Here is a 288358-nt window from a genome sequence, read left to right on the forward strand (position 1 = left end):
ACTGGGGTCTCCTAACGAGCTCTGCCGTTTCTTGTTTCTCAGCACAACGAGAAGTGCCCCGTCAATATGCATTGAACGGCTTCCGCCCAAGATGGCTCAACAGCTGTCACCTAACAGGGTCACCTTTCCTTGAAAGCAAGTTTTCATTAAGGGAGTTTCATATCTGGAAACACAATAGTTCAGGGGTTAAAATGCTTAAAGACAAAATCTAGAAAGCCATCTTTAAAGACATGCTTCCAAGAAAATAAAGGCTTCTAGACCCCAACTAGTGCAGGAAACTAGAATAACGGCCAACTCTGTAGTTTAACACTTTTTTCCATTTTAACTAAGCACATATTATACATCATAGCCTCAGGTTTTGCAGTTTATAGCATGATTAAAAATAGCAAGCAGGGATGTTTTCCTTTCACAATGTCAGAATCTTGTATACATGCATGTAGGTGTATATGTATATGTGTGTTCGTGTGTGTGTGTGTGTGTGTGTGTGTGTGTGTGTAGAAATTTGGCCTGGTTCTTCCTCCCAGAAATAAAACTCAGAGTCAAAATATATTTACAAATACTGTGGCCATATAGCTAGGTTCTTCTGTCTCTAGGATCATAACTTAAGATAACCCATTTATTCTAATCTATATTCTACCCCACTCTGGTCACTGTGCTCAGGTACCACGCATCTGCCACATCACATCTTCCTTGACAAATCTCCCACACCTGGCTCTACCCCAGAATCCTTTCTGCCTCCCGAATGTCCCACCTTCTTTTCTACCCTTTCCTATAGGCCATAGGTTTTTTTAATGGACAGGTGATACATCCATACACAAGATATACAAGATATTCTTTCTTCATGTGTGTATGTCTGTGTGTGTGTGTGTACATGTACATGCCTGTATGCATGCAAGCAAGCATGAATGTGCGTGTGTGTTTGTATGTGTACATTTGTGTGTATACATGGATATGCCTGTATGTATGCATGCACGAGTGGTGTGTGTGTGTGTGTGTGTGTGTGTGTGTATGCATGCTCACACATGTGTGTATACCAGTAGCATCCCAGCCCCACAGGTGCGTTCTCACTGTAGACCTTGCAATGCCATTGCATGATTCTCTTTCTTTTCCTTCTTAGGAAGCATTTCGTGGCTTCTCGATGGCAAACCTGTATTTCATGTTCCAATGTTCTTACCCTTTGGGCCAACAGTAAATAAGATAAACCTGAACAGCAACACTGTCTTCCATGGTCATTCTAAAGACACAAGCAGACTTAGAGTGAATGTCCCGGTGACCCACATCCCAGACAGCATGGGACAGGAGAGCATGATCTTTCATCACGCTGCTCAGATCATCACGCTGCTCAGAACAGCACATGATCACAAACAAAAATTGCTCATTTCTGGAATTTGCTGCTTCCTATTGAAAGACCCCCGGAGGGCAGACCCTCACTCAAGCCTCGGGACAGCCGCGTACCCAAGAAGACACTGAGACCGAACTTAAGATGTAGAGAGTAAGATTTAATAAAGCAACAACAAGAAAGCACATAAAAAGCACATAAACCAGAGCTCTGGGGTCGAAACTCATACACCAGGCATGGTGTAGAGGAGAATCGACCACGACCCAAATTTTTTATAGGCTTATATAGGAAAAAGCCAAGTGGAGGAGTGGGGCAGGGAAAAGTACAAGTTTGCTTAACTGAGGGGTTTTGCCAAGGGTTTTACGTAACCAAGGGGTCGTGTCCTATATTTTGGCAATGTACCCGATCTATTGGAACATTCTGGGGTTGTTCCAGGAGGCCCTTATCTCAAAAATGTTCTTGGAACAGTCCTCAGTTAGGAGGGGTAGGACTCTGGGGCGAAGAGTTCAGGTCTTCAGTTGGGAGGGGTTGGACTCTGGGGTGAAGAGTTCAGGTGGCCAGTAATTTTCCTCCTTCACTATTTTAAACCATTCTTGAGAAGGTCTCTAGGTAAAGTCCCAGCTGGGATCTCTGCTATTGCTGAGGCTGAGGCTACAATAGACCAAGCCAATGGACACTGTCACAGCTAGACAGCCACATACTGTGGCTGCACATACTGTCTGTAGGATGGAGAGACCCACCACCCTATAGGAAGCCAGGACACAAGCAGAACCTAAGGCAAAGATGAATGAACTACAAGAAAGCCCAGGCCACAGATAGCAAAGAAAGAGCAATAAAATAAACAGAAACAATGTAACTTCCCTGAGATTTGGGTTAGGCATTAGAATACATATATTGTCCCCCTCCCAAAAAAATGCAAAGAGGATTTTATTTCAGTTAAAGACTTTCAGCAGATAAGTTTGCAATTAAAAAAAAATGACAAAAAGTAAAAGGAAATCACTAAGAATTGGCGCAAATCACAGAGCTTGATAGATTTCGGGTGTTAGCACTAGTGAGTCCAAAACACAAGATGAGAAAGTTGAATGTGAAGGTGTTTCATTTTTAAGATTTTTAAATTTATTTTTACATATATGAGTGCCTTGCCTGTACACAACTATGTATGTGGACCATGGACATGCAGTTCCCAAAGAGGCCAGAAGAGGGCATCAGAGTTTCTGGAACTGGCATGATGGTTGAATATGCACTTCCCATGTGGGTGCTGGGAACCAGCTCCAAGTCCTCTGCAGGAGTAGGAAGCCATCTTCTCAGCTCTGGATGTGGGTTTTAAAAAGTAGTGTTTCAAATAATTAATTTAAGATTAAAATAAACAATTAACATTAAAACAGTCGGTGACGTGATTAAACCACAGGGAGAGGAGAGCAAATCACAGCTAAAGAAACTAAAAATATTTGAAAAAAAATTACATAGAAGACAACACGAAAATTTTTTTTTTTTTTTTACAGAATATGAAAGAGAGCATATAGAAGCAAGAGACAGCGAGTGAGGAGTGTCCAAAGGCTTCAGGGTGCTGTTCCAGAGGCGTTTTCCAGACAAGAGAATGCTGAGAATTTCCAAAATTGGCATACAACTCCAATGCTTTACTAAGGAATTCCAGTAAATTCAAAGCAAGGTAAACTTAACAAAGAGGAACTAACAGTAAACCAGTTCAGAACACAACAGAGCCCTTCAAGGCATGGGAATTAGTTTAACCAGAGGCTTTCGAGCAGTTGAATCAAGTCTTCAAAAGTGCAGAGAGGAAATGAGTTCTGTCCTACAGAGAGTCTGTCTTCCAAGGATAGGAATAAAAAGGCTTTCTCTCTTTCCTTTCTTCTATTGTTGTTTGTTTGTTTCAAGACAGGATCTCTTATAGCCCAGGGTAGCTTCAAATGTACTTTGTAAGTAAGTAACGAGGGATGCCCTTGAACTTCGGATTCTTCTGCCCTAGCCTCAGAGTGATGAGATTACACACATGGACCACCATGCCTAGTTTGTGTGGTGCTGGGACTAGAACCCAGAGCTTTGGGCATGCTAGGCAGGCACTCTACCAACTGAGCTATCTCTCCAACCCCTAAGAGGCTAGACTTAACCAGAGGAATGCTTGAGAGCTTTTTTTTTTTTTAATGAAACAAAGAAAAAGAAAACCAGCAGTAGATCAATGAATGAACAACTCTGTGACCTCTGACTGTGCAGGTCAACACCAAAGATGCCATAAAGAGGCACTTTGCTTTAAAAAACAAAAAGAAACAAAAATATGGCAATACTGCCCTCTAAAATTCCTATCTTCAAGCTCAAACAAACAAAAATAAAAGGCAAAATACAACTTTCACCAGACCCCCCTTTTCCTTGACCCTTCCAGCCTGGGCTTTTGTTATAAGCTAAAAGCCACCACACCTTCAGGTGTGTGAATGACACAGCCAGCTAACCCTGGTCTAAAGATGGAAGGAGTCACGCGTGTCAACAGCCACAAGGATCAGTCGGAAGATCTGTGGTGACCAGGGTAAGAGCCTCCCAAGGGACAGCTGGGACTGCAAATAAGACTACAAAAAGGTTGGAGACAGGGGTGAGGCGGGGATTGCACCAGAGGACGGGGACAGAGGAGCAGAGAAGAGCTGTCTATGTGGTGCTGACAGAACAGTTTCAGTATTTCCTATCAGTTAATTTAAAATACGCTAAGGAAGAGAAGTGCCTGTGTTTGCCAAGAGCCAGAGTGAGCCCCACTTCAGAAGTGGCATATCCCAGAGCGAATCAGTACCCACACCAAAGGGAATGACAATCTGAAGAACACACCATGGTAATTCCAATGAACCAAGCCTTCCCTTCCAGGGCAGGTTTTTACAAGGCTTATTTTAATGTTCTATTAGGCGAGCCTTGACTCTCCACATAGATTATTACATTTAATCCTCACATAAAGCCTATAAGGGAATTATTATTATTATTGTCTCAGGAAAAAACCGACATTTAAAGAAGTTAAGTATAGTCATTTGCCCAGGGCCACAGAGCTGGCAGGGGGTCAAGTCAGGACTTAAACTCCAGTTGATTTTACTTCAAAGCACGAGCTCTCAGTCACAGCTCTGTCTCTCTGCAGCTTTTCTATGGTAGGACCCAATTTCAAAGTTCTTTTTCCACCACGTGGGCTCCAGGGATCATTCAGTCTTGGATGTCAGGCTTCCTTCACCCACAGAGCCATCTTCCCAGTATTGCTTCTATTCTTTGAAACCATCTCTATCTCTGGCCGGAGCTGGCCTTGTACTCAACATAGCTCCTCTTGCCTCAGCCTCCTGAATGCTGGGATTGTAGATAGGAGCTACCATACAAGCTAACGTTTTAGATATAACACAATAGAAAAAAATGATTAGTGTGTGTGTGTGTGTGTGTGTGTCACATATACAATTAATATTACAAATTTATATTTTAGGGGGCTGGAGAAATAGCTCAGTCAGTAAAGTACTTGCCATAAAACATGACAGCCTGGGTCCCGCCCCAAGAACTTATATGGAAGCTGAGGTTGACGGCATGTCCTTGTAATCCCAGCGCTAGGAAGCACATACAGGCAAATCCCCGGGGCCGGATGCCAGTCTAGACTGTTTAGTGAGTCCCAAGCCAGTGAGAAACCATCTCAAAAAATAAAGTGGAGGGGTTGGAGAACCCTTGCAGACCTGGGTTCGGTTCCCAGCTCCTACATGGAGACTTACAACCACCTGTAAGTCTAGTTCCAAGGGATCTGACCCCTTCTTCTGTCATCCTTGGCCTCCTGAGTATACATGGTGTACTCGTACATCCACATTCGTACACATACAAATAATAAGAAAAATATTTTTTAAAATAGCATTGGAGAACTCTTGAGGGATGACATCTGAGGTTGGCTCTGGCCTCCACAGTCAAGCACATCCACATGTGCACTGACATACATGTAAACACACAGGGATACACTCACATAAAATGAATGTTTATGGGCTGGTGAGATGGCTCAGTGGGTAAGAGCACCCGACTGCTCTTCTGAAGGTCCAGAGTTCAAATCCCAGCAACCACATGGTGGCTCACAACCATCTGTAATGAGATCTGACTCCCTCTTCTGGTGTGTCTGAAGACAGCTACAGTGTACTTACATATAATAAATAAATAAATATTTTTTAAAAATGAGTGTTTATGATTTACTCTAATACAAGCAATTATTTGTGGAGTAGCACAATGTCAAGCACCCGTGTTTGAGGCCACTCTGTGTCTTCCTCATCTGCATCTAGCACATAGCAGGTCTCCAAAAGACGCTGTGGAATGAGGTTCTGCGACTCATGGTAGCTTAGAAACACTTTGATCAGCCAGCACCGGGTCACCTTGGGCGCAGAGTCAGCGGACACCCCCAAGGTCCCCTAGAGGACTCTTCACGCTATCTTTGGACCACCGGTGAGTGGAACACAACTTCTGTTCCAATCCAATCACACGGGAGCTGAGACAGCACTAGGAAAGCAGAAAACCCAGCCTGACCAGGGTCCAAATCCCTTCCGGTCAGTGCCAGCACCGGATCACCTGGGTGCAGAGTCAGCGGACACCCCCAAGGTCCCTAGAGGACAGCTTCTGAGGCAGACCTCGTTTCAGGCTCCAGACATCCGGGCACCTTCCCTGCCAGAGGAGAGGTGTCTGCCCTGCCCGGGAGGGCTTTACTGGAGCACCTGGGGGAGCCATCTTGGTTCCCGAATCCCTTTGAGACTAGTCTGTACAGGTGAGAGTGTGGACTACAGAAGCTAACAGCTTCTGTGACAGAACGAAGCAACACAGCTTCTGGGACAGGCCCTGTTTCGGGTCCTCATCTTCTGCCAGGAGGCAGGTCCGAACGCCAGATATCTGTGCACCTTCTCTGCAAGAGGAGAACTTGCCTGGGGAGAGTGCTCTGACCACTGAATCTCAGAGGAGAGAGCTAGTCTCCTAGGTCTTCTGATAGAGGCTAACAGAATCACGAGAAGGACAATCTCTAACCAGAGACAACTATAACAACTAACTCCAGAGATTACCAGATGTCGAAAGGCAAAGGTAAGAATCTTACTAACAGAAACCAAGACCACTCACCATCATCAGAACGCAGCACTCCCACCTCACCCAGTCCTGGGCACCCCAACACACCCGAAAAGCTAGACCTGGATTTAAAAGCATATCTCATGATGATGGTAGAGGACATCAAGAAGGACTTTAATAAATCACTTAAAGAAATACAGGAGAACACTGCTAAAAAGTTACAAGTCCTTAAAGAAAAACAGGAAAACACAACCAAACAGGTAGAAGTCCTTAAAGAAAAACAGGAAAACACATCCAAACAGGTGATGAAAATGAACAAAACAATACTAGACCTAAAAAGGGAAGTAGACACAATAAAGAAAACCCAAACTGAGGCAACGGTGGAGATAGAAACCCTAGGAAAGAAATCTGGAACCATAGATGTGAGCATCAGCAACAGAATACAAGAGATGGAAGAGAGAATCTCAGGTGCAGAAGATTCCATAGAGAATATTGGCACAACAATCAAAGAAAATGCAAAATGCAAAAAGATCCTAACTCAAAACATCCAGGAAATCGAGGACACAATGAGAAGACCAAACCTACAGATAATAGAAGTAGATGAAGATTTCAACTTAAAGGGCCAGCAAATATCTTCAACAAAATTATAGAAGAAAACTTCCCAAACTTAAGAAAGAGATGCCCATCATCATACAAGAAGCCTACAGAACTCCAAATAGACTGGACCAGAAAAGAAATTCCTCCTGATACATAATAATAAGAACAACAAATGCACTAAATAAAGATAGAATATTAAAAGCACTAAGGGAAAATGGTCAAGTAAAATATGAAGGCAGGCCTATCAGAATTACACCAGACTTTTCATCAGAGACCATGAAAGCCAGAAGATCCTGGACAGATGTTATACAGACACTAAGAGAACACAAATGCCAGCCCAGGCTACTATACCAGCCAAACTTTCAATTACCGTAGATGGAGAAACCAAAGTATTCCATGACAAAACCAAATTCACACATTATCTTTCCACAAATCCAGCCCTTCAAAGGATAATAACAACAACAACAAAAAAAAAAATACAAGGACAGAAACCACGCCCTAGAAAAAGCAAGAAAGTAATTCTTCAATAAACCTAAAAGAAGACAGCCACAAGAACAGAATGCCAACTCTAACAACAAAAATAAAAGGAAACAACAATTACTTTTCCTTAATATCTCTTAATATCAATGGACTCAATTCCCCAATAAAAAGACATAGACTAACAGACTGGCTACACAAACAGGACCCAACATTTTGCTGCTTACAGGAAACCCATCTCAGGGAAAAAGACAGACACTACCTCAGAATCAAAGGCTGGAAAACAATTTTCCTAGCTAATGGTCTGAAGAAACAAGCTGGAGTAGCCATTCTAATATCAAATAAAATCGACTTCCAACCCAAAGTTATCAAAAAAGACAAGGAGGGACACTTCATACTCATCAAAGGTAAAATCTTCCAAGAGGAACTCTCAATTCTGAATATCTATGCTCCAAATGCAAGGGCAGTCACATTCATTAAGGAACTTTAGTAAAGCTCAAACCACACATTGCACCTCACATAATAAAGTGGGAGACTTCAACACACCACTTTCATCAATGGACAGATCATGGAAACAGAAACTAAACAGGGACATAGTGAAACTAACAGAAGTTATGAAACAAATGGATTTAACAGATATCTACAGAACATTTTACCCTAAAACAAAAGGATATACCTTCTTCTCAGCACCTCATGGTACCTTCTCCAAAATTGACCATATAATTGGTCACAAAACAAGCCTCAACAGATACAAAAATATTGAAATTGTCCCATGCATCCTATCAGATCACCATGGACTAAGACTGATCTTCAATAACAAAATAAATAATAGAAAGCCAACATTCATGTGGAAACTGAACAACACTCTTCTCAATGATACCTTGGTCAAGGAAGGAATAAAGAAAGAAATTAAAGACTTTTTAGAGTTTAGTGAAAATGAAGCCACAACATACCCAAACTTATGGGACACAATGAAAGCATTTCTAAGAGGAAAACTCATAGCTCTGAGTGCCTCCAAAAAGAAACAAGAGAGAGCACACACTAGCAGCTTGACAACACACCTAAAAGCTGTAGAACAAAAGGAAGCAAATTCACCCAAGAGGAGTAGAAGGCAGAAAACAATCAAACTCAGGGCGAAATCAACCAAGTGGAAACAAGAAGAACTATTCAAAGAATCAACGAAATGAGGAGCTGGTTCTTTGAGAAAATCAACAAGATAGATAAACCCTTAGCCAGACTCTCTAGAGGGCACAGGGACAGCATCCTAATTAACAAAATAAGAAATGAAAAGGGAGACATAACAACAGATCATGAAGAAATCCAAAACACCATCAGATCCTTCTACAAAAGGTTATATTCAACAAAACTGGAAAACCTGGATGAAATGGACAAATTTCTAGACAGATACCAGGTACCAAAGTTAAATCAGGATCAGGTTAATAATCTAAACAGTCCTATATCCCCTAAAGAAATAGAAGCAGTTATTAATAGTCTCCCAACCAAAAAAAGCCCAGGACCAGATGGGTTTAGTGCAGAGTTCTATCAGACCTTCAGAGAAGATCTAATTCTAGTTCTTCACAAACTATTCCACAAAATAGAAGCAGAAGGTACTCTACCCAATTCATTCTATGAAGCCACAATTACTATGATACCTAAACCACAGAAAGACCCAACAAAGATAGAGAACTTCAGACCAATTCCCCTTAGGAATATTGATGCAAAAATACTCAATAAAATTCTCACTAACGGAATCTAAGAACACATCAAAACAATCATCCATCCTGACCAAGTAGGCTTCATTCCAAGGATGCAGGGATGGTTTAATATACGGAAATCCATCAACGTAATCCACTATATAAATAAACTCAAAGACAAAAACCACATGATCATCTCATTAGAAGCAGAGAAAGCATTTGACAAGATCCAACACCCATTCATGATAAAAGTCTTGGGAAGATCAGGAATTCAAGGCCCATACCTAAACATGATAAAAGCAATATACAGGAAACCAGTAGCCAACATCAAAGTAAATGGTGAGAAGCTGGAAGCAATCCCACTAAAATCAGGGACTTGACAAGGCTGCCCACTTTCTCCATACCTATTCAACATAGTATATGAAGTCCTAGCCAGAGCAATTAGACAACAAAAGGAGATCAAGGGGATACAAATTGGAAAGGAAGAAGTCAAAATACCACTTTTTGCAGATGATATGATAGTATATATACGTGACCCTAAAAATTCCACCAGAGCACTCCTAAACCTGATAAACAGCTTTGGTGAAGTAGCTGGATATAAAATTAACTCAAACAAGTCAATGGCCTTTCTCTACACAAAGGATAAACAGGCTGAGAAAGAAATTAGGGAAACAACACCCTTCACAATAGTCACAAATAATATAAAATACCTTGGCATGACTCTAACTAAGGAAGTGAAAGATCTGTATGATAAGAACTTCAAGTCTCTGAAGAAAGAAATTAAAGAACATCTCAGAAGATGGAAAGATTTCCCATGCTCGTGGATTGGCAGGATCAATATAGTAAAATGGCTATCTTGCTAAAAGCAATCTACAGATTCAATGCAATCCCCATCAAAATTCCAACTCAATTCTTCAAGAAATTGGAAAGGGCAATCTGCAAATTCATCTGGAATAACAAAAAACCTAGGATAGCAAAAACTCTTCTCAAGGATAAAAGAACCTCTGGTGGAATCACCATGCCTGACCTAAAGCTGTTCTACAGAACAATTGTGATAAAAACTGCATGGTACTGGTGTAGCGACAGACAAGTAGACCAATGGAATAGAATTGAAGACCCAGAAATGAACCCACACACCTATGGTCACTTGATCTTTGACAAGGGAGCTAAAACCATCCAGTGAAAAAAGACAGCATTTTCAACAAATGGTGCTGGCACAACTGGAGGTTATCATGTAGAAGAATGCAAATTGATTCATTCCTATCTCCTTGTACTAAAGTCAAATCTAAGTGGATCAAGGAACTCCACATAAAACCAGAGACAGTAAAACTTATAGAGGAGAAAGTGGGGGAAAACCTGGAAGATATGGGCATAAGGGAAAAATTCCTGAATAGAACAGCAATGGCTTGTGCTGTAAGATCGAGAGTCAACAAATGGGACCTCATGAAACTGCAAAGCTTCTGTAAGGCAAAAGACACCGTCAATAAGACAAAAAGGCCACCAACATATTGGGAAAGGATCTTTACCTATCCTAAATCAGATAGGGGACTAATATCTAATATATATAAAGAACTCAAGAAGGTGGACTCCAGAAAATCAAATAACCCCATTAAAAAATGGGGCTCAGAGCTAAACAAAAAATTCTCACCTGAGGAATACCGAATGGCAGAGAAGCACCTGAAAGAATGTTCAGCATCCTTAATCATCCGGGAAATGCAAATCAAAGCAACCCTGAGATTCCACCTCACACCAGTCAGAATGGCTAAGATCAAAAACTCAGGTGACAGCAGATGCTGGAGAGGATATGGAGAAAGAGGAACACTCCTCCATTGTTGGTGGGATTGCAAGCTTGTACAACCACTCTGGAAATCAGTCTGGCAGTCCCTCAGAAAATTGGACATAGTACTACCGGAGGATCCCGCAATACCTCTCCTGGGCATATATCCAGAAGATGTCCCAACCGGTAAGAAGGACACATGCTCCACTATGTTCATAGCAGCCTTATTTATAATAACCAGAAGCTGGAAAGAACCCAGATGCCCCTCAACAGAGGAATGGATACAGAAAATGTGGAACATTTACACAATGGAGTACTACTCAGCTATTAAAAAGAATGAATTTAAGAAATTCCTAGGCAAATGGATGGACCTGGAGGGCATCATCCTGAGTGAAGTAACCCAATCACAAAAGAACTCACATGATATGTACTCACTGATAAGTGGATATTAGCCCAGAAACTTAGAATACCCAAGATACAAGATACAATCTGCAAAACACATGAAACTCAAGAAGAACGAAGACCAAAATGTGGACACTTTACCCCTTCTTAGAATTAGGAACAAAACACCCATGGAAGGAGTTACAGAGACAAAGTTTGGAGCTGAGACGAAAGGATGGACCATCTAGAGCCTACCATATCCAGGGTTCCATCCCATAATCAGCTTCCAAACGCTGACACCGTTGCACACACTAGCAAGATTTTGCTGAAAGGACCCAGATATAGCTGTCTCTTGTGAGGCTATGCCAGGGCCTAACAAATACAGAAGTGGATGCTCACAGTCATCTATAGGATGGAACACAGGGCCCCCAATGGAGGAGCTAGAGAAAGTACCCAAGGAGCTAAAGGGGTCTGCAACCCTATAGGTGGAACAACAATATGAACTAACCAGTATCCCCAGAGCTCGTGTCTCTAGCTGCATATGTATCAGAAGATGGCCTAGTCAGCCATCATTGGGAAGAGAGGCCCATTGGTCTTGCAAACTTTATATGCTCCAGTATAGGGGAACGCCAGGGCCAAGAAGTGGGAGTGGGTGGGTAGGGGAGTGGGGGAAGGGTATGGGGGACTTTTGGCATAGCATTGGAAATGTAAATGAAGAAAATACCTAATTAAAAAAAATAATAAAATGCAAAAAAAAGAAACACTTTGATCCTTTTGAATCAAGACTCATGAGAGAGAGAGAGAGAGAGAGAGAGAGAGAGAGAGAGAGCTAATAGATGTTAGAATGCTAAGATAAGGTAAGGACTTAAAAAGAAACTTTCCAAAACTGACAGATAGTGTCAGGGGGAAAAAAAATCGGTTCTGTGCTCAGTTCAGTCATTGTGTGCATAGATGTTGCATCATCTCTCTGAAGTGATGTGTAAAATCTAACACTGGGCAAAACATACTCCCTGTTTGGAATCTGCTAATTTCAACGATGTAACTACCTATCCACCCCACTTCACCCCCACACTAGATGCTAAACACAACCAAGGTTTATTCTTCTGTAACACCTGCACTGTCCTTGCTCTGAGCACAGCGATAGAAGTAGACGCGCAGAAGTTCATCGCCTCCCGATATCTCCACTGTACTCACATCGTAGTCATATGTGATCTTTCCAGTTTGAATGCTAGGAGCACACACAAAAAAAATTAGAAAATAATGAGCTTGTGTTTGTTTGAAATAGGGTCTCGCTGTGTAATTCTGGCTGTCTGAGACTTTACTGAGAAGCCCAAGCTAGCCTAGAACTTCTGGCAATCCTCCTGCCTGTGCCCTCCTCCTGCTGGAATTATAGGTATGAACTAGAACGCTTGACAAGAAGTGCTGGGTTTTGAATATTTATGACCTTAAACGAATGGCTAACGTGCAATTTGTTATTTCATCATAAATGTATATTATTTGATTTTTAATAATAAGAATGTTCAGCATTTAGGTGGTAGAGTTACTGAAAATTTAACAACCAGCTCACACAAACCATTTGTAACCCAACATTGTCATCTGAAACCACCTCTTTCTCATCTATGAAATTTTAGAAAAACAAAAAATTTTAGACATTTTAGGCATTGTACTAATCCTTAGAAATAACTAAATAACTAAGGATTAGTACAAAGACTAAGCTACCAGGGCACACAGCCTTGTGTTGCTTATAAAACCCACTTATAAGGTTCCATTGAATAACATACTGCTAATAATAGCTATGCTCTCTGTTGAATGAACATAGCGTGAATGAACATGTGTGTGCTCATCACAGGCCCATCCAGGGCCTGTGAATTTGTCACAGCAGTCATTTCTTCATAGACTTCATTCAACAGAGCCACTGGCTGACATTCACTCACACATTCTGTAAAATGTTCAGCTGGGAGGCCACCAGGAACTGAACACCCTAGCTGTGTAGACCTCACAAAGGGGGACTCATACACCCTGTCATTACAAATGAGCTCTGTGCCCTTCATTTGCACAAAGGTGAGCTTGTTCCCAGTGTAGGAGATGGGGACAGGAGGGGGAATTGTAACTGTAAGAAGCTATGTGCTCTGGGATTTCCATTTTCAAGGGACACAATTAACCTAAAACTTTCCCTTTGTCTGAAATTCTACATCTTTGTAGTGCTAGAGATGGAGCCCAGAGCTGTGAACACACTCCATTGCTGCCCTACACCTTCAGCCCTGAAATTCAAATATAACTGGGTGTTGCATTGTCTCTCACGACACTTCTATGTCCTCCTGACCCAGCATCCCTAGAATACCAACTTCAAACACAGGACAGTGCTTTGTGATGACAAAAACCTTTGTCTTCCTACAGACCTCACTCAGCCAGCAGGAAGAAAAGCCTTCCCCTCCTCGGGACAAATATCTGAGCCTACTTCTAGCCTTTGTGAGGGCTATCCCTAAAAACTGGTCAGAACAATTTGTTATTGGGAACCTGGGGTCCCCTAGGAAGTCCATGATGCTCCTAAGTGCTTGAAGACCATGAAACAGCATGAAAGGTACAGAGGACAGCCCTCGTTTACTGACATCCATGCCTAGAGCTAGCCTAGGCTATAAGCAGACTGGGAGAGCCAAGCTGCTTTCCTGTTTACTTCTCCTAGGCTTTGCTGAGGCATCCATCGCATGCTTCCAAACCCCTCAACCATCACTCTTTGAACAATGACCTAAAACATCAGCTGCACACAGAGGCACACAGCTACCCCTCCAATGAGCCCAAGTCTGTTAACAGAGAAACAGACTTTCCCCAACCACCTCACTCTCTTGCCTGCCAGGCAGCAGAAGGTGAGACAGTGCATGAAAGTGCCAGAGTGTTGTGAACTTTCTTTCGCCTTGTCTCCGGAACCATCTCTTTGGATGGCCCATTTGACATTCCCATGAAAGGTGAGGTTGCTGCTGCCAGAGGAAATTGCCTATGATTAGGGGAAAGAGTGGGAGTGTCTGTTTGGAGCACCTCACACACAGAAATAGCTGTCATGAAAATGACCCCAATTTTGCCTCTTCTGGCTGGGAATGAGGCAGGAATTTAACATCCTCACTAACCTTTGAAGGGACGTCTTTGGTGCTTGCTTTGGATGTAGGGAACTTCAAGCTTTCTGAAGAGCCTACAGTCTTCTACAGAGGTGACACCATGTCACAGAAACTGAATAGAAAGTATATGTTAGAACCCTGATATTGAGTGTTCTTTTTTTTTTTCAGAAATACATTTTTTAAAGATTTATTTATTTTATGTATATGAATGAGTACACCATTGCTCTCTTCAGACACAACAGAAGAGAGCATCAGATCCCATTACAGATGGTTGTGAGCCACCATGTGGTTGCTGGGAATTGAACTCAGGACCTCTGGAAGAACAGCCAGTGCTCTTAACCCGCTGAGCCATTTCTCCAGCCCTTGAGTTTTCTTGACAATGATGTTAGTAGATAGATCTGAATGTCTACGCTAGAAAACATCCACACTTAAATAAATGAGGAACCTGTGGATAGAACTCTCTGGTGCCATTAGACACAACATTGAGAAGTAGTTAATGATGTGATTTGTTATATAATTAGGTGAAAATTTGCAAATTTCCATAAGATGTGGATGTGGTAACTGCTGAATGGTAGAGCTGCTGATTATTTTCTGTGTTTTGCAAATGTTAATCTACTTTTAAAAGAACCATGCAGATAGATTGCACTGTGAAGAAAAAAAAAAAAACTCTCTTGGCTATAGGTGAAACTCAAAGAACCAAATATCTGTCTGTCAAGGAAACATAGCAGGATCATCATTCAGATTATCATGGACATAACAAAAACATCATCATCAACTGGAAACTCCATAGATGGCCCTGGAGAGCGCCAGGGCATTGGTGAACTAGGGTTCAGCTCACAGCAGGGCGTGGTGACACTCACCTTTAATCCCAGCAGAAGCAAGTGAGTCTGAGGCCAGCCTGGTTTACGTAGCAAGTTCAAGGCCAGCCAAGACTACATAGTGGGATCCTGTGCTGTTTGACTTTTAATGTCAACCTGACACAGGCTAGAGTCACTTGGAAGAGATGACCCACACTTGAGAGAATGCCCCTGCCACATTGGCGTGTAGACTGATTAGTGATTGATATGGGTGGGCTCACCTCACCCATTGGGTGATTGATATGGGTAAGTGGGTGGTCTTGGATGGTCTAAGAAAGTAGGCTGAGCAAACTGTGGGGAGCAAGTCAGTAAAGAGCATCCCTCCGTAGCCTCTGCATCAGTCCCCGCCTCTAGGAGCCTGCCTTGGATTCCTGCCCTGACTTCCTTTGATGAGATGGAAATGTAAGGTGAGATAAATCCTTTCGTTCTCAAGTTGCTTTTGCTCATGGTGTTTTTATTTTGTTTTGTTTGAGATAGAGTCTCTCTATGTGGCCCTGGCTGTCCTGAAACTCATTAGTTAGGCAGGCCTCAACCTCACGGAGATTCACTGCTGAGTACAGAGATCAAAGGCATGTATCACCACACCTGGCCAGGGCAGGATGTCTCATCACATCCACAGCAACCCTAAGACAAACCCTGCCAGATAGATAGATAGATAGATAGATAGATAGATAGATAGATAGATAGATAACATAGATAGATGATAGATAGATAGATAGATAGATAGATAGATAGATAGATAGATAGATAGATAGATAGATAGATAACATAGATAGATGATAGATAGATAGATAGATAGATAGATAGATAGATAGATAGATAGATAGATAGATAGAAGATAGATAGATAGATAGATAGATAGATAGATAGATAGATAGATCACAATTGCTGTTCCTGAATTCTTCCTTTCTCTGTGCCAAGCATCCAGTTAGTGTCTTATATAAATTATTTCACTTAATCTTTTAAGAGCTCCTAAGAATTACAGTTATTACTAGGCTTATCTGTCAAAGTCAGGGTTCACACACACTTTAATAGTCAGAAAACAAACAATGTTAAAACAAGAGGAATCATATTCTTTCCTCAGTCGTGGTGGGAAAAAAAAAATTAGTTAACTCAGGTTTACAGCCACCAGAACTATTGCAAAGCAAAGAAACGTTGAGCCAGGCACGTATGCCTTCATCCTCAGCCCCAGAGAGCCAGAGACAGGTGGATCTCTGAGAGTCTGAGGCAAGCCTGGTCTACAAAATGTGTTCTGGTTCGGTCAAAGTTAAAAGTTACATAGTAAAACCCTGTCTTAAAAATGAAAAATTAGGGGTTGGAGAGATGGCTCAGTGGTTAAGAACACAGATGCTCTTCCAGAGTTCCTGAGTTCAATTCCCAGCAGCAACATGGTGTCTCACAACCATCAGATCAGATGCTCTCTTCTGGTGTGTCTGCGGAAAACGAGTGTACTCACATACATAAGTAAACCTAAAATAAAAAGAAATTTAATTAAAATTTAAAAACAAATAAAACAAACAGTGTTCCATCAACCAGTTGGTTATGGGTAGGAGGGTCAGCTGGCTAATTGAATTAACCACATTAAGTTTTTAAAATGTCTTGACGGGTCGCTAAGCTTACACTTCTCCTTTCTGCTTTGAATGGGAATTCCAAGGAGAGGGCAAGACAAGGTTGTGTGTGTAATAAATGCAGATAGTGCAACGGAGCAGGAATCCAGGCCCACAACCGGGACTCGTCTACGTGACAGGCACCCTTTTGATGTTTGGTTTGGGGGTTGTTAGGGTTTTTTTTCCCCCTCTTCTCTCTGAACTCACCCTCTGACTTGTTGAATTTAATCAAGCCCATCCAGATATCTTGTCCTTGAAAACCAGGACAAAAACGGAAACATACTGGCCCAAGTCTGTTAGGGCTTGCAATTTCCTTTCCTTGGCCACCAAAAGCAGTATAGTCTAGATTCCACAAACTAAAGGTATGTACGTCCAGAGGCGATCAAATAGGTTACTTGTAAGAATCGTAACTGGTGAGCCAATCTCAGTCAGATCATACTGGCCATTCACCGCTAGGAAAGAGCCCAAGGCATGAGGAAGCTAGCCCGTCCTACTGGGGCGGGGTACGTGCTCAGGAGTGCAGCTTAAAGGCTCCATTCCATAATTCTCATTCACTTACCAAAGCTGTGAAGCCAGGATGTGTGTTTAAAGGCTCTTTAATTCAAAGACCTGTTATCTCTACTTAACCTCATTTCCTGTCATTGGTGAGAATCAGGCTGCTCCTGTTCCCCCTAATAGCCCTATAGTATAATCCTTGCTGGGAACAACTGCTGTGTGGACCTTCTTTTGTGTTAGGCCACAATCTTGGGAAGTAATGTGTTTTGAAAAGAGTCATTTACAGCCCGCTGTTTGACCTGAGGAAGCCAGGCACTCACCCCTTCTCTGGCCTCACACACTGTATTTCCTTCCTGGGTTTTCCGAAGGGTTAACCCAGCATGGGGAGACAAGTGGGTTTTCAAACCAGGTGTTGGAGGCTAAAGACAGTCTGACAGATAGCTGGCTGGATTTCTCCTTGATTTGGAAAGTAACAGCATGAGCTACCAGGACTTGGTAATGATAGCTCAGATCCTTCTGTTTCCCAACACGTTTTCTTCCCAGCAGTTTAACTCTCCCCAGAGAGGCTATAAAAATCCCCCCATTCACTTACCAACATACTCAGAATGGAGTTCGTGCCACACACTCGGACTGATCCACTCTCCAGGCGACCAGATGTAAAAAGACTGCAGATAGGGCCACAGAAGCACCGACCACAGGGGAGAAACATCTGGCCTGAGAAGAGCGCCTCACACAGCTAGTCATGTGGATATAAGAGTCTCCCCCACACAAGGCTGGAACGCAAGCCGGACATGTACATGTTTCTATATGCATGCTGATGATTGAATCACTAAAATAGCTTATTTACTGATAATTGCCCGGTTCCAGTGCAACACTTAATAAGCAAAATCTCATTTTGTCTTTGCAATAAACTTCCGTGGTTAGTCTCAATCTTACAGTCAGTAAAATAGATTGAGAAAAATTAAATAATTTGCCAAAAATCAAAGGGCTCGTATGTTATAGGATTGGGTTAAAAACCCCCTCTGATTTCAGACCCACGGTATTTTTGCTCTTAACTTATTTTAGTGTATGTGGTATCTGGGGTGTTGAGCCATGATGGTGTGGGTGGGTGTGTAGGTAGAGTGTCTTATGTGTTTGTATATGCACATGGGGGTCATGCATGTGCCCTTATATACAGATGTAGCGGTCAGAGATTGAGTTCACCTGTCTTCCTTACCTGTTTTCCCTCTTTAGTTCCATCTGAGGCTCACCCACGGGTTAGACTGACCAGCAACCCCATTGGCTTCTCCTGTCTCCACCTCCTAGAACGAGGATTACAGACATGCACTGCTGCGCCCAGCTTTTTCATGGGTGCTGTGGATCTGAGTTCCATTCCAGTACTCATATTTCTGCAGCAAGTGCTTTCCCACTGACCCAGCTGCCCACTCTTGCAGACACACACTTTTCAGTCATTGACCGTGCATACCATTCTGCGGTACTGCATGACTGTTGCAAGTTATCTGAATGAGTTCTCTCATCTAGGTCTCTGACTCAGCAGTCTGCGATCCTTGACACAGGCATTCAATATCCCTGATGAGGGTCCTGTTAAGGGTATCATATGCCCCAGTTTGCTCAGAGTAACATCATTTTCCATCTGCTGCCCAACTAGCTTTTAATGGTTTCCCCCTTTGACTTTCTAAGTCACCCCAGTTAGTTCCTATTCTTTTGGTATTATTACCTCACTATTCCCTGAGCCACCCCATGTTCCTTGTGATTCAGAAAACCTGAGATGGTCAATTGGTGCTCTGGCTTCCCCTAGGCATGGCGACTGGCTTAAGGATAAGCATGCGGCCTACACCATAGAGACATTAAAGTCAAGTATGAGGAAGTTTTGTAGGAACTTTCAAAGAAAAGGCTGTCTCTATCCAACGAGACTCCTGGGCTTATCGGATGTTACACAAGACCTGACAAAGGCCAAGGGAGCCGTAATCTCAGGAACACCTGCCATAGAAGAAAGCACGTGACACAGTATCCAGGACCACCACAGTAATGTTGAAGTCAGGTAGAGCAGAGACATTGTCCCACCTCTTGGTTGTGTGACTTACTCTTAATGTGACAGCAACTCCTCTGTTACAGCCAGGTTAGTGTGAGCTCGTGTGTCATTTAGAAAGGGACAAGTATCAAGCAAAGACCGCTGAGAGTATTTCCAATCTGATATTTGTCCTACCACCAATAAATGAACACACATACACAGGAACACACACACTCACACTCACACACACACACACACTCACACACACAGGCACCATTAAAACAGGTCTCTCAGTTTGATGATGCTCACAAGAACACCAAACACTACTAGTGATTTTTCTTTCTTGTTTGTTTTCATTTTGTTTGGTTGATGGAGTTGTTGTTGTTGTTGTTGTTGTTGTTGTTGTTTTGTTGTTTCAAGACGGAGTTTCTCTGTGTAGCCCGGACTGTCCTGTAACTTGCGCTGTAGACCAGGCTGGCCTCGAACTCACAGAGATCTGCCTGTCTCTGTCTCCTGGGTGCTGGTATTAAAGGTGTGTGACACCACCACAGCTGCCATCACCAATGCCACTGCTGCTGCCACCACAGCAACCACCACCACAGGCTATCAGTGATTTCCTGACCGTGTCTTAGAAACTTAGAAGCTCAGTGGCTATGCAGAAGTTGAGATCGGGGTGTGAAAGTCAGGGATAGAAAGTGAGAGTGGGCTGACAGGCTCAAGAGCTGTCCTCTGCTTCACCCAGGGCAGCTCCCTTACTATCTATCTGCCTCATACATTAGAGTTTATGTGGGGCAGGATGAGGACTTCACGGTTTTAGGAAGCATGGGAAATCATTCATGTCGTCAGCATCCATCATTTACAAATGAGGACACCAAAACCCAACAAGGGACCCAGTCTCCCCAAAGGTCACACATAGTGGGTATAAGGGAAGATCTGGCCTAAGGAGGATGCTTGATGTATGGCACTTGTCTAGTATGCTTAAAGCTGTGGGCTCAATCCCCAGTAAAATAAAATGAAATAAATAAGGGAAGAGAAAGAGAAGAACAGAACCCTATCTGGTTCTCTGCCATCACAATGGCATCTTTGATATAATAAAAATACAACTTCAGGGCTGGAGAGATGGCCCAGAGGCTAAGAGATCTCTCTGTTCATCCAGAGGGCTTGAGTTCATTCCCAGAACCCATTTTGGACAACTGGCAACTGCCTGTAACTCCAGCTTCACAGGATCCAGTGCCCACGTCTGTGCACAGGCACTGGAACACGTGTACACACCCATCCCTTTATACACATGATTTAAATATTTCTTTTTAAAATACAAACTGCTATTTCACAATTTTATGATGATCAAATTGCAGCTATACCATAATCACAGCAATCTGTATCTACATCTTTTATACAAGTGTAACGTAGAGTTCATATTTGCCCTGCAAGTATAAGGACCTAGTAAGTGCTTCAGAACTCACTTTCAAAAAAGCCAAGAACAGTGGCTTACACAGAGGAACATCTAAGCCACACTAAGGGATAGAATTATCACAGCTCAAAGTGAAAAACAAAAACAAAACTTTAAAGGCAAGGCCTGGGAAGATGACGGTGTGCCTGCTCTGTGTGAGTAAGGGCCTGGGTTTAGTCTTTTCTTTTGCAGTGAAAAGTTCGGTTGAGGTAGTCAGGATTTAAAAGCAAACATCAGTTCCTTCAGCAGTCTCAGAGTGAGGTGTTCTAGAAGAGATGGCTACAGATGAAGGACTACGTGATGTGAGAGTCAGAGTCAAAGCAATGTTTAAATTCATAAGATAATAAAGAGCCGGGCGGTCAGTACAGGGGAACGCCAGGGCCAAGAAGTGGGAGTGGGTAGGGGAGTAGGGGGAAGGGTACGGGGGATTTTTGGGATAGCATTTGAAATGTAAATGAAGAAAATACCTAATTTAAAAAAAAAAAAAAAAAAAAAAAGAGCCAGGCGGTAGTGGCGCACACCTTTAATCCCAGCACTTGGGAGGCAGAGGCAGGTTGATTTCTGAGTTCGAGGCCAGCCTGGTCTACAAAGTGAGTGCCAGGAGAGCCAGGGCTACACAGAGAAACCCTGTCTCGAAAAACAAACAAACAAACAAACAAACAAAAAATAATAAAGAAAACTTCACCAAGTCTATGAATGTCAGTTAATACTGCAATTTTCTTTTAGGTATAATAATGTGACTGTGCTTCAAATGCAAGAGACCTTCATTCCTCAGTAAAGTGATACAATTTTGGGTTTGTTTTGTTTTTTAAAGAACCCCATGAATCTTGGGGTAAAGATAGAAGCAAATGACTCAAGACGATCCTATCCTCTTGCTATCTTGTGTATGTCTGTGCTTTATAATGAAAATGTTGAAGGGAGGCAGAGGAAGCAAAGAAAGATGAAGGAAGGAGACCTTGGGCTTTGGCTCCTACCTGGATTCAGGTCTTGGAGCCTCTGCTTGGCACCTGTGAGACTCGGAGTACCCTGACTTCAGTTTTCTTTTCTTTTTTTTTTTTTTTTAAAGATTTATTTATTATATGTAAGTACACTGTAGCTGTCTTCAGACACTCCAGAAGAGGGAGCCAGATCTTGTTGCAGATGGTTGTGAGCCACCATGTGGTTGCTGGGATTTGAACTCTGGACCTTCGGAAGAGCAGTCGGGTGCTCTTACCCACTGAGCCATCTTACCAGCCCATGACTTCAGTTTTCTTTATGACAATGGGGCTAAAAGAGAGGTTGGGAGAATCAGATGAAGTCATGTGTCTGAGAAATAGTCTGCAATGAGCCATAGCAAGCAGTCACTGCCAAGCCCCAGTGTGGCACGCTGCCCTCAGATCCAGTGCCGGATAACTATTGAAAACAAGGGCTAAAATGTTACCAACTGAGTATAAACTCCATCACTGCTGTCTTAGTCAGGGTTTCTATTCTTGCACAAACATCATGACCAAGAAGCAAGTTGGGGAGGAAAGGGTTTATTCAGCTTACACTTCCACATTGCTGTTCATCACCAAAGGAAGTCAGGACTGGAACTCAAACAGGTCAGCAAGCAGGAACTGATGCAGAGGCCATGGAGGGATTTTCTTTACTGGCTTGCTTCCCCTGGCTTGCCCACCCTGCTCTCTTATAGAACCCAAGACTACCAGCCCAGGAATGGTCCCACCCACAAGGGGCCTTTGCCCCTTGATCACTAATTGAGAAAATGCCTTACAGTTGGATCTCATGGAGGCATTTCCTCAACTGAAGCTCCTTTCTCTGTGATAACTCCAGCTTGTATCAAGTTGACACACAAAACCAGCCAGGACAACTGCCTTACATGTGACAACTCATTTGATTTCCATGCTCAGTGAAACCTCTAAACAAGACCTGAAAATGTGGAGGAAAGTGACATAAGAAATGACAAAATCTAATTGACAATAGGTTTGTTGTTTTTTGTTTGGTTGGTTTGGTTTGATGGAGCTATTCAGCCAAGGATGGTGGTCTATATCTGTAATCCCAGAACTGAGGAGGCTGAGGCAGGAGGATCTTGAGTTCAAGACCAACCGAGCCTTTATAGCAAGATCTTGTCCAAAAGAAGAAAGAATAGGAGATGAAGGAAGAATAGGAGGAGGAGGGGAGGGGAAGACAAGGAGGATGAAGAAGCTGGGGAAAGGGTATGGGAGGGGAAGGAGAGTGACGAAGAGGAAGGAAGGAGAAGAGGAGGAGGAAGGAGGTGGTTGGAGGAGGAAGAGGAAACAACAGCCAATGAAAATATGCTTTACTTCATCTTGCAATTAGAGAAATTTGGAAAATGTGCTCTAACTCTTATGACAAAGTCAGCATTCAGGGCATTTGGTACAGTTTTTCTACCTATATCACACGCCATTTGTCTATGAACAAGTACAAAAGCAGCAACAACTTTAACTTTACATTTTTAAAGATTTGAGGTTTTTTTACTTTATTTTTAAATTATGTGCGTGTGCAAGAGCAGGTATCCTCGGAGTCCAGAAGAAGGTGTGGAGTCCTGGAACTGAAGTTACAGGTAGTTGTGAACCATCCAATGTGGGTGCTTGGAATAGGACTCAGGTCCTCGGCAAGAGCAGTAAATGCTCTTAACCACTGAGCCATCTCTCCAGCCCCCATATTCTATTTGGTAGTATGATCATGAAAATAATCATTCTCACAAAAATATGAAAGGACCTCCTCCACTTCCTCAGGGCTCTCCTACTTGCTTTCAAATCACTTTCTCTTGAGGCACCTGCCAGGTTTCTCTCCCTCAGGGGTTAGGTGTGCTAATCCAACTAGATCCACCTGTATTAATGAAAATGGCATTGTCTACACCCTCAAGCTTTCTTCAGTGCCACACATCAGAATGCTCCGTGAAGTCCCTCGGGTCATAAGAATTCACTCTCTGTGTTGTTAGCATGCACAGATGCTCAGGTTAGGTCTGGGGGGAGGACAGAAATGCAGAGGTATTTAATTGTATACATTGCTGTTAGTCATTAGGAAATTTCTGCCTTTCTATGCAAGCCGCCAGTTGTTGGGGTCAAGATTCCCTCTCCTTCTCCCTCTCCCTCTCCCTCTCCCTCTCCCTCTCCCTCTCCCTCTCCCTCTCCCTCTCCCTCTCCCTCTCCCTCTCCCTCTCCCTCTCCCTCTCCCTCTCCCTCTCCCTCTCCCTCTCCCTCTCCCTCTCCCTCTCCCTCTCCCTCTCCCTCTCCCTCTCCCTCTTCTTCCCTCTTCTTCCCTCTTCTTCCCTCTTCTTCCCTCTTCTTCCTTCTTCCCTCTTCCCTCTCCTTCTTCCCTCTCTCTCTCCTTTTTCCCTCTCCCTCTCTCTCTCCTCTCCCTCTCATACACACACAGAATCATACTGCACTCATGTTGCTGCTTGTAGAACTGATCTTATCTTCTCTTCTTCCACTCAGAGGGTGGGGAGGGTCTCATTCCATGCTGCACTATTCCTCTCTCCTAGGTCATTGCTTCCTATTCCATCATCAGCAATAGGCATTGAGTTTTTCGAGAGACCACTAATTTCTTTCTTTCTTTCTTTTCCCCCCTCAGTATCTTAGTTGGCTTTCTGTTGTTGTGATAAGCATGATGACCAAAAGCAAACTGAGAAGCAAAGGGTTTTATTTCCACTTCCGGTTGGAGTCAGTCATGGAGGGAGTCAGGGCAGGAACTTGGAGACAGGAACTGAAGCAAAGGCCACAGAGGAGTTGGCTTGTTGGCTTTCTCAGCTTGCTTTCTTATGTCCTCCAGGCTATGTACCCAGGGGTGGCACTGTGTGTGTCTGTGTGTGTGTGTGTGTCCAACACTCACTTCTGCCTCTGCAGGCACCAGGCTTACACACGGTGCACACACGTGCATGCAGGAAAAATACCCATAAGCACAAAATAAATATTAAAAACAAAGCAAGCTTCATTTTCTCTGCTGCTTCGTTGCTAATCACACATATAACCTACATACACACACACACACACACACACACACACACACACACACACCAGAACACTGGTACACACACTTCAGACTCAATGCCAACCTGACTATAATTTACCATGTACCGACCTTGTAAGAGGGATTTCCCCTCCAGCCCTCCCTCCTTTGGGCCCATTTAAGCCAACTGATGCTTCAGGGTTCAGCTCAGACATTCCCACTTTCAGAAATCTTTTCCTCAAAAATCCATCACTTACAAAGATATTCTCTGATTTCCCTCCGTTCCCTCTGAACTGTCACCATCCATGAATTTGAATTATCTGTGCCACTCCCTCCTCCAGCTAGCAAGCAGACTCTATCCTTGGACTCTAAGCTCTCCCTCACTGTGATTCTGAAATGATAATTCAGCGGGTGGCCCCCGGGGGTTCCACCCCCATCCTCTGCTTTCTGAAAGGCTTGTTCTGGCCCTTAAAGGCTTACAGACTTGCAAGTCATCTGCTTTTAGACCTGAAGCTGAGTGTAGATCTACTCAGCCTTGTCTTTGACAGTCCACAGTCAAGGGCCAGAGGCAAGGCAGAAGCCCACTCTGCCCCAACACTTTCCTACAAACAAAAGTTGTAGCAAAAATGTACATTCAACACACACAAAAAAACTAATGGCTGGGACCAGGAAAGGAAGCGTGGAGTCTGAGAAGAAAAGGAGACATCTAGAATTCATCTATGAAAGCATATCTGGTTTTGCATCTTTTTGCAGTAATAAAGCAGTTAATTTAAAAATGACAGAGGGACAGAAGCACTAAGAAAGGGTGTTGCAGGTTCTAGGGGAGTTGGTGAAGAGGATAGGGCCTCCCCAGCTGGGAAGAGGATGCTGAAGCTCCTGTCAACACTACCTGCTTCCCCTGCTCTCTGACCTCCCTGAGCCTCCACCACTGCATGAACAAGCAGAGACAGCCAGATCTATCAGCCAGGAAATGTACTGATATTGGAGCCACCAACTTAATATCGCTGACCCAAGAAAATGTTCCAGAGTGTCTGATAGGGTGAGAGAAAGTTGACAAACTTACGAATGATGCCCACTGGGGACAACCTTTGAATGATGCCCACTGGGGACAAACTTATGAATGATGCCCACTGGGGACAAACTTATGAATGATGCCCACTAGAGACTTGCCATTCTAGCAGCAACTGTTCGTGGGGCCTCCCCAGACTCAGGTGTGAAAAGGCTGTCTTTCTTCAACACAGCTCCTTCATTGTGAAAATGCATACAGATGGGAATGGAGAGGAGTTGAGGCAATTTCTATCTGTAGCTTTTCTTGGCTCCATCTTTGTATCCAGGAACCCAGAGCCAGGGAAAGCCCCTGTGCATTTACCTGAGAGATCCAGAGCATACAATCCTCTCCTCAGGACAGAAAGCCTAGGGACCACATGGCAGTGTAAGCCACCTCTTCACCTTCTTTGTCCCTTCATGTGTCCCACGCCCTGCCCTGAATTGATTTCACCCTCCATTATGGACCTAGCTACCTTTGACTGGTGGGGCTCTTCCTAATTATGCCCAAGGCAAAGAAAAGTAACAACTGTAACTCGACACTTGGCAATTCAACTCAACCACCCCAAATAACTGACAGCATGGGTGTAAAACATGCCCACAACAATGCTGGCCCAACGGCCATTACAGTGATTTACTCTGGACCACATGAAGTTCAGCGGCTAGGGAAAGAAGGCAGAGTCTCAAACGGCTTTCACTAATGGTGTCGTAAATTTAGACCATTGCATCAGCGGTGGTAGCAAAGTGTGGGCAACCCAAAGTCAAGGGGCCTGGGTTTTGTTTCCCAGGGCAAAGGGACACATACAGTCAATGATGAGAAAGTTCCATGGAGCTGACCCAGGGATGGGTTCCCGGCACCTCTTCATCAGCTTTGTCCCTTTGGCCTAGAGGAAGGGGCATAAAAGGTGTCAGTAGCCGCAACGCTCGGTAAATCATTGGGTATAGACCATCTGGGCTGGGTGATGGCTTTAAGGGGTGCCTTTCTCCTAGAGGCTAAGCCCAGAAGGCTCCCCACTCCATGACCCTGTGGATGGGTCATCAGGAGTGTGAGACCAGCCTGCCTGCTCAGTCATCAGAAGGGATCTCTCCTAAGGTTAGGAGATTCTTTAACTTCCTGAAAAAACAACAACAAAATGTCCTCAGCTGTCCCTTTGAGTGGTAACGGAAGAAAACTCTACCCGTTGATTCTGACTACTTGAGAGTCACTCAAGTTTGGGTTATATGTCAGGAGTACCACTACTGAAAAAAAGAAATAAAGAGATTTAAAAAGGAAAAAAAAAGTAGTTTGTTTCAGAACTGGACCAAAAACAAACAAATAAACAAACAAACAAACAAAACCCCCAGAAGTCATTGTATTATACTTGATTGACATATGTATTATCCATCCACAATAACTACCGTCGACGGAAGGTAGCTCTGCCCCGATCCACCTGAAAAAGGAGGTATTATTATAGCGGCACTTTATATGGAATGGGCTGAGCAACATCAATCTCTTGGTTTGTTACACCTATGTTCACATGCTCTTTTATATTATGTCGCTCCGTTTAATTTATACTTTAAACTTAGAATTGAAGGTGTCACACTTGCCCTTAGTGATAGAGTACTTTTAAACATAAAGAACCACTGGGAGTTTTTTACACAAGCTTATGCATTTTGGGACGAGAAATGTCTTTCTTTTATTTTATTGGATATAATAGAGAAGTCGGTGGGCCACCACCATCTCAAGCTTACACATTCCCCAAGAGGGGAAAGGTAAGTGAGTTCCTTGCTGTGTGACCCAAGGAAGCCCAGCAGTCCAGGAGGCCCCATGGAGGGAGAGGACCCAGAGACCTGGGTCACACGCTCTCTGACAGTACCAAAGTCTCAGGGCTTTGTGTAGCCATGGTCTCTGCCACCAGCCTTACTGTCTCAGCCTAGTCGCAGGAGGAAAACAGGTTTCACCTTGTTTGTATTATATCTGTCAGGCATAGATGGGGATGGAGATCATTTTAGCAAAAGGAATTGAAGGTAAAGAGTTGCTAACAAGGAAAGTAGCAGAACCCAAGGACAGCAGGAAAGTAGTGACAGCAGGTACCAGCTGTCAGCCACACCACTGGGACCCGGAAGGAATTACTGTGACATAGAAGGTTGGAAGGGGCGGTCCACAAAGACAGCTCAAAACACTGAAGGACTACACAGTGTGCTGGGTCGCATACAGGCTGGTCTTATGGATGGTAGCAAGACTACAGTTGGTGTCAACTTTACTGCCAGAGAAGCCTCTGCTAGTGGAGCCCACGAGGGTTACCTGTGAAGGTGCATACAACAGCTACATGGAGACAGGAAGGAGACAGTCACTTCTACTCCAGCCTGGCTGCTTCCCTCTAGCCAGAGTCCCACCCAGCGCTACAGCCACGAGCCAAGAAAGAAAAGCCAGTATTGAGATTAGAGACACATTTAGGAATCCAGCTGGCCCAGCCACTATCAACAATTTCAATAGTAACTCCCTCGAAGTGTCATCGAGACGCATGAAGACTGGCTTGGGCTCAGCAGAAAAAGGTCTTTGGGCAAATTGGTGATCTCCACCACCGCAAGAGACATGAGTGTCACATATGTGCCTTTGCGCTGGTGATGAAATTACTCACCAGTGAGGAGTGAGCCATTGCTCAGGACTGAAAACACAAATGGCTGAGCCAAAGTCAAAACACTGACTACAGAATCTCTCCCCTTTGCCACCCTTGCCAGCTCTCACCTCTTGGGTGTAATTAAGTGGTTATATTCAGAATCTTAGTGTAAAATTTAGACCCTTAGCACAGTGGTTACCAAAGCAATGTGGATTAGAGTACAGACAGAGGTAAGGTATTAGGATGCACACCCCCAGCTACTGTGTGCAGTTGGTAATATTCCTTATAGAACTACAGAAAGATGGAGTGGCAATCAGAGGCAAGATCTCAGATGGGAACTCACCAGCAGCGCATGCCCAAAGGGTCTTAGCGGGAGAACAGTCAAAAAGCCTGCAAGGCTTTGGACTCCGTTGCTTTCTTGGCTCTCAGCCCACAGGTTGGTGAGCGAGAAAAAGAAAACAGAACATCCTTTGCAATCCACCTCCTTCCTATTTGCTGATAAACTGCAAAAAATTTTTGCCAGGTTTCAGGAGACTTCGGTGGTATGCCAGAGCTGGTTTGTCTAGCTGGCAAAAGCAGTCTGTATCTGTACAGGCTGCCCAATTCTGAATTCAGGGGGGCCTGACTGGCAGTTTGAAATCTGCTTTGGTGGGGGTGCTCAGCAAGCACTATCAATGGGGGATTTTGTTTTCTTCTGTTTGGAGACCCAGGTTATCAGTTCTCTCCCCTTCCTAGGGTCTGAAGGGGAGGGGGAGAAGGAGAGGGAGAGGGAGGGAGGGGGAGAGAAGGGGGAGAGGAGAAGGGGGAGGGGAGAGAAGAAAAAGAAAAGGAGGAGATAGAGGAGGAAGTGGAGGAGGAGGAGGAAGAAGAAGGAGGAGGAGGAGGAGGAGGAGAAGGAGGAGGAGGGGGAGGGGGAGGGGGAGGGGGAGGAGGAGGAGGAGGAGGAGGAGGGGGAGGGGGAGGGGGAGGAGGAGGAGGAGGAGGAGGAGGAGGAGGAGGAGGAGGAGGAGGAGGAGGAGGAGGAGGAGAAGGAGAAGGAGAAGGAGAAGGAGAAGGAGAAGGAGAAGGAGAAGGAGAAGGAGAAGGAGAAGGAGAAGAAGAAGAAGAAGAAGAAGAAGAAGAAGAAGAAGAAGAAGAAGAAGAAGAAGAAGAAGAAGAAGAAGAAGAAGAAGAAGAAGAAGAAGAAGAAGAAGAAGAAGAAGAAGAAGAAGAAGAAGAAGAAGAAGAAGAAGAAGAAGAAGAAATAGTAGTAGTAGTGGATTTGGTCATAGAGATCTGGTCTACAGGTCTTCAGGATCTAACACAGATCACTCTATAATAACCCTGAATCTTGTCTTCAAGGCATGGACCAATGTCTCTCTTCCCTTTCTGAGCCATCTTTAGAACATGTCTCCTTCAACACTGTTCCTGTGATACTACATACCCTCCCCTTGAGTCTGTCTGCTCTCCCACCTCCATACACAGGAGGTGTGTGTGTGTGTATCTATGTATATGTGTGTGTGAACATCTGTCAGTCTGCACGTGTATGTGTGTGTGTTTGTGTGTATAATCCTTTCCTGCGAGGACATTCTCATTAATGTTTTAAAGCTTTTACAAGCAAAAACCCAGGAAGTTTTGCCTCAATTCCACCTTGATCTGGGGAACACATAGACTTCTTGATGGGGAAGAAATAGAGAAGAGAAATGACAGAATGAAGAAAAAAAAAGACTAAGGTGACCACATTTCAGAATTCTGGGCCATTAAAGTCTCTACACACGTGCGTACACACACACACAAATGGCCTATCCATGTCTAGCTGGTACATAGTAGGTCCTCTAAATGTCAGCTTCTGTTCACCTTCTCTGAGGCTCTACCTCCAAGACACAGGGGTGCACCCTATGTGGTGGCCCTTCCCCTTTTGCCCTCCCTGCACTGTGGCAGGGTTGTCATCCCCTGGGTTAGGCCACACTATCTATGGGCTTTGAGAGGCAGCCACCAGCAAATTAACCAGAAACAAAGGCTCCATGTAAACCAGTTACATGAGATGTCCTTTTAGATGAAACAGACAGACCAGTGGAATGTTGGACACATAAATAAAAGCAGCAATATTGCCTCATTGCGTAGAACCTTGGCACTCTGTTGTCTCTTTGGATGCCTTCCTCTCTGTCCACTTCCAAGCCTCTAGTCTGGCTTTACATATTCAACCTGGTCAGTTTCACTTATAACCACAACTGTCACAAGTCTCCCACCGTTGGCTGATGGATTACAATTCCATTCTCATCTGCCCTGAACACCAGACCACATTTGCAGCTGTCTTTTCATCATCCCCAACAGAACTTCCCAGACCCAAACCCCCTCCATACGCTACTTTTCTCATCTTAAACTCTTAACCTAGCCTTTCCGAGACACCGACCATAGCGAGCATTCTCAAGTAAAAGTTGCTTCCTTTCTGGCCACCAGATGCAGTCCCAAAGCCCCTGGTCCTGCTCCTTGGCTGTGCCTGCCTCTACAGCCCTCCCTCCAGCACATCACAGAAACAGCTCCTTCCCCCAGCAACAACCAAACTCTCCTTCCAACTTCTTTCTCTGTCCTCTCTTGCCTCATCTTTCCTACCTAGCGAGTACATTGACGTTTTCTCTTCAATGGTTACCTCCTATCCATCTGCCAAAGTTAAAATTTGGCAGGACACACCTGACTTTCAACAAGTCGGAGATCCTGCCCTGAGCTCTGGCCTTGTCTGTTTATCCACCATATGTTATCTCTTGCCAGTTCCATCCGTCCTGCAGTCGGGTGCTCTTACTCACTGAGCCATCTCACCAGCCCCCTGGTTCCTTCATTCTTAAGCCATTGTACCATCATTCCCTTTACTGGATTGAGGGGTGCCTGCAAAATTGGTAGAGCGTATTTCTGGGCATGTCTTTGAAGATGTCTCTACGGAAGATTGGTAGTCGGATCCACAAAGTGATGTGGAGGATCCTGCCTTTGGTGTGGGTAGCACCATCCAGAAAGTTGGAGGCCAAATAGGATGAGAAAGTGGGAGAAAGGGAAGCTTATGCGTGCATGCTCAACCCGGTCTGGAGTAGGTCGGCCATTTTTGTTTCTCTAATACATGGACATTATATACAGACTCTTCATTCAGCTCCCTCACAATGACTAGAACCAGCAGCTCTCTAGGTGGCGTTCAGGTCTTTCAGCTACATCACTAGCTCCCGAGTCCTGAGGCTTCTCACTTGTGAGACAAATAGCCCTCACTTCCTTGGCTGTCCAGCTTGAAGAGAACAAAGTGTTCAGCCCCAATCCCATAAGCCCATGTGGTAAGCCCTGTGTAACTGTCTCTGCGTGCACTCTCCCAGCTCTGATCCGGAGAAGGAACATACCCTGGCCCTCTCTTTGTGTACCCAGTAAACTATACTTGGTTTCGCATCTCTACTTCTAGCAACTGGGAAATTCTTCTAGATCCCGGACCTCTTTCTCAGACTTGGTTAAGTCCTCCCCGGGAGCACTTTGGTACATTTTAGGGGTTCCCTCTCTTCTCACCCTCCCACAATGCAAATAATTCCTTATATATCTGCCCTTCCCTCTGTACTGGGCTCACAGAGGGACAGCAGCATATCTTGATCTTGTTTGTTTTCTGAAACAGAGAGGCTCCCAGACATGGGAGCGGGTGGATAGAATCCGACTGTTTTGAAGCCACTTGTAAAGACGTCACAGTGTGAAATGTTAGGAAATGCGGTGTGGGAAATATAAGATGGTGAAAGTGACTCTGATCAGGCCCCAAGGAGTTTAGGGTGCTGGAAGAAATTCCTCACCAGAAGTGGGCCTGGAAACTTGACAGGCCTATGCCATTTCGAGTAAGCCCTCTGTTCCCTGCTCGAGGTTCAATGTGTGCGCCCTCAGCTCCGAACTGCCAGCTCCAGGTGCCGTACCTGCCTGCTGCCACGCTTTCCTGTCATGACGGTGAACTCTTATTCCCCTTGAACCAAGAGCCCCAAATCAGCCTTTCTTTCCTCCAAATAATCCCTTCCTCCTATCAGTTCCCCTGTCATGTGTTTTACCACAATAATAGATCACTAAGGAATCCTGATTGGGACTCTACCTGCAGTTTGGTTAATGGATGGCTAACGCCAATTGACATTCCATGCTGCCAGTGAGACCAAAGCCTAAACCCTGGGTGAGAGCCCTGTACGCAAATGACCTGTTTTCTCTAGAACTTACCCAGTCTGTATGGATGTCGCTAACCACAAAAGGCAGGCTAAAGTTATGCAGAGAGCCAATGAATGAATAAACAAACTGCAGGTATTTATGAAACAGAAACTTTCCTCAGCATTTAGGCTGACCAAATCCATCAGATCCAAAATAGCACCCAGTGCTTGCTTCTGTTTAGAGACTAAGCAGAACTAATCTGCATTAACAAGAAGCACATCAAATGACCGGCAGGGAAGGAGGGACAGATTCCGAATAGGTGAGGAAACTCTACAATTCGGGAATTTTTTATTTCACCATTGCAATGACAATTATACATTTGTACATTTGACAAAACCGAACTACGTTCTTAAAATGTATGCATTTAAGATGTGAATTACACCTCAACAAAGAAAAGTAGGAGGACTGGAGAGACAACTCAGTAGTTACATCCACATGTTCTTACAGAGAACCTGGGTTCTGTTTCCAGTGCCCCGGCAGCTAGCAACTGCAGTTCCAGGGGATCCAACACCCCCTTTGGCCTCTTTGGGCATTGTGTTCATGTAGTGTTCAGACATATATGCAGGCAAAAGGCACATATGCATGAAATAAAAACATTAAAACCTTCATGGTGGCACACTCCTTTAATCCCAGCACTTGGAAGCAGAGGCAGACCCATCTCTGTGAGTTCAAGGCCAGCCTGGTTTATATAGTGAGTTCCAAGACAACCAGGGATATGTATATAGAAAGACCCCATCTCAAAAAACAGAAAATTAAAAATTAAAAATAAATAAATAAATAAATAGTTCAGCTACTGTGTAAAATAACCTAGTGGTACTAAAAAAAATTATAATTAGCAATTAACCCAGAGATCTCAGTGGCAGAAACATACTCAAAAGAATTGAGAACAGGTACTGAAGCACACATCTAAGACTACTACTGGTCACAGCTATACTAGTCATGATCACCAAAAGGTAGAAACCACCCAAAGTTTGATGAATGCGTATCACAGAAAGGCAATGAAAAGAATGAAGAACATACGATAAAGTAGATAAGCCCCACTTGCAGCCAATAGGTTTATCCAGGTCAGATGAACTCACCAGGATACAATGAGGGGTCACCAGGGACTTGGGAGAGAGAGAGAGAGAGAGAGAGAGAGAGAGAGAGAGAGAGAGAGAGAGAAAGAAGGTGGCTACTGCTCACGGATTTCTTCTTGGGTGGAGGGAATCTAGGAACTGAAGAGTGGTGGCGGTTCCCTATTCCTAACATTGCAGGAAGTGGGGATCCAGGCAGAACCCAGAAGATTCCTAGGTTTGAAGAAACAAAGCTAAGGACCAGAAAGACCAAGACAGTAGAGGTCTACAGTAATAGCCGCAGGGACACAAAGGCTATCTCACACAAAATAAGAGGTGGTTCAGAATGCCTGACAACCAGTCAAAAATGAGCAGAGATGTAAAGAATATCTAAAATATGTTCCAAAGTGGCAAAATCAGGCAGCAGTGACTGACACATACCACACCACCTATGGAAGGAAGTTTGCCCGCAGACACTGCTCTTGACCGTTTTCAGCTCTCCAGACTCACATTCATGCCCCAATTTTTCATATTTTAGTTTTGTGATATGAGGTTTCTCTGTATAGCTCTGGCCATCCTGGAATTCATTCTATAGACCAGGCTGGCCTTCCACCTACCTCTGCCTCCCTTGGTGCTGGGACTAAAGGGGCGTGTCGCCACCATGCAGCTTATATTAATAGAAGTAGGAAGAGTGTTTGACAAAACTCAACCTTTATGTTTTGATTTTTAAAATAGTACTTCAGACATTGAGCTCCATAGAGACAGCACTGGGGCAAGCACAAGCAGGACAGGCACTGGGTGACTCTGTGCCTCGTGGTGGAAAATAAATCAACTAAACATGGGCAAAGGAGATCCTAAAAAGCCCAGAGGCAAAATGTCCTCATATGCATTCTTGATGCAAACCTGCCTGGAGGAGCACAAGAAGAAGTACCCGGATGCTTCTGTCAACTTCTCAGAGTTCTCCAAGAAGTGCTCAGAGAGGTGGAAGACCATGTCTGCTAAAGAAAAGGGGAAATTTGAAGATATGGCAAAGACTGACAAGGCTCGTTATGAAAGAGAAATGAAAACCTACATCCCCCCAAAGGGGAGACCAAAAAGAAGTTGAAGGACCCCAATGCACCCAAGAGGCCCCCTTCGGCCTTCTTCTTGTTCTATTCTGAGTACCGCCCCCAAATCAAAGGCGAGCATCCTGGCTTATCCATTTGTGATGTTGCAAAGAAACTAGGAGAGATGTGGAACAACACTGCAGTGGATGACAAGCAGCCTTATGAGAAGAAGGCTGCCAAGCTGAAGAAGTACGAGAAGGATATTGCTGCCTACAGAGCTAAAGGAAAACCTGATGCAGCGAAAAAGGGGGTGGTCAAGGCTGAAAAGAGCAAGAAAAAGAAGGAAGAGGAAGACGAGGAGAAGGATGAAGAGGACGAGGAAGAAGAGGAAGAAGAGGAAGAAGAGGAAGAAGAAGAAGAAGAAGAAGAAGAAGAAGAAGAAGAAGAAGAAGAAGAAGAAGAAGAAGAAGAAGAAGAAGAAGAAGAAGAAGTTGGTTCTAGCACAGTTTTTTTCCTTGTCTATAAAGCATTTAACCCCCTGTACACAACTCACTCCTTTTAAAGAAAACAATTGAAATGTAAGGCTGTGTAAGATTTGTTTTTAAACTGTACAGTGTCTTTTTTTTTTTTTTTGTATAGTTAACACACTACTGAATGTGTCTTTAGATAGCCCTGTCCTGGTGGTATTTTCAATAGCCACTAACCTTGCCTGGTACAGTCTGGGGGTTGTAAATTGGCATGGAAATTTAAAGCAGGTTCTTGTTGGTGCCCAGCACAAATTAGTTATATATGGGGACAGTAGTTTGGTTTTGGTTTTTCTCTTTTGGTTTTATTTTTGGGTCTTGTTTTTTTCATCTTCAGTTGTCTCTGATGCAGCTTATACAAAGATAATTGTTGTTCTGTTAACTGAATACCACTCTGTAATTGCTCCTAGGTAAATACAGTTTTTTTATTAAAAAAAAAAATAGTATTTCAGTTTGCAGATGAGCATTTGTATCAACCTTGGGCAACATTATTCTCAAAGAAAAATCCAGTTCTTTCACCTGAACCCAAGAACAAAGCAAAGATGTTTTCTTGAACCTGCTTCTGTCCGGTATTGTTTGGGAGATTGGAAAAGCAAAGAACAATGGATAAAAAGCACAATAAATGTCGGGAAGGAAGACTACTCCTATTCTTATTTGCAGGATGTTATGATCCTCTGTGCTGCAGGATCCAAGATCAGGATACAAAAAGAAAAAAATGCAAACACCATCATGTTTTGTTGAAACAGAGGTTGAGTAGCCCAGGCTGGCCTGGAACTTGCCATGTAGACCAGGCTGGACTCAATCTCCCAGAGAACTGCCTTCCTCTGCCTTGATTCTGTTTTTATATGCCAGCCATGAGCCATTGGAAGTTAAGACTTAAGCAATGGCATCCATAACAGCATGAAAAAACATGAACTGCTTAGGATAGATCTGATGAAGAAAAGCTATGCAAGGCCTGTGTGTTGGCCATTGTAGACATACCTAAGGTAAACTAGTCACCTAATTTCCCTATTTCTCTTATTTCCCTAAAGGAAACTAATAGGAAGAGGAGCCCACATTCTTAGGGAGACACGATATTGTTAAGTCTGTTCTCGGGTTAACCTAGACTCAGTCAGAGAATGGCCTTGAACTCTGATCCTCCTGCCTCTGTCTCCTGGCTGCTAGGGTTACAGGCATGTACCACATATTCAGTTTATGTAGTATAGGGATTGTGCCTGGGGCTTCATGCTTGCTCGGCAAGCACTCTACCCACAGAGCTACATTCCTAGAAGTTTTAGCTTCTGCATTTAATACAGGTTTAAAGTGTGAATCAAATTTACCCACGTCCAATGCTAGGGATGGAACCCAGAGCCTGGTGTATGATAGTTAAGCACTAGACCACTGAGCCCACACAGTCAACCACGAGAGAGCAGAATTTGTGGTTTGAAATATGGATCAACCGTTCCCTTTCTGCTTGAGAGAACGTATCTGTTTTACATTCACGGGAGGCTTTAGAGATGAAGGCCCAAGCTCAGGAAAAAAAAAATCTGTTTTATGCTTGAATTCAATGAAGAGTGGACAGTTCTGAGAAATATGACTGAACAACAGAAGTCCTCTCAGGTCAGGTAGTAAACACACACCTGAAATCCCAGTGTGGGGGAGTCTGAGGCAGGAGGATTATAAATTCCAGGCCAGTCCAAACTGCATATTAAAGGCATCTCTCAAAAAAATGCCAACCAACCAACCATCTAACCAACAAACTAAGCAAATAAAAAAATTAAATGATACAAACTTATCAAAACAAAGGTTTAATTATTCTGCCTTCGGATTCTCGTTTTTCAGCAGCCCATCTGAGGAGATTAGCCTTTCACTGGTGAATTCTGTTCACCTCTTTGTCAGCTAAGGTCAACCGAAGCTATGAGAGTCGTTGACTCAAAAATTACTTAGTTAATTTAAAAAAAGAGCAAAGCCTCTAGGAGAAGACCTTGGTGACTTTGCATCAGGCAAAAGTTTCCAGTGTTAGAGGTCTAGTCGTAGAGTGGAGCATATGCTAAGTAAGGACAGGTGACGTTCAATCTCACATCACAAGGAAAAAACAAAACAATGTCATTGATATGATGCAAGAGTGTGACTCATTTAAGAAAAAAAAAATCTAGGTCAGGAGATATGGCTCAGTGATTCTCAGTACCCACATGGTGGCTCACAACCATCACATCTCCAGTTCCAGGAACACCAGCTTCACCTTCTGAGCTCTGAGGACAGCAGGCACAGGTGTAGTACACAATGACACATACAGGGGAGACATTCATATGATGTATACCATGTAACACATGCATATACAATACAAAAAAAAAAAATACACCTTCTCAAAGATTAAATCTTTGAGGCTGGGAACAGTGGTGCATGCCTTTAACCCCAGCACTGGGGAGGCAGAGGCAGATAGATCTCTTTGAGTTTGAGTTTGCCAGCCTGGTGTAGCCTATCGAGTTCTGGGACAACCAGAACTAAAAAAGAGAGAGCCTGTCTCAAGAAATAAAGATAAATCTATAAGCTTATTTTCAGCAAAAAAAAAAAAATGGACAAAGCATGGCCAGTGGCCTTCTGGTGGATCTGATGAGCAAAGATCAGACTCCAGTCCCACAGCCTCTGAACATTCTCCTGGAAAGGAGAAAGCCCCAGCTCCTCCCTTCACACTGTTCCTCGCTCGCTGCCTCCTGGGTGCCCTATCTGCCTTCCCCTGAGAACCGGAAGCCTTCCTTCCTTCTGCTCCAGGCTCCGTGCGCACCTTCCTGGTGGGAGCCCCAACCCCATCCTCTCTACCTTTCAATTCTGGGAAAGACGGCTCCACCCATCTCCTCTGTCCCTCCCAGGAGATTGAAACAGTTTGGTTGTCACTTAGCCCCCCTGTTTGCCTCGAGACATTTGCCACAAGTGCTAATGAGCAATCTGTGACAGAGCAGACACAGGGATGGAAGAGGAAGAGTAGACACAAAAGAACTCTCTCTGGTACTGGGCTGATGAAGGCTGACTAATCAGAGTGGAGTTCCACTAGGCATCCTCTCCCCGGGCATCTCCTGTCGTGGGGGTGGGTTTCACACCCCAGGCATCTATCTCATGGTGGTAGTGCTGAGGAGGCATCACCACTTTTCAAGCTTTATCCAGACTCAAGTGTTTGCTTCCTAAACACACACACACACACACACCCCTGCTAGTGAGATTCCCCTGGGCAGGAGCAGGCCAGGAAGGGAAGGCATGTGACAGGACTGTTGGCTCTGCTTACAGGTCCAACTTCAGATGGCTCCAACAAGACCAAGGACTAACAGAGCAAGGAGGTCTTGAAGTTCTCAAGGGGTCTCAAGCAATCAAGGCTGCTGTCTTCTTGGTAACCCCTTTTCCTTTTTACAAAAGTCGCCATGTGTTTTTACAGCATTCTGATGTGAAAAACAAAAACAAAAATAAATAAATAAAAACAAACAACAACAACAACCCCACCCCGACCCAGCTCAGCCCCATCATCCTAGACATCTTTCCCATCATGCTTTCTGTCTCTCTAGCTCTTCCCTACGGACAATCTCAAAACTAAGTGTAAGGACAGCAGAACACAAAATTGCCTAAGTGCTCGCACTGTGCTGAGTTACAGATAAGTAATTCCTGAATTATCTCCTCGAATGCTCACAGAAACCCTGGGAGGTCATGTGATGATTAGCCCCACTTGATAGATACAGAGATTAAGGCTTCAAGACATTCATTTCCTTGTCTAAGTCACTCACCAATCAAATGATGGGGCCTGACGTTCCAGAATGATTCTCAGGCGTTTGAAACCAAATAGCTTACAAATACCTTTCTTTAATTCTTTTATTATTGTGGGGTGTGTGTGTGCGTGTGTGTGGGTGTGTGTTGGGAGGGTGGCCCAGGTGCCACAGAGCACAAGTGGAGGTCAGAGGATAACTGTGTGTCATTCTCATAGTCTACCTTTATGTGAGTTCCAGGGGTTTCCTGGGTCTGCCTCAGGCAACAGTAGGCTGTTTGCAATGTTTTCTACATATCTTTGTCCAATGAGCAGCATTCTGAGAGTATCTTAAAATAAGGTATGAACGAACGTCTTGTTTAGGGGCTCAACCTAACCTATACCACCCCCTCCCTGTGAGGCTTAAGGAACATAGTGGAAGAGGGAGTGGGAGGTAGGAATGAGTCAGAAAACAAGCCAGGTGGTGATGGTGCACACCTTTAATCCCAGCACTTAGGAGGCAGAGGCAGGAGGAGCTCTGTGAGTTCAAAACCAGCCTGGTTCACAGAGTGAATTCTGGGACAACCAGGGCTACACACAGAGAAAACCTGTCTCAAAATCACCACCACCATCATCGTCATCATCACCATCACCATCATCACCATCATCATCACCATCACTATCATCACCACGGTGAAAGCTGGGCATTGAAGTCATGAACTCAAAAGCGCAATTACATGCACGGGACTGGCGCAAGACAGGCCCTATCCACCATCGGTCATGGAAGAGGGAGGTGACTCAAGGGCCCTACTTGCTGAACTGTTTGATAGATCTGAGGAAGGAAGAGCCATTGCTTTCAGCTGGGTACCCCTGCTCAGTCTGCCGGGCTCATCGTCACACAGTTGGCTCCGGCTAAACTTCGTGGATCACATAACTAGTAGACATGAATGGATGAGAAAGATCTGTGGGAGGCAGGTAGACCCGGGTGTTAGGAAGGTGGGGCCGTGAAAGTGGTCAGTGTGTTTATGCGTAAAATTGTCAATCGAAGAACAAATTTGCTTCATAAAATAATGTTAAGGTGATGTTCAGAAGGAAAAAAAGAAAAAGAAACCTCTAAGCTTAGAAGCCTTGGGCCAAAATATATGTATCAATAAGAGCAAAATCCTGGCAAGCAAGGCTCCACAGGTCGTCTGTTAAGAGGCAGGTGGGTCAATATTTTAAGGCATATCACACTCCAGGCTAATCTGGGCTACAATAGTGAGTTGGAATTCTTGGTTCCTAGCATATCCACAATTTTAAGGTTTTTGACACACGATGCCTGGACTAGGCCAAATTATACATTCTGCATCCTCATGCACACCAGAAAGACAAAGGGTTTTGTGTGTTCGTATTTTTAGATTTTTGAGACAGGGTCTCATTCATCTCAGGCTGGCCTCAAATTCACTATGTAACTGAAAATGACCTTGAATTCCTGAACCTGCTGTCTCTGCCTCTAAGTGCTGGGATTAAAGGCAAGCCAAAGAATTTTTTTTTATCCAAGTGATTACAGGCAGCTTGAATTCTGCCACATGAATAATAAAATTGACACTAATTAGGGGTTTCAGGCGGCCCAACCTTTTCCAGTGGAAATGGCACACCCAACAGCAGGTACTCGGGAGCCAGACGCTGAGCAGGCGTCGTCTAGAGTGGAGTGCTAGACCCGTGTTCCACTTTCCAATGTTCTCAGAAATTGCTCCAGGGTTGGCACATGCCTATAGTCCCAGCACTCAGTAACTTCTTGCTACTCTGAGATCAGCCAGGGCTCTGTAGTTTTGTATCATAATGTGCAGGAGGAGTGTCCCTCGGTCCCTCGGCTGCTGACTCCAGTGAGTGTTGGGTGGAGAAATAAAGAGAACAGGGTATCCAGACCCTGGATTGGGAGTGGGGCACGCGTCTCAGCATTGCGCATGTGCAGAAGCAAGACACGCCCAGTCTCTCCTGTTGCTGCCCAGTGTAGAATGGTGGTATGGAGTGGACACTGTACCCCAGACTGAGACACTAACTGCTCCCAACTGAAACATGCTTGTCCCTTCTCCCATCCCCCTTTTCTTCTCCCTCTCCTCCCTTTCCCTAACACACATCAACTTTATACCCAAGAGGTATGAGTTTGGCCATTCTTTGAGAAGTCTCAAAACCCACACAGCTCCCAGCCCTGACTCCTGACTACCAGGATCAGGGAGCAGACAAAACTCACACCAGACTCTGGGCAAAGCTCAACCTCACATCTCTGCAGCTTTCCAGCAGCAGAGGAACCCCCCCCCCACTGCCACCCCACCAGGGGGTAACCAGTTCCCAACCCTTCCTCCAAGGGTCTCCTGCTGTGATGTGAGGTAAGTGGCAGACAAGACCCTGGAGAGTGTTGGGGGCTAGCCATGGCTTCTGACAACCAACTCCTATCACACCAATTAACACAGGAGATCCCCTGGCCTGTTCTGTTTTATCTACCTGACCCACTGCCTCCTTCCTTCCGCTCTTGAAGCACCCATTCATCACACGGGTGTTCTCACTCATACAGGACCCTGTTTGTTAAGAGGAAGCACAGATTAGAAAGCAGGCCTGAGTTCAGGGCTTCAATTAAGATAGCAAACTTTCTCAAAAATCTCATGTTGTGTGTGAGGGTTGGGGTATGTTATGGCCCATATGTGTGTGTGTGTGTGTGTGTGTGTGTGTTATGCTGCCAGTGATATGTGCATTATTATGTTGTGTTTGTAGTATATGTGTTGTATATGTGTATTGTGAGTGGTGTGTATGTGTGTAGTGTGAGTGTGAGTGTGTGGTTTATGTATGTGAGTATATATGATGTGTGTGGTATGTGTGTGTATGAGTTGGTGTTTGTGTATGTGAGTGTGCATATAGTGTGTGTGTAGCATGTGGTATGTGTTTGTGAGAGAGAATGGTATGAAGTGTATGCATATGTGTATGTGCTGTGGTGTGTGTGTATATGTGATATGTGTGTGGTGTATGTGTATGTGCTGTGGGGTGTGTGTGTATAAGTGATATGTGTGGTGTGTGTGTGTGTATGTGTATGTCCTATGGGGTGTGTGTGTATGTGATATGTGTGTGGTGTGTGTCTGTGTGTTTGCATGTTTCCCAGCTTCCTGTAGTTGTTCTGTCTCTCAGGCACACACATTAAGCTCTGTAAATAGCTCATTATCCCTTCCCAACACCCCCTCTTCTTTTCCCTCTCCTCCCCTCATCCCTCTCTCTAACATATGTCAACTCTATACCCTCTGAAGGTACTTCATGCAGAACCCTAAAAAACACAGAGAGACAAAAGTCCCTCTCCTTCTCCATCCTCTGAGATACCAACCTCTTCACCCAACCACTTCCATCATGGCCTGTCCCCTTCTCTGGAGCCTCTCCACACCTCCCCTCCACACTCTGCCCAGTGATGTCTGAAGATCACATATTCTTTCCATCTGCCTTCAGAAGCTAGACCTACCTGCACCTCCCACTTCCTGGCCAGGTCCTCACTCCACAGCTCTGCATAGACCTCGACATCCTTTCCCTAACCTCTGTTCTGCACTCCTCCCCAGTCCCTCCAGGACTTTGCCCAGCACCTGATCATCCCAGCTCCAAATACTGAGTATCACCCCCCATCCATTGCTTCTTCATGGATTTTCTAAGTTCAAGAGAATGTAATAGAATGGGGTCCCGAATATCAGCATCCATGTCTGCTCCTTAACACATCTAAGTACGCCCTCACTTTTCCAGGTTCATTCTCACGGCTCAGAACATGGTCTGTGCCAGTTTACTTCCCTGAGCATCAGTCATTCTTAACTGAAAACCACGTATAATGATGCTCACTGTGCTGGGTGTGATAAGCTCAAACCTTGCAGCTCCCAAGCAGAGAGCTCAGACCATGCCACATAGACTGTCCTGCCCCACTTCGAATCTTGCTTCCCCACCGTGTGCTTTATCCTCTGGGACAACTCTTAGAGTCACGGCTTGCCAAACACACCCTGCAATTTTCTGCTTCCAATAACCCGCAGCAGCAATGGTAATGAGCATTTTGTTTTCTTTCATCTTAAACCAAGTTGATATTGTATAAAATTATCTGGTTGTTTTAATTCACCTAAAACATTAATATTGGTAAGATAGCAGAATTTTTAAAAAATAATTAGGACTTTGTTGTTGTTGTTTTTAAAGCTTGTCTCGGGAATTCTTTATAAAACAAAGTAGAAAGAGTTCATTCCTGCCCACTCTATCTTTCCAATCTGCTTTTGAAAGGATTTGCAATTCAAATTGAGGCTAAACTCTATTTTCACTTAGAAAAACACATTTCTCCAGCAGTGAAACTTCGGTTTTTGAATATTTCCTTTGCTAAAGAGCCACAGTTTCATACTGTGGATGTGAACAAGAAAAGGCTAATGATCTCCTTCCCTTCATATTCTTCCAGAATCTCTAAAAGGACAAATTTAGAGCATGAAGCTGCCCCCACCCCAGCACATGAATACACATATACACTCACACTCTCACACACTCATACACTCACATACACACACACACACACTCATACTCTCTCACACACTTACACACTCACATATACTCACTCTCTTACACATTCACACACTCACACACTTTCACTCTCTCACATGCTCACACTCTTACACACTCACATTTATACACACTCTCACACACTCATGCATTCATGCTCACACTTGTACACACTTGCACATTCACACACCCTTACACACTCCCACACTCACATACTCTTACACACTTACGCACTCGTACTCTTTCACACAATCGCACACCCTTCCACACTCACATATACACACACTCTTACACACTCACACATTCACTCACATACAGTCACACTCTCTCATACACACATACTCATACTGTAACTGTGGTCTTTTCCAATGGTGCCCCAGTTCCCAAATAATGACTTGGAAGCTATTTATTTAAGAATAAATGCTTATGCCATAAGCTTTGGCTCACCCTCCCCCCCCCCACTAGCTCGTAACGTACATAACCCATTTAAACTATTCTGTCTATCACAAGAATGAGTTACTTCTCCTCAGTTTCATGTGTCCACTTCCTCAGAGTCTGGGGTGAATCTCCTGCCTTTTACTATCTCCCAGAATTCCAGTCTCTTTACTGGAACGCCTACCTATTTCCTGCCTTTTGATAATAGGCCATCAGCTTTCTATTGACAGGTGATGCTTCCACACAGTACACAATAATATTATCCCAACATAACACTCACACATACACACACACACATTCACACACTCAAACTCACACACACATGCTCACACATACACACCACTCTCACACATACTTCCTCTGTCTGAATTCTTTCTAACCAAGCTCTATCAATGACAGAGGTCAGAGTAAACTTAAATTACTTTATCTGACACCAGCTCTGGTCCAGATCACCAGCATCAGAGTAAACCAGAAAGCTGGGATCAGATCTTCAACTGCAGCTGCATCATCAGAAGGACGGTCTGCATTTCCAGACCTCCCAAGGAAATAACTTGGGACCAAGAGAGAATTCCTGTGTGTTGTAAGTGGGCAGATGTTTTAGGAAAGTTCATATTCAGTGTGTGGACTCTGTCTGGATATGAAACCTTGCTGTTCTGTGCCTTACCAGGGGACCCACCTGGCTGGACATCTCTGGGTGTGAACCCCGCATGTTCAGTCCCTTACCAGGGGACATACCTGGGTAAACAGCTGTTGTCTTTGAGGTTCCATTTTCTGATTTGATGGCGCTCTATGGACTTGGTGAATCACTTCACAGAAAGCACTGAGGACGCTCATTGGTGCCAACTAAGTCCTGAAAATAGGAGTCATTATTCTCTTGAGTAGAAACAGCACCGGATCCAAACATACCCTGGACTTATGCTGGGGAACTCTGCCCTCCAGGTATAATGTGGCAACTGCTATTTTGAAATTGGAGCAGCTATGATTAGCCACACAAGACAGAAGATCAGGTCTTCCCGGGCATTCCCTTATGAAGAGAGCAGACAGTTCACAAGGCCTGACCTCTTAGTCTTATTTGATTGGCTAGTTTAAAAGACTTGTTGGAAAGAAAACGAAAGAAGGAGGGGATCTACCACTTTAATCCCAGAATGTAGCAGAGCCTTTGTATAGACAAAGGCTTTGTTGACCAAGGGGGCATTAAAGCATTTGCATGAAAGTCTTCCAAGATGAGGGATATAAAAAGACTTGAATTCCTTATCGTAAACACAAGTTGTATAGTATTTGATAGAAAAGACTCATATCTGATGTTTCTTACAGGAGGCTACACTCCTGAAGATATACAATCAGTTAAGGAAACGCACTTGCTAGTGTGAAGATGTCCCTTGGCCCACAAAATACCCAAGGGACCATGAAGGAGACCACATCCCTCCCTGAGGTCACATAAGCACTTAACAGTTGCTGTGGTGAAGTTTATACCATGGTGCAGCTAGCGGCCTGTTAAGTAGTCTCTTACTATGTAAGTAACTAAAGTCTTTGTTTTATCTAGCTGGGTGTCTTAGTTAGGTTTCTACTGCTGTGATGAAACACTATGACAAAAAGCAAGATGGGGAGGAAAGGGTTTACTGGGCTTACACTTCCACGTCATAGTCTAGCACTGAAGAAAGCCAGAGTAGGAACTCAAACAGGACCAGAACTTGGAGGCAGGAACTGATGCAGAGGCCATAGAAGAGTGTGCTTACTGGCTTGCTCCTCGTGGCATGCTCAGCCTGCTTTCTTATAGAACCCATGACCACCAGCCCAGGGATGGCAGCACCCAGCATGGGCTGGTCCCTTCCCCATCAATCACTAATTAAGAAAATGCCTTACAGCCAGATCTTATGGAGGCATCTTCTCAGTTGATGTCCCCTCTTCTCTGATGACCCTAGCTTGTATCAAGTTGACATAAAACTATCCAGCACACTGGTGGAGTAGATGTGTTTCTCTGGTCTGTTGTCAATACCCTGTCTGACATTAGTAGATGTCCATTGCTATCTCCCTAGGAAAATACGCATAGCAAAAGATTCAAAATCTTATATCTGAATAGCCTCAGTTCAAATCTTGGCTCCAGCATGTATCTCCTGTGTGACTCTAGGAAGGTGGCTCCACTGCTGTGTGCTTCCGAAGCTCAATTTCTAAAACAAACATTAAAAACTGTGCCTGGGAGGGGGTGGGGTGGGGTGGGGGAGAAGGGTTGGGGGAGAGAGCTAGCAGTTGAGAGCATGGATGCTATTTCAGAGGACCCAGGTTTGATTCCTAGCACTCACATGGTAGCTCACCGCTGTCTAGGATTCCGGGTGAAGGGAATCTGACACCTTCTTCTGGCCTTTGTGGGCACCAAGCACTCATGATGCATAGACATACCTGCAGACAAAACATCCATAAACATAAAATAATTTTTTCAACTTTATCAAAGGCTGCTGACATTTTCTAAAATAATAAAACTCAAAACAAAAAACAATTCCCAGTGGATCTAGAGAGATGGCTCGGTGATTAAGTACAAATATTGGTCTTGCAGAAGACCTGAGTATCATTCCCAGAGTACACATCTGGCAGCTCACAAGTACCTGTAACTGTCTATAACCCTCCATCTGCAGAGTCAATCCAGAGTCAAGCACTGTGGATCAGGGCTAAGCAGAAAGATCATACGAATCCACTATTTCAAGACCAGCCTGGGCAACATAGAGAGACTCTGTCTCAAAAATTAGTTAACAGCATCTGCATCCCAGATATTATGATACATCAGAGGTGAGGTGACATGAAATAGCACTTGGAGTAGTCACTCTGCCCACTTTAGCTGGTTTTCCTAGAATGCCAAGAAGTTAGAGTTGAATAACTCATAACTGTGTCCACAGACAAGTAGAAGTTTTCAAAGAGTAGAGCCGAAGGATTTTTCTATTTTAGTTCTTGACTAGGGGGTCAAAAAAACATCACACGTCGACTGGCCAGACAGCAACTGTCTGCTCCACCCTGAGCCACAGGCTCCTTGGACAGGAAATAAAACATTCCCTTTCCCACAATTGGCTGCCAGAGAATGAGCACACGACCTGGGATCCGCCCATCAAGTGCAACAAGAACATTGATTGCCTGCCTTTGAAAATGGAGAAGCAAGGCTGGGCTCAAAGGATGGCTCTCAACTGGCCACAGCACTTGGACTTCTAATCTGTCTGACTCATTCCAAGGTGGTTTGAATGAGAATAGTCCCCATAGGCTTAGAGATTTGAATGCTTGGTCACCAGGGAGTGGCACTATTTGAAAGGATTAGGAGGTGTGGCCTCTTTGGAGGAAGTGTGTGTCACAGAGGTTTCAGAAGCTCAAGTCAGGCCCAATGGTTCTCTTTTCTCTTCCTGCTGCCTGTGGGTCTAGATGTAGAACTCTGGCCTACCTCACCAGCATCACATCTGCCTCCATGCTGCCATGGTGCCCACCACGATGAACAATGGACTAAACTTCTGAAATTGTAAGCATTTCCCCAATTAAATGTTTTCCTTTGTAAGAGTTGCCATGGTCATGGTGTCTCTTCATAGCAATAGAACACGAAGACCCACCCCCACCCTGGGTTCTAAGTATCAAACCCAGGGTTTTATTGTATACAAGGCAAGCATAAACTTGCCAACTTCAACTGCTCTACAGACCTAGACCCCCAAAGTCTTAATTACAAAATCAGTACAAGTGTTTTACAACCAGAAGAAATGTCCAAAATGTCTCCTGGAAGCATGAATAATCTCTTTGCTAGCCATCTCACATGACTTAGCTAGGTCCTTTCTGCACCTTGTTCGCCTAATAAAACGGACTGCCAAAGTCATCCTTCAAGGAGAGATGTCGTCTCTACACTCACCCTACTAAAGCTCTTTAATTTCCCACAAAATAAATGCGATTTTTTTCAAGCTTTCGTTGCGCAGGCATGTTCTTAGATATCCACTGTGGTTTCAAACAAGCATCTTCTTTGGTGTGGTAAACTCGTTTTTCTGAATCAAGCTTTTAGAAACGAAGCATTAATTTTTTCCATAAGGCTGATCTACAAAGATACCTTGGGAAACAATGCTCGGAGTGTCTGAAACTGGAAACAACCTAAATGTTCAGCGGTCTCCCTCATCTCTGTTGCTTATGTCCACTTTGTGTAGGGAGGAGGGGCCGGGGATTTCAATGGTCAAAAGGTGCTTTATGAGAACTGCAACCCAAGCTCGGGCAGAGCTGGGACTTTTAGGTTCCCTCCAACAATGAAACTTTAGCTGTCTTTCCTTTGGTGATGAAGTGGGAACTAAAAGCAAGAGGTGCATCAAGGTCAAGTTAAACGAAGCATAGGCAGATTACTGTTTTATGCCTGAGACCAGTGAGCCTGAGACCTGAGAAAACTCAAGTCAAGTTTTGCTTATACTTAGAAAGTCCTAAGCCTCAAGGTGCATCAAATTGCCTTGGACTCTCACTAAACACATGTGGATTCAGGACATGTGGGGTGCTGTCTGAGAAGCTACAGCACTGAGTGACCAAGTGAAGTCAAAGCTGCTAGTCCAGAAAATAGACTGAAAAAAGGGATGGAGACCAGGACCTATGAGACAGTTCCAAGGGACAAAGCACTTGCGTGCTGCGTAAGGCTGAAGACCCAGGTTCAATCCCTAGAGCCCACATGAAAGTGGAAGGTGGGCTTTGTCCTCTATCTTACACAAACACACACACACACAATGTAACAAGTGCATACCACAAACAAATACTTAAGTACCAAGAAATCCATAAGTCCTAGACAAACCAGGACAGCTTGCCACCCAGTGATTGGATTATCCAGATCAGAGCCCAGGGACACAGAGGCCTGAAAAAACAACCGGGTGAAATTAGCTTGTTGGAAACATTGGCAAACTGAAGAGTTTAAGCATCTACCCTCTCAGGCTTCTCCCGGGATTCTTGTCTGCAACCCTGGACCATATGACTCCTGAGACTCCGTTCAGATGAGAGCTTTCCTTAATGTCAGCAGCATCAGTAAGCAATGGGTGATAATGATATGGAAATAAGTAAAGGATTTCTCAGCAACAGGGCAAAAAAAACAAAGCACTTGAGGGAGAAGGAAAGAAAAGCACCCACGCCTTCCTCTGAACATACCGTGTTAGCCAACCTCCAAACGGCCCTCAAGGTTCCCAGTTACAGAATCACCTAAGGAGACAGCTCACCTGTGTCATCAGCAGAATGCTGTTGGCATAATAACGTGTGGTTTTCAGAGTTAGGTAATACAAGTCATTAAGGTCTCTCACTTGCTCCTGGTTTGGGATCGACTGTTCTGAGCAAGGACAGCTGCCATGCGTCACAGAAACTCAAGTCACTCTGTGGAGAGTCCAAGTGAGAAACATAGCCTTCGTCACAGAAGACACACCCTTGTAGCTCTACTCAAGGCGTGGGTGACTTCATTCCTGGTCAGTGAGAACCAAGGGAACCACTCAGATTAACTCTTTCTTTAAAATATAAAGCTTTCTCTTTACTTACTTAATATGTATGGGTACCTGGTGCCCTCAGAAGTGCAGAAAGGTTGTGAGGTCTCCTGGAACTGGAGTCACAAACAGTTGTGAGCTGCCATGGGATTGCTGGGAATTGAACATGGGTCCTCTGGACGAGCAGGCTGTACTCTTAACAACAGCCATCCCTCCAGACCCTGAGATGAACCCTTGACAGAGCCCTCTAAGAACCCCACTGTCCCAAGAACTAAGATCCAAGAAAATTCAAACTAGCAGCTAATAAGGCCACAAACAACTTTCATCTTGCTTACACATTAAAAAATAAAGAAAGAAAATTGACTCCAAAATCTAAAAAGCTGTTCCCAAGCAAATCAGAATGCCCAACACCTGAAACTACTGAAAGCGCTTGAGATACAGAGGTCTTCACGCCTACAGATGAAGAACAGATCAGGGCTGAGCAGCAACGGCCTACATCCGATGTCTCCCCATGTCTGCACATCAACCACCTGGCTCTGGGTACATCATATCACTTGCTGGCCCTGCTAAGTTTCCACTCACAAATCAGATTTGCTTTCACTGGTGAAGCGTGGTGTAATCCCTGGACCACCAACATCAGCACCGCTCGGGGGCTAGCTATAGATGTTAATTCTTGAGTTAGTGCAGAAAACCTCGGGTGGAGCCAATCTGTATTTCAACAAGTCATTGTCAGCATGCATCCTGCTATACACTCACATCTCACATGTCCAAGACAACATAGAGAAGAAAGTGTTTATTGGGGGCTTGCTTACCATTTCAGACGGTAAGTTCAGGAAGTGTGGCAGCAGGCATGGAACTGTAGCTGAGCCATTATGCACTGAGACAACAATCAGGAGACAGAGAAAAAGCCAACGGGAATGGGTTTTGAAACTTCAAAGCCCATCCCCAGTGACACATCTGTCAACAAGGCCACCCTTCTAATCCTTCCCAAACGGTTCCACCAACTGGGGACCAATCATTCAAATCTATCATAAGTCTGTGTGAGCCATTCTCATTCAAACCACCGCACTCAGCTCCAAAATGTGTGAGGGTACAGCTACCACCAAGCAGGTTCCGCCACTAGCCTCACCCAAAATGCTAGCAAACTGTACCTTGTGTCAGGCTTTGTGTAAAATTCCCTGCGGCTGCAAACCCCCAGCTTCTCAAAGCGCTGTCCTGAAGCTCTCTGGGGCATGGAAGGAGCAAGAATCTGTGCAGTTCAGTCTGGAAGAGTCTCCTCGTCTGCCCTCTGACTGACACAAGTAACCAGTGTCCTGGGCTTTGTTCTTTGTTGTCGTTCTTGTCCAAGTTGAGCAAGTCCTTTAAGACCCTGGCTCTGCTGTAACCTTAGGGTTCTGGGGAACCTGAATTCTCCCAGTTGTAGTCTCAGGCACTCAGGGGTACATAGTCACAGGCCTTCCAGCCCGAAAAGTCAGCGACTGGTTGATATTAAATGGTCTTTCCACTTTAGAATACCAAGTCCCCTCACCCAGTATGAAACAGGTCCCTGTTGCATTGGGTGGCACTGCTATACTTCATGAACTCAGGGGGCTGTCCTTACTGAATTTATTTTGTCACCTTATAAGCAGCACGCCTTATCTGCCTTTCCAATCCAGATGAATCTACTAGTAACTTCAAGTTAACAGTCTGGAAGCATCTACTACAGAGATTTCTAAGCCCTCAATGGACTAAGAGTTTGGCAGGGGAAGGAAATCTTACAATGTGGGGCAGTTTTTTTGTACTGAAGTGATGTGGTTACAAATATTGCAACATGATAACTCTCACCCAGAAAACCCACCGCACAGCCCAGAGCTAAGCCTCCGCCCCTGTGTTCCCGGGGTTCTAACTGGAGTTGACTCTACTTCAAAGAAAGGAAAGCTTGTTTGGCCAAGGACCCATGGAGCATTGGTTTCAGGGCTGTGACATGCTGTTAAACCACACCGTGTAAGCTTGCGGCCACTGGGATTTTTCCAAGGATGAAAGTTTCACTTTTCAAAGAGAAAACATGGCACCATGTAAGTCGAAGAAACACCAAGTAGACAGTATTGCAGAGACGCTCTCTCCTAAAGAACACCTACTATGTGTGAGCATATCCTGGAGGAGAGCAAGAAAGTATCCGAGTTGACTAAATGGACATGATTAGCATGACGAAAAGCATCTCCTAACCTTGGGTAGCTTTTCAGGAGGTAGAGAGAAGGGAATGGTGGGGTGGACAGAGTCCCGCGTCAGTGCACGGAAGACAGGAGAAGAGAAAGATCTGAGGCATAGTGGACTGAATGGTCTCCATAAGACAGCTGAGAGATGTTGGGTGTTGAAGCAGACCCAGAAATCGAAGCTCACAGGGGTACCAGGTGCCTCTGTACCTCCACCTCACCTGGTCCTAAGGCAAGGACTGCGGAAAGAGCTGGAAGGAAGAGTGAGAAGGGGAACCTGTCTCCCGAGACTGTTACTAATGTGTATTTCAAAGGAAGGAAGGTGTCAGAGGAACTAATACAGGATGAATGGTCAGAGCTTTGCCACTGTTTAGCTGTGAAGGAGAACGGGAAAGCGGTTTAGCCCATCTTCAGCACCCAGCTTGTGTTTGAATGCCCCTGCTGACCGGGAGCTTGCTCCCACCCCCGCCCCCAAGGTCACAGGTTTCATCACCAAAGAATTCTAGCTACTCCTTCACACATGGTATTGGTAACCTCTTCCTCTGGCTCACCTCCTAAGCAAATGCTCTGTTCAGAAGGACAGGTCTGAACCTGTTATTTACAACAGTTTTGACCTGTTGATTTTTAGGAGCCACCACTACCCCTCTAACATCCACAGCCCTCTCTCTTCTTAAGATTTCAGTTTATTTTGCCAGGTGTGACCGTCTTTAGGGCACTCCAGAGGCTGAGGCAGGCAGATCTCTGAGTTGGATGCCAGCTACACAGAGAGAGAGAGAGAGAGAGACAGAGACAGAGACAGATGTGAGCGCCCGATTCACCAGCAAGAAAGACGCCACAACAGGATCCTTCTGCATACGTTTATTGGGAGAGCTTGATTGCAGAGGCAAAAAGACCCCGAGCCCCAGAACTGGCGCTGCTTATATAGGCCTATGAGTTGCGTGTCTTCACCCAATTGGTTATGCTTTCAGTACCTCATTTACATGCCTCAGGCCAGGCAGTGACTCAGCAAAAAACTCTACTGCACATGCGCACATTGGTTGTTTACCCAAACTTATGGGTGGTGGCCAGCAGTAGCCAGCACCATCTTGTAATGGCATATGTGGCTTCCCACAGACAGAGAGAGACAGAAAGAGAGAAAGAACACAGGTACCCTTGGAAGTCAGAAGATACTGTCAGATCTGCTGGAGTGGGTGCTACAGACAGTTGTGAGCTGCCCAGTGTGGGTGCCGGAAACCACACTTGGGTCCTCTGCAAGAGCAGAACGTGCTTTTAATGGCTTTGCCATCTCTCCTGCTCCGACAGTGCTTTTTCTCAAGGGATGGTTCCAGAACTGAGTTCAGGCCATCTAAACACTAATTAGGCTGCCTATGTTTCTTGGAAAACTGGGGTAACGTAGCATAGAATAAAATATGGACAATGTGGGAAATCCAGAGTGCACAGGCTGGCTACCTCTGGAACTATGTAATGGTCTAGGTAAACCTGGAGTATGTGATCCCATCTTGGGGGAGGGGCAGGCCTTTTGTGGAGTACTAGCTAAGTTATTGAGTTATCTTCAGCTTCTCACTATCTAGAGGTCAAAGCAGCCTTGAACCAGAATGTGTCAACTTTAGATTTCATGGTCACTGGTGGAAAAACTTTCATGGTCACAGGTGCCCTGGGCTTGGCATAGAAGGGAGAAGCCCGCCCCCTTGTGGACATCTTGGGGTTTTCAAGGTGCAAAAGCCCTGAAACCACCACAAGGGATAGGAAAGATGGAGCCAACACTGCAATCTCCCATAGCTCCAACTCACCTGTTGCTTATGAAAGAATTGTACTGTGGCAGGGACAGAAGAGGTGGAAGGATGCAGGAAAGATAAATTTAGGAGATAGTGACCCCTCAGCTATAGAACCTTGGAAAGATAATAGGCAAGTGTTAGAAAAGGGGTGGAGGTGGGCAGAAGAGGCATCAGGAAGTCTTTTCTGATTCCAAAACTCTTGGTGTGTCTCCTCTGGGTCTCCAGTCTGCTAAGACTACAGTCTTTCAGAACGTGGAAGCCCTTCCCTTCACATCCCTGTCCTGATAATGATCTGTGTGGTGGGTGACACCACACCTCTGTCTGAAGACAAAGGCACAGGAATTGACAAGGCCAAACACCGCAGGAAGGAGGCAGCAGGCTCCAGCCCAGTGTGGTGAGCCCACCTACAGACACAGTGATTGCAGCTCCCAATCACCGTAGGGAGCTCTGGGAGTCCCGAGGGCTTGTTTCCTACAGCCATTGCCCTCTTTCCACAGCTTTGGCCAAGGCTACCTCATTTCTCCATCACATGGGTACTGACCCACAGGTACTGGTACCATAAACAAGCCTGTCCCAGGTATGTGTAACCCGGGCTCACTTATGTCCGTTCAGTCAGTCTCATACCACACACCTAACTGCCTTCACTCAACACCCTCTGCATTATCAGAGACCACACTGGGGATGTATCTTTGAGATGGATTCTGGATGATATAACTGAGCTAAAGGTAGGCTTGAGAAGAAAACCATGAGCACCCTCCTCAAAGCTTTCCAGAGGGGAAGAAAACTTCAGGTGGCTTTTAAGAAGTTGAGTTATATGTTAAAATGGCTCGAGTTTCCTACAGAACTCAGCTCATGGAGATTCACAGTCCTCCAGTAACCAAAGACACTGCTGTTAAAAGCCAATCACCCTTCAATAAAGTGCATAGTGTCGAAACCTCCCTAAAATGACCTTGTATAAGTTATCTGTGATTGTTGATGCTCCACCCCTACCCCAGGCTGGCTCAATCTATCTGCAAAGATCTAGGGCAGACATTCTGCAGAGGAAGGGCTCCATATTCACAGTATAGAGTCCTGAAGCTTTGGCCGCTTGTCTCCTTTCTTTATGTTGTAGCACTGTGAGTTACTCAATAAGCTCTTGAAATAGCAGAAGTATCCAACAACAAAAACAACTCATGTTCTACCCAAACACTAAAGTCAGGTAGATTGTGCAAGTCTAACTATGGACCGAAAGCTGTTCAAACACCTACTTCAGACCACCCGGTTCCTGTGACATTGCCAAATTCTCAAATTGTAATGAAAAATTTAAAGTCCAAAACCTACAAGCCGTCAGAGGTTCCAGCGAGCAGGTTGTGCCATTTCAAAACAGGGAAATGTGCTTGCATAAGCCAGTCACCGTGGCTAACCTCTCTGGAGTGAATTCGGCCTTCCGTTCAGAACGTGGTCATGCCAGGGTCAGAACTGTGACAAAACCGCGCTCTCGAGGAGGTTAGCCAAGGTTCACAGGGTCAGGACTGGGCCATTTTATCAGTCATGTCAGACTCAACCCTATTGCCAGAGATAGATAAAAACTTTATCTGTCAGCCGGCTAAATCTGCCCCTGCTGCCTCATCTTGAATAAAGAAAGCCTGGGCTCGGCTTATCTAAACCAGCCTTTCCCAGCAAGGATCCCCGAAGCACCTTCTAAGGAAAGGTGACACGCCAGTGGTTTTCTTCTCTGTTTCGTTTTGGGTAAGAACTGTCCATAACCAGAGGGGCTGGCTCTGTCTTATCTAAAATATCAACTTCAAAGAGGAGTTCTGCCTCCATATGACAGGGATTCATTATGCTGATTTAAATGTTAGCTATGCTGACCCCGTTGCTCTGGGATGATGCTTCCTGATTCACCGATTCACCGGCAGCTGTGTTGCCTTCCCAGAGTCGCCTTCTCTCTAGAGTAAAACCAACAACCACCACCAAATAACTACAGCATCCCAGGTTTACCTCCCAAAAAGCACCAAAGAGAAAGAATCTAGAATTAACGTTGGGCTGAAAGGGAGGGGCAGCGCCTTAGTGACAAAGGGCTTGCCCTAGAGGTGTGAAGCCTTCGATCCAATCCCCAGCACCATAAAAATGTAAATAAATAAATAAATAAATAAATAATGTACTATAACTAGCCTCCATACAATTTCAAAATATGAAGTCTCAACGACCTTAGAAGAAGTTGCAAAGGTACCTTTGGATCAGCATACACATAATAATATATATTTTCTGACATGGGGGAGAGACCTGTGGTTTCATTCTAAATCATTTTAAATACACAGAGTACAAACATTGAGCCAGTCAGATTCCCTAACAGGACTTTTTGTTGTAGTGTTTGTTTAAGACAGGATTCTCTGTAGCCCAGGCTAGCCTTGAATGCCTGCTCTCCCTGCCTCCACCTTCCAAGTCCTAGTATCACAGCAATGTACCACCATGGGCAGCTTGCCAACAAGAATCTTAAAAAGCACGAGAAGCACTTTTTCATTTTACTTTATTGGGAAATCATACAAATTCATTATCTTAATATTTAAAGACCACGGGACTGTAGTAGAGACACATAAATATCATACTATACATTTAGAAATTAAATAAAGTCAACATGACACTATTTAAAAAAAAACAATATACACTTCAAATAAGTCCAAGAATTGAAATAGCTATCAGATATCTCCCTGGAAGTGGGTGAATCTTGCAGGGAGATTGTCCACAGGGTACACAGTGGGGCTTGTCTTCATTGTAGGAGGTCCATTTAGAAGCTGCCAATCACAGTGCCTAGCCAGCTCCACTGTAAATATCTTAAGAAGAATTTTGGCAAACTCTTTGCCTACACAGCTCCGAAGGCCTCCTCCAAATGGAATGAAGCTGAACCGGGAAGCATCCTCTGGATGAGGCACTATAAAGCGGTCGGGATTAAATTCCTCCTTGTTAGTGAAGATATCTGCCACATCGTGGGTGTCACAGATACTGTAAATAACATTCCAACCCTTGGGGATCTGGTAACCCTGTTTAAAAAAAAAAAGAATTCCTAAGAACTGACAATCCCAGCGCTGAGCTTGCAACAACAAAAAATCATCACTAGCATGGGTGGCATTAAGAGAGGAGAGCAAGCAAATGGGCAAATTGGTTTCCAGTACCATAGGAGGCAGGACACTGTCAAGGGCAGTGAGCCACTGCTCTGGGCAGGTGATGCTCAACAGCATAGCAGAGTGGACGTGGATGAGAGGTGGGGGTGGGGGAGACAGGAGGTGCACTCACATTCAGCTCAAAAGTCTTCAGAGCAACCCGAAACCCTCCTGGAACGGGAGGATTCAATCGCAGGGTCTCCTTAATGACACACCCAATGTACTTAAGCTGTTCCAACGTTTCCATGTCTAACTTGTTGTCTTGATTGCTCTTGCAAAGTAAGCCCTACGGAAACAGATACAAAGGCCAGTGATGGATCCCTGGGCACTCCCAAAAAATCAGCCCAGCAGGACTCACCTGTTAACTAAACCTGAAGGTGTCTGGATGGGAGAGGATAAAAGGGAAAGAGCCGGGTTGATGGCGTTCCCTTCCACACTTCCTCAGCCTAAACCCACCATCCAGACACTGTTGCTTATCAGGTATGTAAAGGGCCATACCCTGAGCCCTCACCAACACTGCCGACCCTGATCAGCTATTGGCTCTAACCACATTATTCATGTTCTTGGACAGGGAAAGGAGAGCCTTGCTCTACAAAAGGTGGTGGTGGTGATGGTGGTGGTGGTGGTGGAGGAGGAGGAGGAGGAGGAGGAGGAGGAGGAGAGGGTCAAATTCTGCCCAAGAGAGAGCCCAGTACAAGCAACTGCCTTTTTAAATTCACGAGGTGGAGTCTCACTCCCACAATCCCCACCTAGCACTCAGATCTTCACTGTCATAGTACTGGGTGTATCGAGCAAACTTATATACAGTGGGGGGTGGGGGGTAATAGAGGAATGTCCTAGGCAAATAGGGAACCTCTAGAATCCTCCTACCTTGCTCTTTATCTCTTCTCGAACTTTCTGGAGGACATGTGGGTAGAGTCCTAGGTACGTGATCAGTGATGTCGCAGCACTGGCTGTAGTTTCATGACCACCAAAGAGGAGCTCTGTTGACGATTGTTTCAGTGCCTAAGGATAAAAACGGAAGTTTATACAGATCTGAGTGCAGTTTACAGCACTGTTACAAAGACCTGACCTGAGAATATTGCACGGAAGACTTCAAGGGTAAAAACGCTTTGTTCATAGAAAGTCAAAGACCACAAACAAAAACGCAAAACTCCCTTAATCCTGCTCTTCCGCTTTAACCTTTGTAGATGAGCCTTGCCCTTTGAACTTTGGGATCTTCCCCATTGCTCAGCCACCCACTTCCACAGCTCTCCAGACCAATGCCACCCTTTAATACGGTTCCTCGTGTTGTGGTGACCCCCAACGATAAAATTGTCTTTGTTGCTACTTCATAAAAGTAATTTTGCTACTGGTATGTTTCGTGATGTAAATATCGGATATGCAGCTGCTCTTAGGCGACCCTTCTGAAAGGGTTGTTTGGCTCCGCGAAGGGGTCACGACCCACAGGTTGAGAAGCTCTAGACCTAGCATCGCCGCCCACTTGGAAGTAGCTGGGGCCTTGACAGGGCTTTGGAGACCCCCAGAAAGTGTGTCTGGAAAGTCAGAGGCACTCCCCGGCCCTTGGCACCTTTTGAAATTGCTTCTCACCTGCATATCCAGCCTCTCTCCCCTCTCCCACGAGTGCTCAATCAGGAGCTGCAACGCGTCCTTGCAACCCCCATCCTGCTCTGCAGCCTGAAGCCGGCGGATCTTGGCGCGAATGTTCTCCTCGATGCGCGCGTGTATAAGGTTCCGCGCCTTCACGCCCTGAGCGCGGAGAGAGCGTGGCGGTGAGCGGATGCCCGAGCTTGCGTTCCCCTACTCCGACTCCGCAAACCGCCCTTACCCGGTACAGGCCGCTAAAGGGCACGTCAATGGGGAGAGAGAAGAGATTGCGGGTCATCTCCTCGAAAGCCTCTACGAGCTGCTGCTCGTCTTCCCCGCCGCCCGCTGGACCCGGCTCGCAACCCAGCAGGATGCGCATGGCGATGCGGAACATGAGGCGCTTCACCTCGGGGTAGACCAGGAGGCCGCGCTCGCCGCAGCTTAGCCACTGCTCCAGACAACTGCTGACTTCCTCAGCGATCACGGGCACGTAGCACTGGAGTGCCTCGCGGCTGAAGGCCTGCATAATCACCTGAGCACCCCCCCCCCCCCCCGGGAGCAGAGAGCGTTACAATCCTCTACTTTCCCTCAGTGTCCCCCCTTCGCCTTTCCGGGTACCCTTTCAAGAATTTCAGTCCCTCCAGGACTAACGCACGTGCTAGCAGAAAAGCTAAAGTGGATCTCAGATAGAGAGGGTCCTGGTCCCCACCACATAGGACTAGCCCTCGCCCCGCATCTATTTGCCTGAACCAAGCCATAGGATGAGGTCTCCCTGCCAGCCAAGGAGTTGCCAGCTCACCCTCACCTTCTTTCGCTGCTTGTGCGAGGAATCGTGCAGGTTGGAGAGGCAGCCAGCGCCCAGGATGGTGCGCACCGACGCGGGCCAGTGCACCGACACCAACCGGTGCTCTCCCAGCAAGATGCGCCGCACATTATCCGCGCCCATCACCCGCACCGTGGGCCGCCCAAACAGATGCGTCTTGTAGATGAAGCCGTATTTCCTGCGCTTCATCTGCAGAAACTTCCTCCGCTGAGAGGGAGGTGGAGGAGAGAGACCCGCAACCCGCATGAGGGGGGCGCCGGGGAGCATCTGGTCTCCGTCTAGCCCCTCTTCCAAGCCGTGGTCGCCTCCCTCGCGAGGACACTTATCCCACCTTCAGCCCAGGCCCAGAGCTGAGGCGGACTCCGGGGGAAGCGTCAGGTCCCTTCCCGAGCTCCCTTACCTGAAGCACCATCTGCAATGTTTCCCCAAAGAAGGGGAAGCCCATGGTACCGGGGGGCAAGGGGAGGGCGCAGCTGCGATCGCGGCTGCTCACACAGTACAGGTCCCAGAGCTTGAGCGCCGCCAGGAAGAGCAGCAGCGGCAGCACGAAGGTGCAGAGCGCACTGGCCAGCAGCGCCGGGAACCCCATGGCACGCTTCAGCCTCCCGCGCCACCTGCCGCCGCCGCCCTCGCTCCGAACCCCGCCGCGCGCCCTCTTTATAAGGCCGCCCAGGTTACTGCCCACGTTACCTTGGTCAGACAAATTAGTTCACCCAAAGTTCATCTTTAATTGCGGATCGGGCCCCTGGCTCCTCCCCCCTCGAGGCGCTGCCCAAAAAATCTTTAACCGTTTGTTCCGCGCCGAGGCAGAGGCGGCGCACTGGCGGCTTCCCTCTGAGCGCGCCTCCTGGGGGTGCGGGACTAGGAACACCTCCTTCCTTGTCCTTAGGTGTGCAGAGCTCCGAGTTACCACGGTGCGGCTTCGGGCGGGGTGGGGGGAGGCGGAGGGAGTGGGTTGTGGATCGGGGTTCCAAGAAGCGGGAATTTGGAGTCCTGGGTTTCCTAGCTGTCTCTCTGATGTCCCTCGAGCCGGGTCGAACCAGCTGCCCGAGCCCGAAGCCGTCCCAGCTCTCCATTTACAGGCGCCTCGTGGGCTCTTTTCCATTGGCTTGGAAAGCGCGTTCAAGAATCATCGTTCAATGGACTTGACCCACCGGTTGAGTAAATGAGATTCCAAACGCTTCCTGATCTGGGAGGATCCCAAGAAGATCCCAGGGGGAGGATCCCAGCCGGTCTCGGAGGTCAAGTATGACTGGCGGATCGTTGGACGCTAGCTTTCCAGGGCCCCACAGGCGAGCCAGCGCATGAAGCCTTGGAAAATCCTGCTTTCGAGTTCAAAGCAAGTAAGCCTCCAGGTCTCTGGGACCCCAGGTGCAGCCTTGCACATGCTTTGCACATGCCTGATTCCCTTCTCTAAGCCCTGGTGGGGTACTAAGGAGACCAGAGGCTCTAAAGTCAACCTCCACTGTAGTAATACCGCCAAGCCGGCCCAATTCCTATAGCCCTGGGGCTTGCAACCCCAGCCCAAGCGGCCGGGAAGAGGACCCCCCAGTCCAGGCAGATATGGGGAGGAAGACAAGGAGGAAACCCAGGAGTCCCTTTCCACCTTGGCTCGCCTGTATCTTGGATGAGTCCCCAGGCTGTTTCTCTTAGGACAAAGTTGATCGTTTCCACTTCATCTACATCACAAGGCAGCTGTGAGTTCGCTAAATAGGGTAGTCTGGTTTCATGGTTCTAGAACCTTCCCTCTACTCTCCCAGATCCCATCCACTGTAAAGCCACGGAGCCTGGTAAGAGGGTTGTTCGGACCTATGCTTCTGCCACAGGCCATTGGGAACGTTATGGGAATCCACTGGGGATTGACTGTGGAACTTCAATCGTCAGCTCCTTCAGTCAATAACTAACGGGCACAAGGGAACTGCGTGGTGCACACGCGCGCGCGCACACACACACACACACACACTCCCATGTCCTCCCGCCACAAAGCTTTGGCCAGTCAGCGCCACACATTGCCTTGGTTTGGGCACTGAATGCACCAGTGGCGCGGAAAACTAACAGAATGACGTGTGTTTGTTTAGAACTGAACATGGGCTCTAGCGAAAACACACCCGCAGCCCTTGGGAAGAGTCCATTGGAGATGAAAAACTTGCTTTTTGAAAGCTGTTCAATATGTGGCCTCCTGCGGTGGTTCCTAAACGTCCCCCTGGAGTTGGGGGTGTCATAAAATGACCTCAAAGGTCGTGCGGGCAGCACAAACTTAGCAACTTTCTAAGCCGGGATGCCCATGGGTTGTATTTCGGGGACTCAGTGGTTCCCCATAACTATCTCTAACCAGCTTTTCAGAGGCTCTGGGAAGGCGGGCGCTGCCACTGTCATATCTTGTAATGATTTGGTTACTGTAAAGAATGCGAACCGATTTCTGGCACCGGCAGGAACGCGGACGAATTGTGCTGGGGGTAATTCTCAGAAACTTCGGTCCGCCCCTTTCTGGAGAGCGCCTCCGGCCGGTGTGCAAACCCGGCCAGGCCAGCGGGGGCGTGACCTGGGGCCCATTCCCAATCCTTTAGCCTGACCCGCCTGTGACCCCTGCAGGCCGGACCGTGACATCTCAGTGAACTCTGCCGGGTCACCCCACCAAGTTCAGCCTGTGCCTGTTTACAACATGAGCCGGGCTAGCTAGCACTCTGGAAATGGCCACAAGGAAAAAAAAACAATACTTAAAAAATACATACGAAATCTAACTGGCTATCAAGATCCGCGGGCCGCCTGGTAGAAAAACATTAAATGTTAGAGTGTAAGATCATTTTAAATCTCCAAGGGCGAGGGAGGTCCATAAACTACCAGCCCAATAAGAACTTGATCCAGGAACTTCACCAAAGTTTATTGGGTGGTGGTCGGTGGGGAAGGAAGGTTGGCTCATTGGGAACCAAATCGTTGGTGGGTTTTCCTATTACTAAGGGACCAGAGCTGTGGGGGTCGGGTTTCTCGTGCTGGTTGTCTCTGCTGTTTTGTTTTTGCTAGTGGACATGGATCGCAGCAAACAGGTGGCCCGCGTGAGCTCCTGGGCTTTCTTTCTCTTCAGCCCTCTAGCTTTCTCTCTGGTCTCTGTGTTCCATACCTGCTGCTGTTCCCAGCGCTGGCTGGGAACCCAGGCCAACGTGCCTGATCCCTGCCAATGTCACCTCAGACCGGTTTCCTTGCCCAACCGTTGGAATTCAGGTCGGAGGCGCGCTTCGTGGAAGGGTTTTGTTGCTTTTTCATCTCTCTCTGCTTTTCTCCACTGGGCGGTTCCCAGTGGTTTTCGTATGTTTGCTTGGTTGGTTGGTTTTTGGCTTTGTGTTGCTGGTTAATTCACTGTCTGCCTCTTCGTGTGAGCGGCAGAAGTCCAAGTAGCAAGAACTACATCTGCTCTTTCCCTACAAACTTGGGAGTTACTAAACCAGGAGCCTACATACCAATTCCTTGATATCAATGGCATTGATATTAGCAGCTATGGAAAATGAGAGGAAAATCAGAGCCACTTCCACGTGCTTATAGGTGGTCCAGACCCCAAAGCAAGCAAACAAGTCTCTTTGAACCAGTTTGCCCTGGCTTCTGAAAGGTACCACCCTAATTCCCCCGCCCTCCCACCCCAAATCAGAATCAACCTGAAAGTGGGGCCTTTTGACCTCCTCATCCAGGTCCAGGCTTCTGGGATGCTCAAGGTTGTAGGCCTGCACCATGATACCTTTGTTCCCTCTGGTGCCTGCAGAGCTCAAGCTGGCCTCTACTCTGACCAGCTGTGGCTTACTAACTGTCCTGTATAGGGGTTATAGTGGTGTTAACCCCACTTGCCTTCAAGTATAAGGTCAGGAGGCCACCAGTTTCCTCCTACAGGGTCAGCCTAGGCTAGTGACAGCTTCCCTGGCTCGCCGGTTATGTCCTCTTGCCTAGCAGCATGGGAATGTGAATGACAGATTAAAGTGGGCTTTGGGGAATGAAGGCAGATGATAGTGGCTTTGATTTAAGCAGTGGTGGGACCCTTTGGATTGGAAAGGCCAAACAGTCCTTTAGACTAGGGATAGCTATGGAAAGCAAAAGGGCTGAGTTCCACAGGTGACATGGGCTCAAAGGTGGGGCAGGGGGATTGAGTGATGGAAGACAGTGCAGGTCAGCAGGGGCTCATTGGTCTCGCCTCACTTAACAGTGAGGGGAGTGAAGCAGTAAGCAGAAGAGCTCTGCAATCAGACAGTGCAGAGATGCTCCAACACCCAGCATCCACATCTGTGGTCCAGGGGGAAGCACAGGACTGAGGCTGCTCAACTTCTAGACCCTCTGGGTATAGGCTACAGTATGTCCTTCAGGGATGTCTTTGTAGCCCATCCACTCTACTCTTGGTTATCACACGGGGAATAGCTGCCTAACTGAGCGCTAACCTCCTTGCTCAGCGGCTGGTAGGAAATGCTACTTCTTGGCCTTCCTATTTTGGTACAAATATCTCCAATCTCCTGTTTATCTCAATTCTCCCATGAAGGGGATTATGTCTCAACCTCACATGAACCAGACTTAGAGACATCTCCAGAGAACATAGCATCTTCTATATAAATGAGGATATTAAATAATTTCATGAAGTAGGAATTTTCCTTTTCAAAAGGTTCTAGTCGAATCTGCTAGTGTTGAGCCAGTAGAAGCTCCGGGGCCCTCTTGGTATCTCTTGGACGAACATCAGGTAACCATCCTGGTATCTCTGCTAACTCTAAAAAGTTGCAAATTCTCTTCTAGTTTGATACAAACACCTAACTACCACCATCACTACTGCTGCCGCCCGCTGCCAGGGCCCCAATCTGAACTCCCTGCGGACTTGCCACAATAAGGTGAAGCCAGGTTTCATATAGTGGAAATAGGTTCTCTCCAGTCGCTTGCTGCTTTTAGATCTTGGGACGTGCCTGCGGTGTGGGGCATGCCACCTGATCTCTTTCCCCAAGCCCAGCGCTTCTCCACTGCAGTGTCTGTGGCTCATTCTACTACTTTCAGTCTAGCAGAGCTGTCCGGTAAGCATTTGTTAAACCTGTGACTCGATGAATATATGCGCGATGAGGACCTAGGGCTCTGAAGATTGGCCGGTGTGTACGCATCAGCTCCCGGGCGAGCCAAGGCTAGAGAAGCAGCGAATCAGAAGGGTAACCCATCTCCCGCACCCGAAGTCGGAAGAGGATGGAAAAAGAGCAGCAGCCCGTCCACCGGGTGCACGATGGGCACCGTCTGCATTACGGGGAAGGCAGGTGTGGCCAGCTCCCAGCGCGCGGTGCGCACCAGCTCGACAGCGAGCAGTTGCAGCACCGCCTGCGCTAGCTCCTGCCCCAGGCAGCTGCGCGCGCCGCCGCCGAACGGGATGTAATGAAAGCGGCCACCGGAGCCCCGCGCGTCTCCACTCTCCACGCCAAAGCGCTCCGGATCGAAGCCCTCGGGCGGGCTACGGTACACTGCGGCTGTCTCATGCGTGTCTCGGATGCTATACATCACGCTCCAGCCCTTGGGGATCTGGTAACCCTGCGAAGTGAGGGGGCCCGTGTTGATCGCTAAGCACAGGGAAATGGCTGGAGCCTACCCCGCCCCGCGCGCCTCACCCCAGGAGCGCCAAATAAACCTCCAGGGGCCTGTGATTAATCCTGAAGCCAGAAGATTGCAGAATCTCCTTGGCGCCTTCACTGGTGAGCTGTAAGTTCTTGGACTGCTTCCTCCCAGCCCCCCATTTCTTAGTTGGGAAAAGTAAGAATAAAAAAAATGGGCACGTTGTTGAGGGAATTTTAAGAGGTTGGCACGCATTAGTAGTACCCATGAGATCGAAAATTACTTATGAGTTTGTTGGCTTTCTGTTCCTGTTTTCTTCTAACACAGTAGACTAACATTGTAAGAATGTAGCTACCAGCTGTCTGAGCTGAAACAGCCCAGACAAATGACTGAGAATCGCCATACCTCTGGGACAGTTCAATTATAAAAATCTTTGCATTTAACTCAAGACTTTCCCACCTTCTCGCTCACCTCTGGACTCTTATACTACCTTATGGTTACTACTTTAAGGGGATGCACACCGTCCTTGCCCACCCCCACCCTCAGTCCTTTTAACCATCCTCCCTCCTCCATTACCCCCTGCTGGGTGTGGCAAACTCGGGGGGGGGGCATTCCAGCTAGGATGGGCTCCTGCCACTGACCTACATTCCCCACCCCACCCTCCACCCCCGCCTGCACTGCTTGTTGCCTCTTCAATTCCTGAACTATAATGCCACCTGTCCCTCAAAAGATTGCCATTTCATCACTACTCAAGCTCTCACTAGGGATATTCTCTCCTCGCTCTCAGTCTCCCCATCTGCAGGACAGAGGGTAGTGAGTGGGACCTTCCCTGTGCGCCCATCTACTGCCCTGGAAGTTGTCTGATCCTCTGTTTCTCTTCTGGTTTCCTGGGCACATCAACCCTGCAGCATCAAGTGTAAGCATCCAAGTCACTTCTCAGTACAGCCTTAGACTGGGCAGTTCCTCTTCTGGGCAGTTCATCCCTTTATCTGGTATCATCCAACACAAGAGAGCTGAGAGAGCTCTCTCCCTGCTTCACTCCATGGTCTTGGTCCCCCCCACACACACACATGAAACTCTCTGTGGGCCGGCATAATCGCTTCTCTTCAATGACACCCACCCACCCACCTACACACACACACACACACACACACACACACACACACACACACTTTCCTCGGATCCTGCAGCAAATCTCTTCAGGCAGAGGCCCTCAAGTTCTGCTGTGTGAATTCCCTAGACCTCAACGTTACCAATTCATCAAACACCCCCACCTCATATGGAGGATCAGAGCTGGAAAAACCAAACCAACTTCCTCCCAAAAGATAAACTGAGACCCACAGTAAAGAAAGAACTGCCTGAGGTTATTCTGAGATGTAGTCGGGCCTGGTTCTTAACCTTGTTCAACCAAGGGCAGCCAGATGAAGAAACCATTAAGATGTTGTTCTTTGTATTAAGGCTGTTGCATTTCCCAGGAATGTACCCTAAGCCTGAGCCCTGGACAGGTGACAATGAGTGGCTATTTAGTCTTGTGAAGAAATGAGAGAAGTAGGGCACCGCCTTTGCCTTCCAGCACATACTGGAGAAGGGCAGCTCAGAGAAAAATGTTTGCGTTCTAAAACTCAGGTCTAATTGAATTGACCTAGCTGGATCACTGACAAAAGCTAAAGGATATAAAACTGCTAGCCTTACCAGCTCTTCAGGAAAGAGACTTTGCATGTGTCTACTGGTCTCTGAGGAAGAAAGAGTCCAGGAAATAGAATAGGGCTCAAACCCATTTTAAAGGAGAGAAAGTTGAGGCCCTGGCAGGGGAAAGATCTCTGCACTAATTCCTCCTGCCCTCTTCCCATCCCAGCGCGGCTGCAAGCATCTAGAGGCCCGCGGTGCGGCGCACTTACGTCCAGTTCAAAGGTGCGCAGCGCAGTGCGGTAGCCCCCGGACACCGGCGGTAGGAGGCGCAGCACCTCCTTGACTACGCAGTCGACGTAGCGCAAACGGCCCAGCATGGCCAGGCTAAGGTCCGGCTCACAACCGCAGTCCAGTGGCGATCCTGAGGTTCTGGGCGTGCAACTGCACGCGCGCCCCAGGCCCTGCGCTGACAGCTCCTGCTGGATTTTGGTGATGGCTGCTGGGTGCTGCAGAAGCAGCAGGATGAGGGATGTGCTGGCGCTGGCTGTGGTGAAAAAGGCCGCAAAGAGGAGCTCTACAGCCAACTCCTGCAAGACAGAGAGGTTCTGAACCTACCGTGAAGGTATAAAGCGTCCAAATATATCTCTTGTGCTCAGACTAGTGCCTTGATGTTCTGCCCTGGAGGCTATGCTCATGGCTCCAAAATTGGTTAAAGCTCAGGACTATATCTTGGGAAAGTCCTGTTGAGCGATAGGCAACTATATACACCCACTTTGGACGAGTTCTCAGTGATACAGGGATATTATTCTGTGCTTAATCTTCGTTAGATTCTCACCTTCACCCCATGGGGAACAATTACTGCTCTGGAAAGCACTCCAAGTCCCTAGAACTAGTAATTCCAGCCGTGAGTCTGAGGTGGTCGGTCTTCTTCCCTCCTTCCCTCTGTTTCTCCAGCACCAGCCTTGCTCCAGTGCCAGGTTCTTCACCTTCTTGCTTACCCTTTCTGCCCTGTTTTGCTGAAGGATATTCCACAGGCCCCATCACCTGCCTTAGCCTGCCCTTCAGGGTAGCACCCGTGTTTATGCCCGCAAGCTGTTTTCATCGACCGCAGGGTGAATGCACACCACCCACCCTAGGGCTTAAATAATGCAGCTATTCTGCATCCTGGCACAGACTCTGGCATTGAGCGGGTACATAATAATCTTTGTGCAGTGAATACTGACCTGGTTCGAGGCTAACAGCTGGTTCTACCTTGGACAAAAGGAAACTGAGATAGAGACCCCAGAGCCAGATATCCTCTCTGTTCAGCCTGGCCAATGGGTCCCTTCTACTGAGCCTTGTTACTCTCAAGTTCTGTCAAAAGGCAAACTACTCACTTCTTTCTTCACTGTGTCCCTTCATAGCCTGGCACTGTCTTGGATACTTGGGTCCCCAGGACTCAAAATCTATTGCTCATTTTCTCCTAAACCCTTTGTTGCTTCTGAACTCACACCCATCAAGAGGAGAGATTAATACTTCCATTCTCGGAGGAGAAAGCTGGGCTCCTAATTTTTAGTGGTTTAGTGGAAGAAGGGGAAACTGAAGCCAGAGAGCACATGACAGTGACTCATAGGAGACTGCAGTCTTCATGTTTCTAAATGTCTCTGGCCCTCTTACCGTGTCTTGACTTCTGAAGCAGGGCCCTCCTGCCCTCCACCACACACACTCTACCTACATGGGAAGGAATCCCAATTCTCCAGGAGGCTTTGCAGCAAGGGCAAAATGGGCAGGTGTCAGGTGCTAAGGTGCCGAGTCTCAGGGTGGCTTATTAAAAAAAAAAAATGGGAGTGCTGATTTGGCAAGGAAAAGATGTCGCTTTGAGGATGAGCAGTTTGATCACGAGCTTGAAAGTTCAGAGAGGGAAAAGATCACACTGCACAGGTAGGAGGATGGCAAAGGCATGCTTTGAGAGATAGGATATAGGAGGGGCCAAGAGGCAAGCTGTCTAGATCCAGACCGTGTAGGGCCAGACTTAGAATTTGATGCTCCTGGAAGAAGGGCTACAGTCCAAGGCTTCACAGATGGCAGGTGTGGTAGAGTCATGGCTGGAACCCTTCTTTGTCATCCTAAGGTATGTCTGTGCCTCTACGTGGTGTGAAGCAGGATATCACTGGGAATGGACTGTGTGTGTGGTTTCTGAGGAAGGAGAGTCGGGGGAGGGAGGAGCGGCCGGCCTCAGATCACCTACCTTCAGCTCTTGCACTGAGGGCTCTTGGCCCAGCTCCCTAGCGCTGTTAATAATCAAGAGCAGGGCATCACCTGGCTCTGCTGTCTGTTCCTCCCGGAGCTTCTCAGCGACGGCCTCATCCAGGTGCTCATACAACTGGTCCCTGGCCCGGATGCCCTGATGTACAGGGAGAGAGGGCAGTTGGGGTAGGAAGGCTGGAGAGGGGGCAGACTTGACTACTACATCCACCCAGAGCAGCGTTTCTCAGTCTGTGGGTCGAAACCCCTTTGAGGGAGTGGATGATCTTTTCCCAGTGGTGAAAAGATTCTGATGGTCCCTGAGACCATCAGAAAACACAGATATTCTCATTTACAGTTCAAAACAGTAGCAAAATTACTGCTACTGAGTAGCGACAAAAATCATTTTATAGTTGTGGGTTACCACAACATTAGGACTAAAGGATCGAAGCATTAGGAAGGGCGGCCTAGATCCTGGTGTTACTCTTAAGCTGTGCACCTAATACATGGTAGGCATGGCTCAATAGGTGGTCATAGATTTGTCTACTGTCTACAAACATCACTGCCACGATAATCATCACCAGCCCCCTCTGGCAAGGCAGCTGCTGTCACCTAGAGGGCAGAACATAAAGCGCTGAGCGGTCAAGCACTTGTTCCCTTCCACCACTTCCAGTGCCCGTACCTGACACAGAACCATCAAGGTCCAGCCAACCATTACCCTTTCCTCGAACCAGACTCAAGATAAGGCAGTGAGCATCAGTGCTAAGGGGCACCTGAAAAACTCCACTGAGGACACTATCGTCTGTTCTAAACGGTTAGCTTCTGTCAGGGATTGGGCAAAGAGGGCAGGGACGGTTCTCCAGAGTTCAGGAAGCAAGCCCAGCCAAAACATTCCCCTGGGGGAAGCATTGAAACAGAACACTTGAGTTTGTAGCCAGAAGTATCTTGTTCAAATCTTGACTGTGTTCTTGCTTGTCATGCGCGCCTGACTTCAAGGAGGCCTGCTTGTCAATAAAAGGAGGGTAACACTTGCAGGTTGCAAGGACCAAACCAGGAAACGTACCGCAAGGTGACCAATGCACACTCAGGTTCCTTTTCAGATGTATTATTTTTATTCAAGCGACTGAACGCTCTAGGGCAAAGGGAGAAAGAAGGCAAGACCCAGCTTCCTTTAGCTCTGGGACCCCGCCCATGACTCCGAAAAGGTCTCCCTTTTCTGATCCGGAAACCAGCAGGCCCAGGGCGCGGGCTCAGAGCCGACACCCATCCCTCAAGACTAGAGCCGGCGCCGGGCTTCGTCTACCGCCCTCCCACTCCCGCGCACTCCGCAGCGCCAACCTTCCAAAGGGTGATGGGGAGGTTGCTGTGAGGCACCACTCTGAGAAAGGACAAACCGCCTGCCGGGATGCTTGCCTCTGAGACTCAAACTCAAGAAGGCTACACTGGCTCGAGGGCGGGAGTCAGGAGCATCCCATAAAGGCTGTGTGGCCTGCCCCGAGTCACACAGAGAGTCCGAAGAGATGCAGCCCTGGTCCCCACCACCCACCACCCACCACCGCACGCTGGACCACGCCCTCTGTCCAAGGGACACTGTCTGGTTTGGGAGACCCTCTGGAGCCTTGGGCTAAGGTCTGGGGCGGCATTACCTTGCGCAGACCGCTGAACGGTACGTCCAAGGGCAGTGAGAAGAGGTTCTCCACCAGCTGCTCAAAGGTCTGGGCCAGCTCGGTGCATCGCGTTTCTTCCAGCTGCAGACCCAGCAGGATGCGCGCGGCCATGCGGAAGGTGAGTGCTTTGGCCGCCTGGTAAACAGCCACCGGTCGTTGGGCGGCGCACCAGGAGCGTACCTCTCGCCGCAGCGCCCCCTGCAGGCGTGGCACGAATTGCTCCAGAGCGGAGCGGCTGAACACGCGCGCCAGGACCTGTAGGGAGCGCGCGGATCAGCGCAGGGAAGGCTGGCCTCTTGTGCTGTGCGACTCCGCAGCCTGAAGGCAAAGTCCAGTCCCTTCTTCCTCTTTACTGAGCTGCACAGGCCTAAACTTGTTGGCGTGGTTTCTATACCACTTTGATGTACAGAGTCCCTCCCATCCACTAGGCTCCAAATGCTGCTAGCTGCTCCACAGTCTTCCCTGAACCCTCTTAAATCTGAATCCCCAAAGCTGCTGGCAAGTCACATAAGATCTGAAATAAAGGACTTGTTAACCTTGACTTGGCTTTACAATTCAAAACCCGGAAATGTAAGGAGACTTATTGCGGGCCACCTGTTCCTTAGGCCCGGACCCTGGTCAAGTGCTCAGTATATGTGGAACGCCAGGCCCTGGCCTGGCTCACAGCAGGAGCCCAAGGTCCATGGATCTTTTAAGATGCTTTGGTTTTCTCCTCACCTTACGCCGTTGCCGATGGGGCTCGCCAACCGCGCCAAGGAGCGTGTGTGACCCTAGTAGAATATGCGCGCTCTGAGGCCACTGGCTACGCACCAGGCGGTGCTCGCCCAGCAGGATGGTGCGCACGTTCTCAGCGCCGCTCACCCGGATCACTGGCCTGCCCAGAAGGTGCGTCTTAAACACTGTCCCGTAGCGCTCGCGGCGGGAACTGTGGAAACGAGAGCCCTGCAAACAAGGCAGAGCTTGAAGGGTCTCTGGGTCAGCAGGGCTGGAGATCTGTCCCAGACATCCCAACTGCCTCTTCCTAACGACTCTCTAGTCCTAGGCTGTCACATTAGTTACAAAACAAGATCTCCAACCGTCCTCTCAGCTACTCGATGGGATTGTAGAAGTCCACTGGTGAGGTGAGATACAGGCGTAGACAGGAAATCTGAGTGCCCAAGGATGCATGGCTGAAATGTGGCTTGGCTTTTTAGTCTATGCTTGCAAGATATGGGTACCACATTCCTCAACCCCCTCCCTATGCCCCTGGTTTACAACCCAGTTGTAATCAAAAGAGTTTAAAATGAGCATAAAACTCGGTGACATGGGGTCTCTTAGAAGGAACAGAACAGCTAGGCAATGGCGAGTCGGGTTTGCAAAATCCCCGGATTCTTGGGTAAGGAATCTTATGAGATGCCCTGAGAACCAAGAGTGCATAATGGAAGATGCAGGAAAGGGGCATTGCTTCATGATAAAACCACTCACCTGTACCAACCAGTGCAGCGTTTCACCGAAGAATGGCCAACCCATGGAGCCCTTGGGTAGGGGCAAGGTGGAGGCCCAATCCCGGCTCAGAGTCCAGCGGAGGGTCCAGAGTTGTTGGGCCAGGCCCAGCAGCAGACCCGCACACAGGAGAGCGGTGCCGGCAGCCCCCAGCACGGACAAACAGCTCAGCCCCCAGGAAATCATGGTGGGACTGCAGGGTTGAGGGGGTGAGCTAGGCCACTGGGAAGGCAGGGGGCTCAAGAACTGTTGCAGAGCTCACCTGCACAGTACAGAAAAGGCCCAGGATTAGGGGCCAAGCCAGAGATAATATTAAATTCAAAGCTACCGCTCTTAAAACAAGACTTTCAGAGGAAGGCAGTACTAACCCTGAGCGATTAGAGAATGTGCCTTCCTTGAGGCTGAAGACTCAGGGCATTTCTCCGGATGTCAGTTAAAAAGAGTCACCGCATCCAAATTGGGCCATTTCCCACCTTCTGGGCCCAGCGCTCCTAGATAGAGGCTGGGAGAAACAATTCACCAGGCACTGCCAGCTACTGTTGCTGCAGGGCTGCAGACCCCTGCCCACTGCCTTCCCTCCTTACCTCCGTTAACCCTTCTCCCTCCACCCTCCAACAAGTTTATATAGATATTGCCTCCCTCCCTACGGACTGGGTCATACAACATGACGTGTCTACGCATATTTAAAGCGTCCCACTCAGAGTAATGATTGGAAGCAGTGGGCAGTGGCGGGTTCACCGACATCCAAATAGGGAGTGGCATCTGGGCGGGAGGGGGAGGGGCTGAGCCCCATGCACATCCTCGTGCGGGTCCTGCTGTTTTGCACTTAAATTTCCATTCTCCCGGTGCGGTGCGCGTACCTAGCACCGCCAAAGTGCCAGCGTGAGAAGCCCACGTGAAGCAGACATCCCGCGCGTGCCTGGCTCTCTGAGCCATTAGCTCCTCTGATTCCCCCCTCCTTGAGTACCCCCACCCCACCCCAAACCTCTGCTGTTCACCACATCAAGGTCTAAAGGCGGGGATTTGCCTCTTTGCTCAGTCTCTCTCAGGGAAAGTGGCTTGTGACACTAGCGCTCCAGAAGGCTGGCTGGGATCCAGTTCCCAGACCCTCTGATGGCTCCTAGTTCTCCGAACTCCCACTATAAGGGATCCTTCAGGAGATGGTAATTTCACTGCTTCCAAGCTTCCCGGGGGAGGGGAGGCACCCAAAGCACTCCAGAAGCCCGTAACCTGGGTGCGGCTCTGGTTTTAGGACCAAGTCAATTTCTGGCTTCTTTTTCACTGCCCATCTCTGGAGTCCGCTGGATCCAGCCCCCTCCCCAGGCCTTCCAGCTTGCATCTTGGGCTGTGTGCCCCACTCTGGGCTGCAAAGCCTTTCCGCCTACCAGCTAGCTAACACAATCTAGAGGTGAGGGTGGGGGAGGTGCAGAGCACGAGTGGGGTGCCTGTTATTTTGGAAAGAGTATAGAGGAGCCCAAGGGGGGTGTCTGCTCCAGGCGATATGGAAGTTCCTCTTTCCAAATCCCCAAATGCCTGAGCCAAAGCCAGGGGTGTTCCCCAAATACCCAGAGAGCAAGGAACAGCAGCATTCCAAAGTCTTCAGAGCTGCCCGAGCACAGCTCCTGATATCCAGAATGCACTGTATCTTAAGAATTATTGTATTTCTTCGTGTAATAATTTAAAACTGCGAAATACTTTGAGTATTTTGTCAAGAGAACAAATAGGTTTTTTTTTTGCGTCATGCCCATTCATATAATTAGGGACTAATAGGCTGCTTGAAATGAGAATCTCCGAATAGCTGAAAGAGCATCTTCAACAACTCACAACCTTTTTAATATTTTATCACAAAATCCAGACATGTGAGCATAGCTCTTCACACTTATTTTACAGAGTCAGGTCATCTTACAAGCATAAATCCGGAATATGCAAAGGGTGTACTTCAGCATGATTACAATGGCGAGAAAACAGAGGTCAGGTTTACACATTTGTGTCACTGTGATTTATCCAAAGGAAAATGTACGTGTGCTGGGTGGGTTTTCAGAGTTCAGTTGATCCAGTTTGTTTCCACAGCACTGAGATCTTCTGTCTGAATAGCGTTGACCTGAACCCTGTCGTGATTTCATTCTGTAGGAAGAACATGTCTAACAGGAAGAGGCTATACCTGACAGATCAGCCCCTTTTACTGCCTTCTTCTCTTTAACTTAAACCAAACTAAAACTTTAAAAAATGGGGTCAGCTACAAAAGGTACAGACAGAAATATTAACTTCAATGATCAAAACAACACTTCATCTTTAGGGAATCCAAACCTTCTTCTTCATTTTCAGAATGATTAACCTATCTAAGTAGAACAAATAATTTACTGTCCTGAAGACCTGAGCCTGACTTCAGGAACTTTCAAGATCTCTGTGCTTACTCTCTCAGACCCTGCAGAACTAATACTCCTGGGCCATCCATGTAAGCCACACTCAGGTGAAGCTAGAAGCTAAAAGTCTAATAACAGCAGTATTTCCTTATCAGCAGTGGCTGTGTCCCAAACTATAACCCACACAAACAGAAACTCCTTCAAGCTTAAATAGGAGAAAAAAAATGCAAGCAGAGACATGTTTTTCTAATATTTGTAATCAGTTTTGTACACAATTTATTGGGATTATATATTACACTTTTGACTTTTCTTCTAAAATTGAAAAAAGCTGTTATATTTTTATATATAAAACAGTAACCAGTCATTTAAAAATCCATACAAATGATGTTTGCTGCCATTGCTTAAGCCCTCATCAGTGTCTTTCCTCTACTACAGTTTTTGGCTTCTGTAAACAAGTTAATGTCTCACGACCAGTGCTGGCCACAGAGAAGCACTCAGGCATGGGTCTGGTCTATGTGTGCTGGGACATACCAGTCACCAAGCCTCTGAGCTGTCTCACCACTGTCTCTATCAGCTTCTGTCTGTCTCTGTCATTCTTCCGGAACTGGGCGAATATGTTATTCTTCTTGTTGGTGTCCTTCATCCTACAAACACACAAACGTGGATGCTTAGAAAAAGAAAACTGTTGCCTCTAGGATTCCTTCCTTCCATCCATCTGTCAGTCTGTCTGTCCTTTCTTTCAGCATGTTCTGAATTATCCACCACTAACCTGTGCTTGAAATCAGTACTACCAAACTTAGTGACACAGAGACTCAGAGACAGAAGTGGTGATCTCGCGCTAGGCACACGGATCCAAGACTTGCTGCTTTCCTGACATCGAGCCATGAGCTTTGTCAGGATGCCCTCCACGGGCTCAGCTCACATCCACAGCAGGACTGTGTGGCATTGAAAACGCCAGTAACAGATTTAAAAATGTTATGGTTTTGCTTAGTATATTTCATGACATTATAAAATAGATTTATGTAAATTGTGAATAGCTTCTTATATTTTTTTCAAATCAAATAACCACAGATATTTTGAAATCTGGGAAAATAACATATAATTTTAACACAAAACTGCACACTTTAGTAGTTACACTTTAAACAAAATATGACTGAGTGAAGAGAACGTTTGCTACATAATGAGAGCAACTGTTTAGCTGCACCGTAATCTCATTTTTCACAATATAGTTTTTTATTCCTCTACCTGCAAAAAATTTGAGATACCACTGAAGAAAGCATTTCAATTCTTGGGCCTATTTTATTTTATTTTATTTTATTTTTAAGTAGCTCCAATTCCTGTATCTCCCTTTCTCTCCAGTAGAGGGGAGGAACTCAGGACCAAGCACAAAGGCTTCTACAGCTGCGCCATACATTTCAGGCTCCCATTAACACATTTATAAAGCAAACTGTGCCTGAGATTTTCAGGATACACTAGGAAAAACATTTTCCTCACATATATAATCAAAAGGATTCTAAAAGGAAAGAACGGAATTTATCTTCTGATCAGAAGAGGCTGAGCTTCTTGCCTTCCCTCCCCCTCCCCCCTTTCCCTGTTTTCAGTATAGCATCAGTTCCCTCAAACTCATGATCCTCCTGCCTCAGGACTGGGATTACTGGCACATGCCATCACATTTGGCTTAACTGAGCTTTATAACTTGTGTAAAATGCTATCCAAAATAAAAACGAAGGAAGTGTTTTGAGAACATACTCACTTCTCCAAAAGAGTGAGGGCCGCGTGCGGGTTCACTCGGAGGTACTTGGAAGCCGGCTGTCCGTAGTCAGCCAGGTAAGTAGACCAATCCCAAACCATAAACAGGTCAAGGAGCTGAGGAAGAGGATGAAAATAGCATGTTGGATTTTGGACGTTCACTCACATAAATCAAGAATACGCTTCTTGGTTCATTTTCACATCGTTTTCCTTTTTACAATAAAATAATGAAATTTGTTTTAAGAACATAATGAGTATCCTTTACAACCAAAATAGTATTCATTTTTTTCTTTTTCATTTTGGAATTGCCAAAATTGTCAGTGGTTGCTGTCCTAACAATTTATGGCATTTTCACACAACTGTAAATGAAACTGTCTGGAAGTCACATCGGCGCCTGCTTTGTCTTTGTACCCTACTGGGTGTCCAGGCTACAGGTAAGGCTCGTGCCACCTGTACATGGAACTGGAGTTCTTAGAGCTGTGTTTACCTTTCAAAGAAGCTGTTTGCAGCCAGACTTTCCTAAAGTAATTTAAAGCAAAAGCTCAGTTAATCTCAATTAAGTGCATTAAACAACCTCTGCTGGATTCTCCTGGGTGACAGATCTCAGAACCGGGATGAGACCTGGGTCCCACCTGGTAACTTTAGCTAATCATTTTGTATAAACAAACAACAACAAAAGACATCTGTGTTCTGTGCCGTCTCAAAACTGACTATCTGCTGTATAAACTCCACTTAGAATCATCGTCAAATATTGTTATAATCTTTTAAAAGCCATGCGAGGCCAACAGAAAGCATCAAAGTCCTTATCCACCTTTAAGCCCTAACCCTTTAAGCCATTTAAAGCCAACTTCCTATCCCTCCGAGCCTGAGCTCCCGCAGAAAGCCTGATGCTTAACTTACCATCTCCTGAGTTTTAATATTCCTTTTTTAAAAACATACTTGATAAATAATGGTTCTATTGGTTTTGCTCTTACATGAAGGAAGCATTAATGTTTACTCACAGGATGTGTGTGTGGAGTCAGTCACTCTAAGAGGAATAAAAACTTTTAAGGTGATTAAAGCCACCCAAAGGAAGATTAGGAAAAAACAACTTTTCCTGAGAGGGCAAGGGACTTGTTTGACCCTTATTTTTCTTCATCAATTTGCAACTGCTATACAGACAGACCCTTGTAAATGGTGAAAAATGTGCCTTTTAAAATTCCCTAGATTTATTTTTATTATCGTATGTGTAAGAGTGTTTGGCCTGTACATATGCATATGCACCACCTGTATGTGTGCCTGGTGCCCAGAGGTGATGCGCTTCAACGTGGGTGCTGGGAATTGAACCCAGGTCCTTTGTAACACAAGGCATTTTCTTAACCACTGAGCCCGCTCTCTACTCCCCCAATAATGAAAATATTAATGACTAATGGTCACTCGGTTCATTTTCAGTCAAGAAAACATTCAGAAGCTATCACAGAAGTTGAAGCCCTGTTATAAAAATGCTAATGAAACAATATAAAAAGGATACTGTCTAGAAGTGGAAAGAGAATATGTTCATATTTTTATTGCTATTTGGTAACATACATTTTCCTATATTTCCCCAAGGCGCATTAACTTCATATACTCAGATAGTGATGGTGTGATTGACAGACTATTATTCTGCAACAGGTTTAAGAACCAAAATATCCATTCTACTTCAATGAGTAATCATACTTACAGGAGAGGAATTATGGGAAAAATAATAAAGGTGGACAAAAAGTTATGCCCAGAGATAGTCAACTCCAATATTTTGTTAGATTACAGACAAAATTAAAGTAATTTAAATGTCAATATCAAGAAACGTGTGCCTAGTGTGCATTACAAGAAAAAAATATATATATAAAGCGGTAAAACCATGCAGTAGAACTTTTTAGTGACTATCACATGCTTAATAAAATGATTTACATAGAATTTAAATGGCTTATGATGCTACTTAACTACAGAAAATACTATAAATGAAAAAAAGTTTAAGTATGTTAAGAACAGCTACTTTTATTGAGAGGTTACAAATAACTTATTTTCTTTATTGCTATAATATTCTACAGTGGACATTAGTATTAGAGTTAAAAATAACATTTACGGCTGCTGTCGGTACACGCGTTTAATCCTAGCACCTGAGAGGCAGAGGCAAACAGATCTCTTGAGTTCAAGGCCAGCCTGGTCTACAGAGTGAGTTCCAGGGCAACTAGGGATCTCCGAGAAACCTTGTCTCAAAAATATAAAAACAAACAAACAAACAAACAAACAAAGAAAAACAGAACACCATTTATGTATTTGTTAAAACATACCCCATTAACAAACAGTCTCTACATGGCTGTCAGAACAGTCTACAGGGAACAATCAATCCTCTTTCTGATCTGTGTGATTCCACACATAAATGTGGTCATGCACAGTAACCACGCTATACTGGCTGAAACTAGCAAGGGACCTTTGGGAGATAGGCGAGGAAGGGATCTGTGCATGAGGCTTTTTCTCTTTAAGGCTGAACTGCCACCTCCAGAGGAGAAAGAAGGAACCTATTTACTAAACCAACTCCCACTGTGAAGACACAGGATCCACTGTGAGGACACAGGATCCACTGTGAGGACACAGGATCCACTGTGAGGACACAGGATCCACTGTGAGGACACAGGATCCACTGTGAGGACACAGGATCCACTGTGAGGACACAGGATCCACTGTGAGGACACAGGATCCACTGTGAAGACACAGGATCCACTGTGAGGACACAGGATCCACTGTGAGGACACAGGATCCACTGTGAGGACACAGGATCCACTGTGAAGACACAGGATCCACTGTGAGGACACAGGATCCACTGTGAGGACACAGGATCCACTGTGAAGACACAGGATCCACTGTGAGGACACAGGATCCACTGTGAAGACACAGGATCCACTGTGAAGACACAGGATCCACTGTGAGGACACAGGATCCACTGTGAAGACACAGGATCCACTGTGAAGACACAGGATCCCTCTCCAGCACAGAAAGTCTTTCCTAAGTAGAAATACTTGGCTCATAATTTGTATACAAGACCAGACACCATATGCAGATAATCATTGCAAATCACTAGAGAATTACAGGAAACATAAAGTTTAATGTTCCTGCCAGAATCTAATCTATATATTTCACATTAACATTAAATACTTTATAAAATATGTGTCACGTAATTTGCAGATATTTATGGAAACCACCTGCATATTAAAGTTTAAGGAACTCAAACACCAACAACAGATATCTAGATAAAATTTACCTAGCCATTCAACCAACGTTTATGGCCCACCTACAATGAACTATGTTCCATAGCAGGCGCGAGAAGACAGTATTAAAAACTAGACACTGTCCCTCTCCTCGGGAGTGTGCATTGCTAAGCGGTGATAAATGAACAAAGAAATAAGATGTATTTTGATGCTAACATAGAGAAGTTATTAAAAAAAAAAAACATTATCCACACAAATCCTAGTAATTGAGCTCTGTTAATACACGGGGAAGCTACTGTCAGCTTAGCATGTAAAACCGATGGAAACCACAGCCGCCTGGTGAACACACGGCTGTGCACTGGAGTACCACTTCAGTGTTTATGTCTTAAAGACAATGGCCATGAGCAGGGAGGAAGAACAGTGACGGGAGACTGCATGCTTAACCGTCTCCTTTCCACATACATAGGGATCTTTCAAAGCCACAATGCTGCTGGACTGAGTGAATACAAACCAATCTTGGCCTTGCTGGTAACGAAACTTTCCTCAGCAGGGGGTGGATTCCCTCAGGATCTCATCAGAGCCCTGGGGGTAAGGACTGAAACTATCTCCCAGAAGGAAGCAGCTCTAGCATTCTGGACAGCTGACCAAGGACCCATCCCTAACAATCACCAAGTCCTTTCTTATTTATCTTTTTTTTTTTTTTTGGTTTTGTTCTTTTGAGACATCTTCTCACTATGTAGCCTTGGCTGGCCCAGAGCTTGCTCTGTACATCAGGCTCTGCTCAGCAGATCAACCCACCTCTGCTTCCTGAGTGTTGGTATTAAAGGCTTTGCCCCACCATGCCTAGCCTTTTGAAAAATACATCTCTACTGAAATGAAAGGGTAACACAAGACCAGGGCTTTATTCCAGGCCCCACAGGGCTCCACTCAGGCCTTCACCCCACACACTGCCGTTGCCTTTGGGAACCCCCTCTCCTTGGGGACCCCCTTTCCTCCTTGGGGACCCCCTTTCCTCCCTGGGGACACCCTCTCCCTGGAGACCCCCCTCTCCTTGGGGACCCCCTCTCTTTGGGGACTCTCTCTCCAAGCTGTCCAGGTTTCACAGGATGCTGCATTTTTAATATTAAAGCCACTATTACAGAAAACATCACTCCATTTCAAGTGTTGCTTCCTTCAGATGGCAGTGAACAAACAAAACGATAAATCCTTTAGTCCTATGGGTGGGGGGGACAGTAAGACATGGTCTCAACACGTGAATTTATTAGTTACCATGGATACATAGAGTTCAAAGATGTAGCCTGAACATGAACAAAAACAAAACATCACCACATTATCCGAAAGCAACTCCGAAGATGCTTATTAAAGGATAAAGTAAGGCACATGATAATAAGGATCAGTATCAAGTTCTGTAAGTGGGTTTATTCCAATAGCCAAGTAAAATGCTTTTGGGAGGTAATCAAGGTATGGATCACATAAAACCAAGGAGCAAAATAACACGTTTCCATTCCACCTCAACCCAGTCTGAAAGACCACTTAAAATTAGCATCCCTTTTTCAGTAAGGATTCAAAGTTACCCTGGAGAACAACTGTAACACATCAGGTAGAGTCCTGCCAGTATCTATAAGTCTGTTCTACATTTTACTTCCTTAGTGCTTCCTGTGTGCCCAGCAAACAAAACCATCAGCTTAAGGAATGCCATGGTTGCCCAGTGGTCCCATATATATGCTGGAAATAGTTGAATCACTTCAGAATCACTGAGAATTCCTCCATGCTGATCCATCTCGCTGGCTGACAGTGTCCCATCCTGTGGACTTGTTCAGAATCTGTAGATTCTTGGGGTCTCAAACCTGTGACTCACTCTGTGCAAACGGCACAGAGTAAATGCAGGCAGACTTAAAGCCGTTCTATGGAGCCTTTGTAAAACCAAATTCACGGTGCCGGGTCATTTTTCCTTGAATCTGGTTGAGTTTTCTTTGTTTTGGGTCTTTTGGAGTTTGCTTTTGATGCACCTCAGGGGCAGTGACCCAAGACAGAAGGTAAATAAGAGTCAAGAGAGAAGCAACTGGGGACGCCAGGTTTGCTTTTGTAAATGTGAAGAGTGACCTGGGGGCCCAGGCAGCGTTAGTCCCCCAAGTTCCCTTTTCCAAACACTAAATCCACCTGGGACCTCAGGGTTGCTCTGCAAAATCCAAAAGTAAACCAGAAGATCGGTTTTCCTTCGCCTTCAAGACACAAAGCTGACACAAGGTTCCTAGAGCGCTTCAGAGACTTTAACAAGTCCTAAGCCCAGGACAACGCCGAGGATGGACACTGTCCCTCCAAACAAATCCCCAGTAACTGGCTACTGGGAATTGAAGAAGAAAGCACTTACTGAATAAGCCACACTGGGCACCAGACTTTCCTCTTTCTGTGAAAATACCATATTAAGAAAATTCTAGATGAAGCTTAGGAGAGAATTTTAGATAGAGTCACAATAAACTTAGTCAAAATCCACACAAAGGGCTAGTGGTGCGCTTCAATCAATAGAGTGCTGGCCTAGCGTGCATGAGGCCTTGGATTCAACCCCCAGCACCTTAGAAACCCTGGCATGGTGGTGGAATCTGTAACCCCAACACATGAACAGGAGAGGCAGGAGTTTAAGCCTACACTACAAAAAAAACCACTCTGTTTTAAAACACAAAAGTTTTCCTTTAGCTTCCTCTTTTACTTGTCTCCCAGTGTTAACAGCCTTTAAGCTGTCTTTACCCAAGTCTTCTCTATTCAAATGTGCATTTCCCAAGTCTGCTTTTAGCCGCGCCTTCTGCTCCCTTCTGCTCTCCCTCTGTGGGGACTATGGGTGAGCTCAGGGTGCTGTGTGCCACACTTGTTCACAAGCATCAGCCTTTAAGTCATTCACTATGGAAGCAAAATATTCTTGAAGTATGTCTCTTCTTTCTTTCTTTCTTTCTTTCTTTCTTTCTTTCTTTCTTTCTTTCTTTCTTTCTTTCTTCCTTCCTTCCTTCCTTCCTTCCTTCCTTCCTTTTTTCCTTCCTTCCTTCCTTCCTTCCTTTCTCCTATTTTTATTATTTAAATTTTCCTTTCTTCCTTTTTTCTTTATTTATTTGAGCCAGGGTGTCACTAAGTAGCCCTGGCTGGCCTGGAACTCTCTATGTAGACCAGGCTGGCCTCAAACTCAGAGACCTACCCACCTCTGCCTCCTGAGTGTTAGGACTAAAAGCACATAAGCCCCACACCAGGCCTTCCATAAAGTATTTGCAGTGCTAAGCTATGCTGTATGATGGTGCTAGGCAGCCATTAGGAGGGTTTGGAATTTCAGAGAAAGGCAAATAACGGCAGTGAACACAATCAGATTTATAAAAATCCCATTTGCCAAATTTCTGCGGCTGCTGTGGCTACAGTAGCATGCAGAAACTGCCATGTTAGTATATTAATTTATTAAAATTATTTTTTTCCAAAATAATACACAGCAAATAATCAGATGGAGCATATCATGGGATAGAATTCACCGCTGTGCCTCTCCACTCTCAGAGGATCAACAGTGTGTGGGTTGTCCTGGTGCTGTTTGTATTCTGATGTTAATTCTGCTTCCTCAAGATCACATACACAGGGCTGGTGAGATGGCTCAGTGGTTAAGAGCACCGACTGCTCTTTCAAAGGTCCTGAGTTCAAATCCCAGCAACCACATGGTGGCTTACAACCATCCGTAACAAGATCTGACACCCTCTTCTGGAGTGTCTGAAGACAGCTACAGTGTACTCACATATAATAAAATAAATAAATTAAAAAAAAAAAAAGATCACATACACAGGTGATTTCATGTATTTCATGTGAACCTTCTCCCTATTTTAACTGGTCGAATAAAGGCTAGAGCCTGTGACTGGGCAGTGGAAGGGAAGGGTGGGGCTGAAGGTTTTCGAGAGCAGGGGGAAGACAGGGAAGAAAAGGGGAGACAGAAGAAGAGGAGAGGGAAGGAAGATGGAGCAGAATCACATGGCCTGGAGGAGCCACAAGTAGCCAGGGATCTCCTAGCTGGGGAATAGAGTAGTGTAGTGATAAATCTGCCCAACCTAGGCGTGCAGCTTATAAATATTGTAACTGAGCTGTGTGTTTTTGCACGGACTTATTGGGGTTGGAGATTTACCACAACACAACACTAACTCCTGTTCAGCTTGGTGGCATTAAGGTGGTTAAGCACCTTTAATCCCAGAACTTGGGAGGCAGAGGCGAAAGGATCTCTGAATTTGAGGCCAGCCTGATCTATAGAGTGTAAGTTCCAGGACAGCCAGAGCTACACAGAGATTCCCTGTCTCGAAAAACCAAAAAAATAAAATAATTTTGAGGTGTACTGCACAATTTACTCAGTTAAAATCAATGGATTTCAGTACATTCACAAAGTATTTCAATCCATTTTAGAGTCTGCTGCCCAGCTCCCATAGTTACCAGCAGTCACTGCTCATATGGCAGTCCTGCAACACGGTCTTTTGTAATTGGCTCTTTCATTTAGTATATTCTCAAGGTTCACCATAATGTAGCATCTATTAGTACTTCCTGCCTGCTGTTGATAAATTATATTACACACACACACACACATATACACACACACACACAAACGGGGACGGTGAGGAAGGAAAAAGATATTAATCAAAACAGTCATTACATCTCTGAAGTTTTAGTAATATCTATCATTCTGAAAGCTGGGCTGCACAAGGTCATGGTTTAACACGCACTGTAGACGTCCAGGGCATTTCTAAACCAACCCTCTGCTTCTGAAACTTCCTTTTGTGAACCCACAATGGCACAACCTAACACACCAAACAAATATACTCGGTCATACATTTAATTTTCTGCCTGGATTCATTACATCATCTGATGCACTTATGTAAGTCAGGCGAAACTCGCAAGCTCCCAGCAGTAAGGGGTTAAAGCCTGAACCCCTGAGAGGCGCTTATGAGACATGTGGTTCCTTCTGATGAGTCATTTTGCTTCATCACAGTACTGAAGAAATAGGATAGACCTGTGTGAACTGAGTGTGGGAGAAATCAAGCAGTAGAAGGCAAAACGTCTAGATTAGCTGAGGGAGGAAACTGCCTACCTCTCTGTGTTCACCGGTAGCTGAGCTGAAGACCTCACTAGGCACACGGTCCTAGTGTGACTGCCGAGAAGTGGGGAGGGGGTGGAGATAACCATTTTTTCATCTAAGAGAATCTAAGTGGGTGTCCCATTAAATCTCACTTCCCACATGAGATAATGGCTGTGATTTAAAATAAAGTACAAGAAAATGTGGAGAATCTAATACCTGGGTTAATTTGATCTCCAGTAAAATTACTCGTATATGTTAAACTCTAAAATTTTAGTAAGTCCAATAAGATTTATAATTTGTCATATGAGTGCTAGTTCTGGCTTATGGGACTAGACTAAATTGAAATTAAAAACTAAATACTTTAGACACTGATGTGTCTAAATGGCATCTTGTCATTTCCTTATTTAAAATGGGACTTAGAGCCAAGGCATGGTGGCACACGCCTGCAATCCCAGCCCAGAGGAGCCAGATGCAGAAGCACGAGGAGCCTGAGGCCACCCTCAGCTTCCCAGCAACTTTGAGACAAGCCTGGGCTATGAGACCCTGTCTCAAAACACAAAAAACAAACAAGCAAAACGGAACTCAAGGCGTTTACAGTGGCGAAATGAAAACAATCCCCAACTGCTTTAGAAAGAAGAGGTGCATTTCCACTGTGGGAGCCTCCAGTTCCACAGCTCAGACTACCATCTCTCTGCTTCAGAGAGCTGCATGGGCCAGCCTTGGCGTCCAGTGCAAAGTGAACTGGACTACAGAAGAAAGCATAGTGGGCATTAGCAAAGGGGGCACTTTTTGTTGTTTTTTTTTTTTTTAAGATTTATTTATTTATTATATGTAAGTACACTGTAGCTGTCTTCAGACACTCCAGAAGAGGGCGCCAGATCTCGTTAGGATGGTTGTGAGCCACCATGTGGTTGCTGGGATTTGAACTCTGGATCTTCGGAAGAGCAGTCGGGTGCTCTTACCCACTGAGCCATCTCACCAGCCCTGTTTGTTTGTTTTTTAAAATATTTTTTTTTATTTCTTTTATGTATGTGATTACACTGCCAATTTCTTCAGACCCACCAGAAGAAAGCATCGGATCCCATTACAGATGGTTGTGAGCCACCATGTGGTTGCTGGGAATTGAACTTAGGACCTCTGGAAGAACAGCCGGTGCTCTTTACTGCTGAGCCATCTCTCCAGCCCCAAAGTGGGCACTTTATTATGCCCATTTAACAGAAAGAGTATTGTGGCTGGCGTCGGAGCACAGTGGTAGGGCAATGCACACACACGAATAAATACACTACTGTTTTGTATTTAAGAGGACCTGTATTCTCAGTCATTTCTTTCTGTAATAGATTTTATTATCTTCACTTAAGCAGTTTAAAATATGTATCTTTTCCTTAAATCTAAAAGGCCCTTTAATTAACCATTTACCTCCAGATCTGATTGTATATGTAATTATCTTTTGTCAGGTATAATAAAAAAAAATTTGCTAGAAAAACATGTCAGAACACTTGCTGCTTAATCTGTTTTAAAGAGAAATGTCTTTCCATAGCCTGGAGCATAGTTAAATAGAGGAGTAAAAAGGCAGACAGCAAACCAAGAAGCCTGATTCCCTAAGGCAGGGGTTCACAGCTTGAAGGCAAGGCTTATGCAGGGCCTCGGTGCTTAGTAACAGATTCCAGAGAGGTTAAGTGACAACTGCAACATTGTGACATATGTACTTGAAGACCCACTGTTAGGCAGTAGCTATAGGCATCACACTCTTACTAAGGCTGTAGCTATAAAATAACAAACAGTAGCAAGGGAGCAACTTATTTTCTTGGGAGGATAAATGATCAATAGATTGTGATCCAAGTCCTGCCACACTCTACTATGCGAAGGAACCTGCATCTGACCTCCTGATAACCTAAACAGGAAATCGGAACATTCTAAGCCTAATAGGCTGTGTCATCCTGTTAGGATAATTGTTTCCATTGATACCTTGCATAAACAGCTCACACTAGGCCATCAGAAAAAAACTCCAGCCCTAGTCTCTTTGTAAGAACAGAGACAATGCCTGGCCCAGTGCCTTCAACATAGGTGAGGGGGTAAAGCCTGGCTCATGATAATTAAGAGGTGAACAAAGACCGGGGGTGGGGGTGGGGTGGGGGAGAGACAGAGACAGAGAATATGAATATATATAGGAAGTTGGAATCTTCTAAGTATTTTATAGACTGGTTGAAAATTTTTATAAGATATTAAAAGTAAAACTTCTTGGCAAGAATCTGTGAGTATTAAGAGACAATGGTTTAAGAAAAGACTTGATAAACATGACAACTTAAAACAAACCAGCTAAAGTTTGGAGCTGTGAAGAAAGGATGGACCATCTAAAGTCTGCCATATCCAGGGATCCATCCCATAATCAGCTTCCAAACGCTGACACTATTGCATACACTAGCAAGATTTTGCTGAAAGGACCCAGATATAGCTGTCTCTTGTGAGACAATGCTGGGGCCTAGCAAACACAGAAGTGGATGCTCACAGTCAGCTACTGGATGGATCACAGGGCCCCCAATGGAGGAGCTAGAGAAAGTACCCAAGGAGCTAAAGGGAACTGCAACCCCATAGGTGGAACATTATTATGAACTAACCAGTACCCCAGAGCTCTTGACTCTAGCTGCATTTGTATCAAAAGATGGCCTAGTCGGCCATCACTGGAAAGAGAGGCCCATTGGACTTGCCAACTTTATATGCCCCAGTACAGGGGGATGCCAGGGTCAAAAAGTGGGAGTGGGTGGGTAGGGGACTGGGGGGGGGGAGTGTATTGGGGACTTTTTGGATAGCATTGGAAATGTAATTGAGGAAAATACCTAATAAAATAAATTTTAAAAAAACCAGCATTTTTTTGTTTTTGTTTTTGTTTTTTCAAGACAGGGTTTCTCTGTATAGCCCTGGCTGTCCTGGAACTCACTTTGTAGACCAGGCTGGCCTCGAACTCAGAAATCCGCCTGCCTCTGCCTCCCGAGTGCTGGGATTAAAGGCGTGCGCCACCATGCCCGGCCAAACCAGCATTTTTTAAGAAATAATTTTGAAGTATCTTATATTTAATTGTGGCGCCTCAGAATGTTAGAAATTAGAGAACATTTTTAGAAAACGGGGCCCTCTATTATTTACCTAATAAAACTCTACTTACTTATCTTGAGGCAAAATAGAAAGAGGGAAATTAGGGGACATGAGAAGCAGAAAGGGCCCCCCCCAACCCCCAGCCAGCAGAGAAACAGGATCCCCGCATAAGTCTTTCTTTCTCCCCAGTTATAAACATCCATTATTCTAGGACTCCCTCCAGAAACTCCTTTAAAGGGGAGATGCGTGACCTCGTGGTCCTTGTGCAAGCCCAGTGGCTTCCTCTCAGATTATAAATCTGACAATCCCCATGGCCACCTTAGAATCTTGTTTACTGAAAGGGTTTCTTAGCAACCTTTTGACATTTAAATGGTATATATGGGCAATCTTAGGATAGTTGATTGTTACTCTTTTTTGAGGAGCCACACCCACACTCGAGTGTATCTCCTTCCTTCCACTGTCCTCTGGGAAGCCTATTCCAGACTTGGACATGTCTTTCTTCACAGTGCCTCTGTCTCTCTTAACCCTCACATTTATATTAAGTATAAAAATGCCTTTGATATGATCTTCAACCCTGCTCCATCATACTGGAGAATCCTGAAATTCTTCTCTACACCAAAGCCACCAATCCCAGTTTGGTCTGAGGAACTTCTCAGGCTGCTGAGGGTAACACCATGTAGCTGTGTCTCTGTCCCCTTACCAGTAACACTCTGATATTTCACTTGAATAAGATAATGCTTAAGAACTAAGGTTTTACCAGGTGATGGTGGTGCACACTTTTAATCCCAGCACTAGGAGGCAGGTGGATCTGCCTCTGTGAGTTCAAGGCCAGCCTGGTGTATAGGGCAAATTCCAGAACTCCCAGGGCTACACAAAGAAACCCTGTCTTGAACAAACAAGCAAACATACATACATACATACATACATACATACATACATACATACATGCATGCATACATACATACATACAGCGTTTATTCTCACAAATCTAAAAACATTCTGTAATGAACATCAATATTGTCTAGCAAGTTGTGGTTCTGCGTTTCCCCCAGCCACTGTGTATAAACAAGGGCAGAGATGTTAGGGGTGCTAAGCTTGAGGAAAGTGCAATACACTGCTCAGGGGGTAGGAGAATGCTGCCTTGGGTGTGTGAGGCCATAGTTGGGGTTCCCTAACTCCTGAGTGTACAGTTGCCAATGGAAACAGTGAACAAGAGTCAGGAACAGAGAGTCAGTGGTCCACCAGCTTGTGATAAGGAGCCTGGGGTGGGGGTTTCTATACTCCTAGACATCCAGATGCTGCTAGGTCTCAGGGAGTTGGTCTGAGGGCTAAGGAGCCCAGGAGCCAGGGTGGGGGATGGGAGGATGGAGAACTCCATCAACTTAGCTCATCAGCCTTCTGTGGGAGACTTAGACTGCAGGGCTCTGTAGACAAAGGCTTCCTCCATGCTCCTCATGACGGTTCTTGGTGAAAGAGAGACAGTCCATGTTTATCCATATGGCTTATTGACTATTCATTGTGGAAAATGGATGCATAACACCTCCTCAGGGTGCTCCAGAGATTAAATACCTTTAGCAGGAAGAAATGTCCCGGAAGGGAAGCTTACTGGCTAACTCTTAGGGCCTCTAAGATACCTCATTAGCAGTGAGAACTTTGTTCTGAGCTACGTGACTGTAGGTCATGTTCCTATGTGGGAGTGTTATCATGTGACAGGGGCCTTGTGAGAAGCAGGTGAAGATCCTACCGACCCCTCTCTGTTCCAGGGCTTCCAACCTGCCCAACCTTACCAAGCTTCCTGGCACAGTCCACTGCCCCACAACTCCTCCTTTTCTTCTTGTAAAGAAGAGTCGGTGGGGTGAATGTTATTTGTAGTGGAAATTTCCAGTGGGGTGTATGCATCAAAATAAAACACAACATAAGCCAGAGGGGTAGCACTGAGAAACCTTGTCTCAAAAAAAAAAAAAATCAAATAAATAAATACATACATACATACATGATATTTATTCTCACAAATCTGGAAACATTCTATAGTAAACATCAATATTGTTTACCATGTTTTATTAAGTTCCCATCCCACCCAGGCTGTAAGAAATAAAGCGTTTTGAATGAACCATTTAAAGGGGCTCTACCTTGATCTCAACTCCCTCTTCTGTAATAAAGAGATCATGACAAGTGTCTTAGTTAGGGTTTTACTGCTGTGAACAGACACCGTGACCAAGGCAAGTCTTATAAAAAACAACATTTAACTGGGGCTGGTTTACAGGTTCAGAGTTCATTATCATCAAGGTAGGAGCATGGCAGTATCCAGGCAGGCATGGCACAGAAGGAGCTGAGAGTTCTAGGTCTTCATCCAAAGGCTGCTAGTGGAAGACTGACTTCCAGGCAACTAGGGTGAGGATCTTATACCCACACCCACAGTGACACACCCATTCTAACCAGGTCACACCTATTCCAACAAGGCCACACCTTCAGATGGTGCCACTCCCTGGTCCAAGGATATACAAACCATCACAACAAACACTACTTTTGACACTGTGATGACCCAGTCTTTGCATTCAAGAAAATCGTAAGTGTAATGGGACAGTCACACAACTGCCAGCCAGTATGCCGATTCCACCCACGGCGTTTTGAGAGCACACTGCTGGGGAGAAGCAACCCTGAGAAACTGTCTTGGGTGTAACTGTAGAGGTGAGACTGTGCCCTGCTCTACATTTTCCACGTGGCATAGCAGAAAGCAAGAACTTTCTGGGTGATTGAGTACAAATGTAGAAGGGTGACTCACACACTTTGTTGGATATGTAGACAGCACCACCTGTTCAGCACTGTCCACAGGAATGGTCTGGTGAATACAGTGTTATTTCAGAAAATAAAAAGATCCCACCTATAGACTGATCAAAGGAGATTGGGAATGTACATGCACAAGAACACAGAAAAACCTTACATAAAATAAAACAGGCTAGACAAGCCTCTTCCGGTCAGAAAAGCACCGGGGTAGCTAGGGCACAGGGTCGGCTGACACTCGCCAGCTACCCACAACACCCGCCACAAGATCTTAAGACTTCTGGTGAGTGGAACACAGCTTCTGCTCCAATCCAATTGCGCGCGGGACCTGAGACTGCATTAGTTAGGGAAGCAGAAACCGGCCAGAGTAGGGCCACAGGCCTCATCCGGCCGGATCAGCACCGGGGTAGCTAGAGCGCAGGGTCGGCTGACACCCGCCAGCTACCCACGACCCCCGCCACAGGATTTTGAGACTGCTGGTGAGTGGAACACAGCTTCTGCTCCAGTCCAATCACGCGGGACCTGAGACTGCTTTGGTTGGGGAGGGAGAAATCCGGCCTACATAGGGCCACAAGCCTCTTCAGGTCAGAAAAGCACCGGGGTAGCTAGGGCGCAGGGTCGGCTGACACTCGCCAGCTACCCACAACACCCGCCACAGGATCTTAAGACTTCTGGAGAGTGGAACACAGCTTCTGCTCTAATCCAATTGCGCACGGAACCTGAGACTGCATTAGTTAGGGAAGCAGAAAACCGGCCTGAGTAGGACCACAGGCCTCTTCCGGCTGGACCAGCACCGGGGTACTGCCAGCTACCCACGACCCCTGCCACAGGATTTTGAGACTGCTGGTGAGTGGAACACAGCTTCTGCTCCAATCTTTAAACAGTGACAACGACAACAACTAACCCCAGAGATTACCAGATGGCGAAAGGTAAACGTAATAATCTTACTAACAGAAACCAAGACCACTCACCATCATCAGAACCCAGCACTCCCACTTCGCCCAGTCCAGGGCACCCAACACACCGGAAAAGCTAGACACGGATCTAAAAGCATATCTCCTGATGATGGTAGAGGACTTCAAGAAGGACTTTAATAACACACTTAAAGAAATACAAAGGAACACTGGTAAACAGGTAGAAGACAATAAAGAGGAAGCACAAAAATCCCTTAAAGAATTGCAGGAGAACACTGCTAAGAGTTACAAATCCTTAAAGAAAAACAGGATAACCTAATCAAACAGGTAGAAGTCCTTAATGAAAAACAGGAAAACACATCCAAACAGATGATGGAAATGAACAAAACCATACTAGACCTAAAAAGGGAAGTAGACACAATAAAGAAAACCCAAAATGAGGCAACACTGGAGATAGAAACCCTAGGAAAGAAATCTGGAACCATAGATACCAGCATCAGCAACAGAATACAAGAGATGGAAGAGAGAATCTCAGGTGCAGAAGATTCCATAGAGAACATCGGCACAACAATCAAGGAAAATGTAAAATGCAAAAAGATCCTAACTCAAAACATCCAAGAAATACAGGACACAATGAGAAGACCAAACCTACGGATAATAGGAGTGGATGAGAATGAAGATTTTCAACTCAAAGGACCAGCAAACATCTTCAACAAAATTATAGAAGAAAACTTCCCAAATCTAAAGAAAGAGATGCCCATGAACATACAAGAAGCCTACAGAACTCCAAATAGACTGGACCAGAAAAGAAATACCTCCCGACACATAATAATCAGAACAACAAATGCTCTAAATAAAGATAGAATACTAAAAGCAGTAAGAGAAAAAGGCCAAGTAACATATAAAGGCAAGCCTATCAGAATTACACCAGATTTTTCACCAGAGACTATGAAAGCCAGAAGATCCTGGACGGATGTTATACAGACACTAAAAGAACACAAATTCCAGCCCAGGCTACTATACCCAGCCAAACTCTCAATTAACATAGATGGAGAAACCAAAGTATTCCACGACAAAACCAAATTCACACATTATCTCTCCACGAATCCAGCCCTTCAAAGGATAATAACAGAAAAAAACCAATACAAGGACAGGAACCACGCCCTAGAAATAACAAGAAGGTAATCCCTCAACAAACCTAAAAGAAGACAGCCACAAGAACAGAATGCCAACTTTAACAATAAAAATAACAGGAAACAACAATTACTTTTCCTTAATATCTCTTAATATCAATGGACTCAACTCCCCGATAAAAAGACATAGACTAACAAACTGGCTACACAAACAAGACCCAACATTTTGCTGCTTACAGGAAACTCATCTCAGTGAAAAAGATAGACACTACCTCAGAATGAAAGGCTGGAAAACAATTTTCCAAGCAAATGGTATGAAGAAACAAGCTGGAGTAGCCATTCTAATATCTGATAAGATTGACTTCCAACCCAAAGTCATTAAAAAAGACAGGGAGGGACACTTCATACTCATCAAAGGTAAAATCCTCCAAGAGGAACTATCAATCCTGAATATCTATGCTCCAAATACAAAGGCAGCCACATTCATTAAAGAAACTTTAGTAAATCTCAAAGCACACATTGCACCTCATACAATAATAGTGGGAGACTTCAACACACCACTTTCACCAATGGACAGATCATGGAAACAGAAACTAAACAGGGACACAGAGAAACTAAGAGAAATTATGAATCAAATGGATCTGGCAGATATCTACAGAACATTCTATCCTAAAACAAAAGGATATACCTTCTTCTCAGCACCTCATGGTACCTTCTCCAAAATTGACCACATAATTGGTCACAAAACAGGCCTCAACAGATACAAAAATATTGAAATTGTCCCATGCATCCTATCAGATCACCATGGACTAAGGCTGATCTTCAATAACAAAATAAATAATAGAAAGCCAACCTTCACATGGAAACTGAACAACACTCTTCTCAATGATACCTTGGTCAAGGAAAGAATAAAGAAAGAAATTAAGGACTTTTTAGAGTTCAATGAAAATGAAGCCACAACATACCCAAACTTATGGGATGCAATGAAAGCATTTCTAAGAGGAAAACTCATAGCTCTGAGTGCCTCCAAAAGGAAACTAGAGAGAGCACACATTAGCAGCTTGACAACATACCTAAAAGCACTAGAACAAAAGGAAGCAAATTCACCCAAGAGGAGTAGACGGCAGGAAATAATCAAACTCAGGGGCGAAATCAACCAAGTGGAAACAAGAAAAACTATTCAAAGAATCAACCAATCAAGGAGCTGGTTCTTTGAGAAAATCAACAAGATAGCTAAACCCTTAGCCAGACTCACTAGAGGGCACAGGGAAAGCATCCTAATTAACAAAATCAGAAATGAAAAAGGAGACATAACAACAGATCCTGAAGACATCCAAAACACCATCAGATCCTTCTACCAAAGGCTATACTCAACAAAACTGGAGAACCTGGATGAAATGGAGAAGTTCCTAGACAGATACCAGGTACCAAAGTTGAATCAAGATCAGGTTAATGATCTAAACAGCCCTATATCCCCCAAAGAAATAGAAGCAGTCATTAATAGTCTCCCAACTAAAAAAAGCCCAGGACCAGATGGGTTTAGTGCAGAGTTCTATCAGACCTTCAAAGAAGATCTAATCCCAGTTCTTCACAAACTATTCCACAAAATAGAAACAGAAGGTACTCTACCCAACTCATTCTATGAAGCCACAATTACTCTGATACCTAAACCACAAAAAGACCCAACAAAGATAGAAAACTTCAGACCAATATCCCTTATGAATATTGATGCAAAAATCCTCCATAAAGTTCTTGCTAACCGAATCCAAGAACACATCAAAACAATCATCCATCCTGACCAAGTAGGTTTCATCCCAGGGATGAAGGGATGGTTCAATATACGGAAAACCATCAACGTAATCCAGTATATAAACAAACTCAAAGACAAAAACCACATGGTCATCTCGTTAGATGCGGAAAAAGCATTTGACAAGATCCAACACCCATTCATGATAAAAGTCTTGGAAAGATCAGGAATTCAAGGCCCATACCTAAACATGATAAAAGCAATCTACAGCAAGCCAGTAGCCAACATCAAAGTAAATGGTGAGAAGCTTGAAGCAATCCCTCTAAAATCAGGGACTAGACAAGGCTGTCCACTTTCTCCATACCTATTTAACATTTTACTTGAAGTCCTAGCCAGAGCAATTCGACAACAAAAGGAGATCAAAGGGATACAAATTGGAAAAGATGAAGTCAAAATATCACACTTTGCAGATGATATGATAGTATATATAAGTGACCCTAAAAATTCCACCAGAGAACTCCTAAGCCTGATAAACAGCTTCAGTGAAGTAGCTGGATATAAAATTAACTCAAACAAATCAATGGCCTTTCTCTACACAAAGAATAAACAGGCTGAGAAAGAAATTAGGGAAACAACACCCTTCTCAATAGTCACAAATAATATTAAATATCTTGGCATGACTCTAACTAAGGAAGTGAAAGATCTGTATAATAAAAACTTCAAATCTCTGAAGAAAGAAATTATAGAAGATCTCAGAAGATGGAAAGATCTCCCATGCTCATGGATTGGCAGGATCAACATTGTAAAAATGGCTATCTTGCCAAAAGCAATCTACAGATTCAATGCAATCCCCATCAAAATTCCAAATCAATTCTTCAACGAATTAGAAAGTGCAATCTGCAAATTCATCTGGAATAACAAAAAACCTAGGATAGCAAAAACTCTTCTCAAGGATAAAAGAACCTCTGGTGGAATCACCATGCCGGACCTAAAGCTCTACTACAGAGCAATTGTGATAAAAACTGCATGGTACTGGTATAGTGACAGACAAATAGACCAATGGAATAGAATTGAAGACCCAGAAATGAACCCACACACCTACGGTCACTTGATCTTCGACAAGGGAGCTAAAAACATCCAGTGGAAGAAAGACAGCATTTTCAACAAATTGTGCTGGCACAACTGGTTGTTAACATGTAGAAGAATGCGAATCGATCCATTCCTATCTCCTTGTACTAAGGTCAAGTCTAAGTGGATCAAGGAACTTCACATAAAACCAGAGACACTGAAACTTATAGAGGAGAAAGTGGGGAAAAGCCTTGAAGGTATGGGCACAGGGGAAAAATTCCTGAATAGAACAGTAATGGCTTGTGCTGTAAGATCGAGAATTGACAAGTGGGACCTCATGAAACTACAAAGCTTCTGCAAGGCTAAAGACACCATCAATAAGACAAAAAAACCACCAACAGAATGGGAAAGGATCTTCACCTATCCTAAATCAGATAAGGGACTAATATCCAATATATATAAAGAACTCAAGAAGGTGGACTCCAGAAAGTCAAATAACCCCATTAAAAAATGGGGCTCAGAACTGAACAAAGAATTCTCACCTGAGGAATACCGAATGGCAGAGAAGCACCTGAAAAAATGTTCAACATCCTTAATCATCAGGGAAATGCAAATCAAAACAACCCTGAGATTCCACCTCACACCAGTCAGAATGGCTAAGATCAAAAATTCAGGTGACAGCAGATGCTGGCGAGGATGTGGAGAAAGAGGAACACTCCTCCATTGTTGGTGGGATTGCAAGCTTGTACAACCACTCTGGAAATCAGTCTGGCGGTTCCTCAGAAAATTGGACATAGTACTACCGGAGGATCCAGCAATACCTCTCCTGGGCATATATCCAGAAGATGTCCCAACCGGTAAAAAGGACACATGCTCCACTATGTTCATAGCAGCCCTATTTATAATAGCCAGAAGCTGGAAAGAACCCAGATGTCCCTCAACAGAGGAATGGATACAGAAATTATGGTACATTTACACAATGGAGTACTACTCAGCTATTAAAAAGAATGAATTTATGAAATTCCTAGCCAAATGGATGGACCTGGAGGGCATCATCTTGAGTGAAGTAACACAATCACAAAAGAACTCACACAATATGTATTCACTGATAAGTGGATATTAGCCCAAAACTTAGGATACCCAAGATATAAGATACAATCTGCTAAACGCATGAAACTCAAGAAGAATGAAGACCAAAGTGTGGACACTGTGCACCTTCTTAGAATTGGGAACAAAACACTCAGGGAAGGAGTTACAGAGACAAAGTTCGTAGCTGTGATTAAAGACTGCCGTATCCAGGGATCCATCCCATAATCAGCTTCTAAACGCTGACACCATTGCATACACTAGCAAGATTTTGCTGAAAGGACCCAAATATAGCTGTCTCTTGTGAGACGATGCCGGGGCCTAGCAAACACAGGAGTGGATGTTCACAGTCAGCTATTGGATGTATCACAGGGCTCCCAATGGAGAAGCTAGAGAAAGTACCCAAGGAGCTAAAGGGATCTGCAACCCTATTGTTGGAACAACATGATGTACTAACCAGAACCCAGGAGCTCTTGTCTCTAGCTGCATATGTATCGAAAGATGACCTAGTCGGCCATCAATGGAAAGAGAGGCCCATTGGACTTGCAAACTTTATATGCCCCAATATAGGGGAATGCCAGGGCCAAAAGAATGGGAATGGGTGGGTAGGGAAGTGGGGGGCGCTATGGGGGACTTTTGGGATAGCATTGGAAATGTAACTGAGGAAAATATGTAATAATAATATTTAAAATTAAAAATAAATAAATAAATAAAGCAGGCTAGAAAACTTCTAGAACATACTAGGCTAACAAATGGTACAACAACATCCCCTGGAACCCTTTGACATGGAGAGTAGATAACACACTGTGACAGAGAGAACCTTTCTGACCTGTCATCTGACCAGCCATGTGACTGAGAGGTAAAGCACTCATAATAACTGTGTGAGGAAGGTGGAGCGTCACAGAGTGCTAATATAGCCTACTCTAGTTATCCATCCAACCATCCATGGTCTTTACCTCTGTGGCCTCCATGACTGTACTTCAGCTCTGCAGCTCAACTGAACCTTCAGGTCCTAAAGCTGGGCTCTGTGTGCATCCAGCAGCCCTTCACCCAGGCGTGTTACTACCTTATCTAACCACAGCAGTCATTTCCTTTGCTTCTGTTTATCTCTCTGCCTCTGCCACCTCCAGAAAAGTCTATACACACACACACACACACACACACACACACACACACACACACACCAGCACAGATGAGAAGGAACACATTTTTTTTTCAAGTGCCAGCAGTGGGCCAGGAATAGAGGTGTACTCCTTTGATCCCAGTACTACTTTAGAGGCAGAGGCAGGCAGATCTCTGGGAGTTCGAGGCCAGACTGGTCTTCAAATCAAGTTCCAGGCCAGCCAGGGCTACACAGTGAGATCCTGTCTTAAACAAAACAAAACAAAATGCTAGTGTAGTCTGAACAGCTCTCTGAGACATCAGAATTTGAATACAGTAGTCATCTCACTGGCCCTAGAAAGTACTTATAAATGAATACTAGAAAGTTTGGCCCCAAAGTGAATTCATTTCTAAAGGAGTTTCCTGCAGGGTGTTAGTGGTATTTTAATCCCAGCACTTGGGAGGCAGAGACAGCTGATCTCTTATCCTAATTTGGTCTATAAAGTGAGTTCCAGGACAGAAAAACCCTGTCTCAAGGAGGCCACCGCCCCCCAAAAAGTTCCTCGTTCAATACTGTGACTACTGGGTTAATATTTAATAATTATAATAGCATGTGTAGTATTCATCAAAGCCAGAGATATTTCTACCTTTTACTGCGGAAGACTGTTCTAGGAACTTTAGGCTATTTCTTTCAGTGCAAAAAACAGTAAGAATATTGTTGACCTTAAAACCATTTACATCTGAGACTATAGTTTATATACTGCCTTATAACTGTCACTCTATGGAGGCACATTGAAAATTTACCTAAAAATTGGGCTGGTGAGATGACTCAGTGGGTAAGAGCACCCGACTGCTCTTCTGAAGGTCAGGAGTTCAAATCCCAGCAACCACATGGTGGCTCACAACCATCCGTAACGAGATCTGACTCCCTCTTCTGGAGTGTCTGGGGACAGCTACATATAATTAATAAATAAATAAATAAATAAATAAATAAATAAATAAATAAATCTTTTTTTAAAAAAAGAAAATTTACCTAAAAATCAATCAAGCCAGCTAGGGAATGTAGTTCCATAGTAGAGTGCATGCCTAGCACGCCTGCATTTGATCCCCTGAGCATCGGTTCCACACCAAAACAACAACAGCAACAACAACCAAACAAATCAATCAAACAAAAACTCCTGCTACAATGGAGAATTGTAATGCTTATATCATAAATAAGGAGACAGTCTATGTCTGCCCAACTATACATTAACGTGTTTTTTTCCACGTATCTGTTAATTTTCTTGTTATATTACTTAGTAGCTCTTTTTAAATGATTAGCATGCTTTTGATAATATATATATAAATATTACTTCTAAATGCCTACTAAAATAACTACAATTGCTCACTATATAAGGGTATTATCTGTGGTATTACTTATAGTGAAACTCTTGAGATTCTATCATGTCTACCAATAAGGACACATGCTTCAATAAATTACAGCGTGTTCATACTACAGAACAGCATGAATAAATCAAAGTGAATCGAGTGGTCTATATTTATCAACATAAAACAACAGCATGTTGCATTTAAAATGGTAGTTACAACGTAACATAAATGACCTCAGCCACTCTGCAAGAAAAGAAAATGACTAAGCCTGGCATGCTGGCACTCAGGAGGCTGAGGGAGGAAGATCACAAACAAGGCCAGCTTGGGCTACATTCAGTGAGATCAGCTCTCAAGACAAAGAGTAACTATGTGCATGCCCTTAAGCGACCTCACACACACACACACACACACACACACACACACACACACACACACGTGTGAATAACAAAGGGTTTGGAAGGAAGCAGACAGGCTGTAGAGAAGGGGAGAAGTGAGATTTGCTTGGCATGTTTTCAACACTTGCGTGGTCTTCATAATCATGCTATAGCTATCACTAGGAAAGCTGGGTGAAGTGTCCTGGGGCCCCACACTTCTTATGGGTATGTAATTATTTTAAAATGAGAAACTAGGCTTGAGACATAGTTATGTGGTAAAGCATATGCCTAGTATGTACAAAGCCCTTGGTTCTGTCTTCAGCAGAGAAAGAGAAAAATATGCTTTATTTTGAAGAATAATTTCTTATACCATAAAGCACCTTACACTTAATTCTTAAAATAACATTTAAAAACCTGAGTTCAAAATGTTATTACTAACTGAAGGTCTGAGCACAAGTCACCTCCATATCTAAACATCCACCATGACCTACAGTTACAGCACTGGAACACAGAGAAGAGAACGATAAAGCCATCTAGGTTCAGACTAATCCTTCATAATTTAAGCGTTTCCAAAGGGCAGCATACTTTTCTCATATCTGGACCTTAAGGTAAACTCTCTGAGATGTCTGGTCTTGTTATATTCAGGAATAAACCACAATACATCTTCCTTTAAGTCTCTGGCACTTCAGATGAATTTAGAATTGTCTAAAGAATAAAAAGCCTGCTAGAGGAGCTGTGTGGGCAAGCTCACTGTCCTGCCGCTGCATCGAGGCGAGCGTTCAGATACTACAACTTTGGCAAATCTCATTAATACTTTAAGCAGTCGAAGACTTTGAAACTCCTAAGTAGAGTTCCTGTGAAGGAATTATGCGGGCAAGTTTAAGCAAGCAGGGTGTATATACAATATGGTAACAAAAATAATGCAAACAAAAGGAGATTTGTTTAATTATAGTGGAAATAATTGTTATTTAAAAGTGACTTCTTCATAAAAGAATAAAATAGACTGGTGGCAAAAGAATGGTCCGTTATGATGCCTTAAGATTAGAAACAGAAGACAGAAATTTCAAAGTAAAATCTTGGCAGACACCCAGTCTCCATGGCAAGAATTCTATCCAAATACTTCCTTCATAACTTCCAAGATTTGTTCATGTCCCAAGACAGAGTCCAGGGTTGTTCGAGTCAAATGCAATTTGAGTCTTATAAAGTTACAGGGCCTCCTATTTTTCCTTGGTGATTGACAGAAGCTCTTTTCTAGAATGTGTAACTTGTAGTCATCTGGGGTATGGCCTAAGCATAGGAAGGTAGAAGAGAGGAGGCAAGAGGGATAAAGAGAACAAGGGGCTTCCTTTCTCAAGCTCTGGTTGAAGGAAGGGCCAGGTCTAAATAGTTGGCCATTATTTTCAGCGGAGCCACCACCCTGCCATTGTTCTGATGACATATGCTAAGTACAGGATGAGAGCAGCTGACAGTCAACTGATGGCCTCCATAAGTGTCCCACAAGTCACTGACTTTAGCAATGACAACCATGTCAGGAAAGAAACCTCTCCCAGAAGTAAACCGTACAACCTTTCCTATTCAACCGGACAGCTGACATAGTGCAGGAAACTGTTCTCCAAGGTCACGTCACACTTATTAAGTGAGGTGGGAGCCCATGCAGTGTCTGCTGTCCTGTTCAACAGTGGTCTTACTAGCACAGCTTATGGCTTCCTATTCACACTCTTCAAGCTTCTGTTCTTTAACACTGTCTTCTTTGATACCAACTAACTCATCTCTCAAGTAGACTAGTCTTTGTTGAAGCAGGGCCTGAGAGTACATCTCAGGCTGGCCTCAAACTCACAACCTTCCAGTCTGCCTCTTAAGTGCTGAGGTTACAGCATACACCCCCACCACTGCCCCAGCTCATGTCTACTATCTACTGCACTTCTTTTCTGCTTGGATATTTGATGAAAGCAAGAAAGAGTTATTCAGTAAACAGGTAAAGAAAATCCATTTACATGTAGTACTTCCGACTGCAAAACATTTTAGGATTCCCGTAACAAGTGTTTATTTATAAACCACATTGTTCCAAAGGGCTTTATGGCAACTTACAAGGGTAGGTGCAAAATCAACACAATGTAGTAACCAAGAAAACTTAGGGACAGTGAATGTGGGAGAAAAGAATATACAGAATACAAATGATGCTGTACTACATACCCATGTTTTCTAGCTCAAAAATGGAGTTAATTAGAAAATGCAGGATTCCTGAGATAAAAGCAAAGCAGTTGTTCAAGACAAACTCAGCTATCTGCAATACTTAAGATATAAAAATTCTGAGTCTAAATGATGACATCACTGTGTCAATCACATGGTCAATATACAATACCTCAATCACTTGAATCTGAGACTACCAAAGCAATCTTATTGATATTTCTGATTCTAAATTTGTCTTTTTAAATATCTACTCTTTTTAAAGCAATCAAAATAATCTAAGTGTCAAGTACAACAAGATACCCATTTAAGCTCCCTGGCTAATTCCCCATCACATTTACTATCCCTGACTCCTTTCCAAGGTCCTGGATGGATATTCTGTGCTGGTAATCTTCCTGCGTCATCCCTGGCTCGTTACATGCTAGCCATAATCATCACCATTGTTTGTTCTTTGGCCCATCTGAAGGCTATGCACAATCTACATCTGCTCACCTTCCCAGTTCATCCAGGTACCTACTCAAAGGCCACTTCCTGAAAGAGTCCTGATCATCATGACTGAGCAGCCCATTTCACCTCCAGTTACCATGACATGTATTTACCTCACACCATCAGGAAGCTCTTCGGCATTTCATCTAAAGCTATTTGAAACCATCACTGTCTGCTGTGGATCTCCTTCTAAGACGCAATTCTGAAAACAGTAGAGAACTATGAAAACAGCATTTCTGCCTGTCTCAGTCACCGTGGGTTTCCCAGCACTTCAACAGTGGCCAGGGCATGTGCTCAAGCATCTGTCTGTAAACACATGAAGAAACATCTGAAACTAGAGCCGCTCTTGGTGATCTTGATTAGTCTGACCAGCCTTTAGTGCCTCTCCTGCAGTGGTTCTCAAACTTCCTAATGCTGAGACCCTTTAACACACTCATGTTGTGGTGACCCTCCAACCATAAATTATTTCATTGTTCCTTTGTAACTGTAATTTTGTTACTGTTATGAATCATAATATAAATATCGGATATGTAGGATATTTGATATGGGACCCCCGTGAAAGGGTCGTTTGACTAAAAGGGGTTGTGACCTACAGGTTGAGAACAACCACACTAGAGAAATGGTGGCCAGTTACAATGTTTAGGTCAGACATGTTTCCTCTGAATGGAAACATTATGCTTTCTGCTAAGAAGACACACAGAAAATTCTGTAGGAACCTTCTAAAAGCAACTCACCATGGCCAGATTAGAATCCATGATCAAAGGCACGCAAAGAACTCTGTGATTCAACTTACAACCAATTCTCTCCATGAGATAAAAGCTAAAGAAAATAAAGCTACGCTATAGCAATTTACAAATCATTCCTAGTAGGTTTGGTAAAGCAGTAAGATAGAGAGGTCAGATGAGTGAAGCCTCTGGCATGGGGGTACATGACTGTAATCCAAGGCTGAGGCCAGCACGGGCTACGTAGCAAGTTCTGGGACAGCCAAGGCTACAGAGAGAATCTCTCTCTTAAAACAAAGCAAAACAATGTCCACTGCTGACATGCAAACAACACAAATCTGCCAAGTGAGAAAGAACCTTGTATTGTCTCTGTAAAGACTGGCTATATCCTACTGAAATTATTTGAGGTTTTGTTGGGTTTGGGGAGGTTTGCTGCTGACATTCGGCAGGAGGAGTTGGGATAGGTAACGAGATCCGCTAACAAAGCTCTGTCTCTTCTTGCTCCATCTTTAGGTGTCTGCAGCTAAGTTAACATGCAAAAGAAGCCAATGGACCAAAGAACGTCCGAAAGGAAAGTCCGAAAGTTCTCAAAATGTTGAACTGCCTTTTCATCATATTTATGACACCCTTAAATAGCAGTACTGTTTCTTCCTGGAAGTTCTGGTTTTAAGGATCTAAATTTGGCAATTATTAGACAGTCTGTCTTAAAAAAATATGTTACAAGCCGGGTGTGGTGGCACATGCCTTTAATCCCAGCACTTGGTAGGCAGAGGCAGGAGTATTTCTGACGAGTTCGAGGCCAGCCTGATCTACAGAGTGAGTTCCAGGACAGCCAAGGCTACACAGAGAAACTCTGTCTTGAAAAACCAAATAAATAGATAGATAGATAGATAGATAGATAGATAGATAGATAGATAGATAGATAAAATAAAATGTTACTACACTCAAAAAAGTCACTTGAGACTATTTCCTTTTTAACAATATATGACATTCTTTTTAACAATGAGAAAAATATAAAATCACCTTGATCATTTTATAAAAACATCTATCCTACCCATTTTTCCATTTCATTTACAATATATGAAGAATATTAGTATGGGAAAATGCATACTAATGAACATATTCTTTATTTCTCTCCAAGCACACGTAGTGTAGTTTAATCATGGCAGTGTGGTGAGTCAGGGAAGAATCTGACATCTGTTGGGTACATGAACTTGGATTCTAATTCCCCGCTTACATCTCTTCAGTCTTTACAAGCAATCCCCCACTGCCATTTCACAGTTCTTAAACTTGAGTTCTTGTGTGTAACTGCCTGCCTGGGATGCTGCTCCTAAGCGGCATTAATCCTGCAGCAGTTATCATCCACCGTCAAATCATCTGGATGCTTAACAAAAGGAAGCTCAACAAACTGTTCTTGAAAAACATTTTCAGCCCTTCTGTATTATCCGCACTGTAATACTTAATCAATTTAAAAACAAATCTAGTTACAATTATAGCTGGATTTTTGTTTTTGTTTTTTTCTTTTCTTTTGTTTAAGACAGGGTTTCTCTACATAGCTCTGGATGTCCTAGAACTCACTATGTATCAGGCTGGCCTCCTAGAGATCTGCCTGCCTCTGCCTCAGACTGAATGCTGGAACTAAGAACGTGTGCACCAGGCCCAGCACTGTGAGCCTCAGTGCCAAAAGAAGGTTCTAGAGACCAGGGTATAAGGTAACAGTGGGTTAGGTAAGTCTGTTTTCAAACTTTGTCATGGAAAACACTGCTTCTCTGGGCACACTGAGAAATTTGCATCCAAATGCCCCAGCCTGAGTATATAATATTTCATTACACACACACACACACACACACCATTTTATGTATTCCTCTATTGATAGGCATCTAGGCTGGCTCCATTTCCTGGCCCCTAGGAACAGTGCAGCAATAAACATGCATGTGCAAGGATCTCTGTGCTATGCTGGCTTAGGAGTTCTTCAGTACACAGCAAAGAGTAGGTCACACAGTAGCTCTGTTTACTTTTGTGAGATTTCCATGGCGGCAATGCCAGTTACGTGCCCACCAGCAATGTGTAAGGCTTCCTTTTTTACCTAAATTCCTGCCCGATTCATTGGCCTTTGTCTTCTCCATGCTAACCACTCTTGTTGGGGTGTAATAGAATCTTAAAAAAAAAAATCTTCACGCAGTTTATTGAAAGGTATGTATACTTAATTAATTTACATCTTGATCACACTTTCCTCACCCTCCCTTCCTCCCAGCCCTCCCCTCCCCTCCATCCACTTCTCCCCACCCCTCCTTTCTCTTCAGAAAAGGGGAGGCCTCCCATGGGTATCAATCAGCCTTGACAGATCCAGTTGCAGTAAGATTAGGCCATCTTCTCCTACTGAGGCTAGAAGAGGCAGCCCAGTAGGGGATAAAGGAAAGGGTCCCAAAGGCAGGCCACGCAGTCAGAGACAGCCCCTGCTCCCTCTGTTAGGAGTCCCACTGACTGAGCTGCACAACTGCCACATAGGTGCAGAGGGCCTAGGTCAGTTCCATGCACACTCCCTGGGTGGTGCTTAGGTCTCTGTGAGCCCCATGGGGTCAGGTTAGTTCTTTAAGCAGTTTTAATTTACAGTGTTCTAATGCAGTGGTTCTCAACGGTGGGTCATGACCCCTTTTGGGGGAGTCAAACACATTTTCACAGGGGTTGCATATCAGATATCCAGGATATCAGATATTTACATTTTGATTTTATAACAGTAGCAAAATTATAGTAATGAAATAACAACAAAAATAACTTTATGGCTGGGAGTCACCACAACTGTAGTCAGGGGTCACAGCATTAGGAAGGTTGAGAACCACTGCTCTAATGGCTAAGGATATTGAATATTTTAAATATTTACTGGCTATTTGTTTTGTTTTGTCTTGTTTTTACTTAAGAACTGTTTATAAAATTTAGTATTCCAGTTTGCCCTGTGTCTCTGTGATGGAGTTTGACATTAGGTATTGGCATATCTCTGGCACTTCTCTTTCTACGAAGGGGGGTTAACCTCGGCTTTTTGGTGATTTGGGTGCTTCTGTATGATTTTAGAGTTGGTCTCTCTCCCCAGGAGGAGTAGCACTAGGATGCTGATGGGGATTACAGCAAATGTGACCATTTTGGGTAATACTTTCATAAAATTAATTCTGCCTATCCACGAGTATGGGAGGTCTTTCTGTCCCTTCTTCAGTTTCTTTCTTCATTATCTTACATTTCCACTGCAGGAGTCTGTTACCTCTTTAGTTAGTCTATGCTTAAGGTGGGTGGGTGGGTTTGTTGTCCTGTGCCTCCCCGCCCCACTTCCGCTCTTTCTTTCTTTTGACTTTTTGTCTGGCAAGCTTACTACTGGGATATAAAAAAAGCTACTAAAATGCTACTGATTTCTGTACGTCAATTTTATATTCTGCTACTTCCATGAAAGTATCTATCAGGTCTAAGAGTGTTCTGATAGACACGTTAGTGTCTTGTAAGTACAGAACAACGCCATCTACAAACAACAGCAACCATTTCTTGGATTTATTTCTTCACTTGCTTCTCATTCTGGCTAAAACATCAAGCGCCAGACTGAATGAGTAGAAAGAGTGGACACCCTTTTTTAGGGGACTTTAGATTTTAGGGAGAATTAAAGTTTAAATATTAGGAGACATACATACACCCAGTTTTTCCCATTTAGTATAAGGTTGGCTGTCAGTGTATATCATATGTAGCCTTTATTGTGTTGAGGTATGTTTCTTCTAGTCCTAGTTCATTCAGGCTGTTTGTTTGTTCATTTTTTTGTGTGTGTGTGTAGTCCTGGCTGTCCTGAAACTTACTTTGTTGCCACCTGCTTTTGCCTCCCGAGAGCTTTGATTAAAAGTATGGACCACTACTGCCCACTTATTTAGGGTTTTTGTTTGTTTTTATCATGAAAGGAAGTTGAACTTTGTTAAAGGCTTTTTCTTTAATGATTGAAATGCTCATATGCTTTCTGTCCTTGAGTCTATTTATATGCTATATTACACGTTTTTTGATGGTGGACCAATCTTGCATCCCTGGAAGGAAACTATTTTGTTCATGGTATATGTTCTTAATAATATGTGTTTAAATTTAATTTTCAAACATTATATCTGAAAATTTTACATCTATGTTTATCAGGAAAACTGGTCTATAGTTTCTTCCTTCCTTCCTTCCTTCCTTCCTTCCTTCCTTCCTTCTTCTTCTTCTTCTTCTTCTTCTTCTTTCTCTCTCTCTCTCTCTCTCTCTCTCTCTCTCTCTCTCTCTCTCTCTCTCTCTCTCTCTCTCTCTTTCTTTTTTGTTATGTCCTCACCTAATTTTTGTATCTGTCTTAGTTAGGGTTTCTATTGCTATAATGAAACACTGTAACAAAAAACAAGTTGCTTATATTCCCATATCACAGTTTATCATCAAAGGCAGTCAGAACAGGAACTCAAACAAGGCAGAAACCTGGAGGTAGGAACTGATGTGGAGGCTATGGGGGTGCTGCTTAGTGGCTTGTTCTTCATGGAATCTAGCACTGCCAGCCCAGAGGATGGCTCCACCCACCCACAATGGGCTGAGCCCTCTTATATTAATCACTAAGAAATTCTCTATAGGCTTGCCTATAGACTGATCTATAAGAGGCATTTCCTCATTTGGGGTTCCCTCCTTTCAGATGACACCAGTTTGAGTCAAGTTGATATAAAACGAGCCAGCACAATATCAGAATAATACTGGCTTTGAGAAGAATTTGGTGATGTATCTGTGCAGTCCTGGGAGTGGTTATAAAGGAGGCAGCAAACCTAAGTCCAAACATGGAGTGGTTAGTGACCTCCCCTCCCCACCAAATGCTCTTGCCACCATCGTACCAGAGGACACCTCTTGCCTGGGAGGTTGGTACTGTAACTCACAGGGTTCCTAGACAGGGAAAACACTGAGAACCTTTCTTTCCCAGTAGCCTACAGGCACCACACCTTCAGGTACCATGGAAATAGCCATTGGGCGGAGGCTACCAGCTCAGTTCCAGCCTGATTTCTCTGTGTGCTGCAACCAAAGAATGTCATGGTGCGCATTCACAATAGGGCCTTCCCATCTAGCTGTGGTGGCACCCAAAACTAACGAGACTATAGCCAGTATTCTTCTGGGGGCTCCAAAGTTCTGAGCGCTCTGAGTCTGCCATCATAGTAACTCACTTAGCTTTATAGGACAATAAATCTATTTCCTATCTCTGTCAGAGTCATTAATTTAAAAGTATGTTGGCCCCAGTCAGAGACAGACATCCTGTAGAATCATCCTTAAGGCAGCATTTCCATAGATGTTTTAGGTAATACATCCCAAAAACGAGCAAGGCAAAAGTTCTGCGACGTGCTTAGAAAATGCTAGGCTGCTGCAGAAGTTTTGTCTTTAAAATTCTAATGTACCAAGTCAGTCTCAAAAGGAGTAATTAAAGGATAAAGTGTTTCTTGTGCCTCTCAAGCTTATGTGGGTTGGAAGTATTTCTCTTTTCCAGTGCTGGTACCCAGCCTAGGGCCTCATCCCTCGGAGGCAAATGTTCGACAACCTAGTTCTACCCTTAGCTTGGAAATCTTTTTTTTTGAAGAAATATTTTTCATCAGAGGAAATCAATGTTCCCAGGAAGACACTTTAGAAAACACCGCTTAAAGACATTTTTTTTTTTTTTTTTTTGAGGCAGGAGATTGTTTTGTCAGCTACAACCCCGTCTTCCTGCTCTAGCACCCAACCAATATAAAACTGCACATATTACCCAAAGGAGAGTCAAAACATCAAAGGAAGCTGTGTCTTACCAGCTGACTTAACTCAATACAAAGCTACACGGCACCCATTAAATAAGATTTAATTCCAGGATCAGGGAAGCCGGGGATGTCCAACTGTGAGAAGTATGCACAGAACCTACACAGACTAGATATTTTAAACTTTTTCATCAAAGTGGGAAATTTTTCAAGTTTTCTGATTAAAATACAATCTTAGCTACCTTGTATGAGGCATTACATTTTCCAGTGATATTTAGTAAAATAGTGCTACTGTACTAAGAATGGGTTGCCTCTCCGTACTATACATTAAACGCACAATCATACAGTAAAGTAGCTTTCAAATCTTGATGTGTTTGTTTGCTGTCAAAATAATGTCACACATTTAACCCCACTTGATTTTTTTTAAACTGGCCTTTGAATAAAAGGAAAAAAGGTGAGACTTATAAGTATATAAAAATACCACTTATCTTGTGTCTTAATTTCAGACAGGAAGATGACAACTTTCATTTATAAGAAAACTACGCGTACAAATTGTGTTTAAATGGCTTGTTTCAATTGACTGGGGCCTCACACTCCCATGGCAGCACCAGGACCGCTAATCCCCCGCATTGTCTGCTAGGCTCGTGGGTCTTAAGATGTTGTTGAGATAACTGGCTTCCATTAGCAAGTCTGTGATTGGCAGGATGATAAAGTCTTTTCACTGGCAGGTCAGCTATTTCCTTTTCCTTAGCGGAGGGCACGCCTGATGCTCTGTCTCTCACTGAGCCCTGGCTCTCTCTCTCCCCCTCAGCTTTGATTCGGTTTAACTTTCCTTTTGCATCAACTCCCACTTGTCATCAACTCCTCCACTCAGTGCAGCAAAGATCAGGAGTTTGACCTCAGGGCAAAGTCCGGGTGGGCAGGTAAAACGTGACCATTGGACCTACTTCCTAATCTTTCATACCCAGCAATTCATGAAGCAGTATCAAATTCAAGCTAAAATCCAGAAGCACGACCCTTATACATACTATGAAAGGTGCTCCTTGCCTTTCTAAGTACACTTGAAAAGAACTGTCAGCCACCCTATTAAGACAGAAATGGATCACAGACCAGAGGGGGGAAAAAGAAGAAGTGCAGAAACTCAACTAAAATGTAAACAAAGGTGCTGGTAACCTCCTTCTGTTTGGTGACAAACTCCTTCACAAAAATGTAAAATATGGTAGTACTTATTTATGAAGTCAGATATAAAAGCACTATCAAGACTTTAAGGCATCGTATTTAAATAATCAATAACATCGGGAGAATGAACATGGATCATCTCATGGGATACTTTTGTTTTCAAGATCAATTTTGTCTTTTTGCCAATCCTCATATTATACATTTTATAGTGTGATTGAAAATTAATTTTAAACACAAATACAGTAAAATATAGCTACCTTTTTGAAATAAATCTAAGCCACTGAACTCATAAAATTTAACATATGCTGAAAGTCACATAGCAACCAAAAGCAAGAATCAGTTGTTTCTTTTCATTTTAGAGTATAAACATATAGGAATAGTAAATCACTCAATTTCAACATTAATAGAGAACAAAATTTAAGTCCCCTTTAAGACTAGAAAACAATTAACAAAATAAACTAGTTTACTGAAGATTTCTCCCCACTCATCTCTTCTACTGCATACTGACCACCGAGTAGTCCAGTGGTGTTGCCTGCTTCACAGCTACCCTGAATAGGGGGCATCTTAGCAATTCTCTACACTCGCAGGTTTCATGATTGTGCATATTCACAGGAAGTATCTAAAATCCACATGACCATTGCTCAAGCAGCTTACATTTGAAGGGGAAAGCCAGCCAGGACTTAATGTCTTCTAGGTGCACATATTTAACAAGCATATTCAATCATAACTCATGATGTTAACTAATATTTGTAACTATACTTTAATAATGCAATCCCCTAGGGAGCTACATGCCTTATAAAATGGTCTTCTATGATGTCAAAAATGACTCTTTGAAAGGAGGAGGTAACTGGGGTCACATATATCTACACAAATAAAAGAACAGATTCTTTTTTAAGACGAAAGCAAAGTTTGCATAACACAATGCAGAGGGCAGTATACTGGGCAGTAACAAGAGAGGCCTCTTGGTTAGTGGTGGTTTGGTTTGTAGAGGGGGTTTGTAGAAACTGTTACTGAGCCAGGATCTAGGTAAGAGTACAGGAGCATATCACCTCGCTCCCTTGCCTGGCTGTTGTTGTTTGTTTTTTAAACCTAGGACCTCAGCTATGAGCTAAAAGCTCAATCCTCATCCCCTCAGAGACAATAAATCTTCAGTTTCATAAGCGGTGTGGTCTTATTCATAATCCTACAGACTGCAAACTAGTCACTGTATAAACTAGTTAAAACCATCTACATTCAGATGAAACAGAAAATCTCTGGGAACAGATTACTCAGTTAGGAGACTTGCCCTTCAGGCATGTCCTCTGGGTTGAAGAACATTCATGTCCTTCCAACACAGACGCTTACCTAGTACATAAGTGGCCTTAACCTCCCAGAGAAACGAACACACAGTGAAACCTAGTTCCAACTTGCTGCAGACTCAGCTTTCCATATTAGATCATCTTTCTCAGAGAACAAATCTAAGCAACAGAAGTCCTTCCAAAGGACCTAGCATCTCCCCTGGTCCACGGGAGCAGAAGCTGAGCCTAACTTCCTAGTTTTCTGCTACTCTTCCCAACTTAACACAGCTGTCTACAGATTCGCATTGCCCAGAACATGGTTCTTGTTGGCATAAGACCTACACATTGATTGTCTGCAGTAAGAGTCAGTGCTTTAGGCAAAGTGCTTTCTCAAAGATCCTTGTAACCCTGACTTGAAGTAGTGTTGTAGGGCTCTCTTCCATAGGACTCATGGTCTTAGGTAAGCTCTTGTCTTCTCCCAGGAACCCTTAAACTCCACGGCATGGAATTGCCTCACACTATTTTGTATCTACCTCACTCAATCACACTTGCTCACCAAATAACGAATACACAGGCATCGATATGCATACTTCACTCTGACTGCACAAGAATAGCAAAAAGAGCTCTAACCCCAAACATTCATGCTCAACTAGGTCTTCTGCAAGCATCAGTGTGGTAAGGGCCTGTTCATAACAAGGGTGGAGCTTCACCACTGTCCCCACAGGGAAGGGCACCGGTCGTTAGCGTTAGCTCGCTGGAACACTGCCTTTGTTTTAGTTCAGTCTCCAGATGTTCCCTGACAAGGACAGTAGTCTCTGTCAAATCAGCCTTCCTGGACCCTCTAAGGGATCCCCCTGCCTCCACACCCTCTGACTCCCCAGCTTGACTAAGCTCTTTAATCCTAGGATTAAGAAAGAAAAAGAAAAAGGAGAAGAAAGAGGAAGAGAGGACTAAGAAGAAAAAACACAAAGGAGATAGAAAAGGAAAGAAAATAAAGAACACCACAGACCGGAAATGTCAACACTGAGACCTGATTAAGAGGCAGAAAGAAGAGCTCACATTTGTTACTAGACTTAGAACACTTTTCGCAGAGAAAAATGCAAAAGAATGAATACATTATTTTTTAAACCTTTTTCTGGCAATATACAAAATTTATAAACACTACCATTAATAAAATGTTAAAGAAGAAGTGACTTTCTAGTAATAATTCATTTGCATTCAATTTGAGTTGTAACAATGTTACAATGCTCATTTTTATGATCACTAAATTATTAAAAAATATTTCCAAGAAATGAACACATTAAATTCTCACTGTGAAAATGCTCCATAAGGTTGAGACACCATATGAACGCAAGCTCAGAGTCTGCCAAGTACACAGCCGTCAAAAGAAGCATCATCTAAAGATGCGTTTTCCTGAGCAAACGCTCTGCTGCCATTAAGAGTAAAGTACTAAAAGGCAAGAGAAGCAGTGGAGAGCATCGGTCGGTGCATCTTACCTGTCTGAGGTCAATGAAGGCCAGCTGCAGGGTGTCCCCTTGGAATCCTGGCACAGGCTCAGAGCTGGCAAACACTAATATTTAAAAATTTTAGAAAATAAAAAGGAATTAGAACAAATCGAAAAATATACAAGTATACGATCGCTACATAACGTACCGTAATATTTATACGCAACCGCTTCAAAGATCACTTACAACCTTCAATTTCTACTGACTATGCTCTCTGAACACATTATCACAACTCTGCTAACAACGGCAGGCTTCTAGCCTGCCATTTAATCTGTAACCCTTAACCAAAATAAATGTAGACGAGTTATCCTACACAGAGTTCAGGGGTAGTAATACAGTTCAATCAAAGTAAAGTGTTTTGACTCCTTGTGACCTTAGGTGAGCGATTACAGAAGCACTTTTGAACTACCAATCCCATGGATGTAAATGTATTTCAAAACATCTGCTTAGTTACAGAGCAAACAGTACAGAAATCCCATGTCTAGCTAACAATGATTCCCGACGGTAAGAAGGCAGCTTTACTCGCAGATCACAGGTACATCATCTCAGTAGCAACGCCAGGGCGGATTCAAAAATGTCTGCGGATGTCACTTAGTCATTTTTTTTTTCTTCAAAGTGAAAGAACATCTTAAGACAACATTTTTTTAAAATTCGACGTAGTTTTCAATACTTTTTGTGCTTTAAGAATTTTAATCCTAGCAGCCTAACTGCTCAGGGGGCTGAAGCAGGAGAACCGACAATAATTCAAGGCCGCAGTGAGTTCTTGAAAACGAGAAGAAAGAAAAAGGAAGAGAGGAAATGATCAGCTGACTTACCAGCTCATGAAACAAAGGAAGAAGAATAACAAGGGGTGAGGGAGAGAGCAAGAGTGAGGATTGATATTAAAGCTGAAAGAGAATGCAGAAAACTCAGAAAATCTTGACTGTATTCGTCTTTCTTTTACTGTTTTGAATAGACAACCAAAATTTTTTCATAATCCTCTAGAACAGCACTAAAATTTTTTCCCCCTCTTTGTATTGAAAAACTCAGAACTGTCTGGTTTATTCTGTCAGCTGACCAACTACAGGCTAGCCTCACAGTAAGGGCAAGCAAAATACAGACAGGGGCCTCTCCTATAAGTCATGGCTCACCAGAGTCTGTCTGTCTCTGTCTCTGTCTCTGTCTCTGTCTGTCTCTGTCTCTGTCTCTGTCTCTGTCTCTGTCTCGTCTCCCTGCCCTTCTTGCCTAGGAATTCGTCCTATTTCTTTCTTTTCTTCTTTCTTTTCTTTCCTTTCTTCTTTCTTTTTTCTTTTCTTTCTTTCTTCCTTTCTTCTCCTCCAACCCCCTTCCTCCTGTGCCTCCTCCCCCCTCTCCTGCTCCCCACCCCCACACCCCCAAGAGTGCTGCTTGTTCTCCATGCTGGGCTCAAGTGATCCTCCAGCCTCAGCCTCCCATGTGACTGGATGTACTGCAATGCAAATGAACTTGGCTAGTTAATGGGAGTTAAGTACCTTTGAGGTGTAGTTTTAGAATATAATTAACCAAGAGGTGCCATGACTCCAGGAACACACATACTTCCTGGTCCTCTGCTTGGGTCCAGGTGAAGACATGAAACAGGATTGAATCATCTTTCTTGGGCCCTCTAGCACCAGAAAGGCATTTTTGTTTGTTTGTTTGTTTGGTTTTTCGAGATAGGGTTTCTCTGTATAGCCCTGGCTGTCCTGGAACTCACTCTGTAGACCAGGCTGGCCTCGAACTCAGAAATCCGCCTGCCTCTGCCTCCCGAGTGCTGGGATTAAAGGCGTGCGCCACCACGTCCAGCCAGGAAAAGCAGTTTTTAATAATAAGATCTAGCCACTTCCTAGTTGACGGCATAGTATACTCCTATCAGTGCTACTGCCCACAGTGGAAAGTGGCAGGTGCCACACACTGTGGTTACTTTCCCTCTCCTCCCTACGTCCCAGATAACTGAGTTTCTTTGTTCCTATCAGATATTAATTTAAGAATGATACAAGAAGTTGTAATAGCCTCTTAAAAATAAGGATCTTCTAAGAGGGTTAAGAGATGGCCCACAGGTTAGGAACACTTGTCGTTCTTACAGAGGACCAAGGCTCAGTTCACAGCACTCACATGGTGTCTCACAATCATCTAAAACTCCAATTCCAGGGGTCTGAACCCCTCCTCTGATCTCCATGGCGCCAGGCATGTACATAGTGCACATAAACACACACACATACATACAAAATACTTATCACGTTAACTTTGTCTAGAAGACACAGAAGGCAGCTCAATTTCAATTATGCCTGCAATTGTAATGTACTTAGTTCTCAAACTTAGGCTCCATCTATCTCAGACTCCCAGATGTGGGGATCGGGGCTGTGTGCTGCCACTTCTGGCTGCAGAATGTTTCTACACTGAAAGCAATCAGGACAGGGAAGTTAGATCAGTGGTGGAGCAGTTTGCTGGGTGTACAAGGCCCCGAGAAGATTCCTGGCATCAGAAGTAATTAAAAAAAAAAAAAAGAATGAGTGTGTTCTTTTTCTTCCCCTTCAATTCCTGTTTAAGACACGACAGTTAAAAGCTCACTGGTTTGGCATTGAGCCCAAAAGTTTAGTGTTGAAATTATATCATAAATTTGTATAGCATCTTACAGTTCATAAGAACACTTTCTCATATGCCATCTGCCTTGATCATTATAACAACTGATTTTGGCAAACGGGACACATGGATGATAGCTTGTAAAATCTTCAAGCAAAGAGACACCCACTCTGAATATCCCCACAGTCAGCTTAGGTTAAAAGCTGTCCAGCTCTTTGTTTTATAGCATAGAAAACTTAGAAGGGAAGTGACTTGCCCAGGACCACACAGCTAAACGGGGCATCCTGGCACTTGATCCGCTGCTTCAGAATCTGAGGAAGTAGTCACCCTTTTGTGACTGTCTCCTTTTCTCAGGGGAATTTAACGAATACACACAAAGCATGCCAGCAGCTTATAACTCTCTGGGCTTTTTCCTCGAATATTTCTTAGGAATAGAAGATGATTTAACTCTCAGGGTTATTTTCCTCAAATGTTTCTTAGCGATAGAAGGTGATTTAGCAACCTCAACTCACGCAACACAGAGAACCTTTGTAATGATAGGCTACTCAATTTGACTGGCAGCTTCACACTTTTTCATTTGTTTCTTTAAAACACAAATACAGTCAACCCCACAGTCGCTCCTGAGTCTCGGCCATCTCTCTCGTAGCTCAAGCTATCATCATTTCTTGCCTGAATTACTAAAGGTTCCCATCTGCTGCTTCTCTTTCCTCTTATTCCAGTGTGATTTATGTCAGATGTAATTGTTACCTGAGCATCTCAAAGTATAGCATTCTTTAATGGCTCACCATCACCCTCACAGTAAAATAAGACTTAGGTCTTTTACAGGTGGCCTTTGCCTACTTCTCCGGCTGTCTCTGAAGACTTCCCTTAAACTCTTTCCAAACAAGGCTGCCCAGGCTTCCCTGCACACAGCCGGCTCTCTTAGTAATGCCTTTGATCCTCCTGCCTGGAGCATTCCTCTTTCCTTCCACCTGTGTAACTCTTACTTATCCCTCAATTCAATCATCACCTTTGGGGAAGACACCCATTATCCCTGCAGACTGTAAGCTGTTTCCTCTGTGTTTTAACTGGAACTTCCTGTGTGAATCCTACCACACTGCCCACTCTGCTGCCTTCTCATTGTTTATCTGTCTGGGTTCTCCCATGAAACCAGGAACTCCCCAATGGTAAGGATCCCATTCTCTTTCCTAATTCCTACCACCTAATAATAAACATTCGATGAAAGTTTAATAATTGAACAGAGAGAAAAGAAACAAGCAAAAAAATTCCACCTGTAGTTACCGTATTACCTAGATTGTTGATTAGATCTAGGAAAACTGGGTCCAACAGAACCTCCGGCAATGATGGAAATGGTCTTTAAATATAGTACAGACTAGACAGTCTTATTCCATACTAATTTAAACTCAACAGCCACATGTGGCTACCGGGTGGTGTAATCACTAAACCCTATCTTCCTCGAGGTACAGACACCGAATAACTGAGTGGGTAAGAGAATGTTTCTAATTCATTCTTCGGCAAAACTGAAGTTTTGAGCTCTTCTTCCATTGGACAGAAAATTCCTGGGAAGCAGAGATTTGTTTTGCCTTTAGCTCCCCTGTGTCTGGTTATAGGAAATGTTATACAACTGTATCTGAGTGGAGGAGTACACAGGACTGGACAGTTCCTGCCATCAGTGACTCATGACCACGAAGAACAGTGTAGTCTTTTCAAACCCTTGGAAATCCCTGATGGATTCAAAGCCCTCTGCTCAGCCAGACTGTCATACTTGAGGGTTCCCTTGCTCTCCCTCAGGCAATCATTTAGTGATAACAACAATCAGTGCCCGTTCCCTACTGAGGGGCCATCTTTGTTCCTGTTAGGGTATTTTAAAAAGACGTATAATGATTCTGGCTTTCCAAAAGTATTTAATATGACTTCTAAGCTTTAAAAAAATTTAAGAAGGCTATTCTAAATATCTCCTTTGATAATCTTAAACCAGAAGGTGATGGCACACTCCTGTGATCCCAGGACTTGGGATCTGTGAGTTCCAGGACAGCCTGGTCTTCAGATTGAGCTCTAGGTCAGCCAGGGCTACACAGAGAAACCCTGTCTCAAACAAAACAAAACTAAACTAAAACTAAACCAAACAACCCAAACATAATCTTTGTTGCCCCTAACTTGACCTTATTTTTACATTCGTTATCAGCACATGTGTGTCTGTGTGTGCATGTATGATGAATTGGCATGCATGTAAGCCAAAGGACAATTTACATTCGTTATCAGTACATGTGTGTCTGTGTGTGCATGTATGATGAATTGGCATGCATGTAAGCCAAAGGACAATTTACATTCGTTATCAGCACATGTGTGTCTGTGTGTTCATGTATGATGAATTGGCATGCATGTAAGCCAAAGGACAATTTGCAGGTCAACTTGTCAACCCCAGTTTTTATTCCCTTTCTCAAAAAAAAAAAAAAAAATCTAATTTTATGAAAATGTTTTTTTTTTTACAGTTTATCTACTTATTTGTGTGTGTTTGCATACATGTGCATGCACTGCTGCGCATTTCTTGGTAAAGCTGAAATTAAAATAGCTGATTTGAACTCAGACTTTGGGTAGGCCAAGTACCTGTATGGATGCATCCTAAGATCGTAAGGAGTGACTAATGGCACCATCTAGTGGTTTCCCTGATCCCGAAGCTGCTGGGGGTTGTCAGGAGCTAGAGTTCTAGCCTGACTTATATTACATTACAAGTGGTTGGCAGCCGGAGATGAAAGCCTTAATGATATTTACTTGTCACACAATGACGATATCTAGTCTTTTCCACTTCTTAGAAGTAAATCTAAGCAAGGTACCCTCAATCAACATTTGGAGCGTTATTAGTGTGGAAGAAATCTGGCACCCAAACAATGTAGCAATGTTCAGCAACTTCTCTATGACATTGCGGTAGTCTGCTTACACCATCCCATGACTTTCTCTCAATACCCTTATTTGGATATGAGGATCTGCACCAAGGTTAAAATCGGGCCATAAGACCATGGCCTCCACCAGGAAAAACGAAAATATACAAAGATTTCTGCCGCGAGTGGGTTGTGTTTGTTTGCTTTGTTCTGTTTAGCTTTTAGGCGTGTTAAATCTTTATCCAAAATGATGACCTGCCTGGAGATTTATCCATGCCCCAATGACTAAACCATCAGAATAGACGTCAAGCTGGCCACCGTGCTGGCACACCTGTAATCCCAGCAAAAGGTCGAAAAGTCTGAGGCCAGCCTGACAATTTAGTGAGACACTGTCTCAAAGCAGAAAAGGCCAGGGAATACAGCTCAGAGGTAGAGCATTAGCTGAGCAAGCACAAGGCCCTGTGTTCAATGCTCAGCACAGAAAAGTAGCTGCCAGCGCTCTAGTGCAGTGTTTCCCTTCGCTCCCCTTCTTCTCTTCTCTTCCTCCCTCCCTTCGTTCCTTTCTTTCTTTCTTTCTTCCTTTCTTTATTCCTTCCTTCCTTCCTTTCTTTTTTTGGGGGGTGGTTTTCTTTTTTTTTTTTTTTAAAGATTTATTGATTATATGTAAGTACACTGTAGCTGTCTTCAGACACTCCAGAAGAGGGCGCCAGATCTCGTTACGGATGGTTGTGAGCCACCATGTGGTTGCTGGGATTTGAACTCTGGACCTTCGGAAGAGCAGTCGGGTGCTCTTACCCACTGAGCCATCTCACCAGCCCGGGGGGTGGTTTTCAAGACAAGAGTTTGCTCTGGAACTGTAGTCCTGGAACTCCCTCTGTAGATCAGGCTGGCCTCAAACTCAGAGATCCGCCTGCCTCTGCTTCTTGAGTGTTGGGATTAAAGGTGTGCGCGACCACTGCTCAGACTGATACAATGCTTTTCTAATACCTATGTATTTCAGATATTAAACTCTTAGTAGATCATAGCCTCATGATTATATATATATAATATATGAAAATATGAATATATAATCTAAATCTAGAACATATAATATATAGTCTATATCTAGTCTGGATTATTTTAAATATGGAGTAGAATTTGGCTCCCCCATATTTTGGTAATATCCTGTATTTTGTCAGTAGTACGAAGGACTTCTGAGACACTTTTCTAACAATTTAGTCAGAGGATAGATCTTTTCTTCAATATGCTTCTATCTGCAAGGTACCGACACTGAGGCATAACGCACTAATAAACATGAAACAGAATATATGTGCAGGTTTAGAATATCACCTATGACAAGCATGCCAAATCAGCCTCAATCAAGAAGAAATGTATCTTGTTCTGTAATGGGTTCAGCCGCTCAATGCGGCTCTCAGAGGCACTCAGCTCTGCATTTCCCAAGTACACATTCCTAGTTATCTTCCTAACTAAACGTGGAGCTACGCTAGTACTGTGGTTATAATCAAGATACGCAAACATGCCCACCACAGACATGCACTGACCTTACTTGATACTTCATGAGATTTCATATCTAAATGTGTCAATTTTCTCAAAGTATCAACTACTTTTACAGAATTCCACAGTTTTTAATAGTTGTTAATCAAGTTATTGACTCCTCGCTGGGGTACAAATGCCACCATTCCATCTTGTTTAGCGCTGTATCTTCTAAGTGCAAAGTACCTCCTAATATGAAGGATCAGTTAACATGTGGCCTCAGCGCTCTGCACTCTCCATTTGCCTGAACATTTCTGGCCTCTCATTCTTAGTAGGATTATCTGGGAAATCCTAAACTCTAAATCCTGTGTTTTAGGGGAAATTCTGAGGCATCTTGCTAACCAAATGGCATAGTCCAAACTGGAACTGAGAGTGGAGCCAGCCTGGGCTACATAGGAAGACCACTAGAAAGAGGCAGGAAAGCACTCCAAACCCACAGAATTCTTCCTAAGTCCACATGCAGTCCCACATTCCTGGATCCGAACACTGTAAAATCAGGTTTGACTCAGGGTTGCAACAAAAGGTAGTAAAAAAGCGGAACAAGTTCCAAAGAAAAATGACCGAATGTGAGAAACCGATCCCCCAAGGAAACAAAGAACTCCTGGCTGTGTAGCTCAGAACAGCGAAAGGTTGTTTATCCTCAGTTCTGTAATACATTAGGTTTTCAAAAAGAAATCACCATCAGGTATGTCTACATTAAAGAGGTATGTTTACATTAAAGAGTTAAATGTATGGATTTGAAGTGCAACATGACTAGGTGGCCTTAAGTCTTTACAAGGTAGAACTCCGTAAGTGACCTCAGACAGAGATGTCTAGTTTATTATTTGTTTCTCTCTTCAACAAATAAACATTCACAGACTTTTCACCATGAGCACAGCACTAAGCAACGTTCATAAAATTCCCATTGGGGGAACATAGCATTCCATTAATCTATCCTGTATGCCTAAATATCTCCTTTCTTCCCCCTTCACACTCCTTTAACTACAAGATTTTTCTGTAGGTCTCTCCACTGTGTAAGTCTCTAACTTTAATCATCTTAATCCAATCACATTCAATTAATTCACCAATTTCATATATTCCCCCTTCCAAAATGTCTGCAATCAATTTTCTCAAGTTTTGACTTCCACCTTCTAATATCAGGCTCTGTTTATCTTTGAAAAGGAAAAGGCTTAAGTCTTTTAAGCTGTCTCCCTGCTTTCAGCCTCTCTCCGCATCTAGTATAATTTCCAAGACATTAAGGTTAACTTTTCTTGATACAGATTCCATCAAGTCTTGATTTAAAAGCTTCAGTGAGGCTGGAGAGAGGTTCAGAGGTAAAGGTATTTGCCACCATGTCTGGCGACTTGAGGCTACTCTCTGAGTGTGGAGGGAGGACAGAACTAACTCCCACGAGTTTTGCTTTGACCTACACACACACACACACACACACACACACATGCACACTCACACACATACACTCACAAATGTACACATACACACATACACTCACACACGTACACACACATACACTCACACACACACACACACACACACGTACACTCACACACGTACACATACACTCACTCACACACACACACACACACACACACGTACACTCACACACGTACACAGACAAACGCACATTTTCCACTTTATTTTTCAAGACATGGTTCCTAAGGGACCTGGAGCTCATTGATTCTGCCAGTCTGGCTGTAAAATGAGCTACAGGATCATCATCTGTCTCTGGCTTCTAAGCAGGGACTGCAGGTGTGTGCCACTGTGCCCAGCTTTGCCCATGGGTACTGGCAATAAGAATCTAAGTCCTTGTGCTTGTAGACTGTGCCAGCTTCCCAGTCCTGTCATTATTGGATTTTACAGTGCCATAGCTTTGGTTATTTCAAAGTACATTCTGGCCAATAGGAAAGGCTAGTCTGAGCTTCTTTGTAGTTTTTAAAACATTGGAGGGCTCTCACCATGTAGCCTAAGCTGGCCTTGAACTTGTGGCAATCCTCCTGCCTCAGCCTCCCAAGTGCCAGGATTATGAGTATATGATACCATACCCTGCAGTTTGGCTTTTGTTAATAAAGTATAGCATACAGAACAGTGTGCTTGATAGCCTAACTGCATATGATAGTGGTATCCTTAGGTCACAGCATCAGACATTGGCAATGAAGGGATTACAGCTAAACTAGTGGGTAGAATGTTAGAGGATAAAGAGAAGTTTTTATAGAATTAACTTGGGGATGAAAGTTTATCTTTGGTGCATGACTCTAAGCAGATATGCCACAGAAAGTTGTGGCATATCTTCTTATACACACATGTAGCAGTCTACTTATACATACATGATGAAATGAGGAGGCAGGAAGATGCAGGCAACAGAAATCTAGTTTGTATCTTACTTGAACAGCCACGTGCTATGGAAAGGCAAACTTTCTCTAATGTACATAAAGGACCCAATACAGACTGGTGGGAACTCGAGCCTTAGGACATAACTTCTCACATAGGAGAAGTTCAGAAAGCAAGTGGTTTCAGGTCAACATAACCAACAGAGCGAGCAACATGTGTCTCATGGAAACACATTCTCTGAAGTACAGTTAACCCTTCCAGTCAGATGTTAAGGTAGGGCTGGACCACTACACAGCAGGGTCATTCTATGCCCAGCACACAGTTAGATTGCTCTTGTCTCCAGTGCCAGAGGACCTCAGCATGGAGGAATGTGAGAGTCTGTGCGTCATGACCATTGCGTGGGGGAGCCCAGTGACTGACTTCTAAGATTCTCTATCAGACTGCTGGCATTTCCTCTTCATACCCCAGGCGAATGCTGTGATGTTTAGACCACCACAAACTCATTAAGCATTCTAGCCTCCCCTTCCTCATGCAGCAAAACTCCCCTTCCTCTGTACCTTCTTTCTTGCCCTCTCCCAATATGTAGAAAACTGAAAATAAGCTTTATATTTTAAAACTACATTTCCCTAGACTTAAAAAAGGATTATTTAAAACACGATAAAAACTTATTTTTAAAATTCCCTTAATATAGTTTCTCTATGGTATTAGAGAAAGTTTCATTTTCACATAATTAATATATACAACAATCCCTAAAACTTGCCAGTGGATGAGAGTGTATATTTTTTCTACCAGAAAAAGTATGAGGGTTCATAATTATTTATACTATAAATTCACTACTGAAGTTAAAAGCTACTTTGTAGAAAAGACTATTTAACATTGGAGGAAGAAAACTAGACACAAAAGTCATTTGTATTTGTTCAGTCAGTACTGCACATGTGACACTACATTAAGGAGTAGCCAGCGATTATAGGGCAATGGAATGGCTTAGCAGCAAAGGTACTTGCAACCAAGCCTGATGACCTGAATTTGATCCCTGGAATCCATAGGGTAGAAGAAGAGAACTAACTCCTGTAATGTTGTCTTCTGAACGCCACACGCATGCCATGACAAACATAAACACACATGTACGTGCATACACAGAAAATAGATAAGTTTATTTTAAAAAATGCCCAAAAGGAAAAAAAAATACAAGAAAAGTATAATGATTACAGTAGTCATGCATGATAAACTTTAAAAGGCAGAGACCATTAAAGGCAAAATCTTAAAACAAGTCCCTCCCTCCCATGTCTCTGGGGACAGAGACTCTTGCCCAACAGAGTTAAAGTTTGACCCTCTTGCACAGGACGCCAGATTGCATTTCCTTTCTTGGTTTTCTCTGAGAGATTCAAATGGCGCCTTTAGAAACTGCCCAAAGGAATGACTAGAGATAGGAAATATCCTAGAGAGACCGGGGAGGCAATACCTGGGATGGGGACATAGTCCATGCTTTTCTGTAGTCCTCCACGGGGAGGTAAGAAAACAGAGACACCCTCAGCTAGAGCTGCTTCCACAGACCTCCTGGGGACTCCCCCAGCCCCAAGTATCTGGAGCATCCTAGAGTTTGCCCCCCCCCATTTCCCTTCTTTCTCCCCTGCTCTCCCTAACTATTATCTCTACACCCCCTGCACCTCTCCCCTCCCCCTCCCGTTTCCCACCTAGTTCCCTCCTTCCATCAACCTCTGATATCTATTTTGTTTCCCCTTCTGAGCAAGATTCAACCATCCTCCCTTGGGCCCTCCTTGTTACTTGGCTTCTTTGGGTCTGTGGGTTATAGTGGAAGTAGCCACTTTCTGTAGGACCCCCAGTAGAGGCATAGGGACAGCAACCCACCACAAAATCTTTGACCCAAAATGTATCCTTCCTATAAGGGAATGGCCAACCAATGACTGCCACAAATTGAGACCCATCCATGGGCAAGAACCAATCACTGATACTATTAATGACACTCTGTTATGCTTGCAGACAGAAACCTAGCATAACTGTCCTCTAAGAGGCTCCCCCCAATAACCAATGGAAAGAGATGCAGAAACTCACACCTAAACATTAGATGAAGCTCTGGGTGTCTTATGGAAGAAATGGGAGAAGGATTGAGGGACCTAAAGAAGATAGAGGCTCCACAGGAAGACCAACTCACCTGGATCCCTGGGGGCTCCCAGAGACTGAATCACTAACCAAAAAGTGAGCACAGCTGCACCCAGGCCCCCTGCACATATGTAGCAGATGAGCAGCTTGGTCTTCATGTGAGTCCCCCAACAACTGGAGCCGGGGCTGTCCCCGAGTCTGGTGCCTACCTGCCTGTGGATCCTGCACCTCTAAATGAACTGTCTTGGTTAGCGGGAGGAGGGGGTAAGACCAGGGGGTGCTTCCCCTCCTCAAAAGAGAAGAGGAGGGTGGGCTTGGAGAAGGACTATGTGAGTGGGTACTGGGAGGAGGAGGGTGCACTAATACTGGGAAGTAAAAAAGACACCAGAAACTTGCCCACGCACACAGCAATGTCTACCACCCAGCAATATATGTAATAAGGCACAGCCTAACCCAACGAGAGGTTCAACTGCCAACTATTATTAAAGTTTTGCCATATTTATTTATTCTGTGTGCATACATAAGGGTGACCACATGCTTACACCACGGCACACATGCAGAGGTCAGAGGGCAACTTGTGGGACTTAGTTTTCTTCTTCTACCATGTGGGTTCTGGGATTAAACTCAGGCTTGGCAGAAACTGCTTTTACCCAGTGAACCAGCTAGCTGGCCAAATACCTAGTTATTTATAAGCCACACTAAAGACAAAATAATACAAAATGAATCAAGCAATATGTGTGTGAAATATTGACATAAGCAATATCAGACTGTAATGATCTCAAAACACAACTTCTTAAAAATTGTAAGAAACCAGTTTAAGTTGGGGTGTTGCTCAGTTAGGTTCAATTCTCAGCACAAGAAAGGGGGATAGAAAATGTAATGTTGGGGTCGAAGGGTTCAAGCAGAAGGGGAAGACAGGAAGGGAGCTGATGTGGGGGTAGTCCACCAAAACTCAGTATGCATAAAAATGCTGTAAGGAAATCTACTACTTTGTATACTAATTAAAATCAAATTAAAAATAAAGAGAGAAATGAAGAGAAGGGAGAAAAGAAAGGGCTGACAGAGATGGGGAGGGGCAGATAATCCGTGGGAGGAAAATAATAATTGATGATTTAAGGTTCAGTTTAGAGTCAAAGACTTATAAATCCAAAATAGATATTTTATAAATGAGAATTTTACTTTGATAAAAACAAAAGGTTTATGGTAAGATAAAGTTAATCACTTTCGTAAAAAGCAGACTTTTTCCTCCCTAGCAGAATACATTATACACAGAAGATGCACAAACACTTTATATTTATTGCTGAAAAAATATGATATTTCCATTTTAGTTGAAGACTGCTGATATCTTTTTAGTTTTTAAAATAATACATTATTGTAAATTTTTCCCCAGAAACATTTTTTGCAATCTGTTTCATGCCCCAGTGACCCTGAATGGTCAATGGAGATGTCTGAGCCCTTTGTCAACCAGAGATCTTCATCATTTAACCGTTCATAGTCAACCAGGGACCCATTCATCAAGACTCAAAGTTTTCAGGCAGCGAGTTAGACTGCAGGTTTGATAAGACCGAAGCACGTGTAACAAGGCTAACCATATAGTTCTAAAGCTCATTTGCTAACATCAGCACCAGACCACAGAAGATGCAAACCTCATCATCTGAACAAAACAATGTAGAAAAACAACTGCAGTCGTCAAGGCTGGAAAACAGTCTAGGAATGAGGAGCAGACTGTAGGGCACCATTTGGTACGCAAGGTCTCTCAGCAATAACCTACATGTTCAGAAAAAGTGAAAATGACAAGCTGGGGATTGTTTCATTCACTTAAAGCAGGCATTAAAGCATGGTACCAGAGAGGCATGAATGACCAGAGGGAAGAAATCACTTTTTGAGTTACCTTGATCTAGACCAGCACTTCAGTGAACCTCTTGGAGGCTGTTATGTGAAGCTGAGATATTTCTTTCTTCCTAGGAAGGAGTTCGCTTTACTTCTAAAGCTGCCAAAAATTTTCGTTAACTTGGGCCTTCAAGCTGTCCTACTATAGACTACCGCTTCCCATAACATTTAACTATAGGTGTGTGGAGAAGGCGGGCGAGCTGGGCAGTATGTACTTACGTTCGCACTGTATGACATCGAGGTTAAACTGCTGCACGGCTCCCATGCTGATCTGCTTTAACTCACTGTCCAGTAGCATCTGCATTAAGGATGTGGATAGATGTTGGCAGGCTGACATGCAAGCTGTCTGGGCAACTTTCCCCTAGGCAAAACAAACAAACAAACAAAACGTAAACAAGCAAACATGGAAATACGTCGTAAAATATCCCAAGACTTTACACCTGGGACTCTTACAATATTGACTGTTGGCTTTTCTGGTTCTGTATTCTACAAAGAACTAAAACCCATCTTTCTCAGGATACAACATTATTAAAGTGCTAACTGCACAGAGGAAAATTGTAAATTTTGAAGACTTATTTCAGATCTCTTGAAATAATGTAACACTTTTAAATGCACATGAGAATATGGCATTTATTACACTAAATCACAATACTGATACAGCACTTTTTTCATACCAGGCCCCCTAAGCTCTCCTTTGTATGTTTAGCTAAGATAGAACAAAGGAAGCTAACTGTGTAATTTGAGCTATTGTTGCTATTACTACTTAAACTGTACCTAAAAATCAAAACCACTGGAGTTGGAGTTCTCACCTCCACTCAGCGTATTGGTCTGTGGTATGGAGTCACAGCTACCATAGGGGAAAGGTCAGCCTCTCCCTTCCACTTCAGCTTCATTTCTACTCAATCAAATGCATGCTACCTAACTACAGAAACGGATACTCGTGGTCTTCCTTCACTGAGATACATGATATAAAATTAGCTGACAGCCTTATTTCAATTTTCTTCAAATACCATTGTTTTAATGTTTGCCCTAGAGATTATACAGCTGAATGTTATATATGAGTGTGTATGTATACGTGTGTGTGTGTGTGTGTGTGTGCATATACATATGCACATATATATATAAGACAGGCTGTCATTCTGTAGCTCTGGACATCTTGGAGCTCACTATGTAGACCAGACTGGCCTTGAACACCGAGAGAGCTATCTGCCTGCCTCTGCTTCCTGAATGCTGGGATTAAAGGCATGTGGCCTACACCCTATCTCTAACTCAAGCAGATATTTAACAGAATATACATGAACTGTTTTAGGTCAAAGTTTTCCAGTGTAATCCTCTAGGGTGGCTGCCTACAAACGATTATATGATGAGGTGATGGGCTGTTTCCCATGTGGGAGTCAAAGATCTAGGATTATGGTTAGGAAAATAATGACTTTCAGGGGACATGCCATGTTTTGCCTCGTTTTAATTAATGAAGATTTACCTAGTGATATTTGGTAACTATTTTTTCTTCCTACTAATCACAAAGCCAAATAGGGAGACAAAAATGATAAAATCTATCTTCCAAACATGCATGCTACAGCGTACTAGCACAAAAATGTTTATGCAGAGTTCGTGGGAAAGGTCTCAAGAACAACAAATGCAGTCCTAACTTACTAGAATATCTGTCCTTTAAATTACACATTAAAAATAGTCTAAGACATTCTATCCTTGGAACCAAAGTGCTCATGGATGGGTTCTGAGCATCTAGGCACTATGCATAGCAGGAAACAAAATATCTGATAGGCAATGTCAGTTTCTCAATCAAAAACTGCAGAGATAAAAGCCAATGCAGACAATATATTTGACAGATACTGATGAATTGCCAAAAAAAGGAATGCAGCCAACAATGAAAAACCCAGCATGCTCAAAGCCCTAAGCCCAAGAGGAGCCAGCCTGCGGCCACGCAGGTCCACTCTCCAGGCAGAGCACTATCAATATGAATGGGAGGGGATAAAGGCCAGGAAAAGAGAAATCAAGGCACATCCGTTAATTACAGTGTGAGAGGCTTGCAAATACTTCACAGAAATGCTATGTTGACTTGATGGAACAACTAGTTCATTTTAGCCCAATGAACTTCTCCATCAATTCAGCTCTATGACCTATTACATCATTCCATGACAATGTACTAACTGAAAAAGCAGATCGATAAATTGTCAAAAAATTATATAGCTTATTTTGTACTTAAGTATGCCATACGTCATAAGTGGTATTATTTTAACATAGGTTCAGAGACACAAATAGATATACAAAAGTACTGGAGCCAAACAATGAAAGGGTTTAAGCTGGTTCATAAATCTGGTAGAAGCAGGCAATAAAAACACATACGCAATCTTGTTTTTCAGTTAAATAATATTTATAACTGCAAAATCTTAACATTAAATTTCTTTTGATTAGGCATATTGAATACAGGCTTACCGTTATCAAAGATAAGCATTTTAAAGACTGACGGAATAAAAAATTTTATACACATTTAAAATAAAATGAATTATCCCTTTTTATATATCAAACCAAAGTTAATACTACCAAAGATTCACATTGTTGAAATTTTATGAAACATGTTTTATAAGATTATATATTATTCTCTAGATGTCCACTGCCTAATTTCAGAATGCATAAGACCATTCTTAAATTTATCTACTTATTCTATATAGGAGAATTTTAATGTCTTCAATATTTACAAACTCAAAAACGTATTTGCAACTGATATTTCGTGCCTAAGAATCTTGGCCTATCTTAATAAACCAAACACACCTTTCAGAACACTATTACAACTAGGAATATTGACTCTCATAATAGTTCATCATCCTAAGACAAAAAATTTAAACACTTTCATAATTATCTTTAAAAACTAGCTTTTAATAGACATGAATATGAAAACACAGTCAAAATAATCAACAAAACAGTGCACATTTAATACATTTTAAGCAACCAAACATATTTCCTGCCCTCATCAGAAAAACTTCTTGTAACATTACCAGCATTTTCTTTCTCTTTAACAACACAAAGTTCAGTAAGTAAAAACACCCGCCAAACTTTTAAAAAGGTAACTGTTTTTTCACCAGCTTTAGCATTTTTTTTCCTGAAAAACAACTTGCCAAGGGAGAAAACCCTTAGACAAACTTCTTATATTTCAAAGGGACTTGTAAAAGAGAATCTGCTGACATATTAGATCCTTTTTGCATTACCCCAAAGCTTTTCTTCTGAGAACAATTGTGGCAAAGAGACATTTGGCTCCTAGGAAATTCCCACAGGGTCAGCCATAAGCATCCTTCCATGCACCTTCTCAGCGCTCCTTCCTGGACGCACGTCTCAAAAGCAGCTTTCATCGTCTGCTTGTGTGTCAGTCAATATGATTTATGGACTGCAGTCAACAGAGCCAAGAGCATATAGAATGAGAAATATGACTACAATCTGCTAATTTGTTTTGTATTGAGCCATTTAGGAGTCAAAGACCTGATGTCAGACTGAGATCAGCAACACAATTAACTAGCCGGTGACAGATTCATCCATCCTCCCTGCCAGGCTGTGCCAATCAAGGACAGCATGAGGCGACGTTTAGTGAAATCAATAAGAGAACTCGTTCTCTGAATAACCTGTGTAAGAGCTTGATTGACACTTTCTGAATCGCGTTTGTGGAGCACAACCACTCTCTACCCAACAGTTCCTTACTGCAAGCTGTGAAATACGGCTTTCAGTGCCAGTCACAGAACAATGAACCCCTCACCACCAACCTCGGTGGAAAGAAATCAAGACGACACATCTGTTTGTACGTCAAGCCAAATTTCCAAAATAATTTACTATTGTAGATTGGGCTACAGATACTGTTTCTTTTGAAATATAAAATAACAAACCCATGCAAACACAACACATTTTATTAGATTATGGCTCAAACTGTTTTGGTTTCGAAGCAATGTTTTCATAGGTCTAATAGCATAGTGGGCGAGACACTGAAATCTTAAAAACTAATTTGGCATTTCAAATCCTCATTTGAAGTCTGTATTTGTCTCACCAGTCTCTTATTTCACACGCCTCCTAAGAAAGTTTTTATTTAGACAGTGACCGTTTGAAAGTGTTTTTCAAAGCTGCTTTCATTCTCAAAAATACAGATGATGTAAAATCCCTGACACCACAGCCATTCTTTCTGTAGTGATCTCCTCTTCTTTAACAACCCCCAAAGGATCCATTTTCTTTTTTTTTTTAAATCTACACACACATACACACACACACACACACACACACACATTTATCTTGAAGAACTACTTTTTAACCTTATGTAAAAATGCAAAGGGGCAAATATACTGAATCCTGTGTTATTCTTTAAATTAGTATCAGGTTTTGTTTTCAGAGGCTGGGAGTAAAGAAAAAAAAAAAAAGAAAAAAGAAAACAAAGGAGTAGTGGATTTGCTGAGTGGATCTCTTCACTCTGACCATGCTCTTTAAAGTCACTTCAGTTCAACAGCAAGTTCCTACTTTATACAAACACTCTAACTCTTCGTTCGCCTCAGAAACCTGAGTTCTGAGACTGTGAAGTAAGCTTTTTCAGATGCAGAAAGAACGGAAAAGTGTTCGGATGACCTGGACAATGTCCTAAAGAGCTACAATACACAGTCTTTTAAAAACGTATACACTGAGAGAACGTGGACGAAATATTAAAATTAGAAATAAAAATTTTAATTAAAAAATAAAGAGATAATTCAAAAGGAAACATTTACATCAAGAATTCTGTAACTCTCCCTTCTATTTGTACAATTAAGAACTACTAACATGGCAGGGTAATAGTGGCACATGCTTTTAATCCTAGCACTTAGGAGACAGAGGCAGGCAGATTTCTGAGTTTGAGGCCAGCCTGATCTACAAAGTTCCATGATAGCCAAAGATACACAGAGAAAGCTTATCTCAAAAAAAGAACCACTGGCAAGTTTTGCTATGTGAAAGTACATCTTGCTCAATTATAAAAAATGCTATTAAAGAAAAAGGCCCTGAAACAGTACAGAATATTAAAATTCCCCCCCCCCCCCGAGATGACATCACGATGCACAAGGTCCTTTTAGCCATCAAGATGGGTTTTAGTGTATTTCCTAGGAGTACACACTAGATGTCTCAGATTCCCAATAATACAGAATGGGGGGTTGTAAAGGTTTAACTATCAAGATGGCTTTCTTTAGTGAGTTTCAATAATGATTTTAATACCACCTTGAGGACAGATTTTTGAGACTGTGCCAAGTCACCCACAGTTCATGCAAACATCCCCACTCCCCACATGCAGCACTCTCGGCCCATGCATGCCTCGGTTTCTCTCAACTCTGTGTCTTCATCTGCTTTTATCCCTGACGGAATGGGCTGCATCTCTCACCCCAACCCCACAATCAACTACCAATGCGCACTCTCTCCTCTCGGGCTTTTGAAACCCTTTCCCCTACTCCAGGGCTCACCACTCACGTGGACTCCAGACTGCCACGGAAGGTTCTTTGGGGTGAGGAGCCACATGAATAAAACCAACACGATTCTCTTAAAACCGAAATGAATCTTCCCCGGGTGATCACCTGTAATGCACACATTTCTAACCTCCACGTCCCAGTCTCTGCTCATCTCACTTTGGCTTTTTTTTTTTTTTTTTTTAGCAGTCGGTTGAGTGGATTTTAATGGCATGCCACACCCACATATCAGCTCTCTGGCTGGCATCCTTGCTGTTGTCATTGGCAGTCCCAGAGAGAGAAAAAGACACATTAAGGAAGTCTTGAAAGATTAAGGTTTAGTAGAAATTCCTCCTGTTTCCAGGCTATGGATTTCTGGGCTACAAAACAGATATTTAAATGGGGGAAGGATTTTTGTTGTTTTGGCTTGGTTTGGATTTACTTTTTGTTTATTTATTTATTTTAGACCAGGTCACATGCATCCCTGGCTAGCCTCCAAACCACTACATATCCAAGGAGGGTCTGAATTTCTGATCTTCTACCCTCCAAGTGTTGAAATTCCCAAACCTTATATAGGAAATTTACTTGATTAATTAATATGGTCCTAAAACTCTTCTCTCTTGGCAAATATTAACAAACAAAAGATGCAAAGATTTACTTAATTCTCCCTGCAGTTGACCTGTAGTATGGCCAATCCATAGAATTCAGACTGGGAAATTAAAACACACCAAAAACCATTATCAAAGCAGAAACTCTCTGAGAACTGGGCCATGTCTGCATTTCTTTGTGCAGGCATACAGCTCAGTGTCCCAGGAACATACAAAATGTGAGTTCACTATTTTACAGTGATACTACAGTTTTAAATGCCCAAAGAAATTGCCAGAGTCCCTACCAGATTATATTATTGCGGTAACTCCCAAATAACCATCAGTGAATTAGGCACATGTCAACCCATGCCAATGTATTAATTAATAGATGTGACGGCTGATAGTGACACAGTTGAAAGAATTCTGGCCAGCGTGGATCTGGCAGGCCTTACCTTTTCACCCCAGTCCCTCTGCCTTGCTAAAAACCATTAAATTACATTCCTAAAGCTAGCCACCTGGGAGCTAGAGAGATGGCTCAGAGGTTAAGAGCACTGGCTGCTTTTCCAGAGATCCTGAGTTCAATTCCCAGCAACCACATGGTGGCTCACAACCATCTGAAATGAGATCTGGTGCCCTCTTCTGGCCTGCAGGCATACATATAGGCAGGCCACTACATACATAATACATAAATCTAAAACAAAAAACAAAAACAAACAAACAAAAAACCAAGCTAGCCACCTGGGTCTATTCCCTTCTTTGGCCACTTCCTCCCCCTGAGGCTGACTTTCAAGGTCCAGCTATCAAAATATTGAAGTCTAGCAATCAAACCCCCTTTGGCTGCTCTAATCCACATGCCAAATCAAAACTTACCACTGCATCCTAGCCCACTCTAACACAGACCTCTCATTTTCTCTTCTTAAAAGTCAAGGTCATTTGCTGCTGTTTTTCTGCCTGAGTCAGAAAGCAGCCGCTTTAACTTTTCTTGCTGGCCTAACAAAGGATCTCTGTGGAAAAAGGTGTTTTGAGTGTGGTTTGTACCCAATCTGGGGCCTGAAAGGGAACTCTCGCTAGGCAGGGGTCTCCTTCAACAGTCACTACTGAAAATAGAATACAAGCTAAGGGCATGACTATAATACCACTACTTAGGAGGCAGAGGTGGAAAAATCTGGAGTCCAAGACCATCCATAGCTAGCTAACAAGTTCTAGAAAAGCCCAGACTACATAAAACCCTGTCTCTCAGAAAATAAAACAAAAAAGGCACAGGGCAGTCATTCAAAGATGTCTATTTAGGTTTCAACCTTTCTTCCCTTTCTCCCTTAACTTCTCTTCCTTTTCTCTAAGATCCTATGACTTGCCTGCCCCTCCCCTAACCAATTTCTTTCTTTATTTCTTAAAAACAGGTTTTCATATAGCCCAAGTTAGCCTTGCCCTCAATACACAGCTGAGTAGGACATGACCTTCTGATCCTCTTACCTCCACCTCTGTTGGGGATTCAGGCATACACTACCATGCTCACCTAAGTTAGCTGTTTAAGAATTTTCAGGGCAGTCGTGGCGCACGCCTTTGATCCCAGCACTCAGGAGGCAGAGGCAGGTGGATTTCTGAGTTAGAGGCCAGCCTGGTCTACAAAGTGAGTTCCAGGACAGCCAGGGCTACACAGAGAAACCCTGTCTCGAAAAACCAAAAAAAAAAAAAAAAAAAAAAAAAGAATTTGCTGAGAGCCCAGTGCAGTAAGGTTTCATTTGCTGAGGAGCACGTCTGAATGACAGATCCTGAGGAATGAATGGTATGGTAAAAAGAAAGTCATAGCCAAGGAATTATGTAGTCAGAATCCCAACCTCTCCATAAACCATGTGGCTTTGTTGCAGGTAACACAAAGTGACTTCAGTAAGGTCTATGGTTTTCAATTACATTTTGCAGTGTGTGTGTGTGTGTGTACACACGAACGCATGCTCATAAAGCCAGGTAGTGGTGGTGCTTGCCTTTAATCCTAGCACTTGGTAGGCAGAGGCAAGCAGATCCCTGAGTTCAAATCTGTACAGAGCAAGTTCCAGTATAGACAGGGTTATACAGAGAAACCCTGACTTTAGGATAAACAAAACAAAAGAAAAACCCCACCTTATATGGCATAATAGTATCCCCAAACTTCAGATTATCAGAGTCCTGAAGATGCTTATTCCAGGTGACAGTAGGTGACAGCACTAGTCTAAGCCCTAGGCTAGGGATAGGCTAGGGTGGATACCACCAGTCACTTGCACTTGAGCAAATCTGAATATCTAAGATGACCCAATCTTAAGTGTAAATAAGGGCTAGGGAGGCAAGAATGCGGGGCACAGGCATACATACACACAGGCAAAACAGCCCCACATTAAAAAAAAAAAAAGTGATGTATCAAAGAAGAGTAAAAATGTATCAAAAAAAACAAACACATAAAAAAAAATCTGGGCCTGGTGGCAGAGGCCTAGAGTCCTGTCTATCTGGAGACTGAACAGGAGGATCAAGGCCTCCCTGAGCAAGGTGGCAAGGTTGTGCCTCAAAACAAAAACTCAATAGCAGAGTGTTTGCCTACCACAAACAATGCCCTAAGTCCAATCATCAGTAAACACACACACACATACATACATATGTTTGTGCACACCCAAGTCGGGTAGAGCGATCAGTGTAATTTATTTGTGTTCCCCCTAGGAATAGCCGTCAACATGATGTGGAACAATGTTCAGAACGAAGAGGAAGTCCTTACAGACACCCAGCATATCCGCCAATTGCTTCTTTTTTGTTTCCCCGCAATCCACAGAGGCTACTGTCCATGGCACTGATTTCCATGGAAGACATTAGAGTTAAAACTATGTAACAATTTCGCTCTCCCACCTGATGATTCCTGCACAAAAGGGAAGACAGAAAACAGAGTTATCCCATATCTAAACCTGCTATCTGTTTGTGTTATGAGACCATAGCCCAGTCTGACCAGGAATCCTGGTCTCCTGATTCTTCTTCTTCTACTTCCCAAGTGCTGAGACTGTAGACATGCCCCACTCCCAGCCAAGAAGCCTTTTTTCTTTTTTTAGTACGGATAAAACCCAGGGTCCTACAGGAGACAAAAGGGCAAAAGGACACTGCAAGTTCAAGGCCAGTCTGTGCTCTATAGCAACATCCTATCTCAAAAAACTAAACGGAAAGGATTTTACTACAGAGTGCGACAGACCCTCCAGTGCATGTGCAGACACTTGGTCTGTTCTGATTATGTTCACTCACATTCCTCTCACTGGTTACTTAGAGCCAGGTCTTGAGACCTATCCTAATCCACTGGCTTCCTGGGAAACTGTCATGGCTATTTGATTTATACATCTTTCCATTCTTGCTACCACTTCTTCTAATAGAGTACAGACCAGGAGCAATTCAGAATTGTATTTCTACAGTGTTTAACATCAGGGAAGTAATTGAGAATGTCGTTATATACACTTACAACTTAAGCATTTAGTCTTTTGAGACATCAGCAACCAATGTATACTTAGCTCATGGTCTCAGTGTGAATGTCCAACTGGCAAACCTTTGCTAGTATATGATATACATCTTGGATAAATGGTAAATTATGAAAAACATATGAGACAGACCATAGGGGATTGCTAGAGTACATGAAAAAAATGCTAAATGTAAAAGTATTCTTTTCAATCAAAACAAATATGAAAAAAAAAAAAAACCTCTCAGAACACACTGTTTTGGCAAAAGTGATCCAGCATCATCAAGACAGGCATGGGAAATGAAAGGAGCCACAGGCCCTGGGTAAAGAACAGAGCATCCGTCACATATTAAGGAAGTACTGAAGATGCTCAGGAATTGAGTTGGAAACAATTTCCTGTCCATCTTGTACCATCCACAACCCTCAGCAAACATTGGAAAATGACAAAAAGAAACAAACAACAAAATATCCCTCTCAGAGCAGAAGTTCAAATAGACTGCAGCCACAGGCAGATGAACACTGAAATAGTGTTCACACTGAATTTAGTGTGCTTAGAATTGTTATGTGTCTTCTAGGGATGCTGCATAGAAGCAGCTGCATGGTCCAGCATTTGGTATACCATCGTAGACATTCCTACAATATGGTTCATGTTATAAATACCTAATGTCTCTATGAGATTGTCTAAAACAAAGTGGTCATCAGGGCCAAACGGTGATCCCATGTGTACCAAGTGTGTCCAAGATAGAGCATGCTGTCTATCCTATCAGAATATCGTTGAAAGTATATTCTGAGGAGAAGAAAGTCATTGAAAAGTGAAAGTGTTGAAGGTATAGAAAGAGTCGGAAAGACAAAAACAAAAAAAAGCAAAGATTTTACATAATAAACTCAAGGCACATACTAAAAAGAAAAGAATTTGTTATGTCCTTAAGATGTTTCAAGTTTGCACATAGATACCAACACATGGACCATTCATATTCTTCACATAAAGGAAAACACAGTCAGTATAAAATTTTGAGATGCATTTTCTATTCTGGTTTGTTTTCTTGACACAGGGCCCCACTCTAACGCTGGCCAGCCTGCAGAAAGAACTTAGTGTAATCCGTGTCTCCACTATTTCTCTTACAGCTAATTAAAAATGCTTACCAATCATTCTGTATTAGATATGACAGAAAATACAAAGCTGAGTAGATGCATTTCTTCATAAGAAGATAGAATTCTAACAAGAGAAAGTAGTCTACGAACAGCACACAAAAGACAAAATATGAAAGGGAGGGGTAAAGAGAGGGAAAGTAACCTCGTGTAATTAAGTGCAATCAGCAAGAGCTGTGTGAAGGAGGTGTCATCAGATAGAATTCTGGGAAAGATCCGGGCAGGTTTTAGCTATACACGAAGCTAATATAGACAGATCCAGACACAGTAAATATGCCAGTTTAGACATTAAGATTAGGCCATGCTTTAGAAAACACATGTGGGTCCCAAACAGAGGCAAGGAAAGAGTACTGGTACAGACCCATCAAGTGACAGGGACAAAAGGAAAGGGAGAATACATGATAGAAACATTTATAGATTACATGCTACATTAAACTGTCCCCTTAAGAAGAAATTTCACTATCTGAAAATATATTAGCTTTTATTCTGTCAAGGACACACAACTAGACATAGAAAGGACAAATACTGTAAAAATAAATAAAAACTTCAGTAAAGCTGCTTTTAAAAGGAAGAGTTGCTGGGCGTGGTGGCGCACGCCTTTAATCCCAGCACTCGGGAGGCAGAGGCAGGCGGATTTCTGAGTTCGAGGCCAGCCTGGTCTACAAAGTGAGTGCCAGGACAGCCAGGACTACACAGAGAAACCCTGTCTTGAAAAACCAAAACAAAAAACAAAAAAAAAAAAAAGTAAGAGTTAAGGCAATTCATAAGAACAGTCCTGGGTAGGAATGAGAAGGAAATAGTTGCAATGTGTCATGACCAGTGCAAAATGTGTAACAGTTTCCTCTAAGACTGAAATATACCATCCTTAGGTAGGAAGGTAAACAATACAAAATAGCTTCAGGAAGTCCCTGAAACTGACTAGATTTCCTAGGCCCCTTCCTGCAAGAGTAGACAAGCCAAGCTGTGGAGAATAACTCTAGACAAAACAAGCAGCAAAGAGCCTCAGAAGATCCGAGCTGCAAAGAAGACAATGTAACCAGACCAGCTGCCTAGATGAAGCAGAAACCAGCAGTCACTTAGAAAGGACAATCTTTAACATGTTGAGCTGCCTGAAGGCTATACAATATGTTCCAAGTTTCCAGCTTTTGTAAGCTATCACCCATGCTGGGGTGAACTTTGGTGATGCAGCTGTCTTTGAGTCATCTATGATCCTGTAAGTAACCCCAATAAAACTTACTGGTTCACTGCTAAACTCCTGGAATGGCTAAGATTATGCTGAAGTTTAAAAGCTTAAAATCTCCATGTTTAAGAGATCTATAAAACAATAGTAGACTTCAAAATGTTAAAGGTTGTTAAGGGTTAAATTTTTATTGCTGTTTCTGCTTCTATAAACAAAAGTTTATTTTCAATGAGATGATTTCCTGCTTGCACCTAAAAGAAAGAAAGAAAGAAAGGAAGGAAGGAAGGAAGGAAGGAAGGAAGGAAGGAAGGAAGGAAGGAAGGAAAGAAGGGAAAAAAAGAAACTTTATTTACCTTTGTAAACCCCTGACTGAGGTGGCTGGGTGCTAAATTAAGGAATCCCGAGTCCTGGGTGTAAACCTAGGTTCAATTTATGAATAAAAGCCTCTTCTTTGTTAAAATTTATTCATAGTCAGACTAGTAGATCTGAATGACCCCAGATCTGTAACATTTGGGGGCTCGTCTGGGATTTGGATGTTTGGTCATATCCACCATGTTTTTCAGGCTGTCCTTGGGACCCTGAAGGCTTTCAGGTATTCTGGGAGCTGAGAAATCAGATAGGTCCAGAGTTCAAAGGGAGACACCAATTTTTAATGCTTAGACTTCACAGGAGTGTTGCGTCCCTGAGGGTTTCCAGTGTATTAGGAACAGAGAAACTAGATAGGCCCAGCCTCTAAAGGGAACTACTGACAGGTTCTCAACACCTAGATTGTGAAAAAGAGGCATCAAAAAAACTTCCAGAGGTATAAGGAAGGATCTTGTTTGTCTATAGCTCACATATGTAGGACTGGTGGGAAAGCTGGATGCAGAGTTAATTCCCGAGTCAGAAGGTTCACTGAAATACCACTGGCCCTAGTTGGAAAAGCCAAGATGGAAATCAGCTGTTGAGCATATGAATAAAAGTAGCTACCAAATGTTTGTTTTTGTCTGGTCTCCACTGACTGTGTGAATGTTTTGTCTTTTTAAGCTTGATGGATCTGTGCTTTCTGATATGTCTGTAGGATAGTTGCAGATGTGGAATCTGGGAGCTAGACCTGAGTTGGGAGCAGATGAGGGAGAAAGTGAAGGAGCAGGCCAGCTGTGGCACGCACAACTCTGCATACAGTTGTTGGCCCTGGCTGGTGCATCTCAGCTTCTCCTTGCAGCATCCCCCTAGTGATAGCCAGGGCTCAAAATTTTCTTATCCCTAAGCCTTTTTTGTTCGAAGCTTACTCTGGTTCCTACCCTCTGGTTAGTGGATTTAGATGTCTTTTAGGTATGGATAATATTAAAATGTTATTTTATGCTGTTATACTTTAACAAAAAGCTGGCTCTGGAGTTAGGTTATGGCTCCCCCTCTACACTCAAGCACGTTTGTTTAAAGGTTTCCTCCAAAATCTCTGTCTTGTATCAGGTGGGCCACCTGACTGTGTGACATCATCTCATACTCTAGTTTTGGTTTAACTCCCTAAAACTTTTGCCAAAGTATCTTATCTAAGATTTGTAAGACTGTTACATAAACGTTTTATAGGTCAAAATTTCATGTTTATTAGGTATCATTAAAAATCTGTAAAATCTGTAACAAAAGTTAACTTAAAACTTATAGCAGGAGGGTTAGAGGTTAGAAATTTGTACATAGATAATCTTAATTTGCTACAGCATCCTACGTGTGTAACTTGGACTCAACTCTCTCTCTCTCTTTTTTTTTTTTTTTTTTTTTTTTTGGTTTTTCGAGACAAGGTTTCTCTGTATAGCCCTGGCTGTCCTGGAACTCACTCTGTAGACCAGGCTGGCCTCAAACTCAGAAATCTACCTGCCTCTACCTCCCGAGTGCTGGGATTAAAGACGTGCGCCACCATGCCCGGCTTGGACTCAACTCTTGTTTTAAAAAAAACCTAATGTTTTTAAATAACAGCAGGTCTTCATGATATGTTATATTGGGATGAATTTTTGTTTAGTGATTCTTGTCCTGAGAATAACATATAAGTGGGGAAAATCATAAAAACAATGTTTATGAAAAAAATAAAAAGCAAGACTGAAAAGACTGTGATTATTTAAAATGTAGTAATTTTTAGTCCTCAATCATGAACGTAACAAAATGAGGTTTTGTCTACTGTATTCAATAACTCTTACTCTCTTTTAAAATGGCTAAATAACAGATCTTCTAGAGGTAAGCTTTATCCCAGAATGATGTCATAAGTTAAACTTGTCCTTGAGTGCTTCCAAAATTCATTAAACCTACAAATGTCACTGGTTTGATATATGCAAAGATTCAGTAATTTTGCCAATTCTAGTTTTCACTACAGCCAGATACATAACTGAGCGAAAAGAACATATATTGAGCTTTGGTCTGCTGCTATGCATTGTAATGCTAAATACTAGCCATGGTTGCCTGAGGGATGAGAGAGCACATAAAGTGATACTCTGTTCAGTTCCCAGGCTTGGAGTCTGAGGAGAGCACAGGGGAAAAGGAGGAAAAAGCAGAGAGAGGAGAAGACACCATGGGGTAAGTGAATAATGAAAACATGGCCATGAGGGCTGGCCAGTTGGAGTTAAGAGCTGCCCAGATGGAACATGGCAAGTTGTAACTCAGGGTCATTGATGGGAAAGTAGATTCCAATAGCTTAGAGGATAGCTGCCTGCTCATCTCTAGTGCATTAAAGGCTTATTAAAAAATATAAAAGTCGTGTGTCTTTCATCTGGGAACTGAATGATCTAAGGCAGGGTAGAAGCCCCTGATAGAGATTAAATATTTACTATGACAAATACACCAGCTCAAGACCCAGAGGACTTAGACCTGAAAAATCCGTTTAAAACTGTCAAGACGGAAAACGCAGCCAGAAGCAGAACCAAGTAAGACTCCAGAAAGAAAGATGTCTCAATAAAACAAAACAAAACGGCCCAGGTCACCTCTTAGGTTAGGACTGCTTGTCTCTGACCGGTTTTGATACCAACCTTAGAGTCACTATCAGGGACTGGCATCTGTAGTTGGGTCTTCTGACTGAAAGCATGATATGAAAAAAGAGACCAACAGAGGTATAATGTCATGAGATGGGATCTGGTCAGGGTTTTGGATAGACTAAGGTGGCTGAGATCTAATTTATTCTAGATAAAGAATAACAGAGGCTCAACTAGGCAGGTGGATCTCTGTAAGTTCAAGGTCAGCCTTGTCTACAGAGTGAGTTCTAGGACAGTTAGGCTACACAAAGAAACCCTATCTTTAAAAAAACAAAACAAAAATAACAGAGGCTTGGGAAACAGGGTAGACTGAATAAAAAGGGTTAGAAGAAAAATTAAAAGTGTGGGAAAGAGATGAGAAGCTAAGGAGTTAGGGCAACAGCTATGTGCACCACAAACTGAGATATAACTATTTTGTAATGTAGCAAGGCATGGGCCAAGCAGTTTGGTAAGAGTCTATGGAATGTCTCTCCTTACCTGTAGTCTGTTCAGGCTAACAGAAAGTGATGTGAAATTATGTATCTTGCCTCTTTGTCTCTGCTAACTTTGTTAAGCTTTAGCTATTTGGATAAACTAAGTCATATAAGAAACTGTGATATTCTATAATGATGCACTATAAAAAGACCAAAAAAAAAAAATAAGACTATCAATCTCTCTATGGGCTATGTTTATGACTTGAAGTTTTATTTTGGTATTAAAATAGATTTAATTCAAGGATTGTAATTTTAAGGCTATAATTAAGGTATGCAGGTTAGCAGTCACTTTTAAAAAGATCAAATTCTTTGACATGCTTAGAACTGTGCCTGTTTTCATACTAAGAGCAAATGTAATTCAGGGCCGAGGATAAGCTTCATTTAACCTGCTGTATATTGTTTCAGTGTTAAGCCTAAAATAAGTAGCTAAAAACAAGTACAGTTTACTTAAAGTCAGATACACTTACTAGATGGCCCTCAAAAATTCTTCAGAGATTCGCATTGAATATGGCATTTAAAGTGTTCAATGAAAAAAAGCTTCCAGTGATAGACTAAAGTGATAGTTCCTATCAGCATTCCAAAGATCTCCTCCAAAGACAATGACTCCACCTGGAGTTTGGTAATGCTAACCACTGAGCGAAACTTCCCCATGCCTCACCTGCCTCCAGGACCCTGCCAAAACTGGGCAAACAACACACTGAAGGTCTGAAGGTTCCTCTTTGCCTTACCAAAATATGCCAGTTCCTCACCCACAGGAAAGTCTCTTGGATCTTTTGGACCTAGCAGCTGAAGGCTGCTGCTGCTGCCCTGCGTGGCAAAGAGTAATAACCCTGCTGTGTGACTGCTGCAAACTAAAGTCACTAGACTGAAATTTCCCAGGAGGAGCCCAGGATTAGCCATTGGTCCAGGTAGCTGGTCTCTGTTGTTTTACAGAGGTCCTCTGGTTTATACTTCCTTCTCAGATCCATCCTTCTCCAGTGGTGTGTAAATAGTTAACTATAGCTTACTTAGTAGCAGCCCAGTTTAGCAGCAGCTGCCTGGTGAGAGCATTCTGTATGTGAAAATCAGACCTTGTTTTTGTCTAGAGCTAATAGGCCTCCTAGTAAGAGAGGCAAACTCACAGAACAGGTTTCAATGTAGCTTTCTACTATTCTTCTATTTAAAAGACTTGCTTTGCAATGACTGCTCTCAGGAATCAACCAGCATGTCTCATGATAAATGACTGGAAGAAAACAAAAGCCCTAGGCAAGCTGTAAGGGTCTGAGAAAATAATTTTAAAAAAATAATAAAACCCAAAGGCAATGTTGACACCTCGAAGGCTCGGAGCCTTAACATATTAACCTGGAGCTCTGACTAGCTATTGATCTGGCTCCGGTAAGGCACTGACTACTGCGATAGTCACAAGCTCAACATTTTAATTTCCTTTGGTTGTTTTCTAAGTATAGAGTAAAAGGTGCTTTTCGCCATGGTAAAAACATCTCTGTCCGACTGTATAGACCCACCCCTGTGGACAGAGGAAGGTGTGTTAAAGCTTTTAACCCAAAAATCATTTTTGGGGTCCCTAAACTTTGACTATGACTCAAAGGTGTGGGTCTATTGCTTTTTCTACAATATGGATTTCTGTACAGATTACAAACAGTGGCAATGCTAACATAGCTCAAAACTTTTATCTCTTTTTTGTAAACTTTAAATTCCTGGAAGCTTCGGGACGTCGTGATTAGGATCTCCCTACCACAGGTCAAATGGACTGCAGATAAGTACTGCTGCCAACCAGAAGCCTCCGCTTCCCCACCTACTGCTCATTCCTGAGGTGGAAGTTTTAAATGTGAAGTGTTCCTCTCAGTTCCTAAAACTTAACTTCTGTCCCTAGTCTGTATCTGTCTCAGCAGATTTCCACTCCGCTGACAGACACCAGCCAGATATCAGCTGTGAACTACAAACTGTTCCAAACAGCTCCAAGCCCCAGACCTGCTGAGAGCTGATGTAAACCATCTTAGCCAATGTGACTGACTGTTCCATCTCTGCAGTTGGGTGGGTCAGCAAATCAGCTGCTTCTGATGAATAAACCCCTAGCCTTTGGCATTCCAGCCTTATCCTCAACCAAAGGCTGGAACGTTAGATCCAAAGGACACTGTGACCCTGCTGGGAAAGACCACAGGTCATCCTGACCACCCTACTGCTGTCAGTGTAGACTGTGTCTGCACCTGGATACATCACTCTCAGATCAAGCACGTCATGGGACAAGCTTAGTGTTAGGAACAGCTGGAGCCACTCTTGAGGCCGTAGGCACAGCAATGGCCGATGTCAACTCTAAAACTTAGGATGTCTAATAACCCAGTATTTATTTGCATTAGAAAATTCTACTGTGGGACTGGAAAGATGGCTCAGTGGTCAAGAGCACTGACGGCTCTTCCTAAGGTCCTGAGTTCGAGTCCCAGAAAATACATGGTGGCTCATAACCATCTGTAATGAGACATCTGACTCCCTCTTCTGGTGTGCCTGAAGACAGCTACATATAACAATAAATAAATCTTTGGGCTAGAACAAGTGGGGCTAGAGCAAACAGAGGTCCTGAGTTCAATTCCCAGCAACCAAATGAAGGCTCACAACCATCTGTACAGCTACAGTGTACTCATATATACATAAAATAAATAAATAAATCTTTAAAAAAAAGAAAAAGAAAATTATATTGCACACTTAAAAGAACAGGTCTGCCACTACACGTGCCTGAGGTAGTCCTACAGCATGACAGGGAGTTTGATATGCTTTACACAGAGCAAGGAGGTTACGGTAGGACTTCAGGGGAAAGTTGTTGTTCCTATGTAAACCATTCAGAAACCATTAGGGATAACTTGTCTGTGCTCTGGAAAAGCCACACAGAACGGGTGAAGGCCCTAAATGGAAAAACAAAATAACAAGCCACCCCACCTCCAGTGGTTCCCATTCTCGGGCTCTTCCTGACTAGTAATTCTGTCAGCTGTCACACACAGGGCCCACGGTGATCTTGCTCCTGTGCCTTGCCATTGCCCCCTGCATTATAAATGCTGTAACCAGATACATAAGCTCACCATTAGGAGCTCTTAAGCTGATGCTGATTAGGTCCCAATGTGAACAGGTACCCACCACAGAGTCTGGCTAACTTTACATTTGGAAGTTTAAGATCTCTTCACTTAAGAGGACTATAAAGGGAAATTAGACTTCCAAACCTTAAGGGCTGTCAGGAGTTACTTTTTCACTGCTGTTTCTGCTTCTGGAAACAAAAGCTTGTTTTGCATGAGAGGACCTGCAGCTTTCAGGAGAACAAATTGTAACTTTTGTTCTTTGCCTTTATAAACCCTTGACTGAGGTGGGTAGCCACTGCCTTGGGGAATTCCAGTCAGGCATGGAGACCTGACACCGGCATATGAATAAAAGCATCTCTGTTCTAATTTATTCATGGTCAGACTAGTGAATCTCTAAATGACCTCAGACCCATAACAACTCATACTTTGTTCGATGGTGGCCTCTGTACCTGGGGTGAGCAGATGCTGTTGTGTGTTACATCTTCCCAGGAAAAGTTTTGTCACATAACACATGGCCTCGTGACTAGCATGCACTCATGAATCGCACGGACTCACGTATTGCAGGGATTCACTTATCACATGCACTCATGCACTGCATAAGCTCATAGACACCACTGGCTTCTTCTCACAGTGTGTTGTGGTGTGCTGTTGTTGACAGTGTGTTGTGATGTGCTGTTGTTGACAGTGTGTTGTGGTGTGCTGTTGTTGACAGTGTGTTGTGGTGTGCTGTTGTTGACAGTGTGTTGTGGTGTGCTGTTGTTGAAAGAGCGTTCAGGAAGAGCGTGACGTGACGTCTTCAGAGTACACAGTGTAACAACTACTAGCTTCTGAGACTATGCATCGTGCTACTCTTTCATATAATCCTCACAAAGGAACCGTGTCAGCCATGCTCTCATTAGCATCAGTTTTCAGGGGAAAGACCTCAGAGAGGGTCCCAAAGCACCGCCCTTCCCAAGGATGTAGTTCCTACTGACTTTCATAATCGGTTCCAGAAAGTCCTGTCTCACCAAAACAGTTAATGTTCCCTTCAGACTTTATGTTTCCACAGACTACAAATATATCAAGGGCAATGTCAAAATAATTATAAGTTCAATACTTATTTTCCCTGGGAAAAATAAGCCTGCCGGAAACTCATCCTTTTCTAATTTACATACTAACTTTAGCTTGTATCTACTTACAGACATGGTTACATAATCGCTGATGTTTGCCTTAGTCTGAGAAGGAAGTAAGCAAGGCAATCAAATGAAAAGAGGAAATGTATTCTAATTACGAGAGAACTGATATCCCAGGCAGCAATGCTAAACACACAGGAAAACAAGCAGCGTTTGTGTGTTGCTAATGAGAAGGCACTAGTTACGGCATGCATGCGGTAATCATTTCACTTTGAAGATCTGTAGGTGAGTTTTACATACACATTAATCAGGTAAGTTGCTCTACAAACTTTTGTGCATATAATGAAGTTGACCTGTCAGCATTAAAATAATGAGCTTTAGCAGTGTGTTAAATTGGCAAATTTAGCAAAAAGCCAACTTTAGACAGGGTTCTTTGCTCTACAGCACTGGTTCTCAAACTTTAAGCAACAATAATAATAATATTAAAATTTAAGCGGTACATAAAAATGCAGATTTTAAGCTACAGAAATTTTAGGTCTACAGCATGCACTGATTCTGAACAAATAACAAGTCATCTTTCTTCAGATGATTCTGGTTTAGAAAGAAGTAAAATGCCTATTTCTTCACAAATAACAGAACATTACAGAGAATACATAACTCAGAGGATGCTCTGAAAGGATTTAAGTCACTATGTTCTAACATAATTCATGCAGCCAAACTAAATTCCTTAAGGAATGAAGGCTCACATCTGACAGCTAATTAAATATATTTTATTCCCTAAGAAGTGAATAGTAGACCAAGGTAAAAACCCACCTAATGGTCACAATTTAACTGCATATAAACCTCTGATGGCTTCTTTTAAATTTTCAATGATTAACAAAGCATCAATTTCTTAAATAGGAGAACTGAATTAAAGCACTGCTTATTTTTTACATCAACTACTTTATTTTTCTTGCCTTTTTTTTCTTTTAGAGATAGAGTCTATGTGGCTTAGTAATCAGATACATTTCTAATTACTAATCTCCCTACACCTGGGGCTGCAGGCAAGTATCATCACTTACACTTCAGAAATAAATGCATACTATTCAGGTATCATTAAAAAGTTTCCAAAGAAAGGTACTGACTGACTCAGCAACATGTTTCAAATTAATGCTAATACAGTGGAACTCAGACCTTGTTTGTTAGTGGAAGCTGAGCTTCTAGTGGAGAGGAGATTGGACATTCCCACTAAATACACAAGTAAAGACACCGGCAAACTCAGCCTCCTAAGCTAAGCAACCCAACAGAGCCTATACTTAGTGAGCAGAGAGCTGTGCTAACGCGGAAACTCATTCTTCAGACTGGGCTTGACTTTAGATGACCACCAAACGCTTCCTAGAAGTAACCTGCAATAGATTTTGTTTTGATTGGGATAATGTCACCATCATATTTACTTTCTTAACTATTTTCCATAATCTTTCAAAGTATATATAGATATAATGGAAAACATGTAAAAGTCACAGAATCAAGACAAAATTCATCTAAAATCTAGCAGAAAGGCCAATCAATAGCAACACAATCCTAAAAAATCATAGAATGCATGCTACTTTCATCATAGTTCATACTATACTACTGTTTGTTTGTTTTGTTTTTTGAGACAAGATTTCTCTGTGTAACAGAGTCCTGGCTGTCCTGGACTGGCTTTGTAGACCAGGCTAGTCTTGAACTCATAGACCTCTGCCTGCTTCTGCCTCAACAGTGCTGGGATTAAAGGTGTTTGCCACCATGTCCAGCTTGTTATATTACTCTTATATGAATTACATTCAGTAAGTAACATAAATTTTATTCATTAGCAACCTACATTTAAAAGTTAATTAATTAAACATTAATAATAAAACTGGGCTGTAAGGATATAACCTTGCATTTTTAATATAATTCTTCCAGGTCACATAAAAGAAAAGATAAAGCAAATGATTCTACGCTTGATGCTAAAGTTCCCTCTACAGTTTTCAATCAAGAAAATAAATGTAAGTCACAAAAACTGAACCAAAAAAGGGCAAAGGAAGTCCTGAGTCTGCTTCCCAGCACCCAGATAGAGACGCACAACTACGTGTAACCCAGTGCCAGGGACCCCTACACTCTTTGCTGGTCTCTGCCCACACTGCAGACATGAGATGCACTTACATACGTGTAGGCAAAACACTCATACACATAAAATCAAGATGGTAGACAGCATGTTTGTTTTACATCCTAATACACCGACAAAACAGAAAGTACCAAAATCTTTAAAAAAGAAATCAGCCCTAAAAAGATGAATCGTAACCCCATGACTAGCTCCATCCTGCTGTGTCAAGGAGAACCCTGAGCAATGCAATATATACATAAATAAAGAGATACAAGGGGCATACTTATTCCAAAGACAGAAACGGGAAAGCATCAGGAATCATGAAAGGGGAGACAGAGGAGCTGATAACAATCGGGAGCCCAAAGGCTAGGCAAAGAAACGTGGGTAACAGCCTGCAGTTCCAACCCTGGCTTTCTGGATATGAGGAGCCAAAGCCAAAAGCTTATGGTAAGCTGGGCATTCTAGGGTAAACCAGCAGTGCTGGCCGCAGAACGAGCCCACAGCTCTCACATGCCCTAACCCCAAGACTCACACATTTGACAGCCACAGCAAGGCAGGCTGGCACTGGAAAAGAAATCCATTTTGTCCCCTGTATCTTGGGAGTGCTCCAGCCACTCACTACCTTGAGAGGGGTACTGTTGAGACGGAGCTAGGTGAGGGAGGGATGAGTGTGATCTAAACACGTGACCTACATACATGCATCACTATGTCATATGAAACCCGTTATTTTCAACCATTTGGGGCAGCTCCTCACAACAGAAGTGGGATCTGGCGGAGGGAATACTGGGTTGCTTTGTTGCTGTTGCTTTTCATTTCAAACAAAGGAGATGGTTGGGAGTACTTCTTAGGTTCCCCGTGAACCTGCACTCAGCTGTATCCTACACAACGGGATGATGTGCAAGCCTGAGTCATCTAGGAAGCAGGAACCTCTATGGAGAGAATGCCTCCATCAGACTGGGCCCTATGCAAGGCTATAGGGCATTTTTCTTACTGAGTGACTGGTCTGTGGGGGTCCAGCCCACTGGGGGCGCCATCAGGTGGTTCCACAGGGTATAAGAAAAGCAGCTGCACAAACCACAAGAAGCAAGCCTGTACGCGGTGTTCCTCCATGGCTCTGCTTCAGTTTCTGCCTTTGGGGTCCTGCCTGACATCCCCTCATGATGGGTTGTAATCCTATCCCAGTGGCTTTGGTTGTGCCATTTATCACAGCAGTAGAAATCAAACTGGGATACAGCATTGATAAGTTTCATCCTATTTTCATAAAAACTCCATTTCTAAAATATTAACCTTGCTATACTGAATAAGAGCGTTCCCCCAGCCACTGTCCTCTGCAGTCAAGTGAAAAGCCCAGCATTCCAGTCAATCCTCGGTCAAATGTCCTTACTATGTCCTTAGCATGTACGTTTCATCAGGGGAAGCTGAAGGTGTGGATGCTCTAAGTATGTGCTGATCTGAGCAGTGTTCCTGTTGTGCTTTTAATCTCTTGTCTAAAAAATTATCAAAAGCCAGGTGGTGATGCACACCATTAATCACAACACTCAGGAGGTGGAGGCAGCTGGATCTCTGAGTTTGAGGCTAGCCTGGTCTACAGCAAGTTCCAGGAAAGACAGGTTACACAGAGACCAAGCCTCAAAAAACCAAAATGAATGAATGAATGAATATAAAAAAAGCATCTAATAGTTCCTTAGACTTTGCAAACTAGAAAAGGTTATATTGACCTTCACACAGGCTCCTTTTAAAGTTTATTTCTACTGTTAATTTGAGGGGTCTGCTTTGCTTTTAATAGAAAATTATAGTTATTTTAGTTAAAAAGTACAATGAATTAAAATCTCAATCAACTTCAGTTAGTTCTTTATCAAATGACTTATAATTATTTGATAATAAGTAGACATATGAAAATTAAAAGATTGTTTTAAACAAGGAAGCATCCAAAAACTAAATTGTAAAATGTACTTTAGAAAGTAAACTTACAATTTTTGAAATTGTTTATTACTTACAGGCAAATGGGTAAACACTTGAAAGATGCTCCTCAGAAAATTAATAAGATCCATTAAATAACCACTTGCTCTCCCATCCGACTCAGCCATGGTCCAGTCATAATCAGCCAGCTGAACAAATTCATCAATTTTTTGATTGAGTTTGGTATATATTTCTCCTTCTGCTGCATGTCGAGCATCCTGAGAGAGGATAAAACACCAGCAGTAAGAAACAATAACAGAAGCAAGTGTCCTTAAATTTTTAAATTTTACTTGAAATTTTTCATTGGTTTAACATGATAATCATTTATTCAAAATGCAGGAAAGGTGTAGTTTTTTCTGGGTGCCGCAAAGCTGACCTGACTAGCTGTCCCGTCAGCCTTCCCTTCTGCTCTTACTAACGGGCCTTTAAGAGACATGTCTTAGTTTCCCTTCCTGTGCCTGTGACAAAATGCCCTGACCAAAGCAACCTAAGGGAGAATGGGTTTATTCTGGCTCACAAAGCAAGGATATAGTTAGTTAGCTCATCATGGTGGGGAAGCCGCAAAGGCTGGAGATGGCCACATCTCATCCACAGAGAAAGCACACACACGATGCCTAACCCTGCTCAGCAAGCTTTCTACTCCTATATAATCTCAGATCCAGCCAGACAAATGTGCCACCCACAGCTCCGTCCTTCCTCAATTGCACAGACAAGATGACACCCCCAAAGCATGCCCAGTGCTCCATCTCCCAGATGATCCTGGATTCTGTGCAGCTGACAATACTGACCATCATGCTTGTCCTCCTCGCAGCTTATGAGAATGACCCTTATAAAGAACAAAGGCCAGAAAGCAGAGGTTGCTGAGAATGCAGGGAGCACACAGATTCACTAAGGGAACGTAAGCTGGACTATCACTGAGAAAACGGAATAGAGTTGTCGTTCTGTGCCCCCGGAGAATGGGTTTCAGAATCGTCCTCCTATTATAAGTACTAAATGCAGGTCCTTTATAAAGTGGTATAGCATTTGCTTATAACTTATATACATTCTCCTGTATACTCTGTCATCTCTATAGTAATTATAATATATAACGCAATGTAAATGCATGCAAATAAACTCCAGCCACATTTTCAGAGATATCTTTATTTGACCTAAGCGAGGGAGGGCTTCTCCAGTGCAAAAGTGCCTTTCTCTGTGTAGAGTCAAAACATTTAGGACTTTTTTTTTTTTTAATGAAAAGGATACCTGCAGTGATAGATTATAATTGTGTCCCATAAATGGATAACCAAAAATGGAAAAGAAAATCCTGGAAAACAATATGCCCAGGGGCATCTTTTTAAAACTCTAATTTATGCTGGGTTCGGTGGCCCACATTTTTAATTCCAGTACTCAAGAGGCAGATCTGTGTGAGTTCGATGGCAGCCTGGTCTATACAGTGAGTTCCAGGTCGGCCAAGGATACATAGTGAGATCCTGTCTGAAGAAAACACAACAAAAACAATCAAACACAAGCACACCAGGAGAAACCTCTGACATACTCTTGGGAAACTGGAAGGCTGTATGTATGTCTTGGCCAGTGTGCATGCTCAGAAAGGCTTCAGAGGGTCTAAGCTCTTACCTATGACTAACCCTGAAGCAGGAAATGAAAGCTAAAGCAGAACTGTCTCCATATCTAAGGCAGGCCACAGCACACAGACAGAATCTCTTGCAAAAGACGGAGTTTAACCAGTCTAGGCTTTCTGGGAAATCTGTGTCTAACAGTTAGCTGACTATTAAGCTAAGCAAGTAGACTCCAATGGCCATACAAAGAAAACAGACTTACAAATCCAGTCCAGGAAAAAAAAAAAATGAAAGCAATAAAGTAGCAATGGGAAGAAGAACAAACCCAGGATGAGTGAGATACTGATTTCTAACGTTGCACATTACATCGTTTTAAATGTCTGCTTATCAACAAAAGCAATGCAACAGATAGAAAACTGTGCTTCCCCCTCCCCCAGAAGAAAAAGTAATCATTAGAAGAATCTTTGAGGAAGCCCAGAGACAAGACAAGGCTTACAAGACAAAACAATAAACTATTCGAAATGTGTCCAAAGAACAAAGGAAGCCTTAAAAATGTGGTTTAAAAAAATGAAGAAATTACCTCAGTAAGCAGAAAATATAAATAATCAAATTACTAAAATGTATTAAGCATGGTGGGAAAGACTCGTTAGAAAGGCTCAGTAGCAGATGGAGGAAATCGGTGATGAGCACTGTACAGCAACTAGACCTGCACAAACCTGCAGAACACTCCACTCAACAACAGCTGGCCACATATCACATCCTGAAAATATAAGAAGACAACTTAAAGGCCAAACACAGCTTTCACAGCTGTGGCCAGTTCTCAGGAACAGAGAAAGGCACCCGTAAGGCTTCCATAAGGGTCAAGTGCAGATGAACTGTTTAAAGATACAACCCTAGATGCACGAAGCTCTCTGACATCCTCTGAGAAGGTTCTCTGTGCAGTAGACAGCATTTAACTCAAAAACTCACAACGTAGGTAAGAGCTGAGTCTGGGGAGTCTCCAGCAATAAAGGGGCATCTGTCTCACACCCCTCTCCCACAAGGCTCAGGATCACCTGGGAAGAAGGGGCAGACAGATTTAAGAACAGAGGTTGGGAGACGATGGCTCAAAACACAAACGGAACAGTACCCACCAAGATGAAAGCTTCACTAAGGAAGAAAGTTTTCATCTGTCTTGCTCACTAACATTGCCTCGTGCACCTAGAACAGTACCTGGCACAGTGCTCGATAGACAAGCAGTTGGAAAACCGTATACTAGAGAGATCTGTAATGCAGTTCGTATACAAAAGTGCCACAAAGAGGTGGGAGGTGGGAGGTGGGGCGGGACCCTCTAGAAAGTCCCAGAGGCCTGGGAGGTGAGAAACCTTAGCCAAAAGTCCAACAGTGGGGACAGGGAACTCGGATGAGTCCACCTCCAGTAGATAGACAGGGCCTCAAGTGAAGGGATGGGGTTACTAACCCACAGTCAAACTTCCTGACGCAGAACTGTTTCGGTCTAAAAGAACTGCAGGAACAAAAATGGAGAAGAGACTGAAGGAAAGGAGATCCAGTAACTGGCGCAACTTGGGATCTGTCTCATAGGGGTAGCGGCCCCAAGGCCTGACACTATTACTGCTGCTATGATGTGCTTACAGACCGGAGCCTAGCATGGCTGTCCTCCGAGGGGCCCTACCAGGAGCTAAGGCAGACAGAGACAACTTACACCCAACCTGGACTGAAGTCAGGGACCCCTATGGTTGAATTAGGAGAAGGACTGAGGAAGCTGAAGGGGAAAGCGATCCCATAGGAAGAACAGCAGTCTCAACTAACCTGGACCCCTGGGAGCTCCCAGAGACTGAGCCACCAACCAGGCAGCATACATGGGCTGGTCCCCTGGCAGATATATAGCAGAGGACTGCCTGATCTGGCTTCTGTGGGAGAAGCTGTGCCTAATCCTGGAGAGACTTGAGGCCCCAGGGAAGGGGGAGACCTCAGGCAGGGGGAGAAGAGGGGGCACACACTCTTGGAGGCAAGAGGGAGGAGGAATGGGATGAGGAACTATATTTGGGGGGACTGGGAGGTGGGGCAATGGCTGGAATGTAAATAAGTACAATAATTAAAAAAGAAAAGAGCCATAGAATGAGTAAGTATAAACAAATAAGTATAGACCACATGTACAGTTAAAAGAGACCCCTGTGGGCCAGAACCATGCTTCACAGACCTTGAGCTCCTGGTGATATGGAAACAGGGGCCAGTGAAGAAGCACTGAAAGACCAGCTGCTGCCCCAGAGAAGCACTACAGAGTAACACAGTACCTCAGACAGCAGTGGCTTAACATGAGAATATTACTAAGTCCCCAGCGCACTTGGTCAGAGGACAGAGGGATGACCTTGCTCTAGAATGTCAGAGCTGTGCTGGGACATCTTTCACTCAGTCCCTGGCATCTGAGGTGGGTGAGCTCTCCACGTGCCTTGGCTTCTTCATGGTGTAACTAGGTTCCCCCACACCCTTGCCCGCTTGTTTTTTGGGGGTCCACATTTCAACTCTGTGCTCCAGGCTGGCTCAATCTCAAGCTCTCCCTCCTGGGATTAGGGGCTGGCACCTGCACACCGTGCTGGGGACTGGCCTTTTAACGGCAGCACAAGGCTGCCTGAGATGAGGTGGGAGGCCCCTGCTTTTCTGTCCTGTCAGAGTCTTACACTCTCTCCACTGTGCTCTTGATTCTTACTGTAAGCAAGCACAGTTCTGCCAAGCTCAGGAGATGCCAAACTTCCTCTACTGCCCCATGAGAGCACTGCCAAGAAATCAGTCTTCATTTAAAAAGGTGCCATCCCTGAAGATGAGCAAGATCACTCAGTAGCTAATGATGCTGTGTAAGATAGTTAATATATCACTGGATCAAGCTTTCTAAATTACACAATTTAACTCACTGACATCATTTGCAATTGAGCAATTACAAAATAACATTCTGGAAAGGAGCATTAGTAATTGGACAGAGGAGCCTTGTTTATTATGTATCAGCCATAACAGTAACACACACTCCTTTTTAACTTTTCTTGCTGTATCAGGGAGAGGCAGGCTGTCATATGCTTGTGACTCACAGAACTACACCATAGCACACCTTAACGATACGACCTGGAAGTCGCTTTTTCAGAGCAACATAAAAATGTTTATCAGTTTGCATTCTGCCCCAGTGTTCACCATCAGTCCCTTCTTTCATGTCTCATTACCTTGAGATTGGACCTCAGCAGATGAACACATCACAGAGTCATCCGGAACCACGGAGACCAGCACTGCCAGAGCACAGCCTGGAGCTAGCGCTCAGGACCTCACTAGCCTGCCACTCACCGAGCACGGGAACTCAGGAGACCTTATCCCTGCTTTCTACTCCATCCTCTACACACACTCACACCCCTGCCCGTGAGGTCCTTGCTTTCGGGACCTGCCCCTGATGCAGGTGAGAAGGGAAAGGGAGAAGTGCAGCCAAGTTCCCTTATCCTTGACTGGAAGAGACCAGTGATCTGCCACTAAGCAGTAACGCCGTCCGCAAAAGCTTCAAATCCAGTTCGAAGAGGCGCCTCCAAACGAAAATTTTTATTTAAAAAAAAAAAAAATGCTATTCTGGGGCTGGAGAGATGGCTCAGCAGTTAAGAGCATTGACTGTTCTTCCAGAGGACCTGAGTTCAATTCCCATTACAGGTGGCTCACAGCCATCTGTAATGGGATCCGATGCCCTCTTCCGCTTAGCCTAAAATCAGCTACAGTGTACTCATACAAAAAAAACAAAAACAAAAAAATGTATATATGTGTATATATATATATATATATATATATACACACATATATATATATGCTATTCCTTTTTTGTTGTTGTTGTTTGTTTGTTTTTTGAGATAGGGTTTTTCTGTGTAGCCCTGGCTGTTCTGGAACTCACTTTGTAGACCAGGCTGGCCTCGAACTCAGAAATCCGCCTGCCTCTGCCTCCTGAGTGCTGGGATTAAAGGTGTGTGCCACCACTGTCCAGCTCTGCTACTCTTTTAAGAGTCTACTTTAAATCCAGTTTTTAAATTAATGCTGTTTCCCTTTTAAAAAAAAAAAACTTGTAGTTTTATAACAATAAACCAAAGCAGGTTATTAGTTCACATTCTCTTAAAAATTTTTAAATTTGAGATGATTAAAATATCCACCAAAAGTTAAAGAACTAAATACCTAGACATTTTGAAGCTATGAAGAAAAAAAAATAAGTTTTAATCTGAAGGCAGAAAATACATGAAAATAAATCGCTTGCATCCTACTCAAATGAAGTAATGAAGTGTGGTGTCTGGGCTGGGCACAGGGATGCTGCGCACCTTGATGCCAGCACTAGGGCACACACAGCAAGCTGCCAGGGCTACACAGTGAGACCCTGTCTCACATACCAACAGCGTGTGCTTTCTGGACTTAGGGTTCAGAGAAGCGGTGACCAGGATCACTCTAGTTGTTTATTTCACTTCGATTTGGGGACAAGAACTAAGGAAAACTGAAGCACAGAGTATAACAGCTCACTACTCTGTCTCTGCTGCCAGCAAGAACTCTGGTGACACTGAGAAACCCTGCTTCTCCTACACTAAGTTAAAACAAACTTTTCTCACAACTTCTTTTAAATGAAGGGAAAAGCATATTTGAAGATGTTTGTTAACGCCTTCCGCAGAGTGTAATAGCAAGCTGAGTGCTCCGGGTAAAAACTCCTTGACTGCTGGGGAGGGAAGTACAAGGAACAGGAAAGACAACATTTGAACAGACGTCTCTAAGCACCAGGGGCTCTCAGCATTTTATAATCCAGACAAGTGAACAACTGCGAAGTACATGTGCCCCTGACCCAGCATGAAATGACACACTATTATATACTCTTCATTAAAATGTAAAGATTCAGCTTATAAAATAATAAGTTCCTCCTTTGCTTGTTAAAGAAACAGTGCCCTCTAGGGGCAGAAACGTAACTAGCATAACATACTGATCTCTACTTCAATGTAAAAAAAAAAAAAGCTCTCCTTCCATTCATTATCAGAGCTTCGCAACCAAAGACGTGAAACAGACCGACCTGAGGAACGGTTTAACGTACATAGGTTCCCGCACCTCCCGGACGGTAAGCACATGTGCTCTGAATAAAAGCTAAACGGTAACAGCTAAACACTGTTAGTAACCAGCTGTGACTCTCTGCACTGCCTAGTGTTCCTTCTTTAGCTCACAAGTATGTTTTGGACAACAGTCCTGGCTCCGACCACAGCTACCGGCTGGGCTGGGCTGCCCTAGAGCTATAGCTCCAAGGATGGCTCCTGAGGTTAAGCTGACTAGTAATTCCCGTTGCCCGCAGAGGATCTGGATCAGTCGGGGTGTGTGTTTGGAGCAGTGGCCAGGTGACCCCTCTAGTAGCAGGGGAGAGTCTAGAGTGGACACTTGGTCACCATGGAGAATGTAGAGATGAAGCCAAACTTGCGCAGATCACAGGTAACAGAGGAAGAGATTCTGGGTCCTTGAGGACTGTCTCGCCCCCACAGGCAGCTGAAGTCTGCCCAATCCTTGGACGTTTCTGTCACAATGAGCAAAAATGTTTCCCATCGTTTTAGTTTTTCTGTCGCTTTTTTTAGAATGGGCCTTGATTTGTTGCCTAAATTAGTCAATAACTGCTGGGCTGAAATGATCCTCCTGCCTCAGCATCCAGCACAGTCAGGACCACAGGTACAGTTAGCACACCCAGACTCGTTACTGTTTAAGAAAGCTTGAGTTGTTTTTCTTGTCTTTTTTTTTTTTTCCTTCTGCTCGGGTCACTAACACAAGTATCTTATTTGAAACACTTTATGAACACTCATTGACCAAAAAAAAAAAAAAAAAGGTTACATTAATTTTAATCATTGAGAACAATGGTTCTCTACCTTTCTAATGCCATGCCCCTTAAATACAGCTCCTCATACTGTGGTGACCCCCAGCCATAAAACTATTGTGTTGCTGCTTCATAGCTGTAGTTTTACTACTGCCATGAATTACCGGTAAGGTAAATACCTGATGCGCAGGCTATCAGATACGTGAGCCCAAAGGGACCCACAGGTTGAGAACCACTGGTTTAGCACAAAGGAGCAAAGCGAGGGTAAAGATGAAAGCGCCATAGCGCGTGCCCCCATTGCTAGTTTTTACGTTGACTCAAGAAACAATACACCATAGACCATTTGATCCGATTCTGAACTTTCTAGTTGGAATTCCAGGGCATACAGCAGCCAATTGATTATCGGATGGCACCACTGAGGCTCAAGACAGAGGGAAGCAGAGGAAGACTGCACAACACATCCCGATGTCAGTCATGAGGAAAGTGACAGTGGGACGGGCAGAGAGAGAGGGGCCACTTCAAAGTCATGCATTTTACTGGTCAGTCAGAGCGACAAGATTATGCTCCTTTCCTTAGTTAGTATATATAACGTAATCATTAAAAAGGGACAGACCGGGGCTGGTGAGATGGCTCAGTGGGTAAGAGCACCCGACTGCTCTTCCGAAGGTCCAGAGTTCAAATCCCAGCAACCACATGGTGGCTCACAACCATCCGTAATGAGATCTGACGCCCTCTTCTGGTGTGTCTGAAGACAGCTACAGTGTACTTACATATAATAATAAATAAATAAATCTTAAAAAAAAAAAAAAAAGGGACAGACCTCAAATACTTAAAACATTTTGAACAATGCAATAAATCATCTGGAAATCGTGTATTTTATTTTTAATTTTAATTTTTTATTTGTTTATTGGTCTGTTGTGTTTGTTTGTTTGTTTTTGAGACAGGGTTTCCCTATATAGCCCTAGGTGCCCTGGAACTAGCTCCTCAGACCAGGCTGGCCTTGAACTCAGAGATCAGCCTGCCTCTGCCTCCCAAGTGCCGGGATCAAAGGCATTCATTTTAAACGCTAGGATGTTGCTTCTAATTGATCCCAGGCATGGGGACCTGAGTTCAAGTCCCCAGAATCCAGCAGAGTGGGTGCCACAGCATACATGTGCAATCCCAGAGTTCCTACACTGACGTGGAAAACAGAGCGTAACGCTCCCTTGTCTGAGGACAGCTGCTGGCCCAAGAGCTTCTGACAGTCGCCTGTCTCTGCCTCTGTAGGAGTGCTGGGATTAGACACACACTGCTGCCCCAGCTTCTTGTGGGTTCTGGGATCTGAGCGCAGGTGCTGATGTCATCTGGCATGAAACAGCCAATGGAGCAGTGAGGAAAGAACTGCTCTGAGTGTAGAGTGGGTGGCAGCCTCAACAGCCTGGGGCTCAGAGGGACAAAAGCAGAAGGAGGAGGAAGGCTGGCAGCACAGAACTTCATTGGAGCTGCCATGGGGTGAGCCACTCTGCACCATCATGTGGTCACCACCATGATGCCTGGCTTCATCTTAAGCCCAAAGCAATGAAGCCAATGAACCTTGGGTTGAACTGTGGAACTATAAGCCCCAAAATAAGCCTTTACTACCTCAGCTGATTCTCAGGGATCTAGCACAACAACCGAAAGCAAGCTAGCACAGCCGATGTCCCAGCTACAGCTCAAGATTACTAGGGTAAGAAAATGGGTTATAAAACACACGGGAAATTACTTAGTCTTGCATTCTTCTCAAGACCCCCTTAAGTGATGAATCTCAGTATATCCCAGGGCCTCAAACAGAACTCTCTCATCCAGACAAAGGAAAGACTTGCGTTTATTTTTCTTCAGATCAGAACCAGAAAGCAAACCTTGTAGTTCATTTTTAATTTCCAAGCACACAAATTCATGTACCATTATTAAACTAGGAAACATTAATGAAAATTCAGTTAGTCTAATTCTGCACTGCCATTTGTTGTCAAAACATGAACAAACTATATTACATAAAACCAATACTTTAAATAAAATCCTTAAATTGCCAAGAGGAACTCACAACTGACAGTCATCACAGGCAATGATTACCTGTGATGCTCAATGTTTAGGATATAATAAAAATTATCTTTAACTTCTTCGATTTCCTACAATAACTGAATGACAAGTTTTGGTCAGATTTTACATACCTTAAAAGTAGAAAGTCCATAAAGTCTTGTGGTGTGAACGGTTTCTTGAGAAATATTTGTAATGTTAGTTATAAAGTCCTCTAGGTATTTGCAAGCTTGTTCCAGGTGTGTTGTGTTTATGATAATTTGCACCAGCTAAAAGACACGGAAGCCACGGTAAATACAGGCCACACCTGTGCAGGACCACCTGATTTTAAAAAACTCAAATCATTACTTCCAGCCTGCCTCTGTACTAGTTCTGTATAATTCCAGCAAAACAGGATACAACTGATTTCAAAGGTCTGCCCTAAGTACTGCTTATGAACATTTATGTTGTCTTAAAAATATTTACATTTTATGAGCCCACAGCCAATTATATCTAAATGAATTTCTATGGCAATCTGTAGATCTCATACACTTAACAAGTACAAAATGAGGATCGCAACTGTCTGTGAAGTCTGAGGTCTCCGCCCTTCAAACCTCCAGCTGTCTACTATTCCCCAGGGAAACTTTTCCCTCATGTTTCTTCTTCTCTAAGATTTTTATACGTATGTCTTGTTTGCATGAGGTTTGTACACCATGAGCATTAGGCCAGAAAAGGGTGTCACCTGGATCTGGAGCTACGGATAGTGTTAGCTGTCATTTAGGTGCCTGGATATGAACCCAGGTCTTCTGCAAGAGCACCGAGTGCTCTTCACCACCTACCCATCTCTCCAGCTCCTCCCCCAGTTCTGTGAAACTCTACTCTACATTAATAAATTTTAAATGCAAAGCTAGCTCTACAGGATAATACTTTACAACAATTTATAATATTTATGTGCATGGGTGTTTTGTCTGCATGTGTGTCTGTGCAAGACGTGTGTAGTGTACCTGGGGCCCACAGAAGCCAGAAGTTACAGATGGCTGTGAGCTGCCTTGTGTGTGCTGAAAGCTAACCCAGGTCCAATGCAAACGCACAGTGTGCTCTTCCTGTGAGCCGCCTCTCCAGCCCCAATTCTTTCATAGTAAAACGTTTGGTTATTATTTCTTCTTACCTCTGTCAAACCTATATGAGGTTTTCTAATAAGGTTCAGTAAACAGCTACTCAGAATCCTGGTCAGCAGCAGATTGGTTGATTTCCTAAGCATGTCATCTATTTCTGTTGAGCTAAAAACAAATGTTCACACTGATAAAGCCTTCCATGAGTATAATTACTTAACACTCCCCATAATGTAATATAACTTACTCATTTTTCTGTCCTATCTCTTATATCATATATAAAGCTTGTATATCTCTCTATATAAACATATATATGTACATATATATTCTTTATAAATGGCAGTGACTCATTAAGCTACAAACTTCAATTTCATCTTAAAAGGGATCATTTAAGCAGAATGTTCATTTATGACATAATTTAAGTGTATCAAATCAGTCAAGTTAAAGAATGAGATACTTTGTATAAAGCATTACTATAACCCCGTTGTAGAACAGTCACTCTGTAAAGTACTTAGTACACAATCCTAACTAAAAGTTACTTTTAAAATATAAGACAAGAGACTTGGTGTGTAGCTCATGGTAAGTGCCTGCCTAGCTTATGAGGCCACACATAGACCAGAGCAAGTGCTAAGTGCTACATTCTGCAGCATCTCTGGTCCTTACCTGCTAATTCCAAGTAGAACTCCTACCCACAACTGTGACAACCAAAACTGTCTCTAAGCATTGCCAATTGTAGGGGGAGAGTAAGCAGCAAAGAAAACCAAGATTATCCCATTAGAACTCCTGCCTTAAACAAGGGTAAAATTTTATCAGCCTTTACATAAAGGTTAATTCCAAAATGCTAAATGCAGTGTGTTGAGTATGAATCTCTGTATTTTAAGAATCAGCATTTAGCTTAGACATAAGTATTTGTAAAAACATTCAAATTGTATGTATTACCAATGTACACAAGATTACAGCCATTAATGTTTCAGGAGTGAGTGCTACACAGTTAGGTGAAAGGTCATTGCTTCCGAAAGTTTCTTTTGAATGTCTTAATAACAGGTCAAGACCGATGGCTGCTCCTCCAGGGGACTCAAGTTCAATTCCCAGCACCCACATGGCGGCTCACAACTGCATGTAACTCTAGTTCCAGGGGACCCAATGCCCTCTTCTGGCCTTCTTAGGCACCAGGCATATACACTATGCAAAGATATACATGCAGGCAAAACAACCTTACTCACATAATAAAATAATAATAATAATAATAAATAGGGAAAGACTATATGGCAAAATATTTACTACTGTTAAATCTAGATGCTGAGGGCAAAGAACTTTCCTAACAAATCCTTTATAGTATATGTGTCTCAACACTAATATAACAGAAAGTTATAGAAATAAGACATAGTTAATAAAACTCAAATACAAAAGCCTTCCTAATGAGATAACAGTCCACTAAAGGGTGAGGGCCTAGAAATAAAGTTTTAATGTTTCCCAAAAAAGCAGATTTCATGTGAATAAGCTTACCTTCGGTGTAGCGACTCTGAAAATTTAAGACTGGCATAAATAAATTCTTTAACTTGAATATAAATAAGAGGCACGGACTGGGACATAGGAAACTTCTTTGGGAAAGATTGCTGTAAAAAGAGAAAGTTAATAACTGCATTTGAGATTTGTTTTTTTAGGAAATAATATTCTAGTCTCATATAAAGATTAAAAATGTAAGATGATTTCACAAGTAAATGTAAAAATTGTACAAAAACTCTATGGTTATATTTCTACATTATTTTTATGTGTTGTTTTACTTTTTAACTTTCATCTATTTTGTTAGGTAGGTAGGTAGCAGTTTTGAGACAGGATCTCACTAGGTAGCCTGCCTGGCTCAGACCTGTGGTCCTCCTGATTTTGCTTCCTAAGGGCTACAGTCACAGGCATGTGCTGCCACGTCTAGCCTATTTTTAATTTTAGAAAAATCCAGATTTCTTTTCAAAGCACAGCCATTGACAGGAGGTGGTGGTGCAAACCTTTAATCCCAGAACTCAGGAGGCAGAGTCAGGCGCATCTCAGTTTGAGGCTAGCCTGATCTACAGAGCGAGTTCCAGGACAGCAGGGCTATACAGAGAAACCCTGCCCCAGCAGGCAGACAGACAGACAAGCCACAGCCATTTAGTCCTCTGCTGAGATCATAGCACAGACTCTGTCAAGCACAGGCTGCCCCTGCCAACACTCTTTGTGTTCTAATGATATATGAACTCTGTAGGCAATCCGTTTGCTTCTTTCTATTCCTAAGAGTCAGGGTGGCCGGGAGAAGAAGAGGCCGGTTTCCCGGTTTCCCGGTTTCCTGACTCCGGGGCTTTTGCTTCGTTTTGCTTTGATATGTACTTACGTGCATGTGATGTGGAGTATGGATGTGTAGTGTATGCAACATATGTATGCAGATGTGTCTGTCTACACAGAGGCCAGAGGAGTACACCAAGTGTCCTGCCCCAACCCTCTCCACCTTATTCCCTTGAGAAAGGTTCTCTTATTGAATCTGGAGCAAGGCTGGCAGCCAGCAATCCTCCTGTCTCTGCAGCGCAACAGCACGGGGGTAAGAGACACACAGCTTCGTTTGGCTTTTGTGTGTGTGCATGGGGGTCTGAATTCAGATCCTCGTGTTTGTGCAGGAAACACTTTTTCCTTCTGAGCCATCTCCTGGGTAAGATTCCTTTTACTTAAGTTTCATTAGAGGCGTGATTCCAAGTTTACCCCAAGTTTCAGAATATATCTTACAGACATTTTCTGATCACTTTACCAATAAAGTATGGAGCAATGATGTACTTCTAAACTATTCTATTAGCCAATATTCACTAGAAAATTCTCAATTTCCAAATAGGAAAATTTCTCCAAGGTTTTAACCCCAAAGCACCCCACGTCTTACACTTTAGGAAGTCTGATCTACACTTCTGCCTTCATATTAACTGCAACCCTGCTGTGGCTGAGTACACGCCCACTAGCCCACCACCCAGGCCCGAGTTAGGTGCAGTCAGTGGTGCTTCCCGCCCTTCACGGAGCCTGGCTTCCTTGAAGGCCTGGTACAGCTGGCCTCTTCTGCTTCTGAAATGATCTCTCCTCCCTTGGGCCCAACCCCGGCTTTCCTTAAATTTCTCTACCTGCTCCACTTCTCATACTCATCCATTCTTTCATTATTGCTATTACTTATAGCTTCGCCCTAATAAGTCACAAAGAGCTGGAAAAACAAAGAAAAAATGAGAGATAAATAAAAATTTAAAAAGTGGTTGCTATACAAGCTATGATATTCTTTTTTAGATTTTGTATGTAGGTGAGAAATATGTACATGTCTGCATAAGTCTGAGGTTACTACATTTCCTGGTGCAAGTGTTAAGGACAACCTCGGGTGTCAATCCTTCCCTTCCACCATTGTTGTAAAGTATAATATTATTCTCCTTTAAGACCTGATTCTACCCAGAGATAACAGGTATGTGTGACTATGCATGTTTCTGTACATGTATGCATGCACATGTGGACTCACATGTTTTCCAAAGTGGCTTACATTTGTCATTTTGACTCTGAACTGCATATTCTTTCTTCCTGATGAAATCTACAACAGCTACTACCTTCAGAAATCTTGTTTTTAATACCAATAAACTCTTACAGAAACTCTGTGTGTGTGTATGTGTGTGTGTGTGTGTGTGTATGAGTGTGTGTATGTGTGTTTTCTTTTTTTTAAGCCACACAAAAAAAGATCTTTTACAGTGGCAAATGTGTCAAAGACATTCTCTCCCTAGAACATACTCATGCTGTCTAGTTTTAATGTTAACTTGACACAAGCTAGAGTCGTTTTAGAAGAGCGAACCTCAATAGAGAAAATGCCCCCTCCCCATCAGGTTGGCTTTGGGCATGCCTATAGTGCATTTTCTTGATTGATGATTGATGTAGGAGGGCTAAGCTCACTGGAAATGCTGCCACCAATGGGCTGATGGTCCTGGGTTCTGTAAGAAAGCAGGCTGAGCAAGCCATGAGGAGCAAGCCAGTAAGCAGCACCCCTCTCTGGACACAGCATCAGTTCCTGCCTACGGGTTTCTGTTCCTGCCCTGACTTCCTTCAATGATGGACTGTGAGGAAGATGCATAGGCGACTTATGATCATGGTGTCTTATCGCTGCAATAGAAACCCTAGCTAAGGCAGGATTCGTGTTACTACAATCACTCAGCATCTAACACTCCTGCTCTGGAGCACACACAAGCATTACTTGCGCCGGGAATCCACCTCCCATTTGGGGCAACTGTTTTCTAGTTTCTAGTTGTTCTCAAATCCCCGAGAAATTCCTACTTCATCTAAACAGTAATAGTAGTAGTGACAATAACAATCTATAAAGATTAAAATACAATTACTTTTTTTCAAATGGCATCAAAAAGCTGCCCCCCCCATGAAGTCATTCTGAACTTACAATGTTAGATTTATATAGTAGTTCTATACAGTATAAACTTTATATAGTAAATATGCTGATTAATTTTTTTTCTTAATCCTTAAGTAAAGAACTAGCGTGTACCTTTTCGAGGTCTGGATCCTGAAAGGGGAATCTACTGATGACCACTTTATATTCTTCTTCACTGCCAATAGGGATGGGGCTGTAATTATCCTCTTCAAAAATGTCCCTGTTAAACAAGAAAAATTGAAATCTTATGAATGTGTCACAGGACTACTGTAGGACAGTATCTTAAAAAACAAACAAGCAACAACAACAAAAAAACCCAGCTCCTACAGTTTTGTTTAAAAGTACAAGTCACATTAAAAGTCACAACAGGAAACCACTCATTACCCAGAATCCTAAAATCCAGTATCAAACAGGTCTCGTCCCTCACTGTCCGTGTCCAGAGTCCTGTTTCTGGTTACATAAAGAACCTCATTTTGACTTTCCTGTCTAGGATATCTCTCTATAGACAGTGCATTCTGACGAAGTTCAAGTACTTGATGATCAAGACAACGTGCTGTCGCTGTAACTGGAAAAGTGGCTTCCTAGCCACTGTGTGTTTGCCTGTGCAGACCTCTTGCAGTTAGACAGGCCACGGGACTACCCAGTTTTAGCCACTGGGCTTAAAGTGGAAGACACACAGACTTCTCTGAATCAAAAGCATGTCGGCTTGTCTGAACTGTGTGACAACCTTTCCTTCCCTGGAGACAACAGGTTCAAAAGGTGTAATCACAACAGAAGTACCTCAGCTCTCTGACTTCTGTGTAAAACACAAATGACTTCAGCCATTGAGCTTTGGAGGACTGTTTATAACCCACCTGTCCTGGCCAAAGGTTGCTGCTTTCCCATTGACTGACTTTCCATCGGCCTCTATCTTCCCAAGCCCGGTAAAGGAGTGCACCAGTCACCACACCACACCCAGCATCAATTTACTGACAGTCATTAATACCTACTATAGCAGTAACTCTGACCCGTAATGAAAACTCCTATTCCTATACACAGAGTAAGGTAAAGAACCTATGAGAGTAGGTGGAGATCATCTCACAGGAAGTCTGACTGAGAGGCTATGGGAGCTTCGACGAGATTACAGGAGGAAATAGTGTGAACAGAAGAGACATAAAGCTTAAGGGGACCAAGCATAAGGGCCAAGGAGTGTAAATTCACACTGGCTGGCGAGACGGCTCCACCGTAAGGTTCAATCCCTCATATATATTCGATATATCTAATAAGGGATTAACAGGGGAAAAAAAAGGAATGCCAAGAACTCAACATTAACACAATAAATCACATGATTAAAACTAGCAAGGTCCTAAATAGTTATTTCCAAGACACTCAAATGGCAAAAGAACAGGCATATTCGAGGCTGTTGAGTATCACCAACCACGATGAATACGAAAATTTAAGATACAACACGGTATCATCTCAAGCCTATTAGAACTGCTATCATTTGAAACAGACGCATGTGTTTATAAGGACACGGGGAGTCCTGTGAAGCCAGCAGCAGCCTGCCTTACTTGGGAGTGTCTCACTGGGCGTCAGCCTTTTCTTCTGTTTATCTCTTTTGTCACCATGAAGTCAGCACATTGGGGAGAAAAGTAATAAACTGTCAACACAGTCTCTCTCTGCAGTGCAGAGTTTAAGTACTAAGCTCATATCAAATCATCCGACATATTTTATTGATTTATTTCAGACAGGGTTTCTCTGTGTAGCCCTGCCTGTCCTGGAACTCACTCTGTAGACCAGGCTGGCCTCGAACTCAGAAATCTGCCTGCCTCTGCCTCCCAAATGCTGGGATTAAAGGCGTGTGCCACCACCCCCCAGGGACATATTTTATTTTAATAACAGATACTACTATATTAATTCTATCTTATTTCATAGCATCCCACCCAAGCCAGATTTAAAAAGCATAAATGGCTGTCTCAATGCAACATACCTTGAAATATTTACAGCCTTATAGATATCTAAGCATTTACTAGAAAAATTACAGATAGTAATACTAAAATATAAATAGATTATAAATGATTCATTCATTCACTACAGAAAATAATATGGCAACTTCCCCCAGTCAAAAAAAAAAAAAAAAAAAAGGAAAAATAAACTGTCATGTGATCCAGTATCCTACTTCTGAGTATAAGCCAGATACAGGCACACTTGTGCTTACAACAATATTAAAATAGCCCATAAACCAACTGTCCTCAATGTCTGTGAACTCATTAGTAGACAAATTACATCATTATGAATAAATATACTATTGTGTTTGGATTTATTGAGAAACACACAAATATATGGATACATTTTAAAACACCATTCTAAATGAAAACATTTAGATATATGAAATTGATACAGTGTAGCATATGTAATTGAAATTTTTGAAAAGGCAAAACTATAGGACAAAAAGGGGTCAGTGGTGGCCAAGGACTGGGCATCCAGCAAGATAGTTCACTACATGGTTCACTACAAAGAAAATGTGGCAGACATAAAATGGAATATGACTAGACATAAAAAAGGGGAATGTAGTTCTGGCCCCTATGCAATATAAATGGGCCATGATGACATGCTAAGTGAACCAATCTCGACACAAATAAGCAAAGGTCCCTCAATTCCACTAATATGAGATTCTAGATTAATCAAATTTAGAGGCAAAAGCAGGCAGTGGTTGTCAGGGCTGGAGGAAGAGGAGCCTGAGTTACTGTCTAATAGGTGGAGTTTCTGTTGGGATGCAAGGATTCTGGAGAGAAGCCCTGGAGTCCCAACAGTGTGAATGTGCTTCACGCAACAGTAGTTATAAATGCTGTGTGCCTTTTACCCCAGCAGACATTGACTACAAGCATTCTTACTGCTACATGCAAAACCAACTGGTTAAGGGTTTAACAAACTCATTCATTATACTAAGACACCACAGCTTAGTCCCACCTGAAAATACCAGCCCACTTCTTCAGCAGAGTTTCATTATATTGATCTCTTATTTCAAATAAAAGGTCAAAGAGTCGGTTGACTGGAAAGCCATAACCCTAAGATACAAAGAAAGAAATGGGTGAGCCAAGTGTGTTTTAAATGTCCGCCGACCTAGGCTAAGCTTCTCACTGGTTTCATCACTCCTATCTGAACATCTTTCCTCACACCCCTACACCACAGCTTTCCACACCACCAAGGAAGTCAGCCAGGCTCTCATATCCACCACACCACACGCCTGACTCGACTATTTTACACAACCAACACTGTTGCTCTTCCAATGTCTCCATTACTTAACTTTTATTTGATTCCTACAAGGTTTCTTGGAATTTAGCAAATACTCCAGATTCAACTAATTTTAAAATGCTGGTCCCAGAACTGTTTGCAATGGCCATACAAAGAGATAAGGAGTTTGCACTAGAATATATACTCAATCTGCTTAGAATGGGGTAAATCCTGCATATTACAGCAGGAGGCCAACTGAGCTAAACTTTGTGTCCCGTGATCCCATCATTTTATTTCGTTAAGATCCTAGCAAGCAACTGACAGGCTGACAACCGCTTAGACAATGGTGGTTCCTACAGCATACTATGGCGATACTGCAAACCATTAAGGGAAGCAGAGCTTCCCTGGCTTACTCACGAAGCGGCCCCCAAAATTAAGGAAGCCCCAAATAAAATTTATTAATGCAAGGAAATCAGTATGGTAGACATAGGTATTACAAAACTTATGAAGAAAAACCCCAAGACCTTCCACATCACTCTTATGATATCAAACAGACCATTCAAATTAATAAATAAAAGGTGCTAATATCTCCTGAGTTCTGCCCAAGGTTCAAAACTACAGAGGCATTGTGTATAGTTCTCAGTAGGAGAATATATATATACTACCTTTAATTTATAATATAGTAAAATTCCCAGTCTATATTCTTTTGTCTTTACATACGCACTACAAATCACCGCCATGGGAAGGTTAGGTGACCACCTACCTGCAGAGTGTCTGCAAAAACTACGATGAGATTCTTCAGCTCCAGAACAAGGTCAGGGTCAGTGCAGTAAGACTGCAAGTGAAGTCGCACAGAACAACGAACACAGACGTTAGAGTTAAGACGGGAGACCCTGAACCTTTGTCCCTAAAATCTGGGTTAATTAGATCCAAGGCTGCTCCCCTCTCCTCCGTGTGTTTAAGGAAAGACTGCAGCTTGGCCTGAAAGGCAAGTCCTCCGTGGGAAAGACAAGGATGTCTGTATTTCAGTAAATCTTTACGTTTTTTGAAAAACTAGTTACAAGCTCTAACAGTGGTCTACACGACACCATACATGTCTAGTTCCACTATGTATCTATTCTCAATCTTAAAAAGACTTATTACCTTTCCCAATTCAAGAATGGCAATTTAAGTTTTTCTTAGTAATTTGCCAAAAAGAAAATTAATACTCTTAAAAAGACAGAGCAATTATTTCAGCCTCTCTTTTTTAAAATTTATTTATTTTTTATTTATTCACCTTACATCCCAATATCAGCTCCCCCCTCCTCCTTTGAGAAAGGACAGCTCCCCTCTAGGTAACACCCCTCCCCCATTACTCCCCCCTACTATCCCCCTCCAGGAACATTAGACTGTTATAGGACTAGGCACATCCTCTCCCACTGAGGCCAGATAAGGCAGTCCATTTAAGGGAACAGGATCCACAGGAGCCAGAAGCAGGCAACAGATTCAAGGACACCCCCCATTCCTTTTGTTGGAGACCAAGCTGCTCATCCGCTACATATGTGCAGGGGATCTAGGTCCAGCCTAGATCTTTGGTTGGTCAGTCTCTGGCTCCCCCCACCCCCGGAAAGGTCCAGGTGAGTCAACTCTGTTGGTCTTCCTGTGGAGTCCCTGTCCTCTTTGGGTCCCCCAATCTTTCTCCCAACTCTTCCATAAGATTCCCCAAGGCTCCTGTATCTGCTGCCTGTGTCTTCACTTTCTCTTAATAACAATTAGGATTTTAAATGTGATATTATATTTACTATGTTATAATTTTGTTTTAACACATAGATTTTTTTAATGTAATACTATAGTTACTATGTTACAATTTCATATTTAATGTCATTGTTTTAATAGGAATATGGCATAACTGCATGTACTTGAAGCTGATTTCAATATAAATCATGATAAAATATATCATTCTTAGACAGGGCTAGTTCAGTGGATGAGCATCTCCTTGTGTACATTAGGCCCTGGATTTCATTCCCAGCACCCCCAAAATATTTTAATTACCAAAATATTTTTTAAAGTTTTATTGCCAATGTATCAAAAAATCTATAAATCTATAGTCTTAATGAGTATAAATATAGTATATTCATAATCTAAATATCATAAAATTCCCCTTTTATGTAATTTAAATCTTAATTACCAATTATAATAACTAAATACAAACTTTTAAGTACAAGGCTACTTTATTGAAGGTAAACAACTAAAACTAGTTATTTTCACTAAGGGCGTTAAGAAGGTCGTTGATCTTCTAACTTTTACCCATTAAATATGATCTCTCATTATATGGAGGTTTATTATTTCAAATGAGTTCAAACTGTAAAAATTGCAGATTTTTTGAAACTATAAATGTTCTCAAACAAATTCTGCTGAGTTTTAATGGTAGGGTTGATTTTGGAAATAAAAACCCTGGAATAATTAAAAACCCTTTCTTCACAGTGTTGCTTGGTGAGCTAATGTAGAGGTCAGCTGAGACTAATGAGATCAGCCCAATTTCTCATTTTCTGTAATACTCAAATAAAAGTGTCTCGAGAAGCCCCAGTCAGCTACAATACCACAGCCTTATGTAACCGTAAGGAAACCTTGATATTACTACTCACAAATCTGAGCAATTACCTAAAAATGCAGAGTAATAACGGTGCAGTTTTCCATATTATACAAATCAAATTAAATTATAATGATGACCATAGCTGGCCTGACTTACTGAGTGAGCTCTGAGGACAGCAATTATCTTTGAGAGGGCCATGCTCCAGAGTTCTTCAGTGTATACCCTGGTTACTAATCCTTGGGTCACGTGTAAAATGTGATCTTCCACAACAAAGAACCTAAAACGGCAATTACCCACACAGCATGGGTTTAAAGGAAAGGGAGAAAGCGCAAGTAGAAAATAATTATTTCTGACTTTTAACAAACTTGAATAAAGTTAGTAAATAGTTTCTGCCATATTAGATACATACCCTACAATTTGAGTGAAATATCTTCTATAGCCATCAACTGTTTCATGCTTCAAATGAAAAATAAAAATCAATTTCAACCAATAAATAACAACATAAAAGTTTCAAGTCACTATAACTTGATTGATAAATATTTATTGAGAGCCTACAAAGTTCTGCATACTCATTCGGTATCAGGGAAACACTTGAAAATAACAAGAAGTCCTTTCTCTCGTGGATTGTACATTCAAACCATTTTGTTATTGTGCATGTTACATGACATGCGTTTGTGTGAACACATGCCACAGTAGGCACTGGGAAGTCAAGACAACCTTACAGAAGCTAGGTCACTGACAAGCAGCGCTACCCGCTGAACAACCCTGCAGGCCCTCGTGAAATGCATATTCAAAAGGAATCTAGATTTTGCTATTTATGAATAAGGCTACTATAAACAATCACATCTGAGCCACTGTATAAAGACACATTCTCATTTCTCATGAGTGACTACCTAGGGGGGGTTCTTAGGGTGGCACAATAGTTTGTTATTACAAACCGCCAAACCATTTTCCACGGTAGCAGTATTATTCTTATACCCACCAGAAGTGTAAGATAATTCCAGTTGCTGAGTCCCACATCCTTACCAGCACTTGACACTGCCAATCTTTTTAATGTAAAGTCTTCCATAAGTATGAGGCAGTACTTCCTTGTGGCTTTTGTTTACATTTTCCTGATAAAAATTTATACTGAACAACATTCTCATGTGCATGCACATTATCTGTGTATCTGTAATAAAAATATCTATCTGAACCTCTTTTTTCTGTTTTTAAAGCTGGTTTATTCGTCATTAATTGTTGAGAGGCGTTTAGATGGTTTTATCTCCTGGTCACCTTAACAATGGGCTGAAAGCCCTCTGAAGCCCCAGGTGACAAGAAAGGCGAGTCCTCCAGGCCAGCTGCTTTCGGTGCCCCAGGCCTGACCTGTGACCCGGTGTTACTCAGTTCCCTCTCCTATCCGATAGATGCTTTTAGGGTGAAAGCTGCACTCGGTGCCTCATCAAAGCTACCTGGGGGTTCTGCGGTACAACCACATTTAGTCATGTAAATGTCACCACGGCCAAAGTGTCTGGATTAATTATTCTTTTCTGCCAGATCCTCAGTCTATTTAAGAAAAATCTAATTCTTTTTTTAAAACATCTATCCCGAGGCTAGAAAACTGGCTCAGGGGTTAAGGGTACTTGCTGCTCTTACAGAGGTCCTGAGTTCAATTCTCAGCACGTATAGAGACAGACAACCAGCAGTTATTTCAGTTCCAGGGGATCTAACGCCCTCTCCTGGCCTCTGCAGTGGCTAGTACCCCTAGTCACAGGTACAGACCTACCCCAGCCACATACACTTAACTAAAAGTAAAATACAAAGAAACAGTCTATCCTCTGTGTTTAGTTGTTTTGTTCAATGTGACAAAGAATCAAAGTGCACAGTACACCATATAGTCAGAAACAAGTGACCACTCCCTGACATATTGCTTGCTTCTCTGTTTTTAACTCAGTGTCTTACTTTCCTAACAGAATGTAAACTCACGAGAGAAAAGACTCACCCGGTTTTGCTCACTATTGTACACTTGGCCCCTAAATCAATGACTAGAAATAGTAGGTATTGAATAAATATTTATACGTAGATGAGCAGTGACCCATGCTCAGAAGACTCAAGCCAGCCACAGGTGCAAGCACCATGCAGGGCACAGGACACCACACTCACCACACTCGACTGCGGCTGCAGAACCAGGCGTGCCTGCTTCTTCCTTTGCTTCCGGTAATAATTTTCAAATGTTTCTTCATCACCCTAAAGAACGTCAGGAGAACGAGGATGGTGATGGTCCCTCCTGCCTCCCTCCTTCCCTTCCCGCCCCTGCTGAGACAGACATCTTTGTCCTCTGGGATTTATGTTAACTTTCCAAACTGGAATGTAGATGACAAATGGCATTTCATACTGGAGGTCAAGAAGAAGGGGTTGTTGGCATTACAGCTCAAAAATAGCAACTCTATTTGGAAGTTACCTAAAATAAAGTTCAAACAATTAGACGTTTTCCTAATTTACCACTGAAATTTTTACAGGCTTAGCACGGCGCAAACTAAACTATGGTTCTCAGTGAGAGTCGTTAAGTAAGGGAAACATCTGTTTCCCTACAGCCTGCCTCTCTCCGCATGCCAGCCACGCGCTGGCAGAGTATGCAGTCCACGGCCCTCATCCGTCCACTTTCAGGTTCTTACACATGCTCTCCCTGACGGGCGGGTCCTCACTCACACAGTCTCTATGACATTTTTATTCATCTTTCACGACTCCTCCCGGATGTCACATCCTTAAGAAAGCTTTCCCTAGTGTTCCAGAGCAGGTTATTTTCAGTTATTGTATAGCAACTCACACTTCCCTACCACAGCACCATGCAACAAATAAATGAACTTTGCTAAACACAAGTACACAGATCCAGCACAGCCCCTCTGCTTAGTAAGAATCCTCCCAGTTAGAGAAAAAGTTGGGAGTCCCCATCTCTTCTTCATCTAAGACTCCAAACAACAACAAAAAGAAAGCAAATTTAACAATAGAAAAAAATTTCAACAGAAAAAATTGATTTGTTTCTTTAGAATTAAGTAGCTACAAAACCATTACTCTTTTAAATGTCATCTGAAATAAATTCATAATGCAGAAAAAATGTAAGTCTCTCCTATGGGAAGCCTTCTAATGTTCTTGTGCTCCAGCTACAGAGAACTACAAAATAGCTATGTTACTGATTTTCTAATCTTGATACATTAAGTGAAAATGTTTTACTAAAAGTCTGAACAAGTATAGAAGATATGACGTGAAGCATAATGCTAATGCTAGAATTTTTTAAAATAAAGTGTTACAACCTCATTTAAACAGAGCCAAGCATCGTTTACTTAAGGTACTGAGAGAGCCCCACACACACCGCTGACGTCCATCCCTCTACTTCTGAACTACTTACACTCAACTCTACTGATTTAATATATTTTGTCCAAATGTATTTTATAATGTAAAATGTTTTGAGGTTTATTTTCTTCCAGAGCTTACAAGGACTTAGACGTTAAAATTATTATTTTACTTCAGGAATAAATTATTCTCATTAATACTTAATGGATCCAAATAGCATAAACATGTGCTATGTTCCAATAACAAGTAAATAAAAACACAAATTTGTATTCATAATTAATATCTTTTACATTTTTATATAACTAAATATGTTTGATTTCTTTCTTAATTTTTTTCCAGGTTAACATTTTATTATTAATTCAATGGTTTTTAATATTTAATGTTTATTGCTATTAGGAATGAAGTTCTAAAATTTTCTATCCATTTGTTTGAGGGGTTTCGTTTGTTTTGTCTTGTTTTATTTAACAAAGCCTTGCTATCTTGCTAGGTCACCCTAGGTAACTTCCAACTTTGCAGCCATTCTCTTGCCGTGGCCTTCTAAGTGCCCAGAGTCCAAGCATGCTACCACACTCAGCTGGAACTGAACATTCTAATAAGGATTTTACTATGTTAGCTTTTCACTTCAAACTCTACACTGTGATTTAGAGATTATAATGTTTAAAAAAGATGTCTTTTCCTGGGGATCATGAAGCCAGAAGGCTATCTACTAAGAAGACTTCCACAAAGTAAGAGTGGTGAGAAAAAGAAAAAAAATCTCAACAAATACACAAACCACATCACAGAAATCCATGAGGGATGTTATGAAACAAGATAGAATGAGTTCTCTAGAAGTCCATAATTCCTTAAAAAATGAATCCAAGTATCTGAATGGATGAAATGCCAAATAATTCATGGGAAAGTCTTTACAATGACCAATGACCTCAGTAAAGGGTTAAAGCCAGCATTAGATGAAGGGATACCATTAACCTGGAGCCTGACAAATCAGAAACGTGAATGAAGAATTCATCAAAGAAACAAAAGTCGGGAAAGAAGCAAACAAACTCGGGGGACGAAAAGCTCAATAAATCAAACAACTTAGTGGAACGTGCCACCAAGAGACTAGACAGGACAGAGAGCACCTGGCACTGAACACACCAGACCACAGGACAGAGACTGGATCACAGAGCAGACAGACTACAGCGATAGCACAGAGACTGAACCACAGGACAGACGAACTACAGCGACAGGACAGAGAACACCAGGCATTGAGATAAGGTTGAGAAACTTCAGACATCAATAAAGAAAAAAAAATACTTAAGTATGACCAGAACTTTCAAGAACTCTCAGGCCTGATCAGAAGAACAAGCCTAAACATCCATGGTGAAGAAGGAACTAAACAGCAAACCAAAGGCACAGAAAACACTGGAATTACTGCCAAAAGGAATTCCAAATGTAGGAAAATATATGGATACCAAGGCATGGAAGAAACTAGAAGGCCTCAACAGGCTAAGAAAGAACAAGGAAAGTCACAGGGGGAAATGCCAACTCTGTCACAAGAGTAAACCCAGAGTTACATCAAGAGCTCTCAGAAAAACCCTAAAAGCCAAGGAAGGATGGAGCAATCTACTTGAAGCCTTGAGAGTAACTGTCAACCAATACTCTATACCCAGCAAAAGCATCTTTCAAAATTGAGGGAGAAATAGGAAATTCCAAGATAAGCCCAAACAAAAGCAATCCAGGACCACCAATCTAGCACTGCATGCGGCACTAAAGCAATCCCACACACGGAGGAGTAGACAGACCTGGGAGAACCACCAAAGAATCAAATACATCCAACTCTACATCCAGGGCTTCATACATGCTACAAAGACACTCTACAGCAGAGCTACCTCCTCAGCCCTGAACTGCACCTTGATAAAGTGATTATTTAAAAATGGGTAGCTACTTAACTTACAGACCGGGGCCTGTTCTGAGAAATGCACCGAAGTCCTCATTCTGTGAAGATCAGAGGATGCACTTACACAGACTATGATACAAGCACATAATCACCCTGGCCTACACCAGGTCAGAACCGACAAATATACTCACCAAAGCAGAATAAATGTGCAAGCATCGGTAAACGGGGGAAAAATCAACGAGATCTTGAACAGTTAAGACCTGAAAAATAAATCTATTTTTAAAAATGATAGGTTAAACTATTAGATAATACAGAGTTAAAGACAGGACAGTGAGGCAGGGACTATTTTATAATATTTAATTCTCCCACAGGAGGCATACAACATAAACACAACCCCATTTCTCTTTGGTGCTTTTGTAGTTTATTCCTTATGTGTTTGCTACAGTTGCTGACTATTATAGATTACAAAAATAAAAATACCCCTTTTCCCCCTACACTGTGAAGAGACCCCAGGGCCTTGCACATGCTAGGCAGACACCCTACCACAGAGCTACAGCCCCAGCTATAAAATATATCTATATCACGTCAAGTAGTCTATCAGAACACTGCTGTGATAACTACATATACAGTATTGCTTTGTTCAAAGTTTACACTCTAGCTTTGAATGAAGTTCCATCCGAAGTAGCAAAATCATGATTTCCACCACTGCTTCATATTAGAAACTATTTCTCACTATTTTCCCATGGACCATTTAAAAAAACAAGCTCATAGCTACTTAAAATTAGGATTATCAATTTTAAGATGCATGGCAGCTTTTTCTAGAATATATGAAAATTATTCACATTATACTGTAATATAAAAGCATTTCTCAGAATTAATTAAAAATAGTATAAAATCTCTCAAACTTGAGAAGTTTGTGAATCCTTTTATAAAAGGAACGCATTTCTATTCTCATAAATCCTGAATAGATTATACTCTTACTTATTAGGGAAAAACTACAAAACAAAATACAGAACTAGAGAGATCCAAAAGAAGAGGAGACAACCCATGTGCCCTAAGCAGTGGACTCAGAGCCAGCATATGACTCTAATGCTACCAAACGTTAGAGATGTGCAAAGCAGGCTGGGGAAACTGAGGCAGGAATGGTCTGTTCCTATCATCCACAACTCCAAAGGAGAAAAGAGCACAGACATCCTCTAAATATAAGAACAAAAATGTCAATTTTATGGAGTGTCAACCTAAAAAAAAAAAACTATTTATATTTGTCTTCAATGACAACCTATATAAAAAGCAACTTCAGGGCTGGAGAGATTTCTCAGCAGTTAGAGCTCCGACTGTTCTTCCCGAAGTCCTGAGTTCAATTCCCAGCAACCACAACCATCTGTAGTGGGCATCCAATGCCTTCTTCTGGTGTGTCTGAAGACAACAACAGTGTACTCGCGTACATGAACTAAATAGATAAATCTCTTTTAAAAAGAAGAAGATGAGGAGGCTGGTCCTCTTTGAAAATCTTTTTAAAAAGTAACTTCAGCAGAGCAGTGACTTCTCAGAATGAAATGCACCATGGATTGTCCACCTCCCTTAGAAAACATTTTTAGCAGAGCCTTCTACAAGCACCTATCACTGAGCTACATACGCCCTTAGCTCTATTCCTAAAACCACTCATTTGAAATAAAGGATGGGAACTAGAGAGATGGCTCAGTGGATAAATTTCTTGCCTTGGCACTCAAGCGTGAAGGCCAGAGTTCAGATCCCTAGCCCCACGTGGATGCCAGATCGGTGTGGCAGCCCTCGTGTAATCCTAGCATTCCTCTCAGAACTAACTGGCTACTAAGCAGTTGTGAGTTCAACTGAGAGGCCCTGCCCCAGTGACTACAGCAGACAGCAACCTTCCTGTCTTCAGCCTCAGACCTCCATGCACAGCCAGTTCTAGAGCATCCACAACCACACAGAGACACACACAGATAAACTATAAGGGTGAACACTTCAAGATATTAATAAGAAGGCAAGGCAGACTCAACAGATGACTTTGTGGCACAGTGAAAATTTTAAGAATCAATAGAGTGAAAGAATAAATTTGAATAGAAAAATAAAATGTTAAAGATAATTTCAAGGTTTCTAAACAGCTGAGGCTTAAAAAAAAAAAAGATAACAATTAACAAGGCTGGAGAGATCACTCAGTGGTTAAGAGCACTGACTGCTCTTCTAGAGGACCAAGGTTCAATTCCCAGGACCCACATGGCAGTGCACAATGTAACTGCATTTCCAGGGGATCTGAGCTCTTCATACAGATATATATGCAAACAAAACATTGATTCACGTAAAATATGAATAAATATATAAATAAAAAATTTTAAAAGATGACAGTTAATCAGAGATACCCCTGATTCTTCACCATACAGAGAACAAAAAAAGGCTGTGGTGTGCTCACCCCTAAATTGGAGATCCTTTCACAGCGCTCACCCCAAGGCTCAGGGGTGCTTGTTGGAAGAGTGAGTGGAAAACTGGAAGGGCCAGCCACATGTATGAACTCACAGCAAGTGTGACAGCCTGCACAAGACCCATGCAAGCTCCAGGCAGACAGAGTGCCAGCAGAGGAGGCAGACATGTGATCCACTACTAGCTGAGGAGCTGCTGGCTTGGACAGCTGCTGGGGGAGGGGGAAGGCATTCTGCTTGTTTTATTAATAATGTGATCTCTGGTAGGGTTAACCCAGGCCAGGGTCGGTCCCATCCCCAGGAATAGCTCTGCAACACAAACTGAATTCAGTGGGAAAAGGGAAGAAAAAGAAGAAGGAAGAAGAGGAGGAGAAAAAGAAAGAAAGAATGAGGGGGAGGGAGGGAGGGAGGGAGGGAGGGAGGGAGGGAGGGAGGGAGGGAGGGAGGGAGACATAACTTCAAAGTCAGTGGAAAGGGACAGGAGAGTTGAAAGGGTGTTAGGGGAGGGGCTGGGTGGTGGGCATGCTCAAAATGCACTCTGTGACGTTTTCAAATATTTAGTTAAGAACTTTACAGTGTAACAGAGGCTACAACAGAATTCTTCTGTAGCACCTCAATGCAAACTGAAATAAAACAGCCGAGTGTTGGGGTGACAGCTCAGTCCGCAAAGTGCTTACCACAAAAGCACCGGGAACTGAGTCTGGATCCCTGGAACCCACGTAAAGCCCGAGGAGTGGCTGTACCCAACTATAATTCCAGCACTGAAGGGGACAAGTGGGTCCACTGGGACTCATTCCCCAGTCAGCCTAGCCAATCAGACAACCTGGGGTGGCCTCAATTAGATGACTCAGCGCTTGTCACACAAGCCTGCACACCTGGGTTTGATCCTGCACGCACACACACACACACACACACACACACACACACATGCACTAAACTTAAATTAAAAAATATTGGGCTGGAGAGATGGCTCAGTGGTTAAGAGCACCGACTGCTCTTCTGGAGGTCCCAAGTTCAAATCCCAGCACCCACATGGTGGCTCACAACCATCCATAATGAGATCTGATGCTCTTCTGGTGTGTCTGAAGACAGCTACAGTGTACTTACATACAGTAATAAATAAATGTTTAAAAAAAAATTAAGACAGAGAATGATTAGGAACACACCTGATATTCACCTCTGGCCTCCACATGAACAAACATGCATTCATATCCATATGTCCCTGTATATCCACGTGCACATTAAACAAACAACACTACATACATATATGATATGATGTGATATGATATGGGAAATCAGACCAAATAACAGAGTCCAAAAAAATTATGAAATAAAAATTTGCCTTAGCTAGTTCACATACCATTACTAACAAGGAGAGAGAGAGAGAGATTAGATTTAGTTTTACTACTAATTATGCCAAACAGCTATGCTCTACTTACCTATAAACACATAGTCTGCAGTATATCCTGTTTGTCTATTATTATATAGCCTAATATTTCAGATCACTCACTGTGCACTGTGGACTGATGAGCATAAATCAATTTGCACATAGAAGATACAGCACTTTAAGGGACAAGAAAGCATTCAATACTAAAGGCAGAAAGAAACCCGGTACCTCCTCATCGTTCTCCGCCTCCTCTTCAAGTGCGTGCTTCGGTATAACATCGTTCTTCTCTTCTAGAATCCTGTCATTATTTACATGCATATTTTTCCCAAACCTCATATTATTTTGCTTCTGCAGAGCAACACTGAAGCTCTTCTGCTGTTGTGCCTATTTTCCGGAGAATAAGATTCATATAATTTCAAAACTGGTACTAGTCAACCCTGATCCAACATTTACTATCTATCATCCATCCACCCACCTAACTTACGTATCTGACAGACTCTGGCTACCCAGCCTGGCTGAACTGGAATTCACTATGTATCACAGCCTGGCCACAAACTTGAGATCTTCTGCTTCAGCTTCCCAAGTGCTAGGCTTAGAGTTGTGTATCACCAAGTGCAGTGTAGAAAAATTTTTTAAAAACTTGTTTACAACATATTCCTTTTTTATATAGGATTTTTCTTATGCGTCAGGGGTGAAAGAGTCATGTGCTTTGGGTCACACTTAAGCCTCTTTCCAGAGGAATCCTGTTTTGTTTTGTTTTATTGAGATGGGACCTGGGGCTGACCAAGTGATCTGTCCATAGCTGCCTTCCCAGGTCTGAGATTGCAAGCAAACGCCATGTCTGGCTTTCTTATGTGGGTTCTGGGGATCAAACTCGGGTCCTCAGGCTTAAACAGTGAGCCTTTTACCAACTGAGCCACCTCCAACCCAATGCTTTCTTACTATTTAAATGCAGGTGCAAGTTTTGTAGCAATGCCTTTGTTTGTTTGTTTGTTTGTTTGTTTTTGTTTTTCAAGACAGGGTTTCTCTATGTAGCCCTGGCTGTCCTGGAACTCACTTTGTAGACCAGGCTGGCCTTGAACTCAGAAATCTGCCTGCCTCTACCTCCCAAGTGCTGAGATTAAAGGCGTGCACCACCATGCCCAGCTTAGCAATGCCCTCTTTTTAATTCCTGATTTGTACTTTCCTTTTCAAATACTCTCACTAGGGATTATCGATTTTATGTGAAAAGATCAAGATGCAATCTTTGGTTTTCCTCACTTCCACACTGCATACCTACACACAGACACGTGCAACACATACTGAAAAATAAGATCAATCTTTTAAAAGGAACAATTAGAACCTTAGCATAAAACTGCTTCCACGTCCATGGCTCATTTATTTTAAGGCAGCATTTATTCACCTGGCTAGAAAACCTAAATGTAAAACCGTGTGGAGGTAAGGGCAGAGTTCAGTTGGTGAGGAACACAAGGTTTTAAATTAAACTGCCTTTACTTAATTCTTAAAATAACTGTAAGTCCAAAGAAAATACTGTCAGAATCCACTCTAGAGGAGGACCAGGGATCATAAGTAAATAGTAAGGTTAACGGCAACTAAGCGGGTGGGGACACACTGTACACCCTGGGTAAGCCAAAACGTCAGGCTCACCTGCTTCATGGCTGCTTCACCCACACTGCACACCCTGGAGGGACTGACCGTCAGACTCACCTGCTTCATGGCTGCTTCACCCACACTGCACACCCTGGAGGGACTGACCGTCAGGCTCACCTGCTTCATGGCTGCTTCACCCACACTGCACACCCTGGAGGGACTGACCGTCAGACTCACCTGCTTCATGGCTGCTTCACCTATTTTGTCAGAATGCTTTCGGATGCTTTCCAGAAAGTCCTTGAGATCAGACATGGAGATGTCTTTGATGTCTTCCCGGAGTTTAGGGAGTGTCTCCATCATGAGCTGGCAGAAGCGGTACTGGCTGACCCGGGGAAAGTACACATTCTCTAGCTGTTCCATTGTTTTAAGTGCGGAGTAATACCTGCGAGAGGTTAAAAGGGAACGCAAAAAAGGTCACGTCGATAAACGTTACACAAGGCCAGGCAATGAATCAGACACTCCTGATGGAGGCTGGACTCTCAGTGCAGGGACATGTGCCTAGCATGCAGAAGACCTGGGATCCATATACAGCGGCAGGAGGGAAATAAAATTAGCACTTATTTCTATCACTAAACACACTGTGTATACTGTATACGCATTGCCAGCTGAGCATTCATGGCTTCTACTAACATAATCTTCACTTAATTCTTTTCTAAATCTATAACATTAGGAACATCATCACAGTCATTACAACCCCTTAACTGTAAGTAAACTTCCAAATCACAACATAATACTTGTTTACTAATTTCTTACTCTCTCTCCTATCATAACATCTATCCATACAGTGATACCATCAAAAACTATTAGCACAGGTTTCATTCTAGATAGATGTAAATTTTATTTAACTTGTTTTTTTTTTTTTAGAGAATTTCATACTACTATTTAATTAGAAGTACAACTAAATGCCTTGAAAGTCCAATGAAAATTACTTATTGGGTGATTTCTTTCAATTCAGCAAATATTTTCTGAAAGCCCACTATGTAAAAAGGCACTATGGAACATCAGGTATGCAGTAATTAGTCAAGTAGAACTTGCGCCCCCAAGAAACGGACACAAATTTCCTTAAGTATATTTTTTTCAACCCTCTGAGGTACAATTTAATGGCAATCAATACTATTTATATTCTATAGGTGAGAAGACTGAATCATAGTATGTAACTTGGCCAAGATATCACAATGAACTGGATCCAGGACTCAGAAACAACTCACTTAGGTTGAATTATATACCATATGATAACATATTATAATCGTATTATAATATATATCATATTATATATGAGTATATACTGAGTTCCAAAGATCCAATAAAAAGCTAGAGAATACTTTAAACTGAAAGATGATGGAAAAAGAACATATCAAGACTTGTGACAAGGCATGGCTCATGTCTGTTATGCCTGCGTTTGAGGCAGGATAGTCTGAAGTTCAGGAACATAGTGGGCTACAGTAAGATGCTATTTCTGAAAGACGGAAGAAGAAAGGAAGGGAAGGAGGCAAGAAAGGAGAAAGGAAGGGATAGATTAGTGTTCAAAGCAAATTTATATCAAGAAAATTCCCTAGCACGTTAAAGATTAGTTTCCAGGTCAAAGGGTTGCTCCTGAAGCTGCAGAGAGAGCTCTGTGACTAAGGACACTCGCTCCTTTCACAGAGGACCAGGACCAGTTTGGTTCCCAGAGCCCACATGGCAGTTCACAACCATCTGTAACTCCATTCCCAGGGAATCCAATATCCACTTTTGGCTTCTGCAGGCAACAAGCACACACACACACACACACACACACAGTGCACATTCAAACATGCAGACAAACACTCATATACACAAAATAAAGACAGTTTTAAAAGATGGCTCCCCAAGTACCTAGGTACGCTGGAACCCAAAAGACCAATAAAAAACATCATAAAGAACTTTGAGAATACCTTCACTGAAATAGCTCAGCTGGGAGAGCATTAGACTGAAGAATTCACAGAACACAAAGGACAAAGGTTTTTTATTTTGTTTTTTTATTTATTATATGTAAGTACACTGTAGCTGTTTTTTCAGACATACCAGAAAAGGCCATCCAATCTCATTACAGATGTTTGTGAGCCACCATGTGGTTGCTGGGATTTGAACTCAGGACCCCCGAAAGAGCAGTCAGTGCTCCTAACCGCTGAGCCAACTCTCCAGCTCTTGTGTTTGTGTGTTTTTTTTTTTTTAAAGGGAAGTTGATAAATGAAAAATAAAAAATGAGAATGACTTCAAACTTCCCAATAGCCACCATGGTAGACACAAGGCATCTGAGAACACACATGGAGAGAAGCAAGCTCATCAGCTTGCTCACACATGTGCCACTGTGTGTGTGTGAGAAAGAGAGAGACAGAGAGAGAGAGAGAGAGAGAGAGAGAGAGAGAGAGAGAGAGAGAGAGATGAGCCCAGCTTGTAGGCAAATCTTAGTTTCTAAATACTATTATTATCTAAAGGAGCCCAGGTGTGGCAGAAAACTTCATTGAGAGCCCTGAGCATCTTACTATACAGCAGGAAAGCACACAAAAACAAATGATGAACAAAATTTGTGAGTCAAATTGTGACTTCACAGCAATAATCAGAAGGAAGAAAAAGAAAAAAAGGAGCAAAGAAAACAGAGGCTGGGGCAGGACAGAAGACACCCAGAGGCCCAGAGGCCACTAAGAGGAGCAAGGAAGTGGTGGAGAGATGGAAGAGAAGGAGAAGGAGAAGGAAGGAGAAGGAGAAGGAGAAGGATTTGTTCATAGTGAAGAGAGGCAGGCTGGAGACTTGAGGGTAGTGAGGAATGATTTGAAATAAGCAGTCTGTGATGTCACCTAAGGCCATGAGAACTCTTGGCCCATGCTGCCTCTGAGGGCTATGTCTGGGTCCATGGCCCTGCAGCAGTAGGGGTTGGGGGTGTTACCACCAAAGGCCATGCAGACATCCCTAGTCTGGGCTGCTGTCTGGGTCATGCTGATGTCCAAGGGCTATGGAGAGCTGGCCCCACCCCTTACTTGGGCAGCCTCACTGGCAGCAGCACTCAGGAAAGGGGTCTGGCAGGTGAGCGATCCCTGAGGGTGTGAGAACAAAAGAGCTTGCCCTGCCTGACTCTTGTTGGCCTTTCCTGGTGTGTGTGTGTGGGGGGGGTGCCTTTTCCCCCTTTGAGAACTGGCCCCACACTGTGCTAGCTGCAGCACTTGGCAGAGCAGCCTGTACCTTGCCTGGGAAGGTGGCCCTGGCAGAGGGGACACCAGTAAGCCAGGCCTGAGGGTGTGCGCCCCTCAGTTGAACAATGCTGGAGAGCTGGCCCCGGTGGCTATAACACAGTCTAGGGACAAAGTGACACAAACACCTACTGGTGACATGCGGAGAGAGATACACAACACCACTTATATACCACAGACTCACGAAGCCATCCCATCTAAATCTAATCTCGAGGAAACCGAGTCCAGAGCTGACCTGGGCTTTTCATGAAAGGCAAAGAACAGCTGGGGGTGAGATCATCAAGGGGTGGAGCCTCCCACCTGCAATCCAGCACTGGAGAAACTAAGAGGGGAGGACCACTGTGAGTCTGCAGTTACAAACTGAGTCCCAGGCCAGCCTGAGCTACGGGTGAGACCTGCCTGTAAAACCATGATTACTGAATTTTATTTATAAATAAAATGGACAAAAACAAAACCACATTAAAAACTTTTTTTTTCAGGCAGGAAAGAAAATATAAGATATTTGGGGCATAACAGGGAAAATCTGATAATTATTAGGTTATATTATTGGAACAAAAGGATAAAACCCTAAACTATAAACCAGTTAGCAGTCACTCGAAGTCACTGTACACACTTTTGCACTGGAGGTGTGAATACTGAAGGTGTGAATACTGAAGGGTGATGAGTAAGAGCTTTTGCCCCATGAGGAGAACCATCAATGAAAGTCAGGGAGAATAATCCCTGGGGGGCTTGGGGCTGCTGCTAGATTGGTTGCTTCTCTGCACCAAACAAAAACTTTCCCAAGTTTAAGATATGAGAACAAATAACACAGAAGAGAATATACTAATAGTTTATGAACAAAAGACTTATCTTTTCTGACTTATTATATTTAATAAGGAAAGAACTATCCCACAAATTAAAATAAACTGGCAATGTCTCCTGAAATTCACAGTGCAACGTTATGAAGCAAGGCATCCATTAACTACAGGTTTGTATGTATATCATGTTATTGTTTATACATAAAAAAATTATTTCCCCGTCTACATGTTGTCTAGTTTATTTTGATTTTTCAACTTTGGAACTGTTCATATTTAAACATCTTAAACATCACTTTATCAATGCTCCCATGGCAATTAATACACCACTTCATATTGCCTTTCACGTCATATTTTCACATACATTACAAAGCAGAAGGCAGAGGACCCTGCTCTGGCTGTCAGCTCATAGCCACCTGGGCTCTGCCTTCAGCCCACATCCTGCCTGCATCAGCTCTGCATTACAGTATAACATGCCAGTAAGTTAACAAAACCTCTGACTCCTTGTGCATCCTTCATCAATACCATCAGTCGTTTATATCACCTGTAAGGGACAAGGGCTCATAAAGGCATGCCTACTGCTGCTTTATTGAGTGACAATGGTAAGCACACTGCGTGACAAGTTAAGGTGGAAAGCACAGCTCAGTCTCGCTGCAATGCCCACCGAGCCGGCCTGTGCGAGCCGACGAGGTTTAAGAGAGCAGAGAAGCCGACTCACCTTTTCATGCTCATCTGTTCCTTCAGCTTACTGTACATCTCCAACACTGCATGAGAAACAACGTTTTAGCTTTATAAGGAAAGTATGCTCGGCATAACAAATTCATTAGTCTTTTCCATACTACCAGGTGAATAGCTAACGTTTTCAAAAAAAAGGTTCTATGTGTTAAATTAATAAAATCATTTAATTTGCACATATTGAACATTAGATATGTTAACATTCACTTGCATATACTGACACCTGCAGTGAGACAGGAACCTAGTGAAAATTACTCTGTTCAGAAACTAACATCTCTTTCCAGAAGTGAAATTAGAGAAAGAAAACTGAGAGACAGTGGGCTCCTTTGACTCAATGTAAACAGCACAGCCATAATACAACTAACTCCACGAGGAAATTTACACAGCATCTACAAAGAAAGAAAGCTGTTAAATGCTAACAGCAACGTGAATTATAACAGTGGAAACAGACCCAGCAAAGAATCTTTATTTTTGGTGACCTTTCTACAAACACCCAGAAATATAATTATTCAGTAAAACAATAAACTTTGAGATGTACAATTCTACTATCTTCTACAATGCCTAGCACATGGAAAAAATGTATGTGTTGTTCATCAAAAGGGCAGGCTGGGGAAGGAGAAGGATGTGGCAATGGAGAGCGTTCACACACGCTCGGAGATGCTGTGCAGACATCTGTTACACAGCCCACTCAGGCATGTGCTGAATCAGCTGTCATTCCACCAGTAGCCATCTTTAGGCTTTATATAAAGTGACAATTAACAAAGTCTTCAATGATGGAGCCGTCTCTGTGGCTCATCCAATATCTCTAATGGTGGCAGAGGTACTGTTAAAACCCACTCGAACTGTTTCTCAACCCTGAAACCTTTAGAAAACTTGCATTTTACTTATTCAAGGTTAATATGTAAACCCCTGGTCCACCATGTACTCGGTTGAGTGGGCTTCTATGAGTTCTAAAAGGAGCTATTTTCATTAGTGAGAAAACAATAATAAATTTATCTTACCCAATACAAACTACTGACAATGTTGACAATATCATTTATATTCTAAGCTAAATTTATATCACGTAAATAGTGTACAAGGCATTCTACTTCCCTGGATATTGAGGGTTAGATTTCTTCCTAAAGAAAAAGTCCATTAAACCAGGCACTGAGATGGACTGTGCTGACAACGTGAAGAAAGAGAAATAGCGTGTACCTGCTTTGTTTTGTTTGAGCAGGAAGCATCCAACTTAAAACATACAGTCCAGGTAAAGAAAATACTGGCTAGCTCTTCAGAATGCATGTGACGTCCCAATAATATCTAAGCCAGGCTAAAAACTAACTCTTTCCAAAATACAGGATGAAGGGCAAAAGGGGGGAAGGCCTGCCTAGCATTTTTGATGTGTTCTTGTCTTATCAGCAAAGTGAGCTTGTGAACAAAGCAAAAATCAACCTGTTAAGTGACAAACAGAACACAACGCAAAAACCAGAGGTAGAAAATTAGCAAATTAGATAAAGGCCAGAAAAACATAACAGTAAAGACACTCTCCCTGAGGGGAAGTATGCTGAGGAAAATACAGACAGACAAACAGGAGGCAGGGTCGTTGTGGGAGTGACCCGGATGGCCGCTCTGCAGAGGAGAGAAGCAAAGACGCTGAGGGACAGAGGCAACCTGGGAACATTCACGTCCTAAAACTCGTGGACATCCAGAGACCAGAGCAAACATGAAGACAAGCGCAGGCGTGGCTGGGAAGCAACCACGGTGCGTCTGTCATTCCCATAGTAAAGATGACTACGTGACATTAGGAAAATGTAATTTTACCACAGCAAACATCATAGGAGATGTAGGGCTGACTCACCTGGGAGGCATAACTGTAACTTCTCTACTACAGTTGTAATATTTCTCTGCTGAATTCTACACCGAATAATATCTTCTGTTTGGAGTATCACCTTAGGAAATAAAAATGTTGACAAGTTTAAACAGTTAAATGGCATTCATATACTGAGCACTCTCCCGGCTCCCTCCCTCCCTCCTTCCATCCATCCATCCATTCATCATCCACCCATCCATCCATCCATCCACCCATCCATCCATCCATCATCCATCCATCCACCCATCCATCCATCATCCACCCTTACTTTCTTACCTCTTTTCCTGCATCTTGAAACCTTCGGTTGGTATCAGTAACCTGCACCTTAAAGACAATTTCACCTTAGTTAGACAAACATGTATAGAGCTGCCCTGATGTAACAGCTCACCCTTGTAATCAGATCATGCTTCATGAGAGACTCAGAACAAAGAAATGCAAATTCAAATTAACTCTACAGCTTGAACTTGAACTTTTGATTGAAAAGAGCTTTTGTTAACTTCGATTGGTTATGACAGTTCTTTTTAACAGATTCTGTGGCAAACTTCTCAAATTTACTCAGGATTTTTGAACTTTACTTGCTTTTCTGAGTCTGTCAAACAATTCAAATCACTGACCCAATTGACCACTGGTCCCTCTTTGACAACTTCAATGAGGTCTATGTGCCATTCACTGTCACAGGAAATGGCGATTGCATTTCACGGTAATTAAACATTCATGCTTTCTCAGTGCAAACCCTGGGAGGCTGACGGACATCAAACATAGAAATCTCAATCCACAGCAACATGTTCAAGCTGCAGGTGCAGCCAGGGCTCAGCCTGGATTTTCCCACATATTAAGTGACTCATTAGGTCATCGTATGAGAGGAAGCACATTCTCGTTTATTAAAAATCTCATTAGCTGAAGAACAGAGGTGCTCAGTGACCTCGTGACGCCGTCTCTGGTCTCTTGTTATCTGAATATCCTTCACATGATGGTTTTCCTAATCACAATCTTTGCATTCTGTCTGATAAGCACTTTAAATGGAAAGACAAGATAATTCATATAATTATTTTATATTCTGACTGAGCAGATCCAGATACAGATAATAATAATTTATTATTATTTAATAAATAATGCCTCTGATGTGGCAAAATATGAAGAACTTACTTTAATAACATTTCCAATATAAATTAAATTACATGAGAAATCATTGATAGTAAATTTGCATGGCATTAGAGGATAGCCTTTAACACCATTGTATCATTGCCTTTTGAAAACCCTGAAACTGTAAATAGACCACTCATTGTCTATCTCCTTTCTGAAAGTGCACCCAGTGCTCCATGCACTGTAGTATTATATGATTTAATGAGAATCAAAGCAAGGAGCCGTCGAACGGATCCTACCTTCAGTTTTTCCGCATCTGCCCTTACTTTGAGGAGCTCCGTGATCGCATCCACAAAGCCCTGGTGATGGAAGTTACACATTTTTTCAATTTCCTTGTCATGATTGCGGATACAAGCGTCTAGCTTTTCCATAAACTTCTTGTGTGCGTTTGGCTGATCATCATACACAGATCTGTACGTACAAGAAAACTACAATGAACGTCTCAGTCAACAAAAGGTTTTCCTCTTAAGCTCAATCTCTCTGTGTAGCAGCTAAGATTTAATCGCTGAACAAGTAGATGAACTGGACAGTTATTACCTCCACAGAAATAACCTTAAAGGGAAATATTTCATTTCTTTTTGAGTATGCTAATATTCAAAGGCTCAGAAGCTCTCTAAACATAACCCTAGGTATCCAGAAATAAAGGCTGAGGCTTGGGATATGTGGGTCAAATACCAGTCTCCAACATACTAAGGCTCAAAACGGAATCAATATTGTGAGTAAGAAATATAGGAAGAAACTTTGTAGTTTTTATAACATTTACTATGTGTCAAGACGTCCTAAAAGCTACATATTAACTCTTTCATCTTCACAATAAGTCTATAAAGTGGATGCTGTTATTACTTGCTTTTCAAATACATATTCATTATAATTGCCATAAATTTCACAATTCAAGATTGGCGACTGGAATATGCATCTTGGCAGTCTTCTCTTCCAAAGTCTATATCCTCAAGTCCACGATCAGGTTTAGCAACGACGCATCTGCAAGCTCAGCTCACGCTAACTCCACAGAAAGGGCGATGTGCCTTTGACTATGCAGCAAGTTTGCCCTTGGCTCTGGGAATGAACACTTTATAATGTCTTCTCTGTTTACAGTGGAGGGCATAACAACAATGTTTACGAAACTGGGGGCCGTGGCTTTCTAGAGACTGCAAACCAAGTTCAGGGAGACGGGCATTGAGCCAGAGCCACACAAGCCGTTATATCCCATTCACAGGACTGTATCCTAATAAAAAGCCCTCGGCATCAAGGCTTGAGGGAACTCCACTAATTGACAACATGGGAAGGGCTGCCCACACAATGCCACTAGGGAAAGACAAATGGAAGCTCATGGCGGGCCCTCTGCTCCAGCCTACCCAATATGCCTTTCCCACTGCTAACTGCAGTAAGTACCAAGCAGAACTGTGAACACAGCACCTCTGATAGAACAGGCAGCCTGAAGGTGGCTGCGCCTCCCCAGCCACCGCCTTCTGTTTGAGGTTCAGTTCGAGTTCTGGTTTTACCACCAGTTCTTTGTCAATCATTTCTGTGTGAAGCAATCTTTTCCTCTGTAGGACAGACAACGCTGTGCGGTCCTTGATAGTTACTCTGGGATGTAATCACATAGTACTTTGTACTGTAATTTAAATGTTTATATATGCTATATATTTTGTTTCCCCAAACACACCAAAGCCTGAGAGTATAGCTTCATGCTCAGTTCTCAATGAGTTAAGTACTACCAGCAGTAGAGACAATATAGATTGGTAATTAAGAACCTGGGCTCTTTGAATGCTTGGCTAGAATGAGATTCTGGCCCTGGTAGCTTCTTTTTCATGTATATATGCTTGATTCTACAAACACGCAAACGTCTTCCAAATGTATTATCTCCACCATTAAGCTCACCTCAAACTTCAGTCCTATCTCCCCACATGAATGTCTGGTGAGCATTTATCATCAGTTTTCTGGACTTCCTAACCCTGTTCCCCAGGCCTGCTTTTTCCATCATCTTCCTCGTCTTAGTAGAGTCCACTTGCCTAGCTTCTCTGGCAACCCCCCTGAAACTGTCCCTCACTACTTTTCTCCCTCTTCTAACCACAAATGATTGAGCTCAAGCATATACAACCCACGGCCCTGAACAGCAACACATGCAGCCCAACACATTTGTAAGTGACAACATATTACAATGCCAAAAGGCCGACATGGGCTGGTGAGACCTCAGCAGATCTGCCTGCTGCCTGCTGCCAAACTTGACAACTTGAGTTGGAACCCCAGGACCCCAATAGCCGAAAGACAGAACCAATTCCCATGAACTGTCCTCTGACCTCCACACCTATGCCATGGAACACATACATACACACATGCACACACAGAGCATATGTACATACATACATACACCTATATAAATAAATGGTTTTTATAAGTTGGCCACCTCTGATCTAGCAGCCCTGTCATATCCACTGACATCACCTTACTCTCAGTCAGCGACATGTCTTGCTTCAAAGCATCGCCAATGCTTCCTAACTGGTGTGATCTTACCTGGCCTCACCCTTCCAGTATCAACACAGTAGCCACACCACGTATAATGGGGATATTAAACTAAAAGGTCTTATAAATACTTTTTCTCTTGCAACAGCCTTGCAAAGCCCTGTGTAATTTTGCTGCTCGGGGTTAAACTGAAAATCTTATATCCTAAGAAATCCCTTTGGGGCAAGCAAACTGAAACGGGTTGCCACCCATTTTGTTTCAAGGCCCATGGGCTATGAGAGATGCATTTGAGCCCAATGTTGTGGCATATATTCAGTCTAATAGCCCGCACAATCCAGGTTCCGAGAGCTGGGGAGATGGCTCAGCAGTTAAAGAGCTTCCCTTGAGAAGCTCAAGGCTGAGGTGCAGATCCCAGGACCCTTATAAAATCCTGGGCAGGCGTGGTGCAGAGCGGAGTCAGGACTGCTGCTCCTGTCTTCGTACGGTGGTAATACAGATGCCATCTGAGTACACACTACATGTTCAGTGCTTCTCATGCATGGCTTCATTAAATACTCACTGCCCCTCTACACCTCAGAGTCTGCTAGCTGCCCGGGTTTCACATGCAGTTGAGGAAGATTAACACAAGTCTAGAGTCACATAAAAAACACAGCCAAGGGCTGGTGAGATGGCTCAGTGGGTAAGAGCACCCGACTGCTCTTCCGAAGGTCCAGAGTTCAAATCCCAGCAACCACATGGTGGCTCACAACCATCCGCAACGAGATCTGGCGCCCTCTTATGGAATGTCTGAAGACAGCTACAGTGTACTTACATATAATAATAAATAAATAAATCTTTAAAAAAAAAAAACACAGCCAAGACTTAATCCCAAATCTCCCGGGCTCAGTATAATTTAAAAAATATAATGTTATCTGACTCTCCCTCCGGTCAGCAGTGGTGCTCAGCACCGTGGAGAAGGATGGGAAGCCACGCAGCTCACCCCTGAAGACCCGCAATTGAGGACGCTCAGTAGGGGATCCCGTATGTGCACTGCTGCACCCATCAGGTGCAATCAACCAGTGGGCAGGGAGGGCAGTGGGAACTGAGGCGTGGCTAATTGTCAGGCAGCATTAAGTTACAAGCGCACAAAATGAGGAGCAGGATACAAGGAGAAAATACCGAGAGGTCCCTCCCGCACTTCTCTGAAAAACCCCCTTGACTTTCTGTCCATAACTACTCGAGTATTGCTATTCTTTGAATCTGTGATGTGCCGGGCAGGAAAAGGAGCTGACAGTATTATTCACTTTTTAACCCAAACTTGGTTAATATATTGGCTTCAAATATCAGTGTAAATTAGACTGTTCTATACATTTTACTTACATACACTTCAATTAAACTTTTCTTGTTTGTTTGTTTTTCAAGATAAGATTTTCTCTGTGTTAACAGCCTTGGCTGTCCCAAAACTCTGTAGACCAGTCCGCCTCTGCCTCCTGAGTGCTGAGGTGTGCATCATCATGCTGGGCTCGAATTAAACTATTTTTAAAAGGTGGTTTCCCAGGATTGTTAATATCTACCGAGACGTTTAACCACGCTCCTACAAACACACACATATTCATAAATATGACAGACCCAACAAGATAAAACCTGAGAGTGCTTATAACCCGCAGCACTCCTCCAGTCCCTAAAGGTGCCTTTTTAAAGAAAGCAGGCACCTCTGTTCAAAACACTGTTAGTGATTTATTTTAATTGTATGTGTATCCATATTTGTTTGCATGTATGTTTGTGCACCATGTGAACACAGAATCCATGTCATGCTAGGAACCGAAGCAAGGTCCCTGGGGGAGCAGCCAGTGCTCCTAACCTCCAGCCCACTAAGGTGGCACCTCAGTGCCCCACACGCACACGGTGACGTCAAGATAAGAGCCGGTCACCCTTTCAAATATTTAACACAATTGGATCTTCTAGCAAGGTTCTATACGCTCCACAGCAATAACACAGGTGCAAAACTCAAAAATTTTAAAATTTCCTTGGATTTGAAAATAAACATGATTTTCTTAAAGATTTTAATCCCGTGTTTTAATTTTAGCAAGTAGGGATGCACAGAAACACTGTCTTCCACACAGTTCAGCTTTGTAAGCACGGACAGAACCCATCCTCTTCTGCATCTCACACACCACGCCAAGCGTTCAGGTCTAAGAGGTTCTGTAAATTGTGGTCTAGTATTATGGGGCTTTGGGGATTTAAACAAGGGAATTAGCTTTCAAAGATGCCGTTTTGAATTATTTGTATAGGACTCCACCTAGTGGTTTAAAATAAGAAAATTAACATCTAAATGGTGAAGAAAATTAACATCTAAAGGGTGAAGTAAAAATTAACGCTTTTATTACCAACTGTAATCTGATAAGCTGGCATGCTTCTGTGTTCTGATAGGTGCCACAAGAAACAGTTTACGATTTTATTTTGGTAAAGAAAAGGTGATAAAAAGTTATTTCACCAGAAATGTAACAAAGGATTCATTTCTGGTAACAATCATTTTTAATCGTAAAGCACACAGTCTTGTAGCATTTTCAATATTTTTTTTTCTTTCACTGTGTCTTCATGATAAAAAATAAGTTCATCATACAGTATCTAGGAAGAAAATAAAATGTACTGCCTCCTAAAACATAATTATTTTTTCCTAAAACACCATTTAAACTTTTTATAATAAGAAATATAATTGGCCAAAAACAAAAACAAAAACAAAACAAAAGCCGGGCGTGGTGGTGCATGCCTTTAATCCCAGCACTCCGGAGGCAGAGGCAGGCGGGTTTCTGAGTTCAAGGCCAGCCTGGTCTACAAAGTGAGTTCCAGGACAGCCAGGGCTATACAGAGAAACCCTGTCTCGAAAAGAAAGAAAGAAAGAAAGAAAGAAAGAAAGAAAGAAAGAAAGAAAGAAAGAAAGAAAGAAAGAAAGAAAGAAAGAAAGAAAGAAAGGGCAAGCGAGCTGGTCCAGGCCTAGGTCTGCAGTGTTATGCCAAAAGACACTACATTGGCCACCACAAAACTTTAATTGCTTTCAAGAAAGAGAAAGGGGAGCCTAGCAAGGAGAAAGACTCACAAACGCTAAAAACTCAAAGAAACTCAGCCAGGATCTCTGGGCACTAGTGATCCTACCTTCAGCTTGTGGTGTCAAATCTTTCTAAAACCTTTTTGAGAAGAAATTTCGCAAACACATCTCTGGCAATACTTTAGGAGCCACTGACTTGAGGCCGTGAGTCCCTTTTCTACCTCTTCAAATATCAGCCTCAAGGGCACACCTCTGGCCAGGTCCTCTGCTCACAAGGAGGCTGAATTTGCATCTCTAGCAGTGAAGCCCTTCTCATGCCCTCCCTCCTCTCAGGGTGAGCAGCTTGCTACCTTCTAGCCAGTTCTTCAGATGCCAAAGCAAGCTTCGTTTCCAGCTTACCATCCTTAGCATATTTCTAATATACACTTAATATTTCATATTCATGAAATTGCTTATCATTTATCTTTAAGTAGTCTCAAGTTTAAATTTAATTCTCAGATTCCGAATACCACTCTTATTGCTATCGTAAGTTTTCATCCTTGGCTATTATGGATTGAGAATAATTCAGCCTCTTCAGAAGGACTTCAGAATCCACCTGAAACCCTGGCGCTTCAGCTAGAGATGGGCCTGTAAACTCTCAAGTCTTTTCCAAAATCTTTAAGGCTCTGGATTTCCAGGAACAACTATGTAAAAACCAATGAGGTAAAGCTTTATTTTAAAATAGTGAAGAAGAGGCCATGTAGGAGAAAGGCTCTTTATTTAGTTTTTTTTTTTTTAAAGAAAAAAAAAAAAACACATGATCTGGAATTATTTTCTTTTAAATAAATATCAGATCCCATCTAACTTAAATTAGCAAGACATTTGCTTAAGAAACTACTTAATTCAGGGGGGAATTTCCATTCCAACGATGCTTTATCCTACATATGCCTCAATATAGCTTACATTTCTTTCCAGCTTCAGCTCAAGCCAGCTCCTTCAGCATTTTACACTAGATAACTCTCCAGTCATGCAACTCTGACAAGCCTTCCACGCAAAGTCGACACTATCTTTTTCACTCGCAAACCACATCAATTTTGTTTAGTGTATTTTTATCTTCTCGGTTACTTGAGAAATGATGAGGTCTTCCATCTTTATATTCAATTCAGAAGTGTGAGGATACAAAGTGTAAGCCTTAATAAAAAGAGTTAGTCACCAGAGGGCGCTCTTCACCGCCAGGTGAACCAGCAATCTAACAACTGCCTCAAAGTACATCAATTGAACAGTCTAATTGACCTCTGAGAAGTATAAAAGCAAAATAAAAATAAGATTTCTTTTGTGTTTGTTTGTTTGTTTGTTTGTTTGTTTGTTTGTTTGTTTTGCTGACATAGGGTCTCTCTGTGTAATTCTGGCTGTCCTGGACAAGGCTTACCTTGAATTCATACAGATCTGCCTGCCTCTGCCTCCCAAGTGCTAAGATGCCTGGCTAGATTTTTCTTTTTAAAGCTATTTTTAATCTTGTTACTTATTACTTTAAAATTAGCATTTACGTAGTGAGACAGAACTATAAACACAACAAAAATTCTCCAAACTCAAGCTTCTATAAGAGTGGCCAGCACTGCACAGGAGACACTTCTGTCTCTTACTTGCTACCTGACATTTAATTACCATATGGTACTGAAAGAACACACACACACAAACAATTTTATTAAATGTTACATTATAGTCACTATTTGACTTTAAAATAAATGTATAAAAAGTATGTGTATTTTATATATATATCACAGGCTGATAAAAATCAGCACTGACTTTAATTAGATGAATTGAATATCAAACTGTGCTTTGTTTTCTAGATCAGCACTAAATAGCTACAAATAGATTACTTTATAATTTATTCATGGTGTGTGTGGATGATGCTAAAGTCATGGGTTAGTAAAACAACCGAAGCTTTCTAACAGAGGTATGAACTGTTTCATCTACTTCATCTTTCTGTATTTACCGTGATATGATGTATGTATGTATGTATGTGCGTGCACATGCACCTGTGCCATGGTGCACACACAGAGAACACTTTGAAGGAGCTGGCTCTCCTTCTACCATGTGGATTCCAGGGATTGAACTCAGGTTAGCAGGCTTAGCAGCAAGCCCCTTTACCAGCTGAGCCATCTCATCAGACAATTTGTGCAATGACATTTAAAAAAAAAAAACCTGGGAAGCACCACCTGGCAATCTAGAGATAAGTCCCTAAAGCCAAATTAAAATGGGAAGACTATGTGGAAACAGTCCCAGACAGCCCCAGGACTGCGATGATGATTTTGCAAGCTTTCCCCCCAAACCATCTATAATAATGAACTGCTTAAAATTAATATAACAACAATAACACAAGTAAAGATTAAGGTATCCTGAAATTGGCTGGGCAACCAAATACCAACGAGGTATTCTCTGACTGCAAAGGAATTGGGAGTTTCTAAGAACTTTGTGGAGGAGCTATAGAAACACAAGATCCGACTTCTTTTGTTAATCCTGGAAAAGATTTCTAGTTTATAAATCACATACGTATTCTTTGTATGTTTGCCCGGGAAACAGTTTATCTAATTTGCTACATACACGTGCTCTTAAAAGGCTTTATAAGGAGGCTAGTAACAAAGCTCAGAGGTTAGGAGCCCTTGTTGTTCTTACAGAGCTCCCGGCACCCACACGGTGGCTTAAAACTATCCATAACTCCAGTCCCAGGCCCTTTTCTGAATTTTGTGGCACCAAGCATGCATGCAGTGCACAACATACATGCAGACAAAACTCACATAAATCTAATAAAATAAATGTAATGCTTTATAAGATAATGGCTACCTGATTCCTCACGCTCGTTTGAAATTTGAAATATTCAAAAATGTTTCGCCGGACGGGTGGCACGTGCCTTTAATCCCAGCACTCGGGAGGCAGAGGCAGGTGGATTTCTGAGTTTGAGGCCAGCCTGGTCTACAGAGTGAGTTCCAGGACAGCCAGGGATATACAGAGAAACCCTGTCTCGAAAAACCAAAAAAAAAAAAAAAAAGGTTTCTATTAACAGAGCTAACATACCCCACCCCACTCTAAGGTAAGAGTGCTTGGGACTGAGCCTCTGGTTAACATACCCCACCCCACTGTAAGGTAAGAAGGGGATTGAGCCAGCCTCTGGTCTTGCCCGTCTGCAGCACCAGAGCAGGAAACACATTGTGAGACTTATCTGGCTTGCCTGGGCTCCCTGAAGAAGCAAGGTCCAAAAAATGAAGGGATATTTTTCTTAAATTTCTGATGTTGAATTTTATTCGCCTGTGTTCCTCAGTGTGAAGTTCCTGTAATTCGTCCTCACTAATAGTACCCTATCCCCATGTACAGGAAACATTAGTTAACATGAGTTAACATTACTTCCTGTGCCCAGCGCTGACACCCCTGTGACTGGCATTAGCGCTCTCCAGCACTGGGTAATACACAGCACACTCACTAATGGACGTCCTGTGGGAGAGCTGAGGTGTAATCAGCCCGCACAGACTTGGCAATAGACTTCCTCCTTCCTGTTGTCACATTCCTGACCACAGAGATGTCTCTTCCTGTTTACTCTGGGACTGCTTGGTAAAATGCAAAGGGCGAGAAAGGGCAGCACCCAACTTGGGTCACTTTATTTGTCCTCTAGAATAAACAATTGCTAACATCATTTTAAATTTAAAAACCTCGAACAATTAAATAGACTAATGCTTGTGGATTGAGACTGCTTTACTAGAACAGTTTAGAAAATTTAACAAAAATACCAGGTGGTATGGGGCAGACCTAGCACCCATTCTGCCACTAGCTTTAAGGATGAACTATAACACTTTGCCAAAATCCCTCACGGCAACATTCGTTTACGCTTAAGAAGAAATGACTTCTCACCAAAACAGCAAAAAAACTAGAATGAGAACCTAAGGACTAGAATCTCTTTAAAAACCCACCGTTTAGAACTGTTGTGCCAACAGGAAAAGCACAAGATTCAAACTGCAAAATGTCTCTGAAACAGTAATAAGGAGAGCTCAGAATATATGGGCTATGGCCAAGGCGAAAGCAGATGTAAACTAAAATCACCTGAGAAAAACCCACCGCATTAAACAATTATATCAATTAAGCAAAGGGTCCAAATCCGAAAGGCCAGAAAGTGAACAGGGGACGGACTCCTCAGTCAGGAGAGCAGAGCCAGGAAATCATCCGCTACCACACCAAAAGGCAGGCTTTAAAATTTCAAAAAAAAAAAAAATTCAACAGACCAAGGCCAGGGGACGACTTCATTGGTAAAATGCTTACCTTGAAAGCACAGCGACCTGAATTTGATCCTTACAACCTGCGTTTTAAAAGCCAATGTACAGGTGCGCACTTGTAATACCAGGGGGAAGAGGCTAGCTGGCCACCCAGGTCACCTAATTGGCAAGTGCCAGACTAGTGGGAGACCCTGGCCCAGGAAAAAATGTGGCCGTGCTTGTAGAATGATAGTCAAGGCTGGCCTCTGGGCCTCCACATGCACACGTGTACACAAACACACACAAAAGCACACACATAAATCAACAACAGACAAGCCACTAAGTGAGTGTCAGTGATTGACCTTGTAACACCCAAAACTAAAACTGATGAAAGAATTACCAAAAAAGAACAAGCTATTAAGCCATACAATTATATTTAACTCTAGCTTGATTGGATGGATAATTTAATGAAAGACAATGTCTTGACCATCTAGAGACAGAAAGCCTCAAACAGATTGATTACTGCAGAGAAACAGAGACAATTGAAAAGACTCCTCAGGGCTTATGGTCTCCAGGTCTCTAACCCTGTAGGGGGCGGGTTTAGTTAATGTTTATGCAAAGCACAGAGACTGAAGGAGCTTGAACTAAAAGACCTTCCCAAGGAAGCAAGCTGACGGAGCTCACCTTACCAAGGCAAGGCATCTTTAAAAGGCCACAGCACAGCACACCAACTCCCAAAGCACATTAAGAACAATCACACCACTCAGCAGCTGCCCTGCAATGGCAGGGATGTTTTAGCTAACAGGAAATCCACTGCCAATTTAACCACTGGGGAAGCAAGCAAGCAGCCAAAGGAGCAGAAAAGTACAGGACACAATTCAGCCCCAGGGCAAGAGCTGCCCTGCCAGGTCCACTAGAAGCTGCCCTGGCAGTTAGGCACAGACAGATGCTGATTCTCAATTCAGCATGCAAGGCGGCTCCAACCCAAAGTGCTCAGGACCAAAGGTGTCTGATATCGTCTTCCTTCAGATTCTGAGAGACGTGCACATACACATGTGCATGTCTTAGACAACACATCTTAGAGAAGGGGACAGGAAATGCATCTCTCCTCCACAGAGCTGAAATGCCACCCAGCACTACTTCTGGTAACTGCACATAAAACAAACCATGGTGTGGGATCTCCCCCTTGTGGGCATTATGTTGGTCTCAAAAAGTCCCAGACTTGGAGGCATTTTGGAGAGCAGATTTTTCAGATTAGAAACACTCAGCCTGTACTGTGTTCAACTTGGGCATTAGCATATTAAGTCAGAAAAGGAAAAAAAAATCTAAGATTTAAGAAATGAGAAGAAACGAGTAGACACTTTTCTAACTGCATAATTATTTACTCCAGGATGAAATGTCTCCCACAGGTCAATGTTTTGAACAGGTACTCCCCAGCTGGTGGAACCTCTCAGGAGTGGAGCCTAGGGCTGGTAAAACGGCTCAGTGGGTAAGGCTCTTGCTGCACAAGCCTGTCAACCTGGGTTCCACCCCTGGAGCCCGTGTGCAGTTAGAAGGAGAGCCGACTACGCAGCTATCCTCTGACCTCCACACACACTCTGTAGTAGCATATTACACCCCCCACATAAAAAGTAATAATTAATAAACGTAATTTGTAATTCACGTGGGACCTAGGAGGTCACAGCGGTGGGTCTCTGAAGGTGACTTCTGGTCTACACCTCTCTTTCTGGCCCTGAAGGATGAGAAGAGCTTTTACACACTCCTACTGCAAAGGACTGAGTGGCTCTACCTGGTATCCCCTGCCATAATGACCTAAAATCCCTTAAACTATGAGCCAAAACCAATTCTTCCTCTTTCTCCCATTCGTTGTTACTAATAGTTTGGCTACAACACCACAAAACACACACACACACACACTGCCCCCAAAGCCTATGGTGGTTTAAATGAGAAATGTCCTCTACTGCATGTCCTTGTCACACTGAAAGGTCTTTGGGGCAATAATATGCACAGAGCTGTCCTCTATGACAGCTCTAACCTATGACAATGACACTGTAACCTTCACAGGAACCTAGAGCAGTCTTACAGTTAACTTTAAAGAGAAAAGGCAGACTCTAAACTGGAGATATGGGAGCTAGAGGGGTGGCTCATGGGTTGTGAGTGTTTACTGCTCTTCCAGAGGACGCAGGTTCAGTTCCCAGCACCCACACGGCACTTCGCAACTGCAGCTCCTAGATATCCAACCCCCTGCAATTCATGTAGTACACTACACTCAGACAGGCACAAACACATCCGCATAAATAACAAATAAATCTTTTAAAAAATAAAATAAATTTCAAAAGTATAAATGATGAGCCACTAACGACCACTTATAAAATATACAATTGTACAAGCTCTACTTTATACGACCAGCAGCACGGTAGATTTCTTTACCTCAGCCTCATCACAAATATGAGACTGATGCATTGTGCTATGACATCACTAACAGAAAACTGCCAACCTCATTACAATCTGTGGGATCACCATCATGTGGGACGCTAGTCATGGGTCAAAATGTCTCTACAAAGCACACAACTTCAACTACACAAAATCTTAAGAGCTCTCAAATTTATTCATGGAAAACTTTTAAATCGTAATGTGTTCTTGGATAGGCAGTCTTAAAACTGCCAAGATGTATGTTCTCCTTAACTAATCTATAAATTTAGCTTCAAAGACACACTTTTAAGGTTTTTTTTTGGTTTTTGAGACAGGGTTTCTCTGTATAGCCCTGGCTGTCCTGGAACTCACTCTGTAGACCAGGCTGGCCTCGAACTCAGAAATCCACCTGCCTCTGCCTCCCCAGTGCTGGGATTAAAGGCGTGCGCCACCACGCCCGGCTGTTTTTTTTTTTTTTTTTTTTTTTAAGAGCTAGATATATTGATCATGAAGTTCACTTGAAGAATGAACCAGAAGAATTACCAGGAAACCCCTTTAAAAAATGAGTAACTAGGTAGAGATAGCCCAACCAGAGAGAACAAAGAACAATGAGTGACAAAGGAGAGATAGTCCAATCAAAGAGAGCACACGCCAAAGCCTCCGTTAACTAAAAGGGTCTGTTACCAGATGGGTACAGACATAAAACATTAACAGAACAGAGAGACCAGATCCAGTCCTGCTGTGTATGAAAATTAAATACCTGATAATGGCAACATCCGGAGTCAATGTGGGAAACAAATCTACTTTTTTTTTTTTTTTAAGATTTATTTATTTATTTATTTATTATATGTAAGTACACTGTAGCTGTCCCCAGACACTCCAGAAGAGGGAGTCAGATCTCGTTACGGATGGTTGTGAGCCACCATGTGGTTGCTGGGATTTGAACTCCTGACCTTCGGAAGAGCAGTCGGGTGCTCTTACCCACTGAGCCATCTCACCAGCCCCCAAATCTACTTTTAATAATTAGTATTAAGGCATCTGGACAGGAATACACAGAAAGAATCAGATGTGAATATAAAAATAAAACCATATAAGGAACAAAAGAAAACATGGCGGAATCCCCTTACACAAGCACAGACTTCTACACTATGACAAAATCCAAACGCAAAAAGAATTTTTAAAAAATTAGTTGTATTTAAATAGTAGTTTATTTTAAAAATAAAACTTTTGCATGAGGAAAAAAAAAGTAACTACAGGAAAACAATAAAATGGAAAAAAAAAAATGTTCCCGACTAATGGCACAGGAGTTTTTTGGTTTATGGGTTTTTTAAAAATATTTGTTAGATTTCTTATTTGACGATTTCATCTATGTACATAATACTTTCTTATTTCCCATTGTTACCTCTCCTCCTTATAGATCCCCTTCCCACATCCATGCCTTTCTATTCTGTTCTGTGACCCTTGGACTTTACCCAGTGCCGTCTCTGTGGCCACAGATGTGGGACTGACCGCTGAAGCCTGGTGGGCTCGCCAGCCACTTGGTATACAACAGGAAGCAGCAGCTGTCCTTCTCTCAGAATCTATCCATAGCCAATAGTTCAGCAGGGAAACGTAGGATCCTTTAGCCCCTCCCAATCCAGGAGGGGCTATCGATAGGTCCAACCATATACAGGCCCAGTTGAGGCAATCATGGCTGCTGTAAGATCATGTTTGCAATAGATAGGACGTGCCCTCCGTATCTCCCATCTGTTTTCCATACCTACAGGCTCTGACATTCTTTCCACTCCATCTTCCACAGTGTTTCCTGAGCTTTGTAACAGGGAGAACGTATGCCCTATTAAGGACGGAGCACTAAACTATCAAAGCATTGCGAACACTTACCAGTCACTACAAAAAGAAGCCTCTCTGGCTAAGGATAAGAGTAGCATTCGTCTCTTAGTGTAGTTAGACTGCAGTTTGGTGTCCTGACAATTTAGCTAAACCACAGTAGTGAAATTACCCAGGAAAGTTATGCTAAGCAAGGTAACCCAGGACAAGAGAACAAACCCACAGATCTCTCCCACAGATCTCTCTGCTAAGTGGGTACTAGCTTTGAATCTTTAATATTATGTATTTAACTTGAAGTACCTGTAGAAGCAGAGAGAGAAGAGAAGAGAAGAGAAGAAGAGAAGAGAAGAGAAGAGAAGAGAAGAGAAGAGAAGAGAAGAGAAGAGAAGAGAAGAGAAGATCTAGAAAGAGTCTGCTTTGTTCACCATGGGTCAGGGTCATGACCAGTAGAACATTGGTAATTTGAAAACAGAAAGAGGGAACACAGAAGGTAGACAAGTTCAATCAGGAATGGGGGCTGGGAGACAGAGGAAGAGAAGGAGCAGGAAGGGAGGCTTAGGTGAACTGAAAGGCATAGGAAAAAGCGACATGGAATCTACTACTTTGTAAGCCAATTTAAAAAATAAGTAAAAAGAAAATTAGTTCAAGAGAGAAAGAACCTGCATGACTCTAGATAACACTATTCCTAGAAGCCACTGTTTATCAACAGGAACTCCAGGATTAGATAATGGGGTCCCTCTTTGTATAGCCAGGGAGGCCCCGAAGGCCCTCAGAATAACACAGGCTCCTTCCCATTTCTCTTGATTACCCACCAGAACTAGACAATAAGACCCTGCCACTGAAGACACCTTGGGTGCAAGCCATATAGACTGCAAGCTAGCACCGAGCTAGAGGCTTCCTCTCTGACAGGTGGCTTTCACAGTGCCAAAAGATGCTATGCAGATAAGGGCGATGGGACACCAATGGTCTCTACTAGATATGAACCCTACAAACTACAATGCCAACCCGAGAGGCAAGTGGCTCCTAAAGGTGAGATGGTGGCACAGTGTAATGGTGGACACCCTGCTGGACCTGAGGTCTGCTCCATAGGAGGAAATGAATACACACTTGGTATGTAAAACAGCCATACACAGAAGTTTCTGGAAAGCTCTGGAAGTGTTAGTATGGTTTTTTTGTTTGTTTTTCTTTATTTCCATCAAACTAGGACCTTTCCCCTCCCCAAATTATGGAACCAGTAACAAGACCAAGCCCCAACTGAGGAACAGAAGAGACTCTTGATCAAGAATGAGACACACAGGGAACAGACTTGAAAATCAGTTTCTCAGTGGAATCGGGAGACACAAAGGGTAAAAGTGGAGAAAATGGATTGGCTAATTAAAGGAGAGAACAATCATGTCACTTCTAGGAAAGAGCAGACATTTTCCAGGAATTTGGTTAAAGATTTTATATCCACCAAGGGCCTAGGTCTAGTGTCTGGATCAGTAAGTTGTTTTTGGTTTGTCTGCTCCATGTGTGTGTGTTGTGGGGAGGGAGGTGGTCATATGTGCACTGCTGGGCTTGTTGCCTGTGCACGTGCACCTGCGTGGATGCCAGAGGTCCACATCGCGTGTCTTCCTTAACCGTTCTCCACCTTATTTCATGAAGTTCAATATTTTGGTAATCTAAACTTAAGTCCCCAAGTACTTTCCTGAGCTCTATGGCTCTCTAAATCTCGGACCAGTAAAGTTTTCTATCTCTGTGACTTTTCTGTCTCTTGCCTGAAGTTAGGAAAACAAACTTATGATCGGAAAGGTTGTACCTATCATTCTGTCTGTAAAATAGCTTGTCTTTAGAGAGCACTGGTAATTTGTATTATGAAGTCTCGATTTAAAGGAGCACAGCTCCAGCTGGCTTACTGATATAAATAAGCATGAAAACAAGGTGAAAGCCACACACAGGAGTACACACCTTTAGTCCCCGCACTCAGAAGGCTGAGGCAGCAGGTGTTACAGAAGAAGTTCAGAACTAGCCTGAACTACAATTGTCTGGAAGAAAGAAAAAGTAAGTAACTTAATAGACATTTCAAAATCTCATTAAAATAAAGAAATTGGACTTTCACTACATTATGTGCTAGCTGAAAAAAAAAATCTTCCTACAGAAATTAACTCTGAAATGTTTAAACAATATTACATGAGAGTAATTTGGCAAACAACCCTCGTTTGATAATTAATTTATAAAGTTGGCTACTTCTTGGTTTTGATCATTTTATTCAACTAAGATTTTCCTAAGTATGTACTTGCTGACCCCTATGTTAGCATTACTCTAATAATATTTAAGATTATAAAAAGGTAAGGAGGATAGTTTAAATATGCTTGGCCCAGGGAGTGGCACAGTTTGGAGGTGTGGAAGAAGTGTGTCACTATGGGTGTGGGCTTTAAGAACCTCGTCCTAGCTGCCTAGAAGCCAGTCTTCTGCTAGCAGCCTTCAGATGAAGATGTAGAACTCTCAGCTCCCCCTGCACCATGCCTGCCTGGATGCTGCCATGTTCTCACCTTGATGATAATGGACTGAAACTCTAAACCTATAGACCAGCCCTGTTGCAGTAAATCTCCAACCCAAATAAGCCAGGGCCACGAAAACACAACTCCGCCCCGCAACACTACTCCAACACTGCCCCAATTAAACGTTGTCCTTGTAAGACCTGCCTTGGTTCACAGCAGTAAAACCCTTAGTAAGACAACAGCGAGTCTGTACTCAAATAAACTGAATCATTATTTTGACACTTTTTAACATGTCTAAAAATAATTACCAGACTTCGGTTAACTTTAAAACCTAGATATTTAATGAATAAACATTTAATCATCTGATTGCTAAGTACAACGGGATACTAGGAGACTGACTATCAAACACAACGGAATTGAATGCTTTTGTTTCCCCTTTCTGTTATGTTCCTGCAGAGGCTTTATTTATATCTACGACAGTTACTGAAAGTGACTCCACTTTCAGTTTGCTCCACTTTATGAACGCGTGCAAAAGATGCTTCTAACTACAGAAGGCTGTGTGCTCCAAGATGCTTCTAACCACAGAAGGCTGTGTGCTCGTGAGCTTCACTAGTCTGATGGTAGTACTGCCCCAGTAGTTTCGAAGTGAAACATATTCACTGGCTAAAAGTTGAAACTGTAACCAGTAGTTAAAACCATACTAGGAAACCAGTGACAGAGAACACAGGTGTGTTTTGAAAGTGTTTTTTTCCAGAGTTGGTTGCCAATCTTTGTATTCTCGGCACTCGGAAGGCTGATGGAAGAGAACTCTAGTGAATTTCCAGGATAGCCTGGGCTACATAGGAAGTCTGAAGCAAAGGGGGGGGGGGGGCAGGGAGAAAGAAAAAGGAAGTTAAACAGTAATTATCAATTTTTTTTGTTCTCTTTCACACTTTAAAAACTTATCAAAAAGTCCAAAAAGCTTTTGCTTACGTGGATTACAGTTATCGATATCACTGCATTAAAAATTAAAATGAGGAGCAGCAAGATGGCCCAGTAGGTCAAAGTACTCGCTGCACAAGCCTGGCAGCCTGAGGACAATCTCTGGAATCCAAATAAAAGTGGAATGTAGAACGCTCTGTGACTTCCACACGCACACCATGGCATGTGCCCGTGCATATGCATACACACACACACACCTCACACACATACACAGTGAAGGGGCATACCATACACACATCAAACATAATAAGTTACATTTAAATTTAAAAAAAAAAAATTAAAGCCATGTCAGGACATGGCAACACACATTGTAATCTCAGCATTCAGAAGGCTGAGACAGAAAAATTACTTGAGTCCAAGAATGTTGGAGATCATTCTCGGTAATGCAGTGAGACCCCTTTGAAGATGTTCAAAGGAAAAGAAAGAAGAGAGAAAAGGAAGGGAAGAGAGAAAAGGGGAGAAGAAGGGAGGGAGGGAAGGAGGGAGAGAAGATGGAATGAAATTAAAAGAATGTGTAGAATTAAGTTGTTTGTTCTAGAAGGGAAGGGCTGCCATGACAGACTCTGTGCATGCTAGAGAATCAGAACCAGGAACACAAGTCTGTGGAAATCAGAAATCCAGGGACCCACAGGGACTCCCACAGAAGTCTCAGAGTCCCACAGAAGGGTTCCAGAAGTCCCAGTCTCCAAAGGCAGAAGGAGATCCATGTTCCAGCACACGAAGAGAGAACTCAGGGGCTGGAGAGGGAGCTCAGCGGTGAAGAGCACTGGCTGGCTGCTCTTCTAGAAGACCCAGGTTCCGTTCCCAGTACCCACATGGTGCCTTGCAACATGGAGTCCGTAACACCCGCTCCTGGAGACCTGACATCCTCAGCACCAGGTTCAAGAACAGTGCAGACACACATGCCGGAAAAAATACTCATACACATAAAATAAAATAAAAACAATTTCAAGAGAGAGAGAGTGAGTGTACACACACACACACACGCACACGCACACGCGCGCACCCTTTCCTCTGTTCTTTCATTGTTAGACCCTGCTCAGTTCGCTAGGTGAGGTGTGCCCACATTGCTGAGGTAAGGCAGGATTCACAGAAAAATCACAAGTCTGCCTATAATCTAGATCTTACCCAAGCCAAAGAACCTAAAGTAACGCTGATATCCAATACCCTATGTGCTAGGCACCTGCACAGCCGCTAGATTATTCTCTAGTGGACGTCAGGATGTTTGGATACCTCACCCAACCACCCTAAGTAAGTCAATGGAGCTAAGAAGAGGACAGCACACTATCCCTTCCTTAAGAGGTAAGAGTCTCAGACTCCCAAGTGTTAGGATCACAGCCCACCACACTCAACCAATGTTTTAATGTTAAATTCTCTCTGAGATAGGCATGGTGGTACAAGCCTGTAATCCCAGCAGTTGGGAAACAGGCACAAAGATGCTACAAATTCAGGTCCAGCTTCGTCTATTTAGCAAGCTGAATATGGTGAGGCCACATACATAGTTACTCTGTCTCAAAAAGCAAAGCAAGCAAACAAACAAAACTAAACAACAGCCAGGCGTGGTGGAGGCAGAGGCAGGCAGATTTCTGAGTTCGAGGCCAGCCTGGTCTACAAAGTGAGTTCCAGGACAGCCAGGGCTATACAGAGACCCTGTCTCGAGAAAAAACAAAAAACAAACAAACAAACAAAAACTAAACAACAACAAAAAAAAATCCTCCTACTTAAACTAGACAATATATAATTTAAAACTTGACCAGAATGGTAGCAATCTCAACAAGCTGTGGCAGAGGCAGGTAGATCTTGATGAGTTCAAAGCCAGCCTCATCTACATGGTGAGTTCCAGGCCAGCCAAGGCAATATAGTGAAATAGTCTCAAAAAACGTTAAACTGCTGACCTCTATTATAAGCCACTCCTACTGGGTGATGGCCAGTCCTGATGTGTATCATTCCTAGGGTCCAACAAAGGGACTTGATTTCCAGCCTCCTGAAGACCAGGGGTAACATACCAATGAGGATTCATTTTCTATTCCACACTGACTGGGCAGCTACCAAAGACAAAAGTGCATTTCCTGACCCCTGGCGAATGAACTGCTTCATGAACACATTAAGGAATGGCTGTCCTATGAGACTGGAGGGTCCTTCAGTGGAATCTAGATGTCACAAAGTTTTCTTTGAGTCTGATTCCTATTTTAAACTACTGTATATGTAAAATCTAATGTAAAAATTCATGTAAGAAAATTAACAATAAGGAGCTGGGCATTGGTGATGCACACCTTTAATCCCAGCACATGGGAGGCAGAGGCAGCTAAACCTCTGAGTTCAAGGCCAGCCTGGTCTACAAAATGAGTTCCAGAATAGCCAGGGCTACACAGAGAAACCCTGTCTAGCAAACAAAAATGAAGGAAAGAAAAAGAAAATTAAAAGATACTAATGAGGCCTTTGCATATCATAGCAGGAACTTTCTGTAATAAAAAAAACATAACCTGTCTATTAAGTGCTTGGAGGTAGAGAATAAATGGGCAAGGTCTCTCATGTTCTGAACAACCCCCACCCCAACCCCACCCCGTTCTACAAATACAGAAACAAGGCCAAGGGGGTTAAATGATTTTTTTCAGTCATCAGTGACAAGTTTATGAGAAAGAAACAAGAAACACACCACATGATCTGGCTCCCTGGGGCAAAGTGAATTTATAAGTTGAACTGACTTCATTTTATCTACATTTACAGTGAGAAAACAGAATTCCATTTCCAGAAAGTGTATCCTGAAGAAAGACTACTGACAAAGCACAGTCTGTCTCAAATTCCCTTAATGAACCACAAGTTCATTCATCCTAACTGCGAAAGATGAAATCGTAATCCTTGAAGTGTCTAACCTAGTGTTAATGGCTAATAGCTCTGTACCAGTACCAGTCTATGGGGGCAGCAAGTATTCCGTCCGGTATGGACTATTCATTAACTGGTACTATCCCTAAAGAGAGTGGGTTTGGATCCATTTAAAATAAGCTGAAATTTTAATACAAAATCAACATAATTTAATTTGTCAATAAGTAAAAGCTTCCTGTCCCAAGAGCATCGTCACCCCTGCATGAACTCGAGCTGTCAGCCCACGCTCGCGTCTCGCCCGGGGAGAAGGGTGCTGCAGCGGAGGAGAAAGGTGCTGGCGTCTCCCGCTCAATTTCAATTCTCCCACGCCCGGAGCAGACAGTGCGCTGGGGTTTCCATCAGCGCGCAACTTGGCACCGGGATCAGTCACTCCGGCCACCTGCAGGTGACCTTCGTCCCCAGCACAGAGCAGACAGCCTCCGCCTAGGGGTCAGGGCCTTGGGGCATCAAGGCCCTAGGCTGGGGCGGCTCTCCGGGTCAGAGACACCCTGGCAGCCACACCCACAGGCGGCGCGGTGACAGGTGCCCGGGCCCTCCGGGTCCCGCAGCCCACGAGCGCCCGCCCCCGCGCGCACCACCTGTCGGGCCGACGCGCGCGCACCCGGCAGCGGACGCCCCGCCCGGCTCCTAAGGGGTCCCTGGTCAGGGCGGCCCGAAAGCCCGGGCATGTGAGAACTTTACCGGAGGGTGGGCCCTACGCAGGCGGTGTCGGTGCTTTCGATCTCCTGCAAGATCCGCTCGTGCTCCGGGACCGTGCCCAGAGCCTCGCAGCTCTCCGCCATCTTGGCTGGAAGCGGAGGCGCCGGCCGGGCGCGGCGCCGCGCGGACCACAGGAGCGAGCGGCAGGTGGCGCAAGCGCGGCGCGGCTCTGCGGGGAGGGGAGGGGCGGGGCCTGGAGGGGTGGGGCGCAGTGGGTGGGGCCCGCCCGGGTGGAGCCCGCCCCTGGGGAGTTAAGGATGACCGGGAGACGGTGGGGATGGGGCGGGGGAGGGGGGTGGAACCTCCACCTCCATCTTTCCTCGCGACCTGCCCTTAGTTATCTAGAGACGTTTTAGTGTAGTGTGTGCTGTTGTGCACTGCAGGTACCCTAGCAATAACGGAGGTGACCCTCAGTCACACGCCCTCAGTAATAGAAGTAATAGAAGCTACCGAGCACCTTGATGGGCTTTAAATAGTGGGGAGTCAGAGAAAGGCAAATGCTCTCCCGAAAATCAAAACTGAGTTTGTCGTTGAGATTTATTTTAAGAACAAACAAAAATTCTATACCTCGACTGCTCTGAAAAAATCGTGTCCCCTGCCGGATGCAAGTTCACCGAGGTTAGTCTTATTGGACTAACTATCAAAATGAGGGAAAATGAGAACAAGACTAAGGCGCTTGCTGGCAACGTAGAAAAGAGGCCCAGGGCAATGTTGGATTTCATGCTGAAGCTCTTGAATCCAAGCGCTCCCAGGGAGTGGTAGCTGGGCTGGGGTGGGAATAGACTTCTAGGGGGAAAGAATGAGCAATAGAGCGGTAGAAGGAAATGGCAGGTGGCTTGAGCAAAGGGACACATGTAGGAAAAGAGGCTTGCTTAACAACCTGTATCTAGGACACTGTGTAAACCAGCTTGTCATGATCAAAGCACTGATGGAAGATTAGTCAGAAAAGAGTTCAAACCTAGCCAGAGGGACAACTAATTTTCTGCTCTCCCTAGGTCCAGGAGCTCTGTCTGAGCTTCCCTGTGAGTCAGGCAGGCTTTGCACCAGCCAGCTGTCAGACTCACTCTCTTCCCTGGGCCTCTGCTACCAGCTTTTTTCCCTCTTCTTCCTCCTTCTCCTCCTTTCCTCCCTCTTCCTCCTCCTCTTCCTCCTCCTCCCCATAAGAAATCCTGGGAGATGATATTGAGAAACAGTTAAGACAAGTGTCCCAAACCCCACTCCTTGACTGATGCCATTTCACAGGTATGTGACACTAGACAAAACAATACTTTTCTATTTCAGTTTCCCCAGCTGCAGCTGCTAATACCTGTGGTATCTACCTTGTACTACTATCCTATATTATATTAACTTCCATTATTTCTGTAACAAATGCCAGAGCATAAAATGACTCAAGTGTAAGTTAGAATGCTCACTGAGCTATAGTCAACATGGCGACACAACTGCATTTCTTTCTAGACTCTAGGAAAGAATTTGTACCTTTGCTTTGCCAGATTCCAAATGCTATCATAGTCTTTGCCTATGGCTTTCTCACTGTGTGGCTCTGGTAGCCTAGAACTCACTACATAGACCAGGCTGGCCTTGAACTCACAGATGTCTGACTGCCTCTGCCTCCCAAGTGCTGGGATTAAAGGTATGAACCATCATATCCAGCCCCCTTTTAATAAAAATGTATGGGACTGGAGAGATGGCTCAGTGGTTAAGAGCACTGACTGCTCTGTGGAAGGTCTTGAGTTCAAATCCCAGCAACATATGGTGGCTCACAACCACCTGTAATGAGATCTGACTCCCTCTTCTGGTATGTCTGAAGACAGTTACATTGTCGGGGCTGGAGCAAGCAGAGGTCCTGAGTTCAATTTCCAGCAACCACATGATGGCTCACAACCATCTGCACAGCTACTGTGTACTCATATACATAAAAAAAATAAATCTTAAAAAAAAAATTATTAGCCGGGCGTGGTGGCGCACGCCTTTAATCCCAGCACTCGGGAGGCAGAGGCAGGCGGATTTCTGAGTTCAAGGCCAGCCTGGTCTACAAAGTGAGTTCCAGGACAGCCCGGGCTATACAGAGAAACCCTGTCTCAAAAAACAAACAAAAAAAATTTTTATTTACTTTATGTGTACTAGTGTTTTGCCTGTGTGTGTGTGTGTGTGTGTATAAAAAACAGAGTTCAGTAAGGCCAGAAGAGGGTGTCCGCAACTGGAATTACAGACAGTTTTTACCCATCATGTAAGTGCTAGGAATCAAAGCCAGGTCTTCTGCTAAGGCAGCAGATGCTCCTAACAGCTAAGCCATCTCTCTCCAGCCAAGTTTTATTTACTTTACACACCTGAGTCCCAGAAACTTCAGTGCCTGCTGGCTTGGAGAACCAGAGAATCCACTACATCGGACTGCGCGTCCCACCAGGGATCAATGCCACTACAAGTCAGAGTAAAGCCATGGAAGCCTCCTCCCTCTTCCACTGTCTCTTTGATACAAGGGAATCCAGCCTTCTCTGGGAAATCCCACTTCCTTGTGCTTTCAGAATATGAATAACAACAACAACAAAAAAAAAATGTGTCTCTCCTCTGACTGACAGTATTGTCCCATGTGTCAAGGTCCTTGAGTTCATATAATTATTTTTTTAATTTGCAACTATAATAGTTCCTCATAGAATTCTAAACATAGCAGAGAAAAGGAAGGGTTGTTTTTTGTTTGTTTGTTTGTTTTGTTTTTTTTTTTTTAACCAAAGAACACTGAAGTTATTCCAAAGTAACTGAAGAATTTAGGATGAATTAGAAATTAGTCCAAACAGGTCAAAGCGAAGGGTCAAACATAGCTACCCCGTGATTGGTACCAATTAGAACTTTAAACTATGAAAGTATTATTGTAATGATTTTGTTGTTTGTTTGTTTTATGAGACTCTGTGTTGCTCTGGCTGTCCTGGAACTCACTCTGTAGATCAGGCTGACCTAAAGTAGAGATCTATCAGCCTCTGCCTCCCAAGAACTGGGATTAAAAGCATGTGCCACCACAACTGGCTTTAACTATGAAATTATTAGTAGTTTCTTCAAAATTGCTTTTGTGTGTGTGTGTGTGTGCGCGCATTGACCTTAAAGTTACCTAATAAAAACCTGCGGCTCAGGGTAGATCAACTGCAAGTCCCCTCCGCCCATATCCATCTAGAGTTCAGTGTGAGAAACAGTATTTATGGGCTTCTGTCAAAGGATATAAATCTCATGGCTATTCATGCAAATGGGTCTTTATTAAAAATAAATTCGACTTGCCTCTGCTGACTGCTTCTCCAGCTCTAGAAGCAGCCCTATCTGGTGTGTGTGCTCCCTACTTGCAGGTTCAGCTCTTGAGAATGGAAAAGAAGCCTGAAAACTGAAAGCCTCGCAAAACAATGAGGACAGATTTTTCTCTCTCCTACAAAGAAGTAAAAATCTAGTTCCTTCTACAGCAAAGACTGGAGCTCAGGAAGTAAGCAAGACTAGAATGCATGGTTCTGTAGAGTAAAGTGGGTTATGGATGTAAGAGCGGCTTGTCGGACTGGCCAGCTTACAGCTAGCAGCCGTCTCCTGCAGAGGTACTCCTCTTCTAAGCATTGGCCTCACAGACCTTTTCCCTCCTCTTCACAATCTTCATAGCATCTGCCCAAAGCCAGTTCCCAGTGCTTCCCTTGGGAAGCCAGGGATGCTAGAAGATGCCTCTTACTGGGCCCCTTTCAGTCCCCTGCCCAGAGAAACTGCCTGGCTGTCAAGACTGGGCATTCTTCTGCTCGATTCAAAGGGAAGTTGGTCCAGTTACCACTTCTCCATCGAAAGCAGTTTTTGTTATTTCCTCTCTGTGGCTTTCTGATAGTTCTGTTAGTACCTAAAGGGTTTTTTGATTTTTGTTTTGGGGGTTTTTTGTTTGGTTTGATTTTTGCTAAGAATTTAAATCTAAATGTGTTTGTAACTACACTTTTCTGTCTTTGACTTTGTTTTGGTTGCTTGCTCAGTTGGTGGTTGGTTGGTTGGTCCTTATTGAATTAAGGGCCTTGAGCATGCTAGGCAAGTGCTAACAGTATAACAGACTCTCCATGATGAAAATGGAGACCATGGAAAAGCCCAGCACCTCCCTCCCTTCAACCCCCCAGAAAGGACCAGTAAGCATGTCTCAAAGCTAAAAGTGTATATATTTCCAAACCTTTGCTTCCCTTCTTCTGTGAGTTGTAAGAGTGCCATTGGAAAGCTAGAGAGTAATTAGGAAGTTTTGGCTTTGTTTTTCTCCCTGGGCTGGCCAAACTATAATAAACCCAGTTTCTTTTTACTGATTTGTGGTCTTCCCGGGTTCCTTCTTGTGTGTGTGTGTGTGTGTGTGTGTGTGTGTGTGTGTGTGTGTGTGTGTGTGTGAGAGAGAGAGAGAGAGAGAGAGAGAGAGAGACAGACAGACAGACAGAGAGAGACAGAGACAGAGACAGAGAGAGACAGAGACAGAGGAACAGAGGAACAGACAGAGGGGGAGAGAAAAAGGGAGAGAGAGAGAGATCATATGACTGCAGCTGCATACACGTGGGAATTATAGAAGAACCTGGGGTGCTGGTGCTCACCTTCCACCTTGCTTTGAGACAGCTCTTTGTGCTGACTTGTGACCTTCCATGGCTTTTCCTATCCCTACCTCCCATCTCACAGTAGGACCACTGAGATTCCAGAGCCGCACTGCTGGGTCCAGCTTTTTGTCTGTTGGAGGTGAGGGTTGGACTTAGACCCTACGCGCCATCTTCCTAGACCAGCTCCAGTCTCTTCAGCATTTTTCACCAACATTGGAGAACAAACCTAGGACCTCATACAACTATCTTTTTTCCCTGTGAGTCATGAACCTGAGAGTCTAGTTACAGCTACAGAGCTATGAGTTGTCTAGCAACGATACCTCTGAGCTACATCCTCAGCCCACTATCTTATCTGCACATTTTAATACAAAAACGTGGGGAGTGGGGGAGTATGAGGTAAGTGGTTTCATCAGTCTACTCTGAGAAAGGGAATGGGGGTGGTAGGACACATGGGCAGATTTAGAATATATACTTAAGTTTTTTGGGCAATGGATATTAACTGCCAGAGACTCTCCCCAGGAAAGTGAAAGATAAATCAAGAAGATACAACAGGAAGACTGTCAGGACAAGAACTCCTTCTCGGTCCAGCTTGAAACTAACCCAAAGAGTACAAGTTTGACTTGGAAAACCTGTAGTCATCAATAACTTACACTTTAACCACTAGCCAGGCTCAAGAAAACATAGCCTTTGGGAGGAGAATGCAGAAAGCAGGTGACCTAGCCTTGAGCTTTTACTGCTTTGGGGTCAGATTCCAAGTCACCTCTTCCTACATGGTCTGCTTCAGGGAGGTCTTAACTAGTCTAAGCCTCAGTTTGTTCAGGTGTGGATCGGGTACAATAAGGGTCCCTAGCTCACCAAACTGTGTGTGGATTCCAGACGGTGTATGTATATAGTTTACAGTTCTATCAACATTGGCACGGAAGACTAAAATTACCAGGTATTTTTTTCAGTAAACTGTATAGGGCAACAATTTAACTTCCTCTTTGATAAAATAAAACTAAAAACCTAGCCACAATTGTCCTTCTTTTCTACAATAACATGGGTAGGCATCAGGGCTCCCAGGATCTGGAGGCTTGACATTTTTCTGAAAGCTCCCTTGGTGGAAACCCCGTGAAATCTGTTTCCTGCTATCACAGAGAAGGAAAATGGAATACGTCTTTGTTTTAAACGCATGGTTCAGAACCCCTTCAGAGGGCTGGAGAGATGGCTCAGCCGTTAAAGGCTAGGCTCACAACCAAAAATATAAGAACCCCTTCAGCAGGCCCTCTGGATCTAGCATTAGGGAGGCTCACATCTCGTCCTGTCCTTGGGGTCTGTGCTCACCCCGTGAGTCACATACTGTGGTGGTGAACAACAAATCAAGACATCTACCTCCACTTCTAGGCAATGTTCTTAACTCGGGCACTCGGTCAACACTCACTGCCAAAGCAGGGTCTTGCATGCCCTCGATATCTGTTACGCGAGCAATGCAGCTACATCCAGGTAAACCTTAATGCTGTAAAAACCTGTTCCACCAGGCTAGGTATATTTCTGCTCCCCGACTCCGCCCGCACCCTCCATCCCTTCCTGCTGTGAAGAACCCTTTAATAGACACACGATCTTAATGCTCTCGAGATGTGCCAATCTTATTCAGTTTCATCTTAAAGATATGTGATTCTAGAACTGTAACAAAAAGAAGTAAACCCTACAAAAGAAGCGTTCCGGCCCGGTGTGGTGGCGGCCCGCCTTTGATCCCAGCACTCGGGAGGCAGAAGCAGGCGGATTTCTGAGTTCGAGGCCAGCCTGGTCTGCAGAGTGAGTTCCAGGACAACCAGGGCTACACAGAGAAACCCTGTCTTGAAAAGGAAAGAGAAGAAAAGGAAAGGAAAGGAAAAGGGAAAGGGAAAGGGAAAGGGAAAGGAAAGAAAAGAAAAGGAAAGGAGAGAAAAGAAGCAGCGTTCCTGCCCACCAGCCAGTCCCAAGGGTCCACTTTTTTAGTGCAGTGACCCCAAGTGGCCATGCCTTGTAAGTACAAGAGAGAAAACAAAGCGGCAGGCAGGGTGGATCCCTGTTGCGAACCCTTGCACAGGAACCCACGTTCCCATTAAACTCAGGACCCCACTGTGGAGAACAATCGCAGGAAATTTTGGTATTGCGGCCAAATAAAATCAGGTTTTCATGAAATATGAGCCAGTTCTCGAAGGAGTTCAAAAGTAATCCGCCCTAAGTTTGATTCATTCATCAGCTGTTTTTATTGCGTTGGTTTTGTTGTTATCGTTGTGGTTTCTGCACTGCTGGGCAAGTGCTTGGTTTGGAGCCTCATCTCCAGCCAAACAGCAACGACTGAATGGCTATAGATCACTCCAGTCAAGGAGCCTGGACTTTGCCAAGGTACTGAAAAAGCAGTAAGCCCCGCCCCGCTCCCGTCCCCGCCCCCCCCCCCCCATCCTGCTCCCTCTCTCCTCTCCTCTTCTCTTTCCCTTCCCTTTTAAACCACGTTTTAAAATGTTACATGTGTAGGTGTTTTGCCTGAAGAATGTCTGTTCACCAAGTGTGTGACTGCTGCTCCCCAAAAAGGCCAGAAGAGGGCATCAGATCCTCTGAAATTGAACTCAGAGATTATTGGGAGTTACCAGCTCAGACATTGAACCTGGGGTTTCTGTAGGAGCAGCTAGTGCTCCTAGCCACTGAGCCATCTTTCCAGCGCCCCTTCCTTCTTGACACTTGTTTATTTACTTACTTACTGCAGTTCTGTGTTTTGAACCCATGATCACAAATACAAGTACCCAACTACTGAGCTGGATCTCGGGTTTGTTTGTTTAAGAGAGAAGACCCCATTTTCCCAGGTTGGTCTTAAACTTATTCCTTGGATTGCAGGCATCCGGTCACCACATGCAGTTTTACTCAGTGCTGGGAGTAGAGCATGTGGCTTCACGCATGCTGGGTAACTCTATCAACCAAGTTATACCCCTATGGCTTTTTGTTTGTTTGTTTGTTTTTGTTTTTCGAGACAGGGTTTCTCTGCATAGCCCTGGCTGTCCTGGAACTCACTTTGTAGACCAGACTGGCCTCGAACTCAGAAATCTGCCTGCCTCTGCCTCCGGAGTGCTGGGATTAAAGGCGTGCGCCACCACCCCCGGGCTTGACTTTTTTTTTTTTTTTTCTGAACAGTATGCTTGGATTCTATTTTACACGCAGCACAATATACAACTCCAATTAGAGAATAAATGGAGGTTATAGTATTGCCCTAAATATTAAGTATTAGTGAGTATGATTTTTAAAAGAGGTACCTCTCTCCCTTGAATGTTATGCAACCAAATTAAACTTTCATAATGACAAGCCTCTGAGTGCTGGGATGCTCCACTATAAATGAAACAATTTCTTTTGTTTTCTTCTTCCTTCCTTTCTTTCTTTCCTTCTTTCTTATGTAGTGTGTATGAGTGCTTGATCTGCATGTCTGTCTGTGTACCATGTGCATGTTTGCTATCCGTAGAGGCCAGAAGATGGCATCAGATCCCATGAGACTAGACTTACAAATGACATAGGTGCTGGGAATCAAACCTGGGTCCTTTGGAAGAGCAGCCAGTGCTCTTAACCTCTGAGCCATCTCTCCAGCTCAGCAACTCCTTTTAAAATACTACAGAGCTGGCAGACAGCTCCGTGGGTGGGTGCTTGTTCTTCCAGAAGAACTGAGATCAGGTCCCCAGCACCCACATTGGGCAGCTCACAAACTGCCTGTAAATCCAGCTCACTCTCCAGTGCCCGATACCTGTGTTTGGTCTCTGTGGGTACCCACACTCATGTGGTATATGGAGATGCACACGTGTACACATTAAAAAAATAAAAATAAGTCTTAAAAAAATACAAACTTCAGAAACACAAGGAAGCCAAATATATCTGTGACTTTCTGAGCCTGATACTGAGCTATCTAAAGAGATTTTCATAAGGTTCTATGGTCAATGCCAATGTTCATGGTACCCCACCTCTTAACTAAAATTTTTTAACTACAAAATTCTTTTTTAAAAATCTCATGACTTTGGGCTGGAAAGATAGCTTGCTCAAAGGTTAAGAGCACTTGTTCTTATCCCATATACAGTCACCAAACTCTAACACTATTGTGGATGCTAAGAGATGCTTGCTGACAGGAACCTGATATAGCTGTCTCCTGAGAGGCCCTGCCAGAGCCTGACAAATACAGAGTCGGATGCTTGCAGCCAACCATTGCACTGAGTGTGGGGATCCCAATGGAGGAGTTAGATAAAGGACTGAAGGAGCTCAAGGGGTTTGCAACCCCATAGGAAGAATAACAATATCAGCCAACCAGACCTCCCAGAGCTCCAAGGGACTAAACCACCCACCAAGGAGTACACATGGCTCCAGCTGCATATGTAGCAGAGAATGGCCTTGTCAGGCATCAATGAGAGGAGAGGTTCTTGGTCCTATGAAGGCTCAATAGATGCCCCACATAGGGGAATTGAGGGTGAAGAGGTGAGAGTGGATGGGTGGGTGGAGGAACACCCTCATAGAAACAGGAGGAGGGGGGATAGGATAGGGGGTTTTCTGGGAGGTAAGGAAACCTGGTAAGGGGGTAACACTTGAAATGTAAATAAATTTAAAAAAAATAAATTAATTTTAAAAAAAGAAAAAAGAGCACTTGTTCTTTTTTTTTAAGATAGATTTTATTTATTTATTTATTTATTTATTTATTTATTTATTTATTATATGTAAGTACACACTGTAGCTGTTTTCAGACACTCCAGAAGAGAGTCAGATCTCATTACAGGTGGTTGTGAGCCACTATGTGGTTGCTGGGATTTGAACTTCAGACTTTCGGAAAAGCAGTCGGGTGCTCTTACCCACTGAGCCATCTCACCAGCCCGAGCACTTGTTCTTGTAGAGAACCTGGGTCTCATTCCCAGCACCTACATAGCTGCTCACAACTACTGTCCGTGACTCCAGTTCTGGGGGCTATGATGCTCTCTGACCTCTGCAGGTACCAGGAATGTACTTAGTACACAGACATACATGCAAACAAAATACTCAGACACATAAAAAGCTAAATAAATGGATCTTTAAAACTTATTTTTAGGGCTGGAGAGATGGCTCAGCCTTTAAGAGCAGTGATTGCTCTTCCAGAGGTTCTGAGTTCAATTCCCAGTAACCACATGGTGGCTCACAACCATCTGTTATAAGATCTGATGCCCTTTTCTGGTGTGTCTGAAGACAGCTACAGTGTACTCACAGAAATCAAATTTTAAAAATAAACCTTTAAAAATTATTTTTAAGGAGTTACAGAGACAAAGTTTGGAGCTGTGATGAAAGGATGGACCATCTAGAGACTGCCATATCCAGGGATCCATCCCATAATCAGCTTCCAAACACTGACACCATTGCATACATTAGCAAGATTTTGCTGAAAGGACCCAGATAGAGCTGTCTCTTGTGAGACTATGCCGGGGCCTAGCAAACACAGAAGTGGATGCTCACAGTCAGCTATTGGATGGATCACAGGGCCCCCAATGGAGGAGCTAGAGAAAATACCCAAGGAGCTAAAGGGATCTGCAATCCTATAGGTGGAACAACATTATGAACTAACCAGTACCCCCCTTGAGCTCGTGTCTCTAGCTGCATATGAATCAGAAAATGGCCTAGTTGGCCATCAGTGGAAAGAGAGGCCCATTGGTCGTGCAAACTTTATATGCCTTAATACAGGGAAACGACAGGGCCAAGAAGTGGGAGAGGGTGGGTGGGGGAGTGGGTGGGGGAGCATGTGGGGGACTTTTGGGATAGCATTGGAAATGTAAATGAAATAAATGCCCAATTAGAAAAAAGAAAAAAAGAAAAAAGAAAAAAAGCCGGGCGTGGTGGCACACGCCTTTAATCCCAGCACTCGGGAGGCAGAGGCAGGCGGATTTCTGAGTTCGAGGCCAGCCTGGTCTACAGAGTGAGTTCCAGGACAGCCAGGGCTATACAGAGAAACCCTGTCTCAAAAAAACAAAAAAAACAAAAAAAAAAAAAAAAAGAAAAAAACTTTATTTTTTAAATGTTCATGGTTTAATATTTCCCAACTAATCAGAGTTTCAAGATGTTGTTCTTGTTTACTGTGACTCTAAATTGCATATTAAAATCAAGCATATATGTTACACAGTTATTATATATACATATATGGCATATATGTATATATTATGATATATAAAACTAAGCATTTGCTATGTGCCAAGCAGGTATTGTACTAAGCTCCATAGTCAATAATCACTCGCAACAGGCTGCATTATACTTTCTATCTCAGTTCCAGAAATTAAAGCTAAAATCATATATGCTGTGAGTGTATATGGTCCAGATAAAAACCTAGATCTTTTTTTTTTTTGACAAAAGTTACATTTAATTTACAATGTAATAAAGGTTACAGGTAAAAAGCTACACTTAAAGCAGAAAAGGCCTATTACACAAATAAAAACCTAGATCTTAACCTAGATCAACATACTTAATAACAAAGTAGAAATCTTACATTTTTGAAAATACAACAGCAAGAACATTCTGAAGTTGACCTTAATTAGTTAACTTTTTATGTTATGATTTGGGAATATATTTAACTTGAAGCTTAAAACAAAAACCTCTCCTTTCCTTCTCTAAAACCATATTTGTTATCTTTATTCCTAAAAACATTAAAGTCAAAGAAATATATCCTGTTTGCTCTCAAACTGGTAAAACTTCACGGTCAGCTTTTGGAAATGTGCCCAAGGGAGTCTGTGAATACAAGTGCGAAACAATTATGTTATCACAAAACAATTACAAAAATTTCTTCTGGTACGTCATCCCGTACAATTCCCTTTTCCTCCTATTTTTTCCCAGCCTCCTGCAGGCCCTTTTGTGGCTATGCCCGCACCTCCACCCTCCGGCTCCCCCTGACTCTCTTATCAGCGAGGCTCCATTCCAGCACCAAAACACAGGCTCACTTCTGAACCAAATTGGCTCAGACCTATTTTCAGAGCGCGTGCTAACGAGCTAAGAACACACCTGCAGGACCACAGGAGGTTTAAGGAACCCCAGGGAATATCCGGTTCTTGCAGGGCGTGTTTAGCAGATGAAACCTGGTGTCAAGAAGTGTGAATATGGATGATAGACAGATGTTGCAAACAGTGCCGTTGTCCTTTCCTAAAACCATAGCTGCCTTCTTCTTCTTCTTCTTTTTTTTTTTTTTTTAATTAGTCTCAAGATGAGGATTTAGGCAACCATTGGCACAAATGATACGCTAGTTTCAAGTTTTTGTTGCAGTAACAAAATACCTTCGCACAAACAAACCTGGGAGAAGGGGCTTCGTTTATCTTACTGTTCCAAGTTACAGTTTGTCATACTGCAGTTACAGTAGCAGGGGCTTGAAGCAGCTAGCCACGCCCACAGTCAAGAGCAAAGAGAATGTAGTGTGCTTAGGGCTCAGCTAGCTTTCTCTATTCCAGGGCTCCAAACCAGGGAATGGAACCACATACTTGTAGTCTAGGTGCATCCCACATCAATTAAGGCAATCAAGACAATCGCCCACAGGCAGGGCCACAGCACACACTGACCTAGACAGTCCCTTACTGAGACTCTCTTCCCAGGTGATTCTCCATTGTGTCAAGTTGACAATTAGACTAACCACCACAATGGCTAATAGTGGCTAATTCCCACCCTGGAATTTTATTCCCCGTCTCAATTTGTATAGCTTTAATGGGTGTTTCACAGGTAACTCAAATCCTGCGGGAGCGGGGGGGGGGGGGGGGGGTGGTGGTGGGGGGTGGGGGGGTGGGGGGGTGGGGGTGGGAGGGAGGACATAGTATCTCAGCTCTCTCCTTAAACTCTCTCCTTCAAACAGTACAGCAGCCAATGGTGGCACCTTATTTCACACACGGAATGAAAATTAACCATTCCTATCCATTCTTCCAAAATGAAAGCTAAAGGTGCAGACCCAAGGGTCTATTGAGGGCAGCAGGCAAGGAAGACACTTGATCTGGAAACAGTTTGAAGTCAAGAGGCAGGGGTAATACAGCCTTGGCAGGGTCAATGATTTCTGCCTACATTACAGGCCTCCTGGTGTCAAGGACCCACTCATAACTCCCGAGATAGACCAGACTCATTCTCCCATGTGATGATGATCTCCACATGTATGATGTGGTGGGGGAAGGGAGAGTGTCAGGCCTCTTTGCTTGCTTTGAATCATCCTTAAGAGACATTGTTGAAATCATATGAGCAGCCACAAGCGAGCCGAGGAGATCTCTCAATTTGTCCTGCTAGAGAATCAACTCCCACCAGGCCCTGATTTTAACACAGCTCTTCAACAGGGCACCCCCAAATTCCTACCTGAAAAATAAAGTATGCAAGGAGAAGACTGGGGTGCAGTTTATCATGTTTGCTGAGCCTGCCTTCTCTCTCCTGTGGTAGGGAAAAGGAATAGGAGAACTCTCAGCTCTTCTCCCTGCCTCGACTCTGACACACGGGTGTTTCCCCAGGAAGGTATCCTGACCACTTGCAGCAACAGCTCAGCACCCAGAAGGTCATGGCAAGAACTTTTAGTCTCTTCTAAACAATCTACTTCCATTCAAATCCTTCCTTTCTGCCCTTAGAGCTTGTAACTTTAAAATAGTTTTGCCTCCCTCGCTTTGTTTTGAAGGATTATTTTTTGTACTTGCTTTGAGTTTTTGTATCATCATCATTATCATCATCATCATCATCATCATCAGGGGTTTTTGTTTTGTTTTGTTTTGTTTTGTTTGAGGCAAGGTCTTACTATGTAGCTCAGACTAGCCTAGAACTTGTGATCCTCTAGGCTTAGCCCCCTGAATGTAGAGATTATAGACATTTGCTACCACAATGACACTTGCTCTCTCCTTTTGTTGAAATAATGATATTTTCTTTCAACTGCCTATTTTCTTTTGCCTCACAAGGATGGACATGGTCTGCAGATTTGGCCCAGAACTGTGACAAACAGACAGGCTGAGGGGTTGGAGGTCAAGGAGTCTGAGCAGCGCTGGCAGCAGAGCTCACTGTAACTGAGCACGCTTAGTAACTCCACGAGCAAAGGCACACATTTCAGAAGGCACTGGCCAGTTCGGGACACAGCATGATCCACATGGAGAAAGATCTTCTGCAACTACATGCTGCCAACCCAAGAACTGGTACCTCCAATCCAAGGGAGTAAGCCACAGTCATTTTCTGTAGGCCCAACACTGCCCTGAACTTTTCAAAGAGATTCAAACTGCATAGTGCTAAATAAAATATAAACAAACAGCAGAAATGTACACAAGTTTAATCAATAGATTACTTTGGAGAATAAGGAGAAGACATTAAGAAGTGTCCTCCCACTTACTCTACAAACATTTGTCAACAAATATTTACTGACTGTCACTGTCACATGCAGCAACCGGCATCTTGTTCCCACACTGATAAGTGTCATAGACAGGCAGACAGGCAGAGATGATAAAATGCTTAAAGCTAACCCTTTTAACACAGAGACATTTGGTTTTTCATCTTAATCCTGGGCTTGAACTGTACAAGCGAATGCTCACATTTTCTATTTTTAGGTCTTACATGGAAATAAAAAGCATGTAGCTAAGAGACCACCAGATATCCAAGAGAACAGCACAAAATAAGCATTCTACTGTGCTGCTCTGTAACTCAGATCCACCCAAATACAAACTGGTTCTAATGATATATCTAGTTTTCTGCTCTTTTTTTTTCCACTGAGATATTTTACAGAAAACAATTGAATGTAAATGAAATATCTATAAGGAGATAATATTGGGTCACATTCAATCACTTAAGAGTCTTCTGTTTTTATCTTTGTGATCATGGATCAGAAAACAAACACAATACAAAGGGAAGGTAGATTGATTCTTATAATATCTGAAGAAATAAGAAACTTTGATACCAAGTATGTAGAGAACTATGATTGTTTTTTCAAAAAAATATTTTTATTCTGTTATTTTAAGAAAATATATAAGAAGCCATATGTAGTGGCACACAGCTTTAATCCCAGCACTAGAGAGACAGAGACAGGCAGATCTCTTTGCTTTCCAGACCAGACTGGTCTACAAAGCAAGTTCCAGGACAGTCAGGACTGTTACATGGAGAAACCTTGTCTCAAAAAACTTAAACAAAGGAAGGAAGAATAAAAGAAAGGAAAGAAAGAAGGATACAAGGAAGATATACACAGATCATCTCAGAGCCCCTAAAAATCTACAGATTTTAAAGCTGAGTTATGCAGGTTTGCAATCCTAGCATTCAGGAGGCTGAGGCAAAGGATAGCTGTAAATTTGAGGCCAACTTGAATTAAAGAGTGAGATTGTCTCCAGACTCCAAAAAAATGAAAGTTAAGACGGAAAAGAGAAATGAAGGTAAAATATAGAAACTGCAAATCATAAAAGCATCCTACCTTAAAGTAGCTTCAATGGGCAGCTCAAAAGACTGAATCTCCGCTAGGACATTCTCATAGGCTTGCTCTGTGTCTTCTTCCAACGTGGTTCCGCACACCCCTGACTTCCCAGCTGTAGACATTTGATTGTATAAGGGAGTGATGACGATTTCTGCCATGAATGGTGTTTTCTCTGCTATTGTTGTAAGCCTCCTCTGCTCACCCAAAGGAGCAACCAAAAGCAAGTTCACTGTCTGTCCCTATGCTGTCAATGTCCCTGCCGCCAAGAATGTCACACAGCTGTTACTGTCTCGTCTCTACTTACAACATTTTACTTATTATTAACCTTGACCCAGTTCAGCCAGCTTCTGCCCACTGCCAGCTCTTGGCTCAGTTATTTCTCACAAGACAGCAACACTGAGATGGAATCAGAGCCATTACTCCGTAAAATGAATTATATACACTTAATCTGGCGTGGCATGCTTTAATACTACATATGCTAATAGAGGATGTTATTTGCGATAATGCTTATGTTAACATATGTTCTTGGCTATCCATGAAAACTCTGCCCTGGCTGATGAGCCCCAGGAGGCAACTTGTCTAGGGAGAATGTGACGTCCTAGGAGTGTGATTTTTGAGGTCTCCGGGTAGTCAGGTTCTTGCTCCTCTGTTTTGCCCTCTGTATGCTAATTGTCTCCATTCTAGACGAGTCCATTCTTTCCCCTCACGTTCCAGCACAGACTCCTCCTAAGCACGCTTAGATTTAAGCCTCCTCCTAATGCTTACTCCACTGTGGGTGAGTGGGCCACATCCTCTCTGCAAAATTCGTTTTTATAAGGAGTAGACAGAACATGAAGATGCCAGGATTTAGGATGCTGGTTGTCACAGAAAGGAAGAGGGAGTACTGGAACTAGAACGAATGTGAAAACTAGAAATTATTTTTGCTCTGTAGGGAAGTGTTGGTCTAAGCGATGCAAACATCGGACAACTTCAAATTAAATTTATTAAAACCTGAAAGCATAGACGATGAGAAGTCATTCATATCACGCATGAACATAATACATCGAATAGGAAAAAACACATACGTAGATAAAGCCGCAGACACACACCTGAAAGAACAGGTCCTGCCTTAAACACCATATGGTTTTAAAACTGCTTCTTCTTCCATACAGTCAGAATTGTATTTTGACCATGATGAGGCAGCATCCCAGCTCTTGGGGGTGGGATAGAAGCCAAAGCTTGAGGCCAGCTTGGCTACATAGTAAGATCTTCTCTAAAACACACTGATCTAAAATCTTCAAACTTACAAAAGAGTCCTAAGAAGAAACATGAATAGCCATGTGTCCTTCATTTGTTACATGTTGCTAACATCCACCAGAGGGGACTTTAGGACACTGGCTTAAGTCCTAAATACAAACTCCTACTGATTTAAATAGACTACCTAGGAAAACAATGTGTCAAGCAGTTTATTTAACGGACCACTTGGTGTAGTAACCACAGTCTTTTTTTTTTTTTTTTTTTATATTTATTTATTTATTATATGTAACTACACTGTAGCTGTCTTCAGACACCCCAGAAGAGGGCACCAGATCTCGTTACGGATGGTTGTGAGCCACCATGTGGTTGCTGGGATTTGAACTCTGGACTTTTGGAAGAGCAGTCGGGTGCTCTTACTCACTGAGCCATCTCACCAGCCCCGTAACCACAGTCTTGAATTATATTATGGGACAACCCTGGGCCTGCCACCCAGTTCCACCAGTCTCTTCCAGAGTAGCCAGTCCCACCCAAACAGTCAAGATCTTCTAAGCTGCTGGCTTGCTCACTACTTTCTCCCAGTGCTCCCCACCATCCCTCCTCCCTGACTCCACTCTCTTCACTCCTCCCACTTGTCAAGTGAATGTCCTCCACCTTGTACTTTCCTTTACTCTATGGAAGACCTAAGCAACAACTTCCTGTTTCCACTAACTCGGCCAGCATCATCCTTTTATTTAGAACTTTCTTTGAGTTCACTTCCTGGCAGTGCCTGCGTGTACACACACACACACACATACACACACACTCACACACTGAAACAATAGAAGAGGCTCTCCTCCCACAAGTCAGTCAGAAAAACAACCTCCTATGTGAGTGATGTGCTGATGGCAAAAATCACCAAATAAGGAAAGGAAAAGGAGAAAATGGAAAGTTTCAGCAGCCATACTCCAAGACAGCCACAAAAAAAAAAAAAAAAAAAAAAAGGTGTGGTGCTGGAATGTTCTGTCTCCATGTCTCCAACCTGTGTGTGTGTGTGTGTGTGTGTGACTATTACAGACAGTAACTGTTTATTGCATTCTCTTTTTTTAAAAGATTGTTTAAAGGTTTATATGTTTCTGTATTTTATGTATATGAGTATTTTGTCTGCACACCAGAAGAGGGCATTGGGTCCCATTATAGATGGCTGTAAGTAAGCCATCATGTGGTTTCTGGGAATTGAACTCAAGACCTTTGGAAGAGCAGCCGCTGCTCTTAGCCACTGGACTATCTCTCCAGCCTCAGTATTTTCTTTTTAATATAACCTTAATTTTTATTAAAATAATAGTTTTTTCATATAACATATACTGATCATGGTTTCCCCTCCCCCAACTCCTTCCAGGTACTCCCCACCTCCCCACTTACCCAAAATACACAAATCCACATACTTTTCCTTTCTCTCTCTCATTAGAAAACAAACAGGGGACAAAACAGATGGAGGCATTGCTGCTCTGCCTGTCTTTCTCTCCCACCTGCCCATAGTTTACCCGCTCATCTTGGCGGCATCCAGGTCACTGGGCATCTTCCGCCTGCCCTCACATCACAAGAGGAGGCTGATTTGTTTTGCTCTTTAATAGTGTGATCTTTCTTTCTTTAAAAAAAAAATGTTTTTAGATTATTTTGTTGTATGAGTGTTTCTTCTGCGTCTATGGAAGTGCACCACGGGTATGTCTGACGTCCTTATCTGGTGTCCTTAGGGGTCAAAAGAGGGCATTGGATTCCCCCTGGAACTGGAGTTACAGAAGTTGTGAAACCCTTGGTCCTCTGAAAAAGCAACAAGTGGTCCTAACTGCTGAGCCATCCCTCTAGGCCCAGGAGGTAGATAGTACTAACTTCATTTTAGAGCACTTGAAATAATAGTCAGACTTGGTAGAAGGATGGAGCATGTGCATGTCTGAGTTTGCTTCTCAGCACTGTGTAAACCAAGTGTGGTGACACACTGTTAATCCCAGCTCTCAGGAGTATGGAGGCAGGAGGATCAGAAGTTCAAGCTCATTTTTGAGCTACATAAAGAGTTTAAGGACAGCCTGGGTGTATGAAGCCTTGTCTATAATCATTATCATCATCACCATCACCATCACCATCACCATCACCATCACCATCACCATCACCATCACCATCACCATCACACCGACAAGCAGTGCAGGGGTCAGAGAAGGAAGGCAATAGCCCCACTAAATTTATTTTTAGGGTTGACAAAACTCAACATTGGAGGGCTTTTCTTAGTATCACCCTTTAAGAGAGATGAGACACACACATTCATTAGCACAGACTCGTACTTGTTCAAATGTTCTTTCAAGTGGTATTTCTGCATGAAATGCCTATGGCACTTTTCAGAATGACCATAGACCTCTCTGGCCCGACTCCTCTTCTTCCTCCATCCCTTCCTCTACCCTTCCTCCCCCCACCCAGCCCCAACCTCAATGCCTGCTGTCCTCTGCTGCCCCTTTCCCTTGGCCTCGGTGCTTAGCTTCTGAGTGTTCATGTGGGTCCGACTTGCCCCACTCCCTGGCTCTGGCTCTGCTCCTTCTCAAAGCTTGTCTGGTGTTCAGTTGACTTCTTCCTTCCCAGCTCATCTTTTCCTGGACACAAACGCATCACCTTGGATTTGACTCTACTCTCCCTGCCTCTGTTTTCTTTCCATCCCTGGAGGTTCTCCAGCTTTGGACACCCATCTGCCTTCTCCCTTGGAATGTTAGTGGACTGACGAAGTTTTGTCTCCTCTTTGTTGATGATGTTATCCGTAATGCCTACACTTGTATACATTGTGGCAAATAGAGGACCTTCAACAAATATGTGTCTGGTAGATAAAGGAAGAGACAAACAGATGAGAAGAGAGAAAAATGCACTCTCCTTGAGCAGGAGAAATGGGTGGGGAAAAGGGAGAAATAAAACATCAGAAGGAGCAGATCCCACGCCCACTGGCATGCAGATGAATGAACCCTAGGTAAAATTTGCTATAAGCATGAGATGAGATAACATTATTAAGCCTTAGGAAAGACACAATCCTCCTCAACGAAGCACCTTGAGGTGTTATTCTAAACAAAATGAATCGTCACTTAGATGAGGCTTCCTGAGGCAAATGCTAGAAACAGAAGGCAGGATAGCATGTGCCTGAGGTGAGACTGGAAGGCAGGATACAGGGAGGTGATTAATGGAGATGCAAGTTTGATTTTTCCAGAGGAAAACCTTCTGGAGGTCTGTTAAAGAAATGGGTTTTACTCAGCCTTCTGAGCCATATACTCAGAGTTGGTTAAGTTAGGGGTTTGTTGTTTTAGTTCCTGCAGAACTCAAGTGAGACAGAGAGTATGTGTGAAGGACTGGCCACTGGGCCTGCAGGTTACCGAATAGCTTCTTTTGGATACATCAGGAGGTTACAGTCAAATCTCATCCAAAGAAGATGATAGACACAGGGATCCTTAAGGTACAAGAGGGGATGTCCTGGGAAACAACTGTGCCTGCAGAGGTAACCAAGGGGATGCCTGCCTGAGACAGGGGTAGCCATGGAGATGGGGCCCTGCTGTTTTGCTGTTTCAGCTGAGTGACTAGCACAAGTCAGGTGCTCAATAAATATTTGTTCAATAAATAATCTTGACACAGAAGCACGGTGCTTTGTAAGTAATGGATAACTAATAAATATTTAATTGTGATATCACAGTTTGTCTTACAAAGGCTATCTAACCTAAAATAGTTAAAAGCTGCATTGTACTGATATGATTTCAACATTAGGAGATCTTTCAAGATATTAACTGGGTTTTTAAAAACCTGCAGAGCATTATATTACTTTTAGGAGATACGGTTCATTATTTATTTGGCTTGGTATTTGGAAGTCTGTTCTTTAGCAAAGAGCTATGGCATAAATCTATGTGTTCCCACAGAGCCATTATATCTTTTTCTATCATCAGCATATAATATTTCACTACGAGAGGTTTGTGATGGTTCAATGGATCTGTTTTCTCAATTTGTTATATGCCTACAGTCCTTTTAAAAAATAGAATACTTCAAAAATATCCCAGCCGGGCGTGGTGGCGCACGCCTTTAATCCCAGCACTCGGGAGGCAGAGGCAGGCGGATTTCTGAGTTCGAGGCCAGCCTGGTCTACAAAGTGAGTTCCAGGACAGCCAGGGCTATACAGAGAAACCCTGTCTCGAAAAACCAAAAAAAAAAAAAAAAAAAAAAAAAAAAAAAAAAAAATCCCATAGTACCTCAAAACCGCATACACTTGGGTTAAAATAAATGTCTAAATGATAAGAATTTTGCAAAATTATCTCCTGAATTTCTGACACCATTCCTCAGATTTTTCTGTTCATAAAAATCACAGACGGCACAGCATTTCTCTGAATATTCTCGTGTTCCTGATAGTTCAGCCAAGCTGGTTCTTGGAACAGGCTATGGTTTTGTTGTCCCTGTGCCTTTATTTACGCAGCTTCCTTTGTCTAGCTCCTCTTTCCCAAACAGCTTTTCTTATTTATAATGTGGGTACCCTAACAGCAAAGCGCCTTCCTCTCACAGTGGTGAGGGTGACTCGACTTTCAAGCATTTAATTAGAAATGCATCTAGGAGAGGGCTAGACGTTTAAGAGTCGGTGCTAACTGGTACTACTCATCATTTTTTAAAGGGGGCGGGTTGTTTTTATCCATGTGCCTGTGTGAGTGTGTGCTGGGAGTGTTGGGATGCCTGAGGAAGCCAGCAGAGGGCGTCCATTGTGTTCCCTGGAACTAGAGGGTACTAGAGTTTGTAAACCACCAGATATGGGTGCTGGAAACAACTTGGATCCCTCTAGAATAGAAGAAAGTTCTCTTTTCCACTGAGTCCAGCCCCTTACTCGTCTTACAAGACTGTTAAAGCCTCTTGTTCTACAGAAAAATTGGTTGCCATCTTCCCTAGTCGGCTGTTTCAATACTTCTTCAGGTTCAGAGCACATCGAGGGATATTTGGTATGCAGCAGGCACACAGTGAACAATTGCTGCGTGGACTGAGCGGGAATAGTCAATCAGCCCTGACTCAAAACGAACACGAGGGCTGTTTGCTCCTCAATTAAATAGGTATATATTTTTTCTAATCTGACAATAACTTTTCAAAATGTCAATATTAATTATGATTATTCTTTTTGTCTATTTCCGTGCAAATCTGGGTTTCTTTAAAAGAAGACTCAGGGCTGGAGAGATGGATTGGTGTCTAAGAGCACTTACTGCAGCCTACAGTGGTGGCACACGCCTTTAATCTCAGTACTCCAGAGGCAGGCGGATTTTTGTGAGTTCAAGGCCAACTTGATCTTCAGAGGAAGTTCCAGGAGAGCCAGGGCTGTTACACAGAGAAACCCTGTCTCACGATGGAAAACAAAGAGCTCTTACTGCTCTTACAGACCAGGACCAGCGCTGAGTTACTAGTACCCGTGTCATATGACTCATAGCCACCTATAGCTCCAACTCCAGAGGATCTAAAGCCTTCTTATGAACACACACACACACACACACACACACACACCCCACACACACACACCGCTTTTTAAGAGACAGCTCAAATCTTTTCTACAATAGCCTTCCCTCAATCTGAATTCTCAGTGGAAGAAATTGCTAGATTAGAAATAGTTTCACCAAATAAATACTCAAGCTCTATATAGCTTCAATTTATTTTAGGGTCTTCTCATTGGAAAATTTCAAGCCGGGCTTGGTGGTCTCCTCCACTTTTGAATTCGCCAATACACACTGCCAAGTCTGTGGTCACAGAGCTTGGTTAGAGCACCACCTAGTGGTCATCTTTCAGCACTTAAAAAACTTTAAAATTTTTTCTTTTTAATTTGAGAATTTCATACATGCATAGAATGCAGCGTCTCTTAACCCTGCTAATGCTGCGACCCTTTAATACAGTTACCTCATGTGGTGGTGACCCTTAACCATTTTTTTAACTGATTCTTTGTGAATTTCACATCATGTACCCCAAACCTACTCATCTCCCATCCCTTTGTATCCACCTGCCCTTGCAAACCACCTCCTCCCACCCCGCTCTGAAAAAGGAAAAAAAAAAAAAATTCATTGTGGAAGCTGTAGTATGTCACAGTACGGCCCACAATGCAGTCTCATAAAATTATTTTTGTTGCTTCTTTGTAACGAATGTTTCTGTTGTTATGAATTAATGTAATTAATTAATGTAATGTAATCTGTGTTTTCCAATGGTCTCTGGTGACCTCCCAAAGGGGTCGCGACCCATAGGTTGAGAACCACTGATATAATGTATTTTGCTCAAATCCATTCTTGAATTTCTCCCCTATCCTCACTTCCACTATTCCCTCCTAATTTCATGTTCTCTGAGTCCACATAGTGCACCCAGTATGTGCATAAAGCCATCTACTAAAGCTAAAACAGCCTCTCATGGCTACCCTGAAGGAAACTGACTCTCCCAGCAGCCTTAGCTGTTTAGCCCGGGGCGGGCTCAGCATACTCCCAAAACTAGCTCCTGTTCTTAATAAAGTTTCATCTTGCTCATGTATTTGGCTATTTTATGCATATGAGTGTTTTGCTCCTGTGCATGTCTGTGTACCACACGAGTGTCTGGTGTGCGAGAAAGTCAAAAGAGGGCTTTGGCTCCCTAGGGAAGGGAGTTACATTGCTGGCAGCCATGTGGGCGCTGGGAATCAAACCAGTGTCTTCTGCAAGAGCAACAAGTGCTCTTGGCGGCGGAGCCATCTCTCTAGGCGTATGTATTTATATTGAGAACGCGTCTCTTGTATCTCAGAGTGGCAGAACTTGCTATGAAGCCAAGAGTAGCCTGGATTTTGGAGAATCCTTCTGCCTCGGGCTCCCATCGCTAGGATTACTGACATACCTCACTGTGGGCCACTCATTCTATTGTTTACAATCACCATGGTAAAATATCACTAGAAATCACATTAGACCTCTCTAGTCTTTTAAGTAATGGCTCTCTGAATCATTTAGTCTCTGTTAGATCTCCTCCACAGAGCTGGGAATTAAGAACGTGCAACAAGACCTACAATAACACAAAGTGCCAAAGACTCCCTTCCTCCCACAAGATCAGAGGGACCCCTGCTTGGAGGCCACAGCTCAGGACACCTGCTTCTTTGGGCCATTTGCCCAGGGCCATGGAACCCCTCCTTTTATACACGTTCTTCTAAACAATCCTTCTCTTTCCCATTTTTTGAAACCAAACAATTCCATCGAAAATAGTTCCAAGCACCGAATCAGGAAATAGTACTAAACAAACGGAAATGTTTTCCTTTTAATACTAAAGGCATTTGTTTACATTTAGAAACCGTTTCCATCCAAAGCCCCTTACTGAAAAGAAGTCCAAGCCATCAATCAAAAGGAGACTTTTATAGATAAGAAATAAGCCCTGACCTAACAATTGTATTGAACACCAGCAGCTCTTCTAGGCGGTTTTGCTGAGTCATTTTTCAGGAAACGGGCTGCCCAGGGAGATTTCTTCAGAAGAAACAATCAACACTATTTTCATATTAATAACCTGCAGTTGCCTTATTGTTCTCAAAACTTTTGTTAATAAACGTTTTCCTGCTGGGTGGGAAAAAAAAAACATTAATCAAAAGACAAAGCCTCATCAGGTTTATTTTTATGTATTTGGAATTCTTTTCTTCCGTAAGTGATACTGAATATAATTAAATATGAGTTATTTAATTGTAAAATATCATCATTCAGAGAGTATAACTTGGGGAATTTTTTTGGACTTTTTTTTTTTACAGTAGTCTTGCTACCATTTATCTACAACCCCACCCTGAACTTTAAATATACACGTGTCTATACTTATATCTACCTTTAGGTAGATAGATAGATAGATAGATAGATAGATAGATAGATAGATAGATATTATATGTGCTATATGTGGGAACATAATATACAATACAAAACATAACATTCCTTAGAGTGACTATAAACTACCATTTTAAGTTCCCGTTTCCTTCAAGAGAGCAGCCATGTTTGTACTCCTTAGTCTATAGCTCCTTCTACTCCTATTGCTTTTCATTTGTGGGGATGTTACAGGACTTTTGATGACTGTACATAGAAAATCTTTTTTCGTGGTGATGCACGCCTTTAATCCCAGCACTCGGGAGGCAGAGGCAGGCGGATTTCTGAGTTCGAGGCCAGCCTGGTCTACAAAGTGAGTTCCAGGACAGCCAGGGCTATACAGAGAAACCCTGTCTCGAAAAACCAAAAAAAAAAAAAAAAAAAAGAAAATCTTTTTGTTAGCCAAGTATAAAAGCATAAGTAGATAATGTCTTTATCAGATGCATTCAGGTGTGTCCTGTAGAGGTGCAGTTTGGGTGTGCCTCTAAAAGCCTCCTTAGATAAGAATGCTAAAGAATGGAAAGTTCTTGCCTATTTCAAGGCAAGTTGCTTGGAAGAGGTCTTGTGCTCTTCTCTCTATGACCTGAGGGAGAAACAGCTGAGTGGCCTCAAGCCACCCCACCATAAAGGTGAAACAGTTCTGCCCCTACTGACACCACCACCATGACAGTGACATGGTTCAGTCTGCCAGGGGGGGCGGGGCGAACAGACTTCTTTTTATAAGCAATTGGACTTTTGATAGAGCCCTAACTATTTCAGCTTGGAAGAGCCTTTATGGAAGGAGGTAAAGGGTAGACACTTTCTTCTTTGGGGGCTTGCAGGAGCAACAGAGAAGCAGTTGGCAGGACACAGGTACAACAGCAGTATCCTAGGAAAGAGAGCTCAGGAGCCCTCCTGGGTTTGGAGGAGCTCAAGAGGAAGGAAGGCTAGCTCTGTAGAATGACAAAGAAAGAGATTTCTAAAGAGCTAGTAGGGTAGTAGTAGAATCAGGCTTGTAAATAGATATTTTGTATATACTTGAAAAAATAAATTCCCCTCACTGCACCAACAGGTTTTCACCTCTGTTCACACCTCTCATGTCTTATTTAGTATTTATTGGTATAAATGCCGGCTCATTTAAATGGTTACATGGGAATTTATTTTTTGCTTTTTATTTTACTTTGTTTCATTTCTAATGTTGTGACGGGGTTTCCTGTAACCCAGAAAGACCTCAAACCTGTTGTATAGCTGGAGATTATGTCTGGACTCCTGATCCCCCTGCCTCTACCTTCTAAGTACTAAGATCACAAGTGTGAGCCCCCATGCCAGGCTTTCTAATTGCTTTAGCTGTTTCTCAGTTACCTCTGACAGTAGGTGTGGCCTACTAGGGTATGGATAATCTACACAATGGCCCCCTCGGGGAAACTCCCCAGAAGGACAAGTGAGGCCAGACAGAGTCAGTGAGTTTCGGGATATCCCCTCAGCCTTGCCCACAAGCCCTGAGCTCCTTGAGCTTGTGAATGAAGGGCTGTGACAAGGTTGTAAAGTTATCTGTCCATGAGGCTGAGGAAGTGGGAAGTGAGTCTGATCCCTGTGAGGTTTCGAGCTCTGTTAGTGTAAATAAGTTTCAAGCTTATCATCGGATTTAGCACAAAACACAGCTTCCGAAATGGCCAGGAGACACCCACTGAGAAAGGTTCGTTTCACAGGCACGATGCAGGTTTCCTCCTCGGCACCTAGCAAAGTGTTAAGAGATGAAGTTGGGTGCCAGCCATTGAATAGACTTTTGCAGACATGCATGCACCTGCGTTCCCTGCAATCCCAGCTTCCAAGAGACTGGGATGGAGAACTGAAAGTCTGAGACCAGTCTGAGCTACATACACACACACACACACACACACACACACACACACCAGGCATATGCACACATGTGTGAATACAAACACACAAACAGAGAGTCTGTGTATTGTGACTGTTTGGTATTAGAGACTTTGGTATTGTTGTCCTGGGTTCAAATCCTGCCTCTGCTACTTTTAGACTATGTGGCTTTGAGTATATATCTCTGTGCCTGGAGTTTCCTTTTCTGCATACCAGACAAGCTCCTGTCCCGTAAATCTATTGAGAGGGTCAACAAACTAGTGAAACTGCAGTCTTCAGGTCAGTACCAGGAAAAGCAGGACACCATAGAGGTGCTAGTCAGCTCTGCACTATTGCTTAATGAGTAAGCGCTATGTACCATTGAAGATAGCTGTATCAAAAGAGCTTTGTCTGTGTGCACATGCGCGTGCAGACCAAAGGACAGAATTTGCAGGATAAGCTCTGTCCTTCTACACATGGGGTGCCCAATCAAACTCAAGTATCTCGGCCTGGCAGCGAGCAGGCTTGCCTGGGGAGACATCACTCTGGCCTTAGTTGTTGAGATAAAGTCTCTAACTGAACCTGGAGCACATCAATTCACTTAGACTGGTTGACCAATGATGTCCAGGGGTCCTCCTGTCTCCATACACACATCCCCAGTGCTCAGATGTTAGATGCACATCTCTGAGCCTGGCTTTTCCGTGGGTGCAGGGGATTCGAACTCAGGTTCTGTTTGCATCTCACTTTACCGACTGACCCATCACTCAATCCCAGATAGCATTTCCGTTTTGTTTCGGTGAGTAGCATTATTCCCTTGTTTTTCTGAAATGAGTACCGTGGATGCTTCTTTAAAGCCCTAGGCCCAAGTTTTTAAAAAATCAGTGACCCATAAAACATGAAGGAAGTATAAAATCCAGACGCAATTACTTCCTACGTCCAGTTCTCTAGTTTTCAAACGTAATCATTCATCTTTAAAAAATAAAACTACTTACTTAAGACTTTAGAGTTATAATGGCATATCCCTATATTCTCAGTATTCCAAGGGCCAAGGCAGGAGGATTACAAGTTCAAAAGTAGCCTGGAATATACATTAAGACTTTGTCACAAACAACAAATATAAATAAATAAATAAATAAATAAATATGTCTCTGTGTGTATATATATGTATATGTGTATATATATATATATATATATATATATATATATATATATACAATTGAAACCTCTACTGTGCTCCAAGCCCTTGAGAAACCCTGACAGCTTGAGCTAGAGGAATGGGGTCCAGTTGCAGTCAATATCAGTGATGCACACACACAAACACACACACACACTAGCTAGAAGGATCCATCTATAAACCCCAGAAGCAGAATTTGAACACAGATCTGCCCATAACTACTGTATTCTGCTTCTCTCCTCTCTTCTTGAAGCCCTCTCCATGCACTGAACACCCACTTGCTAACTGTAATGTCCCCAGCCAGGAGGTTCTCACCCGACTCTCCCTCTCCAAGTCGCTCTCCACCAAGCTCTGGTCTCCAGCTCTCCCCTGAGTGTCTGCAGATGTTGGTGGATGCAGTTTCTGTTATACAGAGCAGGCTTCGAAATGTCTACTTTCGTCTATGAATTTCTGTGTGTTCAAGGCTCATCACGCACAACCCTGACCTCTTCTCAAAGCCATTACAGGTCCCAAATTGTACAGGGAATATTTAGACAAGACTCAGAGGCTGTATCTGGAATACTAAACTAAGAATTTCCTTCCTTCCTTCCTTCCTTCCTTCCTTCCTTCCTTCCTTCCTTCCTTCCTTCCTCTTCCTTCCTTCCTTCCTCTTCCTTCCTTCCTTTCTCTTCCTTCCTTCCTTCCTCTTTCTTCCTTCCTTCCTTCCTTCCTCCTCTTCCTTCCTTCCTTCTTTCCTCTTCCTTCCTTCCTTCCTTCCTTCCTTCCTTCCTTCCCTCCCCTCCCCTCCCCTCCCCTCCCCTCCCCTCCCCTCCCCTCCCCTCCCCTCCCCTCCCCTCCCCTCCCCTCCCCTCCCCTCCCCTCCCCTCCCCTCCCCTCCCCCCTCTCTCTCTCTCTCTCTCTCTCTCTCTCTCTCTCTCTCTCTCTCTCTCTCTCTCGCTCTGGCTGTCCTGGAACTCATTCTGTAGACCAGGCTGGCCTCGAACTCACAGAGTGCTGGGATTAAGAGTGTGTGCCCTCATGCCCAGCTAAATTTTTTCATCTCTAGGTGTTTTCACCTTTGTTCTCAGAGCATTTAGAACAGGACTTCACACTTGGAAGTCTTTGTGAATGTTTGTTGATATCATCAATTAATAAAATAAAGTCAGTTTAAATGGTGAGTTATCTCTTCCTGCACCATGCTGTTGTCTTTTGGTTGGTTTGTTGACAGAATAACTTATTTAGCTGATTTTATTTTTTTGATAGCTCTCACAATACCTCAAGCTGGTTTTGAATATGATCTTTTTGCTTCAGCCCTATGCATGCTGGGATTGCAGACATGCCTGACCACAATAGGTTTCACTACCCTTTATCTCTTCAAGTTTCCCATTACCCGCTATCATTTTCTCCAGATCTGCCACTGCTCAGAAATGTTGATTCTGCGGACAGCCTAGCCTACAGAACTTGTGGGAGTCAGTTTGGTTTGCAGTCCCTGACAGAGTCTGGCCCCTCCCAAGGACAACAATTGGAGAGTCAAACTTAAGAGAATGACTGTGGTGGATCCTCTCCTTCTCAAACACACCCCAAAAGAAAGAAAAGTTTCCATTTATTCGGGGCTCTCCGGGGCTGCGGTTCAATAGGTGATCTGTATGTTTCCTTTTCGTTTCTAAACACATGTGTTCTTTTGTTTCTCAGGAAGCAATCATAGTGTAGCCATGGAAATCAATGAGTACGGAGGAAACGTTGCAGGGAATAATGAAGCCAATGAGCTCAACTCCACAGAAGTTGGTCACATCCTAAAACAATCAGTGTGCAGGCATACAGGGGCTCGCTGAGGAAGTGCAGTGTTTTGACAGTAACCTTTGCAGAAAGTGAGCACGTTTCAAAACGCTCAAGTGTTTGTAGAACGTCAGCCAAGCCTGTTGCTCGCTCCTTAGTCTTTCCTCTCAGTAGCCCTGACACCCACCCTCCATGAAATTCCCATTCTATCAAGAAACGTTAGGTTTAAATGGCTTTCCAAAATCAATGTGACACTCCAATGGATGGCCTCACACCCAGAATGAACAGCACATGATTGAGTTGATGGATTATTAAATTATCAAATAAATAAATATACACACATCTACAAGGACACATATCGAGATGGGGGATTTTGAAGGAGTTAGTACGAAGCCGAGTGAATATGATCAATATACATTGTATGAAACTTTCAAATAGTTAATAAAAACACATATTATTTAAGCTAGTGTGAGTGGCAGCACTTGAAGCGACATGATCTTTCCACCAATCAGAAGTCATCTTAAAGGTGAGCCGTGTCCACATGTACTGACCTGAATTTCACAGAATAAATATCTTGGAACTAATTCTCCACACCTATAACTAGTCTCTCTTTATAACCAGGCTTACAGTTAATAAATAGCCTTGGAGGTAGAAGTGAAATTTAAGGTTTAAGACTGTGTTTCAGGGCTGAGAAATGGCTCATCAGCTAAGACCATGTACCGCTCACGGAGAGAGAGAACCCTTAAATTCAATCCTGCAGCTTAGAGTAGCCTCTTATTTCCAGCTCCAGGGGATCCAGTGTCCTCTTCTGGCTTCTGGGAGTACCTGCACTCATGTGCACAGCCCTCCACACAAACACTCATGCATACAAGCAATTTTTAAAAAACATAAGTCTAAAAGTTCAAATATAGGTCAATATCACGTTAGCCAAATTCTGATTCCTCAGAAAACCTGATTCTTTTGCTCTCGCAGTAGAGTAATAATGGCCTTTGTAGAGATCTGAAGTTTGTGTTGCCCAGAAATGTGTGTGGTGGTGATGGTGATGATAATGGTGGTGATGATGATGGTGGTGATGATGTCATCTCAGTAAATGAAACTGAGCATAGTAACAATGTTTTCATCCTCAGAACCTGAAGGATAATGGAATGAAGTTTATCTTTAGTGAACACCTATGCGTTTAGTCTCATTACTTTTATACCAAATTTTCTATTCAGTACAAATTATACTGTTAATTGAAGACTCACAAACACTTCTAGATGTGACTAATGCAGGCTAGGTCTTGTGTGGGGGTCCCAAAGTCACCAGACAACCAGGCTACGTCTATCCTTCTACTTCCTATCCTAAGGGTGGGTTCAAATCTCAGGTTACCTCAAGATGAAAAACTCCACTGCAGTGGCTGTCTTACAAGAGAAGTTTCTGTAGATGAGGGGAGTTAAAGGAGACAAAAATAAGGAGAGAGAGAAAGAGAGAGACAGACAGAGAGAGAGAGAGAGAGAGAGAGAGAGAGAGAGAGGAGACTTAAATTTTATTTATCTGTATTTATTATAAATATATTTATATATTTATTTTTATTTATTGTATTATCTAATTTATTTTATTATATCATATAAAATTATAACAATTACTGTATGTTTATATATTTATTATTATAAGTATTTTATTATATTTAATTTTATTTTTAATTTTACTGAAAAGGGAAGATGAGAAGTGTCAGGTAAGCTAGAAGAGAAAGTGGGTTAAGAGAGTCGGCGTATACTGTGTTTGTTTTTTTTTATGGTGTGAGATGCTCACGTGGTACTGGCAAAGACTGGCAATGCAGGAGAGTGGCAAGGAGCTATGGTATCATGCCTGACTGGCGAGGTGGGGTGGGGTCTGAATCAAGTTGTCTTCTGACCACCATACTCGTGCTGTGGTACATGCATCCAGACACACACATACATACACACACACACACACACAACACACACACACACAAAGTATAGTTTTAAAACTTTAAAGACAGAGGATAGGGGAGAGAGAGTAGAGATAGAGATAGGTAGATAGAGCAAGAGAGAGAGAGAAAAGGGAGAGAGAGAGAGAGAGAGAGAGAGAGAGAGAGAGAGAGAGAGAGAATATGGTCTATGAACCCAAATGTTGGTCAGTGGATCTATAAGGTTGTGGAATCCTATGGGAGTTTCCTTCTGCTGTCTTTATTTTCTCAGTAGACAGGAAGCAAGGTCCTTGTAACAATGAGGTGGGAAGAGAAGAAAAATAAAGGTATAAAATAATCCCCTCCCAACAGAACAACAGATAAGGGCCTAGAGAAATATACAAGGCAAGAGCTAAGAAGCCAGAAGGGCCATAGAGATAAGAGATCCAGAATGAGGCCAGACGTCCAGTGCTTGCCCATAAGCCCTGCATTTGGGAGATGGAGGTAGGAGAGCATAGAGTTTGAAGCTAAGCTCACCTACATGAGACCCTGTCAATGACAGAAAGGAGAGAGACAGAGATAGAGACACAGAGGAAGAACAAAAGAACAACAAAACCGAACAAAGCCAGTCCCAGCTTGGCTCTGTGCCATGTTCCAGCTTTGTTCAGCTGTGGGACTAGGGTAGAGAAAGTCTACCTGAACAAAGGCAATGTCTAGTCCAACAAAATGAGTAGGGTCACGAGGCCAAGGGCTCGGGCTAGAAGTATCCATGGGTGACTGCGACATTAGAGCTGAGTCAATGAATGTGCGGTTCTGAAGTTGCAAGTCTGTTAGTGTCCCCCGAACCATCCCTCCCCATACCAAATCTACCCACTTACGGATAGCCTATCAGTGTGAGTTCAAAGTTTATGCAAAAATAATCATGTTAGCCTTCATCCAAGACTTCCCACTGCTGACCTGAGGGTAAAGCTGTGTGCCTGGACTCCGGACATTGGTAAACTTCCTGCCATTTCTTAATCCACAAAGTCAAGATTCCAGCGGGCTTCCTGGCATGGCTAAGTGCCAGGCCAGCCAAAATATCCTCATTACCTGTGGAGAACAGGACGTCAGCGTTTTGCAGCCCACCCGGTGTGGCTTTGCTCTCGAGCCCAGTATCCTGGAAGTTCAGTGGGTAACAAGGCTGAGCCTTCCAGATTACCTGTATACCCAAGATGGGGATCTCTCTCTCTCTCTCTCTCTCTCTCTCTCTCTCTCTCTCTCTCTCTCTCTCTCTCTCTCTCTCCCTCCCTCCCTCCCTCCCTCTCTCCCTCTGCCTCTCTCCCTCTCCCTTTCCCTCTCTCCCTCTCCCTCTCCCCCCCCCCGCCTCTCTCTCCCTCTGTGTGTCTCCCTCTGTGTGTGTGTGTGTGTGTGTTTCTTTCCCTCCCTCACTCCTTCACAGAAAACTCAAATTTTCTTTTAGTATCTGAATTGATATCTCTGGCACACCCCCCACACCCCACCCCCCACCCCCGGTATTCACAATCTGCCTTCTTCAAAGCGTCTGGTCAGGGTTTTTAAACTTTTCTCCTTTTTAGGTAATATGGACCACTGGGTTAATTCATAGTCTTTCAGTCCAGCCTCTTCTTAAGACTCTCCAAGCAATAAATAAAGTACTAATATCCAGGAACTCTAAACACATGGAAGCTTGCTTCCTTGACTAAGAGAGATGAATCAGAAAGTAATGTGTTTTGCTTCTGTGAAATGAAAGAGAAATGTTCTTGTGAAGTTTTAAAGTTGTCAAAGACTGTCGAGGTCATTCATACAATAGTTAATAGCCGTCCCCCTTCCCAAGCCCAGGTCCTAGAAGTCACTGAATGTGGATGATAAAGACCTGCCTTCAGAGAGCAAACTGCAATCGGGATTCTTTTCTGGGAGTTAAAGGGGAAAAAGCCTTAATGGATATTTTCTTCAGGGCACAGTGATTTGAGTTTAAGCACTAACCTGACTCTAGTATTTGAAGGGATTAACTGTGGAGTTCATTGTGTTGGCTGTCTTTTCAAAGATTAGATAGTTTAGTAGGGCTCCTACCGACCATGTAAATGTCTCCGCGTTTATTGACTGTCTGTGGTCTTTATCAAAGGGCGAACACAATCACTGGCTTGTAAACACAGATTCCTTTATTTGGGTACTGATAAGATTTACTGAGAGTTAAAAAAAATTTTTTATGATTGTCTAGCCAGTTAAAGACACTAACTAATACAGTACAGAAAAGGATGATAAACACGTATGAATTCAGTCAATGAACTTGCCTTTTTTTGTTTGAGGGCTACAATCTGTTTCGCACCTATAGATTGTAGATATAATTATCTGACTAGCACTCAGTTAAAAATACGCTAGTCTATTTGAACATGTCGTTCACATTTCTACGCTCTTTCAATCACCTGCAAAGGAATTTATGCATCCCTTGAAGACATGCTAAATCTCTCAAGACACAGATAGACAAATTCTTTGGGAACACTGTAGGGATATGCTAAGGGACTCAGATCTGAATTTTTTTTATTTGTTTGTTTTGTTTTGTTCAAATCAAGACCCTCCTGCATGCTTGGTAAGCACTGCATCCCAACTTACAGGTCCGAGTTGTAAAATGCTATGATCAAAGTGAAAATGTGGTAGAGGTAGTAAATCAGCGTGTTTGATCCGCAGGGTCAGCATTGTGTTGTATTGATTGTGATTTTGGCCATCTCGGCTGGGGGAGGTGGGCGAGCTGCCATTCAGCTCCCTTCTCTGACTGACAAACTGGAGAAAATATTCCTTCCTTCTGGACCTCCAAGGCCAGGTTCCAAGGAAACATGGCTTACACAGCCTCACAGTTCAAGCAAAAGCAAGAAGGGGCTTTGTGGCAGGAAATGACAGGGAATTCCCCTACAACTTCACACATCAGCTCTCTGAGGTCCTTTGCAAACTCCTTCAACCAAGTTCCATTATATCAAGGGATTCCTAGGAATTTTTGTGTGTCCAACCTCCCACAGCTGATGGTGGGTGGAACATTTGGGATTCATTCTGCTCCTTAACCATTTTGCTGAGATATAATTCATATACCTCGGACCTCACCCAATAATAGTGTATGCTTCTGTGGACTTTAACAGATACACAGAGCTGTGCAGCCAATAGCTCTTATGCCTTAGTTGTCTGCCTATCACCTCCACCCCCAATTAGCAGCCCCTACCTCCAACTAACCAACCACACTCCTACTTTCTGATTTTACTGATTATTCTTATTCTGAAGACTTGATATGAAATGGAATAAAGTATATCTGTCTCCCCGTGTCTAGCTTCTTTCGTTTGGCATATTATCAAGGCTCATTCATATTGTAGCCTACAGCAGAATTCATTCTCTTTTATTATCAGATAGGATTCCATCATATGGATATATCAGGTCCCATTTAGACATTTATCAGTGGATGGGTATTTTGGGAAGATTTAAATTTTTTACTATATTTATATTAGTTATACAGAATCATACCATTTTCATATTCATAAACCAAGTGTTTAGACAGTCAGACTCCACACACACACACATGCACACATACTCTCCCTCTGCCTCCTCAAAGGCCCTTTCCTCTCCCCAAATAATTTGGATGGATTTTTTTGGTTTTGCTTCTGAAACTGGGCCTCATGTACCCAAGGCTGCCCTCTGATGTGGGCCTTGAACTCCTCATCCTCCTGCCTCTACTTTCTGAGTGTTGAAGTTACAAGGGTACACTGCCACATCTGACAACCGGGGTTGATTCCTGACAAATGATATCTCATTAGTTCTTTCCAATGCTCCCAAGAGGAAGGTATATGTGTCTTCACTCTACAGATGGCTATTGAACATGTAATAGGAGAAAGCCCAGGCCTGCTGAATCCAAAGCTCTCACATTCAGTCACCACCTATTATTATAGGCAAACCTTGTCTATAAAAATAGATCTCACCAAACACCAAAGACCCATAGAGTTAACTGCTGCCCCTCCCCCATAGTTCAGGAAATTTAGCTGTGAATAAAAAGTATTTTTGGTAGTCATGAATGTAATTGGAAGGCACACAAGCTTTGGGAAAGACAGTCACCATCTCTCCACTTAGTAGTTAGTGTAATATAGGGCAAGCTGTTGAGTTTCTTCACGTCTCAGTTTCCTGTCGTGTAAAAGTGCAAACAATTCCCATAGTACAAGATTTTCTTGAGGATTAATTGAGGCGGTGATGTGTCTGACACCTAGTAGGTAGTTACAATGTGGCATTGCTGTTTGCAGTGGAAGTAAGGTTAAGTCTCACATAGAGGGGCTGGTGAGATGGCTCAGTGGGTAAGAGCACCCGACTGCTCTTCCGAAGGTCCAGAGTTCAAATCCCAGCAACCACATGGTGGCTCACAACCATCCGAAACGAGATCTGGCACCCTCTTCTGGAGTGTCTGAAGACAGCTACAGTGTACTTACATATAAAAAAAAAAAAGTCTCACATAGACATGCATGGGCTCTCTGAGTCTTGGCGTTTGGTGTGCTGCTCTATTTTCTTACATGCACATGGCACACACACACACCTTCCTCATAGGCAGGAGTCTGCGAAGCCAGCTCTGGGTGTGTGGTAGTAGGAAATCCAGGCAGAACTCTCCAGCGGTGACAGACAGAGATAAGAGGCAGGAACTTAGGCGAGAGGTCAGGGCTAGAGATATGGATTGCAGGGTTATCAGCCTGAAGGTGAAGGTTGATACTGTGACAGTGTTTCAGGTAAAACCAGGCAGAAAATAAAGAAATTAGTCCAAGGTCCAAACCCTGGAAGAGACACAGTTAAAGCCAGGGGAAAGAATACGTAGCAACAGAAAGGAGTGGGAGGGGCCGTGATTGGACAGGAATAGCATCTAATTATGAAAGCCAAGGAGAGAAGATACTGGAGACAGAAATGAGGTACGGGAGAAAGCTGAAAAGGTAGATTGCAAAAGAAGGCAGACAATGGAGAACTGAGATGAGCCACTCCTGTCACCCCAGGAAGTCCATGGTGGCTTCAATACTTAGTAACCATCCATCCCTTCCACTGGACACTTGGAAAAAGTTTAAGCAGCCCTGCTCTATGTAAGTGCTGTAATCAGTAGCCAGTCTTAAAAATACAGATTTCGGGAAAGTGCCTACATTTTAATGGGGCATTAAAATCGTTCCAGTGCTATGATTTCAGGTCCCACAATGCCGTTGTCCCATCTGAAGCTGCTATTACCCAACTTTGATAAAAATGCCCCCCCCCCCTAAATCACAACATCCTGAAAATGCCATTAACACAACATTCTTTGGGCTGGAGAAATGGCTCAGTGGTTAGGGGCACTATCGGTCTTCCAGAGGATCTGAATTCAATTCCCAGCACCGACATGACAGCTCACAACTGTCTGTAGCTCCAGTTCCAGGCTATCTTATACCCTCACATAGACATACATACAAGCAAAACACTGATGCACATAAAAATAGATAGATAGATAGATAGATAGATAGATAGATAGATAGATAGATAGATAGATAGATAGATCTAAAAAAAATCCATTTTTTTTTTCTAACTTTGTATTTGTCTGGGAGTGGACTTTCTACCAAAACAGCCTATCACCAAAGGTTCAATGCAGTGCCAACAAGAGGGGCCACCTGTTGTCTGTTAGGACGGATACTAAAGATACTAGCAAAAACATATAAAAAGCATTATTCTCACAAATTGTTATTTTGGGAAATATATCTATTTTATATTATATTATTATCTATTTTATTTTATTTATATCTGTGTTACATGTAATAATCTTATTGTTACTATTTTAAAACACAATACATGATATTTTTAAATGAATTATAATAAATATTTTTAAGTTCTAGATAATATTTTAAAAATAAAATACAGTTTCTGAGCCCACTCACTCCCCTGCCTCAGTCATCACTACCAAAGATCTGGGTAGGATTTGGTAGCGCTAGAAGTGTTTGTTTTATTTTCGATTTCTTGGTATGACCACGATGGAGTTCTCAGACTGTACTTGGTTCAGACTATGCAGTCTCATGTGGCCTAAGCTGGCCTCAAACTCGCTGTATAGCCAAGGCTGATTTAAGCTCCTGATCTTCTTTCTGCCCCCATCTGCTTGGATTACAGGCTACCATGGCCAGTTTACATGGTACTGAGAATCAAAATCCCAGCTTTTGTTCATGCTGTGAAAGTCCTTTACAAACTGAGTTTCCTCACCAGCCCTCAGAACTCACTTTGGATAGGAGCTTTCTATTCCTGCAGTCCCTACCACATCCTGGATTATAAACTGAAAAGGGAAAGAGAAATGCATGACTTTAGGGCCTGGGAGGGGGGAGTCCCACTGGTGTCTTATTTTCCCCTGGATACTACCTCTCAGAGCCAGTCGTTCAGCCTCACCAGAGATAAATGCTGTGAATTTATCCCCCACAGTATCAAGGTCTCCCCACCTGTCTTGAAGCCTCCATTCTGGCCAATACATTTACCTATGTTTAGAGTCCATGTTTCCTTTGATGAAGCTTTTCCCATTAGGGTCATTTACCAAAGGATTTATGACCCTCAAGGTAAAGTTCTCTGCAACAGGGCCTGAAGGATGATCCCCACCATAGACACATTAAGAGCACTTCAGGTGCATTAATGTCCCCAGCCCCTGGATTTATTGCAACACAGTAAAGTTTCTCTTTAGAAAGCACACTCTTAGTCCCATTTATCCAGCAGCCGTTTCTAGAAAGAGATTAGGAGTCAAATGATTTGGGGGACAGGCAGTCAAAGAATGCCATCTTTCTAATTAGTGTGTTAAACACAGGAACACCTAATACAAATATTTGGCTATGTGGTCAAGCAGTGACTCTTGGGTCACCAGCAGAAATTTACAGGGGACCCTGAGGGCCCTGCACAATCATCTTCTTGGTTATGACTTCTCAATTGCTCTTCATTGCCAGCACACTGCATTCAGACATAAAGAAAAATCTGCTGAATTAGGGCACTGCCCTGGCTAAAGTGTTTACTCTCTCCTTGAAATGAATAGTGGTCCTGGAAGCCTTTCTGTTTCGTTGGCGGGAGCAGCTTTACATAAGGTTAGCCCTCCTAACACAGCCTAATGACTCACTGATTTAAAATGCATTCTGGGTAGGTGCCAGGCTTGTGTGGTCACCATGAGAGAGGAAGAAGGGGAAATCTATTTAAAAGTATCTTAGGATAGAAGGATGCCACACCCCCTACTTGGTTACAGTGTAGATTCTGCATATAGTTTTACTAAATGTAGCAGTGGAGAAGATGTTAGTCATGCTTTCTGCTCTGTTGGAGCCCTGGCTCACAAGTAAGACACAGTGTTTCACTCTATGGGGCTCTGGCATGCTGGGGTTGCTTCTGGGCGGAAATGAAAGGCAGTTGTGCGGTGATATGAGAAAAATCCTCCTGGCCTGGACTGGTCACAGAGGACAGAAGCAGCAGAGATGGAAAAAATAAATTCTAGGCTCAGTGCCAAGCCTAGTGAGTGGTGCACATCTGTAATTCCAGCGCTCAGGAGGCTGAGGCAGGAGGATCATGAGTTTGAGGCCAACCTGGGTGACAGAATGAGACCTTCTTTTAAAAAGTAAAACAAACAAACAAGCAAATGCTAATTGTTTAATTTTAAAAGTCTTATGAATAAGATTTGGGGGAAGTGCATTTCACTTCCTATCACTCTTAAGTGGACTCGCACATTTTCTGTAATTAGGGCACTGCCCCGGCTAAAGTGTTTACTCTCTCCTTGAAATGAGTAGTGGTCCTGGAAGATTTTACTCAGGACTGTCTGCAAATGCTATATTAAGTAAACTCTGAAATGCCTCCGTTTTACAATGCTTTCTCTCATTATCACCCCACTAAACTGCTGTCCCACCTGCACAATAGCTGAATGGGAGGACTTTGTAAAACCTTCTAGAATAATCCTCAGACATCATAAGCTTGAATTCATCTTGGCATGCCCAGTTCTTAATCCCATGTATGGCCTATAGTACATATTCATTAAATTTATTTTTAATTTTATTTATCAGTGTGCATCTGTGTGTGTGTGTGTGTGTGTGTGTGTGTGTGTGTGTGTTCAGGCTTGCAGGTGCCATGGTGTTCATGCAGAAGTCAGAAGTCAGTTTAATTCCTCTACCACAGGATGTGGGATTTGAACTTGTGTCTTTAAGCTTGTACAGCAAGCACTTTTACTCACTGAGCTATCTCAATGGCCCCAGTAATGAATGTACTAAATGATTTTTAAATGCATGGACAGAGAGAATAGACAATTATCAATTTAATATATGTTTTAAAGTATAGATCTTCCTTACGAGTATTGAGACTATTGTTACTGTCATTAATGGATACATTGGCCTAAATACGAATAGGATCCCCCAAAGGCTTTAAAAGTTTGATGGCCAGGTATCCTAGTTAGCTTTAACTGTCAACTTAATATAGCCTAGCATTCCCTGAGAAGAGAGTCTCAATTGAAGGATTGCACAGAGCAAATTGGTCTGTTGAGTGAGGAGGTTGTCTTGATTGTCAATTGATGCAGAAAGTCCCAGCCCACTGTAGGCAGTACCATTCCCTAGGTAGGTGGTCCTGGGCTGTATAAGGAAGCTGACTGAGCCAGTGCCTGAGCAGACCACCAAGCACCATTCTTACATGGTTTCTGATGTACTTACTGGGATGTGAGTTCCCAGATCATAGATTTTTGCTGTGTGAAATAGTAAAACACTTCTTGTTCCTGCCCTGTCATCCTTCAATAGTGGACTGTGACCTCAAACTAGAAGCCAAATTAACACGTTGCTACCCAAGTTGTTTTTGGTCAGAGTGTTTTATCACAGCAACACAAATGAAGCAACAGAGCAACAGAGCAATGTTACTGGGGTATGCTATGGACTTTTAAGAGGTGGGGCTTACTACAAAGTCCTCAGCTGATAAAGGCTTGTCCCTAAAGGGGATTATGGAACTCTGGCATTCTTCCTCTTTGCTTCCCAGCTCCTGACTTGGGGAGTTTATTCTACCATACACTTCTACTATAACATGTAGGCTTCCAGAGGCAGAACTGCAACTGGCAGCCCTATGTTGAGATCTAGTCTCTGAATCATGCATGGATAAAAATAACCTTTTATCTAAATTAAAATAATTTAATTTTAGTACAGTGGTCCAGAGTGGACTAATACAGTGGATATGAGCTATCAGCTTTCCCCTGAGGAAGTCTGAAGTGCTGAGCAATTCTGCAGCATGAAGTACGGCCAGAAACAATGATGGTAATAATAATATCAATTATATAATTATAAAAATTAATAAAATTTATTATTTTCCCTCTCTAATCTCATTCTTATGTAGCCCAGGCTGGTCTCGAACTCACTCTCTGCCCAGTTTATACAATGCAGGGGGCTGGACCCAGGGCTTCAAGTCTGCTAGGCAAGCAGCAAGCACTCTACCACGGGAGCTACATCTCCACCCCTATGTCAGGGATGCTCATTCTTTTATCTCTCTCCTGAGCCACAGAAAACTCCTTTTCCTACTCTGCCTCCACTCTAGGTCCAACCCCGTGAAAAGCCAACGTGTCCCCTCACAAAGAATACTTGGGACAATTTACTTTGAGAACTGCTGGGGATTTGGTGTGGATCAGAGGACATCAGAGAGGCAGGCTGTTTAAACCACTTGTTTAATTTTCAAAACTCTGACAGATATACCATTTCCTTTCTGAAAATAATATAATTTCCACCATTAGAAAAAGACTTCCTTCGGCTGTTTTCTCACAGTAATGGTCTTAAATTAAAAAAAAAAAAAATCCTAAATCTTCATCAATGGTTAAATAGACTAAGGAGAGCCTTAAAAAAAAAATAAGGCTGGTAAATCTGTCCATGAAGTCATAATTTGGCAGATTGAAACAAGAACGGTAGATAGAAAGAAATATATGTCACTTAGTTGTCGTTGTTGTTGTTGTTGTTGTTGTTGTTTCTGCACTACTGGGAATGGAACCCACGACCTTAAGTATGCAAGGTAAACTCTCTCTCACCGAGCTACATCTCCAGCCCTTACTTTGCTGGGCTTTAAACATCAAATTTGCCTTTCTGGATATGGATAGTCTTATACATATAAAAGCAGGGAACCAGATCTCAGGACACTACAATGATAGCAGTAGCCGCTTCTAGGGGGAGAGTAAGGCAAGGTAGTTGGTTGTCTTAGTTAGGGGTTGTACTGCAGAGAACAGACACCATGACCAAGGTGGGATCATGGCAGCGTCCAGGCAGGTGTGGTGCAGGAGGAGCTGCAAGTTCTACAATTTCATCTGAAGGCTGTTCGGAGAAGAATGTCTCTCATGTAATTAGGAGGAGGGTCTTAAAGCCCATGCCCACAAGGACACACTTCCTCCACTAAGGCCACACCTACTCCACCAAGACCACACCTCCTAATAGTGACACTCCCTGGGCCGAACATATTCAGACCACCACAGGATTCAAAGGGGCTTCTAATGCCTTCCCTGCTGGCTAGTTTTCATAGCACTGCTTGCTATATGGACTGCTGGGGGAGATGCCCTCAGTGGTATCCAGCAGCAAATTCTGAATACTACAATACAGGCATTCCGGGCAGGAGGTATTACTGGTAAAATAGTGGTCTGACTGTCATAGGGACAGCCAACCCACTTAGGATTGACTTGAGCCCTGCTGTACTAGAGGGAGTTCATGCCTGGAACGGTAAACTTAATCAAAAGTTCACCTGTGGGAAGGTCATAGGCCCCAAGGGCACCTTCCTCGGTTGTTTTACTGAATGGGCCCTTTCTCAAACTGCTTCTAAATACTTTTGATCCAGTGGATTAGTACTGCTCTCAATCTAGGCCAGAGAAACTTCTCCAACAGAGGTTTGCAAACTTGTCCTTCAATAGCCCTAGGGAAGGCCAGCACACATTCCCGCCCTCCTCTTCCTCAATTTAGCACCAAGAAAGACAGGCACTCAAGTCTCAACAGCTCATTTTAAATGACTTTTTCCCCCATGTTATCTATTCTGAATACAGTATTCACTTCTTTAAAAAAAAAAAAAAAAAAAAAAAAAACCTCTGGACTTCTTCTGTCCCTTGTTCTCTTTTAAAATTAACACCTCATTCTCGGAACTCCACAAACTCCCAGAAGCCTCCTCTCCGGGCCTGCCCTCCTCGCCTTCTTATTATGTTCTCTGCAAACGCCAGCTTCCTAGAAAACCATCTCCTACAACACTGGTGATTTGGATAGCAAACCATTTCCTCTTGTGCTCTGATTTCATTTTCAAGTTCTCCGTTCTAGGCTGTTCGGGGGCTCTTACTTGTTCCAAAAAAAGAAAATGAAAATGATCAGAGCAAGCCAGTCCTTGATTGCAAAAGTTCTGGAAACGCCTGGCCTCGGAGTGATCGGGTCCTAAAAGCAAATTGTTCCTCAAATTTTTAATAGATAAATGAAAATAAATAAATTAATTAGCCAGACTCTCCTCTACTTTCTTTCTTTTTTGTTGTTTTGTTTTTTGTTTTTTGTTTGTTTGGTTTGGTTTGGTTTTGGGTTTTTTTGTTTGTTTGTTTGTTTGTTTGTTTTGAGACAGGGTTTCTCTGTGTAGCCCTGGCTGTCCTGGAACTCACTCTGTAGACCAGGCTGGCCTCGAACTCAGAAATCCACCTGCCTCTGCCTCCCAAGTGCTGGGACTGAAGGCGTGCGCCACCACTGCCCAGCTCTCCTCTGCTTTCTTAAAACATCACCACCAACAACAACAACAAAAAAAACTTTTTTTGATTTTCTTAATATCCTAAACAATGAACTTTAATAAACAAAAGAGGTGACAGAACCTAATATTTATTTACTGTGTGCCTGATATAAACTAAGCACTGTACTGTACCAGCATTGCACATTTAATAGTTTTAATGATAGCTCCTGAGCTCTGCTTTGGGGACACCAGCAGTTCAGGCTCTTATGTTTGTAGTTTTTGTTGTTGTTGTTGTTGTTGTTTTCGTGGTTTTTTTTTTTTTCCTGTGTGTACCCAGGTTCCCCATACCCAGTTTTGCATATTCACACCCCAACTCTCTAATCTTTTTGTTAACACCTTGTAGTTTGGCCCTTGATTATTTCGCTCAGTGATTAGCGCCTCTACAATAAGTGTTAATCTCTCTTTTAAAATACCTCAAAGCTCTGTCTGCCCTTTCCTAAATGTTGCTGCCCCAGTCAGGGTATCCCAGAGAAGATAGCCTTATTGTGAGCCCTATCTACAAGGCATTTCCCTTGTACACGACCGGCTCAGGAAAGGCCTGTTTCAAATCTTGTGGCTCAGTTAAAATTTAGTATTCCCCGTCCAAGTCGCACCCACAACATACTGCAGATTCCTATTACGGGTAGCTTGTCACTGCTGAAGGCACAGACTGATGCAGCAAGAGTAGCAAGTCGACCTCTAGAGGGCGCCCTCGGCAGTTGCATCCGGGAAGAGTGGCTCCAAGTCTGAGAGAGCCGAGATAGCACCCTGAGGGGGTTCAGTGGCGCTAGTGTAAGAGCTGGAGCCTGCTCTACAGCAGCCAGAGCAGCTGCCAAAGCTCTGCCGACCAGTGTGAGAGCACCACCAGCACTCTGTATCCAGTTTTCTCCTATAGTGTTCATGAACTGGTACATGAACGAAGTTGGTCTCTAAATGCCGTCTAGAACAACGGTTCTCAACCTGAGGGTCGCACCGGGGTCACCTAAGACTACTGGGAAAGCACAAATATTTACATTATGACTCATAACAGTAGCAAAATTACAGTTATGAAGTAGCAACAAAAAAAATAGTTTTATAGTTGGGGATTACCACAACATGAGGAACTGTATTAAAGGGTCGTAGCATTAGGAAGGTTGAAAACCACTGATCTAGTGGGGAGCCCTTAGCAAGCACCCGCATGAGGAAGGACTAACAGGAGAAGTTAAATTTTCCTTTTATGTTTAAGAGAGTGGCTTTCATCTTCCGTGGCAGGTGGTCAGCTTCCATTGGACCATGGAAGTTCTAACACTTAGTTTCCAACAAAGATTGTTTTTCCCCATCTGCCCCACCTCTACATCAGACTTCTGGGGGGACTTATCTCCTTATAAAAAGTACTCAAATTTTATCATTTGTGTCATTATTGCAACTAACTTTATTATTTCTCTTTACAGCACACACCTTTAAGTTGAGATCTACTTTTGTATCAGCATGCGTCCCACTCACCACTCTTTGGTATTCATACAGCAAACATTCCCAACCCATTTTACAGGTCAAAAAGTGGAGGTCCAAAGAGACTGAAATTACACAGCCATGTACTGAGTGAAGTTAAGAATTTAAGATCGAGATGGGCGTGGTGGCTCACGCCTTTAATCCCAGCATTCGGGAGGCAGAGGCAGGTGGATTTCTGAGTTTGAGGCCAGCCTGGTCTACAGAGTGAGTTCCAGGACAGCCAGGGCTACACAGAGAAACCCTGTCTCGAAAAACCAAAAAAAAAAAAAAAAAAAAAGAAAAAAGAAAAACAAAAACAAAAAAAAAGAAGAAGAATTTAAGATCACTATAATTCTAGCACCCAGGAGGCAGAGGCAGGGAGATCTCTGAGTTCAAGACCAGCCTACTCTACACAGAGAGACTTCCTGTCTGAAAACCAAAAGATAAATAAATTAATAATAATAGTAATAAATAAAATAATTTAATGGTACATTGCTCAACTTCCACAACTAAGAGCATATCACCAGCTTCTATGGGTCTCCTCCTGTGCAGTCATAATTGGTGTGAGCCAATTCATAGCAGCAGAGAAAGAACTAGAAACAACCAGCACGTATCATTGCTTCATGGGGCTAGGAAAGTGTGCATCTGTCCATCGTCAAGACAAATGGGACAGGGAACCCCAGAACCAGACATACTAGTAGTAACCAGTTGTGAGTCATGAAACTGGAGCAGAGAAGCAAGAATTCCAAAGATAGAGTCAGGGACAACCATGGGAGGACATGTAGTTTTGATATTCTTCACCCTCATGTTCACCTAGACCAGGTAGACCTGGACCAATGAACCCTGAGATACTAAGTATGTGATATCAAGCCAGGTGTTAGGAGGAGTCTACAGGGGCAAAGTCAGCTCCATTTGCTCCAGCTTTTAACTAGTGAGAACCGATGAGCAAGCTTTCTGAAGAGCTGAAACAGAAAGAGAAAGGCTTATTTAAAAGGAATGTGTGATTGAGCTTTGTGGCTCCTGCCTTTCATCCAAGCATCCCAGGAGGCAGAGGTACAGTCATCCTGTGAGTTTGAAGCCAGTCTGGGCTATGTAATGCATGCATTCCAGGCCAGCTGTGTTTGAATAGTAAGATCCTGTCTCAATGCAGACTGTAATTGGATTGTGTTGATGTACCTATAAGGAGAAGAGGCATCAGAGAGCTGTCCTGGCAGAGAATAAGGTATTTGAAGCAAGAAAGCACAAAAAGACGCCAAGTCAGGAGCCGGTAAGTCCCTGGCTTTGGACTTTTAGCTTCTAAAACTGTGAGAAAATCAATTCTGTTAATTTGGACTCCCTGCCTGTAGTTTTTCTCATACTCTCCAAAGCAGACTAACAGCTGTCTGTAAGCCTCAGATCCTTTATCTGCAAAACTGGGACAATAATGTTACCCTTGCCGTAGTGTTGAGGACATTAAATGAAACTGTGTGTGTGTGTTTTGAATAAGAGCTAATTAATATGATCTGTGTAATAGAATTATGGCACGAGATAATGTAAGAACTCTTGACATAGCCGGGCGGCGGTGGCGCCCGCCTTTAATCCCAGCACTCAGGAGGTAGAAACAGGCGGATTTCTGAGTTCGAGGCCAGCCTGGTCTACAGAGTGAGTTCCAGGACAGCCAGGACTACACAGAGAAACCCTGTCTCGAAAAACCGAAAAAAGAAAAAAAAGAACTCTTGACATAACACCTACTGCTACTTAATAACTGTATAAAACATATTCTCCCAAAATGTCTTCAAATTTAAGACAATTGGGGGGGGGGGCGGTTGAGACAGGGTTTCTCTGTGTAGCCCTGGCTGTCCTGGAACTCACTCTGTAGACCAGGTGGCCTCAAACTCAGAAATCCGCCTGCCTCTGCCTCCCGAGTGCTGGGATTAAAGGCTTAAGACAATTTTTAATAGCCATGTGGTAATTCTGCCACAAAACAAAGATTAAAATCCAATAAACTTAATTTTTGTTCTCAACAAATATCATGGACAGAAACAAGTACAACCCGTTTTCAGATCCCAAGAGAACAGAGTCCATGACCTCATTAGGAAGAACCTGGGGCAGGCGGCGAAGGTGGATTGCCCAGCACACAACTGCAGGTCAGAAAGGACCTCACTGATTGTAGTGAAACTCCTTGTCCCACATCCTTGAGCTTTCTAAAAGGTCAGGAAACAGGTGCTCAGTGCCATTGTTCTTGGCTCCGCTCCTCCATTAAAGATTCTCATTAAATCAAGGAACTGAGGAAAGCCAGAGGAGGTCAGTCACAGGTCCAGTAGCACTTAAGGGATCCAGTGGGGGAGGGATCAGGAAGAAAGGAGGGCGCTGCCAAGGCTGCGGTGAAGTCGGAGGGAAAGAGCTAGAGGGAAGAGCTCATGCCAACAGATGTCCACCTGACCCAGTCCTCATCACAAGTTCTTTTGGGAGCCTCCCTCCTCCATCAGCCAGAGAACTATTCATGTGCAGTGCTCCAGCCTTACAGAAACAGCCTCGGGGAACAGCCGAAATGCGCCCCCAATGTGAAGCCCCGAATGCGCATCTGCTCTTATTCTCCCGACTCACCTAGTCACTCGTCTCCACTGGCAGGTACTGTCAGAAGCTAGGGTCTGTGCTAACTTAACCAGAAGGAGGAATTCGCTGTGTCATAGAAGAGTTACAAGCAGAGTAACCAATAGGAGCCGAGGCTCAGAAGGCACACCAAGCTTAGTGTACTAAAGGCAACTGCAAGAATCCCAAGGAAGCGGGATGTGGCGGTACACCTATAATTCCAGCACTCGGGAGGTAGAAGCAGAAGGATCAGAATTTTAAGGTCAGCCTGTGCGGCATAGAAAGTTTCAGGCCAGCCTTTGCTAAAATTATAGCTACGTAGTGAAAACTGATTTGTTTTATGTTCCTAGGGAAAGATTACAGAAGCTCAGAGTTGGCCCAACAGAAGGAAAAGGAGTGGCTTGGTCTATGGCTATGTGGTCTAGCACATGATCAGTAGATAGATAGATAGATAGATAGATAGATAGATAGATAGATAGATAGATAGATAGAGTGAGTGAGCCCAGGCTAGACTGGAAGTCACAGAAACTCACTTGCATCTGACCCCCCAGTGCTAATATTAAAGGCAAGCACCAACACACCCAGCTTGTTTGGAGGTTTGAGACAGGTTTAACGTAGTCCCAGCTACCTTGAATTCACCTTGTAGCTGAGAGTGACTTAAACCCCTGGCCCTCCTGCCTCTACCTCCCAAGTGCGAGAGTTACACAAATATGCTGCTGCACACAGCTTAATCTTGTTTTGTTTTGTTTTTAGATTTTTCGAGACAGGGTTTCTCTGTGTAGCCCTGGCTGTCCTGGAACTCACTCTGTAGATCAGGCTGGCCTCGAACTCAGAAATCCGCCTGCCTCTGCCTCCCAAGTGCTGGGATTAAAGGCGTGCACCACCACTGCCCGGCCAGCTTAATCTTAATTTTAACTTTTTTATACTTTTTTTTTTAGCTTGGAAGAAGCATTGTGGGGGGGGGTGGTCAGAGAACAACCTGGTGGAAGCTGCCTCTCTCCCTCTATCATGTGAATTCTAGGGATTGAACTCAGACCATCAGACTTGGGGGCAGGCTCCCTGACCTACTGAGCCATCTCACTGTCCCAATTTTTGTTCTTAAATAGTGCTTTCTTCTCCCCACAAAGCCACAGAAAATGAGTTATCTTTTAAGCATAGAAATCTTAGTGAAAAAAAATTGAAACAGCAATTTTATGTAGTCTTGAGGGTGGAACCTAGGTTCAGTGCATGGTCCTCACGCATGTTAGGCAAGCACTGTATCAACTGACCTATGTTCCCAGTCCACTTGAAGAGATTGTTCACGAGTGAGTGCCTGTGGGCACTCTTCGATTAATGCGTTGCAAGACTTATTTAAAAAGTGTGTGTGTGTGTGTGTGTGTGTGTGTGTGTGTGTGTGTGTGTGTGTCATGTGGAGCTCAAGAGGATCTCCTGTGGCTGATCCAGAAGAAATAAGATCCTAGAAGACTTCACCTCAGTGATGCTGGTCTCCTATCAATCACTGATTTTTCTGCTCCGACTAACCAGCATCAATCTGTTTCAGGAAATCTTTAGAAAGAAAGGTTTCACTTCTAAAGATTCTTTTTTTTTTTTAGATTTATTTATTTATTATATGTAAGTACACTGTAGCTGTCTTCAGACACTCCAGAAGAGGGCGCCAGATCTCATTGCGGATGGTTGTGAGTCACCATGTGGTTGCTGGGATTTGAACTCTGGACCTTCGGAAGAGCAGTCAGGTGCTCTTACCCACTGAGCCATCTCACCAGCCCCCTAAAGATTCTTAATTCAAATATAACATACAAATGGCCCTGAGTCTTTGCTTCTGTCTGACACTTCGCAAGCCTCCATCAACAGTATCTCTCTCAACGTTCTCATCTTCCTAGAGCTCACAACACAGCCATTGAGCCCTGAGTACCCACTGACTTCTCCAGTCCAGAGCTCCAAAAGTTCTCCCACAATCCACCCAAACTCAGCATGGTCAGGCTCTTCATGTTCCATGTATCAGTTTCTCTCCTAGTGTGTTTCTCTGTTGCTGTCACAGCATTATGACCAAAAGCAACCAGGAGTGGAGGGCCTCTTTGGCCTACAGGTCACACTCCATCGCTGAGAGAAGTCAGGCCAGGAGCTCAAGGGAGGAAGCTGGAGGCAGCAAGCAACCGAAACAGAAACCAGGGAAGAACACTAGCTTGCTACCCCTGTATATACTCAGTCTGCCCTCTTACAGCACCCAGGACCACCTGCCCAGCGGTGGTACCACCCACAACGAGCTGGGACCTCCGACATCAGTTATCAGTCAAGAAAATCTCCCACAGACATGCTCACAGGCTAACCTGGTGGAGTCTGTTCTTCAAATGAGCTTCACTCTTCCCAAGGGTGTTAGGTTGACAATCAAGATTAGCCATCACAACTGTAGTAATGAAAGTCTACTGTATTCACTCAAAGAGGAAGGAAAGTTCTGGTAGAAGTGAGGGAAGGAAGGGAGAAAAAAAATCTGTTCTTTAGGATGTGTAGCCTTCTTTATGAACCATTTCTTAAACTATATATATATATATGTATTTTAAACTTTGGTGTCACATTACAGCCAAACTGTACTTTATACTAAAGGTGTGGCATAGGGAAGATGAAGTTTAACATAGGAAGAACATGTGTAAAAAGACTCAAAGCCACCAATAGTCCTTCTTCAACTGGCAGTCCAGGGGAAAGAACCCAAGGCTAAGCAAGTGCTGCCACAGAGCTGCAGGCCCTTGGCTTGTGAGACAGGGTCTCACTATGTAGCCCAGGCTATACTCAAACACATGGCCCTCCTGTCTCTGCCTTTGAGTACCGGCCATACAGACAGGAGATTGCCTGCCGAAGAAATGGCACACTTATGGAGTCTGAAAAGGTTGGCCACCTGGAGACCCAGCAGGCCCCGTGAGAGCCTTCCTGATCTGAGAACAAGTCTGAAGGGACGGGGAGACCCACACCACAGCTCTAATGCAGGCAACAAACTGCCCCTTTGGTTCTCTTCGGGCCTCAACTCTGGGTGAGGACTGGCTGCTTTGCTTATGTATCCATTCAAATGTTAGTCTCACCCGTTAACACCTTCACAGACACCCCAGAATGACACTTGGCCAAGGATCCCCGCATCCTGAGTGTAGTCAAGTTGACACATGAAACAACTTGAAGCTTCATTTCGCCCCCACCCCCACCCCCACCCAATACATTGGATTCTGTTCCAGGACACAATCCAAATATCGCATTTAGAGATTGCTCCTTTTTGTGTGACTACTTCCCCACAGGGCAAGGAAGCCAGTCTTTGTCCTGTCCACATTAGTAACTCGTTACACTGATAATATGGTTACCAATGGCTACCGAGTTTCACTTCTCACAGTCTCCCACCACAAGAGAGGAACTGTTCATACATTCTGTGGTTCACATTCAAAAGTCCTAGAGAAAGATTTTGACAGACTTGACTTGTCACGAGTGACTAGCTCGACATCAATCAGATATAACCGAGGGAAGGAGGGGTCGCACCACAGCAGGCTCTGGGGGAGCCAGTCCTGGGAAAACAGAGGAAAGAATTGGTAACGTGCCGGGCGTGGTGGCGCACGCCTTTAGTCCCAGCACTCGGGAGGCAGAGGCAGGTGGATTTCTGAGTTCGAGGCCAGCCTGGTCTACAAAGTGAGTTCCAGGACAGCCAGGGCTATACAGAGAAACCCTGTCTCAAAAAAAAAAAAAAAAAAAAAAAAAAAAAAAAAAAAAGAATTGGTAACGTGAGTGATGATATCAACTGAAGCTTAACATCACACTGGCCACTCAGCCCGTCAACCTGATGTCAGTGATGAAGAAACTCAAGCTCATAAAGAAACCGAATTCCCAAGACCCAGATCCAGCCTTTGGGGAAAGAGAAAATTGGTCTGGGCTGTCTAATTATCAGTCGTATTGGGCTCTTTACTCTTGCATCCCTGAGCACCATCTTGACCTTGGTTTTGATTCCAATAACAAATGAATCTCAAATTAGGAACTTGGCCTCAAGGTTTACTGAGCTTTAACTTGTGTGACAGGCTTTTTTTTTTTTTTTCTGGGGTGACACAACACATACACATCTACTCTCCCATCCCCACTCCATAGATGAGCCCACGACAAATCAAAGTACAGATACCGCCAAAGACCAACTTGGGAACCTATGAGTTGGACTTTGGTGGTATCTGTTGTAGGATATCTACCTGAGGTGAGTAGGGCTGTGTGTGTGTGTGTGTGTCTCCCTGAGGAAAGTCTTATACATAACACTACCCTACAGAAATACAAATCTCTCCCCTTTACTTCCCCAAGGGCAGGATTTTGGAATAATTAACATGCGGCAGATTATGGTGCAAACTATTTTACTTAGCAAATAAGTGGGAGGCAAGAGAAGAAAGATGGTTTATCAAACCACCTAGATGGCAACCCTCTAATAAAACCCTGCATTTCCACTAAAGAGAAGGAGGCGATCTACACGCATTAACAAAGCAAGTTGCGAGCCGGGCGTGGTGGCGCACGCCTTTAATCCCAGCACTTGGGAGGCAGAGGCAGGCGGATTTCTGAGTTCGAGGCCAGCCTGGTCTACAAAGTGAGCTCCAGGACAGCCAGGGCTACACAGAGAAACCCTGTCTCGAAAAACCAAAAAAAAAAAAAAAAAAAAAACAAAGCAAGTTGCATGCAGAGCGTTAAACTTAGTATTAGAACACTAAGCTGAAAAAAAAAAAAGGCGTAAATTGTGTTTCTATGGGAGATAGTGGAAGAAACTGCAGCTTTCAAAGATTCTAAACGGTGGGAGGCAGAGGCAGGTGGATCTCTGAGTTGGAGGCCAGCCTGGTCTACAAAGTTAGCTCCAGGACAGCCAGGGCTACACAGAGAAACCTTGAAAAAAAAAATATTCTAAATGGATCGTCAACTCATCCAAACCCAATCACAAGTGGAAAGTGACCAGAGAAAGAATGTAAGGACGTCAGAGGTGTAAAGAAAATAATAAGAAAACTTACTGGATGTTTCGTATTTATAAGGGACTGTGCCTTATAAATACGATTTAAATTTTAAAACGCAGCTGTTGGAAGGAAAAATTGAAAATGTAACTTGCCCAAGGACTCATGTCCAGTACCTGGAAAGGTACTGTTGAAACCTGAGTCTATTTATAATCCAAAGTCCGTGTTCCTTCCATTTATCAAAAACAAAACAAAACAGGAGTCAAAGAAAGTGAACGGAAAATGCAAGTAATACAATATTTCAGCAAAAGCAAAGATGGACTGGTAGCTCATCCGTAGATTCCCAGAACCCCGCCAGAGGCAGAGCTGAGAGACCAAAACCTGGTGTTTCAGGCCCAGCCTGCGCTATGAAGTAAGTTCCAGCTTTAAAAAAAAAACAAAAAGTCTAAAAATATATGGGAAAAAAAAAATCACAAAAGCAAGCTGGAGTGTGATCAAGACAATAACCAGCTAACCCCAGCTCTTGAGAGTGGTTCTCCCCGCTGGTTCCCATCCCAATTCTCTGGTCTCCGACTTAATAGCTATAAAAACTATCTTTTTTAAAATAAATCTTTTTAAAAATCATTTTTATTTTATTTATATGAGTACACTGTAGCTGTCTTCAGACACACCATAAGAGGGCATTACAGAAGATCCCATTGCAGATGGTTGTGAGCCACCATGTGGTTGCTGGGAATTGAACTCAGGACCTCTGGGAGAGCGGTCAGTGCTCTTAACCGCTGAGCCGCTGAGCCGCTGAGCCGTCTCTCCAGCCCAACTATCTTTTTTTTTTTTTTTTTTAGCATAATATGCAATAAACAAAGTCCCAGGGCATTTAAAGGACCTCAGACCCCCATTTCCTTAAAAGAATTCTAAAGGTTAATGTAGAATTGGTACTTACTAGTTCTTTCTGCTATAGCAAAGGAGATAGATAAAAAAGAAGTAACCATAATACTGGATAAATGAGAAATAAAGATTAATTATAAAGAATAAGGGAGGTATAATAGAGTATTTAGGCAAAGCAAGTGTCCAAGAGACTGAGAAAATGAATCAAGGCCGGGGGAAGGGGGGATGATGAGAAAGGACACCAGATCACTATAGCTGGTGACCAGGGACCAGCTCACAGATATAATGCCATTGAATCTAAGAGTCTGCAGGGTGAGTCTGAAAAGGAGATGTTAAGGAGGTCAGAGATTCGAAAAGGATGGGTTTATCCGAACCCAGAAGAAAAATACTTTGGAAATTAAGGGAGACACTGAAAACTCCTTAAAAGAACCAGTTTTCATTTAAAGTAAGAGTCAAGAAAGAAAGCCTGGACTTCAATTATCGCTCTCTTGCTCTCCCGCCCCCCCCCCCCCCCCCGCTCTGTTCTGGATCTTTTTTTTTGTTTGTTTTGTTTTTGTTTGTTTTTGTTTTTTCGAGACAGGGTTTCTCTATGTAGCCGTGGCTGTCCTGGCACTCACTTTGTAGACCAGGCTGGCCTCGAACTCAGAAACCCGCCTGCCTCTGCCTCCCGAGTGCCTGTTCTGGATCTTAACCCAGGGTTTTGTACATGTCAGACAAACACTCTATTACTGAGCTACATCTCTAGCTGTCAGGGGAAAAAAGACTTCTCTAACCAAGAAGCAAGAGCAGCTAATCTACCTCTAGATCACTGAAAACATTATGGGTTTCTTTGGGTTGACCTGCTTCCTCCCTTCCTCCCTTCCTCCCTCCCTCTCTTCCTTCCTTCCTTCCTTCCTTCCTTCCTTCCTTCCTTCTTTCCTTCCTTCCTTCCTCCCTCACCATCATCCCTCCCTCCCTCTCTCCTTCCCTCCCTCCCTCCCAACCTCCCTTCCTTCCTTTTTCCTCCTTCCTCCCTTCCTCCCTTTCTTCCTGTCTTTAACACAGGACAACACACATCCCAAACAAGTGCTCCATCACTGAGCTACAACCCACACACCCCACATTCTACCTTTTATTTTGAGGCAGAGTCTCAGGAAATTTCCCAGGCCGACTTTGAGCTTGTGTGTCTTTCTGCCTCAGAATCCCAAGTAGCTGGGCTCACAGGCCTATGCTCCTAGGCTCAGCTCTCAACTAGGATAAGACCCAGAGTCCAGCACATAAAGGACAAGGCAATGTCCTAGGTATGGTTACCCAGGCTTTTCACCATCTAAGGAGGCCAGCCCAGAGGGGAGCAGATTCTAAAAGCTAAACCTGATCAAGCTGGATACTTGCACAGCTGTGTCTTCTTGGGACATTGCCATTGCATTGAGGTAAAGATTAATAATAAGCTAACTGTGTTCAAAAAGAGAGTAGACAAGGCCTGACTTCAGGACTGACCACTTGGTATTAGACAATCAGGAGCTCATCCCTGGCAAAGGTTAGGTCTCCCATTCCATGTTATGACATGGGTAAAGTATCCCTGTCGTTTCTGAGACTGAGATCTCGTAGCAGACTTCCTGGTCTTCTGGCACTTAGACCATTTTTTTGTTACTGCTCCTATAATGTTCCCTAATCTCTAGGTTTAGGAATTATGTCATAGGTTTGTCCACCAGGGCTGGCAACCCCATGACCAGTTTGTTTGTTTGTTTGTTTTCTCTGTTCTACACCAGCTGTGGCTTTCTGGAGAGATCTGTGTCCTGCAAAAAGGAGTTTCTTTGATGAGAGGTGACAGCTAACACCTATATGAGAGAAAGAAAAAATATTTTCCTACGATCTATTTGTTTGGTGTCGGGATGTTTAGAGGCGCCAGCATTTGCATGTCATGGTGCAAGTGTAGCGCTCAAAGAACAACTGTTCCCAAGAGACTCCCACCTTGTTTTTGAGCAAAGTCTCTCGTTTCTGCTGCTGCACTGTATACATGAGCATCTAAGGATTCTTCTGTTTCCACCTCTGACCTCACTGTAGTAGGAATGCTAAGATTACAGATGTGAACCACTGAATCAATATGGCTTGTTACCTGTGGTCCAGGAATGGAACTCAGGTCCTCAGACTTAGTCCGCAAGCATATTTACCCCCATCCTCACCCCCTCCCGAGCTACCTCCTTGGCCCTCAAACAATTTCTAAAGACACTCAACTTTACTAACAGTAAAAGAAACACAAATGAAACTAAACTCAATAAAATTGGATCACTCCAATGGTGATAGGCATTTGGGGAAGCAAGACCTGTTTGGACGTTTGGGTGGATTGCAAAAGGGTACACGGGCACCCAGTTTAGCAATGCTTATTAAAATTTAAAATGTACATACTTTGTTTTGGTTTTGTTTGTTTTGTTATTATTATTGTTGTTTTCAAGACAGGGTTTCTCTGTGTATGTAGCCCTGGCTGTCCTGGGGCAACAGTAGCAATTTCACAGAAATTCTAACACATGAGCAAAATTATGTTTACACAGGGATACTCAATACTGTGCTGTTTGTTAAGCCAAAACCAACCAACCACCACCCCCCCAAAAACCCCAAAACTGAAATAGTCTAAGGTCTAATGCAGCAAACTTAGTAAATAATTTATAGGGCATTATACCTTGGAATTTCTATAAGCTGGAGGACCAACACAAAACAGCGGGATAAATACGTATGTATTGACGTCTTATCTATCCTAAATACACCACTGTCTTAGTTAGGGTTTTACTGCTGTGAACAGACACCAAGACCAAGGCAAGTCTTATAAAAAACAACATTTAATTGGGGCTGGCTTACAGGTTCAGAGGTTTAGTTCATTATCCTCAATGTAGGAACATGGCAGCATCCAGCAGGCATGGTGCAGGAGGAGTTGAGAGTTCTATGTCTTCATCCAAAGGCTGCTAGTGGAAAACTGACTTCCAGGCAACTAGGGTGAGGATCTTAATCCCACACACAGTGTCACACCTATTCCAACAAGGCCACACCTCCAAATGGTGCTACTCCCTGGCCCAAGGATATACAAACCATCACAACCACTAAGGAAAACATGTAGGTTTCAGAGTATGTGAACTAGTTGTCTTAGCTTTTTGTTTCACTTGTTTATCTGCTTTGTTTTTCAAGACAGTGTTTTTCATGTAGCCCTGGCTGTCCTGGAACTTGTTCTGTAGACCAAGCTGGCCTCCAACTCACAGAGATCCCCCTGCCTCTGCCTCCTGAGTATTAAAGGCATTAAAGGTGAGAACAACAATGACCTGGGTTCATTTTGGCTTTAAAAAAAAAAACAAAACAGTGAGATGTTTTGATGTACATTGGAAGAGTATGTAATAACTACCATTTGATGTCACTATGAAAGTCTTGAATTTTATCCTTTCTTTCTCCCTCCCTCCTTTCTTCCTTTTTTTGTGCTGAGAACCAAACCCAGAGTCTTGTACATGCTGACAAAGCTCTATCACTGTGCCACTCCTGCAACAAAATTTAAAATCTCTACATTTCTGTGCTTAGGTAGGCATCCATGTTAATAAAACACATTTATTACTTCTGTAATTAGAAAAGAAGATTTTTAATGTCTGTCTACGGGAAGTGCTGATCTCTGCAGTCAGTGTTTAAAACTCCTGTAAGAGGGCTCCAGGCAAACGTCCCAATTCTTCCTCCCGAAAAGGGAACACTCAATTCTGCACGGACACTGGGAACATATGCTCTGTGGTGTCTGAGAGTGGGATGAGATCCACCCTGTAGCCACTGTGGAGAAGCTGAGGATTGGCATCCATGGGCAGAAGATAAAAATAAAAAAATAAATTGCCAAAGAGCTTACTCCAAGGAGCCAGGCAGAGGTGCAAAACCAAGTGGACGGGTCCTGGCACACAGAACCAGCCTGCTCTCATCAGAGGTGATTGATGGCTCGGAAGTGGTCCTCCCAACAGAGAAGCTATCCCCACATCCTGCGAGAAAGCCATGAAGAGTGTAAACCACCAGTGAGTAGCCACAGTGTAACAAAGCAGTGCGGTAGGACCCTGGGCTGGGGAGATGTCTCATTGCCTAAAATCTTTGCTGCTGGAATGAGGACGAGAGTTCATGCCAAGCATCTGTGGTATGGCTCAGGATCATCTCTTAATTCCAGTTCCAGGGCATCCAGCGCCCTCTTCAGGCCTCTCCAGGCACTACACACATGATATACATACATACATACATACATACATACATACATACATACATACGCATATATGGGCAGACAAAATAACCATACAAGTAAAAAAAATTTTTTTTCTTTTTTTTTTCTTTTTTTTTTTCCCGAGACAAGGTTTCTCTGTGTAGCCTTGGCTGTCCTGGAACTGGCCTTGAACTCAGAGATCTGGTTGCATCTGCCTCTCAAGTGCTGGAACTAAAGGCAATCTTTTTTTTTTTTTTTTTTTTTTTTTCCTTTCTCACTCTGGCCCCACTCACTCCAGCCCAATGATTTATTTATTTATTTATTTATTTATTATATGTAAGTACACTGTCGCTGTCTTCAGACACACCAGAAGAGGGCATCAGATCTCATTATGAATGGTTATGAGCCACCATGTGTTTGCTGGGATTTGGACTCAGGACCTCCAGAAGAGCAGTCAATGCTCTTAACCGCTGAGTCATCTCTCTAGCCCCAAGGCAAAAAGGTAAGCTTTTTTTTTTTTTTCTTTTTTCTTTTTTAACTTTATTGATTATTATATAAGTACACTGTAGCTGTCTTCAGACATACCAGAAGATCTCATATCTCACAACAACATGGTTGTGAGCACCATGTTGTTGCTGGGAATTGAACTCATGACCTTCGGAAGAGCAGTCAGTGCTCTTACCTGCTGAGCCATCTCACCAGCCCCTTTTTATTTTTTATTTTTTCTAAGAAAGAAAGTAAAGATCCTGTTTAATAAATAAATAAGGCAAAAAAGTAAACTTCAGTTCAGTGCTGGCCTCCATATGTGCATGCATGCATATGCACACATGCACACGTGCACACAGACACACACTTATATGCCTGCATGCATTTGGACATGTGTATACAGATATGCCTATACACTCACAAAAACAAAATAAAAGCCAGGCGCATTGGCTTACACTTGTAATCTGACTATTGAGGAGATGGAGGGGGGAAAACTATCAAGGGTTGAGGGCCAGCTTGGGCAACATAGTGAGTTCTAAACCAGCCTGGGCTGTATCCTAAGACCGAGACTCCAAGAAACGAACAAACACTTATCAAAACAACTGAAAAAAAAGAAGAGGAAGCAACAAAGCATGAGGCTTGTTTTAATATCCTATTTTAAGCCGGGCGTGGTGGCGCACGCCTTTAATCCCAGCACTCGGGAGGCAGAGGCAGGCAGATTTCTGAGTTCGAGGCCAGCCTGGTCTACAAAGTGAGTTCCAGGACAGGCGGGCTATACAGAGAAACCCTGTCTCAAAAAAAAAAAAAAAAAAAAAAAAATCCTATTTTAGATAGGGTTCAGATGTCGAAAAAGATAAAAATTACCTTCCTAAAGCATACAGGTTTTTAGGTGTAACTTCAATTTCTTTCCGGCCAAAAGCCTATGAAAATTGTCATACTTCCTCCATGCAAATATCTGTTAAGACTGCCTTATCATATGACCCCAGCGAGAGGATCTTGTACAGAATGGAGTCCTTCCTCTGACATCTGCTTTTGGGAAAGGAGCTTCATGCTAGACAGTCGCTGCCAGGCGGAACCCTCAAATCTTGAAGTGAAAAGCTTGTGCTGCCGCCATTTCCATCCCCCGAAAGAGCTCTGTGTCCGGAAGCGCTGGAGCAGTCAGCCATTTCCCACTGCAGCAGTGTTGGGTGAGAACTCCTTTTTAGGCAAAGCATAAAAAACGGAGTTGGCTGAGCAGAGCTAAAAAAAAAAAAAAAAAAAAAAACCTAAACAACAAAAAAAAACCTTGGTCAACAGGGTGGAGCCAGCCCCGGGGCAGAAGTATTACTTCACACTTGCGTTGGCTTCTTGTGGCTGCCAATAGAGGCAGCATCTGGCAGCCATCCTACCAAGGGAAGAGGGAACTTCTAAAGAAAAAATAACCCTAAGCATGGTGGCTGGCACTTCTAATCCCAGCATTGACAAGACTGAGGCAGGAGGATTGTTGCAAGTTCTATAACAGCAGCTGGTCCCTGACCAGCTGGCTGCCAAGTGAGACCTGTCTCAAAGAACAAAAATAAAAGAAGAAATTAGTAATGAGTCCTGAGAGATAGAATAGTATCCAGCCTGGGACCAGGGCTCTGTCTTACAGTCTTGCCATTCTGTGGGGCCTGGGACACAGCATCCTTGGTCTTTAGAATGCCATAGGCCTCCTGAGGGAGCCTTTTCTGTAGGCACTTCTCCCGAATTCTTGGATGGATGTGATTTATTCTGTGTCAGGGGACTAGGGTGCTGGATGTGTGGGTCACATGACTGTTGTCCTGTCACTTGGGAATTTGGGATAGGAAGATTCTGAGTGCAAGGCTAGTCTGGACTTGAACGTACATTTTGGGTTTTAAGCCAGCCTCTGAGCTACACAGTAAGACTCTCTTAACTAAAATCAACATAAATAGTCTTAGTATGGAGAGGTTAGGGGATCAAAAATTCACGGTCATCCTTAGTTTCATACTGGTTTCCAGGCCAGCCTCAGCTAAATAAGGCCCTAGCTACACACACACACACACACACACACACACACACACACACACATACACACACATAAATGAATAAATACATAAGTAGGTTATGAGGTGGGTGTCTTTCTTTCTTTCTTTCTTTTTTGTTTGTTTGTTTGTTTTTTCAAGATAGGGTTTCTCTGTATAGCTCTGGCTGTCCTGGAACTCACTTTGTAGACCAGGCTGGCCTCGAACTCAGAAATCCTCCTGCCTCTGCCTCCCGAGTGCTGGGATTAAAGGCGTGCGCCACCACGCCCGGCTCCAGTGATTTAATTACCTCCATTTCTCAGTTGGAAAAACGAAAGCCTGGAGAAGTGGGCCAGTGACAGCTGTAGAGAAGCCAGAATTCAAACCAGGGTGACAGGCTCCACAACTCTTGATGGTTTTCACTAATTCGCTTCTCTAAAGTGAGAACCAAGAGCCCTAACATTAAGTAAAGACTTTGCCAGCCCAACTGACACTGCGGATGGCCGGCCGTGATCTCGCCTCCTCTCCCGCTAAGTAGTATTTTGGGTTTTCCTTCCTTGAACACAATCAGGCAAATGACAGCAATTCTAAAAGGAGATAAATATAAAAACAAGAAGTGAAACAGGGCAGACACCTGAGCCCCCAAGCGTTGCTGCAAGCAGAGAGCCCATGGAGAGCAACTGCATGGCAGAAAGGGCACGTCCTGTTTAGATAGGCTTTGTTTTGCTACATGGCTGCATTTGCAGAGAAGTGATAGCAAGTCCTGAGGGTCCACGAAGCCTTTGATGAGTTAAGCACACAAAGGCCCACGTTTTTTGATGTAATCTGATAGCATGTAGTTAAGTCCTAGACAAACTGCAACTGTGCGGAAGTGATAAACCCAACTTCCTGCACAAAGCCTCCTGAGATAACACTTTCCATGGACTGGAAGGGGAAAGAGAGAGACAGAGAGAGAGAGAGAGAGCATAAGCAAGAGCGAGCAGGGTATGATTGCTACAGAATTCAAAAGGAACCATTCTGTCCTTAATAAATAACTTCTTTTTTTTTTTTTTTTCATGTGGTCCCAGCAACAAAACAGATTACAGATAGGTGACCCTGTGGTGATTTCATGTATGCCTTGATTTGAACTTGAGGCAAAGTTGCTCAAGATTTCTCTCCTAATGATATCAAAGCCCTGAGTCTCAGGTAATTTCTTGGCCCCATAAACTTCACAGAGATGTAGCAAGAATTCAGACGGATGGGACCAAGGCTGCAGGAACTGGCAAGGTGGTGTTCTTAATTGAGCCACTAAAGAGGCCTATTCGGTCTAAATAAACACACGTTGGAATTAATGCCAACTTACCTAGAGACAGATAGCTGATTCCACATTGCCGAAATGGGGTCAAAGGAGCGATTTCACCGAGTATTTGTGTAGGTTGTGTCATATATAAACAACCAGTAAAAGCCATGTGTGGTGTTAAACATCTAGAATCTTAGTTCTCTGGAGGGAAAAGTAGGAGGATCGATTTCAAGGCCAGCCTGGGACAGAGGGCAGGACCGTGTCTCAGAACAACAAAACACCCACTAAGTGGAGAATGTCCTGGGGCTCCGACTGACACATCAACTCATTCCTTCACTAACCAGTGTAACTTTTTTTTTTCATTTAATTTTATTTCAGTACTAGTAACTTTCCCACATCTATGTGTGTGTATCCGTGTTCGTGGGCATGTGTGTGTACAGACATACATGCCCCCGCATGAGTGTGAACACCAGAGGTCAACCTCAGGTGTCCTTTTGATGTTATCTACCTTGTTTTTTGAAGCAAGGTCTAGGATTGACCAATGAGCCCCAAGCAGGGATCTATCTGCCTGTCTCTTTCTCTCTCCATTGCTGATATTAAAAACAGACCACTACATCTGGCTCTTTTATTTGGAGCTGGGGATCAAATTCAGCTTGCCAACTGAGTACCTACCTCTGCCCCTACACAGCAAATCCTCACTGAATTCCCAATATATGCTAGGAAATAATGGTAAACATGTGGAAAAAAAGTTCACAACTTAGAATTTTCCAGCATATGTAGGGAGACAAATAAATGTATAACCCAAACACTATTCAGCCTCTGACAAGGACAGAGTGGTCCTCTTTTCATGAGGGAGCCATCAGAGATCTAAGCTATGATGCAATGCTGAAGCCTGAATCATCTAGGCAAAGTAAGAACGAAGCAGAGAGCTCCAGGGGACAAGCTATGGCGGGACAGGCAGGCTCTGTGCTGGGGAAAGTCTCTGCCTTTGAGGAATCCAATTAAGAGACAGAGGGAATGTCACCAGGCTGGAAAGTCAGGAGAAGTCAGAGCTCACAGGACTTGTAGATACCATGTAGGAACTGGGGTTTAGTCTTAAGATCCGGTGAACAGGGGCTGGTGAGATGGCTCAGTGGGTAAGAGCACCCGACTGCTCTTCCGAAGGTCCAGAGTTCAAATCCCAGCAACCACATGGTGGCTCACAACCATCTGCAACAAGATCTGGCGCCCTCTTCTGGAATGTCTGAAGACAGCTACAGTGTACTTACATATAATAAATAAATAAATCTTTAAAAAAAAAAAAAAGATCTGGTGAACATTCCACTAAGTCTTCCTCACTTTTTTAATATGTGTGGTGTGTGCCTGTATGTATGTATGGTTGAATGGTTGTATGGTTGTATGTATAGTAGTGTGTGTGTGTTCTGATGTACTTCCACAAATATACGCACATGTATGTGGGGGTCAGAAACTGACACAGAGAGTCTTCCCTGATCACTCTCCATGTTGTTACATTGAGGACTGGTTTCTTGCTTGAATCCAGAGCTTGCCAGTTCGGCTCATGTGGCTCGCCAGCTTGTTCCCCTGCCTATACCTCCTGGGTACCAAGGCAACAGGCAGGCTACCACACTGCTGGCATTCACATGTGAGCTGGGGACCCAAACTCCAGGATTGGCACTGCATGGCAGATGCTTATGATTGGGCGAGCTTCCCAGTTCTGTATCCCACCTTGCTAACCTCACACAGTATTCTGCTTGCCAGGCTCCTTGGTGTCGAATCTCCAAAAGCATACAGCAGCTTTAACGCCCATCAAATTCCTCCAGGAATTTAGGGCATCAAAGTTTTCCACTAAGGTTAAGTCTGTTTGACTAAACCTCTAGGTAGGATGGGGGTGGGGGAAGTAAGGCTATAAACAGTAAGCAATCCGACCACAGGTTATTCTATTACTTTAATGTGATCTAGGTAGGAGGTTGGTATCATGGGAGCCCATTCTTTCCCATCATACAAGGGAAGCGATGGCGACATCGAAAGCATGCTGTCTTAGCCCAGTTCCAAGTAGTGTCCTCCATCAACTAGCTGTCTCTGAAGAACAAATGTCAGTGCTGCTTCTAAGGCTGGGCTCAGAGCTGACAGTCGGTGCAGGTTGCTAAGAAGCCTCTGGTCCATCCCTGCTTCCAGGTTCTCTCACTGAGGCTTCCAGATGGGGCTCTGGTCTGATCCTGCCTCCCCCATCCCACTCCAGTCTCCTGCTGAGGCTGCTGCTTCCACACCATACCTTTTGAGATGCCTCTGTCGGAAGCCACTGTGCTGGAAGACCGCGGCAATGTTTTTCCAGAAGGCCTGAGAACCTGGGTGTCCAAAAGCAAATCCAGGCACAAGCACTGCCATCTTGAGCTTTCTCTGTGGATTGCCATTATTCCAAAGTCAAGACCCCCTGTATCTCTGAGAACACATTCTGTGTAAGACCCTTAGGCAGTCTGTCACTCACCTCAAGGGAGTCTGTAGCGCAAAACGAGAATAGAGGTTTTCTTTTCATTCCCAGACTGCTGCCAATGACACCTGAACACTTTCAAGGGAGGTTAAAGACTTTGAGAATGAACAACCAACCAAAAGTCCTGACACCTACAGAAGCCGTCAGACAGGACCACTGCTGCTCAGGTTGCTTTGCACATGTGTGTTGGACGTGTGTGCACACATATGTGTATGCACGTGTAGAAGCCAGAGGACAACCTCAGCTGTGGTTTCTTAAGTGCTGTCCACCCTGGTTTTGAGATAGTCTTTCACTTGTCCTGGAACTTGATAATTAGGCTAGCTGGTCAGCAAATCCCAGGGGAGCTCCCGTCTTTGCTTTCCCCAGCATGCACTACCATACCGAGCTTGGTTATGTGATTCTGGGAACTGACCTCAGGTCCTCTTGCTTGCATGGCATCCGCTGAGCCATCTCCACAGACCTGTCAGCAGCTTTCTGATCTCAGAAGAAGTTTATTCAGTTGACCTTAGGCACAATTCTTTACCCCTCGGAGCCTCTACTTCCCTTTAGAGCAGCGGTTGTCAACCTTCCGAATGCTGCGACCCTTCAAGACAGTTCCTCATGTTGTGGTGACCCTCCTCCCCACCCCACCCCCAAGTTTCATTGCTACTTCGTAACTGGGATTTTGCTACTGTTTTGAATAATAATGTAAATGTCTCCTATGTAGAATATCTGATATGTGACCCCTGTGAAAGGGTCATTTAACCCACAAAAGGGTTATAACCCACCAAAGGGTTGAGAACCATTGCTTTAGATGGTGTTCAGGTCCTCACACAGTTCACAAATCAGAAGACTTGGAATCTCAACAGAAGTTGCCTTGAAACACCACACTCTCTAAAGCAGAAAGGCAGGGGAGAAGGGGGAAGAATGGAAGGAAGGAAGGAAAGAAGGAAGGAAGGAAGGAAGGAAGGAAGGAAGGAAGGAAGGAAGGAAATGAGATGAGAGAATGAGAGAGAGACTAAAAAAGAAAAGAGAAATAGTGAATGAGCAAAAGACAAAGCAAGGCAGACTGGAGAGATAATTTCCAACCTTAACTACCTACAATACGTTGAGTTTTTGTTGTGAATTGAGGCTTATTTATGTAGCTTTCAAAACACAGCCAGGCAGAGACCACCAAGAGCCCTTTGCGTATTTAGAATCTGAAATGGGAGCCACCTTTATTTTTAGACTCTTGCCCACTTTTATTTGAGAACGTGAAGGAAATGCCAACAGAACGTTTGATAGAGTCGTGCTTTTTCCCTCTAAACCTAAAATGCTTTCTATTTGGAGGGTTTTTTTTTTTCTTCTTTAGGTTGTTGAAATTTGTGAAAAGTGTTTAACCCATCGCCTAACAATCAGCCAGTATTTGGTAAATGTTGGTTCTGCTTCTAGCAAGAGAAAACTCTTGACACAGGTGTTGGAAAGTCTGGATCCTTGATCTCTCTGTGGCCACGGTGAACAACCTGGCTGCCTGCGCCTAAGAGCAAATTCAGGTGAACCCAATGGTCTGAGGGGTTTTCCCAGTTGATTTTCTGCAGATATTTCTAATATGTTTGTGCTTCCGTGTTCAAACTGAATTATTTTTGTTGAAAGGGTTTTTCACATCTTATTATGAATCATGTACAGGCTGAGTGTGGGGCTTGTCCTCAGCACCACAAGTTCAAGGCTAGCCCAGGCTAGTTTGCAAGTCCGTACCTCAAAAAAACATGAATGAAGTCAGGTACGGCAGCACATGCCTTAAGTCCCAGTGCTTAGGAGGCAGAGGCAGGCAGATCTCTGTGAGTTCAATGCCAGCCTGTTCTGTTTAGTGAGTTCCAGGACAGCTAGGGCTACAAAGTAAGTCTCTGTCCAAAAAAGGGCAGAAAAGTCTAAATTAAAAACAAAACAAAACAAAACAAAACAAAAAAACAAAAACAAAAAAGCCGAGCATGGTGGCGCACACCTTTAATCCAGCACTCGGGAGGCAAAGGCAGGTAGATTTCTGAGTTCGAGGCCAGCCTGGTCTACAAAGTGAGTTCCAGGACAGCCAGGGCTACACAGAGAAACCCTGTCTCGAAAAAAACAACAAAACAAAACAAAACAAAAAAACAAGTGACACACTTTACAGAAAACATTCTTTTTTTTTTTTTTTTTTTTTTGGTTTTTCGAGACAGGGTTTCTCTGTGTAGCCCTGGCTGTCCTGGAACTCACTCTGTAGACCAGGCTGGCCTCGAACTCAGAAATCCGCCTGCCTCTGCCTCCCGAGTGCTGGGATTAAAGGCGTGCGCCACCACCGCCCGGCTTACAGAAAACATTCTTTTTCTTTCCTAAAATAATGAGATTGGGAGCATTAATATCAGAGAAAGTTACGTGGCGTTAACATCTGCCTAAGAAATAATTGGTTGGGGCAAACCTTGAATAACAGATCCTAGGAAATAGCACCTGGAGGAGTCTAGTGCTAACTCGCCTGTGACTGTCAGTCTTCCCAGACTTCGCCCACTCTTAATTAACATAAATCCCAGCATCCTCTGAAGAGGAGACTTCCTACAGCTAGCATTCTAGTGTTCTTGCAGTGTCACTTCCCTGAAGCCATTTTTTCAGACTGCGGTTGTTTTGCTGTCGTCTCAACCACTGTCAGATCTTCTGTCCCAAGTTTCATCCACCCATCAATCCTCCAAAAGGAAGGGGGTGGGGGAGGGAGCTATTGTGTACGATAAAAATTTTGGCAAATCTTATTACAAACACATTCTTAAAGCATCTCTCATTTCAGAGAAACAAAGTAAAATGTATGACTTGTTTTCTGTTTCATGACTTAACAAAAAAACGACTCCTGGCTACAGGGCGGTATTTTAGCCACAATCTACATAAAACAAGTACTGAAACTTCAACTGAATGAAAATAACTCCATTAGAAAAACAAACCTTGGTTAAGAACCTCCTCTCTAAAGGGCACTGAACTTTGCCACAAAAAAATAAAGAAAGAAGGAAAGGAAGGAAGAAGGAAAAAAAGAAGGAAGGAAGGAAGGAAGGAAGAAAAAAAGAAGGAAGGAAGGAAGGAAGGAAGGAAGGAAGAAAAAAGAAAAAGAAAAATGGACAAGTTGTTATGCAAGCGTCAGGCTAATTTATCCGGGTTTTAACAATGGCCAGCGTCTTTGTCACCTTATAACTTGCCACATGTGGCTGGTGAACACTTAAGATTTGACTGTGATCAATGCTAGTGGATTGAGAAAATTTAGAAGAAAGAAATAATGTCTGGGGCCACAGTTCCATTGGTAGCGAGCTCACCTAGCCTGTAAGAAAACGTCCTTTGCTCTTCAGCATAGCAGACAAGTGGGTGTGGGGACTTGCAGTCAGATAGATCAAAAGTTCAAGGTCATCCAAATTAGAAGGCAACAAAAGACTCTGTCTCAAAATGGGAGTGGGCGGGGTTGAGAAGGAGGGTGGGGGAGCTGGAGAGATAGCTCAGTAGGTAAGAGCTCTTTCTGTGAAAACATGGATCTGAGTTCAAATCTATAAAAAGTAGGGCAGGGCTTTGGATCTATGTGTGCCTATAAACCCAGCATTGACTGGGGCAAGATGGGCAGATCCCAGGGCCACACTGGCAGTCCAAGATAAAGCAGGAACGCGGAGCTTCTGATTCAATAAGAGTCCTTGACTCAAAGCAGTAAAGCAGGGAGAGTGATGGCCGGGGCCACTGTCTGTCAGTGTCTTATCACACTCAAAGTAGGACAAGGGGCCGATATATTAACACCAGCAAAATACATTGAAAAGGGCAAAAGCAAAAAGGCTCTCATGTAAGGACATGCTGCTCACTAATTTCAAGATAAAGGCTGGCTATTATTATCATTATTAGTCATAATAATTCTAGCTTCCCAGGTATGGTGGAGCACAGGAGTCTGAGACAGGAAGGTTGTTGAGTTTGAGTCCAGCTTGGGCTACATTGTGAAATGCTGTGACGAAGAAGACGACAATGGCGATGGTGATGATGAAGAATTTGAGCTAAAAGAGATGAAAAAAATCGACGTACGAAGTGACAGCAGAGAAAAAAGAAAAGGAGCTATGTGGTGGCTGTTGGAGCAGTGTAATTAACAGAACTGGGTGAGAAGGAGGAGGAAGAAGAGGCAGTGGTAGTGGTGGCGGTGAGCTAGACCCCCATAGCCAAATGACCCGTGGCGCCAGTTTGATGCTGAAAGACTTATGAGAAACAACAGCTCTGCGGAAAAGATAAGTCCAGTTTGATCCTTATAAATTTCAGGGGTCCTAGAAGCATCTGAATATTATCAACTGGGTTACTGGATCAGTCCCTCCAAAATCCCAAGGCCTTTGGGTATCCTCAGTTGTAAGGTGATATAAATGATGAATTTTCTCAGCAGAGACCAAGGGCGGGATGGAGGGAAAGTGAAGTCTAGAAGGTTGCTTGATAACCATTCAGAATGTCAGCATGTGGACTTACTTGGAAAAGGGAGTCAGGTATCAATCAACTAAGAGGGAGCTCTCAGGAAAGGGCTAATCCACTCTGACTGGTGTCCTTATAAAGAGACAATTGGAACAGAGATCCGGACGATGTTTTTAAAGGCCAAGGAACCAAGCCCCGGTCCTGTCGACCTCCCTCTTCTGACCTCCGGTTACTGGAGAAAGCCAGAAAAATGTGATGGCGCCAAGTCAGAAACAACAACAACAACAAAAAAAAAACAACTTCAAAGGTCACAGCTGACAAGTCAGATGCTCTGAGACTAAGAAAAAAATGGCTCTGGTAAGGTGATGGAGTCATGGGCAGCCTTGAAAGGAACAGACTGTAAGAGTAGAAGTGGAAATCAGATGGATAGGAGGAAGAAAAATGAATTTTTGCAAAACTCTGTGGAAGGTAAGAGGAGTTGAAATGGAGTTAATGTGGAACTACTGTGTTGTGTACCGGAGGCATGGTCTGGATGTGTTGCCCAGGCTGACCTTGAACCCCTGACCTTAAGTCATCCTTCCACTTGAGCCTATGTAGTTGGGGCTATGGGTGTATGCCATCAGGCTCGGCTCTGTGCAACTACTTCACGATGAGGGCGAACGACTACTGGAAGACTAAGGTTGCTAGGCCTTTGAGAAAGGGTTTCATGTAGCTGTAGAGGGTTTCCTCAAACTGTGACACTTCTTCTGCCTCTACCCCCAAATTCTTGGATTACAGATGGAGGCCACCATGACCAGCTGAGCAAGATCTGGAGGAGAAGATGCCAAAGAGAATCACAAAGAAGGAAAAGAGAGGAGAGGTTTTCTTGAGTATCCTGCTCTTCCAGCATCCTGTTCATACTGCATCCCAGCAAAGGCGTGCACGTCACGCTCTAACCTGGATCTGTTTGATCAAGAGACCACAAGTCTTCAGGGATATGTAGAGTAGATATGTAAATTATCTGTGCCTCGATATAACAATTAGAGATTCGTGTTATAAATATGGAGGTAGAATTCTAATTCACTAACTTTGTCTATTCTCAAGACCCTGTGAGTTCTCTGAGCTCTTCTATCAAGCTTATATCATGACCTGAAGGAAGACCAGTGGCTCACATCTGTGCCTGGCCAAGCGACTTAAGATGGCCAAGCCATTTCCTGCTGGGACCTGTGAGAAAGGCACTAAAGCTCAAATGCCAATTCCCTACCATAACCGTCTGCCTTTGAGCGACTGTCCCATTGCTAGTACCCAAATCTAAGAGAGAGACTGATATTTTCCAAACTACTAATAAACACCCAGTAGCTGCAGGCACTGTCCTGAGTCCTGAGGCTAGAACAGTTGTAGTAGTTTCTAAAACAAAAAACAAAAAACAAACAAACAAACAAAAAAAACAACAAAAAAAAACACTTTAAAAGTATTTTACAATCATTTTTTTTTTCAAACAATAGAGGCTAACTCCCCTTCCTTTCAATGTCCTGCAGACTTAATAATTCACTCTTGACCAACAGATGGAGCACCGGCCATGTTTGACTTCTGAGAATAGGCCATAAACGTCAAGAAGTCCATCTTCCTCTTTTCGCAGTAAAGACTCACTTGCTCTGAGGAAACCAGTTACCATACTGTGGGGCTACTCAAGCAGCTCTGTGGTCATGCCCATGTGGTGATCCAACAGCATGGAAACGTGCCGTCTTGGAGGCCCTTCAGATGCCTGCAGTCTCAGCCAACATCTTGACTGACTTCATGACAGGCCCCAAAGGCACAACCACCCAAGCCAAATTCCCAACCTATGGAGGTTACTAAATGTCTGGTTTTTGTTTAATAAAATAAAACATAATAAGATAAAAGCTAACACATTGGAATTGGCCAAAACAAACAAGCAGAAGGAAAAGAGACCAAGAGAAGGCACAAGAAACAGACCCATTCATTCATACACTCAAGAATCCCTTAAAAAAAAAAAAAAAAAAAAAAAAGACAACACTAAGCTGGAAGCCATAATACATACACAGAAGTCCTGGTACAGACCCATGCGGGCCCTGTGCATGCTGCCTCGTGAGGTCTCTGTGAGTTCATAAGAGCTCGTGTTGATTTAGAGGGCCTAGTTTTCTTGGTGTCCTCCATCCCCTCTGGCTCTTACCTCTTTCCATCTCTTTAAGGGATTCCCTGAACCCTGAGGGGAGGGGTTTTATGGAGACATCCCCTTTAGAGCTGAGTGTTCCAGACCTCTCACTCTCTGCATAATGGCTGCCTGTGGGTTTCTGTATTTGGAGGTCCCATCTGCTGCAGGAGGACACTTCTCTAACGCCTGCCCAGCAAAGGCACGAGTGGAGCTGCTTCTTTGGCTTGAGTCATCCAGTGTTGTCTTAACTCACTACGTTCTGAGGTAATTTATTAGACAGGAGTAGACACACACTGAGAGATGAGATAAACACGGTCCTTGTCCTCATTCTGGTGACAGATAATAACCTGTTACTGGACAAATGTAGAAATAACGTGAGTGAACCCATGCTATCCAGCAGATAATGAAAGGAAGGAAGAATAAATCAGGGAGGGGAGCAAGGAAAGAAACAGGGAAATGGCAGAAAAGGAAAATAATAAACACCAAAATAAACACCAACAAAGTCTACACGTCTCAAAGCTTCACAGTATTTATGACCTGGTCTATTTGATTCTAATATAGCAATGTAAAATGTTAGGACTCCATGCCAACACAAAGTGAGTGGATTTGTTGCATGGACTGTATTGGTTGTGACTAGAAAATTAATTTGGAGTTAAGTGGGATGACCTTTTGTTATGACAAGCAAGGAGACTACCCCTTGGTGATAGATGGGCTATGGAGCTATAAAATTCAGTCTATTCGGGTCAGTGGGTTCCATGCTGCCTTAATTATTTTTATGTTGCTGTGATAAAGCATCAAGACCAAGGCAACTTATAAAAGAAAGTGTTGCCGGGCCATGGTGGCACATGCCTTTAACCCCAGCACTTGGGAGGCAGAGGCAGATGGATTTCTGAGTTTGAGGCCAGCCTGGTCTACAGAGTGAGTTCCAGGACAGCCAGGACGACATAGAGAAACCCCGTCTTGAAAAACAAAAAATAAAAAAAGAAAAAGAAAAAAAAGTGTTTAATCTGGGGCTTCTAGTTTAAAGGATTAGAGTTCTCTAGCAGTACAGCAGGCATGGTGGTGGGAACAGCTGAGAGCTCACATCTTGATCCACAAATAAGAGGCAGAGCAGAGGAATGGCACAAGTCTACCCCAGCAACACACCTCCTCCAACTAGGCCACACCCTCTAATCCTTCCCAAACAGTTCCACCAACCGAGGGACCAAGTATTCAAATACATGAGCCTATGAGGGCCATTCTCATTCATACAACCACACATACCAACTCAAACCTCCCACAAACTTTGGCGAATGGCAAGCAGAAACCAGGAGCCTTGTGGAATGAGCTGGTGTGCTAGAAGCAAAAGGGGGGGGGGGTAGCAAGAGAGAGACACAGGTAGCCTGATAGCAGTGTCTCCTATGGAGTAAATGAACCGGAGGGTTGCATACCATGAGGCTGACTATGCCTCCTTTTCACTCAAGCTAATTAGCTGAGCAGCTCCAGTCTCTGAAAGCAATCAATCTCCATTAGATCATGGTAGCCTCCTTCGTGGTCTCCCGCCTGCAGCACGCGCCCTGCCCTGTGCACCCCACTTGTGAAATCTAAGGAGTCTCCTCTGCAGTCAGCTCCCTGCTTCCCTGCCTTTCCCCATTCCCAGGCGCAACCCTCCTCAGTCCAACTGCACACGCCTTCCCATCCTTGCCCTCTTTACATCCATGTGGATAAACTCCAAATCCTGAGCTCCCCTCGTGTGACTTGCTTTTTCAGCCTCCAAAACCCTTCACCCGAGTCACTCTGTCCACTGGCAAGCCCATCTCTCCCCTCGTTCAACTTGTTTTATTCTTGCTTCACAATAAAGATTGTATTCAGTGGATTTCCATATCACACACACACACATACACACACACACACACACACACACACACACACACACACCCTTTAATTGATATAAACTACGATTAGAAGGCTTGGCTTTTGGATTCTTTATCTCAAATATGGTCAGGTTTGGAATCCTGAGGTACTTCCCATTGCCTCCTGTTGTTCTTAGGATATAGGCACACATCGTTAACACAAACTGACCCCGTCTGCCTCACCAGACCAATTCTGTGCTACTTTTTTGCTCCCAGTGTCTTGGTCACAGGGGACAGCTTTCGGTTCCCTAAAAGTGCCAAGCTCTACAGCCTTGATGCCCCACACTCGCCGTGTCTGCCTCTCACTCAATCCACTGCCGCTGCTAAACAAACTCCCATACGTCCCTCGACTCAGCTCGAACCTCAGTTCCACATGCACAATAAGCTCTGCAGCCCAGGCCCTGCCCATCGGTATCAGTCATGATCTCGCTGACCTCTCTGTGCCTCCTGCCACTGGCCTGATTTCATAAGTATATAAAGTGTCCTAATTAGGGTTTCCATTGCTGTGATGAAACACCATGACCAAAGCAGCCTGGGGAAGAAAGGGCTTATTTGGCTCACCATTCCACATCACTATGCATCGTCAAAGGAAGTCAGGTTGATAGGAAGTCAAACAGAGCAGGAACCTGGAGGCAAGAACTGAAGCAAGGCCATGGAGCTATCGTGCTGGTAACTGGTTTTCTCCACATGGCTTGTTCAGCCTGATTTCTTATAGAACCCAGGACCACCAGCTCACGGATAGTCCACCCAAAGTGGGCTGAGCCCTCTCCCATCCATCAATCACTGAATAAGAAAACGCCCCACAGGAATGCCTACAACTTGACCTTATGAAGGAATTTTCTTAATCGAGGCTCCCTCCTCTCTGAAGACTCTAGCTTGTGTCAAGTGACATAAAACTATCCAGGGCACTAAGGAATGTATAATCATTTGAGGGCAGAAATATTGGCGATGCGGTTACGGCCTATGGATACCATGAGAGCTGCTCAACAAATTTTGGAATTACAAAAGGAAGAAGAAAGCAGGCAAGGAGGAAAGAGAAGGAGAAATGGCAGGGGAAGAGGGAAATAATTAAATAAGTGCTAACAAAATCTATATGGTCCAAAACCTAGTGGTATTTGCTCAGATCTGACTGAGGCAGTCATCTAAGGAAGAGGCCTCACTCCTCTGCAGCTTCTTTCCCTGGTCACTCTCGGTGCCTGAATTCTTCCTCCATAGCTGGGGGCTGCCCCCACTCATGGGGTCCACATTTCCAGGCAGGAAGAAGCGGAAGTGTAAAGGACAGAACACATGTGCCAATTGCGCTCTTCGTTTTGTTAAGAAAACAATGGCTTTCCTGGAAGCGCCCCACGCAGGAAGCGTCCACTTATCTCTCACTGACCAGACCTGGACTGTGAAAATTCCAGATTTAAGAGGTTCGGAGAGATGCTTGCTCTGAAAAGGGTGTGTGCAACCCTGTGCACAGCCAGAGCTCTGGAAATGTGCAAGGAAGGTCGGTTGTGAGTTTCTGCTACACTGCTGCCTTGGGCCAACACACCAGCTCAACGCCAAGTGCTGGCTCATCTCAGAAGCCTACAAGGGAATGATCACTTCTCAAACTTGGATTTTTTTTTTTTTTTTTTAGTACAAAGATGCAGGCTCTGTGAGCATGTCTCTCTGTGTCTCTGTGTGTCTCTCTCTGTCTGTCTCTGTGTCTCTCTCTCTCTGTCTCTCTTCTGTCTATCTCTCTGTATGTGTTTACAAGCCAAGCAAATGAAAAGGGAAAGTATTCCATCAAATAAATGGTGGTTGGCATATCTGTAACTTGTTTCTATCTATTTAAATCAAATGTGGAAGAGCCTTTCTGCCTTGCAATATCGCTCCTGTTACCATCCACCCTTTGTCTTAAGGATCCCCTTTCAGGAAGCTAACTCCATAGGAAGCTTGGGAGAGTGTTTAAGACACGCTGCCTGAAGGTGTTTCTCCTTGAGTGTGTAGCTTCCTTGCCGTCCTTCATGGGGATATTTGTTCAGCTAAGAAGAGAACAAGGGAGACTCTCCATCAGTGGACCATGCTGTGAGCTTGGAAGTCTGAAAGCAATACAGGAGTTCATAACGCAAAAGAACAGTTCTAGTGAGATGTTCAGTATAGCCCTCGGGGTGCAAACCTGAAGACCTGAGTTCCAGGCCTGGAACTCACATAAAGTTGCAAGGACGGAAATGCTTTACAAACTTATCCTCTGATCTATGTGCGCGGATGCACACACACACACACTCCCCTATAATAATGACAATAGTAATTATTTTTAATCAAGAGTACTAAGAATGAACTAGGGTAGAGCTCACTGGTAGAGTGCTTCACCAGCTTGAGTTCCAAGCACCACACCCTCTGGGAAAAAAAATGGTGAAATCATTTATGAGGGGAGAGGTTGTCTCAGCAAGGAAATGATACATTTGCAAACACACACAAGGGCCGATGAAGGATGAAGCAAAGATGATAGAAAACAGGACATGCCTTCAGGAGAGGAACTAGTTTTCAGCTGGTGTCATCGCCTTAACTCAGTTCATCAAACATTGAGTGGCACACCCTTCTGTGCCAGGAATTCCAATGGAGACCAGCACTCTTCTCTGCCTTGCTGAGGCAGGGGACGGGGGAGGGGGGGAGGATGTAAATTTTCCAAGATAAAACTTTGTAGGACACATAATCACTTTAAACATAAAGGTATTATGATCTGGAAAACTAAACCTCTCTATTGTTAGCAGTTGTTATGACTGAATCTAAAATTCTCTGAACACTTATTTCCTAGCTGATGGGGCTATTGCAGGAGGTTGTGTAACTGTTAGGAGAAGGGGCCTAGAAGTGAGAGCAGACTTCTAGAGCTGGGCCTTCGGAGGCCACAGCCAGCCCCTGTTTCCTGAAGCACTCTCCAGTTGCTGGTCCTCTGTGATGTGAGTAACCTCATCCACACACTCCCACTGCGGTGATATGAACTACCCCACCATGCCTTCCTCTTCCCATCCCAATGGGCCAAAATCCTCGTAAAACATAAGCCAAAACAAGTGTTTCCTTCCTTCGGTTGCTCCTGTCTATGATAACAGTGTGATTTCCATAGCGATAGTAGTGTGAGTATAGTTAACATGTAAGTTAACTGAAGACAAAAGGCTAGGTCCTCATAGCCTTGAATGCACAAGACCAAAACATTGCCCAGGAAAGAGTCTATCGCCCAACAGGGCAGTTCCTTTGCTACAAAATGGATGGGTTTCCTTTTTGCTGTTATTGCTTTGTTTGATTTTTGAAACTGACTTACCAAATGCAAAATCAAGGCGTGCAAAAGAAAGAAAGAAAGAAAGGAAGAAAGAAAGAAAGAAAGAAAGAAAGAAAGAAAGAAAGAAAGAAAGAGAGAGAGAAAGAGAGAAAGAGAAAGAGAGAGAGGTCTCTGACTCTCAGATGTGTGGTGGCTTTGTTGTCACTGAGCATATGCCAGCTGAATGGCTGAAAATTCCTCTCTGTGATGTCTATGTTTCCACCCAATGCTGATCACCCTACTCTGTTCCCACAGATGTCTCTCTGAGACTTCCCTCCACGCATATTTGTCAAGTTGATCTTTGCTTGATAACACATGGTTCTGGGGGAGGGAGGGCTGTTGTGACATCAGATGTCATAGGTCACAAATGTTTCAATAAGATACAGAAAATAGGTAGTGATGTTCATGGCCTAACTGGTTGGAATGAAAAGGTCGGCACTGGCATTTGCTCCTCTGTGGTTTACTGTGGTGGCCTCTGTAAAGTTATTTCACAGCCTTGAGCTTTAGGTTCAGTTCACTGTGTGTGTGATAGGGATAGCTACCTATTGTATCGGTGTGATGTCAACTTTGTCACAAAGCACTGAGTGATAGAAAAGTCTACACTGGTGCTCTCAGGTCTCAATATGTGCTATGGCTTTCTCTCTGCCAGAACCATCCAATGATCCACCAAAACAAGAAGCCCAGAAGGAAAGAGGAGAGAGGAATCTGATACAAACAGAGTTGTTCTTTGGCCACATGAACGTGAATCCACAAGAAGGTTCATATTATAAACATCAAGGGAATTGGTGCCTTTCAAGCCTCACAGGGGTCACCACGGCAAAACTGCAAGAGTCGACACCGTAGAAAGACAAGACCTGCTGGTTGTATTCGTTTTCACTCAAATGTTCGTTTCTCCTGGAAAGATGGCTCAGCAGTTAAGAGCACTGGCTGCTCTTCCAAAGGACCTGGGTTCGATTCCCAGCAACCACATGGCAGCTCACAACTAACTGTAACCCCAGTTCCAGGAGATCTGACATCCTCACCCAGACACACATGCCAGCCAAACACATCAATGCACATTAAGAAATAAATAAATAAAATATTCATTTCCTTCTGTCTTGACCCATTTTTCATTTCATTTCCCAGGGGTGTGTAAGATTTCTGTTCTAATCTGTGTTGGTCAGATAGCATCTAGGTTGTTATTTCAGTGTTCTTGTGTCTGTTGAGATTTGCATTTGTTTGTTCGGTTTTTTGAGACAGGGTTTCTCTGTGTAACCCTGGCTGTCCTTGAACTCTCTCTGTAAACCAGGCTGGCCTCAAACTCACAGAAATCTACCTGCCTCTGCCTCCTGAGTGCTGGGATTAAAGATGTGTATCACCAATGCCCAGCTGAGAATTGCTTTATTTTCAAATGTGTGGTCAGTTTTGGAGAAATTTCCATGAGGTATAGAGATGAAGATATATAGTTTTGTGTTTGAGTGAAATATTCTGTAAGTATCTATTAGGTCCATCCTGTCTTTAAAGTCAGTTAACTTCAACATTTCTCTGTTCAGTTTTAGTTTGGATGACCTGTGTATTGATGAGAGTAGAGTACTGAAGTCTTCCACTATTGGTGTGTGAGAGTCAATATGTGATTTAAGCTGTAGTAGTGTTTCTGTTATGAACTTGTCCCCTCTTTTGACTTGCTGATCTAGGATTTTTCGTTCCTTGTGTTTTCTTGGATGTGATTAACCTCTTTAGGTTGGAGGGAGTTATTTGTTTTGTTTTGTTTTCTATCATCTTCTGTAGGGCTGGGTTTGTAGATAGACATTGCTTAAATTTGGGTTTAACATGAATATCTTTTTTTCCCCCTCTATTGTGATTGAAAGTTTTGTTGGATATAGTAGTCCAAGCTGGCATGTGAGGTTTCTTACAGTCTGTAGAGCATCTCGCCAGGCCCCTCTGGCTTTTAGAGTCTCCACTGAGAAGACAGGTGTAATTCATAGTCCAGGCTGACATGTGAGATACCTTACCGTCTGTAGACCATCTCTCCAGGCCCCTCTGGCCTTTAGAGTCTCCACTGAGAAGACAGGTGGAATTCTGATAGGTTTGCCTTTATGTTTCTTACTATTCTTTCTCTTGCATATTTTAATATTGTCTTTGTTCTGTGCATTCGGTGTTTTAATTATTATGTACTGAGGGGAATTCTTTTCTGGTCCAGACTATTTAGTGTTCTGTATACTTCCTGTATTTTGATGGGTATCTCCTTTAGGGTAGGGAAATTTTCTTCTGTGAGTCTGTTGAATGTATTTTCATTGCCTTTGACCTGGATTTCTTCTCCTTCCTGTATTCCTATTTGTACTGGCTAGTTTTGTGTCAACTTGACACAGCTGGAGTTATCACAGAGTTTCAGTTGGGGAAATGCCTCCATAAGATCCAGCTGTGGGGCATTTTCTCAATTAGTGATCAAGGGGGAAAGGCCCCTTGTGGGTGGGACCATCTCTGGGCTGGGAGTCTTGGTTCTATAAGAGAGCAGGCTGAGCAAGTCAGGGGAAGCAAGCCAGTAAGAACATCCCTCCATGACTTCTGCATCAGCTCCTGCTTTCTGACCTGCTTGAATTCCAGTCCTGACTTCTTTAGTGATGAACAGCAATGTGGAAGTGTAAGCTGAATAAACCCTTTCCTCCCCAACTTGTGCCTTGGTCATGATGTTTGTGCAGGAATAGAAACCCTGACTAAGACAAATTGGTACCAGGAGTAGGGTATTCCTGTGACAACCTGACCATGTTTTGGGGAGGACTGTGGAAGGACTTTGGAACTTTGGGCCAGAAGATCCATTCAGTGTTAAGAGCTCTGTCGAATGTTGTGTAAGAGCTTGGAAGATAATGTTGAGAACAGTGCAGAAGATGGAGGCCTGGCTTGTGAAATTTCAGAGGGAAGATTAAAGACTCTTATCAGGGCCATTGCTGTTTTGATTGTGAAGATTCTGTAGTTCTGGTTAGCTGGGGCTGAAGAATCAGCTGTGATTAACAAGATACCAGAACTATTAAAGCAAAAACTTTGCATTACTGGGACTATTGATGCTGGTTAGCCAGAGCTAAGAAATTAGTGGTGATTAAGAAGAGACCAGCATCATTGAGGTGACAATTTCTGGGAAGAGTTTTTTGAGAGTACAGAGGCTGTGTTCCAGAGATAACCAAGGTTGTGCCTTGTGCTACAGTGGGACTAGGTAATGTGTAAGAGTCACCCAGGTGGTACTGGTTTTGAAGGCATGAAGGGGTCACACAGAGCAGCTGAGACTCAGCACTGTGACTCTCATAGAAGGCCATTGGTTGAAGGTGCAGCCTCAGTTGCAATTGATGCCCTAGGACTGAAGGGGTCATGCAAAGGATCTGATGCTTAGAACCATGAAGAGAGCCTATGGGAGGCTATTGTTAAAGCCAAGTTACAGTGGAAGACAGCAGCATTTTGGAGATGCCAGTACCATGAGATGACTACCAAGAACAGCAGCAGCAGTGGAGTACAGGCAACTGGAGCCTAGAAGACAACGTGTATGCTACAAAGGGCATGGCTGGAGAAGTGACCCAAGCCCTTGGAGGAGCCCAGAAGATCGTGAGTTGAATCCCAGACATTGGATGGTTGGAGATTTTTGCTTTTGATTGTGACTGTACCCTGATATTTTTCCCTCTTGAAGGAAGTTTTTTAGTGAAGCCCACAGCTAAGAGACTTTGAATTTTAAAGTACTATGCATTTTAAAAGATACTGGATATTTTAAAGGGATCGAACTTTTAATATGTAAAGACTGTGAGACTTTTAAAGTTATTTAGATCTTGGGGATGAATAAGAACTAAGGGTTGAGGCTTACTAGTGATGTGTTTGTGTGTCAAGTTGACAAGGGGTCAATTGTACTGGCTAGTTTTGTGTCCACTTGACACAGCTGGAGTTATCACAGAGAAAGGAGCTTCAGTTGGGGAAATGCCTCCATGAAATCCAGCTGTGGGGTATTTTCTCAATTAGTGATCAAGGGGGAAATGCCCCTTGTGGGTGGGACCATCTCTGGGCTGGGAGTCTTGGTTCTATAAGAGAGCAGGCTGAGCAAGCCAGGGGAAGCAAGCCAGTAAAGAACATCCCTCCATGGCTTCTGCATCAGCTCCTGCTTTCTGACCTGCTAGGAGTTCCAGTCCTGACTTCTTTAGTGATGAACAGCAATGTGGAAGTGTAAGCTGAATAAACCCTTTCCTCCCCAACTTGTGCCTTGGTCATGATGTTTGTGCAGGAATAGAAATCCTGACTAAGACACTATTATTCTTAGTTTTGGTCTTGTCATAATTATCCAGATTTCCTGGATTTTTTTTTTTTTGCAGGATTTTTTTTTTTTCAGATTTAACATTTTCTTCGACAGAGGTATCTGTTTCTTCTATCCTATCTTTAATGCCTAAGATTCTCTCTTCTGTCTCTTGTACTCTGCTGGGGAGGCTTGCCTCTGAGGTTCCTGTTCGAGTTCCTGAATTTTTCATTTTCAGATTTTACTCAGTTTGGGTTTTCTTTATTGATTCTATTTTCACTTTCAGATCTTAAAAATTTTTATTCACTTCCTGTTTGTGTGTGTGGGTGTGGGTGTTTATATTCACAGATTTCTTTAAGGAATTTATTAATTTCCTCTTTAAGGACCTCTATCATATAAGGCCTTTGTCTTATGTTTCAGCTATGTTGTAGTACTCAGGGCCTATTATGGTAGGGTTGCTGGGTTCTGGTGGAAACGTATTATCCTAGCTGTTATTGTTTTTTCTAATTGTTATATTGGCAGCTAGGTTTTATGTGCTGACACCTGATCTTGTCTTTGTTGGGTAGGTGTTTTGTTTCTTGGTTTCTGTTGCCCTCTCTGGTTCTTAGGGGGGTGTGGAAGCTGTGTGTTGCCGGGTAAGACATTCGTCTCTGATCCTGATAGGTTTGGCCACTAGGGATTCTGGGTAAAATGTGTTTCTAGGCACTGGGAGCTGACACTTTTGAATGAGGATGGGCAGGGGGGACCTGGGGGGGGGGGCGGTCCACGGGAGGGAGGAAAGCAGTGTGTTCCACCAGGATTTTCTTAGTTCCCTGGGAATATGGACAGAGAATAAGGAGAGACCACAACAGGTAGTCAGCTTCAGAGCTGGGGATGAGACTGGGGACTGGATGTGGAGGTGGGGGGATGGAGAGTGATCTGAAGCTCGCTCACCTGCTTCACTGGCCTGCCTGCTTCTCTGGCAGGCTTGGCTGGTGGGTTTCCAGAGAAAGCCTGCTAGTTGGGGGCTGGGATAACAGGATGAGTAGAAGGAAGGCTGGAAAAGAAGATCTGTATGATCAGCTGGAGATGGGGGACAAA

General features: G+C 43.4%; 3 protein-coding genes across 3 annotated transcripts; all 3 read right to left on the bottom strand.

Annotated features, from left to right (window-relative positions):
- Positions 1-55826: 55826 nt before the first annotated feature.
- On the bottom strand, positions 55827-59556 carry Cyp26a1 (cytochrome P450 family 26 subfamily A member 1). Its single transcript, XM_021151751.3, has 7 exons — positions 59285-59556; positions 58867-59091; positions 58303-58593; positions 58065-58223; positions 57345-57479; positions 56608-56760; positions 55827-56354 (listed from the first exon to the last, which is right to left on the bottom strand). The coding sequence occupies exons 1-7, from the start codon at positions 59471-59473 to the stop codon at positions 56013-56015; spliced, it is 1494 nt and encodes a 497-aa protein (XP_021007410.1). The 5' UTR covers positions 59474-59556; the 3' UTR covers positions 55827-56012.
- A 4479-nt stretch (positions 59557-64035) lies between these two features.
- Positions 64036-71621, bottom strand: Cyp26c1 (cytochrome P450 family 26 subfamily C member 1). Its single transcript, XM_021152312.2, has 6 exons — positions 71418-71621; positions 70671-70895; positions 69933-70208; positions 68291-68446; positions 66333-66650; positions 64036-64413 (listed from the first exon to the last, which is right to left on the bottom strand). Exons 1-6 carry the CDS (start codon positions 71619-71621, stop codon positions 64036-64038), a joined length of 1557 nt encoding a protein of 518 aa, XP_021007971.1.
- A 1625-nt stretch (positions 71622-73246) lies between these two features.
- On the bottom strand, positions 73247-208748 carry Exoc6 (exocyst complex component 6). Its single transcript, XM_021151208.3, has 22 exons — positions 208585-208748; positions 187852-188023; positions 186746-186793; positions 186458-186548; positions 184604-184649; positions 180063-180267; positions 178464-178619; positions 174602-174670; positions 171347-171430; positions 169617-169663; positions 169364-169484; positions 167399-167470; positions 166372-166469; positions 163537-163642; positions 160512-160621; positions 159062-159173; positions 158049-158183; positions 148506-148685; positions 125155-125296; positions 111602-111675; positions 75552-75664; positions 73247-74442 (listed from the first exon to the last, which is right to left on the bottom strand). Exons 1-22 carry the CDS (start codon positions 208683-208685, stop codon positions 74310-74312), a joined length of 2415 nt encoding a protein of 804 aa, XP_021006867.1. The 5' UTR covers positions 208686-208748; the 3' UTR covers positions 73247-74309.
- Positions 208749-288358: the final 79610 nt, after the last annotated feature.

Source organism: Mus caroli, unplaced genomic scaffold (genome assembly GCF_978045245.1).
Source record: "Mus caroli unplaced genomic scaffold, Mus_caroli_1 scaffold_20, whole genome shotgun sequence".
Classification (NCBI taxonomy): Eukaryota; Metazoa; Chordata; class Mammalia; order Rodentia; family Muridae; genus Mus; species Mus caroli.

Excerpts from the sequence above, each read along its gene's own strand:
- Cyp26c1 (XM_021152312.2), bottom strand. The coding sequence starts at position 71,621 with ATGATTTCCTGGGGGCTGAGCTGTTTGTCCGTGCTGGGGGCTGCCGGC. Across the intron at positions 70,209-70,670 it reads CCCATCGGCAACGGCGTAAG|GTCCTGGCGCGCGTGTTCAG; the intron begins GTGAGGAGAAAA and ends CGCTCCCTACAG. Across the intron at positions 66,651-68,290 it reads CCTCAGTGCAAGAGCTGAAG|GAGTTGGCTGTAGAGCTCCT; the intron begins GTAGGTGATCTG and ends TCTGTCTTGCAG.
- Cyp26a1 (XM_021151751.3), bottom strand. The coding sequence starts at position 59,473 with ATGGGGTTCCCGGCGCTGCTGGCCAGTGCGCTCTGCACCTTCGTGCTG. Across the intron at positions 59,092-59,284 it reads CATTGCAGATGGTGCTTCAG|CGGAGGAAGTTTCTGCAGAT; the intron begins GTAAGGGAGCTC and ends CCTCCCTCTCAG. Across the intron at positions 58,594-58,866 it reads CGCACAAGCAGCGAAAGAAG|GTGATTATGCAGGCCTTCAG; the intron begins GTGAGGGTGAGC and ends GGGGGTGCTCAG.
- Exoc6 (XM_021151208.3), bottom strand. The coding sequence starts at position 208,685 with ATGGCGGAGAGCTGCGAGGCTCTGGGCACGGTCCCGGAGCACGAGCGG. Across the intron at positions 178,620-180,062 it reads GTGAAGCAGCCATGAAGCAG|GCACAACAGCAGAAGAGCTT; the intron begins GTGAGTCTGACG and ends TCCGGAAAATAG. Across the intron at positions 111,676-125,154 it reads CGATGTCATACAGTGCGAAC|TGTTTGCCAGCTCTGAGCCT; the intron begins GTAAGTACATAC and ends TTTAAATATTAG.